The 235952-nt window shown below is 45.4% G+C and overlaps 6 protein-coding genes, 4 long non-coding RNA genes and 1 pseudogene across 48 annotated transcripts; 4 read left to right on the plus strand and 7 right to left on the minus strand.

Moving 5' to 3' along the window:
- Positions 1-10707: 10707 nt before the first annotated feature.
- LOC147349407 (taste receptor cell protein 1-like) lies at positions 10708-22549 on the minus strand. Of its 2 annotated transcripts, XM_086363894.1 has the most exons (14): positions 21090-22549; positions 19420-19539; positions 17337-18712; positions 16234-16295; positions 14594-14751; positions 14306-14436; positions 13823-13887; positions 13397-13536; positions 12733-12857; positions 12567-12625; positions 12280-12425; positions 11872-11948; positions 11668-11711; positions 10708-11209 (listed from the first exon to the last, which is right to left on the minus strand). In XM_086363894.1, the coding sequence occupies exons 2-14, from the start codon at positions 19460-19462 to the stop codon at positions 11179-11181; spliced, it is 2457 nt and encodes an 818-aa protein (XP_086220020.1). In that variant the 5' UTR covers positions 19463-19539; positions 21090-22549; the 3' UTR covers positions 10708-11178. The 2 variants fall into 2 exon arrangements, with proteins under 2 accessions (XP_086220020.1, XP_086220021.1); XM_086363895.1 differs by lacking the exon at positions 21090-22549 and having other exon boundaries at positions 19420-20628.
- Positions 21122-26510, plus strand: LOC147349408 (stress-induced-phosphoprotein 1 pseudogene; annotated as a pseudogene).
- Positions 26511-47232: 20722 nt separating this feature from the next.
- LOC147349409 (uncharacterized) lies at positions 47233-48298 on the minus strand. The gene is made up of 2 exons (XR_015149819.1): positions 48166-48298; positions 47233-47462 (listed from the first exon to the last, which is right to left on the minus strand). It is a non-coding gene; the product is annotated as an uncharacterized LOC147349409 (long non-coding RNA).
- A 149-nt stretch (positions 48299-48447) lies between these two features.
- On the minus strand, positions 48448-50298 carry LOC147349410 (uncharacterized). The gene is made up of 3 exons (XR_015149821.1): positions 50168-50298; positions 49420-49480; positions 48448-48544 (listed from the first exon to the last, which is right to left on the minus strand). It is a non-coding gene; the product is annotated as an uncharacterized LOC147349410 (long non-coding RNA).
- A 2977-nt stretch (positions 50299-53275) lies between these two features.
- COMMD4 (COMM domain containing 4) lies at positions 53276-58654 on the plus strand. The gene is made up of 8 exons (XM_086363912.1): positions 53276-53353; positions 56561-56632; positions 56857-56922; positions 57116-57155; positions 57439-57558; positions 57739-57819; positions 58115-58291; positions 58377-58654. Exons 1-8 carry the CDS (start codon positions 53291-53293, stop codon positions 58415-58417), a joined length of 660 nt encoding a protein of 219 aa, XP_086220038.1. The 5' UTR covers positions 53276-53290; the 3' UTR covers positions 58418-58654.
- On the minus strand, positions 58645-69256 carry LOC147349412 (uncharacterized). Its single transcript, XR_015149822.1, has 2 exons — positions 68971-69256; positions 58645-58971 (listed from the first exon to the last, which is right to left on the minus strand). It is a non-coding gene; the product is annotated as an uncharacterized LOC147349412 (long non-coding RNA).
- Positions 69044-75573, plus strand: NEIL1 (nei like DNA glycosylase 1). 17 transcript variants are annotated; one of them, XM_086363902.1, is made up of 10 exons: positions 69044-69175; positions 70656-71112; positions 73037-73156; positions 73247-73310; positions 73592-73691; positions 74069-74196; positions 74522-74549; positions 74734-74798; positions 74931-75129; positions 75299-75573. In XM_086363902.1, the coding sequence occupies exons 2-10, from the start codon at positions 70679-70681 to the stop codon at positions 75367-75369; spliced, it is 1209 nt and encodes a 402-aa protein (XP_086220028.1). In that variant the 5' UTR covers positions 69044-69175; positions 70656-70678; the 3' UTR covers positions 75370-75573. The 17 variants fall into 17 exon arrangements, 14 of the variants coding, with proteins under 14 accessions (XP_086220028.1, XP_086220035.1, XP_086220036.1 ...); XM_086363901.1 differs by lacking the exon at positions 69044-69175 and adding an exon at positions 69246-69367; XM_086363904.1 differs by lacking the exon at positions 69044-69175 and adding an exon at positions 69246-69367 and having other exon boundaries at positions 74964-75129.
- A 428-nt stretch (positions 75574-76001) lies between these two features.
- Positions 76002-87595, minus strand: MAN2C1 (mannosidase alpha class 2C member 1). Of its 15 annotated transcripts, none has more exons than XM_086363886.1 (26): positions 87454-87595; positions 87097-87199; positions 86297-86420; positions 84888-84958; positions 83642-83819; positions 83146-83335; positions 81965-82071; positions 81699-81809; positions 81244-81336; positions 80999-81115; positions 80676-80771; positions 80437-80582; positions 79955-80078; positions 79508-79629; positions 79293-79378; positions 79016-79171; positions 78708-78805; positions 78434-78528; positions 78113-78217; positions 77847-78003; positions 77617-77760; positions 77143-77252; positions 76961-77040; positions 76694-76842; positions 76504-76613; positions 76002-76430 (listed from the first exon to the last, which is right to left on the minus strand). In XM_086363886.1, the coding sequence occupies exons 5-26, from the start codon at positions 83759-83761 to the stop codon at positions 76304-76306; spliced, it is 2643 nt and encodes an 880-aa protein (XP_086220012.1). In that variant the 5' UTR covers positions 83762-83819; positions 84888-84958; positions 86297-86420; positions 87097-87199; positions 87454-87595; the 3' UTR covers positions 76002-76303. The 15 variants fall into 15 exon arrangements, 9 of the variants coding, with proteins under 9 accessions (XP_086220012.1, XP_086220014.1, XP_086220011.1 ...); XM_086363888.1 differs by having other exon boundaries at positions 83146-83366; XM_086363885.1 differs by having other exon boundaries at positions 87074-87199.
- Positions 87596-89621: 2026 nt separating this feature from the next.
- SIN3A (SIN3 transcription regulator family member A) lies at positions 89622-156458 on the minus strand. Of its 6 annotated transcripts, none has more exons than XM_086363877.1 (21): positions 156348-156458; positions 134746-134967; positions 129557-129733; positions 125461-125567; positions 124507-124789; positions 123237-123488; positions 122510-122662; positions 122219-122377; positions 120287-120376; positions 118223-118341; positions 117427-117637; positions 116971-117087; positions 113553-113791; positions 112043-112226; positions 110399-110972; positions 108067-108236; positions 104054-104227; positions 98331-98423; positions 97308-97402; positions 93138-93345; positions 89622-90897 (listed from the first exon to the last, which is right to left on the minus strand). In XM_086363877.1, exons 2-21 carry the CDS (start codon positions 134932-134934, stop codon positions 90667-90669), a joined length of 3825 nt encoding a protein of 1274 aa, XP_086220003.1. In that variant the 5' UTR covers positions 134935-134967; positions 156348-156458; the 3' UTR covers positions 89622-90666. The 6 variants fall into 6 exon arrangements, with proteins under 6 accessions (XP_086220003.1, XP_086220006.1, XP_086220004.1 ...); XM_086363880.1 differs by lacking the exon at positions 156348-156458 and adding an exon at positions 156034-156179; XM_086363878.1 differs by lacking the exon at positions 156348-156458 and adding an exon at positions 154506-154539.
- Positions 152436-167938, plus strand: LOC147349416 (uncharacterized). Its single transcript, XR_015149820.1, has 2 exons — positions 152436-152718; positions 167259-167938. It is a non-coding gene; the product is annotated as an uncharacterized LOC147349416 (long non-coding RNA).
- Positions 164599-235289, minus strand: PTPN9 (protein tyrosine phosphatase non-receptor type 9). 3 transcript variants are annotated; one of them, XR_015149815.1, is made up of 14 exons: positions 234513-235264; positions 203337-203480; positions 200945-201034; positions 200101-200225; positions 194898-195003; positions 185874-185984; positions 183763-184091; positions 179811-179904; positions 174756-174822; positions 172565-172701; positions 169831-169909; positions 167925-168075; positions 167298-167505; positions 164599-166487 (listed from the first exon to the last, which is right to left on the minus strand). XR_015149815.1 is itself a non-coding variant. In XM_086363896.1 (13 exons), the coding sequence occupies exons 1-13, from the start codon at positions 234573-234575 to the stop codon at positions 166273-166275; spliced, it is 1782 nt and encodes a 593-aa protein (XP_086220022.1). In that variant the 5' UTR covers positions 234576-235289; the 3' UTR covers positions 164599-166272. The 3 variants fall into 3 exon arrangements, 2 of the variants coding, with proteins under 2 accessions (XP_086220022.1, XP_086220023.1); XM_086363896.1 differs by lacking the exon at positions 172565-172701 and having other exon boundaries at positions 234513-235289; XM_086363897.1 differs by lacking the exons at positions 172565-172701; positions 234513-235264 and adding an exon at positions 225525-226295.
- Between the last annotated feature and the right edge of the window lie 663 nt (positions 235290-235952).

Genomic DNA, 235952 nt, shown 5'->3' on the forward strand with positions numbered 1-235952 from the left:
GGGGATCTTCCTGACACAGGAATCAAACCCAGGTCTTCTGTGTTGCAGGTGGATTCTTCACTGTATGGGCCATCAGGGAAACCCAAAATGTGAGTCGCCTCTGTGGACTGTACAGGAATTGAACCCACGACCTTGGCATTAATTGCACCACGCTCTAGTCAACTGAGCTAACCAGGAAACAGGCAACTCTGACACACGTGACTATAGGGCAGAACCCAGGGGGAGAGTGCAGTGGAAGCTCAGGAGGGGCTCAGTGAGAAGGTGTCCTTGGGTTCCAGACGAGATGCTTCCTGCGTGGAAGCCACGTAGGAAGATGCAGGTGAAGGGAGTGCCAGGTGTGGCCTGAGGAAGACCACGTGCGGAGGCTCAGGGGCAAAGTATCTGGGAAGGATTAGAAGTGTGGCGGGAGTGTGGGAGCAAGGTGGAGAGGGTGGGGCCTGGTTACGGCTCAGTCCATCCTGCTGGCAGCTCAGTCAGTCCTGCAACCTGAAGAGCTGGGGTGTGGTTCGTGTTGTTTCTAGGAAGGTGAAGAGCAGAGAGTCTGAATCACTCGGGGCTACTAGAGGGAGAGACAGGACTGCACTGAAAGCCTTGGGTTTTGTCCACAGTTGCCAGCCCCTTGGTGGATTTGGCTCTGATTCTTGCTTCTTTACTTTCTTATTTTCTTTTCCCTCTTTCCTTGCCCCCCTCCGTCTGTCCCTTCTTTCCTGCCTACCTTGTACACCTACAGCATCCCTTGTTACCTGCCAGAGTGCACATCCTGCCAGCCATTCCAGGGCAGGAACTGAGGCCCCAGGGACAGGACTCTGCACCCGAGTCCATGTGTCCACCTGGGGCCCCGGGGCGGGGCGAGGGCGGAGCAGAGCTGGAGCGGTGGTGGGGGTGGCTGCATCTCTTGGGACAGCTCTGTCCTGGGAGCCCAGCCTGAGGGGAGAGACAGCCCTGGCCTGAGGGCTCTATTAAGGGAGGAGATACCACAGTGTTCCAAGGAGCCCCAGCCTAAGTGGTGGGGACGGGTCCAAAGCTCTACCCCAGGCCTCCTGTCCGGGAGACAGTGCTACCACCCGTCACAATTGTTCACTAAGCCCGTTGCATTCTTTGATAGGAATATTGATGGCTAAGAGCTGAGGGCAAGGAAGCCAGGGTAGGGTGTGTAAGCGAGTGTGGTGGCTGCCTGCACCCCTTGAGGAGACTGGAACGGGGCCCACTCCACTGTGGTTTCATCCAAGTGGCTCTTCTGACCCCACAGTTCCCCTGCAGCCAGCTAAGTCTCCTGGGCTGGGCTGCAACCAGGCAGGACTTTTCAAGCAATCACCTGGAAAATGCTCTCCTGGGCCCCATGGAGAAGGGTCTTAGGCAAAGCCCTGGAATCTAGGTTTCAGTTGAACTCCCAAGGGGACACAGAGTCAGGAATCATTTCTAGTAACACGGACTACTACTCCCTCTGGGTCACAGGTGGGGAAAGCGGTCCAGGAAGTTGCTGATGGTCGCATCAAGTCAGGCACTGTGTCCAGACCTTGAGCAGACCAGGGGCCGTGTCCAGTCCTGAGGATTCGGGGCCAGTGGGGAGCGGGGAACGTTCTGTACCTGGCTCTGCTCCGCCCTCTGTTGGCTGGGCCCAGACCTGCCTTGGCCTGGCTTCTCTCCGCCCAGGTGGCCCCACTATGTGCGGCCTCTTTCCTTTTACTAATAAAAGGAGGCAGGTGCTCAGGTGAGCCTTCGGTTTGCTTGCGGCCCTGCCCCCTGGCTGCCCTTCTGGCTCCACAGCTCAGTACAAACAGCCGAGGGTCCCAACCCACTAGTTTTGCAGCCAGGAGTTAAGCCTGCAAGAAGGTGAGTGAGGGGGCAGCTCTGCAGGGTGTCCTGGGTGAGGGAGGAGAGCGGGGCGGGGCTGTGGGGGGGTGAGGGACATGAAGACACCCCACTCCCAACCTCCACGGCTTCCTCCCCTGCTTGTTGTCACTGAGGCGTTGAGTGAAGGGGCTGTTTTCCCTTGGTCCCCGCAGGGGAAATGGAGCATGTGTTCCCACCTGATGGAACATGCCTCTGCTGACCCCAGAGGCCCCTCTAGAGGTGGGAGTGGTTGCCTCAGCCCCTGGGGCCACCCCCCAACCCTGCCTGCTGCCCTGTAGGCCTGGCCCCAGCTGAGGAAGCAGAGGTGAGCGCTGGTGGGTGTGGGGAAGGCAGTGGGGATCTCTGGCCGGTGGGCACTGGGCCCTGCTGCTGGCTGCTGTTTTCTCTGCCCTCCGGACCTCTGCCCAGGGAAGCTTCCCCAGCCCCCACCCCTCGTACTCCCCAAGAGGTTGCCCAGCCCAGTGCAGGGCCAGCCTCCAGCCCCCAAGGCAGGGGAGGGGCTACAGGGCCCTCCTCTTCTCTCCCTTGGCTGGACTGAGGTTGGCAGGTAGGTGGGGGGCTCCTTGGGGACGCCAGTCATGGGCATTCTAGCTGCTGCCCACTCAGAGGCTTGTAGCCACCCCATCTGGCCCCCCTCACCCTGCCCCGGCCTCAGCCTGCACTGGCCACTCTGCTTCCTGCATCCCCACCTCTGTCTTCCAGGGGCCCAATTCCCAGGCCCCTGTGCCTTCTCAGGGCAGTAGGGACCTAGGCTCCTGGAAAGCAGGTGCTGAACCTCTGAGCTCCATGGAAGGACCTCAAGAGGCCCCTCCAATGACTGCCAGGCCTGGCAGGGGGTCCCCTGCTCCTCTTTGCACCAGCCCCCAGATAAAATCATTAACAAGCCCCTGTCCTTCGCACGCAGGGGTAGTGAGGTTGGGGCAGTCCTCTCTCCTGATGGTTCACAGCCTGGGATTCCAAGAGTGGTGGCTGCTTCTCCTCAAACCTACTAAACCTCCTTCCCCAAGCCCCACTGTCAGAGGGACTGGGGTTTGGCTTGGGGCCCCACAGCAGAAAATCTAGAAGCTTCCACCAGCCTGTTGCCTGCTGAGGGCTCGGCCCTCCTTCTGAAGGGTCCTCAGTGAGGCCTGGGCTCCCACCCACCATAAATGGTGATGAAAGCCCCTGCTTGGGGAGGCCTGGGTCCTCCAACAGCCCTGGGCCCTGCCCGCCTTTCTGCAAAACTTGGAGCCTCCTCAATATGGGAGAGCCAGGGCCACCCTGACTGGACTTCCCTTCCCCTCTCAGCTTGCCACCTGCTGGCTCTGAGGACACATAGACGCCAGCTTCCAGGGGGCCTGTCTTCCCCAGCCCCGTCTACCAGCACCCTGGCATTGCTAAGCCCCACAGGTGGCATGAATCCCAGCCGCTATACCTGGTCCCCACCGGCTCTGCCTGCTGCTTCTAGCCCGGTGGGTGTTCCAGGCCCCCAGCCTCTGGTTCCCCAGCCCTTGCCAGTTGTCCAGCTTAGAGCCTCTCTGGACCTGATGCTGCCCCAACTGAAGGTAGCTCAGGCCCCTCTTCTGGCCTGGGTACCCCTGGCCCCAGCCCCTGGCAGCCTGGTTTCCTCCAACACTCCTCAGGACTGGTGGGGATGGTGCCGACCAGGATTCTTGGCCTCCTTAATCAATAGAAATTGATCAGAGGCCAGACGGGAAATTCAGGCCAGTCTTTATTAGGGCCCCTGCTGCAGCAGGGAGGAGCCAGAACAAGTAAGTTTCCCTTGCTTGCTTGCTCTCAGGATGGTGGTGGTGGGGGCGAGCAGGTTACTTATATGGGATGAGGGTAGATGTGTGTTCGGGGGTTGGGTCGGAGGGGTGGCTTAGGTGGTTTGCCCACCCCTTAGGTGGTGCTGTGTGCAGAGGGCATGAGCAGTATCCTGCTTTTGTTCCCGGTTCTTCAGAAGTGGCAGTTGGGCTTTTCGGTCTCTTTCTGTGTCATCCAGAATTTGTCCCCAGCTGCGCAGAGATGTGTGTCTGGGTGCCCGCATTGCAGCACTGCAGCAAAGGGTGCCTGGCCTGCCTCAAGGAGACCTCTCCCTGCTCGGCTGATGCCACGTTCTGTGCACCGGCGTGCTTTCCACGCAGCCCCAGCAGGTCTCCCTGTTTCCTTGTGGCCCCCAGGCTGACCTCCCTGATGTGGGTCCTAAGCTTCAGCTGGGCCCACCCTGAGGCTCCTGCAATACTTCCTCTCATGCTGGTCTTCCTCCCGGGGACCCTTCTGGAGTTTGATGACACGGACTTCAGTGAGGGAGAGCCCAGTGCCCCTTCCCCCTTGGCTCTGTGGCTGGGGAACCCACACCAGGCCCTCAGACCAGTCTAGATCCACAGCCTCCTGCTTTTTGACTGCTGGCCCATCCACAACCTGGACACTGGAGCCCCTGGGCATAGAGGTATAATGACCCCCAGGACATCACAAGCAGAGCCTACCGGCACCAGGCCCTGGCTCTCAGGGTTTAGCCAGGCAGTGGGAGTGTCCCTGGGCAGAGGGCTCAGTCCTGAGGACCCAGCTGTCCTTCTGCCTTGGCTGTTGGGGCCCCCAACTCGACTCATTCAGGAGTCCTGGAGACCACCGCAGGAGACTGTAGCCAGCAGCAGGGAGTGCCTGGTGTTTCTGTCCCTCTTTTTTGGGTGTGAAGGGCTGGGCGCTTTGGGGGGACTACAAGTCCCCTCTGGTCAGACTTGTGGGACCGCCCCTGTCCCACAGGCAGGTCTGAGCAGTCCAGGCCCAAAGACAGAGGGACTCTGCTCTTCCCTCGAGCAGAGTCCCTCTGTCTTTCCAGCCGACCAACAGGCCCAAAGCCCTGGTATTGGTTGGGTGGCCTGTGTCCCATTCCACTCTGTCCCTGGCTCCAGTCCTGGCCTGGAATGTGGGTACCTTACAGTTGGAGGTCACAGATGGCAGGTTGTTACAGCATGGCCTGCCTGTACCCAGGGCCTGGCCACCAAGGCTCCCATGCCCTTCTCCACTTCCATGCACATCATCTACGCACTGCTCATCCCACAACCCCAGCCCCAGCTCAGCCTGGAAGTCATCCTGACAGTAAGAATAGTGCCACCCAAGTTACGGGCTGAGCAAGGAGAAGCCTGCTTAGGGGGTGGCTGGAAAAGGGCCTGAGGCCGAATGTCTGGGAGTTCCTCCCTGCTCATTTTCCTTTCTCCTTGGCCCCCAAAGAAGGTAGTTTTCTCCTGCCCAGCCCCAAACACCCATTGCTGCCCCTGGCCTTTCTCTCCCTACCCTTGTGGGATTGATGCTTTGTTTTGTCCTGGGTTCCATGTGAGAGGCAATTATCCCTCCTTTCCTCTTCAAAGGCCAGCTGAGGCAGCGAGATGGATAAATCCCCCATGGCTCCAGCTGTTAATGACAGAAGCGAGCCCAGTCCTTCCCTGGCGGCCATGCCTAGTGGAGTCCACGCTTCGAGGCCTCCCTCTCCTCTGTCCAGGTGCTTCCTGTCCTCCTTGCTGGCCTCCTAAAATCCAGTCTGTTTCTAGTACGTCTTCTTGGCTCCATGCATTGGGTAGGCTGCTAAGCCTAAGTTTGGGTCCCCGCCCATCTCTAAAGCCCCTTCCAGGCGGGGGAGGGGCCTGGCCTCCCCTACTGGCTAGCCCACCAGCAGAGTCCTTGCCACACTGGCTCTCTGCAGCCAGAGTGAGTGTTGGTGGAGGCTGGGGGCAGATTCTGCCTGCCACCTCAGATCTTCCTAGGACCGTGGCAGCCAAGGTGGGCCAGCGCATGGGTACCTACTGCCCCTGGTGCATGGGCTGGCCTCGCTCAGCCCCAGTGATGTGTGTGGGGGAAGTGCTGCCCACTCTTTCCTGGAACATGCCCATTACCGCACGTTTGTCCCTCCTGGCTTCCCTGGCTGACCCTGCGAGGATGCCTGTCACTTACCCTCCTGACTGCCCCGTGGCCCAGCTCAAACCTTCCCCTAGCCCTACGAACCTTTTCCCCACGGGTCATCCTTCACTTCTTGCCTCCTCACTGTACAGCTTTCTGTAGGTGTTCATGTTAGGGCTGGGTTTTAAGGGACGGGGGAGCCTGGTGGGCTGCTGTCTATGGGGTCGCACAGAGTTGGATACGACTGAAGTGACTTAGCAGCAGCAGCAGGTGAGTCGAAACTAGGACCCAGATGGCTGTGATCCCTTCAGGGTAAGGCCCTCGTCTGCCCCAGACTCACCTTCTAGAACAGCCCAAAACCCTGCCTCCTTTGGTCTCGGGCCTGCTGGGAGCTGAGGTTGCCCTTGTTTGCCTTCCAAGGCAATATCGACATCCTCTTACGACAGCAGGGGTTTTCCCTGGTTAGAGTCTCTGTGGCAAAACAAAGCTAGAGTATTGATCCAGAATGGCCTGGGGCCCCTATTCACCGTCTTAATACTCTGACGGTGTTGTGCCCTTCAGTGTATACCTCGGAGCACCTGGAGCCCGCGAAGCTGCCTGTCACCTTTTTAACCCTGCTCAGAATGAAAGCCGAAAGCAGGTGCAGCCCCTGCATCTCCACGGCCTCTGAGCTGGGAGGACGCTGTTCCCAGGGGCTGGGGGCAGAATCAGGAGGACAAGACTCCATAGGCTATCCTCTCGATGGGTAGTTCTGGGTTCTGGGCTCAGGACCGCCAAACCTGGCCGTTCTCCTATGAGTCTCCTGGCCCCAGAGATAGCAAGCAGCTTGTCCAGGGGCAGAGTGCAACCTTGGATTCTTTCTCACTCAACTGCACTTTCCCCACCCCCACCAGGTGCTAGAGAAGTCAGCCAGAACGGGCCCTGCGAAAGCCTCTCATCTCCCTTCAGATCTGGTTAGGAGGGGGAGGGAGGAGATGGGTTGGCTTCCCTGCCAGCTCATCTCTTGTTCGGGGAGAGATGACATCTGGGCTGCAGCATCTCGTTCTTAGATGAGAAAAGTGAAAAATCAAAGTGTTAGTTGCTCAGTCATGTCCAGCTCTTTGCAACCCCGTGGACTGTAGCTCGCCAGGCTCCTCTGTCCATGGAAAACTCCAGGCAAGAATACTGGAGTGGGTAGCCATTTCCTTCTCTAGGGGATCTTCCCGATCCAGGGATCTAACCCCAGTCTCCTGCATTGTAGGCAGATTCTTTACCATCTGAGCCACCAGGGAAGCCCCCTGGTTCTTACCTGGCCTTGGGCAGGATACCCACACTTGCTTCCTAATCCAGGTACCCTAGAAGTCCTTAAACCCCTCCCCTGGCATTCCCCTCTCCTAACCCTGAGGGACCCAGGGCACAGCTATCCCAGGGCTGCCCCATCAAGACTGGCTCTGGTTACCACAGCTTCCTGCTGGAGCCTTGGGGCCATCGCCTTGCCACCTTCCAGCCCCTGGATGGACATCTAGCCCATAGTTCTTGGGCCCTGGACTTAGACCTGAAGGTCTTTCTGTTGATGAATCTTCTTGGCAGATGCAAGACACAGCTTTGCTGGATGTCTCAGGCGAGGTTAGGCCCTTCCCTGCAGCAATGACATCTGTTTGTCAAGCCTCGACCAGGCTATAGGCTGAGGGTGGGGATAAGGTCTCACTTATGTGGACAAGATGTCCCAGGAGGAAACTTGTTTAAGCTCGTGGCCCCTGTAGTCTCTTTTGGGCAAGCCGCCCCCCTGCCCCCGCCCTGCCACCAGCCCTGGGCTTCTCAGGTGGAGCTAGTGGTAAAGAACCTGCCTGCCAATGCAGGAGACACAAGAGACCTGGGTTCACTCCCTGGGTCGGGAAGATCCCCTGGAGGAGGGCATGGCAGCCTACTCTAGTATGCTTGCCTGGAGAATCCCATGGACAGAGACGCCTAGCAGGCTACAGTCCATGGGGTTGCAAAGAGTGGACACGACTGAAATGACTTAGCATGTGTGCATGCCACCCTCCGTACTTCAGGCCAGCAGAAGCCTGAGCACAGAGCCAGGCCTGGTAGATGGTCCCCAGGTGCTGATGACCTTGGCCAACTGCTTGTGGAGCTGAGCTCCCTCACTGTGGCTGGTGAGTGACACCCCTCCCCCAGCCTGCTGTCCCTCCAGGGGCCAGGCCTGGACCCAGCTGACCTTTGTCTACTTCTGGCCCCTCCAGGCTCCCTCTGAACATAACTGCCTTGCCTTTTGCCTCATCTGTCCTTAACCCTCACGGACATTGCATCTCTTGTCTACCAGCCCCTCACCAGAGACACAGCCACCTTGATAGGCCCGGGTCTGGCCTTGGAGTAGCCGGGGGGTCATGCTTTCCTTGGAGGCTGAGTGCCTATCCCTGCCCGCCTCCCACTCCTTCAGGTGCAGTGGGAGCTGAGCCCCTTCCCTGGCCTCCAGCAGGTGCCGATTCAACATTCCCAGTGCATGGTGTGGGGTGGGGGTTTCAGCTGACAGCACTTTCCCTGGCGTGCAGGCCCTGGAGAAGCCTGGCCCAGTGGGCTGCCTTGTTCCCTGCCCTGCCACCTCCGCAAACCTGGGGCTGCAGGCCCTGCCCCTGGGTGGGCAGCAGAATTTTCACCTTTCTGGTGCAGATGCTAGCCCACCTCTGCCATAGGCACGCAGTCAAGAATGCAGACTCTGGAGTCAGGAGCCTGGGTTCTGAGCCCAGCCCTGTGACTGTCACTTCTCTCTGCCTCCCTTTCCTCAGCTGTGATGTGGGGATGGTAGCCCCTGTGTCACAGGTACTTGGTGAATGCTAGGTTGTTAGAATGAACTGAGTTCTGGAGGTGGCAGCGGTTGTGATCAAGGTAGCATTGCACACTCACCTCTGAGCCTCTATTTAGCTGGATGATGGGGAGGCACAGCTCCAGAGTTGCTGAGAAACAAGTCTGTGTGATGATGGATCGTGGGAAGTATTTTGCAGGCACCATCAGGCCCACAGGGAAGACTGGCTTAGGACAGACTCTATCGTCTGTGTTGCAGAGATAGCTTGCCGGCCCTTCCGCCCTCTGGCAGACCCTGGTGATGTGTGCCCAGCCCGGCGTCCATCTGGCCGGCTCACGTTGCCAGGTGGACCCTTTCTCCTTATGTGGTGCAGGCATTGTCACCTTACCTCCAGAGACACCAAGCTGGGTCCCCACGTGTGGGTTCCCTTCCCTGTACCCTCTCCCTCAAACCCACAGAAGTCACTGGGTGTGTCTGAACTCTACCTTCATACAAGGCCTCACATGATGCTCGGCAGCCTGGTTTGTGGAGGATCAGGCAACCAAAACCTGAAGATCAGGGAGACTAAGCTTTACCGCCAACCTTGGCCCTCAGGCTCGTTCCTGCTTATCTCACCCCCTTCTCTCCTTTAGTTGTGTCCGACTCTGAGTGACCCCATAGACGGCAGCCCACCAGGCTCCCCCGTCCCTGGGATTCTCCAGGCAAGAACACTGGAGTGGGTTGCCGTTTCCTTCTCCAACGCATGAAAATGAAAAGTGAAAGTGAAGTCGCTCAGTCGTATCCGACTCTTCGTGACTCCATGGACTGCAGCCTACCAGGCTCCTCCGTCCATGGGATTTTCCAGGCAAGAGTACTGGAGTGGGTTGCCATTATCTTCTCCGTCTCTCCTTTATCCCTAAAATGACTCTGATGGTAAGGGTGGCAGCTCCGGAGAACAAGGCTGGCATAGCCCTCCCTCCCTAAGAAAAACAGTAGCAGGAACAGGGGCTTCCCTGGTGGTCCAGTGGTCCACTCGCAATGCAGGGGGCCCAGCTTCAATCCCTGGTTGGGGAACTAGAATGCCATAACTAAGACCCAGCACTGTCAAATAACAACTTTTTAAAAAAGAAAACCATTAGTAGGGATGTTTTAGGTATCCTGACTGCCAGGAGACCATCTACCAGGGCCTGTTCCTAGTCCTTGGTCTGCTCTGGCCCTTGAGTCAAAAGCTGTAGAAAGAAGGGGCTGACCCAAGATGGGTGCTGGTCTTCTGGGTACCAAGGGGTAGGGCCTTGGGGGGCAGGGGCCCTTCAGGGGTATGAATGAATGATTGCCTATTCCAGAAGTACAGAGGAATCTCCTGGCCTTGTGGGGCCCTGAGTAGCTGTAGCTGCCAACCTACAGTTGACCTTCTCTGGCATCCTGGTGTCAGTTGCTGTCTTTGGCTGGGTAATCCCATGGTCTGGGCTCTAGGCTCCTGGGTCCTCTCACTGGGCCTGCTGGCTCTTCTCTAGGTAGAGGGAGCCTTTCAGGTAAGACTAAGCTGGAGTCCCCTTCCATTTTAGGTAATGGTTTCAAAGACCACAGGGACTTCCCTGGTGGTGCAGTGGTTAAGAACCCGCCTTCCAATGAAGAGGGTGTGGGTTCAATCCCTGGTCTCAGAGCTAAGATCTCAATTGCCTCCCGGCCAAAACCCAGACATAAAACAGAAGCAATATTGTAAAGACTTAAAAAGGCCATCCCTCTGTGCTACCAAATTTCTCACATCCCAGGGGGCTCAGGAGCTGCTTGAGCTTTGTGAGTCAAGGCCTTCACCTGCCTGTGTCCTCCAGGAAAGCTGCCTTCACGGCCCTATCCTCAGGCCTCTGAGGGGCTCTTAGCTTGGCTTCCCTCCTCGGTCTCCCCAGCCAGGCAGTCTGTTCTCTGCACTGGGCCTGCCCCACAGCTCCAACCTTCCCTGGCGCACACCCAGTGCTCTAGTTTGCTGAGTAGCAACCAGGCCTCACCTTGGCCACCAGCCCCCAAAGCCCTTTGGTCTGAGGGTGGCCGTCCCTAAGGCGGAGGTGACACTGGGACCACACTTTGCCCCCCAGGAGTCCCCATCCCCACCCTGAACCTGTCAGTCCTCTGCCTCTCCTCCTCCTCCTCCACTCCGAACCTCTCCCATGTCTTCCTGTCAGATGACTGCCTAAAAACAAAAGCAATCTCATACCAACTTCTGATTGCTCCTGTTATTTAATTTCCCATACCCTAAACAACCAGAGTTTGTCTTGAGGCCAGTAATACCTCTAGCCCCACTACCGTGTCAGGCCAGGTACGAGGAAGCCAGCTCTGTTCCCCTTCCCGCATCTTCTGCAGCCTCCATCTTGCCATGTTCCGCTCCTCAGGGCCTGACCTGAGTATGACGGTGACCTGGAGGGTTTTCCCAGACCTTGGGTGGAGGTGGCTGCCGTGGCTAATGCGTGCTGGTCTCCCTGGTGGGGGCAGTGAGGTGCTGTTCCCCTCAGCCCACCTCTGTTGCTCCCTCGGAGTCTAGTCCTTGGTGGAGCTGGAAGGGAGGAAGCCCCCCGTGCTGTGGGGACCTCAGGCTAGGGCCTTTCTGCTCTGGCTCTGCTTCTCAGGGCTGAGCGCTGACTCTGGAAGGCTGGGAGCAGGTTGGGGCAGGAGGAGAGGTCTGGAATTTGGTTTCACTGGAGGAGCAACAGCAGGAAGGGGCACCTGGGGGTGGAGGAAAGGACAAAAACCGGGATCCAGGAATCACAAGGTACCCCAGCATGGCGCTCCCCACCCTCCTCCGCATCCACCTGGCCCTGGGGTCCCCACTTCTCCCAGGCTAAGGAGAAGTCACTGCCTGGTGCCCCAGTGGTGGAGGCAACCCCCCCACTCCCAGATCTCTTTCCCTGTCCCAACTCTTCTGGCCATGTGCGGCCCCGAGTTCTGTCTCTGTCCACCCACCCACTGCAGCATTTCTGAGGGTAAGCGGAGCCCATTTAGAGGATTCTGCTTGACCACCCTGGGATCAGCCCCCATTAGTGGGTAAACTTTTGGGGCACAGTGATTGTACCGCCCAGGCTCTGTCAACACCCACTGGGAAATGTCTGCACAAAGCCTTGGCAGCTGGGAGGCAGACCCCACCCAGAGTAAACACCCCAGAGGGACTGACCCCTGTGCCTTACCGTGTCTGGCTGGACACGCCAAAGCAGGTCTTCCGCTTCCACACCTGGAATGGGAAGGCTGGGGTCAGGCCAAGCTTTCCAGCTGGAAGACCCTCAGCTCCCTTGGGTGGGCTCAGGAGGGAAACGAGCCCTCACCTTGACTCAGAGGGTCAAGGGTCCAGCATGTCTCTCAGGAAAACGCCCCTGGCCCAGACAGACACTCACCAGGACCAGTGCAATAAACAGGAGACCCAGGATGATGAGTGCCAGAGCATAGCAGGGGATGGAGGCGTCAGGCTGACCTGAGGATGCAGAACAAAGCAGGGAGATGGCTGGGGCTGGTCACCATTCTTCGAGACCACAGACCCCTGAGAAGGCACAGCCAGGCCTGCAGAGAAGTCCCAAGTGAGGGGTCCTTGCCCAGAAATGCTACAAGAACAGAGCTCTGAAGGTGGGGCCACCTTGGAGGGCTCCCAGGAAGAGAAGGCTGGGCTTGGACCCTACAGATCTGCAGCAGGAAGAAGGGAGGGGAGGAGGGGCAGCAGGCTGCAGAGTCAGGGCAACCAGGGGCAGCGAGGCAACAGGCCTGAGGCAGGAGGCAGATGGATAGAAGATAGAGAGGGAGGCACTGACCGAGGCCTGGGATGACCATCTTCACAGAGAGGCCCTCCGTTTCCCGCAGGGCTCGCAGACCCCGGAGCACGCAGCCCTGCACGATGGCTCGGGCCGGCGCAGGCCTGAAGAAGGTGGTGGCCACCCTGGCGGTCAATGGGTCAGGCCTGGCCAGAGGATCACCACCTGTGTCAGGAGGCTAGAGAACCTGGGGGCCTCACTCAGGAAGGCCGTTTCTCTGAGCCCCTGACCCCACCCACAGAGGCCAGCCCTGGGCCCCAGGTCACCCAGAGCCACCAAGGACTTACTGGAACTTCTCCACCACCACTTGGCTGAAGGACCGCAGAGACTTGAGGATGGTGGTCAGCTGGGGAGCAGAGAAGGTGAAGAGGGTCATGGCCTTACTGCAGCCTTGTTGGGGCCCCTCCCTGAGGCCTCCAGCCTCCTGCTCTTCCCTCCCCCTCCCCACTTCACCCATCTCGTCAGTTGCCCCCGAAGTTTCCGGGAGTCAGGGCTGGTTTTGTCCTTCAGGGCCTCGGTGAAGGGTTGGTCCAGGATCTGCAGCCACACTTCACAAAGCACCAGCTCTGCTTTCTCCCCTAGATGGGCGAGGAGGTGGGCATCAGCCCGCACCCCTCTCCTGGGAGCCCTGGGCTGCACACCCCACCTCTACACTCTCAGCCAGCAATCAGCCAAATCCAGTCTGAGGCTCAGTTCAGCCCTGCTGCCTTAGCCCATGAGCTAAAAATACTTTTACATTTTTCAGATAGTTGAAAAACATCGAAAGGATGGTATCCTGTGGCACAATTACATGACATTCAAGTCTCCGTATCTGTCTAGTCGTACTGGCGCACAGCCATGCCCATCTGTCTATGTGATGTCTGTGGCTGCCTTCTCCCTATAAGGGAGCAGTCGAGTAGTTATGACAGACACGATGGCCCACAGAGCCTCTCTCTCCAGCTCCCCATCTAAGGTCCCACATCTGATTCTCTGTGGCCCCAGGACAAGAGTATGTGTGACTGAGATGAAATTCTGTCCATTCTCCAAAGGAGGAACACTGAGACCCGAGAGATTAAGAGGCTGCCGGCCAAGGACACCCAGGGATCCCAGCCTTGACTCACTGTTGGCCCTGACTCACCATTGGCCATGATGCTGGGTTTCTGGACAGCAGGATCCATTATTTTCTGGGCCAGGAAATTGGCCAAGCCAGGGAGGTGGGTACCTATGGGGGTCTGAAACTTGTATTCGATGTAAACGCCCACCCACTGGTCCGCGTTACTAGGGCAAGTACAAGGAGGGAGTGCAAGGGTTACAGGCTTGGCCAGCACGTGTTTCTAGAAGCAGGCATCCAGCCTCCCACCCCAGCACATCCTCAGGCTTAGGGCTCCCTGCCTCCTAAGGCAGAGCTTTACAGGGCCAGTTGGGGCTACCCAGGACAAAGCCCTCCCCTGGTGGCCCCTGAGCCCACAGCTCCCATGGCCTGGCTCACAGCCCCCTCTGCCCCAGGGCGGCCCCCAGGAGAGGAGGAAGGCAGGCTGGGCTGCAGGGGGAGAGCCCCACCCACCTGAAGAGGAGCAGGGGGCCCTCCTGGGGATGCGCTGAATAGAATTCTGCCACCACAGCTGTGACCTGTGGGGAGTCCTGGAAGTCAGAGTGGGCCTGGAGCTCTCTCCTGAGACTCAGCATGGGGTGGGGAGGGGCAGGACTGGGGTGAGGCGACTGAGCAGCTCCTTAAACCTTGCGTTCTGGGTGCCTCCCTCACTCACACTAGTGCTGGCCCTGGGTAGGGGTGTCTGGTTACAGAGCCTGACCATAACCCCCTGAGATGACCTGTTGCCTGCCCCAGACAACCTCCCCAATGCCAGGCAGAATGTCATCCCTCAAACTGGGGCCCAATGGGTAGGGCTGTGTGCCCTTCATGCCTGCCTCCTCCCATAGGGCCATGGCTGGGGCTGCCCCACCCCTCACCCCCAAGCCACAGAGGCCTGCAGTCAAGGAAGGCAAAGTGAGTCCCAGGCCTTGGAGGGCAGGCCAGAGGCCACCTCACCTGTGGGAGGATCTTCTTTTCCAGTAGGACAAAGGGGGCAGAGCCGGGCAGGAGGAGCAGGGGATGGAAGGGCTCCATGGCTGTGAGATGGATGCTGAGGGTCTCCAGGGCCAGGTCAGTCAGGTTGGACCCTGAGAGCCATGGCTAGGAGTTCAGGAGGCCCTGGGAGCCTCCTGACCCACCACCCCCTGCCTCATGGTTGGGAAAGGGGGTACACCTAAGGAGCACCCCCATCTGTCCATGGGCACCAAGGAGGGGGTGGGGGAAGAGGGGTGGGCAGAGACTCACCATCTGAGGCGAGGCTGCTCTCATCCAAGGACAGGTTCCCCAGCATCTGCCCTGCGGCCTTCACTGAGTGGTACAGGGTCCAGAGGACTTCACGGGCAGAGGGGCCCGGGATGTGGCCCCCAAACACAAGGGAGGCATTCACAGCTGCGGAGTTGGGCCTGTGGACAGAGTCCTCCTTACCAGGGGTCCAGGCGGGACAGGGAGACCCCTGGGGGACGGATGAAGACCCGGCTGGTGCACAGGACCAGGGTCCTGAGGAAGGAGGGAGCTGTGGACCAGGTTGCTGTGTGACATCACCCCTCTGGGCCTCAGCTGAGCTCCTGGCTAAAGTAGGGATAATGATTCCTTTCAGCAGGGCTGCGTGGGGACTAATGGTGCAGCCAGGAGAGCACACAGCAGGTGCTTGGGAAAGCCAGTCCCCTTGAACAGCCCAACAAACTGGCTCTGATGGGAACACTGGGAATCCCGCCCAGGGAAAGAGCCGCTGTGAGCAAGCAGGAAGTCAGCCTGAGTCAGGCTGAGAAAAACATCTTCAGTGGTATCACAAGGAGCAGGGGGTCGGGAGAGAGGGAGGTGACAGGCCTGAGGAATCTCTGTAAGCCTGTGGGAGGTGGGCCATGTGGCCACATCCCAAGGAAGCAGCCTGGCCTGAGCACGGGGTTGAAGGAGTTTGTGGGGAAAGATCTGAAAACAAGCAGCCTCAGGACCCAGACTTCCTTCATCCTTCCCCAGAGTACCCGTTTTGTGCTGTGCCCTCCTGGGTTTGGGAAGACAAAGCCTCTGTTCAGACCCAGGGCAGGGAATCCAGAGACTGATTTCAGTTCACAGGGGAAACTTTCTAACCAACTTGGGTCAAGGAAAGATAGTGGTGGTGAACTTCCCGTCACTAAGTATAACCAAGCTTCCATCCAGGTCCACACTGAGCTCGCAACTCATATGGGGCTTGATGATTTGGACTTTCTCAACCTTTTCTATAAGATTTCAGGACTGGCATCTGCTGACCAAATCTGGCTTTAGGACTCCCACAGCATCCTCAGAGGCTCAGAACCAGAGAGCCCCACCCCCCCACCCCAGAGAATTTGCACCTGCTTACATGTCATTTAATTTCCCATGTGGTGCTAGTGGTAAAGAACCCACCTGCCAATGCAGGTAGATGTAAGAGACGTGGGTTCAGTCTCTGGGTTGCGAAGATCCCCTGGAGGAGGGCATGGCAACCCACTCCAGTATTGTTGCCTGGAGAGTCCCATGGACAGAGGAGCCTGGTGAGTTACAGTCCACGGGGTTCCACAGAGCCAGACATGACGGAAGTGACTTAGCACACAGGCATGTCATTTAAGGGCTCTTGGCCCAGGGAAGTCCTCTGCCTTATCTACCAGATTCAGGCAAAACCTGGCACCCCTGCCACAATCCTGCAGCTGGAATTGGAGCTCAGAGCAGGCAGGAGGTCCCCTAAGTTTACACAGCCAGAGGTGCAGCCAGATGTGGGCCTCCTGCCTGCCCACTGAGGGCTTTTCTGGCCCTCAAGGCGCTGTGGTGGGGCAGGGCAGGGCAGGGCAGCCTGGCCGGGTACACATGTGGCCTGAGAAGGTGCAGACCGCCTGGCAGACGGGTGGCGGACCCTGAGAGACTCACTCACTCACCTGAATTGCAGGACGCCGATGCCTTCAAAGCTGGAGAAGGCCTCATGATACAGGGACTGGAGCTAGGGGCAGACAGAGCCAGGTGAGGGCCCTCACAGCGCCCCCTTCTCCACAGCGCCAGCTCCCCCTCATTATCTCTGGTCCGGGCCCTGCAGTGGCCTCACTGTCCACCTGGATAGCCCGGGGCCACCCAAGACTTCCCCGCATGGCTACCAGAGACCACTTGCCCACCACCCTTTACTGAGAACTGCAGGGTACCCTCAGCTATCCAGCAAACACACAGCCTTCCCAGGCCTTTCCTTCACTGCAGTTTTACTGAAAATGGCTCTCCAATCCGATTAGCCTGTATGCCCGCAGCCACCACCCTGCAGGCGGCAGCCCCTCCTAATTCCCCCCCGCCCAGCCCGGGCCTCAAGTCTTCTCCAGACAGCCTCTCACCTGTGACCCTGGACCTCAGCCTCTACCCACCTTTCCACCCCAAGGTCCTCACACATCCGTTTCCTCTGTCTAGGAAACGTTTGCTCATTTCATCTGGCTTAGCCTTCTGTCCATCCCAGTTAAAATTCTCCTTCCTCAGAAAGGTGTTCTCTGGGCACCCCCCTGACCCCAGCTATCTAATCCAGTCTTCTGCTTATCCTGTTAGAGTTCCCCACACTCCGTCTCTGCAAGAGTCTCTGCCTGGCTCCGCTTCCTGCTGGAGCCTCTCACAGGACAGGGTCAGCTTTCTACCTCTTGGGCTCCCACTGTGCACCCCACATGTTCCTCCCCACACTGACGAGAAGCCCAGGGCGGGTTTCACTCACTCCATACTTCCAGAGCCCCCATGGGCACCCCACCCTGGGCCCAGCTGCCCGCATGGAGCTGTGGTTCACAGGGAGAGGCAAGCTGGGATGGGACAGTGTGGGGAAGGGAGCCAACAGAGGGAGAGATGCCAGCTCCGTGGGGCCAGGGTCTGAGTTGTGGGGGGAGGCCCCTCCAAGGGCCAGGGTAGTGGAGGAATAGCAGGAGCCAAAACAGAATAGAGACAGGCCTGTGTGCTCAGAGGCAAGCGAGGTTGGGTGGGCTGGGGTCAGCACTCCTGAGATGAAGGAAGAAGCCCACACCTGATGTCGGATGTTGTCACGCAGCAGCTGGTACTCTGGAGAGGAAGGGTTCCCAAGTGCCACCACTAAGGCTTCATTGGTGATCCTAAAGGTCACAAAGTGAGTCACACGGCTGGGTCGTGGGGAGGAGGATCTCGAGTCCTGCAATGAGACAGTCTGGCGGGGATGAGACAGGGAAGGCGACTGGGGGGAGGCCACAGCTCCTGGGACTCTGGGACAGCCAGCAGGAAGGCCAAGGGCACATCTGAGGGAAAGGGTGGCCAAGGAGGCTGGGCTAGCAGGGACCAATGGCCTAGGCTGGACTGTCCACTGAAGAGCAGCCATCCCTGTAACCGCCGGAGGTGGCTGGGCAGGTGGAAAGCTGGAAACATTGACGAGACGGCCTGCGGTTGTGTGGGGGAGCACAGATGCAGAAGCGTCCTGGGAGGTTCTGGCTCTGGCGGTGAAGGGGGAACCTGGGCCCATGATGGGGGACAGTGATGCCAATGTGGGTGACGGGGATGTAAGTGGGTATGATGGTGGCGGTAATGCTGATGACAACTGTGAAGAGGGTACTGTTGAGAGCAACGGCGACACTGAAGGACCCAGGCCCAGACTGGACTCCAGACCATTTCTAGGGGAGCCCGAGACCACCATGAGGGCTGCAGAAGCCGTGTCCAGCACTGACCGCACTGTTGCTACAGGAGGAAGCAGCTCTGTTGCAGCCAACATGTGACTGATCGATGCAAACGCAAGTGGGCCCTGGGGTGCTGAGGACACGGCCTTCTCTGGGGCCCTTGGAGCCAACGTCAGAAGTGGGGCGTTCCCTGGCCTGAAGTTGCTGGGCCCTGATGCAGATGGTGTCCAGACCTTGGGGTTGAAGAGGTGCCTGCTCACAGGCTGGGACTGCGGTTGGGGAGAAGCCTGCAGTGGTGATGTGGCAGCCCTCTCTGGAGACCCAGGGACCAAGATCTCCTCTCCATCTCCAGGTGCAGCCACGTGGGACACTGGCTGGGACTTGGGGGCGCCGTGGGCTGCAGGCTCAGCTACTGCGGATAGAGCTGCTCTGTGTGTGGCGCCTCCTGGGGTGCCAGAGGGTCCCAAAGGGGCAGTCTGGTTCGGGAGGAGCTGCGAGTCCAGGAGGAAGCCTAGGAGACCTTGCTGGTCCCCGGGGGCCTCTGGGAAAAGGCCTCTTGCCCTCCTGCTAGGAGCCTCCCCTGACCTCTCGACTGAGGGAGAGACCCCTGCAGGGACTGGCACCAAGTGGTTTAATGATGAGAGGAGTATCTTCTTGCTGCCACCTTGCAAAGCAGATGTGCCAGAGGTCCAGGGAGATGGGCCCAGGTCTTCGTGAGCAGGAGGAAGGGGCAGGGCAGGAGCCGAGACCACCAGGACAGCTGCAAACCAGGAGAGCCCTTTTCTATCAGCCGCTTGGTGGGCTGGGAACTGGCCCACAGTCTCAGGTGCCTGCTCTCCCTGCCACCTCCCTGCTTCAGGGGACCCGAGGAGACCCAAACCCTGGCCCTGGCTCTGCCCCGAACCACTGGTCTACCTCCAGAGACTTCTCCCCTCTCTGATCCAAGCCCACCAGAGACAAGGCAACCCTGCCCTGCCACCAGAAAGGGGGACTGTGAGGGTAAGAGGGTATACCTCAAGGGTCCCACTCTTTTCTTCCACCCTGTAGCAGGACCCTGTCCCAAGGAAAGTCCTTTCTGGTGAGACCCAGGCTACTGGAGGGGGCTGACAAGTGCTGTTCAGCGTCCAGCAAGGGAACGAGGCAATCACCTCGTCACATTTCCAGAACCCAGGATGCTTGAGGGCTGAAAGGGGTGAGGGATGGGGAGGGCCCCATCTCTGAAAGCCATAATGCTGGGGCGCACTGAGCCCCATGGGGCCAGCCCAACGCCACGTTTCCCCAGTGAGTGACACTGAGTGCCCTTGGGGAGACCCAAGCCTGGGGGACTGAGGAGGGGATCCTTTGAGCTGACAAAGCCAGGCTGACATGAAGATAAGGAAGGTTAGCCCTGATGTGGGAGCCATGGGAGTCCCCGAAGTGAGCTGGCGGGGTCTGGGATGGGCCCCCCTGGGCCACACCCCCACTTACCAGCCAGGAGAATCCCAGCAGATGGAAGCCACTGCCCAGCCATGCTGAAGGCTCCTGCTCAGGCTGCCAAGCCCAGAACCAGATGGGAGGAGGCAGGTGGAAGATTCCCTCCAGATGTCCCTTCAGGAAAGAAGTGCGGCCCAGCCGTGAGCTCTGGTCAGCCGACGCCTCCAGCTATGCCCTGAGCTGCGTCTGCCTGGCCTCCTTCCACAGTCCTGCTCTGCAGCTCAGGCGCAAGTCTCTGTGTCCTCCAGCAAAGCCCTTCTCCCCTTGGGCGGCAGGCTCTGTTGAATGGGGACTTTGTGTGCCAGCCCCACAGCCTGAGAGGTTATAGGCTTGACAATCTATTGAAGAAGAGTGAAAAGTTCTGTCCGGTCTAGGGGTGGGGTGGTCTTCATGGAGGTGGTGAGGGTCTCAGTGATGGAGATGATCTGGGTAGGGGTAGGAGGGGTATTAGTGGTGCTGATGGTGGGGTGGGGGTGGCTGTGGCGACAGTGGCAGTCATGGCAGACTCGTGATGGTGGTGGAGGTAGTAATTGTGGTGGGAGCCCTGCAAGTGTCCATGTGGGATGGGACCTGGTGGAGGGCAGTGATGCCCGTTCCCTGCCCTAGCTCCCACCCCATCAGGCTAGGAGGGGAGTCTGGAGGAGAGCAGATCAGAGAATAGTCCCCATCATGCCCCCTACACTGGGCCCACGTGGAATCCTGGCCAGAGGCCTGGACTGGGGATGTTGAATGTGGAGGTGGGTGGGCTTTAGGTCAAGGGTTCTCCCCAGGTTCCCCTGCAGACCCGGCATTCTAGGCAGACCCAGAGCCTCCTATTGGTCCTTGCTGTGGTCAGTCCTGCTTTCCTCTCACCGCCTCCTTCCTCCCCTCGCCCCCGAAGACACAGGAGGAGAAGGAAGAGGGTGGCCCTAAGAAGCTTTGAGCTACTGAGGGCAGGAAGGGCAGGGGTCTGCTGCCTTCATGGGAGCCAGTTAGGCCTGGGGCCCAGACCATGCTCCACAACTCTCCCTACACCTGGCAGCCGTAGGAGGTTCTCAGCTCTTTCAAAGCCTCTCCTACCAGGCTCCTGGCTTGTATGTGACCTCCAGGAGGGTCCAAGACCTGTCCCAGGTCACTCAGGACAGGCAGGCCGCAGAAACCCCTTAAGGGAAGAGAATCCCTAGAACCCTTCAGAACAGGAAATCAGACCAGAAACTCCCGCCCTCCTTGCCTGCCTCTAGCCACCACCCAGCAACTCCTTCCTGAATGCACCCCTTCCCCTTTCTAAGGGAAAAATTCCCCCATGACCCAACATCACCCTAACACATATATCATCCCAGGATCAGGCAAACGCCCCAGCCCAGCCCTTTTCCTGCCGTTCAACCACAGCTCAACTGCTTTGTAAACCCAAGCTATTCTGTCCACATACCCAGAGACAGCCATCTGCACCCAGCCCCTTCTGCGTGAAGACGTTAAGGGTCCAGACCCCCCAGGCTCTGGGGTGGATGTCCTCCTAAGGGCAGGCTTTGTTCTTTGACGACAACTGCCTCCAGGCCTAGTTTCATTGCCCCCTTTCTCCCCCCTGCCCTTCCACAGGTCTAAATTCTGGCCCATGACCCCATCACCCACTCCGGCACCCCCATTCCATCTCCCTTGCCTGTGCACCCAGGATGCCCAGGTCTTACCTGGTGATGCCAGGAAGCCTCTGTCTCGGGAGATGTCAGTGTTCCACAAAGGAGATGGTGAGCGCAGCAATCCCAAACTCCACCTAGATGGGCAGGGCCGCCCCTTTCCCAGGCACCCTCAGGACCAGGAAGGTTTGGTTTCTGATGGCTCTGGTCCAAGAGTAAAGGCCACTCACACCCCAGGCCAGGCTGGACTAGACTCTTTCAGCACTGAGACTGGCTTAACAGTGAGGTCAAAACGTGAGCTCCCAGGGACAGAAACGTGCCTGAGGACCACTCCACATCACTGGGCAAGGCTATGGGCTTAGGCTCCAGAGGTGGGAGATGAGGACATGCTCTCTCTCCCCATCAAGCCCCTGCTGATCGAGACCAATCTCAGAGAAAGTTCAATCAAGAACTAGGGACTGGGGCTCAGGGCTATGTCTAGGATCAGGGTTTAGGATATGCATGGGAATGAGGCTCAATCTGTGTCCGCATCGGTGCTGGGACTTGCACTTGAGCTGAGCTAGACCTGGGCTGTCTCCACTCTTCCCCTGCACTTCAATAGGAAGGCCATCCCAACACCTGAAATAACCTGTCTTCATCCTTGAAATAAAATGAGCGGGAATCTTAACCCTAGATCAAGGATTTCAATAAAAACTTTTAGAAGATTCACAACCTCTGGGGCAGGATCCGGAGCCAAGTGTTGGGTAATATTCCTCTTCTCATGGGCCAGCTCAGGCCCCTCCATCAGGACCTCCCCTCCTCCCAGCTCCACAGCCCTGAGAGGACCACAGTCTAGCCCAGTTATATAGTCTGCTGTTCCGTGTAAGAGCTCTGCTCCCTCTCCATGCCCTGCTCCCTAACACAGCTGAGTACAGAGGGGAGCCCTCTCTCTCTGTGATCACTGGGGCAGTGGCTTCCTGGGGCAGGAGGAGGGCTACACTGGCGGTCATCCCATGACCCTAGTCCAGCACCAAAAGAGAGGGTGTATGGAGACCCAAAGAGTCCTGGAGATCTATCTATAAAGCAGTGAGTGAGAGGGGGATCCCAAGAGGAGAAACAGGACAGGTCCTCCCAGGACTGACCGGGCAGACATTCGCCTAGACACACCGGGAGTGGGGCCGGTGGGTGCTCAGCTTTGCCTCTGTGCCTTCCGGAGGTAAGGCCTCTCTGGCTTCAAAGGTGGGTATGAAGCTGGTCCTCCCTTCCTGGCTGTCTCTTCCGGGCTCCCAATCCTCTAGTAGAGGAGTGGGGGTGGGGTGGGGTGGGGACCAGCTTATATGACTCATGTGCCCCTTGGCAGGTGCCTGCCCATCCAGACCTTAATCCCCGGTTACTTTGCTCCTTAGAGAAGGGCTGCTTTCATGGTTGAGGGCTCTGGCCACTTGACCAGGACAGAACAGGAGGCTCACGGGAGGAACAGGGAGAAGAGTAGGGGAAGGCAGGGCCCTCTGCATCCTCTGCTGAATTCTCAATTCTCCATGAGCCTCTGGCTCTCCTGCCTGGCTGACGTTCATCCTGGCCCACTCCCCAGACCAGCGGCAGCCCATGCTCCTCTCCACTCCCACCCCTGCCCATGGCTGCTGAGGTGGCCACGTGCTAGCTCTGGGAAGGGACAGGAGAAACGGTGTGAGAGAAGTGGCACCTTCCACTCCATTGTGCTTCCAGGGACGGTGTTCTAGGCCGAGAGAACAGCCTTAGCAAAGCTCTACGGCTAACTCAGTTCATGCACAGGAGGAAGGGCAGACCCCTCCCCGCCGTCCAGACACTTTCCAGAGCCCCCACCTCCCCAGCTCCCTCTGGGGCCCAGCCCAGGCTCCCCCAGGGTCTCAGTTTACAGCTCTGCCCATCATCACATCACTCAGGTACCCAGGGTGTCAACCCACCCATTCCAAGCATGTTGACAGGGTCAGAATCACTCTGTGAGGCCGTCAGGAGCAAGTGACAAGCAGAAATCCCAGCTGAATCAGGTCAACTGACTGCCTTCCTGCCTCTGGCCTGCCTCTCCCCGGTCTTTGCCTCACCCGCTACCTGTCCTTCAGCCCCGGGTAATGACAGTGCCCAAGTAGGAAACCTGGCCCCAGACCTGCCCTTTATCTCCAAAGGTACATCCTCTAAGGAGGGTCAGGGGTCTGATACCTAATGCCATTTTTCCTGGGTTTTTCTACCCAGATTGGCCTCTCTCCTGCTGGAACCTCTGGCTGGATTCCCCCGCTTACCAAGTCAGGCTGTGTGTGGTGTTGAAAGTTGAATGAAAGGAAAATCATGGCTCTCATGAAGATGGAAAAATGAACACGTTAGAGATTGTGTTTAACTCAGTATTAATGAGGGAACCAGGCAGGCATTATGACCAGTTCAGGGGAGAATTCAAAGAAGCCTTAATTTATGTGGAATAAAGAAATGTTTAAATAGGTCTATAAATACTTGTAAAACTTTTTATTTGCTTGATTATAAACAATTATTTTGCATTGCTATCAGTCATCCTCAACATAAGATTGTAAAAAAAAGATTGTAAAAAAATTATATATATATATATATAGTTTCAGAAGAATGGTTTTAATCAAAGCAACGCATAGTTTTCCACTGGAAACATCTAGTAATTTTTTTTATTCAAAATTTCCTTACAGTGGTCAGATTCTCTGAACTGTGCAGCAACGGAAATGGGGCTTAGTAAGTACTGGAGATATCAGGGAAGGCTTCCTGGAGGAGAGGGACTGGACAGGATAGGAAAGCGGAGGGCACTAGCAGAGACCACTAGTTGTCCCCGAATACTTCTCCTATTTTTCATTACTAATACTATCTCTTCTTCTTGTTCTTCTTTTTTCATACTGCATGGGATGTGGGGTCTTAGCTCCCCAACCAGGGATTGAACCTGCACCCCCTCATTGGAAGCACAGAGTCCTAACCACTGGACTGCCAGGGAAATTCCCAACTATCCCTTATTCTTAGCTGGGATGCAGTGGTCCGGAATAAAGACTACATATCCCAGCCTCACTTGTAGTAGGTGTGACCATGTGATCTGGTTCCGGCCAATAGGATAAGAGCACCATGATTTCAGTTCAGTCGCTCAGTCCAACTCTTTGCAACCCCATGGACTGCAGAGCACCATGAGGGATGTCCTTGACAGGAAACAGTGTTACTCTTCGTCATTCTCCTTCTTGCTGACTGAAATGTGAAACTCAAGCTCTTGAACCATGAAGTAGAGACTGTAAATGTCAAATGGTGAGGCAAACAGGAAGGTCCTAGACATCCTTGTGAAGTCACCTGACCAGTTGTGGACTATCTACCTCCAAAAATGTGTTTGGTATGAGAGGGAAATAGATGTCTATGTTATTCAAGCCACTGTTATTTGGGGCTTTCTATTTTTCACTGCCCTAGCCCTGACTTTACACCTGTGTTGGGTAGAAACTATGCCTGGCCTTCCTTCTCTGACTTGGCAGCACCCAACTCAGCTGACATGAACAGAGCTCACTCAGTGGGAGCAGTGGGCAGTCTTTGGGGGCACACATCCCTTCCAGGCAACCCACACTTTTAGGTGCTCTTAGCCCTTTATGATTTTGCTTTCTTCATACTTCGCCATGTCTCCCCAACAAGCACCCTCCACTTGGGCTAAGTGGGAACACTCATTCTTTCCAGGTACATTTCCAACTCCATGCTTTTGCTCCTGACTCAAGGGGTAGGTACTATGAACCGCCCATTGAAGTGAAGTGAAAGTTGCTCAGTCGTGTCCGACTGTTTGTGATCCCATGGACTATAGAGTCCATGGCATTCTCTAGGCCAGAATATTGGAGTGGGTAGCCTTTCTCTTCTCCAGGTGATCTTCCAAACCCAGGGATTGAACCCAGGTCTCCCCCATTGCAGGCGGATTCTTTACTGGCCGAACCACAAGGGAATCCCATTAACCAAGGAAAAAATTGGAAAACCAGCACAATGTCTACCTTTAATAAAAACACTGGCTGCAGAGAAATAGAAATCTGCATGAAGGCATCAGAGAGTCAACTCAACAGTGAAGAATTCCTAGACCAAGATACAAGTAGGAGATGAAAAAGGTTCAGCATTTGGAGCTGCATTTCCCATGGGGGTGTTTGTCGATTCTAAAAAGGTGGCTGAGAAGCTGATCAGTACTTTGAAGAGCTTCTAGGTTACTATAGAGACAAAGGTTGAAGTCCAGGACCTGCCAAAGTTTGGGGTAGGGTGTGCGTATGTTCTTATAAACCTACAGACCATTGGTTTGGAACTCTGGATGGCTATAGACGGCTGTATCTTGGGAGTAAGGGTGATCTGGAAGTAAGCCAAATCTCACATAAACTGCAGCCCAGTTTTCAGTCTCAATTCATAAAATTGGATTACAATTATCTTGAATTGCTCTTGAATTCAGGCCCTGGGATAGGAAAACGAAATTGTCTCCGGTGGAAGATAACATTATCTTAATCCTCAAAACATTTTACAAGCTACTGTTTTTAAAATGTTGGGCACACAGCTAAAGCAATGAGGCCCAGAAGGAGACAAGAAAACACAAACCAAGAATTAATGAAAGCAGCAGACAATAGAAAGCCCCTCAGAGGATGGCTGCAAAACTCTCAACTTCAAGCCTGACTGGGGCAAGGGCTATTCGTGAAAACTAGAGGCTCTTGAGTTCTCAAATGAATTTGAAGAAGCCAAGCAAACCTCTGAGGCAGGTTTAAAACATAAGGCAAACATTCCTCAGCTCAAAGAAGGTTTACAGACCATGGAGGCTTGGTTGGCAGAGAAGAAATGCATGAACCCTTTCAATACACTCATTCTGTCCTGGGAGCTGGAGAGTGATCCCAGGACAAGGACACAGCTCACTAACCCTACCTACCAGGAACTAACAGAGCAACTATGAAACAAGCCATTGAACCTAGACACAAAACTTCAAAATCCCTGATCATGACTACTCTACTCTCAGCGTCCTCCTCAGAGTCAGTGTGGGCAGGATGCCTGAGGAGGAGGACGTTGTGACACCTGCACCACCACCTCCTCCCCAAAAGCAGACCAAGCCGGAGCCAAAGGAAGAGGATTTTTCCAGAGAAGAAGCAGGCACTGAAAGACAAAGAACCAGGGGATGATAACGAGAAAGGTTTTGACACAGCCTTGAAGCTCCATGACAGAGCCATGGGCCTGGACTCCACCAACATGGTTTATGTGACCAATCAAGCAGTCATGTTCTTTGCAAAGGGTGACTACGGTGAATGCCAGGAGCTTTGTGAGAAGACCACTGAAGTGGGCCAGAAGGACTATCAACAGATGGCCAGAGCTTATGCTCGAATTGGCAACTCTTATTTCAAAGAAGAAAAGTACAAGGACGCCGTCCATTTTTATAAGTCTCCAGCAGAGCACTGAATCCCAGGTGTGCTCCAAACATGTCAACCGAGCACTGAACTGAGCTCCCTCTGCTATCCAGCAGCTTCCCACTAGCTAGTTTACATATGGTAGGGGTATACATGTCAATACTACTCAGCTCGGTGCTCTGTGATAATCTAGACGGGTGGAATGGGGAGTGGGGTGGGAGGGAGGCTTGGGGGGAGGGGATACATGTAAACACATGGGTGATTCACAATGTTGTACAGCAGAAACTAACACAGCATTGTAAAGCAATTATACTCCAATTAAAAAAGAGTGCCAACAGAAAGAGAAAATCCTGAAGGAGCAAGAGCCTCCATACGCTCTGAGTTGGCTTCAGAGGAGAAGAACAAAGGCAATGAATGTTTTCAGGACAGGGACTCTCCCCACCCCAGGAAGCATTTAGACAGAATCCATCAAACAGAACCCAAACAATGCCAGATTGTACAGTGACTGTACAGTGTACAAATTGTACAGTGATCCAGCCCGCTATAGCAAACTCCTGTGGTTTTAGGTGGTACTCAAGAACTGTGAAGACTGTATTCAGCCAGAACCAACCTTCATCAAGGGTTTTCCATGGAAAGTGGTTGCCCTCGAAGTGATGAAAGACTACAGACAGGTCACAAATGTCCAACCAGAAGGCACCAGACCTGGACTCCAATCGTAAAGGAGGTGATATATGGTTACCAATGCTACGTGATGGCCCAGGACAACTGACACGACAGCCTGAAGGTGTGAGGTGAGGGGCCAGGCCGCCTGAAGGTGCAGCAGATAACAAGGGGCCCTGCCTCCTCCTGGGACAGATGCAGAAGTGCCTCTAGGAATGTAAATTGGTGCAGCTACAATTTACAGTGGGAGACACTATGGAGGTTCCTCAAAAAACAAAACAAAAAAGAGTTGCCATATGACCCAGCAAGCCCACTCCTGGCCATATACCCTGACAAAACTATAATTAGAAAAGATACGTGCATAGGAATTCCCTGGTGGTCCAGTGGTTAGGACTCCATGCTTCCACTGCAGGGGCCACAGGTTTGATCTCTGGTCAGGGAACTACAACCTCACATGCCACACAGCATGTCCAAAAAAAAAAAAAAAGGACAGACATACCCCTATGTTCATAAGCAGAACTGTTCCCAATAGCCAAGACATGGAAACAACCTAAATGTCCATCAGCAGATGAATGGATAGAGATGTGGTTTATGTGTGCGCATGCGTGCACGTGTGTGTGTGTGTGTATATTATATATATAATATATATAATGAAATTTTAATCAGTCATCAAAAAATGCCATTTACAGCAACATGGATGGACCTACAGATGATCACGCTAAGCAAAGTCAGTCAGAAAGAGAAAGACAAATACCATATGATATCACTTATGGTAAACCTAGACAACATATTAAAAAGCAGAGATATTACTTTGCCAACAAAGGCCCATATAGTCAAAGCAACGGTTTTTCCAGTAGTCATGTATGGATGTGAAAGTCGAGCCATAAATAGGCTGAGTGCTGAAGAATTGATGCTTTTGAACTGTGGTGTTAGAGAAGACTCTTGAGAGCCCCTTGGACTATAAGGAGATCAAACCAGTCAATCCTAAAGGAAATGAATCTTGAATATTCATTAGAAGGACTGATGCTGAAGCTGAGGCTCCAATACTTTGGCCACCTGATGTGAAAAGCTGACTCATTAGAAAAGACCCTGATGCTGGGAAAGATTGAAGGCAGGAGGAGAGGGGGACAACAGAGGATGAGATGGTTGGATGGCATCACTGACTCAATGGACATGAGTTTGAGCAAGATCTGGGAGATGGGGAAGGACAGGGAAGGCCGGCGTGCTGCATGCAGTCCATGGGGTTGCAAAGAGTTGGACACGACTGAGCAATTGAACAAAAACAATATGTGGAATCTAATATACGATATAAATCAATATATCTGTGAAACAAAAACAGACTCACAGATACAGAGAACAGACTTTTGGTTGCCAAAAGGTAGGTGAGGGAAGGACTGGCGGTGTGGGTTAGCAGAGGCAAACTCTTATATATAAGATGGATAAACAACAAGGTCCTACTGTATCACACAGGGAACTATATTCAATACCCTGCGACAAACCATAATGGAAAAGCACAGGAAAGAATACACACACACACACACACACACACACACACACGTGAGACGGCCCTAAGACCTGGGACCCTTTGCTGCCTTGCTACAATGCTTGCACCTGAACAAACATCTCCCAGAGCAACAAGATACAAGGAAACTATAGGGGACTAAAAATACTTATTTTTAGCAAGTTTGCATGCCCTGTTGGGGCAAATTCTCAACAAGACACAAAAAGACCAACTGCCAATTCTGAAGAGCTGGGGGAAAAAGTAGGGGCTCAGGAGCAAAAGCAGGGTACTGTGCATGCGCCCTGCACACACCACCACCTAAAGGGTGGGTAATCCACCTAAGCCACCCTTGGACACACCCCACCCTCACCTCATATAAGGAACCAGCTTGCCCACTCCCCAGCGAGTGAGAAAGCAAGGGAATCTGTTACTTGTTCTCGCTCCTCCCTGCTACAGCAGGGGCCCCAGTAAAGCCTTGCCTGAATTTCTTGTCTGGCCTCTGATCAATTTCTATTGATTAAGGAGACCAAGAACTCTGGTTGGTAACATATGTATAACTGAGTCACTTTATTGTACATAAGAAGTTAACACAGCATTTTAAATCAACTATGCTTCAATCCACCCTGAATATTCTTTGGAAGTATTGATGCTGAAGCTGAAGCTCCAATACTTTTGCCACCTGATGAAAGGGTCCTTGGAAAAGACCCTGATGCTGGGAAAGATTGAAGGCAGGAAGAGAAGGGGACGACAGAGGATGAGATGGTTGGATGGCATCACTGACTCAATGGACATGAGTTTGAGCAAGCTCTGGGAGATGGGGAAGGACAGGAAGTCTGGCGTGCTACAGTCCGTGGGGTCGCAAAGAGCCGGACATGACCGAGTGACTCAACAACAATCCTTCAATAGCATTAAAGAAGTACATTTAGGCGGTGCTAGTGGTAAAGAACCCGCCTGCCAATGCAGGAGGCACTAAGTGAACATTCAAGAATATTGTCATGGCACAGAAGATTCAGAAACTGATGGATATGGATCTGATTGAAGTCTAGGGATGATGTACTCAGGATCCTCCATCCTTTCACCCTCACGTGGAAAGAGGAGCCAGGATTGCAGTAACCAACATGAAGCAGGAGGGAGAGAGGGCAGGTGGGGAGTGCCAACTTACCTTTAAATACTTACACAGATCTATGTGGAAGACACAGAGGCATGTACTCAGGTGTTCACGGCACACTGCCTCTGGGCCCTCCCAGCACATGCATGGCCTCTCCTGCTGCCCTGGGGTTCCACGTCTCTCTCTCCTGACTCCCACTCACTGTCTCAGCTGCTCCTTCACAGTTGGTTACTTTTCACTTGTGCCAGCGGGCATGTATAGGGAGGAGAGGATGTTTTTCCCAACCTCAGATACTGAGGTAGGAAATAGATGTGCCCCTGGGCTGGACAGCTGGTATTTGTCAAATGGAGTAAAATTGAAGCTTTGTTCTCACCCAGACACTCCAAGGACAAAGCTAGTGGTAGAAGCTGAACTTTGTTGAAGTAAAGAGATAAGATGGCCACTCCTGAGGTCAAGGAAAACTTCCCCATCTGCACATGCACAGGGAGGCTCCTTGGGTATCAAAAATGGAGGGGACACCACCCCATAATAGGTGTACCCCATAACAATAATATCCCCACTGCCTTCTGCGGCAGAACCCATCTTAGGAAAATGTTGTGCATGCGTGTTGGGGAGAGTCCTAGAACAGGTCAGTCATGGGAAAAGAAAAAGCTGGCCAAAGGAAAACAAAAACCCTGAAGAACTGTCCTACATAAAGGATTAAAGCACCTCTTCACTGTACTCTTTCTCATGAGGAAGGACGCCCACACCCTTTCTCTCTAGGCTTGTATTTCTGCCCAGCTTCTGTCCTAAACAAACAAACTCTCTCTCTGTGCTCTTCCACTTGCTGTGCTGTGTCTCTAATAATAACCTTCGTACCTATTACAGTTTTTGCCTCCTTGAAATATTTTTGCTTTCAGTGGGGGTAAGAGCCAGGGCAACTTCGCTTCCAGCTTCTAGCCTCTGGTGTCTAGTGACTAAGAGTCCTGATTTTCATCCAGGCTGCTCAGGTCCAATTCCTGGGCAGGGAACTAAAGTCTCTCTTCAGGACTGCTCACTGCTGTCTCTCTGAAATAAGAACCAACTGTCTTCACATTGTTAATTCTATGTTCTCTTCCAACAAAATAAGCCAGTCAGGAATGGTTATTTAAAAGAGAGAGAGAGAAGAAAAAATAAACACCCCCAGAGAGATCAGATATTGGAATTATCAGACTAAAAAATAACCATGCTATGTGCAAGACTGAGAAAAAATTTAAAACTACCAAAGTATAAAAAAAGGCACAGCAGGTTAGAAAAAACCCTAAATAGAAAAATACAATAATTAATGGTTTTCACAGTCAATTAGACAAAACTGAAGAGAGAATTAGCGAGTTTGTAGATAGGTCAGAAGAAAATATTCTGAATTAAACATAAAGAGACTAAAGAATAACACATGTGGAAGACAGAATAGGAGATACGGAGGCTACACTAAGTAAATAAAATATGCCTTCAATTAGAATCAAAGAGGGGAAAGAGATCATGAGGTTGAAGCAATATTTTTAAAAATGACAGGATTTTTTTAAATAATGAAGCTTTATAAATTCCAAGCAAAATAAATAAAATTAATTATACTCCTAGCTACATTACGGTAAAATATCAGAAAACCAAAGACAATTTTTTTTAATCTTAACAGAATTTGAGGGGAAAAGTCAACTTGCCTTCAAAGGAGCAAAAATTAGGTTGAAAGCTGACTTCTCAACAGAAACAGCTGGAAAGAGAAGACCATCCATGACCTTCAATGAGCTAAAAGAAAATGACTGCTGTGTCAAGTTCAAGACAGCAAAAATGTATGTCAGAAAAGGAGACACAAAAGAAGATATTGAGGCAGTCTGAGCACAGGTTGGAAAAGAATTTCCAGACACAGAGTATTTCAGAAGGGAGTGAGTTTATTAAGAGCAAGGAGCAGAGATACAGAAGGTGCTATGAGCACAGCACTCCAACCCCCTGACAGACCTGGGAAAGTCGACCATTTTTGTGGGCTAGCAATGGAAACCCACTCCAGTACTCTTGCCTGGAGAATCCCATGGACGGAGGAGCCTGGTGGGCTGCAGTCCATGGGGTCGCTAAGAAGTCGGACACGACTGAACGACTTCACTTTCACTTTTCACTTTCATGCATTGGAGAAGGCAATGGCAACCCACTCCAGTGTTCTTGCCTGGAGAATCCCAGGGACGGGGGAGCCTGGTGGGCTGCAGTCCATGGGGTCCCTAAGAAGTCGGACACGACTGAACGACTTCACTTTCACTTTTCACTTTCATGCATTGGAGAAGGCAATGGCAACCCACTCCAGTACTCTTGCCTGGAGAATCCCAGGGATGGGGGAGCCTGGTGGGCTGCAGTCCATGGGGTCGCTAAGAAGTCGGACACGACTGAGTGACTTCATTTTCACTTTTCACTTTCATGCATTGGAGAAGGAAATGGCCACCCACTCCAGTGTTCTTGCCTGGAGAATCCCAGGGACGGGGGAGCCTGGTGGGTGTTGGGGGCCAGAGTGAGGTACTCCGCCCGTGACAAAGGTCATGAGGAAGGAGGCTCGACATACGCAAAGGCGGGATCGAGCCTCAGGAGTCCCCCTGGAACTCCTCGAGCATCTACCCCCATAACCAGAGCCTGCCTACTTTACTACTTTGTGCTCTTACCTACACCTCTGACTTTACGGGGGGCTGTCCCCCACCACCTCTTTCGGAGAAGGAGTTAACCTAGAGCTCCAGTCAAAAACTCTTGGGTGTGACAAGAGTGTTTTAACCTACAAACTCCTCTGAAGGTTCTCTAGCCTGCCTGACAGGCTCGTCCGGCCACATGTGATTGCTCACAGCCTCCCAACCGTGAGAGGCACAAGATGCTTTAAACCCTCTAAAAACAGGTTCTTTAGAGAAGTTAGAAAACTATAAGTATAGTGGGCTAATTAGAAATTGTGTTGGTGAAGGGTTTTTCATTTGTTGAGCCAATGTTTGTTGCTAAGTCTCCATATCCCCTGCCCTTACACACATTAATGAATATATAGAATTAACCTTTGATATCAATCACGTTAGACCTTAGGCTAAGTAAATTCTTTCCTTAACTAAAACCCACTACACCCTCACCCTGTAGGAATGTAACTTTACTTGGGTGGCATCTGTTTTGAGAATAATCAGCCCTGGAGAAATAAGTGTCCTGATTGACTGACCGCTGTCACAAGGAGAGGGTCGTAAATTGTCAGCAGGCCCCCCTGGCCAGAAGATGATGTAACACCCCTAAGACCTCTGTATACATTTGTGTGAAGCACCTGACTTTAATAAAAGTCAGGACTGCTGTCCCCACGTGACTTTTGTATAACATCTCAGTGTATAAAAACAGACTCTGGAAAATAAAGAATTGGGATCAGTTTCTCGAAATACTGGTCTCCCCATGTCGTTCTCTCTCTCACTCTGGTTGAGTCTCCATCTGGAGCGTGGAACCCACCATGCTTACTAATTATGCCTGGGCTTCTAAGATCCGACCGGGGAGGCCTCAGTGTCTCCTCTCCTTCGGGAGAACGGAAGGACGCCTGCGGCCTACGTAAGTGGTGCAAGCTTCTTGTCTTGAAGTTTTATTGGTCCCCCGCGTAAACCAAGCTACTCAGCCTCTTTTCTCCACTGAATTTTCCTACTGAGCTATCCTTATTCTATTACTCTTTATATCTTTAATTAATATCTAATTGAAGCTATCGTATCCTGATCCTCGCCTACGCCGTCTCTCCTTCGAATACCCTGGATCAGCCGGGGCTGGTCCCCGGCAGGTGGGCTGCCATCTGTGGGGTCGCACAGAGTCGGACACAACTGAAGCAACTTAGCAGCGGCAGCAGCAGCCAATTTTTATAGCCTCAAGGCAAAGAAAAATCCTGCTGGGAAACTGGCATTAGGTAATTGGTTAGGGTGCTATGGGATGAGCACTGGGGTGGGCATTTTTGCCTAATATGGGTCAGGAAACCTGCTGGTGATGATCGGGGGGGCTTTTGGCAATGGTTACCAAGGGGCTCAGTCAGCTTTGGAGGTGACCTCGGTTCTGAGCTCCACTTCTGTGGCCTTGGTGCAGGACTCAACAGAAGATACTTGTAGATATATAAAAACTGAATTTGTGTGCTTGCTTCAGCAGCACATATACCAAAAAAAAAAAAAAAAACTGAATTTGTCACTAGCAGGCATAAGAGGTACTTTCAGGCGGAGGTCAGATTGCAATAGGGAATAAAGATTAAATAGGTAGATGTACAGAAAGATTTGTTTACAAATTCACCCACATGTGCATCTAAGTGAATATTTTTACCCTGCTTTAATGAAAATTTTCTATCTACATAGAAGAAAATAATATAATAATCCCACTACTCATCTTTAATAATTATCAATATGGGATCCTCCAAAAGATTATCTACAGATTTTTCTTCAGAAGATTTGGAGCCAAAGAAGACAGTGGGCTCTTATACTCAAAGAAAAAGGCAAACTGTCAATGAAAAATCCTATGTCCACAAAAATGGTACTTAAAAAGGGAGGGAGAGGAACTCCCCTGGTAGCCTAGTGGTTAGGATCCCAGGCTTTCACTAGCATGGTCTGGGTTCAGTCCCTGGTTAGGGAACTGAAATCCTATAAGCTGCATAGTACAGCAAAAATAAGAAAGCAAAAAAAGGGAGGGGGAGGCAAGAAATCAAGACATTCCCAGATAAACAAAAGCAGAGGGAGTTTGTGACCACTAGACCTGTCCTGATCAAGAAATGCTCGAGAGAGTCCTGCAAGGTGAAATGAAAGGAAACTAGACAGTAACTCAAAGCCATACAAATAAAGATCATAATGTAAGTAAATATATGGTGGTGGTGGTTTAGTCACTAAGTTGTGTCTGACTCTTGTGACCCCATGGACTATACCCTACCGGGCTCCTCTGTCCATGGGATTTCCCAGGCAAGAATACTGGAGTGGGTTGCCATTGCCTTCTCCAGGGAATCTTCCTGACCCAGAGATCGAACCCAGGTCCCCTGCATTGCAGGTGGATTCTTTACTATCTGAGCCACCTGGAAAGCCCATAAATAAATATATAGGCAATTATAAAACCTAGTATTATTGTAACAGTGGTTTGCAGCTATACTTTTTGTTTTCTACATGATTTAAGAGACTAATGCATTTAAGAGAATTATTAGCTTTTTGCTTAAGGGCTGAGCGCTGAAGGATTGATTCTTTTGAACTCTGGTGCTGGAGAAGACTTTTTGGAGTCCCCTGGACTGCAAGGAGATCAAACCAGTCAATCCTAAAGGCAATCAATCCTGAATATTCATTGGAAAGACTGATGCTGAAGCTCCAATACTTTGGCCACCTGATGCAAAGAGCTAACTCATTAGAGAAGACCCTGATGCTGGGAAAGATTGAAGGCAGGAAGAGAAGGGGATGACAGAAGATGAGATGGTTGGAGGGCATCACTGACTCAATGGACGTGAGTTTGAGCAAACTCCAGGAGATAGTGAAGGACAGGGAAGCCTGGCATGCTGCAGTCCATGGGGTCACAGAGAATCAGACACGTCTGAGTAACTGAACAACAACACGATGAATTCAGATTCATTTTGTGACAAAAACTAAAAGAGTTAGGACAGAACTGTAAAATAACAGAGATTCTGCATGTTATTGAGGTTGAGTTCAGTTCAGCCGCTCAGTCGTGTCTGACTCTTTCTGACCCCATGGACTGCAGCTTGCCAGGCCTCCCTGTCTATCATCAACTCCCAGAGTTTACCCAAACTCATGTCCATTGAGTCGCTGATGCCATCCAACCATCTCATTCTCTGTTGTCCCCTTCTCCTCCCACCTTCAATCTTTCCCAGCATCAGGGTCTTTTCAAATGAGTCAGCTCTTCAAATCAGGTGGCCAAAGTATTGGAGTTTCAGCTTCAACATCAATCCTTCCAATGAACACTCAGGACTGATCTCCTTGCAGTCCAAGGGACTCTCAAGAGTCTTCTCCATCACCACAGTTCAAAGGCATCAATTCTTTGGAGATCAGCTTTCCTTATAGTCCAATTCTCACATCCATACATGACTACTGGAAAAACCATAGCCTTGACTAAATGGACCTTTGTTGGCAAAGTAATGTCTCTGCTTTTTAGTATGCAGTCTAGGTTGGTCATAACTTTCCTTCCAAGGAGTAAGTGTCCTTTAATTTCATGGCTGCAGTCACCATCTGCAGTGATTTTGGAGCCCAGAAAAATAAAGTCAGCCACTGTTTCCCCATCTATTTGCCATGAAGTGATGGGACTGGATGCCTTGATCTTAGTTTTCTGAATGTTGAGTTTTAAGCCAACTTTTCCAGTCTCCTCTTCTACTTTCATCATGAGGCTCTTTAGTTCTTCTTCACTTTCTGCCATAAGGGTGGTATTATCTGCGTATCTGAGGTTATTGATATTTCTCCCAGCTATTTTGATTCCAGATTATTGAGGTTAAAGTTGTATAAATTTAAACTAGAGTGTTATAACTTTAAGATGTTAAATATAATCCCCATGGTAGTTACAAAGAAAATAGCTAAAGAATATACACAAAAGATAATGAGAAAGGAATTTAAACATTTCACCACAAAAAAAGTTGACTGAAAAGAGACAGGAATGCAGGAAATAGAGAGACAAAAAAACTTATAGAAAACAAATAATACAATGACAGAAATAAGTCCCTCCTTATCAGTAATTACTTCAAATGTAAGTAGATTAAGTTCTCCAGTCAAAAGACAGGATGGAAGAAGGGGAAAAGTACGTGGCCCAACTATATACTGTCTATAAGAGACTCACTTAAGAATCAAAGACACAAACAGGTTGAAAGTGAAAGGATAGAAAAAGACATTCCCTGTGAATCGTAAACCAAAGAGAGCAAGACTGGCTATACTAATATCAGGCAAAATAGACTTTAAATCAAGCAGTTTACAAGAGACAAAGAACAACACTATATATTAATAAAATGTTCAATACAGAAAAATATTTAACAATTATAAAATTTATGCACCTAATAACAGGTCAAATATGTGAAGCAAAACTGTCAGAACTAAAGGGCAAAATAGACAGTTCTACAATAACAGTTGGAGACCTCAATACCTCTGAGTAATAGAGCAACCAGACAGAGGATAAGCAAAGAAATCAAGGGTTTAAACAACACAGTAAAACAACCCAGTGTTCAACCTGGTGTAGCTGAACACTCCACCGAACAACAGCATACACATTCTTTTCAAGTGCATATGAGATATTTTCCAGGATAGATCATATGCTAGGGCAAAAACTAAGTCTCAGTGGGCTCTAAAGGAGAAGGCAATAGCAAGCCACTCCAGTACTCTCGCCTGGAAAATCCCATGGACGGAGGAGCCTGGTAGGCTGCAGTCCATGGGGTCTCAAAGAGTCAGACACGACTGAGCGACTTCACTTTCACTTTTCACTTTCATGCATTGGAGAAGGAAACGGCAACCCACTCCAGTGTTCTTGCCTGGAGAATCCCAGGGACGAGGGAGCCTGGTGAGCTGCCGTCTATGGGGTCGCACAGAGTCGGACACAACTGAAGCGACTTAGCAGCAGCAGCAGGCTCTAAAAGTGGAGAAGGCAATGGCACCCCACTCCAGTACTCTTGCCTGGAAAATCCCATGGATGGAGGAGCCTGGTAAGCTGCAGTCCATGGGGTCGCAAAGAGTTGGACACGACTGAGCAGCTTCACTTTCACTTTTCACTTTCATGCATTGGAGAAGGAAATGGCAACCCACTCCAGTGTTCTTTGCCGGAGAATCCCAGGGACGGGGGAGCCTGGTGGGCTGCCGTCTGTGGGGTCGTACAGAGTCGGACACGACTGAAGCGAATCAGCAGCAGCAGAAGTTCTAGGCAGAGCAGTTTAGCAAGAAAAAGAAATGAAAGGACTTCCCCGTCAGTCCAGTGATTAAAACTCTGAGCTTCCACCGCAGGGGGTACAGTTTCAACCCCTGCCCAGAGAACTAAGTTCCCCCATCCCAAGCGGCACAGCCAAGACATTTTTTTTAATGCAAGAAAAATAAAGTAAAAATAAAAGGCGTCCAAGTTGGAAAGAAAGCAGTACCATTATGTCTATTTCTAGATAACCTTATAAGTTTAAAATCATAAAGATTCCACAAAAAATCTGGTAGAACTAATAAATGAATTCAGCAAAGTAGCGGGATACTAAGTCAATGCACAAAATCCGTTGCATTTCTATATGCAATGAGTGATTTGAAATGAAAATCATAAAAGCAATTCCATTTACAGTGGCATCGAAAAGAATAAAATACTTAGAAATTGATTTAACCAAGAAGGTGAAAGATCTGTACAGTAAAACATACAAAACATTGTTGAAAGAAATTACAGAGATATAAATAAAAATATATTCCATATTTATGGATTGGAAGACTTCATATTGTTAAAATGTCAATACTACCCAAAGTGATCTATAGATTCAATGCAATCCCTATCAAAAATTTCAATGACTTTTTTTGCCGAGATAGAAAAAAAATCCCATCCTGGGGTTTCCTTCATGGTCCAGTGGTTAAGACCCTGCCTTCCAATTCAGGGAATGAAGGTTCAATCCCTGGTCAGGGAACTAAGATCCCACATGCCACAGGGCAACCAAGCCCGAGTACCAAAGTGAAGACCCAGTGCAGCCTAAATAAAATAAGTAAATAAAAAAGAAGAAAGAAAATCCCATCCTAAAAGTCATAGGGAATCTCAAGGGACCCCCAAATAACCAAAACAATCTTTAAAAAGAACAAAGTTGGAGTACTCACATTCTGATTTAAAAACCTACTCTAAAGCTACAGCAATCAAAACAGGGTGGTACTGGCATAGAGACAGACATTTAGATGACTCGAACAGAATAGAAAACCCAGAAATAAACCCTTGCATGGTAAAATGATTTTTAAAAGGGTGCCAAGATTACTCAATGGGGAAAGGATAGTCTTTTCAACAAATGGTGCTGAGAGAATTAGATATCCATATACAAACGAATGAAGTTAGATGCTTATCTAACATCATATAAAAATAGCTAAAAATAGATCAAAGACAGAAATGTAAGACCTAATGCAATACATTCTTAAAGACAACACAGAAGTTTCACAGCACTGGATTTGACAATGATTTCTTAGATGCTACAATGGTACAAGTTTAAAAAAAGAAAAAACAGGCAAGTTGAAATTCATGAAAATTTAAAGTGTCAGAAGACACTGTCCACAGAGTAAAAATGCAAAAGCCACAGAATGGGAGAAAATATCTGCAGATCATTTACCTGATAAGGGATTAATATCCAGAATATATAGAAAACTCCCCAAACTCAACAAAAAACCAGATTCAGAAATAGGCAAAGGAACTGAATAGAAATTTCTCCAAAGAACATATGCAATTGGCCAACAAGCATATGAAAGATACTCAGCCTCACTAATCATTAGTGAAGCACGAATCAGAACTATAATAAGATAACTCACACCCGTTAGGGGGGCTGTTATTAAAACACACACAAAACCCCCATAATACAGCAAGCATTGGCAAGGATGTGGGGAATTTTTTTTTTTAATTGAAGTAGATTTACAAAGTTGTGCTAGTTTCTGATGTACAGCAAAGTTATTCAGTTATATATACATACATATTCTTTTCCATTATGGCTTATTAGAGGATGCTGAATCTAGTCCCTGTGCTATCCAGCGGGGAATAGTGCAGTACAGTGGTGGAGCACGGTGTTATCTATTTTATATACAGTAGTCTGTATCTGCTAATCCCAAACTCCTAATTTACCCCTACCCACATTTCCCTGCTTTGGTAGCTGTAAGTTTGCTTTCTATGCTTATGAACCTGTTTCTGTTTTGTAAATAAGTTCATTTGTATCATATTTTAGATTCCACTATCAGTAACATCATAGGCCATTTGTCTTTCTCTGACTTGCTTCACTTACTATGATACCTCTGGGTCCATCCATGTTGTTGCAAAGGGCATTATTTCTTTTTCATGGGTGAGTAGTATTCTATCACGTGTATATACCACACCTTCTTTATGTGTTCATCTGTTGATGGACATTCAGGTTGCTTCCACGTCTTGGCCATTGTAAACAGTGCTGCTGTGAACTCTGGGGTGCATGCATCTTTTCAAATTAAATTTTTTTCTGGATATATGCCCAGGAGTGGGGCTGATGGATCACACAGCAACGCTTCTTTAGTTTTTTTTAGCAAACTCCATACTGCTTTCCACAGTGGCTGCACAATTTGCAGTTTCCACTGACAATGTAGGAGAGTTCCCTTTTAGGATGTGAAGAAGTTGGAGTCCTTGTGCACTGCGGGAATGTAAAGTGGTACAGCCACTGTGGAAAATGGTATGGTGGCTCCTCAAAACCCTGTTCTCTTGCCCCTGGAGAGTAGAATGGGCAGAAAATCAGACACGGAATTGAATCATAAGGGTGGCAGAACTGCAAAGGAGGCCGTATGATCAACCATAATTGATCTCCTATCCTAAAGGCAGTGTCCCTGATAGAAAAGCAATGGGATTCAGATGACTGCTATGGGAAAATTTGAATGGATACGCTCAAGAAACTTGAACCTCCAGTTTTCCCTGAACAGGTTAGGCTATAAAAACCCCTCACCTCAAACCTTAGTAAGCAGAGCAGCCTCCTGCTCCCTAGAGACGAGGCGAAGAACTTCCCTGAGGTAGAATCTTCCCTTACAGAATGATAATGTGCCCCCTCCTCTTTGCTGCCCCACACTGCCACCAGCCCAATACCTAGAGTTAGTCCTCATCACGGCCCAAGATCAAAAGTACAGTCCTGCTCCGGATGAAACCATTTATTTACCAAAAGAGTTGCAGGGGCTATTATGTACTGGAAGAATCTGGGAGAGGAAGTATAAGAGAAGACATGAGAATTTATTTACCTGGGAGCACTCTCCCATGAGTTTAATATCTGTCAACATCTGGAGCTCCAACATCCTGCTAGAATGACTCCTTGAAGCCTGGACGTGACATTTGCTACAGTAAATTAGGTGGAGATCATATAACTACTTTCTGAAAGTATCAAGGAAGGACATTCCCATAAACTGACATGAGAGACTTGAAGGCTATGAGGACAAAATAGGAAAACAAAACCTAAAGCCAAGCCATGACATACATGATCAAGTTAATTCATTAGTAATTTAACTGCTGACCAGAACAAAACTCAACACATTTAGAGTGAGATAACACAAGCCAAATCTCTACAGTGTATGTCCCAAGTCCAGCATATAAAGAAATATTTACTAAATATATGAAGCAAGAAAATGTATTCTAAAATTAAGAGAAAAACCAGTCAACACAAGCAGACTCATAAATGGCTGAGATATGAGCATTGGAAGACAGGATTTAAACAAAAATCTCTGGAATTAACCAAGTCCCATAGCAACCACATTCCACCAGTTATGTACAGATATGAGAGCTGGACCATAAAAAAGGCTGAGCACTGAAGAATTGATCCTTTCAAACTGTGGTACTGGCGAAGACACTCGAGAGTCCCTTGGACAGCAAAAAGATCAAAACTATCAAGCCTAAAGGAAATCAACTCTGAATATTCATTGAAAGGACTGCATGCCCTCGGACCACTGAGGGGTAGAAGTACCTTGGAAGAGCCCTGAGTTGGACCATAAAGAGGGCTGAGCACCAAAAAAACTGATGCCTTCGAACTGTGGTATTGGAAAAGACTCTTGAGAGTCCCTTGGACAGCAAGAAGATCAAACCAGTTAAGCCTAGAGGAAATCAACCCTGAATATTCATTGAAAGGACTGATGCTGAAGCTCCACTACTTTGGCCACCTGATGAGAAGAGCCAACTCATTGGAAAAGACCCTGATGCTGGGAAAGATTGAGGGCAGGAGGAGAAGGGGATGACAAGAGGATAAAATGGTTGGATGACATCATCGACTCAATGGACATGAGTCTGAGCAAGCTCGAGGAGATAGTGAAGGACAGGGAAGCCTGGCGTGCTGCAGTCCATGGGGTGGTGAGAGGGTAACAGGCAGGAAGGCCAGGGGTGTCAAACGGAGGAAACAGGCTACAAGTGTCAGACATGTTTTATCTCTCCCTTAAGTGGCAGGAGGAAACAAACTACAAGTGTCAGGTTTTTTTTCTTCCAGTGGATGCTTCATGAAGAGGCAACAGCTGGTGTGCCTGTTCCCCAGCCTCTCTGGCTGTTCAGCACATATGATCCCAGGGATAGATTGGAGAAACCTGTTTTTCTTTATCTCTCTGTCTCCGGTCCTCCACCTCACCCTGTATTTAATCACCCTTAGTTTTGCTGTCGGAGCTTCTCTTACTTGGATTGCCTGGGTTTCTATTGAAACCAGAGTAATCTGAGGTTGTACTGAGACAGGGGTTTTTTGGCCCCGTACTTGGGCAATTTGAATCTCAGTTTGGATTTTTACCAAGACCAAGGCAACCTTTCCTGGCGGGGGTGTAGGGGGGAGGTTCCCTGACTTTCAGTTTGGTCAGTTTGGAGCCCGGGTATGGGGGCAAAGTAGGAGGACAGAAGGGAGCTGAAGGTTTCATGCCCAAATCTATACCCTGAGGACATAAATCTGGCATGTCTTGCAGAGGGAAAAAAGGGCAACACATATGCTGCTGCTGCTGCTAAGTCGCTTCAGTCGTGTCCGACTCTGTGCCACCCCATAGACGGCAGCCCACCAGGCTCCCCCATCCCTGGGATTCTCCAGGCAAGAACACTGGAGTGGGTTGCCATTTCCTTCTCCAATGCATGAAAGTGAAAATTGAAAGTGAAGTCGCTCAGTCGTGTCCAATTCTTTTCGACTCCATGGACTGCAGCCTACCAGGCTCCTCTGCCCATGGGAATTTCCAGGCAAGAGTACTGGAGTGGGGTCACCATCGCCTTCTCCGACACATACGCTACTTCTACCCATTTCCCTTGTTTTCTACAGAACCGCTCGAATTGTAAAACGGCATTAAGAGACCCTCCAACTGGTCACCGTTCGCCATCCTCCAATGGATACCATGGCATCACACAGGAAGATCAAATCTATCCCAGTTTTTCTTCAAGCCCTGGGGATCAAATCTATCCCAGTTTTTCAGGATACAGTTCAAAGGAGCCAGTCTGGAATTGTTAGCTCCCAACTGTAAGAGAGGAAAAAAAGCGATTGGTGCCATCTTTCTACTGGAGGCGTTCCTCCCTGCTCTGCTGCTGCTAAGTCGCTTCAGTCATGTCTGACTCTGTGCGACCTCAGAGACAGCAGCCCACCAGGCTCCCCCGTCCCTGGGATTCTCCAGGCAAGAACACTGGAGTGGGTTGCCATTTCCTTCTCCAACGCATGAAAGTGAAAAGTGAAAGTAAAGTCGCTCAGTGGTGCCCGACTCTTAGCGACCCCATGGACTGCAGCCTACCAGGCTCCTCCATCCATCGGATTTTCCAGGCAAGAGTACTGGAGTGGGTTGTCCTTGCCTTCTCCGCTCCCTGCTCTAGATGGGGGTATAGGCAGACTTTACACTGAAGCTTTCCTTCCCTGGTTGGACTTCGTCTGTCCCTTACTGACGCAGGCACCTTACTCGTCCCTCCCGGCTCTACCACCGAGGCGGGATGGAGTTGCACCAAGGGGACCTGATGGCATCCCAGACTAATGTCCAGGTCCTCACCATTAAAACCTTGCATGCCTCTGATGCCACCCGGGGTGCAGTCAGAGTAACCTTCCGGAATGCCTCCCACACTAAGACCACTGGGGGAAACATTCATCTCCTGAGTGCCTCTGCACGACCCTGAATATATTTCTGACCACAATAAGACGGGTACAAACATAAAACCAATACGTTCCTTCTGAGCGTCACTACACCAGTATTTCTACAGATTCCACAGAAAGAATATCTAACGAGTTGGGACAAAAGCCACTGGAGAGTCTCCTCTGGTCCACTAAGAGCTAGCCTTACCAAAGGAAGAAGCCCGCTGTGCTTCCTGCTGCTGCTGCTAAGTCGCTTCAGTCGTGTCTGAGTAACCCGAGTAACCTTTAACCTGAGAGATGCTCTTGGGGCTAGAGCTCCATCTAGCTTCTGAACTTTCAACTCCCAGTGAGACTAGGCGCTTCCTGATTACCAGTCTAAATTTGGGACCTAAGTAACAGTACACAGTAACAACACAGATCACAAGTCCCTTGAAAATCTATGATCCAACAGAGTAGGTTAGTAGTTTGTTCTAATTCCCAGAAGTTATGAAATGGTCAGAGAGACCAGAAAGTTTGACCGAGAAAGGAGAGTTCGGCCCACACACTTCGACCATCTCTGCCGCTCCCCGAAGGAGACATTGGGTGCCTCTCGACATTAGAAGGTCGGTATAATCCCCTGACAGGGTTTCTGCCATAAACCGTTATGAGGTCACCTCAGAATCGCAGATTAAGACACAGCCCTTGGTTCGCATATGTGTCTCTTTTAATCGATCACACACACAAGCACACCATAGAGTTAGTAAAATACAGCAGAAAACGTATTTGCTAGAACAAACGACTAGAGCTCCAAGCGTCCTTAACTTGTCCTGAAGAACCCCGGGTGAGCCCCCAAGATGAAAGGTTGTTGTTGAGCTGCGAAAGACGCTGCCTGGATTCTTGGCTTCTGGAGGAGAGGAATTCAATACGGGGCCAGTGATGAGGCTTGATCACTCAGAGCTTTTGTGTAATAAAGTTTTAGTAAAGTATAAAAGAGGTAGAGAAAGCCTTTGACATAGACATCAGAAGGGGGCAGAAAGAGTGCCCCCCTGCTAGTCTTTAGCCGTTTGTTTTATGTCTGTTAAAAAGCTATTAATCAGATAAAACAGACACCTCAAGGGTGACGGAGTTTCACCGACCCCTCTCCCACAATATGCATTTTTGAGACAGGATGGCACGAGGTGTGTCATCTCCCAGCCATAAAACAGCTGATGTGAATACTGGCTTGTTGACCTATTATCAGCCCAAGATTTGAGAAAAGAAAACAAGTTATTCTTAGGTAGAACCATTTTGAAGAAAAGCAAATTCCAAAAGCAAATACATAGTTTTATTAACATAGCTTAAGAAAAACATTTCCAAAAGGAAAACGCATTGGTTAGCTCAAGGTTTGAGAAAAGTTAAGTTCGGGTGGAACCAGGTGTCCTCATGGCAACACAGAAATTTAAGAGAAAAAAATCTGACACTTGTAGTTTGTTTCCTTCTGCGGCTTAAGGGAGAAATAAAAAATGTCTGACGCTTGCAGCCTATTTCCTCCATTTGGAGACCCCTGGCCTTTCTGCCTGTTACCCTCTCAGGGGCAAAGAGTTGGACATAACTTAGCGGCTGAACAACAGCATAGCAACTACTGCCATGAGCCTCCTGATCTAAACCAGCCAGCTCCCTGACTCCATATTAAATAGAATATCCCCCCTAGAGCATCATAACTAATCACCTACTGCCACCCTTCCAGCATGATTTTTCTGTCTTGAGGCCATAAGAATTGGCTGCTGCTGCTGCTGCTAAGTGGCTTCAGTCGTGTCCAACTCTGTGCGACCCCATGGACAGCAGCCCACCAGGCTCCCCCGTCCCTGGGATTCTCCAGGCAAGAACACTGGAGTGGGTTGCCATTTCCTTCTCCAATGCATGAAAGTGAAAAGTGAAAGTGAAGTCGCTCAGTCGTGTCTGACTCTCAGCGACCCCATGGACTGCAGTCTACCAGGCTCCTCCATCCATGGGATTTTCCAGGCAAGAGTACTGGAGTGGGGTGCCAATGCCTTCTCCTAAGAATTGGCTACTAGCCCACAAAGGGGCTCTCCATTGAGCCAACATGCTGTTCTAACAGCATCTCCAGCTCTAATAAATTCCAGTCTGTTCTTGTTCTGCCTTGTGTCTGGAAATTTTTTTCCAACTCACGCAGGGACCACGACAAATTACTTTTCATTTTTTAAAGCTCATTTGAAATCATTATAGATTCAAAGATTTCAAAGATAGTGCAGAGAGGTTCTGTGTACCCTTCTCTGTTTCCTCCAGCGATTACATGTAATACAAAATCCACACAATGCCAAAGGTATAGTTCTATCATTTTATCCCATGTAGATTCATGTAACCACCTATGATCAAGATTCAGAACTATCCCACCACTATAAAGAGCTCCTCTGCTACTCCTTTATGGTCACACCTTATCTCTCCTCTCCCACCATCCCTGTCCCCTGGCAGCCACTGGTCTTTTTTCCACCTCTATAATTCTGTCATTTCAAGACTGTTATATAAAATCATATATCATGTGATCTTTTGAGATCGGTTTTTTTTTCTATTCAGAACAATACCCTTTAGACCCATCCATGTTATTGCATGTATCAATGGCTTGTCCCTTGTTGCCGAATAGTGTGAAAAAGGGATTTCCAGGTGGCACGGTGGTAAAGAAGCCATCTGTCAATGCATGAGGTGGAAGGGATGTGGGTTCGATCCCCGGGTCGGGAAGATTCCCCTGGAGGAAGAAACGGCAACCCACTCCAGTATTCTTGCCTGGAAAATTCCATGAATACAAGAGCCTAACAGGCTTCCGTCCACAGAGTTGCAAAGAATTGGACATGACTGAGCAACTGAGTCTGCAAACCTCACTAAAATGGACTTCAGAGGCCAGAAGAGGGAGCTCTTCCCCAGTACCACTCCATGCCTATTACAGGACCTGGGTGAATTTGACCCCAAGGGGAAAAGATGTACATTGCATCTTCTACAAGAAATTTACTACCTCAGCAACAGCCAAACAGAAAACCATCATCACCCTGAACCCCCATTTCTCTCTGATGGACTTTCATTCAAAACAAATCCTCTCAACCTCTTTCTTTACTGGACTTGATTATGCCTTTTGCTGTAGCTTGCTTATCCAGAATTTCAGTTCCTTTGCCATTTCCAAAGAAATGCATTTTCTGCTAGTAAAATAACTTTTATTTTTAAGGTGAACAATAGTAATTTGTAATATTGTTGTAAAACACTTTGCTTAGCCATCATTTGAGGGATATTTGGCTGTTTCCAGCTTGGGGCTCTTACAAATAAATCTGCCATGAACACTCATATACAGATTTTTGTGTAGATGTAAGTTTCTATCTTTCTGGGATAAATACCCAGGAGTACAATTGGTAGGTCATATTAAGGTATATGTTTAGTTTTTAAAACAAACTGCCAAACTGTTTCCCAGAATGTTTGGACCACATTATATTTCCACCAGACGCATATGATAGATAGTTTTATTTGTATTTATATGCTCACTACTTTTCAGTTCCCCTCGTTTTAGTTCAGTTGTTCTAGTAAGTATGTTGTGTTCTCTTACCATGGTCTGAATTTGAATTTCCTTAATGGTTAGTGATGTTGAACGTGTACTCATTTTTAAAAGCTAAACAACTGTATTAAAAAGAAAACAATTTGGTAAGTGGTCCTCAAAGTGTCGTCCCTGAACCAGCAGCGAAGCATCACTTGGGAACGTGCTCGAAATTCAAATCATCAGGCTCCACCTCTGATCTACTGATCAGAAACTCTAGGGAGGGAATTCCCTAGTGGTCCAGCAGTTATGGGGCTTCCCAGGTGGCACCAGTGGTAAAGAACCTGCCTTCCAATGCAGGAGATGTAAGAGACATGCGTTCAATCCCTGGGTCGGGAAGATCCCCTGGAGCAGGGCATGGCAACCCACTCCAGTATTCTTGCCTGGAGAAGCCCATGGACAGAGCAGCCTGGTGGGCTATGGTCTGTGGGGTCGCAAAGAGTTGGACACGGTTGAAGGGGCTCAGCATGCACACCAGAGGTTAGGATTCAGTGCTTTCACTACTGAGGGTCCAGGGTTCAATCCCTTGTTGGGGAAATAAGATCCCTCAAGCTGCACGGCAAGGCCAAAACAGACAGACAAAATTGTGGTTTAACAAGCTCTTCAAGTGGAAAGTCGGTATCATTTACTACAAATAGAAAGTAACTGTAGGAAGGAATGCATTTGCATACCACCTAAAATCATCTGGTGTACCAACAGGTTTACACACCACATTTCGGGCAGGGCCCATTTTTTCCTCAGCTCTGGAGGCTCCCTTCACACATATTATGACAAGAATACCCTTCCTTCTCCTCCTAAAATTGTGCAGTGCACAGCCTGCCCAGCTTTACACGGAGTTCTGCCTTTCAGACACTGACCCTGTACTACCCACACTCTTAATCTGACCAAGAAAATGGAGGCTCTGAGGATGGTAGAGGCTTACCCAAGGTCACCCAGCATCCTGGCCAGACTCCTCTTATAGTGCTCTTATCCCTGCTGGAGCCCAGGGCAGGGCCCGCACGATTCCTAACCTGTTCAAAGCCTGCCACTAGTCACTGCTGGGTGAAAACTTAGATTCCAAAATAGAATATGGTTATATTTATAGAGACTAAGAGGAAAAACTATGCCTCCACACACTGAATACTCTGACATCAAAAGTGTGGGTTTCTCCCCTCACCAACCCACTCTCTGGCTGAATGTCCTACAATCCTGCTCTGACACTGTCTACCTGGGGATAGCACCAAACCATGCAGGAGTCCCCAAGATTTCCCCTTACCTCAGACACCGATCACCAAAGAGTTGACCCCCCAGTAGGTCCAGGTTGGCTACAAATCAGCATTCTCACAATTGCCTCCTCAGGTGAAATAATCGGTCGTAATGATTCACAGAAGTTAGGCAAACACTCATGCTCACCAATGTGCTATATGATAAAGAACATGATAAATGACACAGTTAAACAGTAAAATGAAGAGACGCACTGGGCAAGGCCTGGGAGGTTCCAAAGACAGGAGCTTCTATCCCAGCGGAGTTGGGGTGTGCCACCTCCCCACACACCAACCTGGAAGCTCTGTGGTTCACAGATCATTATGGAGGCTTCATCACGTGGCCATAATCAACGGTTAATTCGCTCAGCAGCCCCTTTCCAAGATTCTTTTCTAAAAATTAATTTATTTATTTGAATGCACTTGGGTCTTAGCTGTAGCAGGTGAACTCTTAGCTGTAGCATGTGGGATCTAGTTCCCTGACCAGGGATCGAACCTAGGCTTCCTGTATTGGGGAGTGCAGAGTCTTAGCTACTGGGGGAAGTTCCATCCAAGCTTCTAATCATGGCTCGGTCTTCCTGGTGACCAGCCCCCATCCTGAAGCTATCCAGGACCCCACCCAGAGTCACCTCATTAGAGCAAAAGAGGCTGCTATTGTCCAGGAAACATCAAGGGATTTACGAGTTCTGTATCAGGAACCCATGGTAAAGACCAAATGTATATTTTTTATTAGGTCACAGTTGTACATGCATGGGGAAAAAGTTGTAAAGGGCTGTTACAGCAGTTTTTTGGGGGGAGAAAAAGGGTTTACAGATTTTTGCTTAACTTCTCTGTATTTTATAATTTTTAAAAAAACCTTTCGGCTGCATCACATGGCATATGGGATCTTAGTTCCCCAACCAGGAATCGAACATGTGCCCCCTGCATTGGTATCGTGGAGTCTTAACCACTGGACCACCAGAGAAGTCCTGTATTTTGTGATTTTTATTACAATTATCATGTTTAGTTATGTAATTCGAATGTACTAAATATTACTTCCCAGGTGGCGCTCATGGTAAAGAATCCACCTGCCAATGCAGGAGACACAAGAGAAGCGGGTTCGATCCCTGAGTCAGGAAGATCCCCCGGAGTCAGAAATGGCACCCCACTCCAGTATTCTTGCCTGGAGAATCCCATGGACAGAGGAGCCTGGTGAGCTACAGTCCATGGGGTCATACAGAGTTGGGCACGACTGAATGAGCACAAAAAAATCAACATGAAGCCTTTACCTGTGATCCAGCCAGGGCCAACTGTTGGCAAGGTCAGGAGGCCTTCCAGACAGAGCAGCGCCTGCACGCACCCCAGTTTCACAAGCTGAGCTCGCCTGGACACCCTTGGCCTGTGGTTGCCCCCGCACCCTCCATATTCACACCCACCATCACCTCTTGTGGGTGAGGTCCTCCCCTTCCCAATCCTGGGCGCCCACACAATCAAGGCCTGAGAGTCTGTCTGCCTGTCTCTAAAGAGGGGAACTCCTCAAGGCACACACCCTGCTTGACCTATCACGCTAGAGCCTGGCATAGAGAAAAACAGCATTTGGGAAGTGAATGAATGAAGGTGGAACGAATCCCAAAGAAGCGGATTTCGTAAGGCCTTTCTCCAGCAGGTGCAGCCAGTTCCCCTTTCAGCAGCCTCCTAGCAGAGAACCTGGTGTGAGGGGTAGCGGGTACAAAACCCAGTGTTTTTGGAAGTCAGGAGAAGCAGACTGGATGGACCCGGGGTGTGTGTGGGACTTGGAGAGGGAGTGCAGAGCTGCTGTGGGGGCTACAAGGGAGTGGCCAGTCTCAGTGAGGTCAGTCCCTGGTCCTTGGGGTCCCCCTGGCTCACAGCTGTGGCTGTGCTGTGCAGTGTGGGGAGGCCCTGGCTGAGGGTGAAGGTGCACGGGGACTTATCTGGGACTGGCCCCTGACCCAGCCCGAGCCACTGACCCTGGGCCTGCACCCCTAGCCCCTCAGACCACCCCAGAGAGACACTCACCTTCAATGCGGGGCTGCATGAGAGCGGCAAGTGAGAGAGAAAGGCAAGGTGAGCCTCGGCGTTAGAAGCCAAAAAAATCACCTCATGGCCAGAGGCTGGACAGGAATCCCATGATGATCTGTGGGGCAAGAGGGGGGTCTGCAACTAGCCGGGGTTCCAGAGTTCTGGCCAGGACCACCCCCTTACTCGCTCAGGAACGTGGGCTGACCCTCCCAGTGCTGATCTGGGCTTTCTCTCAGGCAGACAGATGAGATCCATGCTTGCCTGCTTGCCTCCACCTCCTTATGAAGCCTTCCTCTCTCCACCTGCGGGGGGTGTGGGGCTGGGATGAGCAGGTGTTCACCTGTGGGCTTCTGACTCCGCTGCCCCAGGTGGGTCTGGAGAGCCTGGTCTATACGCAATGTCCCAGCGCCCTCCACTACCACCTGGCCATCTTTTCTTTGTTACTGGGGACCATCTCATGCCTTGCAGGCTGCTTAGCAGTGTTCCTGGCCTCTGCCCTCTGTCCTCTGGATGCCAGAATTCTATAGTTGTGACCACTAAAAATATCTCCAGACATTATCAAATATCCCCTCGGAAGGCAAAATCACCCCCGGTTGAGAAGCCCAGGCCATAGCACCTCTAGGATAATGCTGGGTCATAATGAGAGTGCATTACTGCTCCTGACTGGAAGGGCAATACATCTAGTATTAGAATATAGTATCTGTGTACTCCTGTCCAAGGCTAGTATATGAGTATACTGTATCAAAATTTAATTTGCAAAAAAGTGAAAAACATGACTTTCATACAAGTGGAGGAAAGCATGTCAAATATTTAATTAATCAGGGAACAGTAAGATGGTAAAGCTAATTCAAAGAACTTAATAAAAAATCTTTTGGCCACACGGCATGTGGGACCTTAGTTTCCAACCAGGGATCCAACCAACACCCCCTGCATTGGCAGCACAGAGTCTTAAACATTGGACCACCAGTAAGGTCCCCAAGGAACATTTTGAGAAGTTTTTTTTTTTAATTGAAGGATAATCACTTTACAGAATTTTGTTGGTTTCTGCCATACATCAACATGAATCAGCCATAGGTATACATATTTCCCCTCCCTCTGAACCTCCTTCCCATCTCCCTCCCCACCCTACCCCTCTTGGTTGATATACAGTCCCTGTCTGAGTTTCCTGAGTCACATTCTCATTGGCTATCTATTTTACATATGGTAATGTAAGTTTCCATGTTACTCTCGCCATACTTCTCACCCTCTCCCCCACCCCCCCGTCGTGTCCTTAAGTCTGTTTCCTATGTCTGTGTTGAAAAGTATTCTAGTGCACAGGCAAAGGCAGTTCAAAGTGTGTGCTGAGAGACAAAAACCTGATAATTACATATGGGGCAATAAAATTGTAATCTTTGGGGTTATCTTTTCTACTGGACAGAAAATCATGAGTTAACATGTAATTTCTCAGGTACATTTTCCTACATTAGTGGCTTTCAAAGTGTAGTCCCCAAACTGGAAATCTCAGCAGACCAGGGAACCTGTTGGAAATGCAATTTTTCAGGTCTCATTCCAGAGCTAATTGATTAGAGAAACTCTGGGGGTGGAGCCTAGTACTGTTGTAACAAGCCCAGCAGGTGATTCTTAAACACTCTAAAAGTTTGATAACTACTGGTCTAAATAGTCAAATAATCTTTATTTGTGAAACAGATCTGTTTGACAATACTCTAGTATGACATTAAAAGGACATGCCACCTGCCTTTTGCCTTATTTCCAAATTTAAATAAATTGTCTGTTTGATGTTTGCTGTTTTGTCTTTCAAATACCCTATCAACTTAGGGCAGTTTTCATCTATTACTAATTTTTTTCTTCTTTTTAATAATGATTTCCTAAGTGTGTCAATTCATTTCTTCTTTTGGAACTATTCTTGTCCTCTTAAAAGAAAAAAAAATTTTGATATTGCAACACTATTGATTTCATTGTACTGATGTTCATGATTTTTAAAAAGATTTTTTTAAGTGTGATCAATTTTAGCAAGAATTAATTTTCCATCTGTTTCTATTTATGGAGTGGTTTAATTGTCAGGGGCTCTATCTGTCCTTTCATAGCTTGAAAGGCTGCAACAACAAAAAACAATCAGGGCCTACCGTATAGGAGAGAGGCATAGAAATGAAGAGAGAAATCAAACTTTTCAATTTCTTTTTTGGTCATTAGTTTATACTCTAGTGTATTTTTGTTGTTGCTATCTTTTGTTTGTTTTTATCTATTTAAGTGAATACTGGAAACTTAAGTTTTCCTGGTCTATTCATTACCTCAAGTTCACCAGTAAGCAGACTAATACAATTTAAAGCAACATTTTCCTCTCCCATTAGATTGAGAAAAATTAAGATAAACAGCTGATGTTGGTGAAGCTGCAAAAGCATTCTGAGCATGTCAACTCTTACAGGCTTTTTGCTATCCAACCAAAGGGATTCATCAAAATGAAATAAAATACCCAGGCGCTACCGGGCACTTGAAGGAGGTATCTGGGGTACTGGTAATGTTTCCTTATTTGGGTGTTGGTTACACGGGGCGTACGGTTTATGAAAATTCATTAAACTCTGTATTTGTACTATGTACAATTTCCTGTATGGGCATTCTATTCCAATAAAGTTTTACAAATATATCTTTTGCCACAACCCACACCTGTATAGTAAGGGCACTACTTACTGATGCAAAACATGGAAAAGACCTGAATACCACTGCAGAAAGGAAGGCCTCCCCTGCCTTAAAGAGAACAAATTAAACGGCTTCCACTCCCTCTTCCTGCTGCTTTGGTTCTGTTTTCAGTTAACCCGGGGGTTGGTGCTGGTCCTTTCCGGGGAAAGGTTCTGGTGACTGACAAAGGGACCCCGTGTTTCGCTCCAGCAGCTCGGGGCTGGGCGACTCGCTCTCGCCTCGATCCCAGGAAGCCCCGCCCCAGGAAGCCCCGCCCAAGCGCCACGTGATCGCTGCATCAGCTGACCCGGCGCGACAGGAAGGTGAAAGTCCTGGGCGCGGGCTTCCTGGAGCAATGGTGAGGGATGAGGGTTGATACGAGGCTGTGGTTGCTGAGGGCGGGCATGGTAGGACCCCAAATTTCCCCGCCGCTGCTGCGGGAAGGAGATGGGAACTCTGCCCGGGCCGCGGAGCGGACACTTGGGTGCGGTCGTTAAAGCCGAGGGTCTGGTAAAGAAAAGCCTCCCTCCATCCTCCTCCAGCAGGGCGGGACGGCAGGCTTGGAGTGTCTTGACTGGAAGGAAGGGCCCGAACTCTCGGGGGCAGGAGCTGGGGCTTGTCTCTCCAGGCCTTTCTCTGCCCCTGAGTAGGACGTCCCGAAGGCGCCCACCTCCCAGCCTTCCTGTGGAACTTGGAGGAAAACTTGCTGACAATTTCGCTCAGTCTTCTGCACTGTTAGGAAATCCCTTTGCTCTTCCCAGAGGCAGAAAAGAGTATATACGGGGTGGAAACTTCTCAACTTATCCATTCATTCATTCCTTTAACAGATTGTGAGTGCCTACTGTATACCGGGACTGTGCCAGGCACTAGGACTTGGGCTGCAGGAGGGAAGGGCAGAGTTGGAGGCTTGAATGGGCAGTCATAGTTAAGACCTGAGCCGGGAGGGACTAAACTCATCTTGTGCATAGCGCCAGAAGGCTTCCCAAGGATGACATCACCTGAGGGCCTGCAAGCCGGGAAGAAAGCTTGCTGGGGCAGAAAGAAAGCAGCTAGTGTACCAGGAATTGGGAGGCATGGAAGGGGGCTGGTGGGAGGCTGTATCTTCAGATAGGGGACAGCATTCAAAGACTTCAGGTGAGTGAGAGCTCACCTGAAGGAATGAATGCATTTCATCACCTGGAAGAGTAGAAACTAGAGGCTAGTGAACAATGAGGCTCGACAGATAAGCAAAGACCACAGCTTGCTGGGTCTTGAGAGGAGTTTGGACTTTTTAAGAAAGGGCGGCAGGGAAATGACGAAGAGCCTTTCAGTTGATTTGTTGAGGGAGGAAGAGGGGAACAGCCTGGGGCAGCAGACACTCCCCCACCCAGGAGATGGTAGTGACTTGAGAGAGAGTGGAGATAGAAGTGGAGGAGATCAGTTGGGCTCAGAGACTAAATGCATGAGGGAGAAGGGAGAGGGAGGGAGCTGGGTTTGGTTCCCAGGTACTGGTGCTCAGTGGTGGTGGGACAGGTAGGGGCAGGTTTCAGAGGGAAGAGAACCAGTCAGTGTGACACATGCTTAGTGAGGCCTCTAAGCGACCAGGTGCACCAGGTAGGAGACAGTCTGGATTTAAGGGTCTGGAGCTCAGAAGAGAATCTACAATACGATGGCGGTTATAAATTCGGGAGTCGTCAGCAGGATGATGTGTCTCAGCCACAGTGTGAGTTCAGGAGAAAGGGCCTAGGACAGAACCTAGAGAAATGTTGGTATTTTAAGAAGTTACACAAGGAACACATTCTTATGGTAAAAATGTAAATAATACAGAGATGGTAGAAGTCAGAGAAAGTCCAGAGATGATAAAACAGTCCAGTGGGTAGAAGTCAGGGGCCCAGAAACTTAGGAAAATATTATATCTCAATTTTCACTAACTTCAAACTGAAATTTAATATTTCCTCCATTTATGAATGTTGGCAACAGACCTCAGTGTTATTAGCAGCACCTCTGACTTTGTCACTAATAGAAACCAGATATTTTCATGTCACAGCTGTTGGCATTATTTACATATTTATGCTCATTTCCAAATTACTGACATCACTTGAAACGTATGTCACATCACCAATTGGTTTTGAATATTTTGATAACTTTTTTTTCCCCCTGCCACACCATGTGGCTTGAGGGATCTTTGTTCCCCAATCAGGGATTGAACCGAGGGCCACAGCAGTGAAAGCCCAGGATCCTAACCACTAGGCCACCAGGGAACTATGTATTTTGATAACTTTTAATTAGTGTCTTTTACTATGTAGTTTTTCCTACGTACTTTATTCATTTGAAGACATTGTTTTGAGAGAGGCCTGTAGACTTCACCAGATGCCTGATGAGTCCATGCCACAAAACAGTTAAAAATTCCTGAAGTAGGGAAAGAAGCCCCAGACTTTCCTTAACACCCCACCACCTCACCAGCGGCCCCAGTGCCTTGCCTCAGAGTAATGACAGCAGGCAGCCTGCTGAGATCACCATTTGGGGGCTGGGGATGGGGAGGGGTGAGCCAGCAAATGAGACAGAGGCCAGACCAGAGGGAGAAATCCAGAAGAGGATGTTTCTTCAAGAAGGATGGGTTTGTGTCTGCTGTTGTGGATGAGCTAAGGAAGAGGAAGACTAAGTTTAGTAACAAAAGTCATTTGTGACCATGGCTAGAGGACTTCACTGGGGTCACATGTGATCAAGGGGGTGGCAGGCCAGAAAGGAGGACTGGAGGTGGAAGGGTCATGGAGCAGGTCTGAAGTGAACAGTGAACAGTGGGGCAAAGTAGAAGACATGGAGTTAATGGGGCTGCCTTGAGGGCCTGACAGAATCAGGAGAACGTGGGTTCACCGTGTCTCAAGTTTGCAGGCTTTGTTTCCAGTATCTGAAAGCAGCGCAGGTAAAGGTGTGGAGAGATGAACATGGACATTGTGTGCATTAGAGCTTTGCTGCAGAAACAGGGCAAAGGACAGTGGGTCAGGCGGGTGGAGGATATTATCAATATGTGGTTGACTGGACCTTGGATAAGTAATAAAATGTGATATGTAATAAACGCTGTGGAGATCAAAAAGGAAGAGAAGGAGCTAGGACGTGATGGTGATGAGTTGTTTAAACGGCTTCTTTGAGATAAAATCAACATAAATCATACATGTGTAAATGTATGGTTCAATAAGTTTTGATGTGTATGCTCATGAAAACATTACCACGATCAAGATAATGAATACATCCGCTGCCCTTTCCAAATTACCTTGTGTGAGGGGCTATTTAAGAAAGCAAATAGAGAAAGCCCATCAGAATAGGTGTCATTTGGGCACAGACCTGAGTGACATGAGACAGCAAGCCACGTTTAATTTGCAACAGAAGCAACAGGGAGGCCAGTATAGCTGCAGCTGGAGAGGGAAAGGAAGAGGAGGTGAGAGGGGCATGGGCTCCATGCGGCACCCCCAGCGCTTACGGTGGGTTCTCCCACAGAGCAGGCACCCAGGCATGTCCGCAGAGCAGGTGAATGCCTGGGACACGCATCAGAACAAGGTTTGGTGGCAGGAAGAGACAGGGAGAGTGTTCTCTAAGCAGCCTGGTAGTAGGGGAGAACAAGTGGCCAGAGCTTGTCCATCTTATCAGGGAGCAGGAACCCTGCGGAGCAGTAGCACGGGAGACACCTGGGCATATGTCAGCCCGCCCTGCAGCCTGACCACCTACCTCACTCTCTTGCAGCGGTTCCGATTCTGTGGTGACCTGGACTGTCCTGACTGGGTCCTGGCAGAGATCAGCACACTTGCCAAGATTGTTGAGTGCATGGGATCTTGGGGGCGGGGGCAGGAAGAGATTGCAGCTGGGGGCTCTTGGGGGGTGGAGGGTGGTGAGGTCTCTCTTGAGTTGGGGTCTCAGCCCTCTTGGGCCATTCTCACACGCTGTGTGACTGATCACGTGGCCAGCCCTCTCTGAGCCAGCCCTTCAGTGTGCCTGTGTGAGGTGGGTCAGTCTGACTGATATAAGGCCTCCCCCTCCAGTCCTCCGTGAAGCTGAGGCTGCTATGTGGCCAGGTGCTGAAGGACCTCCTGGGAGGGGGCATTGACGTGAGTACAGGACCCTGCCTGCCACGGTCCCATGACCCGGTGACCCCACTGCCCTGAAAGTGCACCAGACCGAGGTGGGTGGGTGATCAGCTCCCACCTTCCCTGGATACCTCGTGTCCGAACCATAGGGTCCAGGCCAGGGGGCTGGTGAGCAGGGGACCAGCCCCGCCCTGAGAGCCTCCTTTCTTCACAGTATGAGAAGATCCTGAAGCTTACCATGGACGCCAGGTTTGGTGAGCACCCCACTGGCTCCACAGACCTTTGGGTGACCCTGGGTACTCAGCCTGGGGCCTGGCACAGAGGCCCCTCCTCCGGCCCGCTCTGACCCGCTTGTCCCAGCGGAGGAGATAAGGGAGGAAAGGCACTGCCACCCCAGGGCCTCCACCAGCTCCCGGTGCGGCAGTGGCAGTGCTCGTGGCTTTAGGAGGCCTGGGGACTCTGAGCTGAAGATAGTGGGGTCACAAGGAGGTGTTTGGGGCCCCAGTGACACCCCACTCCACCCACGGCTCCCCCCAGAGTCAGGCGATGTGAAGGCCACGGTGGCAGTGCTGAGTTTCATCCTGTCCAGTGCAGCCAAGCACAGCGTGGATGGCGAGTCCTTGTCCAGCGAACTGCAGCAGCTGGGGCTGCCCAAAGGTACGGGGACGAGGGCAGGCAGGAGGGTGACCTGGGCCGAGGGGTGCTGGGCAGAGGGCAGGCTGTGTGACCCTGGGACACACCTTGCCTTCTCTGGGCCAGGAGCCTGAGACCTGCGCTCTGAGCCACCTGAGCCCGAGCCCCCACCTGCTAGCTCAGGGGGCCTCCTTTTGTCCCCAGAGCACGCGGCCAGCCTCTGTCGCTGCTACGAGGAGAAGCAGAGCTCCCTGCAGGCACGCCTGCGGGCCTGCAGCTTGCGGGGTGAGTGCAGGGTGGGGCTGGGCTTCCTTCTGGAAGGCGCCTGTGGTTTGGGAGGTGTTTATCCTCAGAAAGGATACTTAACCACGTCACGTCAAGCAGTCACAGGGCTGGGATTCCTGGCTCCAGCCCGGGTTTCTCTGCTCTGAGACCTGCCCTGGGTAATCTGACTTCCTGGGTCAGAGGGATGAGAGCTCAAAGGCCACAGAGCCCTGGAGGGTTTGGGGCTGAGCCAAGGTGAGGGCTTGGGCCGCCTGGCTCCCCGGCCTGTCACCTCAAGCCCCTCTCGGTCTCGCAGTGAACAGGCTGGTAGGCGTGGGCTGGCGGGTGGACTACACCCTGAGCTCTAGCCTGCTGCGCACCGTGGAAGAGCCTTTGGTACACCTGAGGCTGGAGGTGGCCGCTTCCCCAGGTGCCCCGGCCCAGCCTGTTGCCATGTCCCTCTCAGCAGACAAGTTCCAGGTCCTCCTGGCAGGTGAGGCTGGGCTGTATCAGGAGGGTAAGGGGCGCCCTGAGGTCCCGCCTAACTGCTGCCGCCTGCCTGCCTCTCCCCACTGCAGACTTAAAGCAGGCCCAGACCCTGATGAGCAACGTGGGCTGAGAAGAAGAGCACAGGGCCCCATGTGGAGCTGCCCTCAAACTTCTCATTAGGGGGTGGCCCCAGCTCCAGGACCCTGAGGGTCTGGTCTCCTGGATCTCTGGCTTCCTAGGTTACCACCTGAGAATCCAGCCTGGGATCCTGAGAACACTTCCAGCATTGCCTTCCCTCCCCTGTGAAAGGCACTTATCAATGGTTTTCCTGAGAAGGAAGAATAAACAGAAGTGGGAAAAGTGTAAAGAAGTGTGTGCGTGATTTCTTTAGGGTTCAGATCAGAGGTTTTCGTGACAGAGACCAAGTGATACACTGACCTATGGTCCGTTTTCTTTTCTCGGCTGCTGGCTGAGGCTGGTCAGGGGTGAGGCAGAATGAGGACCAAAACGAGACAGCTTGTCTTTAGACAGGAGAATCAGGGCTCCAGCTCCCGGTCCTAGGATGCTCTTGGCTGTGCCCTCTCTGTGCTGGCCTTGTCTTGAAGCTGGCAGCAAGTAGGTGGCCCCAACACCAGATGCCCCAAGTAGAGAAAGGAGAGAGCCCTTGGCTCCGTGTCATCTTCTCTAGGAAGAGAGAAGGCCCATGCCTGAATCACTCATTGGCAAGGGGAATGGGATAATGGGCTGAATGATTGTGACCCCACCCCTAAATTCCTATGTCCAAGCCCCAACCCCAGTGAGAGGGTTTTAGGAGGTGGGGCCTTCGGGAAGTAATTAGGGTCACATGAAGTCTTGAGACCTGCATATGGGATTAGTGTTCTTATGAAAAAAGGAAGACAGACTCTCTCGCTATAAACATGTACTGAGGAAAGGCCATATAAGAACATAGTAAGAAAACAGCTGTCCCACAGAGCAGGAGAGAGCCCTCACCAAGAACTCATTCTGAGTTGAATGTGGACTTCACAGTCTCTGGAACTGTGAGAAATACATGTCGTTTAACCCACCCAGTCCATGGTATTTTGTTACAGCAGCCTGAACAGACTAAGACAAAGGGATTCCCAGGACTGTCTTAGGCCATCCAGGGCCGCTTGTAGAAAAGACCGATCCCAGGTCTGCAGCAGGGAGAGTATAGGGGGAGCCTAGAACATCTCAGGGTCCAAAAGTGAAAGTGAAGTCACTCAGTCGTGTCCGACTCTGCCTATTAGGCATGGACTGTAGCCTATCAGGCTCCTCTGTCCGTGGGGTTTTCCAAGCAAGAGTACTGGAGTGGGGTGCCATTGCCTTCTCCAGGGGATCTTCCTGACCCAGGGATCGAACCTGGTTTCTCCCACATTGTAGGCAGATGCTTTTACCACCTGAGCCACCAGGCAAGTCTCAGGGTCCAAGGAAACTATTAAAAATGAGTCATATCAACAGGAGCCAGCTTGATCCACTGGCTAAAGATGGGACAATTTAAAGAGGTAAGGCCGGACTCCCCTCCTGGCTTCTGCTTCTGGAGAAATGGAACAGATGGTCTTTTCTCTGTTCCTCCCACTAAGTGCAGCTAAAAACCTTGGACTTTGATAAAACATAAGACTACGAAAGGTGATGAGACAGCAGACTGGCTAGGATCCTCAAGACCTGAAGAACAACACAGTAAAAAGTTCCTTAAATTTTGTTTCATGTATCCCAAGCTGAGTGATGGAGAAGCTGACTGCCTAGAAACACCAACACACAAAGGAAGCCCCAACAAAAGCCTGCTTTCTCTAAGCAGTGGATGAGGAAAAGGACAGTCCAGCAGCACAGAAAAGTTAGAGACAGTAAGGGCTGTCCTCCAGCCACACCCTGCGAACTGCAGTCCCCCTTCCACCCCTGTCTACAAAGGCTGAGTGGGAGCTTAGGCCCTACCCAAGCTGGCAGGAGGTGGCATAGCCCTTTCCCCACTAGCACCATGTCAGAGAAGGCCTGCTAAAAGAGAAGATTTAAATACAATCCAGTCTCGTAATACCCAAAATGTTTAGAATTCAATTTTAAAAAATCATTGTATCAAGAACCAACAAAATTTCAACTCAAAAAAGACAAATGTGAACACTAGAATGTCTCAGATGTTACAAGTCTATACTAAGGATTTTAAAGCAGCCATCTTAAAAATGCCTCAAGTCTCAGCAGAGAAATACAAGATACAAAGAACAAGATAAACATTTTAGAACCAAAAACTACAATAGCCCAAGTAAAAATCTCAATGGGTGAACTTAACAACGGAAGAAAGAATCAGTGGATTTGAAGGTAAATCAATAGAAATTACCCAGTCTTAACAACAGAGGGACGAAAACTTGGAAAACAACAAGAACAAAAAATAAAATAGAGCCTCAAGGACCCGTAGGACTATTAACAAAAGATCTAGTACTTGTGGTGTCAGAGTCCCAGAAGGTAAGGAGAAGGAGGGTAGAAACAGAGAAGTACTCCAAGAAATAATGACTAAAATTTTCCATAATATGGCAAAGGACACAAATGTATAGAGCCAAGAAGCTGAATGAACTCCACACAGGTTGAATCTAAAGAAATTTATGTCAAGATCCATCATAATCAAACTTCTGAGAACTAAAGAAAAAGAATCCTGAAAGCAGCAAGACAGAGATGACACCTTACATATAAGCAGAAAACCATTCGAATGACTGAATAGCTCATCAGAAACCACAGAGGCCAAAGATAACAAACACAACACTTTTCAGGCCCTGAAAGACAAGAAATGTCAACCCAGAATTCTATATTCAGAGAAAGTCACCTCAAGAGTAAAGGCCAAGGGACTTCCCTGGGGGTCCAGTGGCTAAGATGCCATACTCCCAATGCAGGGGGCCCGAGTTCCACCCCTGGTCAGGGAACTAGACCCCACGGGCTGCAACTAAGAGTTCACAGGCTACAACTAAAGATCCCACATGGGGACTTCCCTGGTGGTCCAGTAGTTGAGAGTCCACCTGCCAATGCAGGGGGCATGGGTTCGATTCCAGGTCCGGGAAGTTCCCACATGTTGCAGGAAAATTGGGCCTTCGTGTCACAATTACTGAGTCCACAAGTTGCAACTCCTGAAGCCCACCATCTAGAGCCTGTGCTCCACAACAAGAGAAGCCATTGCAATGAGAAGCCTGCACACTGTAAAAAGAAAGCCCATGCAGCAACGAAGACCCAGCACAGCCAAAAATAGATAAATAATAAAAATTAAAGATCCCACATGGGACAAATGAAGATCCTGCATGCTGTAAGTAAGACCTAGCACAGCCAAAGAAATATATATATATATATACAAATATTTTTTTAAGAGTAAAGGGTGAGTAAAAGAATGAAATTAGAACATTTGTCATACCATAAAAAAAATCAAAATGGATTAAAGACCTAAATGTAAGACCAGATGTGATAAAACTTGAAGAAAACATGGGCAGAATACTCTGACATAAATTGTAGCAATTTGGGGGGAGGGATTTTTTTTCTTCCTAAGGCAAAGGAAACAAAAGCAAAAATAAACAAATGGCATATAATTAAACTTAAGAGCTTTGGCACAGCAAAGGAAACCACTGACAAGTCTACAGAATGGGAGAAAATAATTGCAAGTGATATGACTGGTAAGGGATTAATATCCAAAATATATAAATAGCCCACAGAACTCAATATCAAAAAAGGAAACAACTCGATTTAAAAATGAGCAGAAAACTTGAATAATTATTTTTCCAAAGAAGACATAGGAATGGCCAACCAGCAATGAAAAGATGCTCAGCATCACTAATTATTAAAGAAATGCAAATCACAACCGCAATGAGATATCACCTCCCACCTGTCAGAATGGCTATCACCAAAAAGACTACAAATAACAAATGTTGGCAAGGATGTGGAGAAAAGGGAACCCTTGTTCATTGTTGGTGGGAATATAAATTGATGCAGCCACTGTGGAAGCTATATTGAGTTTCCTCAAAAAAAAAAAATAGCAATAGAACTATCATATAATCCAGCAATCTGACTTATGGGTATTTATCTGCAGGAAATAAAGACACTAATTCAAAAAGATACACGTACCCCAATGTTCATAATATATTATACATGTCACGCATCCATAAAAATTAATGAAATTTTGCTTTTTACAAAAATACAGATGGACCTAGGAGAGTATTATGCTTAGTAAAATAAATCAGAGAAAGACAAAATAGTGTATGATATCACTTACATGTAGAATCCAAGAAATGAATGAATAGAAGAAAATAAACAGATCCATAGACATAGAGAATAAACTAATAGTTACCAGTGGAAAGACGAAGAGGGGAAGAATAAGACAGGAGTAGGGGATTAAGAGGTACAAACATCTTTATTTTATGTGTAAAATAAAATAAAATAAAATAGCACAGAGTGTACAGTCAATATCTTATAATAACTTTAAATGGAGTATAACTATAAAAATATTGAATCACTCTGTTGCATACCTGAAACTAATATAAATTAACTATATTTCAATTTTTAAAAATGACAAAATTGTAAGATATTTTAAAGAGTAAAGGGGGAGATCAAGACATTTGCAGATGAGGAATAACTAGTAAAATTGTTACAGAAGTTCTAATATAAAATTCAAAAGGCTAAAAGGAAACCATAAATAAAAAGACAAGAGAAAATGTTTGCAAATGATGTGACCAACAGGGATTAATCTCCAAAATACATAAACTCATGCAGCTCAATATCAAATAAACAACCGAATCAAAAAATGGGCAAAAGATCTAAACAGACATTTTCCCAAAGACATACAGATGGCCAAAGAGCACATGAAAACCTATGCTCAACATTGCTAATTATTAGAGAAATGCAAATCAAAACTACAATGAGGTATCATCTCACATCAGTCAGAATGGCCACCATCAAAAAGTCTACTAACAGTAAATGCTGGAGAGGGTGTGGAGAAAAAGGAACCCTCATGCACTGTTGGTGGGAAAGTAAATTGGTACAAACACTATGGAGAACAGTATGGTGCTTCCTTTTAAAATTAAACAGAGCTACAATATGATCCAGTAGTCCCATTCCTGGGTCTATATCTGGAAGAAAGGATGATTTGAAAAGATACATGCACTCCAGTGTACATGGAAGCACGACTCACAATAGCCAAGATAGGAGGCAACCTAAATGTCCATTGACAGATGAGTGGATAAAGAAGATGTGGGGCATATACACAGTGGAATATTACTCAGCCATAAAAATGAAGTAATGCCATTTGCAGCAACATGGACCTAGATGTTATTATACTAAATGAAGTAAGTTAGACAAAGAAAGACAAGCGTCATATGATAGTACTTATACGTGGAATCTAAAAAAAGTGATACAAATGAACTTATTTACAAAACAGAACCATCAGACTCACAAACATAGAAAATACACTTTTGGTTACCAAAAGGGAAAGGCTGGGAGGCAGAGATAGATTAAGAGGTTGGGATTACCATATAAACACCACTATATAAAATAGTCAACAAGGACCTACTGTATAGCACAGGGAACACCATTCAATACTCTGTAATAACCTATATTCGAAAAGAATCTGAAAAAGAATGGAGATATATATATATGTATGAAACTGAATCACTTTGCCATATACCTGAAACTAAACAAGATTGTAAATCAACTATACTCCAGCATAAAATTAAAAAAAATTAAGTCTAAAGGAGGATCTCTAAACAGAAAGAACATGATAGAAGAAATCTTGAAACATTAGGAATGAAGAATAATGGAAAGAATAAAAACATGGGTGCAGTAGACTTTCCTTCTCTTGAGTATTCTGAAATATGTTCAACATATTTGAAGCAAAATATAATACTGTTAGATGTGGTTTTCAATGTATGTACAGGAGATATTGAAGGTTGTTATAAACTAGTGAAGGAAAAAAGAGATAAGGTTTCTACACTTTACTCAAACTGATAAAATGTCAATATCAGTGAACTGTGACAAGTATATACACACGTATAATATATGTATAGAGTAATACCTACAGCAACCACTTCAAAGGCTATATACAATGTAATGCACTCAATATAGTTAAGTCAAACTGGAATTCTAAAAGATGTTCAAGTAGCCCATGTGAGGGCAAGAAAAAGAAGACAAAAGCAAAAAACATGGAATAAAATGCAAATTAAGTGGCAGTCACAAAAAAAACTCCAAGTCTCATCAAATGTGTAATATAAGCTTGGTTACCCAGGTAGCATTCCCTCTTCTGTGTCATCACAGAATCTCCTCTCATTGCTATCGTAGCACAGCATTGTAGTGTGAGTGAGTAAAACTCACTTGCCTTTTACCAATCTTTCTTAAGATTACCTGTTTGTATAGCCTGTCTAGTCAAGGCTATGGTTTTTCGAGTGGTCATGCATGGATGTGAGAGTTGGACTGTGAAGAAAGCTGAGTGCTGAAGAACTGATGCTTTTGAACTGTGGTGTTGGAGAAGACTTTTGAGAGTCCCTTGGACTGCAACGAGATCCAACCGGTCCATTCTAAAGGGGATCAGTCCTGGGTGTTCATTGATGCTAAAGCTGAAACTCCAATACTTTGGCCACCTCATGCGAAGAGTTGACTCATTGGAAAAGACTCTGATGCTGGGAGGGATTGAGGGCAGGAGGAGAAGGGGACGATGGAGGATGAGATGGCTGGATGGCATCACTGCTTCGATGGACGTGTTTGAATGAATTCCGGGAGTTGGTGATGGACAGGGAGGCCTGGCGTGCTGTGATTCATGGGGTTGCAAAGAGTCAGACACCACTGAGTGACTGAACTGAACTGAACTGCAAGACTAAAACAGTACTCTTTCAATAAGTGGGGGAAAGTTAAAGATTTGGCAGAGAACAGATTTAGGTATTGAATGTAAAAAAAAATCTATGAGTCCATAAAAGATAACTAACCCCTTTCCTGCAAAAAATCAACCTTAATTTGTCCCCATTGGACTTTATTGCACCAAATTCTTAGTCTAAAAATTGATAATTGAAGAGAAGTATTTCAGAATTTATCCTGTCTTTTTAGTATTTCATAATACCCAAATAACCCTAATCAATGAAATAAAGCTCTTTTTTACAGAAGAATTCAAGTTAATGTAGGGGGAATGACAGCATTAGAAAATCACCATTTTGTAACACCCAATTAAGTACTTGATTGAGGCAAAGATCACCAATGACCAGAAAGCCATTAGGTGAAAGGTTGATGTAATGTGAAACTGGGTATTTGCATGGTGGTAAAGAATAACCTCATGTAAACAACTCAATGTCCTTCAGCTGGTAAGTGGATAAACATGCTGGTATGTCTACACAGTGGAACACTACTCAGCAATAAGAAGGATTGATAAGCATCCCAACATAGATGGATCTCAAATGCATTATGCTATGAGGACAAAAGAAGACACAAAAGGCTACATACTAAAGATTCCATGTACAGGCACACCTTGGAGATACTGCAGATTCAGTTCCAGAACACTGAAGTACAGTGAGTATGGCCATAAAGCAAGTCCCATGAACTTTTTGGTTTCCCAGTGCATAGAAAAGTTTGTTTACACTGTACTTTAGTTTATTAAGTGTGCAATACATTCTGTTTAAGGGCTTCCCTGGTATGCCTGCAATGCAGGAGACCTGGGTTCAATCCCTGGATCCGGAAGACCCCCTGGAGAAGGGAATGGCTACCCACTCCAGTATTCTTGCCTGGAGGATCCCAAAGAATCCCATGGACAGAGGAGCCTGGTGGGCTACAGTCCCTGGGGTCGCAAAGAGTTGGACACGACGAGCAACTACACTACCACCACATTGTGTTTAAAAAGCAATGTACGAGCTTTACTGTACATTGTAAAAACTCTTTTGTAATTAAAAAATACTTTATTGCTGGGGGTGGTGGGGAGGATGGATTGGGAGTTTGGGATTGGCAGATGCAAACCATCATATACAGAATAAACAAGAGCCTACTGTATGGCACAAGAAAATAGGCAATATCCTGTAATAAACCACAATGGAAAATAATATGAAAAATAATATATGTAAATATATAACGGAATCATTTTACTATACAGCAGAAACTAATACAACATTGTAAACCAATTATACTTTAATAAAATAAATTTTTAAAATGCTTTATTGCCAAAAAATGCTAACCATCATCTTGACAAAGCAGGATTGCCACAGACCTTCAATTTGTTTAGAAAAAATGCCATTATCTGTGAGGTGCAATAAAGTGGAGTGCAATAAAACAAGATATGCCTGTGTATGACACTGGCAAAAACGATATGGGCAGAAAACAGATCAGCGGTTGTCAACAGGTACAATGTAAATATCGACTAAAAACGTGCGCGGGCAAATTTTGGGATGGGGGCGTGATAGAAATGTATTATCTCTTGACTGTGGTGATGATTGTCATAAGTGTATGAATTTGTCAAAAGTCACACTCTAGGGACTTCCCTGGTGGTCCAGTGGTTAGGGCTCTACGCTTCCAATGCAGGGTTCCAACCAGGGTTCCCTGGTTGGGGAACTAAGATCTGGCATGCCTTGTCATGGCCAAAAAAAACCCAAAACAACAACAACAAAAAAGCCCTCACACTCTAAAACGGATGAATTTTACTGTATGTAAAATATAACTTCATTTAAACAAACAGAACTAAGTGAACAGAAATCCCCCCATAGATTACTCAATGGTCCCACGGTATGAAACATACCTTTACAACACAGAAGTCTGGCTGTCACAGCCTTACCAGTGATCAATTCATCCCCACTAGAGTGAGACAACCAGAGGCTGGGTGGCTCCTAATGTCATGCAATTTGGAGTATAGAACAGCATCTAGGAGATACTGGGGCTTCCCTGATAACTCACTTGGTAAAGAATCCGCCTGCAATGCAGGAGACCCCAGTTCGATTCCTGCATCGGAAAGATCCCCTGGACGGGGATAGGCTACCTACCCCAGTATTCTTGGGCTTTCCTTGTGGCTTAGCTGGTAAACAATCCACCTGCAATGCGGGAGACCTGGGTTCGATCCCTGGGTTGGGAAGATCCCCTGGAGAAGGAAAAGGCTACCTACTCCAGTATTCTGGCCTGGAGAATTCCATGGACAGTCCATGGGATCCCAAAGAGTTGGACACGACTGAGTGACTTTCACTTCCACTTCCAAGCCTTTAGATCTAATTTCTGGTGTGCAGGGAGAACTAGAGATAGAGGAACAAGTTAACAACACCCAAGGAAACATCAAACATATCCAGAATGTTGATGGGGGCATCTCAAAGGACTCTTCAGAAGGGTAAGTAAATATCATGAAGACCAAAAAAAGGCAAGTGACATGGGTAGGAGGTGGGAAGGATGGTTTCATCTAGACTGGAAGTGATTGAAGAGATACATAATCCGTGTTTGGTCTCTGCTTTGAACAAACTAGCTATAAAAGACATTTTGGGGACAACTAGGGAGATTTGAATGTGGGAGGTATTAGATAATATTAAGACGTTATGTTGGGGACTTTTCTGGTGGTCCAGAGGCTAAGACTCTGTGCTCCCAATGCAGCGGGGGCCTGGGTTCCATCCCTGATGAGGGAACTAGATTAGGGAATTAGATCTCGCATGCTGCAACTAAAGAGCCACATGCTACAACTAAGACACCCCCCCCCAAGCCAAATAAACAAATACATATTTTTAAAAAGTTATTGTTAACTTTACTAGGTTTGGTAAAAAGTATTATCTAATGAGTTTCCCAGGTGGCGCTAGTGGTAAAGAACCCGCCTGCCAATGCAGGAGATGTAAGAGAGGCAGGTTCAGTCCCCGGGTTAGGAAGATCCCCTGAAGAAGGGTAGGGCAACCCACTCCAGTATTCTTGTCTGGAGAATTCCATGGACAGTGGAGCCTGGCAGGCTACAGTCCATAGGGTCACACAGAGTCGGACACAACTGAAGTGACTTAGCATGCATGCATGCATTGTTTAATTTACTTTAAAGTACTTTTGGCAAAAGTGAAAGTGAAATCGCTCAGTCGTGCCTGACTCTTTGCGACCCCATGGACATTAGCCTGCACCAAGCTCCTCCGCCCATGGGATTTTCCAGGAAAGAGTACTGGAGTGGGTTGCCATTTCCTTCTCCAGGGAATCTTCCCGACCCAGGGATAGAACCCAGGTCTCCCGCATTGTAGACAGACGCTTTACCATCTGAGCCACCAGGAAGTCCACTTTTGGCAAAATACACGAATAAACAGATGAAGGGAGAGGAAGGAGTAGTAGTATGAAGGGGGAGAATTGGCTGTGGGTCAGGCACCGAGCCTGCGGCACTTAGGATGAAATGCCAGCTCCTTACAGAGGCCTCCAGAGGTCGGAAGGGACCGGCCCTTGCTCGTGTGTCCGTCCTCCCCTCTCAGCACTCCCCCTAGCCACCTCCCTAGCAGTTCCTTCCACCTGCCCTATAGACTAGTCCCCTCTCTTCTCCAGATGGCTTCTTCTGAGGTTTCAGCCTAAATGTCACCGCAGAGAGACCTTTCCCCACATCGGAAGTAGGTTCCGCTTCTCCGCCCCTGCTTTTGGTTGCCGGGCTGCACTCTACCACCCGCAGTGACGCTGTTTATGTGTTCTGTCTGACTAGCGCTGAAACGTAAGGCCACCACCGGGTCCCCAGAGCCTGCACTGATCGCGCACCTGTTCGCGCCCTGCGCCCAGCTGTAAGCGTCTCGGCTTCGGGAAGTTGCTGCTGTTTACCGCTGGGATTGCCCACCGGGTCCTGGACTTAGCCGGTTGGCTTCTCACAGCCAGAGTCGGCTGCAACCCAGGACCTCAGACCTGACCCCGGAACCCGCCGGCGCCGGGCAGCGGGAACCAGGTTCTTCAGCCATCTCTCAGCCAGGTGACTGACCGAAGCCTTTCCCACACCCTAGCACCTACTCTGGGACTCCACCCCATACAAGCCTTACCGTCTACAAGAGGAACTACACTTCCCAACAGCGCACGCAGCTCCCAACATGCTCTTAGGTGCCGCTCCGCCTCCGGCATTAACCCCTTGGTGGCTGCAGGCTTGCGGGAGCGGCGCTGGGCGCAGGTAGCCGGCGGCGGGCCGGGGGCCGGGGTGTATGTGTGTGTGTGTGCAGCAGAACTGAGAAGAAGACTGGAATAGGGGCCTTGGGGAGGAAGGGAGCCAGGGTTAACCGAGGACAGGCAGCGGGAGCTGGAGGAGGGGGGTGGGTAGGAGGCGAGCCATTGAGCGTCCGCCCCTCGCGAAATTAGGAACCTGTAAGTTTACCTTTTCCCGCAAAACGAACCTTTTTGGGTGCCAGGCCCGGGGCGGTGCCGAGGTTGCGGGTACGGAGGACAAAGGAGTCCGTCCTGGCCAAATGCTTCCGCCTGCCCAACACCTACTTTGGCCTCCGATCTCCCGACCCTGGATTGAGAAAAGTGGCAAACTCTTCCTGCCTCAGCCAGATGGGAACCCGCGAGGGTGGGAAGGGGGACACCCTTTCGGCCCGAGACGCTGACCCGGGAGTTTCCTGTGTCCCCCTGGACCATGGCCTGGAGCGTGGGGAGCCCTTCCTGGCGCCCCATCCTCCTCCCTCAATGTCGTGTGTCCCTGACTCCAGCTCTAAGGTACCTGAAGACAACTACATTCCCTCTTACTTGTCCGAGGCCTCGGTCCTGACCAGTGGGTGGTGAGCAGGCTCCTCCACCTTGTCTGCCGGCAGAGCCTGTGAGCCACCGTTATCCCAGCTCTTATCTTCCAGGCTCATTCCCTTAGTCACTGTGGCAACCGAGGTGGGCCTGATTCTTGGGGAGATGAGCGTGCACAGTTCCCATTCTGGGGTGGGAGTGGAGACAGAGGCAGACAGGAGCTAATAATTTCAGGGTCTGGGAGTGCCATGAAGGGGATCAGGGCATGGAGGATGCTGTTTCTAGACCCAGGAGGACGGCAAAGGCGGGGAGGGGATGGGGTAGGGGGGTGAGGGGTGTGAGGGAGAGCTGTGTGCTTGGAGCAAGGGGGGTGGGGCACATGGGAGGAAATGAGATGACAGCCTGGGCCCTGGAAGGATATGGACTTTATTCTAAAATCAGAGTGTTCCTGGAAGCCCATGGAAGGTGTTAATGAACAAGGTAGTCATGTTTCCCTAGTCAGAGCTCCCCAGGGTCCTGGGCTTTCTCAGCATTTTCAGGGCTGGGGGTGGGGATGGAGCAGGGGAGGGACAGAGCAGGGGCTGTGGCCAAGCCAGCTGATTTCCTGCCAATTCCCATTGACCATGCCCCCTCTGACCCTCTGGGCTCGCCTCTGAAAACTGGGAGTGATATTGCCACCTCACTGGAGGCACACCTGGCCCAACCTGCTGTCATCCTCCCCACAGGGCCTGGCCACCCCTCCCACAGAATGCCCGAGGGCCCTGAACTGCATCTGGCCAGCCACTTTGTGAACGAGGCATGCAGGGAGCTGGTCTTTGGCGGGTGTGTGGAGAAGTCACCCGTCAGCCGCAACCCTGAGGTACCCTTTGAGAGCAGCGCCTACAGCATCTCTGCTTTGGCCCGCGGCAAGGAGCTGCGCCTGACCCTGAGCCCCCTGCCTGGGGCCCAGCCCCAACAGGAGCCACTGGCCCTTGTCTTCCGCTTTGGCATGACTGGCTCCTTCCAGCTGGTGCCCAGCGATGCGCTGCCACCCCACGCCCACCTGCGGTTTTACACAGCTCCACCTGGCCCCCGACTTGCCCTCTGCTTTGTGGACATCCGCCGATTCGGCCGCTGGGACCTCGGGGGCGAGTGGCAGCCAGGCCGCGGGCCGTGTGTCTTGCTGGAGTATGAGCAGTTCAGGTAGGGCCAGCACCAGGTGTGAGGAATACAGTCCTGGGCTTCAGATGTGGCTTATTAGTGCCTTGTTGGCCAATGAGAAGCGAGTTCCAGCCCCTCTGGGCTTCAGTCCTTTCATCTGTAGACCAAGGCAGTGTCCTTTCCTAGGGACAACTCCGAGCTAATGGACCTGGAAACCCAGAGGAGGTGGGGGCAAGAGGTGGAGGACATGGCCGACTGTGTCAGAACTGGGGCTCTCATCAGCATCCCACACTGCTTGGTGCCCTCAGAAGGCTAAGAAGAAAAGTAGAGAGGCTTTAACAGCCCAAGAAGGGAGGCTGAGCAGGAAGGAACTGCGTCAAGGGGGTGGGGAGAGGACCACTTAATGGCATGGCTTCTGAAGCAGGTTGTGGTCTCCCACATCGTGCCTGCCCACCGGTCTGTGTCCCATGCTCTCCGTGCCTGTCTTCTGCCTGAGGCAGGCTAAGAGCCCCACCTGGGGTGGAATGCCGGTCACATAAGATGGCCCAGCGTCAGCCACTTCCTTTCCTCTAAAGATAAAACATGCATGTGTCTCTGCTTGGTGCCAGTCCAGTTCTAAGTGTTGAGGGTTCAGCAGTGATCAAGAGGGATGTGGTCCCTGCTCCCACAGAGCTAGTTCAGGTAGGGCAGGGGGAAGGGAAAGTGAAAGTGAAGTGAAAGTCACTCAGTCATGTCTGACTCTGCGACCTCACGGACTGGGGCCCCACCAGGTTCCTCTGTCCATGGAATTCTCCAAGCAAGAATACTGGAGTGGGTAGCCATTCCCTTCTCCAGGGGAATCTTCCCAACCCAGGATTCAAACCGAGGTCTCCTCCATTGCAGGCAAATTCTTTACCAGCTGAGCTACCAGGGAAGTGCAAAGCTCTAAAGTAAAAGCATTCTGACAAGATTCAAACAGGAAGGCATGGAGTGGGACTTGGCAAATCCTTTCTTGGGGAAGGCATGTCTTTGGCTGCCCATTGGGGTGGATCAGGTCATCTCTGGCCCCCAGAAGGCAGCGGATTCCTGGCCTTCCCAGGCGTGACCCCAAGTGCACTCCCAGGGAAGTGTCTGTGTTGTCTTAGATTTCTCCCACTTCACCTTTCCTGGGAGGGTCAGGCCACAAGTTAACTCTTTGCCAGCTGGTTCTGAAGTTTCTCTTGCATGATGGGCATTTTGGCTTGTTTGGTCCTCCAGCTGCAAAGCCTGTGGGGATCTGCCTCCCTCTGGGAGCTGACCACCCAGGTTGACCTTCCAGTTTTACCCCCCAAACTGTCTTCTGGGCCCTGTATCATTTGCTTCTCATGCCCATCACTGAGTCAGTCTTGTCATGACCATGTTCTCAAAGAAGCAAGATTCATTTCCTCTTCATGGTAGTGAGGAGACCCGTGGGGGTGCTAGGCACTCACCAGCCAGGACTTGCCCCCTTCACTCCTGCTAAACAGAGCCAGTGTCAGCTTCCAAGAAGATCTTCAGCATCTTGAAAATAGCTGACCCCACCAATGTCAGATCTTCATGTCTAAGCAACTGGAAGTCCTAGACAAGGCGTTCCAGACTGCAGGCACACCCAAGGTCCTGTGATCACCTTGTTCCCAAAAGTATCTTGAATCTGAGCCACTCTGGTGACATGCAAACCATATACATAGATTCAAGTGTTTTCTTGAGCATGTTCCTTTAAATTGGCATTTTTAACCTTTTGTAATGAATTGAAATCCCACATTGTTCCCATTTTTAACAGAAAATGGAGGTTCCTGCTGCCAAATACCACAGAGGATGGGATAATGGGAAATTGGGACTTACTGTTTCCTTCCCTTGCACCCAGAAATTGCTTCCCCCAGCTCCTCTCCCCTACCCCATTGGGAGGCAGGGAGGGGCAGGGGGCAGGCAGGCAGAATGGGTCTTATGTGACCGGCCTGTGTCCATCCAGGGAGAATGTGTTACGAAACCTAGCAGACAAGGCCTTTGACCGGCCCATCTGTGAGGCCCTGCTGGACCAGAGGTTCTTTAATGGCATCGGCAACTATCTGCGGGCGGAGATCCTGTACCGGTCAGCAGGCAGGCCTTGGGCATGAGGGCGGGGGTGTCTGGGTGTGCTCACGTTCCCCTCTGCTTAGCACCCCTCTCCACCTCCCTGCAGGCTGAGGATCCCCCCCTTCGAGAAGGCCCGCACAGTTCTGGAGGCCCTGCAGCAGCGCAGGCCGGTGAGGGCACTGGGAGGGATGCGCCTGCCCCTGTCAGGCAGGCGGACGAGGGTTGGGGCTGGGTGAGGTGTCTGCAGCTCAGCTCGAGCAGGTCCCTTCTCAGTTCCAGCCTGTGTCTACAATGTGTGTGTGTGCGTGCATATGGGAGGTGATGGGGGGTGCCGATGAACTGTCCATGTCCTGCCAAGCTCAGAAGGGGTCTGTTCCCTGAGGGACCAGCGGCCTTCTGAGCAGCATTGCCTCATGCTGACATCCAGGTCCCACCCCTGCCCCTTTTCCAGAGCCCGGAGCTGACCCTGAGCCAGAAGATTAGGGCCAAGCTGCAGAACCCTGACCTGCTGGAGCTGTGCCACTCGGTGCCCAAGGAAGTGGTCCAGCTGGGTGAGGGCCTGGGAGGCAAAGATGGCTGGCTAGCTCTGCTTTGGCATATTGTGTAACCTGGGACAGTTCCTGCCCCTGTCTGGGCCTGGTTCCCTGCCTGGAGAATGGAAGTTTGTTGACCTAGTCATTTCTAAATGGACTATACCTCCAGGCAGGCAGGGCAAGGATTCTTAATCCGACTTCAGGATGGGAGAGCCATGGCCCAGAGTGGGGAAGACACCAGCTTGAGGTCACACAGCTGGAGGAGGGAGAGCTTTGGCCCCCTGACTCAGTCTATCAGCTTGTGAAGCTGAGGTCTAAGCCAGGTCTAACTGGGCTCCCCCTCCTCCCAGCCTAAGTCCCCCCTCTGATCTCCACCTGGTTCCTCTGTCCCACAGGGGGCAAAGGCTACGGGTCGGAGAGCGGGGAGGAGGACTTTGCTGCCTTCCGAGCCTGGCTGCAGTGTTACAGCACACCAGGCATGAGCTCCCTGCGGGACCGGCATGGCCGCACCATCTGGTTCCAGGTTTGGGCTCTCACGCTTGTACAGGCAAACAGAGACCCAAGGAAACCGGTGGGATGGAAAAACCTGGGGTCACACTGGTCCTGAGGGTCTAAGCCTTCCCTGTGCTATGTTCTGCCCCTCCTCTGAGTCCTAGGGTCCCCGCTAGTGGCGCAGCCCCAGAGCAGGGGGGACCTTGCTGCTGGCGCTGACCTGGGGGGTCAGGAGGGGACAGTCAGGCTTCCTTGGGGAAGGGCTTCACTGATCTGGAAGGACAGGTGTGATTCTGCCTCTGCAAGGAAACTACCCCTACCAGGCTGACTCCTGAATTCTCTTGATTCCATTTTAGGGGGATCCTGGACCCCTGGCACCCAAAGGTAAACTACTCCTAACGTAACAAGAGAGCAGAAACAACTAGCTGTGCAAGGGCTGCAGCACCTTCTCCATCCCAGTCCCCCTCTCCCACCCTGGGAGTCACTCCAGAGTGGGAGTGTGGGAGTCTAGAGAAAGGGGGCTGAGGCCACAGAACCCTCCAAGCCCATCAGCATCAATGTCCTACAGGGGGCAAGTCCCGCAAGAAGAAGAAGTCCCAGGAAGCACAGCAGGGTCCTGAGGACAGAGTGGAGGTATGGCTCCCTGCTCCTCCCCGTCCCTGCACTCTCTCCTAGTCCGGCCACACCTCCCAGGCCAGGCTCTCAGGCAGCTCCTTTCCTTGACAATGGAGGGCAAACGTGGGTCCTCACCTGCCTGACCTGCAGGGCTCCTCACGGCCCTGCGTCTTCTCCACCCAGGACCCTCCATCTCCAAACAAAGCCCCTTCAAGGACACGGAGGGCACAGAGAGGCCTTCCTAAACAGACTACAGCTCAGGTGCCCGAGGGGACCAGCCTCCAACAGGACCCAGAAGCCCCCCCGGTCCCTGACAAAGGGAAGAGAAGGAGGCGGCCAGCAACCTCAGGTGGGCTTTCCTCAGCAACTTCCTCTGGGGAGGGACGGACTGCCACAGCGAGCTCCCCAGGAGAGGAAGGGATGGCAGTGTGGGTGGGAGGAACACGTGGACAAAGGCGGAAGGGAGGCTCTTGGGGAGTCCTCAGCCAGGGACTACCATCTCACCTGTCCTTCCCTAGGCCGCCACAGAACCCGGAAGATCAAGGCTGACACCCCATCCTTGGAGCCTGAGGGGACCTCAGCCTCCTAGCAAAAGGCTCTTCTTGCTTGTATCCACCCCTCCTCCTGGCACCCTGGATCTGGGCCTGTGTGGCTTCCTGGAGGTTGCAGGGAACTGGATGCTCTGACCCTATGGCCATTCCCTACACAATTACGTTTTTAATTGTACCCCACTATCCTCATTTTTTAAGCCCATGTGAAAAATGCTAATTTTTAGTAAAAGCATAAACTTGAACTTCTTGGCACTTCTTGGGCTGACTGCAGAAGGTCTGGGAAGGCTCAATGTGAAGGGCCTGCTGCCCAGTCCTGAGGACAGGAGGGCCATGGCCTCTGCAGGGATGGCCCCTCATGGGTGGTGCAGAGACCCCCTGCCCAATTAGCCCAGACTCTACCGTTCCTCCAGTCCAGGACTCCTCAGGGCCTGTGGCTGCTCCCCTAGTGGGGAGCAGTGCTCTCCTCCTAGTGGGGGTCAGCCAGAACCCACCCACCAGGCCTCCTCCTCAGCCCCAAGCCCTCTCTATCTGTGGGTACAGGCGGAAGCACCCCTTCTTGTTTTTTTCCCATGTGGGATCTAAATTCCCTGACTAGGGATTGAACCCATGCCCCCTGCATTGGAAGCGCAGTCTTAACCGCTGGACTACCATGAAGTCCCAGAACACCATCTTGTATCACGGTCTTTTAGTCATCTTATGGTTACCAGTATCCCGGGTCTCTCTCATGGGGGCTGCAATCCAGACGCTGCATGCACAGATAACCTTAGGTCTTGCCCCTGCCCCCAAATACCTGGGGTAAAAACTGTCCCCTCAAAGCCTGAGGATGGGCCCTGAGGGGATTGAGCAGGGGCTACCGGCAGGGCTCCTGAGCCAAGGGTTTATTAAGAGGTAACTGACCCTTGCATCAGGCTCAGGAGGCAGAATTGAGGCGCTGCCAAAGCCTTCCACAAACAAAACCCCACCCTCAGGGACTCAGTTCGGTGGGGGCTGCAGAAGGAGCAACAGGGATTGCACTTGGAAAGGAGCAAAGGTGAGCTTCAGGCGGTTGTCCCGGAGGAGCAGGGGGCCAGTAGGGTCGCGGCGCTCCAGGAGGTCACAGCTGCAGAACAGGAGGTGGCCATGAGGGCCCTGCAAGGGCAAGACCCCCACTGCCACCCCACGCCCCAACTCACAGGACAGCCTCTTGAACCGGCAGCGACGTGTGCAGCCAGCAGTCGCTGTGACTGCCGTGGGCCTCGTAGAGCCGCAGCAGGAGCGTGCGGCCCTGGGGGCTGGTCTCCGCCTGCGGAGGGAGGTGAGTGGTGGGTGGGGCCGACACCAGGCCCCGCCCCGAACCCGCCACCGCCCCATCCCGCCCCTTGCCTGCTTGACCGTCTCCAGCACCACCGCGGGCGAGGACACTGAGAACGCACTCCAGGCGGCGGCGGGCGCCGGGCCCGGGGCGGGCAGCGCCAGGAGGGGGAAGTTGAGGCTGTAAGCAGCGGGGATAACGCCAGCGTCCTGGAACGAGCCTGGGAGCAGACCGGAAAAGGGACGTGTGGTGGAACATGTGGTCAGGGCGCCGGACTAGGGGCGTTTTCCCGTAGCGGAGGCCGAGAAGGGCAGAGGGGTATGGGGCGCAGCACTCACCCTTGTGCGGCATCAGCGCGTAGGTGAACTCGTGGCGCCCCATGTCCACGGTGGCGTCAGGGGACTTAGGCGCCCGCAAGCTGGGGTGGGAAGGGTGGGAAAGGGACAGACCGGAGCTGCTGCAGTTCTATCCTGGCAAGACCAGGATCCCATACCAGTCCCTGGGGCAGCCCCCCACTCACAGCGAGAGGCTGAGGACGTTGCCCCGTACTGATGCGCCATACTTGCAGTCATTGAGCAGAGCCAGCCCAAAGCCATGCTCTGACAGATCCATCCAGCGGTGGGCCCACACCTGGAGCGTAGATCAGAGACCCACTTGGTGGCCCCCCTCCTCCGTGTGCTCCAGAGCTCCTAGTCCTAGACTGAGGGATGCTTTGGGACCTCACGACTGATTGAATTCCAGCTCTTACCTCGGGAGGCCCTGGGCACACCACACAGCCTGTCTAAGCCTCAGTCCCTCATCTGGGAAAGGTGGATTAAGAGTACTTACCCCACCAAATGGGCATGAATATCAAACTGAACATAAAGCATTTGGCACAATGCCTGGCATACATGCTAGGAACCATCACGTGCCTCCTCACCCCATACCACACAACTAGTCGTTCCCCAGCCAAGGAGGAGCCAAACCTTCCACCCCACACCACCCCATGGCAGACCTCAAATCGAGCCCAGTCCCAAGAGGTATTGTAGTGGGTGGGCCGCTGCAGATGTCCAAACTGGACCTCATAGGTGGCCTGGGGACTGCGCACACGGGCAGGGAACTCCACCTTCAGGAACTTGTGGGCCTCGTGCCAGTGCACCTGTGGGGGGGGGTGGGGTACAAGGGGCTGGCCCCTCTTCACCAGCCACACCCAGGGAAGACACCCACCACCCTGCCCCCTGCTACCTCAGTGTGGAAGCGGACATAGGGGCAGCCAACGTCCAGCACAACCTCCTGGCTGAGCCGACTATTAGGACTGATCTGTAGCAGGAACCAGGCGCTGCCCCGCACGCCACCCTCAGTGCCCACTGCCAGGGTCCCTGCCTGGCCCAGCACTGGCTTCCTGTGGAATAGAGGGGAGAGGCACTGAGCCAGGACAGCCTGACAGAGTGGGCCCAGTACACTTGTTCGTATTTCTACCACTGCCACCCGGAGTCCTGCCCACCCCGCACCGTGTTTCTAGGTGGTAGTCCATGACGTCCCATGCGTCCCAGTACAGGGGGACGTCGTCAAACAGCACAAACTGGTTCCCCACGGTGCCCTCAGCAATGGCCTCCCTGGAAGGACATGGACATCAGTACTTTATAACCGAATGACTTTGGTCTCCCCAGATGTTTGAGGTGGGTGGGGTGGAGGGTAGGCCCTGTTCCATGTGTGGGTCCCAGTCCAGAGCCACTCGTGGGCTGCTGTGGTCAGCTGTGGCCACGGGACAGAGGGAACGAGAGGTCTGGGGTCCACCTGCCAGGCAGTGGGAGAGGGCAAGGGGTTAGCACCTGCCGGAGGCCACCAGCACCAGGGATGTCAGGCGGCCAGTTGGGTCCAGCCTCACTCGGATGATGCCGTTGTCCAGAGTCACAGAACCGTCAGTCTTGGTGGGAGGGGGCCTTGAGGCTAGGTCTGCAGGGGCTTCCCACAACCAACAGCCCACCCGACCCCCAGCCCCAGCTCTGCCTCACCACTTGCTCCAGATTGGGGGGCTCAGCACTTCCACACTGTTAGGGACAGCCCAGGACAGCCCCCGCCCCACCGCCATGCGCCGGCACTCACCTCTTGCACTACGAACACAGGCTGCTGGGGCGGCAGGGGCTGCAGTGAGGTGGGGGTGGGGGCAGGAGCATAGCCCATGCCGGGGACGGTGACCAGGGCTGGGGAGGAACCTGGGCGTCAGTGCAGCCTCCCTGACCTTTCAGGAACCATGCTTGGGCCAGGGTAGGGTTGGGTATAGGGGCTGAACACTACTCCTCCTCTCTAGCCTGGGGCACCCCAGGGCAGATACCCCCAGGAGAATGTCCCTGACTCTCAGTTTGGCCTTGATCCCTCCTGCCACAGTAGCCACTTTTCTCCCCAGCTCATACCTAAGCAGTGGGCCCCGCCAGGCCGGGGCAGGGCCAGCACTTCGGTGCGCTTCCAGGGCAGCGTGTTGACAATGAGAAGGCCCTCGGGACCTGGCTCCCCAGCACACAGGGCTGCAGCTGCAGCACTGAGCAGTGTGTTGCCATGGGAACGGATGTCTGGGGAGAGACTCGTTGGTTATGAGCGGGCAGGGGATCGGGGTGACCCCTGAATGTCCCACGGGGGACATTCTGGGCACTGCACTGGGTGCGAGAGCCGTGGAAATGTTGTCAGCCTCACCTTCGTAGTGGCACATGGCTTCCTCTGCCACCAGCTGGATGCAGCTCCCAGTCACCACATCATGGAACTGGTTCAGGAGCAGGAGCCTGCAGGGGCCAAGGGCAGGGCTGGGAGGTGTTTGAGGTGGGTGGGGTGGGGAAGGCAGGGAGGCTGGGGCAACCACAGAGGCGTCTGGGTGAGGTTAGCAGGTGGCAGGGGACAGAAAACAGGCTGACCTCCAGAGATCCTGCAGCAGGGCAGCCGGGTAGAGGAACTGGGTGCTGCGGGCCAGGGCCAGGCTGCTGAGCAGCTCCACGTCATGCAGGATCCGCTCACACTCCCGGTTCCCCTTCTTGATCTGAGCCCAAGGGAGGGGGGACTCAGTCTAGAGCCTGGGCAAGCATCCCAGGGCCCCCCTGCCAAAGCCTCTTGCTCAGAACCCCTGATGCTCTCCAGGAACTCCTGGATGAAGCCTCATGTGTTATCTGCCCCCAAAGCCTGCCTCCTCTCCCCTCTGCCCAGGACACTCCCCCCTCAGAGATGCTGAGTCCTGCCACCTCCAGGCTCCTGAGCACCCAGCTCTTGCACTCCTCTCAGCTCTTCCATGGAACACAAGCCTCTTCCCCCGGTCTGGGCCACTGTAGGGTGCCCCCTCCTCGCTGGCTCAGCAGCCAGTCCCTGACCTGGGCATGGGTGGTGTAGGTGCCGTTGTGTAGCTCCAGGAAGAGCTCCCCAACCCAGGTGCACAGCTGCCCCGAGTGGCCCTCCAGCGCTGAGAAAAGTCGCTCCGGAGAGGATAGCTGCACCCTGAGGGAGACTGCAAGCTTGGGTCTCCCGGCCTGGGCCATGTGACTTACCCTTCTTCCATGAAAGTGTGACAAGAGGTCCAGCCCCGACAGAAAGGAGCCACCCCCAGAAGACTCCCTGTCCAGACAAAGGCAGGTCTGGACCCTTCCTCCCCCAGGAGAGTTCTGCCTCAGTGGCTTTAAGCCCCTTCCCACCTTTGGCTTTTCTCCCACCCCACCTCCAGGGTCGAAGCTGGGAGGTGCCCATGGTCTGCAATTGGCGGGAACAAGGTTGAGGGGGGGCGCTGGGCCCAAAGTCTGAGCAGAGGAAGGGCTCAGGGCAAGGGCAGAGAATGGGGTAGAGTGAACCCAGGCCTGACCTGGGCAGCCCGTCGGTATTGCATAGCCGCTTCAAGCGGTCCACCATGGTCTGGGTGGGGCCACCACCTCCATCCCCAAAGCCAAAGAGGAAGGCGCTGTGGTTGGTCCGTCCCTTGTCCCGGTTTTTGGCCACCGTCTTCAGCACCTGGGCAGGTTCACACCGGTCAGCTTCGGCTGGATACCTGGCCCACTCCAGCCTGCCTCCCTTCCCGACCTTGGCCACAAGATGCCCTCTCACCTCCTCCACACTGCCCTGCATCCCATAGGAGTCACCGGGTGGGAAGTGGGCCAGCACCTGGGAGCCATCCAGCCCCTCCCAGAAAAAGGTATGGTGCTGCAGGCAGGGAGACAGGTGGAAGAAAGAGGCCAGAGTCAGGGCTGAGGCAGAGCCGGGCCTCCCTCACCTGCCCCTCCTGTTGTGTGACCCCGGGAGAGGCATGCCTTCCCTGGGTGGGGGCTGGGTGGTTTGTCCAGGACCCCTCAATAATAAGCCTGGACGAGATGTTCGGGCCAGGAGGGACCCAAGCCTGCTCCAAGCCTGGCCCCCTGGGGCCTGCTCACCGGGAAGGAGTTCACCAAGTTCCAGCTCAGCTTTTGGGTGAGGAAGCGCTTGATGCCACAGCTACGCATGATCTGGGGCAGCTGCGCGGAGTAGCCGAATGTGTCTGGCAGCCAGAACTGCAGGGAGAAGGCATCTGCGGCACGGGGACCCGGGAGCTCGGCAGAGCGGCCCAGCTGCAGCCCCTCCTCACTCAAGGGCAAGCTCTGGTCCCCTCTGCCTGCAGGTGCAGCAGCTCCCCGCCTACCTCCGAGCACATCTTCCCGAACTCCTGACGGAAGAAGTTCTGACCCTGCAGGAACTGCCTCACCATGGACTCTCCACTGGGAAGGTTCCCATCCTGGCCATGAGGGAAGAAGGGGGCCACTGGGGTCAGCACCAGACAAGATGGGCAGGGACTCAGGCAACCACCCCATCCAGAGAAGCCAGGGCTCTGACACTGGGGGAAGCCAGTGCCTTGGAAGCTTCGATCTCCTCACTTCAGCCTAACCGTCTGTCTGCCAGACAGGAGGTATCTGGGGCCGGGTCACACAGATGGCCCGTCACAGTGCTTGACACCCCCACCCCCCTGGGAGTCCCGAGCCCTAGGATTCCAGGGACTGATAAGAGGGCATGAAGGACCTGCAGAAAGTCACCAGCACAGCAGAGGACAGAGTCCTTGATGGTAAGGCCTGAGGCTGAGGGGCTGCAGACGGCACTCACCATTTCCACCCAAGTGCCCCCCACGGGCACAAACTGCCCGCGGCAGGCGAACTCCTGGAGCCGGGCATGCAGGCCAGGGTAGTGGCTCCTCACCCACTCGAGCTGCTGCGCCTGTGGGGCAGATGGGGTGGGGGTTGGCCAGGAGCAACATGAACCCCACCCAGGGCTGAGCGCCTGGGGCTCAGGGGGTGGGCTGAGAAGCCCTGGGAACCCCACACTAGCACCCCCTGGGCTCCAGGTACCACTCACACAGCCATCCCTCTGACCTGGGAGCAGGCAAAGATGAACTCGGGGTTCCGCTCCATGAGCTGAACGACCGTCACCCAGCTTCGGGCACATTTCCGCACAGTCTCCTTGAAGGGCCAGAGCCAGGCTAGGCGGGGAGGAGGGTGAGGATAGAAGGAGAGCAGCCAGGTCCCCAGCCCCTCACAGACCTCCAGCTGCACCCCTGTCCCCTAGCACCCAACCAGGCCCCTCCTGGGCCACCAGAGGGTCACCGTAGCCTTCCTCCCATCCCATCCCATTCCCTGCTGAGTCCTGTGGCATCTCTCCTGAGCTGTCACTTTTACATGGCTGGAGCTAGTGGGGCAGTTTTATAGTCAGGAAGCTGGGGCCCCAGTCCCTGGATTGGCCTTATTCTGGGGTTTAGAGAGGATCCTTTAGGAAGCGGCAGGTGTGGCCCCTCCCCTACACACCCGGAACACATCCCGGAACAGAGGGCACCGCTTCCCTGGATGGACCCGCCTGGGCCAGCTGTCCTGCCTGAGGCACTGCTGCCTTCCATAACCTAGGCCTCCTAGTTCCTTCTTTACCAGCCCAGAACTCCACATCCCACGCTTTGGCACAGCAGAGAAAGCCCTGATTCTGTGGCTCAGAAACTTCAGCTGCATCAGAATCAATAACTTGGGAAGTTCATTAAAAATGTTATTTCCTGTAAGCCTGACATTGCAGACTCATCAGGTTCCGAACTGAACTCCTGATCCTCCCCAGGAAGCCTCCCCCTGTGTTTGCATCCCCATCTCAACTACTTCCACATCACTCCTGTCCGAGGACTCGGGCACCCTTGTCAAATTCTTACTCATCCTCATTCTGTTCAAAGGTCACCTCCTCTAGGAAGCCCTTCTTGAATCTGCCAGACCCAGCTGGGTTAAGTGCCTCTCTTGGGCTCCCCAGCTCCCCATACTTCCCTCCATCATGGCAGCAACTGTCTCTGCCTATTTTGTGATCATCAGTCTCAATAATCCTCCCCCCAATATCTAGCATGATGCCATCCAGGGCACATTTAGCAAAACCTACAGTCCATTCCCCTTTCCCCATTTTACACATGGGGAAAAACTGAGGTCCAAGAACTTGATGTGGATCACACAGTGCTTTCAGGGCGCAACAAGGTCTTCAAGACCACTCCTGACCCCCCCCACTGAGCCAACCCGGCCAGCTGCTGCCCTACCTGTGTCAATGTGGCAGTGCCCCATGGCATGGATCGTATGCTGGCTTTCACCCCAACGTTGGCCAAAGAACTTGGAGGCCAGGGCCTGGGCCACTGGGAAGGTCTCAGGCTGGGCAGGGTCACATACGTTCACCATCTGGTTGGCAGTGTATAGGGCCTGGAAGCTGCGCTGGTTGTCCTCCCCGAGGCCCTGCAGCAAGGTTCTGCCCCTTAATCCCCATCTCAAGCAAGCAGAGGCGCCAGAATCAGACCCCAGCTGATCTCCCATGGGTTCTCAGCAGAGTTCCTCCCTACAACCAACCCTGTGTCCTGCTGGTCCCGCTGCTCAGCACTGTCTCCCTCTTCCCCTTTACACAGGGAAGTCCTCTCAACACTCAGGCAGGCACAAAACACTCTCTATTCTGGATTCCCAGAGCCCCAGCTATCTGACCCAAGAAACAGCCTGCCTGAAACAGGGCTCGAGAGAGTATCCAGGTGGGGTGGAGGTGTTGAGTACCTTGGCGATGCCTAGCAGGAGCTCCAGGTCCACTAGGAGCTTGTAGACATCCCGGTGGAACACGGCAAGCTCAGCCCGGCTCACCTGGAACATCTTCTCTGGATCAGGGGCTGCGATCATGGATCCCTTTCCAGCCCCCAGGAGCCCGTTGCAGGCTACTTCCACATAGAGGGTCAGGCTACAAATGTGGGGAGGCAGCCTCAGGCCAAGGGACTGGCAGAGGACTCTGGGGCTTGCGGAAGGAGTACCAGAGAGGCACCCGACAGACCCCTCCTCATGTGCCCTCAGGATCTACCACCCAGAGGATCTCAGTTATGTCAGGGACGTATGACAGAGGGCCACGGTGGAAACAGCAGACTAAACCCACATTCTGCCTCGGCTGAGGAGGGTAAGTAGCTGAGTTTGGAAGTGTGTGAATTGTGTTGTTTAGACTTATTTCCAAAGCTGTCTATACAAAGCACTGCCTGGGTCTCAGAACCCTCTTAGCACGTTAAAAACATGTTTGGATCTCCCAGGTCCAGCTTTCAGAGCAACGATCTGTCAGCCAACAGAGGCAGGCCATTGTTCGGAGCAGTGTGGTGAGCTGTGGTGCTGTTCTGCTCAATCTTCAGAAAGCAAACATGACTTCCTTCGGGAAGCCTTCTGGGACTCTTCCCCTAGTGCTCTCCTTAGTCTAGAACAGATTTCTCCCACTCAGAGTGTTGTCTTTCAGAGCCCTCATCAGTTTGTAATTGTATATGTACATGTGAGTCCCCCTTGCTATCAAAGATCACATCATTCACCATCATAGTCCCCATGTCTGGAAACATCAGATACACAATGTTTAATAAACACTGAATATAATAAAATATAACATCTAAGCAGAGTTTTTTGATGGTGTCATAAAATGCACAATATGGAATTTTAAAAACTCAGGATGCAAAATATCAAAGAAATACCACCTCAGCTAGTGAACGCCACCTCTGAAAAAATTTCTGGGAAGAATGTGAGCTGTTAATAATGGATATCTCTAGGTGATGGGGTAATGGGAATTATCAATATTTACTTCTTTGTGCTTTTTTGCATTTAATGTAGGAACTAAAATGCTATCTTTTTGGTCAGAAAAATCCTGCTTTTTAAAAACAAACTATGTAGAAGATGGTGGTGTTGAAAGTGGATGTGTTTCTCTGGACCTCGGCGGCTCCTCTCCCTCTGGCGTCCCCTTCCCCTACAGCACTGGTCAGCCATAGTCCAGGGACTCACTCACCTCCGGGGGTCTTTCTCCCCTAGCTTGTCAGTCAGAATGTAGCTGGTTTTCTCTCCCTCTTTGGTCAAACCCTGGTGAGGAGCAGAATGAAAGAGACAAGGCCTGAGGCTTGTGGACAGTTCTGCTGAAGTACAAGCTGAAGGGGGCCAGGCCCCTCTGTTGGACCTCCAGCACTAGCTCCTCTCTCCCAAGGCCAAGATTGACAAATCAGGGACCTCTGGTAGCAAGTGCCCCCCACCCCCCAAGGCAGTCGGCACCATGACCACCAAATGGCACCTGCTGACCAGCAGAAAAGCCACTGGTCTTGTGGGGTCTTAGGTAGGTGTCAGGTCCTTGGTGGCTTCTGATGGCCTCTGTACCCCTGAATAAGCCTTTGAAGGGAAACTCTATGAGGTCAGGGAAAGGTTTGCTTCATTCTCCACTATACCCCCAGTGCTTAGCACAGGGACCTGTGCAGAGAGGGCACTCAGGAGATATCCACTGAGCCAAGGAAGGGAGGGAGGGAGGGAGGGGTCTGCTGCCTTTCTGCACAGGAAGAGCAACAGTCCTAACCCAAGACTGAGGGTTAGTCAAACTGAAATGGAAGCTGTATGAATCCAAGCAAGTGTGCTAACCTCTATATATCTCAGTTTCTGTCTGTGAAAAGTGAAAGTGTTAGTCACTTAGTGGTGTTTGACTCTTTGCAATTGCATGGACTGTAGCCCGCCAGGCTCCTCTGTCCATGGAATTCTCCAAGCAAGAATACTGGAGTGGGTAGCTTCCCTTCTCCAAGGATCTTCCTGACTCAGGGATCGAACCCAGGTCTCCTGCACTGCAGGCAGATTCTTTACTGTCTGTGCCACTGGCCATAAAAACCTATCACATAGAATTATAAAGGTTAAACCTGATAAAGTTGGATACATAGACAAGGCACTTCATAGTGGCTCTATCTGGGCAACTGGGGGTGAGGTGGAAGGACAGACCCATTATTTCAGGTAAAGAGACTTTGTAAACTTTATACTATCCATAACTGTTTCAAAGTCCTCCTCCCCATCTGCCATAAGCATCTATTACATATAATAAAAACTAGTTTATTAAAAATTAAAAATAAAAAGTGATACAGTCTAAAAAGCCACTAGTCTGGCACCTAGCACCTAGTAAAGGCTTAATAAGTCCATCTGCTGTACATATTATTGTATTTGATTAGTAACTAGTTTCATTCCAGAATGGGAGGGTGACCAGTCAGTGGCAGAGTTAGCTTAGCATTATGTTGTGACCTTAAGTGATCCGCTTAAATATAAGAAGGAACAATTACACAGGGGCCTAAGCAAAAACTCATACCACCCTGCAGGCATAGCCACTCAGCTGTGGCTTTGCCAGAGACCAGGGCTGAAATGTGGCCACACCTGACCCAGGGCAGGGCTCCTCACCTGGACAGGTTCCCCATCACGCCACACCAGGCCTTCTCCATCACTTTCCCAGCGAAGATGAACTTCCTGACCCACCCATGCCTCTGGGATGGTCAGCTCTACACGGAACCAACAGGTCCACCATCTGCAACAGAACCACTAAGATGAGCCTAGGGGTCAAAGCCCTGTCCTTTCGACATACTTCCTATGATTAAGGGTCAGCAAGGGCTTGAGACTTTCTGCCAGAATCTGCAGCACCACAAGATATTCAGCTTTGATCAGCAAGAAAGAAGCGATGGAGTGTGCAGCAAGGTGAGGGAATGAGGCAGAGAATCAGGGGTCTGTGATATGTCCTAGAGTGCCCTTCCTAAGGGATGTCACCGAGCTGGGAGAAGTGAAGTGGAAGTTGCCCAGTCGTGTCTGACTCTTTGTGACCCCATGGACTGTAGCCCGCCAGGCTCCTCTGTCCATGGAATTCTCCAGGCAAGAATACTGGAGTGGGTTGCCGTTCCCTTCTCTAGGGGATCTTCCCAACCCAGGGATCGAACCCAAGTCTCTCGCATTGCGGACGGATTCTTTACCATCTGACCCACCAGGGAAGCCCGTGGGGAGAAGTGAGGAAGAGAAAATTCTTCCATGAAGGCTTGAGGAACCAGGGAGCTATCTCCAGCAAAGGGTGCTGCTCTGCCCCAAGTGACTGTCTAGGGCAGAGAGCCGACAATAGGGGTTTTTAGGGGCGGCAAGCAAGCTGGGAGGTGGGGCCCAGGGGCTCCGCCCTCTCTCTGGAGCGTTACCCACGTGGGTCCGAAGCTGTCGCCGACCTGCGCGGGGCGGAAGTCCTGCTGGACTGCCTCCTGGTAGGGAAGTCTTTCGGGCGTCAAGAAGCTGGAAAGCTCGGCCACTGGGCAGCTGTCTCCGAAGAGCCTGGGCGGGAGGGGCAGGTGGGCGCGCGCTCGTGGGCCATCCGGCGGGTGGGGATGCGCGTTCCCTCCATCCACCGCCGAGAGGGCTGCCCCACGACACAGTCTCTCCCCACTCCCTCCTCCTGGGCCCCAGCACTATCTGAGGCGGATATTTTGTCCCTCGGCCCATGTGGCCGAAGCTTGGGTTTCCCCCGGAAGGGAAGGCTAGAGACTCGTGGATGCGGCTGGCGGGTGCCCTGGGCGAGGGGGCCACACCTGCCGCGGAGATTACAATCGGTAAAGTAGAGCGGCGACACGAATTTCTCCACCCGCTCCAGCGTAGTGCGCCAGTGCTTCAGGGCCGGCGCCGCCGCCATCGCCGCGCGTTCGCTCCTCTCTTTTCTCCCCGGAAGGCCCCAGGCGCTGCCGGCGCGGTCCACGGCCTGGAACCAAAGGTTCCGGCGCCTCAAAGGTGCCTTCCAGGCCCGGGCAGCTTTCCGTGGAACACCAGCGGCTCAGTGAAGCCCCGCTGCTCCGAACTTTTGAGCAGCAAGCTTAAATCTAAAAGCTGCGCTTCTGAGGCTTTGCTCTTATCTCGGTCCGAGCTGGTCGCCACTGGGCAAATCCTTAAGTAAAACAGAAGTCTGACGCTTTGATTCTGAGAAAAGCCTAGTACAGAGACTGACCGAAGGCACGATTGGTGGGAGCTTCGGTTGTGCAGATGCAGGTCACCTAGTCTCAGAAGCTACAAGCGGAACCTCCTTGCCTGTGGTCCTTGTGTCTGCTTAAGGTGGCGCCAGGGACCGGTGCCTTCAAGCCGTTCGGCGGACATGTGTTAAATAGGGAGTGCTTTATACCCCAGTAACCTCAGCTTCCTCTACTACGTGTTCTATTTTATGTATATGGCTAATTGCTGCCCATCGCCAGAAGCTGAAGACTTTGAGATGGCAGATCAGACATAGAATTCATGAGCGTAACAGAATAATGCATTTCTCTACAGGGACTGATGAGTTCAGAGACGCCATAATACCAGAAACACCTCCAGTTTCACCCTCATGTTACTCTGCTGGTCTATTGGCAACTTTCCCCCACCTCCCTCCTGGGAATGGGATGAAATCTTCTCTATAAAATCATTAGGAAGAAAAGTATATACACAACATGACCGACCCCTGATATTTTAATAGAAATACTGACCAAGTTTACAACACTTCAAATGCAAATCATAGGGAAAAGTGACTTAAGTACAGAATACCAAACACGACTTAAAATATAACTTGCTGCTCTAAGACAGGCTGAGCCGAGCTTGGAGCTCAGATGTCAGAAGGCAGGAGACATAAAAATGCTGTTTGTAAATCCTGGCTGTAGGTGAAGCTCCCTTCTTCTGGTTGCACTAGTAGGATTGGTCCTGAAACCCTATCCTGACCTGCAGGCAGCTGCTCTGGTCATAACCCTCTGCAGATACAGCAATAGCTGGGGCTGCCTGGGTGAGGTTCAATCAGTTCCCCCTATTAACTCCAAGTCAACATGATCTTTCTTAAGCAAGCAGATGGGGATGGGTTGAGTTACTGGTGGAAAACCTGAAGATCCTACCAACCCATCAGTATCACTCCACCTTCCAAGTGAGGCAGTGCTGCAGCTTCACCAGAATCTCCTCCCACAAGCCTTTCCTGCCACCTCACACATGTGAGCTGAGTCTCCTATAGTTGTCCCATCCCTCCAATGCTCGCCCCCCAACAAAAGTCTAAAAGTCAGATAAGCTTACCATTCATAAGGAAAGTCCAGAGCAAAAAAAACTTGGTTTTGTGGTGGTGATATTAGGGATTTTTAATTAAAAAGCAAACAAAACCACACAGGAACACTGTTGTTTACTTTGACTAGAGTAATGGTTGCTGGAGAAAAATTCACCAAAGTCCTGGGAGGGGCTCAGTTGGTGTTTGTTCAGAAAAGCCAGGCTGCCCACATACAAAAATCCTAATCACTCATGTTTAAATATCTGCTGCTTTAAATTTATGTAATTAAAAATATATATATACATATATATTCTATTTGCAGTTGCTAATGTATCAAGTCTTCTCCCTCCTAACCCCATTTATACCACACACTGTGTACACACTTCTTTCAAACACTGGTTTGGTATTTAAGCTGTTCACTCCCATTTCCAATAAAGGTAAAAAATAGAGAAGCACAAACTATACAGCTGCACAATATACCCATATATAAAATATTTCCAAACAGCTGAAGTAAGGGGATAGAATATGTACCAAAAGAATGAATAATTCTATTTTTAAAATCTGAGATATTTTGATTTGGGACAAGTACAACTGACTGCTAACTATTTAAAGCAAAATCCTGTTTTTGTACTGTATGTAGATAAGGAACCGAAGCCCAAATCCCTGCTTCACAGTATTCTCTGGTGAGGACAAGGGACTTGTGTTGAGAGTTCATTCCTTAAGAACCAAGCTTTATTTATTTACAAAAAAAAAAAAAAAAAAGTTGGGGCAAGAAGGAAGACAAGTTTTACACAAAAGTACTACAACGGTAACTCCCTTTGGTAAAAAGTGTAATAAATGTCTTGTACACCTGTTCACAGGTACTAAACCTGAAGCCACATAGAACTATGGTACACAAGAAGCTAGAGCAGTTATGCTAGCACATCAAAGCATATTTCTTTTAATAAAAAATTGACAGTATGTACATTATTTACAAAAAAAAAAAAAAAAAAGAAAAACCAAGTTAAAATTGTGTTTGTGTGTGTGTGTGAGTAAAGCTGGTGGATGGCACTAGGGTAGACTAGTAAAGAAGCAGGTACAAAACAGTTCCACGGGAGCTAAAAAGGACGACTGATTTGAATTTGTTGAGGCTGAGAACCAGAGGAGAGAAGAAAGGGTGGGCAGCAAGCTTTCATCAGGAATCAAATCCACAAGATGATCAATCCCAAAGCCAAACTGCAGGTCCCAGAGAAAACCTAATGGGTGATCTAGATGTGCTCAAGTGACCAGGAGAAAAAATCCAATCCAGTTTTTTTTCCTTTTTGGGGGGAAGAGGAAAGGAGCAGTGACCATCAGAGTTACAATCCATCTAAGCGTTGACTCCTCAAGTCTGTCAGTCGATGCTCGCCCATCCAGTCCAGGTGTGAACAGCATCCGGTTCCCTCACTGAAGGTCGCCCCAGAAGGCTCCAGTCTCCGCTCTGCTGGTGTGTGCAAGCTGCGTGTCCCTGTGCTTGCGTGGGTTTCCTCCCCTCCAGGGCAGGCTAATACCCAAAACCCCTGGGAAAAGTTCCAACTCCGGCTTTGTAAGGGATCACACGTTCCTTATATGTAGCCCACTTGGTGCCAGGTTGCACCAGCCACGCACAGATCAGGTGGCCATGTCCCAGAGAGGCCCAGTGAGGCTTGAAAGGCATCTTCCTTGTTTCTTCAGTGTGTGCGAGTACACGCGCCCCCCCACACACACCACCCCCCTCCAGTTATCTGCTCTGGCTTTGCAGTTACGGGGTTTTGAACACTGTGCCATATTTGACACGGTACTTGTTAATGCTCACAAAGTGCAGGGTCTCTGTGTCACAGGTGGTGGTGCAGGGCACCAGGCCCTCCAGCCCCTCACCCATAAGCCACTTGCTGGTCTCCGCTGCCATTTCACGGGGCACATGCTCCTTGGTCCATTTATCTACCCAGGCCTGGAACCTCTGATGTAGCCGCTTGCTTACACGCTCATGGGACTGAAAAATAGAACAAAGAAGAAATCCTCCATGAACTAGGACTAAAAAACCCTTCAAATACAAAATCCAATTTTCTTCTAAAGTAGCATAGGAAAGATGTGGGCTCAAGTTACAGATCATAAAGCCCCCAGAGAAATGCCAACCCAAGGTCTGGTCAGAACTAGCTCAGTGCTTTCTCGATTTTAGTCTGCAGCATCACCACGTGGTGGCGTGTTGGGGAAGGAGGAGGTCTTGGAAAAAACGTATACAGAGTTCCTTGTTTCCATCAACCTGTATTTTTAAACCAGCAACCCAGCCGATTCTAATGTACCCTGAGTGAGACAATGAGGCTGTTGGTCATTTCTGTCACAGCGCAAGGCAAAGGGTTTAAAACCCACTATCCCTTCCTGCTGTTATCCCACTCTGTCCATCAGATTGTTGGGCACAGCAGATCTTCAGTGGAGGTTTTTTGTTCCTACCTCCAACGTACTTGTTGGTGCCCATAAGCAAGGAAGGGAAGGTGATACAAAGATGAATTAGGTGTTTCCCAGCTCCCTACATCATTTGAATCAGACATGCAGACATATAACACACAGCACCGAGAGAGAAGTACATTAAATTGCCCACCCTGTGCTTCCCACTTGAATGTTCTGTAGTCCTTTGATCTGCCTCCCAAACCTGGTAATAACCCTTTCCTGTTAACAGACATACCCCTAAGCTTCCCAGTTACTCAAACAAAATAAACAAAGAAACAAAATTAAAAAACAAAAACCACCAGGTAGCATCTTTAATGTTCTCCTTTCTCTTAACCTCCCCACATCCAATCATTAGCACATCCTGACAATTATATCTCCAATCCTTTTTTGGCATATAGCATGGCATATGGGATCCTAGTTCCCTAACCAGGGATCAAACCCATGCCTCTTGCACTGGAAGCTCCAGGGTCTTAACTACTGGACCACCAGGGAAGTCCCTCCAATCTAATTAAAATCCCTCTACAACCCTGGTAGTCTGGGCAGTCATCATCTCTCAATTGGATGAGCAGTCTCGTGAGTGGTCTCTGCCCATCCAACTTGGTGCGCTCGCTCACTCCCATCAGTCTACATCTTTGTCAACAAAGTCTCAATGTACCTCAAAATCCAAACCATAGCCTGTAAAAATAAGTAATGTGGCCTCTGCCCACCTTTCCAACTTCATGCATCCCACTTCCCCTATGGCTCAAAACACGATGATGTTTTACTTATTTTTTAAAGGCCCTGCCATATTTGGCATTTGGGATTCTAGTTCCCTGACCAGAGACTGAACATGCACCCCCTGCACTGGAAGTGTGCAGCCTCAACTACTAGATCACCAAGCAAGTCCCCCACAACTGATGTTAGTTTTTTGAACACGTGAAGTCCTTTCCTCCCTCCCAGCCTTGCACCTGCTTGTTTCCTTTGCCTAAAAAGTACCAACCCAACTCTGCACCAGGCTGGATCCTCACCACTCTACAGGCCTCAGGGGTCACCTCCTTAGAGAGGTCTTCCCAACAAAAGCAGGGCTCTGTGTCCCAGTCACCCTTGATCACCTCATCTCTTTCCTTGGAAATGCACATCATCACACTACCTTATATGCTCTTATCTCGTGGCTGTAGTCTCAGGCACAATACCTGGTACATAACAGCACTAGGACTTTCACATGTGAACACAGACAGGACTCACACAAGCAATACTACCAGAAGTGTGAATGCTGGGAGTAGCTTCACTAGAAGCTTCTGTTCACTAGAAGGTGCTGTTACTGACTAAGCTGTCCCCCCACAAATTCACAAGCAGAAATCCTAACTTCCACCCCTCAGAATGTGACCTTATTTGGAAATAAGGTTGTTGCAGATACAATTAGTTAAGATGAGCTCATACTGTCGGAGGGTGGACCCATAATCCAGTATGGCTGGCGTTCTTTAAAAAGGGGGAAATTTGGACAGATGTACACTTAGGGAGAACACCATGTAAAAATGAAGGCAGAAATATTCAAGCCCCGTAATGCTGGTGATTGCCGGAAAACCACCAGAGGCTAGGAAAGGCAAGAAACAGATTTTCCCTCACAGTCCTCAGAAGTTTCGAAGCAATTCTGCCAACACTTCGACTTTGGACTTCCAGCCTCTACAAGTGTTAAGATAGTAAGTTTTTGTTGTTAAGTCATGCAGTCTGTGGTACTTTGTAACAGCATCCTGGTACTGGCTGAGGAGGGAGGCGTGTGGAGAAATTCCAAATACTGGTTCTCACCTGATGAGCCCGCAGCAAGGCGGTCCTCCGATACATGTAGTCCTCTGACTTGATCACATATACCATCTTGTAGGAATTCAGCTTGAATCTACACTCCAGTTTATCCAGGCTATCTGCATTCTCCATGGTCTTCTTGCTGTTTCCTTCCTTCCCTTCCTTTTCCTGCTGCTCTCGACCACGCTGACACTTCCGGATCCGCCGCAGATTCCTACAAAGCAGCAAAGCCCTGCAGTGTGAGAGTTCCTCCAGATGCAGATCCCCATGAATGCCCCCCAATTTTTCCTTCTTATATGCCTTCATGAAGCTGATCACAACTACATACATTTAAAAAAATGTTCAATGGTTTCACTGTTAAAAAAATCTTTTTTCAACTGCAGAGATACATGGGATAAAAGGTAGAAATTGCCAACTACCCCTTACCCCAATTCTCAAAATCCCACTTGCCTTGGCAGGGGTAGCCACTGTTGGCAGTTTGGGTTTTTTTTTTTTGATTGCTCAGCGCTTTTGTGTAATAAAGTTTTATTAAACTATAAAGGAGACAGAGAAAGCTTCTGACATAGGCATCAGAAGGGGGCAGAAAGAGTATCCCCCTGGCTAGTCTTCAGCTGGATGTTATATAGTCACTGCTGCTGCTAAGTCGCTTCAGTCGTGTCCGACTCTGTGCGACCCCAGAGACGGCAGCCCAAAAGGCTCCCCCATCCCTGGGATTCTCCAAGCAAGAACACTGGAGTGGGTTGCCATTTCCTTCTCCAGGCAGTTTGGGTTCTTGTTTTTTTAAATCTATTTATCTTTGGCTGCGCTAGGTCTTGGTGACCCCACGTGAGCTTTCTCTAGTTGCAGCGTTGGGGGCTGCTCTCTAGTTGTGGTGCGCCGGCTTCTCACTGTGGGGGCTTCTCTCGTCGTGGAGCACGGGCTCAGTGTCTGTGGCACATGGGCTTAGTTGCCCCTTGGCATGTGGGATCTTCCTGGACCAGGGATTGAACTACTGTCCCCTGCATTGGCAGGCGGATTCTTAACCACTGGACACCAAGGAAGTCCCGCTGTTAGCAGTTTTGGCTTAAAATCTTCTAGGTCTCTCTCAATTTTTCACTTAATGCCATAAAGGTTTTATTTTTTCATTTCATTAAACATAGATTTGTGTCATTCTCTTTAGCTGCTACAGAGAAATATGTCTTAATTTAACATTTCCTTAACAGGAATCAATCAGGGCTCTTCACCTGAACCACAGAGCACAAAAAATTATTCAAATGTCTATTTTTTCAGTTCTCCCAAAGACGGTACATAATCAGTGCCATTCTACGTATGAAAAAAGATAATTCACATCAGTGGATGCCTTGGCAGGTATTTAGAGCTTATCCCCTCAACAACAAGCAGAGAATGGTTGTCAGCTTGACAATTCTATTGTTTCCTACACTTTGCTATTAAAAACTGCTTCAGTGAATATCTTTGTGCATATACATTTCCGTAGAACAGCATTTCTTTGGTCCAAGGACTGTCGGAGGGCCCAAGACATTTTTGAGGAAGTTGTGAGATCAAAACTATTTTCATAATACTAAAACATTGTCTTTCTTTCTAAAAAAACAAGACACAAAGTACTAACATTAGCATTAGCGGTATAAAAATAACAGTGATTAAAAAAAAAGCTGATGGTGGCACCAACCTCCTTAGCCATCTTTGTACTCTTTGGCCACATACTGGCAATTAAACCAAAAGGAAAGCTGGTCTGACTTAAGAATGTCCTTGTGAAGCAGTAACATTTCTTATGAAATTAAAACCCCTTATTTCACATCTTTTTAATATGCTGGGTGATGAAATGGGAACTACATATAAAGCACCTCTGTATGCTAAAGTACAATGCACTCATGAAGGAAAGCACTTGAGCACCACTTGAACTGCAAATGTTCACACTTTTTACCCGGAAGAATAGCTGACTAGCCAGTCTGGGATGTTTGGCAGATATTTTCTCAAAAATGAACAAGGGAGCCTGGTACCTCAAGGAAAAACAACTGAGCATATTTGTTGTTAAAGATAAATTTTCAGATTTCAAGTAAAATTCTGAATTTTGATAAATTGGTACCGGCCAGCATGACAAGTGACAACTTCCCACTACTTAAAGATGTGACTGATGAAGTCAACGGCAATATTAGTAAATGTGGCTTTTTTTTTTTTTTAAATGTGGCTTTTTTCAGGGGTGGTGTGGAGGCAGGGGTGGGAATATTGTAAAAGGAAAACATGTCAACATATGGTAGGTCTGCATAACTCAGTGAATTCACATTTTCCAAATAACTGACTGTATGAAGTTATAAAACCATGCAAGAAAAAATTCAAAGTACAAGATAAGCGAATGGATTTTGACAGGCTTGTTGGTATTTTCAGTGATACTGCAACTAACCTTTAAGAAACTACTACTTGGAGAGTTTTGTTGTCATATCAAAGAATATCTACAATTATCTGAAAGGATATGAAAATACTTCCTTTTCTAGCCAGATTTTCTTCACATAGTACAACCAAACAAAGCAGTGCAACAGACTGAATACAGAAGCAGCTCTGAGAGCCCAGTTGTTATCCCAAGCCAGACATGAAACAGTCACAAAAATGCAGAGCAATGCCACTCTTTTCACTAATTTGAAGCACTGTTTCATTAAAATTCTATTTATGAAAATAACATGGAATGCATCTAGTATTGTTTTTTAATGAATTCATAAACATTTTTCAGTTTTAATTTCTAAATGTGATAAATATTACTATATATAATTCACATAAACAAGAGCTTTGGCGGGTGTTCAATCTCTAAGAATTTAAGGGTTTCAAAGAAAAAGACTGAAAAATAACCTCAGCTGTAATAATAGCTGTAAGGCAAATTATTAAAAACCAAAGGTCCAGGGTAAAGTCTTCTGCATTTTAACTGCTCTGATCTCAGAATGATTGTATCAATATTTCCCCCTCAAGTATGTGAAAGTCGCTCCCCTCTTCCCTACACCTGCTATAATACAGTTTACAAATCTTTTAAGAATTTTGCCAATCTGGTGAGAAATATACGATCTTATGTTTATTCGTACTGTTTCATAAGCATGGAGACTAAATCTGTTTTGTTGAGAAAGGGGCCTGGCACAGAGCAGCTGCTTGAAGTCTGCTAAATGACTCAAGGAGTAGAAGAAGCTGGCAGCGTCCTTCTGTTCACACCTCTTTCCATGTTCCAATCAGGAATGAGTCTAATCACACTATCATAATACCTTTCTGGGAATATAAGACATGAGATTTCAATTCCCAAACTTTGGAAAAGGAAGAAAGCTGCTCAACTACAGCAAAACCTGTTTTCTACTTCTGCAACTTTGTTTTCATCTTCAGATAGAGGTCCAACATACACAATTTCCCCATATACAGGGAGGAAATTTCAAAAATTCTGCTAAGAGCAACACAGCCAGCCTAACTAAGGCTGCCATCCTTTGAACACCTTGCTTACAAGGTTGTCCCCTGGGTGGGTTCTGGGACTGTGGATCGTGGGAGAGTTTCCACCATTCTCTAAATGCTAAGAGTGCCTCACTGTACCTAAACTGTTTGTACAAAGTAAATGGAAAGCTGAAAACCCGCTTTCCTTCTGGAAGTCTGGAATTTTGGTACAAGTTAGGCAGAGGGTACTTACAGGACTAACAACCAATAAAAAAACTCACGTCACCAAGTCTCCAGCAAGCTTCTCTGGTAGGCAGCATTTCAAACATATTGTAATTTGCTGCTGGAGGAATTAAGAGTGTCCTTGTGACTCCAATGGAAGCCACAGACTCTCTAGAAGCTTGCGCCTCTGATTTTTGTCACAGGCACCTTCTGCCTTTGCTGATTTAGCTGTGTATCCTTTCATTATGGCAAATCATTACTGTGGGTATGACTGCATCCTGTGAGTCCTCCCAGTGAATCATCAAACCCTGGAGACTCTGACACATATTTCTAAAGGGAAGTTATTACTGATTCCTAAAACTCTTACCTCCCTGATGCTTGGGCATACGCTCCAGGTAAGAGCACGGTGTAAAAGCCACACAAACTTCAAATTACTGTCCTCGGTAAATAGAACAATAGATAAAATGAAAACTAAGAACCTAAAAGTGAGCTAACTCCTCGTTCCTGGACACGCAGAAAGAAGTGTCCTGCTGCCGATACACGACATGGTTCACTCACCGTGGGAGAAATACTGGTTTCCGTGCCAGATGCTCACGAAGCTCAGGAGAGGTAGTATCAGAATTCATGTATCGCTCCACGTAGTCTGACCAGCGCTAGAAGGGTGAACACAACATGGGTGTGGGGAAGGCAAAAAACCTGAACTCCAACCTCAACAGGTGGGTTAGCAAATTCTATGACTGAAACGTCTGAAATCCTTAAATTTCAAGATCAAAAAAAAAAAATCTCTTCCCATAATGACATGCTTGTTAAGTGGTACTGAAACACAGTTTAAAAAAGCTGTGAGAATGCAAAACTTAAAGCTTCTCTGAGACACTTTAGAGTTATCAGAAGTCGTAAATGGTAGCTCACTGACAAGTTTTATTTCCCCACAGAGGGTTCTTGTAAAGAACAAAATGTATAGTGGCAAATGTTTGAAAATCAGTACCTTTCACATCAAAATCTGAATTTCTGGAAACTTTTTAAAAAAATTAAAGATTCGACATCCGTATTCCCATAAAACAACTGTCTCCTCCCCTCCATATGCCCTCAATGTCTTGCACGATGCTTGCCTCTCTCATTAATATTATCTGCTAGACCCAGCTGTGACAACCGACTCACTCTCCATCTACTCTGTGGGACTGAACTCCTGGCTCCATCTATCCCAACAGAAAGTAAACATGACTCAAAAGAATCAAGATAATACTGGGCAGATGGCACCTCATTTGCTGTTTCTTACGCTTTAGGAGAAAAACGAGCTGCCAACCATGAGATTTCCTCTGAGGAGAGGGCTTTACTAAAAGCTAGATGAGAGACTGCCATTAATTCTAAATATCCACCCCCCTTCCCCCCCCAAAAAACAAAAATCTACCCCCAGGCAGTCTCTTCAGTCGAAGACATGGCTGACACGACCTATACTTCAAGCATCAGGTCCTGACCCTTAAACAGGCTAATGCTGGCTGGGCTTCTAGCAGACAGTCCCTACGCAGACTCTCAGAGCACAACATACTCTCAGCACAGTTTCTGCAGTATGTTCATCCATACCTCTGCTTCTACAGGATCATCCGAGTTCTCCTCTTCTGTGTCCAGAAGCTCAATTGTCAGCTGAACCTGGCCTTGGCTCTGAATGAACATAAGCTGCAAATAAGAAACCTTAGTGTAAACAAAAGACCATCTCCAAAGCTGTAATTAGATTCTCAAGGGTTGAGAAGTGGGGAGGCAAGAGAGTTAAAAAAAAAATTTTGCTCCAGTTGAAGAGATGAGGAAGATACTCAAAAGCTTAAGAGGTGATTAAAAGGCAAAGGTTGTTCATCTTGCTACCAGCAAAATGAAATATAAGAGCTTCTTGCTGACATTTCATGTTTCATACTTCTTGAATTAGCTAAAACAGTAATCAATATCAGAAAGTGCTCAAAAGTCAGAACCACAAAACGTCAATGCCATTTCACTTGATAATCTCATTTATGGAACTTAATGCAAAGATGTAAACAAGTCTACAGTGTTTTTTATTTTTTTTAAAAAGAAACTTCCCATACCAAACTGAAGTGGAAAACATCAAACAGATAGCAGCAATCACGTTTCACCACAATAAAAACTACCCAAGAAATCACACATACCATGGGGTAAGGAACACAAACCATCAACATTAAGAAGTGATCTGTTGCAATGAAACCAATGATATTTGAAATTCTGAGTTTTGCTAATATTATTTGTGTGATTTTTTTAAAAATTCATATTTAAAAGCAATACACTGATAGGGGCAAAACCAAGTCATGTTTTGCACAAAAGAAGTATCAAGTGGTGATGGCACACAGAGTTCCCTGCTGGGAATCCCAGGACTCTCAACGCCCTTATCCTGAGGAACTGCTGCAGATAAATCAGTATCGGATTGATCTCTATCCTAACCCCACAGTGATAAGAGAACAGACTCTATGTTTTCACTACCTTTAGACCATCAAAGCTTTGCACCTTGTTTTATGTCCCTGGAGAAGGCAATGGCATCCCACTCCAGTACTCTTGCCTGGAAAATCCCATGGACGGAGGAGCCTGGTGGGCTGCAGTCCATGGGGTCGCTAAGAGTCGGACACGACTGAACAACTTCACTTTCACTTTTCTCTTTCATGCACTGGAGAAGGCAATGGCAACCCACTCCAGTGTTCTTGCCTGGAGAATCCCAGGGACGACGGAGCCTGGTGGGCTGCCGACTATGGCGTCGTACAGAGTCGGACACGACTGAAGCGACTTAGCATAGCATGCTTCAGTGTCTCCAAGTTTACAGTCTGTGGGAACTTGAATAGAATTTGTATCCTACTCTTAACATGAAAACTGTATAAATCGTAATTACATTGAATTGGTTCACAGTGCTTTACTATATCCTTCTACTTCTCTGTATACTCATTCTATTAATTTTCGAGAGTTTGATACTGAACTTATCTACTTAAAAATATAATTATAATATATAGTGGAACTGTATGTAACCTTGTTCTATATTTTCCAAACTTCCTGTAAATGTGTTATCATACTTTCATAATTCAAAAAAATTAAAATTAAAAACATAAAAAAGATCACTATCAGAATTACATGGTAAAGATCAGAGATTAAAAAAAAGCTTGAGAATCATTTATTTCAACATTCTTCATTTTACATAGGTAAAAACCTAAAATTCAGAGTTCTGATTTCTCAAGGCCACACAGCTAGTCAATAAGCAAACAGAACCAGAAACCAGTTCTGGTTCACAGTTTTTCTAGAGCAGCCTTTAAAAACTCCTCTTAGCTAATAAATTTTTTAAAATGACGAGAATATAACATATACACATATAAACACAAACATAATTACTTTCAAAATAGATTTGAAAAAAACTGTTTCTAGGAGTTTGCTAAAACCCCCTGGATTTAGGATGAATAACCTAGAGTCAAGATCTGTCCTATGGCTGTAAGGAAGCCACCCTTCAAAGTAATACTGAGAAGAGCATCCTCTACATGCCTAAAACTGAACTCGATTTCACTCCAACTGGCTCCTCACGTGTTTGACACATATCTTGCTAGGTCCTTTACCATGTGTTCACCCCAACTCTCTGACCTCCGCACCACTCCAAGGCTTGACTAGCTTTATCATTAGACTGCCCACGTCCATCACCCCAATTTGGTAATGGCCTCCAGTTGTAAATATGCCTCGATTCCTCCCCTTCTCCTTACTCAGTGCTACTAAACTGATCTTCCTGAAAGCTCAAATCCAGTGGGCTATTTAGTCCTTAAAAATGCCTCACTGCTCACCAACCACAACAAAATTCACACCTCTTACTTACTATGGCTATGAAGATCCTCTACCATTTGGACACCACCCTCCTCTCCTTTTTCTACATACCTCCTTTGCTTCATTCAACTAACACAAAGTCAAGTCACTGAATGCTTGCTATTTATCTGTCAGGGGCACACTCAGAAGAGAGCATGGTTTCTTGTGCACACACACATGCATGTGCGCATGTGCACTCAATTGTGCCTGACTCTTGTGACCCCATGGACTGCAGCCCACCAGGCTCCTCTGTCCGTGGAATTCTCCAGGAGAGAATATTGGAGTGGGTTGCCATGCCCTCCTCCAGGGGATCTTTCCAACCCAGGGATCGAATCTGTGCCTCTTACATCCCCTGCAGTGGTAGGTTGGTGCTTTACCAGCTGAGCCACTGGAAATCCCCAGTTTCTTGCATGGAGGAACTTAATTTAGTAAAGGAAAAAGAATACATACAAATAGCTATATTTACATTACAACAAAATAACTACAAAGGTACTATTCTAGAAACATGAGCAATATGCTATTCCCTGCTCAGTGAATTGAGAAAGATTCCACTTTACTGAAGTGACACTTAGCTGGGCCCTGAAAAACAAGACAAAGGGGAAGACCAATCGATTTCAGAGAAATCATAACAAAGAAAATCAAACAAATCATAACAAAAATATTTGAAAAAGTACATAAAAAGAACTACAATCCTGCTCCCCCAGAAACGGTGAAGGACGTGCATATGAGTACACAATACACAGAAGAGGGAAAATGGGTGACAACAGGAAATAGGGAAACATGAATTAAAATATTTTTCTAATCATCTAATTGTCAAAAATGAGCTTGATAATACTAAGTGTTACAGAGAAATAAATGCTCTTACCAAAGTGCACACTGGTATATCCTGTCACTTTGACAGAGAAATGAGAATATCCATTAAAGTTTAAATTTTAAAACATGCATGTGAGTACATGCTCAGTTGTGTCTGACTCTTTGCGACCCTGTGGAGTATAGCCCACCAGGCTCTTCTGTCCATGGAATTTTTCAGGAAAGAATACTGGAGTTGATTGCCATTTCTTCCTCTAGGGAACGTTCCCAACCCAGGAACTAAACCTGTCTCCTGCAGTGTCTGCACTGTTGGGCGGTTTCTTTACCACTGCACAGGGCTTCCCTGATAGCTCAGTTGGTAAATACGCCTGCAATGCATGAGACCTTGGTTTGATTCCCGAGTTGGGAAGATCCCCTGGAGAAGGGATAGGCTACCCACTCCAGTATTCTTGGGCTTCCCTGGTGGCTCAGACAGTAAAGAATCCACCTGCAATGTGGGAGACCTGGGTTCAATCCCTGGGTTGGGAAGATCGCCTGGAGACGGGAAAAGCTACACACTCCAGTATTCTGGCCTAGAGAATTCTATGAACTGTATAGTCCATGAGGTTGCAAAGAGTCGGAAGCAACTGAGGGACTTTCACTTCACTTACCACTGCACCACCTGGGAAGCCCTAAAATATGCATATCCTGCCCTTTTAACCCAGTAATTTCATTTCTATGTCTCTACCCTTAACATTACCACATGCACACAAGAATATAAATTGTAAATGTTGTTCAATGAAGCACTATTTGAGATAGTAAAAACAGAAATAGCTTAAAACGTTCACCCATAGGGGAATGATTTAAAAAAAAAAACACAACTATGGCACAGGAAATTCCCTGGTGGTCCAGTGTTTAGGACTCTTGTGCTCTCACTGTTGGGGGCTCAAGTTTGAGCCATGGTGAGGGAGCTAATACCCTAAACAAACAAACAAGCAAACCACAAAAAACTATGGCACATTCATAGTTTTAAGTGTGACACAGCAGCTGAAAAACATGAGTTATGTCTATATAAACCAAAATAGAGCAAATTCTAAGACATTAAGTGGAAAAAAGCAAGATGTAAAGTACATAGTTTAGTTAAAAAATTTATTTCTACATAAATACACATGTATATTTAAGTGCATAGAAAAGGGTTTGAGTGGTTATATGGAGAGTTAAACATGTCTAATTTTTAAAAAGCACTAGAGAATATGTCTAGAAAAAAATGAAGGGAGAGGAGGCTGGAGGTAGGACTGGGCAGGGGATTTGAAGGGCTGCTTATGCTTTGCTTGATGCTCATACTATGGACTTTCATTCTCTATGTAAAACATTTTAAAGAACAAGGTCACTGTGATGACCCAATATTCCTGGTTACCAAACCTTCTGTTCCCTCTGCTATTCTGACAAATGTGTTATCTACAGGGTGAGTCTACCCATTCCTTCATAGGCCCTCACCACACAATCTGTTAACTCACTGTCAGTGGGGGTGGTAATTCTGTCACCATGAAATAAACACACATTAAATTCACGATAAACATTTATAGATCTAAAACTATGAAAGGCTTAGGAACTCTCCTCTGTAGTGGGAAAGTCCTCAGGTAGTAGAGCATCACAACTGTGACTGAACTAGAAAACTCATTTCCAGGTCTCTGATTCTAAATTAAGCCAACAGCAGGCTGAAAGCAGAAGCACACACAGCCAAGTGAAGAGTGAGGGTCAGATCACTAAAGGACATGCTCACCAAGTTAAAATTTTGTTTAGCTTAGCTCTCTCTGCTCCGCCAACTGCAAACCTTACTCTGGGCCACCTAAACCTATCCTTACATTAATACATACAGGCTTTGTTCAACTATACATATTACACAGGTGCAATAATAATATACATAATTTTGTGTCCTTTTATTTGCTTCAGTATTTTTACTAACATATAATTAACTTTTAAGAGCTGCAAAATCTGCCATCTAGCAGTCACACAGCAGGCTGCCATTAACTATTCCCATTAAGGGCTGGACATCTAGATTGTTCCCAGTCTCCAGCTATTGGCTTTTCTAATTAGCTATTATAATGGTGGAAAACTGGGAACAACCTAAATGTCCAAAGAGACGGGCATAATTTTTTATAAAATACTGAATAGTCATAAAAAGATGAAGACCCAGAGGTGTTGCTAATTGAGCAAAGTAAGTTACACAGAATGCTTTGCCCAGTATAATCTCTTTCAAAATATATACAAACATAGAAAAGTTTAGAAATGCCATCAATGATTCTTTCTGGGGAAAACTGTAGACAACTAGTTTTTCTTTTCTCTACATTTCCCATCTTTTCTACAATGACCATGGATTACATTTTTAAACAATATTCACAAAGCATTTAATACCAAAAAAAAAAAAAAAAAAACCAGTTCAGAGAAAATGAAAATCATATATAAGAACTAATTTTTTTTTAAAGGCAAGAAACAGACTGCCTACGAGACTTTACTTTTCCATGTTTTTTATATTTCTTCTAATGAGTTCAAAGGAACTCCAAGGCATTCTAGGAGTGGAGACACTGGGTCGAAGCACCCTGGTATGGCTCTGACTTCTGCAGGGTAGAGTCCCAACAGTTTACACTGGCATCAGCATGTTCCCTGACTACATGAGTAACTCTCACCTTAAAGCAATTTTCATCTGACATGAGCTGCTCAGCTTTCCGCTGATATGTTGACTCCAGGAGGCTCCTTGACGTCTGTGTGTTCAGCTGGCCTCCTGTGGCCCCATTATTGTTTTCTGCCAGGTATAGGTCCGTCACTTGTACACAGATCTCATCACTCACGATATGCTGCAGCTGGAATCAAGCAAAGGCAAGTCATCAGGAACCAAAAATACAGTTCTCCCCGTCATACACTCAGCCTTCCTTTGGTGGTTCCAATCATTCAGTTAAAAAAAGGTTTTTTTCTGGTTGAAAATTTTAGAAAATTAATCATATAAAATCACTATCTTATTTTCTTAGAGAATAACCGAGCCAAAATCTTCAACCATATCATTGGTCCACGACTAAAATGTTCATATATATTTAAGAGAAAAACCATAGGTAACTCAGGTTAACGTGGTACTATTTAAAGTTCTAGTGTTGGTCACTCGGTTGTGTCTGACTCTTTGTGACCCCATGGAGCCCACCAGGCTCCTCTGTCCATGGAGTTCTCCAGGCAAGAATACTAGAGTGGGTTGTCACTTCCTTCTCCAGGGGATCTTTCCCACCCAGGGATTGAACCTGGGTCTGCCACATCGCAGACAGACTCTTTACCGACTGAGCCACCAGGGAAGCCATTTAAGGTACTTAAAATTTTTTTTTACATGAAAGAAAATTTCTATGGCTTGCTACCTTTATGGCACTTCTTTACCATTTATAATTTGCTTTCACACATACTCTCATTTGATTCACACAACTACCCTGGGAAGCAGTCTGGACAGGGGTGCCCTGTTATATATGAGACAAACGTACATTTTAGATAAGAAAACTCACTGTGTGCTAAGGTGAGGAGAGGGAACTTGGAGAACCATGAAAACAAGATCCATTCCTATAGTCAAAGCCCTGGTACAAAGAGAAATTCAACAGGCCTCGAAGAAGCTGTTGCTGAATTAATCTGTCACTGGCACTCAGCTGAAGGAGCTAAGTCAGAACGAATATTCAAGTTTCTGGACCCCAGGCCAATATTCTTTCTAACACCATTCCCTATTTTTCCACATCTGATAATAAAAGCATAGTATTTAAACTTTATGCAAATTAACTCATTTTCAATACATGTCAATCATGATTGACTACTGGTAACTTCGGTGACTATCTTGTTAAACTCTCTGATGACTAGCAAGTTGAACCCTTCAGAGATTCCATTCTTATAGGTCATGATGATATCATCTATCAAAAAATAAAAATTCCTTCAAATGAAATTTTACCCCTTAAAAACGCCAAAGGCTGTGAAAAACAGATAAAGAAAGCAAAATGTTAATTGCAATAACAATTTATTTTACTTTAAAATTCTCATAACCACTGAGCCGTTCTATTTTTAGGAAGATACACTCTTTTTGAAGCACTAGTAACTATGACAACTACTTATTTTTAACATTTGAAAAAGTCTTAAATGACAAGTATGTGTATTTGTAGATAAATGGACAAAATGTAAGGTCAGACAGTGAGTGACCTGATGGTGGTAGAAAGGCCAGCAACTGGAAATGGTTAAATTACAATTAGGCCATACAACAGCTTTTAATGTGACTGTTAAAATAATGCTTATAACTTGAAAATACAGGGGAAAGCTTAAAACACAGTGTTTAAGAGAAAAAAGCAGTGCAAAAAAAAAAAGTATACAAAGCATGGTCTCTACTATGTAGATACATTTTTATACTTCCCTGTTAAAGGTCACCGACTCCTTCCACACCCTCTTCTTGGATTTCTGGCCCCACCCAGTCTTTGGAAAGGGTAGCATTATAAATCTAGGCACAAACAGGCAACTCCCAACCCAATGTTAGGCTTGTCAAATTCTCTCTCCTGCTAAACTGAAATGACACAATGAGTGTGTCTGGTAGACAGACATTTCACAGAGGAGCACCTGGATTGGAAAGGTTGGTCATGTCAGCACTGAAAACACTCAGGGGGCCGGACGTTCATCTGCAGAGAGAAGTGTGAGGATGGGGAAGATGTCCAGAAAAGAGGCATGCTGGAGAGGGAAAAAACCTTCCTAGTCTAGTCCCTACCTGGTCTGGCCATACTTTCAGTCCCACACTAGACATTTGTGAGACTGCCTATTGTATTCTTAAGCAAACCTGTATTAAACTAGTTTGGAAAAGTAAGCTAAATATATGGTTTGACCTTGCAATGTATATTCGACCTCCAGTCAATAATGAACTCTGGGAGAACAGCAAAGGATTTAAGGAGAAATGTTATGCCTCCAATTCAGGAGTTAAGCTGAGAAGCATAAACATATGTTTTTAAAACACTAGATTTGGATTTCTGGATACAATCTGTCTCCATAAAAAAAAAGTCTGGACCTTATGTATTACTGACTCAAAATAATCACCAGGTGCTTCTAGTAAATGGACTAATCACTAATCTATTGTTTAAAAAATCAACTGTGGGCTTACAAAAAAAGAAAAGGCTGGTTGTATTGGATTTTTAAAGTTGAGCTGATAGTATGCAAGACTTTACTTCTAGCTACAGCAACAGCAAACTTGTAAACAGAAACATAAGCACATGGTATGGTAAGTGGACTCTTACATAAATTTAGGGGACATTAATAGGCATTAGCCTCTCAAAAATTATGACCATAGCTGATTATATCCATGTAAAGATTTCTGTCTGTCAACATAAAGACCCCTTAAGGGAAGGCCTAATAACCGCTTCAACTTGCAGCTCCCTCCCTGACAACTTTTGTGAAGATGCCAAGATTCAGTTATTCCTTGACTTTGAGTAGATCCTACGAGACGGGTGCAAAGCCACACATCCTTTGAAACTCAAGACAAAAGCAAGAGTACCTCACAAAGGACTCCTTTGTGATTTTACCTAAGGAAGGCACTTTCCACTTTAAAGAAAAAAGTGGGACTTCCCTGGCGGGGCAGTGAATAGGCATCCGCCTGCCAACACAGGGGACACAGGTTCAATCCCTTGTCCGGGAAGATTCCACATGCCTCAGAGCAACTAAGCCCGTGTGCCCTAGAGCACGTGCTCTGCAACAAGAGAAGCCATTGCAATGAGAAGCCTGATCACCGCAATGAAGAACAGCCCCCCGCTTGCCATAATGAAAGAAAGCTCATGTGCAGCAACAAAGACCCAGTGCAACCAAAAATAAATAAATTCATTAATTAAAGAAAAAAGCGTACTAACAACAGACTGATACCTTTGAGAACTCAGAACAAAAGGCAAAGGAATGGAAACCTATTATATGTTATTTGCTATAAAATTATCATTGTAAAGAACAACATATCTACAAACTCCCAGGGTACCCCAAGAATAAACCACAAAGCCAACTATAAACCTAACTCAGAGGGAGTCTCAGATAGTGAGGCTGACAGAGTATTATAAAAGATGTTATACAAAACCCTTCCTGTAAAAAGAACTTCAAATGTTAAATGAGGAAAGTCCATAGAATTACCAACACCTATTCAGACAGTAAAAAAAAATCCACCTGCAATGCAGGAGTCTGGGGTTCGATCCCTGGGTCAGGAAGATCCCCTGGAGAAGGAAATGGCAACCCACTCCAGTATTTTTGCCTGGAGAATTCCATGGACAGAGGAGTCTGGCGGGCTCCAGTCCATGGGGTCACAAAGAGTCAGACACGATTACGTGACTAACACTTTCACTTTTCACAGAAGAGGAAATAGCTCACACCTGGTACATAACGTAAGAGCTGGGAAGATGGGACAGGAGCTGGGGGCAAAACCTCACATGTGAGGTAGGTTCCTCCTCCCAGGGCACACTGAGCAAAGCAGTCAGTCACATGGCTGCAGCCCTTCCACTCAGTTAACAGGAGAGATCCAACATCACATTAACCTCTCCCTCCCCTCTACAACCACGTGTTCGTTAACATTATCACATGAGAAAACTGCCCGTCTGTTCCCAGAAGAAAACCTGCCCCACCTGTAGATGAGGACTGTCTCCCTCCCCAACCCTCGCCCGCACCACACCCTCACCTGTCTGACAATGCTCTGGATGAGTTTATCCATGGTAAAGGCAATGTAGGCATGAATGGTGAACATCTCTCTCAGCGAATCTTCGTACTGGGACGAGTCTATGTTGCCATCCAGCAGGCTCCGCACCATGTCCAGGAAAGCTGGGTAATAATCTTCTACATCAACATCCACTGTGGGAAAGAGGGGAGAGGTGAGGCCTTACCCTGCTAAGAAAAGATGGGAAGAGGGCAGGGCAAATCCCACAGCTGCCTGAAAAGCACTGCACAGAACCAACCCTCAGTATTCAGTGTGCTGCAAACAGATGAGATCTGACAGGTGGCCACAACCCCAGCACTGTCTATCAAAGGAGAGTGACGCTGCAATTTCAACAGCGGCCTCTAACCCTCTGACTGACCAAAACACTTATTTACAGTACGGCTGGCAATGCGTGACATGAGAGCAAAACATCCCAGGAAAGAAGTTTCTTCAAAAAGCTGTCGGCTCCCTGCTAGGAGAGGAGCCTGCAAAGGGAGTATCCCCCACGTGGGTGGGCTGCTTGCTCAAATAGCTATTTCACAAAGCATGAAGGCTGAAGAGAAAAGGCAGACAGACCCGAACACTAGCACTGAGAAGCCTCTCAGAACAGGAAACTAGGAGGGCAGATTAATCTTTTATGAATAATGAAGTGTCTGCATTTGTCAAAGTCCTTTTGTTTAAAAGTGGATTCCCAACACTGTAGTTCACAAATTACATCAAATGATCTATACTTGCTGCATATGAATCACCTCAACCACCAGATAGAAACCTTATCAGTTGTTACAGACATTTGGCAACTAACAGTGCACGAGGAAAGGTGAAAGGGCTCCACCTTTAGCTTACTAAAATAAGACCTATTTACATGCAGATGGCAAATCTCATCTCCAGTGCTGGCAATCCAGACAGCAGTGCAAGGGGGCTACTGATTATGTGGTTTCCTGATCTGGGGGCAGGTTACACAGGTGTGTTTGCTTTGTAAAAACTTACTGAGCTACGCAATTCTGTATATGTTGTATACTTCAACCAAAAGTTCACTACAATGAGAAAAATTATAAAAAGAACTCTTTGTCTTTGACATTTAGCTACCTTTTTGTAAGTTTATACAGGGGAAAAAAGGCTCTGAGAGCAAAAATTGAGTCCATTTCCATTTATTTGAAGTGTGATGGATTCATTCAAGACAGGCAAAACAGGACAACTACTATTTAAGAGAAGCAACTGGCTTGAGTTTCCTGACAGAACATTACCTTGTTCAGATCCACAGCAGAGGCATGGGCTGTGTTATTGCTGTGAAAAATGCTTTCACGTCAGAATAAAGCTATGAGTTCTACTGGTGCAAACCACGTGAGCCATGATCAGTGGAGGCTTGGCATTATTACTCAAGAACAAACTGTTAGCCTCAAAAATCAGGTTAAGTCAATGGTCAAGCCAAGATTAGGTCATCTTTCTTGTTTCCTCCCAAGCAGAGGGAATCACCACACTGAAGTCTAAAAGATGTCTCTCTCAAGCTAGGATTAATCCAGATAAAGGCTTTTAGAATTAATTTCCAAGGTCATTAGCTCTCCAATAGATAGATGGCCAGGGCTTCACATGGGCTTCTTACATGACTAACAGTTAAGAAAAAAAAGATAATTCATTCCAAAAATGGGTTATTTCCTAAAGAACACACAAGAAGGTTTCACAGAAGAGCTTTGGCTAACAGCTTAAGTACCTAACTTACAACCTGAAGGGAGATCTAGAAGCAAGCAGCACAGAATCACGTAGAGCATGTGGAGGCTTCCTTAACCTTCCCTTATTTTCCTTTTTCTGAGTTTTCTATCTTCATTCCTGTTCTGCTGTCTCAAACCATCTCCTGAGTCCCCATCTCTTTTTTTTGCAATTGTCTCAGGCACGAACAGTTGTTCCGTCGTGGAGTGGAACCAACTATGATGCTTCAGTCATTCTCTGTCCTTTCAGAGAGACCTTCCATTTGGGAAACTGACGACGGTAACTGACACCCACTTCCTTGGTGTCCACAGTACCAGCTACTGAGGGTCTATGATCTAAGCAAGGCACAAGGTGCTTTGCATATTTCCCCCAATTCTCCCAGCAGCCCCACAAGATAACAAGTAGCACCTCCGGTTTACAGAGAAACAGGTTCAGAGAGTTTAAGTAAGGTCACGCAACCAGTAAATTGCAGTGCTAGGATTTGAACCCAGCCAGCCTCTACGGATTGCCTGTGCTCTATGCATTAACATAAAAGAAAGCAGTCCTGAGTCTAACTAGGTCCTGCATCCCCGAGCTCTCACACCTTCTGCAGACCGACAACCCTAGCACTCACTAGGTTCTTTGAGACGCAGCTGGATGGCAGGGCTGTCACTCTTGTCTCGCTTGATGCCCAGCACTTCCCGTTCCCACTCTCTTTCTCGGTTTTCTTCTTCAATTTGCCGTTCAGCTTGGGAACAAATCCGCAGCAGCCTCAAGCAGAGTATCTGGTGCAGCCGCATAAAGATATACCAGTTATTATTAACATAGAAGAGGTTGTACACTTCATCCATCCCTCTTAACTTCTGAGCTGCTGTGTTACTAAATAGTAGCTTGGACTTAGGGGGACTGCCCCCAACACCATTGTGCTTCTTAGCCGCCCCTGTGGCTTCATCTACATCCATCTCTTCTTCTTCCTCTTCCTCCACATCTGAGAGATCACCTCTCTGAGCAAAGAGCAGATCTGGAATAAAATGATGCATGATTTGCTTGATTTTGTATTTGTCTTCCTTCTGAATGCCTGTCTGCCTCTTCACGTGGTGGATAATCAGAGCAGCAGCATCTTCCAGAATCTGTTTGTCTTCATAGGCAAGTGAGAGGTGTGGGCCAACAGGTACACCAGCGTTTTCTTCCGTAGCCTGCTCTTGCCTCTACCAGGAGAGAGAGACAAAGTATTACGTGACAGCTACAAAAGCAACAAACAGACCTACAAGATTACACCAGCAGTATGTTCTACTAACCATAATGGCCACTATTTTCCAATCGAAAACTTCCAGAAACAAAAAGATAATGTGCAAGATGTGGTTTGATACCAAAATGACTGGAGGTACCATGACATGGTACCTCCCAGACAATAGGACAGAAAGAAGACCATCTTCTAAAATTTTACATTAGTACTTATGGAGGATACGATAGGAGGTCTAAAATTTCCTTTAAAATACTTCTGGGAGTGAGGAAGGTGGCAGATATAACAAAACTGGCAAGACAGAGAGGAAATTAAATTTATGTCAGTTCATTTTACTGCTCTCTCCCTTTTCATGTATGCTTGATATTTTCATAATAAAGTTTAAAACTCAAGATCACACCCTTCTAGAAATTCTCAATCATACTCTATTTGTTTCTATCCATCCCCTAAGACTATGAGCTCAAAGAAAGAAGGATTAACTTCTTATTCATCTCTGTATCCTAGCTCCCAGTACTCTACATAATCCTGAAGGATGCTGAATAAACAAGGATTAGCAAGAGTCTGGGGGCAATTCTCTGGTGGTCCAGTGGTTAAGACTCCCTGTTCTCAGTGCCAAAGGCCTGGGTTCAGTCCCTGGTGGGGGAACTGAAATCCCACAAGCCACATAGCATGGTCAAAAACAGAGAGAGAAAGAGTGTGGGGATTGAAGATAGTATTTTAAGTTGTGGAAGGTTGAGATAGGCTACAAGAAGGAATATAAGGTACTGTTGGAAGAAAATATGGAGAGAAGTGGAAGGGTGGCAGTGGGCATTAACTATAACCAGGATGGAAAACTGGAAAACCAGTAAAACAGCTTAGTGAGCCTTAGATTTAAAATGGTAGAAGAACTGGGAATAGAAGTCTATCCTATGAAGCAACAATCAACAAACCTTGGAGGGTCTCATGCTCATATAACAAAGGTAATTTGCAGGAGTCAAAGCTATGCTGAGCATACAGACTGGAGACTTCTCACAAATGTTGGGATCCCTGACTCACCTCATCATAGATACTCTCAATCTCATTGAGTAAGCTCTTGGACCTCAGGACCTTGGTGTCGTTTTGTTTAAAGTTGATGCCTTGGTGGTCCAGAGATTTCAAGTAGTATTTCTCATTTTGCTCTCTCCACACCTTGTTAAAGCCTCTCTGAGCTTCTCGCCATTCTTCCTCTTTCATCTTCAACCTAGTGGGGTGGAGGGTGGAAAAGAAAGACAGCAGAGTCCAGAGGAGGGAATTTTAAGGCAAGGAGTCATATTACAATTGCAGACTGGAATCCTGACTCTGCCACATTAGCCATGTAAGACTGCCTCCTTATCCATAAAAAGGGGATAACAGCACCTCATCCCACAAGGGCTTAGAAGTAAGAAATATGTCAGGTTTACTTTATTTCAAAGGTCAACAGGTACAGCAGATCTGTCAGATCTGTTGGCAACTCTGGGGTAAATTTATTCAAACTAGTCTTGAACTCTGATACACAAGAAAACTACTCATTCAGGACTTAGTATGGGGAATTTATCCCAAAGTCAGAAATCTTGCCGAGAACAGTTGTTTCTCAAACAACATTCCACAGAATACCCTAGAAGAGTAGATTCTCTTCCTTGGCCAGCTAAAACAAAGAGAAACAAGTTTCTTCGCTACAGGACTTCTGAGAATGGTTACTATGCTAACGTAAATGTTCAAGAGCAGAGAACTTGCACAACAATGAATGCTCCTCTAGACAGAGCTTGGAAGTTCCAATGAAAACAACTGACTCTGATTCTCTAGAAGAGAGGAGAATAAAATCAAAACCAGCACTAGAACTGAAGGATATCCTCCACCTCGAAGACAAAAGTTAAACACTACTGGCAAGAAGGCAAACACCTTCTGCCAGCTCTTGAGAGGAAGACTGAGGAGGAACAAGAAAATCTGGGCACGTGTGAACTGTGCAGCGGATAAGTTTTCACCAGGTGATACAGAGGGAGGACCAGATTTATAGGAGTGCCACGGTCTTGGAGGCGCCTAGGGCTCAGCCCTGGCCTCCTCTTTGATACTACAGCCTTATTTAGGTGGGTTCAATGGCCCCTCTATACTTGGTTTGAAGGTTGGTTAGGAGAAAGAAGACATTCTTGGAAGTTTATGGGACGCTAAGGTTTTTTAAGTAACATATCAATTTTATAAAGACAAAGTGATTTTTCTTACTAAAAAACAAAAGATGTGAACATTGGTTAGTACTGAGTGGCAGGAAGGTGGGCGGCTGTTTTCTTCTCTGTTCTCTCTTTTAAAATATCCCCCTAAACACACAGAGCATTCCAGTATGGACTGGAAAGGTTTGTTCTCTGCTGTTGGTGACACAGAACCCCATCAAGAAGCTCCACTATCCCACACTATCCACCTGACTTCCTACAGCCGAGGTTGGGGAGAAATGGAGGTCTCATGGAATAACTGGGCTAAAAAGGAGAATCTTATTTAATGGGACACTAAATCTGTTGAGAAGCACACTAAAGCATGAAGGGCATATGCACTCAGGTACCTTTTAAGGACAATTGGGACGGCAATGGAAGGGTTCTTCCTCAGACCATCAATGATGTCAGCTGCTTTGTCAGCATATATCCTTTGGAGTGCTTTTCGGTGGATGACTTCCGATGTGCCCCCGAGGGTGTTGTCCAAGCGAAATTTAGCTTGTTCTTCAGCAGACAAGCGGGAAAGTTTCTTTTGTATTGCTTCCAGAACCCGGATAGTTGCCAGATTGGTCTCTAAAACTACATCAAGCTATAAAAAAAAAAAAGACAAAAGTGTGTTCAGGACCCAAATCAGAACAGAATAGCTGTCGGGAGTAGAAGGTAGAAGTCAAACTCCCTGATTTGAATCTGGGCTCTGCCATGCTGCTGCCGCTGCTAAGTCGCTTCAGTCGTGTCCGACTCTGTGCGACCCCATAGACAGCAGCCCACCAGGCTCCCCGTCCCTGGGATTCTCCAGGCAAGAACACTGGAGTGGGTTGCCATTTCCTGCTCCAATGCATGAAAGTGAAAAGTGAAAGTGAAGTCGCTCAGTCGTGTCTGACTCTTTGCGACCCCATGGACTGCAGCCTACCAGGCTCCTCCGTCCATGGGATTCTCCAGGCAAGAGTACTGGAGTTGGGTGCCATGCCTTCTCATACCATGGCCATATAAAACTGTTAGCTTATCAGTAAGACAGGAATACCACCACCTACTCTCACAAGGTTGTGTTCTGGATTTAATAATACAACCCACATAAAGGATTTAGCACAATACCAGGCACACAGCAAACATCCAAACCCTGAATATTCACTGAAAGGACTGATGATGAAGCTGAAGCTCTAAAACGTTGGCCACTTGATGTGGAGAGCTGACTCACTGGAAAAGACTCTGATGCTGGGAAACATTGAGAGCAGGAAGAGAAAGGGAGTGACAGAGAATGAGATGGTTGGATAGCATCACCAACTCAATGGACATGAATTTGAGCAAATTCAGGGAGATAAGTGAAGGACAGGGAAGCCTGACGTGCCCCAGCCCACGGGGTCACAAAGAGTCATCTTAGCAACGGAAAAACAACAACAAAGCAGTGGTTAATACTTCTGGTGCCACCAACGTGGTTTATTGAGGACGACTGGCCCTCACGCCAGAGGGACCTAGGAGGAGGCAACCTTACTGACACTTTTCTCTGAACTTTTGTCAATTACTCAGATCTGTTACAGACAATAACCACCACTACCACCAAATCCCAAAAAGACCATTCAAGATAGTAAATCAATCTCATGAGTAAAGTTTTTCAGAGTAACTTGAAATGTTTAAATGTTTAATGTCTTGTTCCACATCTACTAATAATAAGAGTATTACTTAAGGGCTTCAATGTTGTATTTGTGGGTAACCATTTAAATTTTCACTGAATATTTCTGACACTTTATTTTCTGGCAAGGGCCAAGCCTAACCTGGTTAAAGACATGACTAGCAACCCTGAGTTAACTTTTTTCCAAAGCTTAACACAAAATTTTCTAGATGAGAAACAGAAAATAAAGGAAATGAGCAGTCTCAAGGGTCTATAACTCTGTGTAAGTGTTTCCTAATTTTCTAGTTTGAGGGCTATGGTAGTCATTTTGTCAAAACTTTTAATGCCCCCTTTTCCCCAGTTATGGATAAATGATGGCTTGGACTTCCTGGCTGCCTTGAGATTAGCTGCTGCTGCTGCTGAGTCGCTTCAGTTGTGTTCGACTCTGTGTGACCCCATAGACGGCAGCCCACCAGGCTCCCCCGTCCCTGGGATTCTCCAGGCAAGAACACTGGAGTGGGTTGCCATTTCCTTCTCCAATGCATGAAAGTGAAAAGTGAAACTGAAATCACTCAGTCGTGTCCAACTCTTTGCGACCCCATGGACTACAGCCTACCAGGCTCTTCCGTCCACAGGATTCTCCAGGCAAGAGTACTGGAGTGGGTTGTAGGGCCGTGTAACTAGTTCTGACCTATGAGCTGTTAACAGGTGAGTCAAAGTAACATCCATTACTTCTAGGCTAGAGCATTTAAGGGTGCAAGATCCATCTGAGCTTTTCCCCTATAGTCACTGGTAGTGTTCCTGATGGTGGCACTCTGCCAACCCAGGTCCCCAAGCAATTCTGATGAGTGGAATCTTCAGCTGAACACCAATGCACATGCAGTATGACAAGGAAATAAATCTGTCTTTTTCAAGTCATTGGGATTTAGGGGTTGACTATATTACAGGAATATTAACCAATCCTGATGTATAAAGGATTCAAATTAGTCTACCGCATCCAATCCTCAGCATGCACATGTGCATACATGCACACATTTCCTTCATCCTCACTACTGCAGTAACAAGCAGGAAATGAGGCTGATGCTTCTCCTGTGCAGGCATACTAGTTGAGAATAGAATATCCTGTGAAAAACAGGCGTCAATCTCTGCTAACACATCACTGAAACTGACTAAACACAGGTAAAAAATAAAAAAAGAAATGCTTTCTTCAGCTTGATAAAACTTTTCACAGAAGTTAATATCTGTCATGACTGAGTTTTCTGCAAATGGTCGAAGCTCCTCATAAACACTGGGGCCCAGAGGACCAACCAACACGTGGTTCGTCATTCAAAGCATGCCAGAAACAGAGGAAGCAAGTGTGAATGGGGATAACTGGCAGAGAGCTAAATCAGTATGGATTAAAAAGGAGAAAAACATCTCCCATCCATAGGAAGAGCAGGGACAGTCAGTTTTATATAATAAATACATTAAAAAGGAGGTATGTAATTTTCTTTCTCTAGACACATTTAACATTCCCTTTTTGTTGGTATCAGTGAACCAGACATTTAAACACACTGGGAACTGAGTCTGTTTCCAGTACTCCCACTCCTGGTATCAGGGCTCTCGACCAGCTCATTTCTTCACTCCAGCTCTTCCCTTCCCAACTACTTTAAAATGAAGTCCCTAACTCAACTTTCTTTCAAAAGGAGACAAATCAACATCAGAAATATGACAGAAGAGTTCCAGTTCTCACAGGAGAGCTAGTTTGCTAACCATGTTAGTAAGATAGCTGCTAAAAAAAAATATACACTTTAAGATAAGTAATTTAAAACAGCTGCAAGAAAGCCCACTAGGTCTTAAAATACTGATTTTAAATACTACGTAGAACACAATAACCTTTAAAATGTCATTAAAAATTCAAAGGAGTATTATTCAGCCATCAATGGATAATTTCAGTTAAAAGGGCTAAAGTGGCCTAGATAAGTCACATTTGTTATGAAAATATTACCAATATATCTGACAAAGTCACAAAACATGGTAAATACAACAAGCATTTACCACAAAGAATATGAGCCTCTTGCTCTTTGGTCTTAAAAGCCAATCCTCTCAAGTAGGTATTTAAGATATCCTCTCTTTCAGAATCTCTCATTTCCCCAAACTTCAAATGATAAAGGAGCTTGTACCTCAAAACGTTCATCTTCACAACGATAGATATGTTCTTCATACTGAGTTTTCTTGGAACTAACAAAGGTGGAGTCCTCAGACCAGGAAGGGAAGGAAACCCAGGTATCATTTAAAACCTTTGGGTAAAAGAAGAGACATTGAAACAAAAGTGTAATGAAATTTTCTGGTGATTAAGCTTTCTCAATTAAAAAAGACAAAACTTTAGGGGAGGGAAGAAACAGTTAACATTACACGTTTCACCCATGGCAAGTGAAACTGTAGCAAGTTTCACCTGTAGCAAGTTTAAAAAGACAGTTAGAAAAAGGTTCTCAATATAAGTACAAAACATTTTCTTTTGAAAAAAGACAGAAAAGGATTTTGATTTCTTCATTCGTACAAATTCTCCATTCCAGGTACCACTTCCTTCTGGAGGAAGCCGAGGACTCAGGGCTGATACCTTCCCTGGAAGGCCTTACCTCTTTACAGAGAGGAGTCCGTCCCGTACACTTGGGCTGCTGGTAACTCTTTGGTAGGGCTCGATAGCTGGAGCCCAACCGTTTACAAGAGGCATAATCTATCTCCATGGCAATGCCCTCTGTGGCCCGTTCTTTTGGAAAGGTTTCCAGATGTACAGACTCCTTATAGCCCAGAAAGTTTTTAAACCAATTAAACAATTCTGGGAATTTCCTAAAGAATCAAACCAAAAAACTGGTGAGCAATTAGAAGCATTATGCAGTAATGCTGAGGTATGACTACCACTATTTGATGTAGAGTCAGAACTCTGCTATCATTGGACAAATTCCAGTGACAATTATTACTTCTTGCCTAAGAAGAACTGCTTTTGAATACCTGGCTTCTCCTTTTCTTACAGAGTGCTCTAAGATCAGTTAAGGTGGTGATGCAAGAACTGTCCTGAAACAAGGCAATAACCAGCCATTCTTCTAATCAAGAATATTGTTTCAAAGTTCAGATAATTCTTTGGTTGTCAAAGTCAAGATTCTAGAACCCTGGGAGAGACTGGTCTATATAAAACATCCAACATTGGTCAGGGGATCAGGAGACCACTAGTCTTGGCCAATGTGCCCTCTACCAATCTTTTCATCTCCAAAGCTGAACTAGAAGACTTTGCAGAGGACTCTCTTAGCACTAACATTTTATGAGTCAACTGACCCACCACAATCAAATTAGTTTTGTCTATCATATACTCCCACAAACTAAATTTTATTTTACTTTCATATCATGCACCAGGGCCAAGCTCCTGACTCCACTTACCCCAGGAATGGAGAGACTAACTGCACAAGCTCCGCCCGAGAGATCACCTCCTGGTTAAAGATAACAAGACAGCGCAGGAAATTTTCATAGGCCTCTGCACTCCGCAGAGCCTTTCGGACCTTATGGAGACAACCGAAAGAAAAATAATTAAGTGAGAAATCAAGAGATCCAGGATCGCTTTTAAAAGACTGGGGAAACTTGAACTGTTATTTGATAATATTAAGAATCAATTTTGTTTTTTTTAGATGTGTTAATGCTTATGTTTGAAAAAAGGAGTCATTTAAAAAGGAAACTTAGGGACTTCCCTGATGGTCCAGTGGCTAAGACTCTGTGCTCCCAATGAAGGAAGACCAGGTTCGATTCCTGATCAGGGAACTAGATCCCACGTGCCACAACTAAGACCAGATGCAGCCAAATAAACAAATATTAAAAAAAGAAAGAAAACTTAGTACTTATGGGTGAAATAATATATTACATGAGACTTGTCTCCAAATAACCTGGGGTAGGCGAGAGTACACATGAAACAAGCCCAGCAGCTAGGAACTGAGACCTGCTGAGGCAGGATGACAGGTGCACGTGGGTCATTTCACCATTCTCTTTAATTTCACATGTTTAAAAATGCCTATAATAAAAATTCTGAAAAAAGAGATCCTGGAGTAAATAAGACATTTACTTCTCACAAGCCTGATTCTCTGAACCGTAAGAGTGTTGCCCAAGGTTTTGTTGCTTTGCCTAATGGATGTTTACAGAACTATTCAACACTCTTTTCAAACTCTGGTAATCCTGACTAATAACCTTTTAAAATAAGGTACTTTTGTTCTCTGACTTGATCTGTTTCCTTTCTTCATTTCTCCTTTCTTTAGAGTGCTGAGAATTTTAATAACCCAAAACACTAAGCATTTTCCTGAATTATCAAGCAAACTCCAGACTTTTTTAGTATGTCTAAGAAATAAGTACCTCGAAAACAACAACAACAACAACAAACACTATCCCTATTTTAAAAATTAACTGTTCAGTCCCCCACCCTCACCCTTTCCTTGCTATCTATTGGCTGTGACATGGACTTTTACAATTGCCTCAAAAGCAAGCACCAAGTGCCCAGGCAGCCCTCAGAAATTGGTTCAGATCAGAGCCATGGACTCAGGAGGCACCAATCATGGAGATGCTAAATGATTTGCCCTTTCACAAAAACCCAGAGGTGCAGGACTTTTCTGGTGGCTCAGTGGTAAAGAATCCGCCTGCCAGTGCAGGAAACATGGTTCGATCCACAATCTGGGAAGATCCCACATGCCTCAGAGAAACTAAGCCTGTGGGCCACAACTACTGAGTCCACGCACTCTGGGGCTAGTGCTCCAAAACAAGAGAGCCACGGCAATGAGAAGCCCGTGCATCGCAACTAGAGAGTAGCCCCTGCTCATAATTAAAGAAAAGCCCTCATGACAACAAAGACCCAGCACAACCAAAACTTAAAAAAAAAAAAAAAAAATCACCTGGGGAGCTTTGACAACATACAATTAAATCAGAATTCCCATGACCCAATATTTATACCACAAATAAGTTTCACAAGCAATCAGAAGGTTACAAATCATTTTAAGTCCTCGACAATTGGTGCACTGACATGCTTCACTATATACACCTGGGTATCTACAATAGGAGCGCAGTAGTTTTAGAGAGTAATATCATACACTTCTTTTATAGCTTTTTTCCACAAGGCAAATGCTATATTTTGCTGCAAACTATTTCACAAAATTAAAGCAAACAGTGTTACCATTTCTCTAGTTCTGCTAACAGTTCTCAAAGATGGCAAGGACCTACAATTTGAAATCTACGTTAGAAAGTAGAAAGTCCTAACCAGCTTGATGCCTCTAAAACAAAATCTTCTTGGGGACAAGGTGATTTTCTTTGGGCATTAGTAGCTAATATTAGGGGTCTTCCAATTTGATGCATTGTTTTTCAAAGTGATGCAGGGCTTCCCAGGCGGTGCTAGTGGTAAACAACCTGCATGCCAATACAGGAGGCATGAGAGACACGGGTTCAATCAAATCCACTTCATTTATTACTCACCTTATCAAAAAATAATGATTCCGTTCCTACACCATGCTTGCTGGCATCTGCCATAGAAGAATCTTTGAGGCTGAGCAGTTTAGGTTTCTTCTATAAAAAAGGAAAAATATAAACATGTAAGATTCAAAGAGAGGGTTTCTCTAGGCTTTTTGTTCTTTTCTGTTTTTGCTTTCTTGGCTGTGCCCCATAGTGGGATCTTTGTTCCCCAACCAGATACTGAACCTGGGCTTCCGGCAGTGAGAGGGCCGAATCCTAACCACTGAACTGCCAGGGAATCCCCTGAGTTTTATTATCATCTCTGTTCTAAGGTTCCATCCCTGACCACCACTGATTAATAATTCACAACAAATGAGAGAATTCAAGTCACTAACTTGCTTTACAAAAGATTTCTACTCATCTTCCCTATTTCTCAGATTGCCTGTCATTCCCCCCTAGAGGTTCACAGGTCATTCTACTTGCCAATAACTCTTTCCATAAATGGTCACAGCATTACTGCGATGTTAGAATTAATATCCTTATTTTTTTCTATGGGCTAAAAGTAACTTTATTAGGAACCAAATGCTATTGCTTTATCTTCCTAGCTGTGGAGGCAGAAGAGGCTATAAAAATATCTGGAATACACAGTAATCAATCTTTAACCTTTACCTTTAAATAGTTCAACTGAAAAAACCATGGGGGGGGAAAAAAAAGTTTATTTTCCTCACAGAAGGAATAACTACCTTGTCAGTAACATCCACTCAGACCAATTTAAGATTGCTCTTTTAAAGCAAATAAATGGGTCATACATAACTCCACGCAGAAAATTGACTATAAAGAAATGACCTCTCAACTGCCTGTGAAGAAATGCACAGTCCGGGAGAAGCAGCACATTTACCTTTGCCATTGGACTGCATTCTCTTAAGAGCCACAGCCTCTGCCTATACTGCCTAAGGAAAAGACAGACAGGGAATCCTAATCTCCCAATATAGGATTTCCACCTGCGGGTAATCAAGTGTGGGAGGAGACAAAGATTGGCACCTATCTGCTGACCTGATTCTTGCTACTTGTATTACTAAAACTCCTTACTAAAGGGAAGAAACATACACGATTACTATGTTCAGCTGGTTTCAAAGGGAGAAACCATTACAAACATGGAAAAATAGTTCAACAGCCCTTCAAAAGTGTCAGCACCTTACAGGTCACTCTTAGTGGGTATTTGCTTATTTACCAGTCACTTCTTACCAGAAGATATCCCACTAGCTTTTGTTCTTCTTTAAATTCTAAAGACTATCTACCTCTTCAACATCATATACAGCTTCATAATTCACTGAAGCAACATTCAATGCATACACAGAGCCCACTCCCTAGCACTGCTGCCCTACGTCAATGAGGGAGAGTGGGCTCAGCTTTCTGCAGGCAGATCATCAGGGTTTAAGTCACTAACAGGAGTTTAAGACCGCCTTCTGCTGCACCCCCAAGGTCCTTCCCTGGAGATTAAGATGATACAGATAAGATCTGGCAATCCAACAAAGAACCTTGGGCAGGACAGGCCTCTAGACCAAGGAGATCCCACAAAGCATTTGCACTTTACTCACAAGAGGACCTCAGAGACCACTGACTTATTTTGGAAACAGTTATCAATTTAATCAGCTTCTTTCTTAGTACAAGGCAGGACAAATTAAGTCTCAGAAACCCTTGGCAGGAAACAAAGAAATAGATGAGAGCTAATAACAAAGAAGGGAGTAACTATAAAGAAAACCTGTAAGAACTCAAAAGTAATCGGAGCAATTAGTACTCTAACATTCCTTCACAGGGCCAGATAAAAAGCTTCGCACTGAGTTTATGTGACATACACCAACTAACTTCAAATATCCAGGATCCAAGTGTCAGCCTTGCACACTGTCTGCTACTACCGTTCCTGAAAGTCACAACGAGCAGTTGTGCCCTCCTCACCTTCACTGGAGGGGTGGCCCCTGTTCCAGAGTGCCTGCGAATCTGGCAGCCATTCTGGCTGGGCCTCTGTGGCTTGTTGTTCAGCTGAGGTTTCTTCACCGTGCCTCCGTGGTCATTTCTCACGGAATCGACCTTCTCAGCAGTTGTTTTGCTTAAAAGCTAATTAAGAACACATGAAAGAGATGAGTGCTCTTATAAAAGCAAGTTATCATTTCGAAAAAGTCTCCTTCTGATTCCAGCTTCCTAACATCACAACCATTCTCAATTGGGTAGTTCTTCTAAATAACTTACCACAGAGCTGTTGGCATCTGGTAGGAACTGTCCAAATTCTGACAACAGATCTTCCTGATTTTTAAAAAGACGAGCCACCTGGGCATACACCTCCTGCTCAGTCAACGCTGGAGTGTAGTTTCCTCCAGCTTCCTTGGCATTTCGCTGCTCTTTCTGATAGGAAATTGCAAATGGGAAGAGATCATATTAAAGGGGCACTGTTTTGAATGACTTGCTTTTGCACACCTTCTGAGATGTCTGGCTTTGTATGTTATCTATTTGGACCGCAGTTAGGAGGAAAGTCTATGTTCTTAGCACTTGTTTTTGGCTTCAAGCTTTGAAGTTGAGAAAGGAGTGGAAGATGGTGGCTGACAATTCCTTTCGAAAACCAGGGCAGTATATGTGAATGCTCAGGGGACCACTACCGACTGATAAAACACAAAATATTAGAGAAATTTCTCCTTCTATATTGTACTTTAACTATATTACACAAATCATTCTTTAAACTTTCAGATAAACAGCACTGTTTCACAGAGCAGTGACTTTAAAAATCCTAACTGGCTGCTACAAGGCAATTAAAGTCAGGTAAATCAAACTGGCTTTACAAACTCACATCACAATTTCTAACTGGTTAACTACCAGTAAGAATTAGTGGACACAACTGTGTCCAGAATAACTAGTTCTTCTCAGACTAGTTGTTCCCAGAAGGCAACCTGGTTAAGACAGGCTGGAAGGGCAACTGTCTTACCTGATATGTGTGCAAAATCTCCAGGAACGCTTTGTAGATGTCTGGTTGGCCCTGGAACCTGTTCTTGATCTTATTAACATAGTTGATGGCATGGTTAAACTCCACAGGCTGATTGTTCTGCAAGGGCGGGGCTGTTCCCAACGAGATTGTCACTGGTGTATGAGGCTGGACAGGTGGAGAACGTGGGGATGCGTATGGTGGGAGTGGGGGAGTCTGCTGACTGGCTGGAGTATGTGCTTGTAGTTGGGAAGGCTAAAAAGAAAAAAGTCTTTATTCTCCTCAGGAATACAGATGGTTTAACACAGGAAAGAAAGTTCAAAGTAAAGAGAAACAAGGTGTCTGATTAACATATATACTTTATTCACTCTGGCTAGGCCATCTTAGCCCAGCTCAGATCACACTGAGCAGGGGTGGCAAGAGCAGAGGGTTCACACATTCTAATACAAAAATTCCAGCCTTAAGTTTTCTAAACACAATCTTAAAAGTGGGCGACATCTCCAATTACAGGGAAGAATTTTCATACGTAATTTTTAAGCTTACTTGCTCAACAGGTGCAAACAGAATAGGAAAAAACCTTATTCTACATAGATCTTTAATGTCAAAAAAGACAATTCAATTGCTGCAGTTAACCCCACATAAAGTCTTCTAAACCAACTCTGCCCAACAGACTCTCTGAGGTGATGGAAATGTTCTTTATTTGCATTATTTTGCACAATAGCCACTAGCCACACGAAACCAGTGAGCACTTGAAATGTAGCTGGTGCAACTGAAAAACTAAATTTATTTTAATTAATTTAAATTTAAATATAGCCATATGTGACTAATGGCTACTGTATCAGTAGAGTTCTATACTAAGAACACCTCATCATCATCAAGATCTTCTGCTTAGCTTGGCATGGTCTAATCTGGTAAACAGAGTAACTTTTGTAAAATGATGACCATGCAGAAAACAGTGTAAGCTGACTATTTCTGCCTGTGTTATCAAAGTACTATTACACAAAGCTGTCACTTCTTGGGATGCTCATGGGTTCAAACAGCAGAAGTTGGGGGCAAGAGAGTCCATGTACGTTGCCGATGTGTAGACTTAAATAGATATATAACTACGTGGTGTGTAAATGTGAGCCACTTTATAGGAATGTGACTTGCATCTTCTCTGATGAAATTTAAACTTGTGTTATCTACCTAAGCCTTATATACGAAGGGAAAATGTCAAAGGAGGGTTCTTTCTAGGGATGCATTTCACATGGTGCAGAGTTTTCCAAGTGCTCACCTTGCTGACTTTGGCAGGTGGGGGCTGAGGAGCTGGCTGGGCAGGTGCTGGGGCTGACTGGGCTGAAGGCTGGGAAGGATGCTGGGGTGGTGGCTGAGGCTGGGGCTGGATGCCATGGGTTGGGATCTGATGAACCTGGCCAGGAGTTGTCACATTCACCATGTCATTGGTTTGCACCTCAATCTTGTAGCCAGGGGGCAAGAAGGTATTGAAGCCCATGATCAGGTCAGGGTGGCCTTTGAACAGCTGGGACACGCGACTAATCACTCCTGGAGTGTCGATGCTAATTAAAAAAAAAGAAAAGAAACACAAATATTAAAGTGGCAAGCCTGACAAAGCACTCTGGCAAGACAAAATTCACATTCCACTAGGTTCTCTACACAGGAAAATAAAAATCAACCTGAATATTACAAAATTAACCACACCCAAAGACCTCTGAAATTCAAAGCCATTTATCTTCATAACCAAAGAGGCTTGGTCAAAATTTTAAACAGAACAGACATTCAAGCATGCTACCAGTCCTATCAAGCAGATACCCAGGCAGTAAGTCTTCAACTCCAATTGCCATGCAAGACCCAACCCCTGATACACCAGTATAAATCATCATGTATCTATATACATTGTTCAGATGAGTTACTCTTTTATAATAGTGAACCACGCCAGAATATTAGGGTATCTTAAGCTAATCCAAAAAGCAAGTAGCCTAATCATTACCAGTTTACTTCCCTGACTGAGATTAAGTACTAAGAAAAATTTATCAGTATGCAAAAAATAAAGGTGTTGGGCCTTTAATTTTTATACAATATATAAAACAAAAACATGACCCATGGAAATAAAAGCACAACTCCCTCCAAAGAGCCCTTTATCATTCAGCGGATGAGAATAAGCTATATCCTCCTTCCAGAACCAACATAACAAGCAAAATTCTCGAGTACAACCACATGTATCTTTTACCTCTGAGATTTAAACTCCTTCATGATGTCAAGGAAGTCATTGTAGACCTGAGGCTGACTACCAAACTGCAGCTTCACTTGGTCAAGGTAGGACAGTGCATCCTCCACCTGAGGCAGGGACAAATCTCAAGGTTATTAAGAGAAAAGCCAGCCAAGAATTACTTCTAAAAGACTGATTTATACCTAAATAAAATCAGCATATTAAATGAAATAGAAACATATAGTAAACATACATTAAAAACACTAAAAATTAATATGTGTACCAGTAATATAACTCAAGCTTAAAATTAAAATTAACTCATAAAATCTGTAACCTTGCTTTGAATAGTTTTGCATAGAATTATTAGTGAAGGATAATCACATCCATATGTCATTCACTTATTCATTCATTTATTCATTTCACAAATATTTACTAAGAAGCAACAACAGATGCTAGGCCAGGCCCAACGTGAGGTCCCAAGGAATTAATGACAAACAAGCCACGGTATGCCCTGCTGTACAGAAGTTCATTCCACATCCAGTTGGGAGTCATAACACAGTGGGCAAGTGGGCAGTCACCAAATGCCCAGAGAGCACATGGGAAGGGCACCCCTCCACACACAAGAAAATAAACCAATCAACCAACCTATGGGGACATACCGGAGGGCTTCCTTAATAAATGGTGTCTAAACTGAGTCTTATGGATGAGTACAAGTTAGCAAAAATGAAGACCCATGAAGAAAGTCAGAGGAAGCAGCAAGGGCAAAACTGCAGACGGGACACCATCTGGTATATGTGGAAATGTGAAAACAGTTTAGTTTGGCTAGAGGATCTGTGGTGAAAAGAAGAAATGGTGGTAGGAAGAATGATAAGAGATAACACAGGAGACAATGCAAGATCTAGATTCTGAAAGGATCTTGTTAGAAAGCAATTCAGATTTTTATCATCTGCACTTTAGTGTATCAATTTGGCTACAGTGTTGAGAACGAGTTGGTGCAGGAAAAATAGACGATGAAGAGGAGGTAGGAAAACCAGTCATGCTATAAGATTAACTGATGTGTGAACAGGAGTGGCATAAATTATAGTACTGACCAAACAAAAAGAGAGAACTGGACAGATTCAAAAGCTTTTTAGGAGACAGAAGTGACAGGGTTTTGGAGCTGACTGACTGTACATGGAAGATAAGGCAGAGAGGGCATTCACTAAATTATATACCATGTGGGCATTCACAAAGAGGAACAAGTTTGAAGGGCTACAAAGTTACAAGTGTGATCTAGGATAACTTAAGTTTTAGTTACTCAGGAGATATCTAAGGGAACTGCCCACTAGGTGTATCCTACATACTCTGGGATTATTTTTAATTCTATAACATCAAGTTTAGTAAAGTTTCACAAGTAAACATCTGATTTGACAAGCACTACTCTGGTGACATATTGTGAAACAGAATCTTTATGATCAAATAGGCCATTAAAGAGCAGCAGGTCAAGAGTTGCCCCAACTTCCACTTATAGCCATGGTTAATGAGAGCATTTGTGCTGCCAGAGCACAGTGTGTATACCTGGTCAATACCAACTCATTGGAGGTTGGTCTTTTGGTACTTTATAAATAACATGACAATTTTTGTTGAAATTCAATATTCACAATTTTCCATATTGAAATGTTTCATTAGTGACCAAATTGATGGAACCTAAAACTCAGTAAGTTTGCAGAAGGGAAAGACTTTGGAAGATAATGAAGAATAGTATTTACAGTCACAACAGAAGAGTTATCAAAAATAAACATACAAAAAATCAGAAACAAAAACAAGCACCCTATGGTGTAATATAATAAATACACAGAGAGCAAAAATGCTGAAACCTGAAGAAGGAAAGTATATGTGATGTATGTGTGTCTGGAAGAAAAAGGTACAGGTCATAATGAACCACTGTTTAAAAATTAGTATAGCACAACTCTTTTATAAAAGCATGTATACAGTTCTAGAAATCATTACTTAGAAGAACACAACTTGGAACAAATCATTTGAAAGCTACAGGTTTAAGGAGGCATGTGGGGAAGGTCTCAGATTCTGCTGATGCATCTTCCTGGCTCACTTCAACAGGCATTTATTAGTAAAGTCCCCAACCTCCTGAAGTTCACAATCTTGTTGGGGAGACAAGCAAACAACTGTAAAGAGAACTTGCTAAATATGTGCCAAATATGTATGCTGCTGGCATTCAACAAATAACTAAATCACACCAAGCATGTCTCAAATTATTCAAATCTTCCTTGTCATCAATCTGCCAAAGACAAAGAAGAAAGTATAGACAATGTTGAAGTATGAAATAAGCTAAGAGTTCTCACTGAACATTTCCTTATTATAGAATATAAATGGTTTATTGAAGTTGGTTCAAATGCTTGTAAAACATTTTAAGACTGACCCCAAAATGGCAAGCAATATGAGAATATTAAATGAAATTACATGGAGGCACAAGAAACCATTTTACCTCTCCTTGTTAGAAAGGAAATTCAACAAGTTATTATGTTCAGGAATCACATTCAGGAGCTTGTAACTAAGAGAACAGAGCAAGAACACCTAACTGGACCTGTGACTCACTCTATAACCCCAACTCTAAAGCCCTTTCTTGCTTCCTTGACAGCACCTGTAAAACATACAAAGCACACTCTATATACTCATAGCCAAGTGAGGAAGGAGAATAAAATAGGTGCTATGCTTTGACAGGGCTGACTGGAAAAAGGATACAGAAATAAATATATATTTTTTGTTAGTTTAATAAGTAAGTTATAGGTGCTTTTGCAACATTAAGGTATTAATTGCTGAATACAATATTAATATGGAATTTAGTCACACCAAACCAACTTAAACATTTTTTTCAGGACTCAGTGAAGTGCTAAGTCTGTAACAATAATACATTTTTGTATACAGCCACCACTCTACAAACAGAGAGTAAAAATGTTTTAAGGAAAACATTGATATAGCTTATAAATATTTTCCCAAAGACAGAGCCCAGAGTAAAGTTCCAGGCCCAGATAATTTCTACTCTCTTTAGGACTATGTTTATGCATAGTCAACTCGTAATGACTTAAGCTAATATACAGAGTAAATTTCACAAAATCCCTCTATATAGCTTAGCTTTGGTGTGCTTTTATTTATGCAACATTTAATTTCTTTAGGCCAATGTTAAAGTTCTTGAGAACCCAAACAATGAGGGCAGGAGTCAGGGAGAACTAGATTAAGTACCAAAAAATGAGAGAGATGAAATATCTGCTACACATGATGTGTCTTTTAAGGGTACATTGTTCATTCCTACTTGCAAGCTACTTGATATAATTACAATTGTATGACCAAATAAAGATCCAACATCTTATCTCTTTATAGGTCTTCAGTTTTATACTTCTTGCAGTTGATTTCAAATTTTATATAAAAACTAGGGGAAAAAAAAGAAATCTGGAAAACTTACTACCATAATCACACATTTGGAAAAGTAAGCCTCAAGTAAACAGAGAGAGAAGGTTAGCTGGAAATGAAAGTTTCATTTCTCCACAGATGCCTCATGAATTTCAAAGTGTTGAAAACCTACAGTAGATCTATACCCGGTAGATCAGATGAAAACACTGACTTTTTATTTACAACGATAGCCTTTCCCAAACTTCATAATGGTTTCCCCAAAGGAGCATGTGATTTACTAAGGATGGACTTGATGATGCTAGCCAATTCAGCTAGTCATAAAGAATAAGATTAAACCATAATACTTGGCTCCATTTACCATACAGGACTGTAGTCAACCATGTGTATGTTAATAAAACCTTATTCCATGCTAAGAACTAAAGAGTTCAAAAGCAGGCATCCAAAAAATGGACATTATTTCATATGAAAATAGCTCCTCAATCCTGGAACGTTTGAACACCACACATTCATCCCCAAAACATCTCTTGAGTGTATTCTCTGGATCAGGCACAAGGTGCTAAGACAGGAAATATAAATAGGTTTCAAAACAAAAACAAAGGAAGACTTCTTGTCATTCACCCCCCGGCCTACTGTGAACAGCTGTAACACCACTAGTAACAAGCTGAAGCCAATGTTGCCTGCTAAGAGAGAAATGGAAGGGGCAGAACACCACCTTGAGTCTCTGAAACTGCTGCTGTCCCTGCACTGGTGCAACTGGTGGAGCTGGATGAGCGTGGCTCTGGACCACCTGGCCTCCGTGGGGCTGCACAGCAGTGGGGTGATGATGGCTGCTATGCACCGCTGCGATGGTGGGCCCATGACTGCTAGAGCTCTGCGGCACTGCTGAAACCTAGAACGGACAAAACACTGATGAGAAGCTTCAAGGCCTGTGCATTCTTCCCCAAATGCCTCTAACGAACACACACACAGAAAAGATTACCAGAAACCCAAATTTCCCACAAAAGGGAATTGGTGAAAAAATTATAGCCCACCCATCTTATAGCAGAATTCTACAGCTATTAAAAATTATATAGCTTGGTATATCTCAAACTATCTGTGGCAAAGGACCAGTTTTTCTTGTTTCTTAAGTTCCGATTCTTCATGGACTACTACTTTTATGAAATACAATAAAAATGAATTACTATATATAATGTGAGATAAAAATACATAAGCCCCTATTTTTTATTACAAGGTTCTACAGACACAAAATTACAATGTCCAATTACTAAAGAAGTTTCTAAACACTCCATTTCTGTACTTATCTCATTACAGACTAGTATGAAAGTATTCACATCAACCATCTGTGGACTACAGTTTGAATACCACTGATAGAGAGGCAAATATTTTAACACTTAAAAATGTTCACAATCCATAAACTGAATGTATTCATGTGTTGCATATGGATTTAAACTTTTAAATAATTTTTTAAAGCACATTACACAAGGCAGTATATATAATATACTAAGGATAAATTAGGAGTTTGGAATTAACATATACACATACAAGCGCAGAAGAATTGATGCTTTTGAACTGTGGTGTTGGAGAAGACTCTTGAGAGTGTCTTGGACTGCAAGGAGATCCAACCAGTCCATTCTGAAGGAGATCAACCCTGGGATTTCTTTGGAAGGAATGATGCTAAAGCTGAAACTCCAGTACTTTGGCCACCTCATGAAAAGAGTTGACTCATTGGAAAAGACTCTGACGCTGGGAGGGATTGGGGGCAGGAGGAGAAGGGGACGACAGAGGATGAGATGGCTGGATGGAATCACTGACTCGATGGACGTGAGTCTGAGTGAACTCCGGGAGTTGGTGATGGACAGGGAGGCCTGGCGTGCTGCGATTCATGGGGTCACAGAGTCAGACACGACTGAGCGACTGATCTGATCTGATATATAAATCAGATAACCAACAAAGACCTACTGTATAGCACAGGGGACTATACTCAGCATCTGGTAATAAACTGTAATGGAAAAGAATCCTGTACACACACACACATGCACTGTGCTGTACATCTGAAACTAACACAACACTGCAAATCAACTATACTGGCATAAATTAACATTCAGGAAAAAACACAGTAACATTTTAAATCCTAGACAACAAATATATAGTAAAATGTGACCATTTTATTTTGTGATGGTAAGGTTATAGAATATTTTTATTTTATTTATTCTGTATATTCTTATTTGTTCCTGGAGTGAAAACTCCAAGTCTCTAGCCACTGGACTAGGACTCAGGTAATTCCCCTCATTTACTATTTTAAAATAAAGAATTTTTAAATTTTCCAACCTGTTCGTGGTCTAACATGAAACATATTTCTTATCTATTCTCTCTTGTCCTCTTAAAGGTTAGGGTTAAAATAGAAGTACAGAACCCTTTCCTTCTATTTCTATTGCAAGAAGTGTTATATAAAATTTCCAAAGCTTTAAAAATTTTCCTATTTCAGAACTTTAATCACTACAGAAAATAACTAAGGACAATACACCTGATATGCCACATCTCCAAGGTAAGGAGACTAAATAATATGACACTTTAAAACAATGTAAACTAAGTACTACAACTTAAGAATGTTTTTTCCCCAAGTCCCCACAGATTTACAAAGATTACCCTGGGCAGAGCAGAAGGTGGGAAATAGAGCAACTGTTTACAAATCCACAGAAACAATAAACATTAGAAGTAAAAAGAAACTAGACGATTCGGAAAGCTCTAACACTTGTAAGAAGAGTTATATGTTTCTGAGCTTTTAATATTATAACATGCATATACTGAACGGGTTTTTCTAAGACTTAACTAGCATTTACAAATATTTGTGATGGCTGGTTTTATAAGAGCACATTATAGTTTCTGGTATAGGAATAAATGTGATTATCCCAGGTGTAGGAGAAAGTCGTGAACTAGTTCAGACGAAAGTAATCACCCAAGGAAAACACGCCACCTTCCTTTCCTCCAAGTCCTAATCTAACGATGTGATCTGTAGCAGTCCTCTGACTGCCCCACCCGGCCCCATACAAAGGCACTAGGAGGAGTGACAGCTAAGGAATTACCATTTCCTACTTCATCCAGCTTTCCCTCTTCCTTGACTGTTTTCTTATAAATTCCTAGATATGGAATTGCTAGGTAAAAAAATAACAACTTTGATACAAACTATCAACTCGCTCTCAAGGAAGATTAAACCAATTTATATTACCAGTACCAGCCAAACCTTTTTATTTTTTTCATTTTTACTTTATTTTTTCTGGCTGCACCACATGGCTTGCAGGGGCTTAGTTCCTTGACAAGGGACTGAATCCGTGCCACAGCAGTGCAAACCCAGAATTCTAACCACCAGGCTACCAGGGAACTCCTGTGCCAGCCCAACCTGTGCCTCTCTAGACTAGTTACATAAGTTATGGTTCTGACTGACCTGGAATGGAATATTATATAGGCAATGATTTTTTAAAAATTACTTGGGATGTGCACTGGTGGTCCAGTGGCTAAGACTCCAAGCTCCCAATGCAGGGGCCCAGGCTCAATCTCTGCTCAGAGAACTAGATCCCACATGCCACAACTAAGAGCTCACATGCCACAACTAAAGATCCCACACGCTGCAGCTAAGACCTGGAGCAGACGAGTAAATAAATATATATATATATAAATATATTTTTTAATTATTTGGATCTATACATATATTCAAGTGGCAAGTTGTCCACTACATATTAAGTGCAAAGAAATAACAGAACAGTATACACTGTATGGCCTAAATTATGCAAAGAGGGAAGTGCATCTAAATACTTAGAAAGGTAAATAAACATGCCTGCATATGCAGAGAAAACTCTGAATACCCGAGAAATGCACCCAGTGGGGTTAAGTCTGAGGGCTCAGAGGAGAAAGTCACATTATATCTTTTTTTTTTAAACCGTGACATTTACTTTCATAATTAAAAAGGGCAAAACACAAATTTATATTTTTACAAAAAAGAGTGAACAGACACGAGATAAATGATCAGTGTTGATCAGGATATGCAATGACAGGAATATACAGTGCTGGAGTAAATAGAAATAAACGTGGGACAGCTCTGAAAAACAATTTGACGTTACCTGCTAAAGGTGAAAATGTATGCACCCTATGGCCCAGCAAACCCTCTCCTAGACACTCAAACTTCCTACTGTGTCCTCAGACCTGCAGTTTAGTTCAGTTGCTCAGTCGTGTCCTACTCTTTGCGACCCCATGAACCGCAGGACGCCAGGCCTCCCTATCCATCACCAACTGCCAGAATCTACCCAAACCCTTGACCATCAAGTCGGTGATGCCATCCAACCATCTCATCCTCTGTCACCCCCTTCTCCTCCTGCCCTCAATCTTTCCCAGCATCAGGGTCTTTACAAATGAGTCAGCTCTTCGCATTAGGTGGCCAAAGTATTGGAGTTTCAGCTTCAATATCAGTCCTTCCAATGAATACCCAGGACTGATCTCCTTTAGGATGGACTGGTTGGATCTCCTTGCAGTGTAAGGGACTCTCAAGAGTCTTCTCCAACACCACAGTTCAAAAGCATCAATTCTTTGGTGCTCAGCTTTATAGTTCAACTCTCACATCCATACATGACCACAGGAAAAACTATAGCCTTGACTAGATGGACTTTTGTTGGCAAAGTAATGTCTCTGCTTTTTAATATGCTGTCTAGGTTGGTCATAACTTTCCTTCCAAGGAGTAAGCGTCTTTTAATTTCGTGGCTGCCAATCACCATCTGCAGTGAATTTGGAGCCCCCAAAAAATAAAGTCAGCCACTGTTTCCCCATCTATTTGCCATGAAGTGATGGGACTGGATGCCATGATCTTAGTTTTCTGAATGTTGAGCTTTAAGCCAACTTTTTCATGCTCCTCTTTCACTTTCATCAAGAGGCTCTTTAATTCTTCACTTTCTGCCGTAAGGGTGGTGTCATCTGCATATCTGAGGTTATTGATATTTCTCCCAGCAATCTTGATTCCAGCTTGTGCTTCATACAGCCCAGCATTTCTCATGATGTACTCTGCATATAAGTTAAATAAGCAGACCTCCAGAATGGTCTGCAAAAATAAGCAGCTTGCACCAGAATGCAAACCACCTACTTCACTAATAAACATGCTGTTTAATTCCACTGCCTTTTTTTTTAGTTTCCATAGCAAGACCTTCTTGATAAAATATGTACCGCACCAGCTCACAGTCTGGTGCAAGCTTATCTCACCGGGGATTGCCGCTGTGAGTACCACTGCACTAGGAAAACCTGCGAACACTCACTGAAGCCCCTAACAGGAAAAGTCTGGAAACAGCTTGATATTCTATCAACAGAAGAATGGATAAATTAATTGAATATATTCATGTAATTCATAACCAAGCGAAAATTCTACTTAATTGGTCACATACATGAAAATGGGTAAGTCTTAGGAAACACACATACACACAGAAGTCGCTCAGTCGTGTCCGACTCTTTGCGACCCCATGGATTGTAGCCCACCAGGCTCTTCGGTCCATGGGATTTTCCAGGCATGAATACTGGAGTGGGTTGCCGTTTCCACAAAGAATGGGTTAAAAAAAATGAATCAAAGAAGAAAATATACATTTTTACTTTAGATACAAGTTCAAAAATACCCAAACTAAACAACTTTATTGAAGCAAAAGGGACCACGGAAATTCAGGATGAACTTAAAGGTTACAACAACAACACTCTTTTAAAAAAAATGTGTGTGGTAAATACACAAGTGTACATTGTTTACATTATTTTTTATACCTTACATATAGCCCATAAATAGATTTTTAATACCTGAATATTTAATAAAAACTCTGTAACTGGATGAATCACCAGTGTTCCTCCTTCACCCTAGTCCCTTGCTGGGCTCCAGCTTACCTGATAACTGGGTGTCACAGAGTACTGAATCCCTGTGGCTGACTGCATGGTCTCAGACACCGCTTCATACACGGGAGGGGCAGGGGCAAGCACCCGGTGCTGGTGAGGAAAAGCCTCTGCGCTACCAGGAATCCGACGCTGCTGGGCCGCATACACCGGTGACTCCTGGTCATCCAAACGTCGCTTCATTCTGCGCTCATGCTCAGGGATGCACTACAAAACCTGCAGAAACCAAAAGCAACCACATGCAAACCAATTCGCACTCCAATATAACGTGTACAACCAGTTATCCAAAAGTTCAACTCCTGGAGTCAGTGACTGTCTACTGCATCTAGAGATGATCACCGGGTAGTTTAAGTGCATGGGGACCACACACTCCCAACAGTGGACCGATAGCCGAGAGACAAAAATGTAAATAATAACCCAGTTTGAATTACCTTGATACTGCAGAGTTGAAAAATAGCCTCCAATTTAGAAACACACAAATACAGCTTTCTTTATTCTCTGGTTTTCTCAAGTGCCATCATCCCTAATATTAATTATTCACCAGCTCTAAAAACATTCAAGTGTTTCTTCCTAACTCCTCTCAAAAGCTAGCACTATAATTGTGGTCTAATTTTTAAAGTATGAAATGTTTCAACAATTAAATGGTATCACAGAAAGAATACTAGGCCAGTAGTAAGAGGACAATGGTTGTAAACTTGCCAATTCAAGAAACTATGTACATCCCAATAAGCTCCTCCTTCCATGTAAATTTATTTCTTCAAAAATGAAATAAGGTTGAAACTGACCATTAATAAGGTTTCTCCTTATATTCTCAAATCCTAAAGTGATTCCAGAACCCCCCAGTTTAATAATCCCCCTGGACGGGAATACTTCCTTTCCCGCAGCACACTAAGTCTAGTAACACTCTGGCCAGGAATCCAGATGGGTCTTTTCGGAGCTTTTCCAACATTGGTATCATTAATACAAGCATATCAATAAGAAAGAGAGCTCTAGTCAGCCAAAGACAAAATGGGGCCAAGCCCTACCACTTTTCTGGTCACAAAACATAGCTTAAGAAAGATACCGCTGCTGTGGTGAGAAGATTAAAAATACAGTAATAGACTTCACAAGCCACTCCCTTTCCATCTAAAGCAAGATTCTTTTTAAAGTCGGGGGGTGGGGGGGGCGGGGAGTGGGTTACCTACTTTCTAAACACACCCAAATCTCTTCTCCTCACTTCCCGGGGAGTGTGCTTGCCGTGAGGGGAAGCACTCCTCACAAGGACTCCTCAAGGCTGCTTCACCTCGAGGCTGCTTCCCCTCTTCTCCAGCCTCGCCATCATCTTCAGCATGCCTGTCACAAGGGTGCTCGCCCCTGAAAGGGCGTCTTGGGTTGTTCTCACACTCTCACAAACCTAAGTTAGCCTCTGACACAGGAGCACAACTGTTTCATCTGCAAGCCAGCCATTTTCAATATTATCTTTCTGTAAATCTCAAGCCATAATTAATCTTTCTGCTGATGATACTGTATTTTTTGCTGTGAGGGATATGAGATCTTAGTCCCCCTACCAGGGATTGAACCCAAGCCCTCTGCATAGGAAGCGTGGAGTCTTAACCACTTAATCACCAGGAAGTTCCTATTGACTATAAATTTAGATCAAAGGACTGTCTCCCAAATTTATATGATAATATGTTGAATTCAGTTAACTGGAGTTGAAAACATACTGCTGATGGCTGCCGAGGGGAAATAATTTAAAATGTCTTAACTGATTATGTCTTCCTAGGCTTTTTAGTATGAAGTAGCATATTTAGCACAGTATTTCAAAATTTTTAAGACATAATAAGTTAGAAATATAGACTTACACATGCTATTTGGTACTTAAGAACTACCAGTCAACTATGAACACTCAATCTCAACCTATTTGGGAGTAAGTCTAATAAATGGACAGAGTAAAAAGTCTTAAAGACTTTTTGGCTGTTACTTCTATGTAAAACCCATGATCTAGATCACAGTTTGATCTTGGGTTCTACTGGCGTGGAACCTAGATGCTTAAACACACCTGAGATTAATCCCCAGAACCAAAAGCCAGTCAATACCTCATAAATGGAAAACCAAATTTAGATCAGAAGATCAAGGCACAGACTATGGAAAAAAAACTAGAGTACCTGTCAAGACCTGGATTCTAGTCTGAACTGACTTGAAGCTATGTAACTTTGGTCCTGTCTTCTTATTTGCAAAAGGATGTAATTAGACTACTCTGTGCGTGCACACTAGACATGTCCAACTCCTTGCCATCCCATGGACTGTAGCCCGCCTAGCTCCCTTCTGTCCATGGAATTCTCCAGGCAAGAATACTGGAGGGGGTTGCCATTTCCTTCTTCAGAGGCCCTTTCTGACTCAGAAATTGAACCTGAATCACCTGGATTGGCAGGCAGCTTCTTTACCACCGCCCCACCTGGGAAGCTATTCCCAAATGCTGGTCTGTGGACAAGTCTATGGGGAGATGAAAAAGAAGGGGGAGGAGGCTGCAGTGAATTTTCCAAAGGTTAAGTATTAGAGAACTATGCTTTATTCTGAGATCATGTCCTATCTTTTAGCTATTAAAATATCATTTCCTTTATAAAGTGACTGTGATTCTATAAAGTAGTTAACTTAATTTGCCTCTAGAGTTTGCCTTCCAGACCATCTCTATGATACTGAAGAGGCTGCCCAAGGTCTGTACTTTCTGTGAACTGCCCTTTGCTTCTTTAACAATTGTCACTCTTAATTCTATTCCCGAAATGATTCTCAAATCAATTGCTTCTCCCCTAGTCATACAGGCAACCCCTCATTTTGGGACCTTATCGTCCTTTGTTACCAACACCTTCCAGCCTCTCTCCCATCCAGTCTACACTGCTTTTAAAATGGTTGGCTTCAACTGCAAATCCAATCCAGTTGTAAATCCATCAATCCAGGATTTCCCTGGTGGTCCAGTAGTTAGGACTCGGCCCCTTACTGCTGAGGGGCCTGGGTTCAATCCCTGGTTGGGGAACTAAAATCCCACAAGTCACACAGTACAGCAAAAGAAAAAAAAACCCCCAAATTCCTTAAGTTAGCCTTCAAAATTCTTTCTCACGGATTGTGAGGACAATTTAACTCACCAATTATATCCTTTCAATCCCACCCTATCATCCAGGTTGTCAAAATGACTTTCCACTTCCCTAAAGAAGCCTGAAGTCTGTAAGCTTCTTCAAGACAGAGTCCTTCCCAACTTTGTCTGTATTTCTCACCTTCCAGACACTCATCACAGATGCTCAAATGCTGCATATGCAGAAGGGAAAGATAATAATTAACATAACAGCAGCATATATTGAGTGTCAATTTACTAGTAATAATTTAATCCATTCAATAACCCTGTAAGCAAGGTGCTACTATTCTCTATTTTATAAATAAGGAAACTGAAACACAAAGATTAAGTAAATTGCCCAATGTTGCACAGCTATGAATCCACGAAACCTGCCTCCAGAGCCTGTATTCTTAACCATCTCACAATCCTACTTCACACAGAAGAGAAGACAAACAGGAAAGAAGAGTTCCTTTACTAATTTAACACACACACACGTTGAGCAACTTCTGCTTTAACTTCTCACACACTTACTTACTTACTTACTCATTCATCCTTTCTTCAGCCTTACCCAACAGCAGGCATGCTCTGGCAACACTCATTCATTCATTTAGCAAATATTTAGATATGAAGGTGGTATATGAAGATATGAAGGTGATTTCAACCCATGCCCTAGAAAACTTTGAAAGCTAGTTGGAGGGACTTTCCTGATGGTTCAATGGTTAATTAAGACTCCATGCTGCCAATGTGGGTGGGTGGTGGGGGTGGGTTCAATCCCTGGTCATGGAATTAAGATCCCAGCTACCATGAGATGCGACAGAAAGATTAAAAACAAAACGCTAGTTGGAAAGACCATATACAACCTCACTAGTAATATAAAGTAAAATGATTACCCAAAGGAACTAGCAAAAATTAAAAAGAGAATGATGATGTTCAGTGTAGGTGAGAGTACATGGAGACACTACTGGTGGTAATTGGTAAAGACTATTTGGTTGGCAACTTCCAGGCTTTTATTAAATTTTTAAAGCAAATTGAAAATGTGCATACCCTTTAACCACCTAACAATTCCACTTCTAGGTCTCTATCCTATACATCTGCCAAGTATATTTACTGCAGCAAAATTCACTGCAGCAAAGTATGAAAATTTTAAATGTCTATCAATAGCTAAGTAAACTGGATCATCCATATTTAGAAAACGATGTAGTAATTAGAAGGATTAGGGTTCATCTACAGGGAAAGGCAGAATAGTGAAAAAAATGAGCTACAGAGTATATACAGTGTGCTCTCAACACAGACACAATGTACTTTTTAGATTTCGCATTTCATTGTGTGTAAATTCTAGAAACAAGTATTGAAGTCTAGATAAGGAGATGCATGCTCAAGCACTTAGATAAAAGTATAGAGAACTCCCTGGAGGTCCAGTGATTAGGACTCTGTATTTTCACTGCAGAGGGCCCCAAGAGAGTGTACCAATGTCTGAAATGTTCTTAGAATATCACCAAGAAATTAGTTTGGATTAACAGATGATGGAATGGAAAGATGGATATATAATAAAACAAGTACTGTAAAAACGGAAATAGTAAAATTCAGGTAGTGTGTGTATGTGGGTGTCAACTATAAAGTTGTATCAAGTCGTGGGAGGAAAAGCTAATAATACAAACTAGTTCACAAGTGATACAAACAAGCACTATCAACTGGGAAGGGAGTAGAAATGTTACACTGAGAAAGATCCTATACGGAGCAGGTAATAGTTATATTTTGAAAATTAGGGATGAACCATGGGAGTATACAGGATGAATTAAAATATTATAGTAACTTGGACTTATAGGCAGTAAATAGCTATATAAAATTTTTGTCAATTTATCCATCCTACAAATAGTTCCTGAGTGCCAAGCCCTGTGCTTAGGGTGGGGGCCCCAGCACCGACAAGGACGTTCCCTGATCCACAACAGCCAAGTCCTGCCCATCTGATTGCTACCAGCTCCTCACAACCCTGCTGTGGACTGAGCACACTCAAAAGCCTTCTATCTGAAGGGAAACTGATAATCAAAGAAATTAAGCGACTTATTCAAGGTCACATAGTTGGTTAAAGGAACAAAAAGGTAGATACTCTTTCTCCTTGGAATACATGATGTATCTGGAGTAGAAATACTGGACAGACCAGAGGATCCTCCTTATAGAGAGGTACAGTATAATTCGAAACCATAAAGTATCTGAACACCAGATGATGGAGCCGCAAGAGTTAGAAAACTACTTTCAAGCCCCGATTCAGTTGACATGATTTTCATCTGCGACTATGGTCTCCAACTGTTTCAGATTTGGAGGTTACCCTGTTATCAAAGCTCTAATCTAAGAAGGCAGAATTTAAAAAGAAAAAAAAAAAAGCACTCTAAGGGATAGAAACTAGTAAAGAAAGCCGAATGTGAACAAACAATAGCACAGAACACTAAAAAGTCATCAGGTCATTTGTTATAATAAAAAGTGGGAACAGCTCCAGATCATCAGGCAAAGTAATCATAATTCCCAAATAAAGTAAGTAGAGCAGGATAATTCTGACATTGCAGGGGAGTCTTCTGGAGCAGGACAGAACAACGAGGCGCGAACGGGACACAGTTCAGACAGAAGGGCAGGGTAAAAGCTGACCCACTCAGGACAAGAAAAATAAAAGCCAATTTTCTAGTTTTGCAAACTAAATGTCTTTAACCACAATAAAGTGTTGGCCTCTGAGAAATCCAGAAATTTCTTCATAATTACTAAAATCTAAATGGAAAAGTCCAACTTTAAAGAATCTTTTAATTTAGATTAAATTTCACACATTGGCTTAAATGCAAACAATTTTTTCAGTCAAGATAAGTTCAAAGTAATAGTGTGCATGGAACATACCACCTTATTATGGAGGGTTTTAACACACAACCTTCTTTTTGAAATGCACTTAACTTATGGCTGACCCTTTAGTGCCTCTTGCTTTTGTGTCGGTATTATCTTGAATTAGGCATACTTTAAAGATCTTTTATTTATAGAGTAAAAGAAAAATCTAAAATTATTCTCTCCTACTACATCACATGAAATCACATAAAATGTGTCCTGGTCAGTTTTATTTCAATGAATACTCTTGAAAAAATGGAAAGTTTCTCTTAAAAAGTAAAGAAATTTTTGCCAAAGCACAAGTGACTATAATTACTTCAACCCAGTAAAACTCCTGTCACATTCTACTTCAAAATCTGTCCAAAAAATCCACTTCTGGATTTAAATCTGCTAGAAAGTGAAAAAAATGTTTCCAGAATGAAAAAGTCAATCCATTTAGATTTCCCACATTACTTAGAATAATCACTCAACAAAATTAACAACCCATTTTCCTCAAAATACCACAAGATATGATGCCCAAGCCTCCCCTGAAACGTAGTTTCACATTTCCCTGAAGAGGCAGTTCCCCAATCTGGGGAGATTCTGCCCCCTCCAGGGTGCATCTGGCAATGTTAGAAGACATTTTTTGTTGTCACAATTCCAGAAGAGGGGTGCATCTTATGAATGGAGACCAGGGACCACACACTGCAGTGTACAGGACAGTTCCCCATGACAGAGAGTGATTCAGTCCCAAATATTAATAGAGCCACGGCTGAGAAACCTGGATTAATATAATGACAATCCCATTTGATATATACCTTTTGTGAGCTTTGGTGAAGTTATGTCATACTACAGCGTGACAACAATTTTTAAAAAGGTGATTCAGGACAATCATCTTGTATGTGCAGATGCTAACACTGCTTTCTTTACAACATGTGATTTACCTTTAACCCCAGTATGCCAGAAAAACTTATCATTAAACATTTGAGCTAGAAACACCTTTATTAGAAATTTCAGTGAGAATTTAAGCTGCAAATCCAAATTTTTAGTCCACATCTCTCTGATTTTGAAGATATGCTGCTGCTGCTGCTAAGTCGCTTCAGTCGTGTCCGACTCTGTGCGACCCCATAGACGGCAGCTCCCCCATCCCTGGGATTCTCCAGGCAAGAACACTGGAGTGGGTTGCCATTTCCTTCTCCATTTGAAGATATATATAACCAAAATAAGCAATATCCTTTAAAATGCAACTGACTAGCCATCAACTGTCATGCACAGACTTATCTCAAGTAAAGTTCTAGCTTATTATTACTTTGGGGTTTTTATTGGTTTTTGCCTTCATATCATCAAACACAACTTTGGGCATCTGTCCATTTACAAACTGTGTCAAGTAAGTTTTGGTAGAAGAATACCATTGTACATCCTTTTAGCAAATTGGAATGGTTTACACTCTTGTTGAAAATACTGCATTCCTAAGTCCTTCTAGTTGAATGATTCCTGGATGAGGACATCATATTCTAGCCTGCACCCTACCCTCAGAAATATATTGTCTACTCATAAACTCTTCAGTTTGAGAATATTCATCTAGGATATCATCATCTAAAGCCTCAAAGTCATCAGCTTGGCTTATGCAATCAATTCTACCATCACCATCATAGCCAAGAGTGTTGCTATCTGTTGCATTGTTATTGTTTACTCACTAAGTCATGTTTAACTCTTTTGCGACCCCACAGACTGTGGCTCACCAGGCTCCTCTGTCCACGGAATTTTCCAGGCAAGAATATTGGTGTTGCCATTTCCTTTTCCAGGGGGTCTTCCTGACCCAGGGACTGAACCCACATCTCCTGCATTGGCAGGCGGATTCTTTACCACCAGCCACCAGGGATGCCCACTGTGCCCATTACTTTCATCTGTTAGTTCCTCTGATAACTGTGAAACGTCTTCCTCTGTTAGTTTTCCTCTTTGCCATTATTGGAGGAAAATAAAAGATTACAGGTTATGAAATATGTTGAATGAAAGCTTATAAAAAACTATAAAAATAGCAGCATAAAGAACTGTCATCTACTCTTCACTCAGATAACTCAATTGGTAATATCTTACATAATGTTTCAGATGGCATCCCCCAACTTCTTTTATACTTTTTTGAAAGATGCTGTAATGCTTTGGGCAAAGCAGTAAGAAAACTACAGTAACGATGACTTAAAAATTTACTATTGTATCATTCTTCTAGGGTTTCCTAGGTGGTATAGTGGTAAAGAATCCACCTGCAATGCAGGAGATGAAAAAATACAGATTCGATCTCTGGATAAGGGAAGATCCCCTGGAGTAGGAAGTGGCAACCCACTCCAGCATTCTTGCCTGGGAAATCCCATGGACAAGGAGCCTGGTGGGCTATAGTCCATGGGGTCACAAAAAGTCGGACACAACTGAGTAGGCACGCATGCACACAACACATCCTTCTAGGCAATTCATCATTCTTCCACTTATTATTTTAGGTGGTTTTTTTTAGCATAGTTGGGAATAATTGATCAGTAATAATAAAGTAATTCCTAAGATGATGAAAGACCAAAATGCTTCAAGATATAGGACAACTAAGGTCATCAAGATCCTACAACATAGGTCAGATGTATAAACGGTAAAAGCTAGAGCCAGTTTATTCCATTAAAAAGAAAATAAGTAGATTTCCATTCTTTAAGACCTTTAATAAAGAATAAAGTCATGAAATATAAATTTTTACAGGTAGTTAATACTGCTCAAAAAAGAACTCAAAAACTAAAATTGGGTCTAACTGACACTGATGTTATAGGCAAAAAATGGACAAGAAATCATTTTCTGATTTGATCACTGTATTGTAGTTTTATGTAAGATGCATTTGGGAGATCTGGGTGAAGGTTATATGGCAATTCTTTGTATTATTTTCTCAAGTTTTTAAAGTCTAAAATTATTTCAAAATGAAAAGTTTTAAAAACTGAATATTAACAGTAGAGGAATTTTAAAAAAGGAAATCATTGTGTATCCTTCTTCTCAAGGACATTAACATTTACTTCGTGTGACAAGGTTTCTATAAATTAACTGGCAAGTATAAAACAACAGATTAAGTATAACAGAAGTTATGTTAGCTGCAGCTTTAAAGAAAGTATTATAAAGAACAGAACTCAAGGTGGTTCTGTGGATGATAGATGTGCCACTCACCTCATATTCCCTCTATTCTATTCACTCTATTTCTGCCCCCACACAGACATGGGCACACAAATCTTTAAGCATCACAGTCCTCCACTGTGCTTAGGATAGTGTTTTGCTGTGATGGAAACCAAATCATTCATTCACATATGAATGCAGCCTCTAATATTTAGTAAGCACATACTATGTGTCGGGCATTGTTCTAGGAGCCAGGGATATAGATGTAAATAAAATAAAACAAACTTCTCCTTCCTCAGGAAGTTTACATGTTTAAAAAAATATATTTATTTACTTGCCTGCGTCAGGTCTTACTTACAGCAGGCGGGATTGTTACTTGTGGCATGCGAACTCTCCACTGCGGCACGTGCGATACAGTTACCTGCCAAGGGATCAAACCCAGACCCCCTGCACTGGACCACCAGAGAAGTCAGTCCCAGAAGTTTACATTGTAGTGGGAGAAATAAGATAACAGTGTTCAAAATATTAGACAGTGACACATGCTAAGAAGAAAAAGCAGAGGAGAATTTTTGAAATTTTAGGTAATAATGACCAAAGAATATCTCACTAACAAGGTAACTTATGAAATGAAGTAAATGAAGTAAGGGGCTGGCCATGTGGGGATCAGTAGAAGAAGCATTACAGGCAGAGGGGACAGCAAGTGCAGACTCTGACGTACATATGTGCTTGGCATTTTCCAAGAAAAGGGAAAGAGCCATGTAGTTGGAGTAGAATGGAGGAAAGACAGACTAGTAGGAAATGAAGTCAGAAAGGTAATGGAGTTGGGGGTTATGGGTAGAGAGTACACTTTTGTTCTCAGAGGTCATAATAAAGACTCATACTGAAATGGGAAGCCATTGGAGGGTTTTAAGCAGAGAATCACTTGGGTTGCTATGTTAAGAACAGATTGAAGAGTGGCAGTAACAAAACAGAACAGTTAAGGTGCTACTGAAATAATCCAAGCTAGAAAGAGATGTTAGTGACATTCACTGCTGTAGCTGGGGGTAGGGGGTGGAATTAAGTGGTCAAATTCTGGATAATTTTTTGAATATAGAGCAAATAGTATTTTTCTGCTGTGAATAAGAAAGAGGTCAAAGATGCCTATTTGCTATCCAAGAGGAAGTATGAAGTGGGCAACTGGATTTGTTCCTCTACAGTAGAGAGGAGAGGTTTCCAGTGATAGAAATTTGAGTTATCAGTATTGCCTAGATTTGGAAAGGCGTATGGTGCACAGTGTAGCTCTCCATAATCAAGCACATTCGCATTTCTGCACCAAGTGGGACAGCTCAGATCAGGCTGTGCCTCTGAATTCCTTATTACCAGATTCCAAACTTACCAAAATTTGGAAGTTGTGCCTCTGAATTCCAAACTTACCAAAACAAACAAAAATACTTGTATTTCAGAGCTGCAAATAAGGGATTGTGTCTCTGTATATCCTTCGACAGCCTGCAAGTCAGCAAGCCTAGCCCTGGAGGGTATCAACAGGACTGAGGAAACATTCACCACCACGATGCTGGTAAATACAACTAACATGCAGGCACTCACAAAGAAGTGTGCGTGAGGAAAACAAAAGCAAAAGGGAGGAGCTAAAAGGAGATGGATCAGTTAGAAATTCCTACCAATAAAAGCCCAACTAATTTTGAAGCCAACTGCCAACTAAACAGAGGTATCCTCTAGTTGTTTAGTCACTAAGCCATGTCTGACTCTTTGCAATCCAATGGACAACAGCACGCTAGGCTTTCCTGTCTTCCACTATCTCCTACAGTCTGCTCAAACTCATGTCCATTAAGTCAGTGATGCCATCCAACCATCTTATACTCTGTCACCTCCTTCTTCTCTTGCCCTCTATCTTTCCCAGCATCAGGGTTTTTTCCAATGACTCGGCACTTCGCATCAGGTGGCCAAAGCTTTGGAGCTTCAACTTCAGTTCTTTCAATGAGTATTCAGAGTTGATTTCCTTTAGGATTGACTGGTTTGATCTCCTTGCAGACCAAGGGACTCTCAGTCTTCTCTAGCACCACAATTTGAAAGCATCAATCCTTTGGTGCTCAGCCTTCTTTATGGTCCAGCTCTCACATCTGTACATAACTACTGGAAAAACCAAAGCTTTGACTAGATGGACCTTTGTCGGCAAAGTGATGTCACTGCTTTTTAATACACTGTCTAGGTTTGTCAGAGCTTTTCTTCCAAGGAGCAAGCGTCTTTTAATTTCATGGCTGCAGTCATCATCCGTAGTGATTTTGGAGCCCAAGAAAATAAATCTGCCACTGTTTCCATTTTTTCCCCCATCTATTTGCCATCAAGTGATGGGACTGGATGCCACGATCTTAATTTTTTGAATGTTGAGTTTTATGCCAGCTTTTTCACTCTCCTCTTTCACCCTCATCAAGAGGCTCTTTAGTTTCTCTTTGCTTCCTGCCATAAGGGTGGTGTCTTCTGCATACCTGAGGTTATTGATATTTCTCCCGGCAATCTTGATTCCAGATTGTGCTTCATCCAGCCTGGTATCTTGCATGATGTACTCTGTATATAAGTTAAATAAGCAGAGTGATAATGCACAACCTTGATGTACTCCTTTGAAAATTTTGAACCAGTTCATTGTTCCATTTCTGGTTCTAACTGTTGCTTCTTGACCTGAATGACTTGACAAGTTTCTCAGGAGGAAGGTAAGATGGTCTGATATTCCCATCTCTTCAAGAATTTTCCACAGTTTGTTGTGATCCAGTCAAAAGCTTTACCATAGTCAGTGAAGCAGTAGATATTTGTTTGGAATTCCATAGCTCTCTCTATGACCCAACGGATGTTGGCAATTTGATCTCCAGTTCCTCTGTCTCTTCTAAACCCAGCCCGTACACCTGGAACTTCTTGGTTCATGTACAGTTGAAGTCTAACTTGAAGTATTTTAAGCATTACCTTGCTAGCATGTGAAATGTGCGCAACTGTGTGGTAGTGTGAACATTCTTTGGGACTGGAATGAAAACTGACCTTTTCCAGTCCTGTGGCCACTACTGAGTTTTCCAAATTTATTGACATATTGAGTGCAGCACTTTCAGTTCAGTTCAGTTGTTCAGTTGTGTTCAAATCTTTGCGACCCCATGGACTGCAGTATGCCAGGATTCCTTGTCCATCACCAACTCCCAAAGCTTACTCAAACTCATGTCCATTGAGTCAGTGATGTCATGTAACCATCTCACTTTAACAGCATCATTTTTAGGATTTGAAATAGCTCAGCTGGAACTCCATCACCTCCACTAGCTTTGTTCACAGTAGTGCTTCCTAAGGCCCACTTGACTTCACACTCCAGGATGTCCTCTAGTTATCAAACTATAAAATGTCATCAGAGTTCAGTTTGTAAACTACTTATCTATGACCTATTGTATGCCAGGACTGTCCTAGACACTGAGGCTATGGAGAAAATAGTCCCAATCTATATGAACTGTGAGCTGCTGGTGCAGCTCTCCCTGAGGAAAATCAGTATCAGGTTGCTGTCCTGCAAATATACAAGGACAAAAAAAATATGCATTTGGTTATATCTGACAACAAATTCCACTGGGCATGTCTTTAGGGACTTTAGGGGAGAAGGGCTTGCCTTTTGAAGAAACAGACCCCAAAAGAAAATTACATAACTGAAGAGAAGTCAAAGGTTTTTAATGTGTTGTTAAAAGACAATTGGACAGATAATTGTATAAAGATAATTAAAATTCAAAATTTAAAAGATATCTGCCAGAAAAACAAAACTCCTTGAAATATTCAGAACTCAGACTACCCAAGTATGTTGCTGGATGCATCTCATTATTTGACCTTCATCTCAACAAAAAACAAAAACCAGGAATTAATTAAACTGTAACAAGAAAAATATTAAAATCCTAAGATACTACTTTGACTACTCACTTATTAAACTAACAGAAACAGGAAGGTAGGTGGAGGAAAAGAAGTATTAGGAAATAACAGTTGCCCATATTAATAAAGTATCTTGAGCTTAACAGAGTAACAAGAAGTTACCCGAAGTTCATAATTTCTTCCCTGTGCTTCTTAACTACCTTCCTAAGCAGGGGAAGCAATCACATCTGCCAACTGAAGAGAAAAGGATTCACAAACTCTGGAAGACAGACAATCCACGTGCCATTTTCAATACAATGCCATCCTTTTTAACACTCCAAAGCATTCTCTGGGGTATTTTGAGAGATGTCTAACAACTCCCTTAAACTGGCTCTGATTTCAGACTCCTCCCTCCTGTTTCTTATTCAGTGTCCCTTCTTCCTCTTCCCACCAAAAGCTGGGCTCTCCGCTGAATTCCTTACAGCTCTCTGTACTTGCCTCTTATACATTCAAACTATACTGGCGTGTAGTAAAAATCACATTATATGTATATTTACCTTTCCTTCTAAGAATGTAAACTTTTCAGGGACAAAGACTCTTCCTGTGTCAATCCAGAGCTATTTAAGAAGATGCTCAATAACCTTAAAAAAAATTGTGAATCATTGTGTTGTACACTTGAAATTTATACAATACTGTACATCAACTATACCTGAACTTAAAAAAGGTGGTCAACAATGCATGTTGACTCATTTTACCTTTAGAATCTGAAGCTCAATCTTACCCTTCAAACGTGCCTTCAAAAGCACATTCCTGCTTCTTCCAAAAATTAAACATAAAATTATCATATGTCTTAGCAATTTCACTTCCGGGTATATACATAGAAGAATGCGAAGTAGGTACTTGAAGAGATATTTATCCATCCATGTTCACAGCAGCATAGACAAGAAGTGGAATAGACACTATTCCACTTAGACAAGAAGTGGAAACAACCAAACATCTATCATATGGATAGACGAAATGTAGATGGAAGTGATGATTGCGCAACAATGTATATGCACTTAATGTCACTGAATCACACATTTAAAAATAGATAAAATTGTAAATTTTATATGTTTTACTACAACCAGAAAAAAAACAAACACCACACTGCTCCTTCTCCATTTACTATCCTTAGACCAGAGGCAGCTGGAGTATAGCATTAAGAGCCTGGACTCTATAACCAGAATGCCTGGGTTCAGATTCTGGATTAGCCATTTACCATATGTCTAACTTCTCTGTCCCACTGTTTCCTCATCTTTAAAACAGATTTCATAGTACCTACTACACAGTGCTGTAGTCAGCATTAAACATTAATAAATGTTTAATACTTAAGTCAGTGCCCGGGGCATAGTAAAGGGCTCAGTAAGTGTTAAGTTCTTATTATTACTCAAGAAGAGAGACAAAGTGTAGTTTGAAAAAGCATTTAACATCATCTTTATAAGACTCTATAGAAAATAAAGCTTAACAAATTCTTGATTGATAGAGTTATCCAGAAGAGTAAGAAAGCCTTTGAAAGCACTGCCCTAGATTACTGAATGCCATGGATACAATCTTTTAATTCCAACTAAAATTCACAGCCATTAACATCAGCCTGGCAAAGATCTTCAGCATCTTGTCTGTTTGCACTGAAGATGCAAACAGGATTATGTTTTGCCAGGAATCTTATCAAATTACTACATAACTCCGTCCTAAAAAAAAAAAAGTTTTTTTTTTTTAAACTGTTTAGATGAAACCTTAATTACAAAATGCAAATCTATCTAGGGTCTTTGACAAAACTATATGATACTGATATTTGATATTAACTTTCTTAATACAGCGTTATTTAGGCTCTTACTTGAAATCTTAAAGTCTACGTGGGACTTCTGACCCTGGCTCAGTCTTCAAGGGCATGAATTAGGTCTTCTATGTTTCCCAGCACACAGCATTACAAACAGTGGGAATTATGTGCTGACCAAACTTTCCTCAATGGAAATTCTCTGCTATTTTCACCAACTTTATCAGTTTATAGAAACAGGGAAAATACCCAGGTTTCCTGTCTCCACAGCACTAACACACTCTACTACAGTCACCACTAACCAAATTAAAGTTACTGTTGCCACTGCTACTTCTTTAGCTAAGAAGGTGGGACTCAATCTCTTCACATGAGTATAGCACAGGACACCAAGCTCTCAGTCCCAAATGAGCAAAGCACAAATCCAGAATCCAACTTCAGTTTAGCTTCCCTGGTGGCTCAGACGGTAAAGCGTCTGCCTGCAACGCGGGAGACCCGTGTTCGATTCCTGGGTAGGGAAGATCCCCTGGAGAAGGAAATGGCAATCCACTCCAGCACTCTTGCCTGGAAAATCCCATGGACAGAGGAGCCTGATAGGCTACAGTCTATGGGGTCGCAGAGTCGGACACGGCTGAGCAACTTCACTTCAGCTAACTAGCCAGAGGGCTTGATAAGATATTAAGGAATAAACAAACATATTTGTCCCATGTTTATTTTCTCATGAAAAATATCGAAAACACAAGTAATTTCCTCTTAAGAAAAGAGAATGTCTCCGGCGCTCAGGGCCGGTACACTGGGATGACCCTGAGAGATGGGATGGGGACGGAGGTGGGAGGGGGGTTCAGGATGGGGGACACATGTATACCCACGGCTGGTTCATGTCAATGTATGGCAAAACCCACTACAATATTGTAATTAGCCTCCAATTAAAATAAATTAAAAAAAAAAAAAGAATGTCTCAACTCCACGCAAAATCCTCAAATAAAGTGGTTCATTAACCTTGAAATGTCCTAAAGCAATTTCCAAATACAGACTGCAGGGCAAGAGTACATAAGTCACATACATAAGGCTCAATACACTAGCCTCAAATTCACCCTTCTCTAATAAAATAGGGTAAGAACATTATGCTTTATAAATATAAATAGAAAGTGGTCTAGATGTTCTAACAGAATTACATAAAACCAGATTTTTCAAGAACACCTAAAGTTACCTAAAGGGCAACTTACTTATTTGTGAAATTAAGTAGCAGACCAGCTGTACAATTAGGGCATTCAAAAAATGCAGGAGCTGAAGAAACTGGAATATTTTATTCAAAGTCTCAGGGTTTTTTTTTTAATTACCGTTTTTGATAAAAAAAAATCATTTAGTAAAATGCAAATCCAACACTTCCTTTTCTAAATCTCAGTCTTGTGAAGAGAAGCTTTCTCAGCCTTCCCTTGGCTAACTGGATTTGAAGTTCTATGGCAAAGAAACAGTGGCCAAGTCTAACTAACTACCCACCATCCCATTGGCTTAGAGGAAGCCCCGCCCCGTTCAGCCTCGGTAACCCAACATCAAGGGAACTCCAGGAAAGGTTGTCCCCGGCCACATTTCTAGTCTCTGATGACTCTCCGCCCCTCCCCCCAACCAGCACCGCTGCGGAAGCACGGTCTCAGCACGAGCAGCCCTCGACCGCAGACTGCAACGAAAGGACCTTGAGCACCTCGCCCCAAGAATTACAACCAAGAGGGCAGTGAAGTGGACCACGCTCCCACTCTCCAGGCTGCACAGTGCCATCCATGCTGCACCGAGTAAAGCAGAGACAACAGCTCTGGCACCCGACTCTCGGGCCCCGGCAAAAGGCTTGGCCGAGCCACAAGAGAAAGTCCTGACACCTCTACAGATCGCAGTCTGGGGGCTCCTCCCACCCTATGGAGACGTAGGGCGGGGCAGATCTAGGCGCCGCGACTCTCAGCCAGACAGGACAGCGGGCTTTCCCGAGCCCCGCCTCACTTGCCAAGGAGGCGGAAACCCGGGAAAGGGGGAGGACGGCCAGGGGGAGTGGCATCGCCGCTCCGTACGGCCCCTCCGGCCAACCGGATCCCAGGAAGGCGGAGGAAGCCAGATTTCACGCCCCCTCCCTGCCGCGCCCCGAAGCCACAGGCGGGAGACCCCCAGCCCGTGTCCCAGCCCCAGCAGGCCAGTGCTAGGCCGCCCAGCCGAGGCCCCGCCCAACCAGGGAAGACTGGAGGGGTGGTCGGCGGCAAAGAGCACTCAGCATAGGGCCCAGCCCCGCCCCTTTCTCCACAATCGCACGCGCGCGCCGGCCCCGCCCCTGAGCGGCGGCGCGAGAGCCCGCCCCCTCCGCGCGCACCGGGACTACGCTCTCCTCCCCCTCCCGCACCGAGAGCTACCCCGCTCCGCCCCCCACCCCCCTCACACATCCACACGCCTCCCGCCCTCCTGCTCTACGGGAAGCCGAGGAGGTCAGCCCCCCCCCCAAATACACACCCTCGCTCCGGCGTTACCCGCCACCAGGCTCCCCGCCCCGACCCCGGCCCGGCGTGCTCTCACCGCAAAGCTGCCTCGGCCGCTCCTCACTGCGTGTCCCTCTCGGCGTGAGCCTCTGGGGCAGGGAGGCCCCAAGAACCGCGCGGAGCACAGGCCCGCCAAAGCGGACTGGCAGCCGCCCCTCCGCTAACGGAGCGGTCACAGGCCCCAGTGCCCAGACTGGGAAGGAGGGAGGGAGGGAGGGAGGGAAACTCCGAGGGGGGAAGGGGAGGGGGGGAAGATGGAGAAACCGTCTCCGCCGCCTCTACCGCCGCGGCCGCTTCTCTGTTACCCGGGAAATCCCGCCCACTCGCCCGGCCCGCCCCGCAGAGGGAAGACTCAACTTCGCTCCGCACAGGCCGTACTATCCGCCCGTCAAAGATATAGCCAATCGCTGTGCTCTGCCTTCTGATGCCCGCCCCTTCCCCCCCGGCTGGGAGGGTAGAGGGGGGGAGCCGCTCACCTTCTCCACGCCCCTATTGGCGGGGAGCTTCCCTAACTCAACCCCGCCTATTGGAGACGAATTGCTGAATCCCACCCCCAAGCCACAATACTATTGGAGGAAACAGGGAAGCTCTTCGCATCTTATTGGAGGACTCTACATGTCCCGCCCCGTGCCGTCTCAGCTACAGGCCCAAAAACTCGGCTCCCGCCCTCGCCGGTCACCGCATTGGAAGGCTACCCCTAGCTCTCCGGCTGCCCCAGGAAGGTAAGTAACCGATGTGGGGTAAAATGTCCGTGAGCAGGCTCCTCCTACCGCACTGCCGGGCCAGGCCCCGCCTCCAACCATCAGACTGGCTATCTCGGCGCCGGTAGGAGCTTCTATTGGCCAGGATGCCCGTCTAGGAAGCAGCTGACTCCGCCCTGCGCGAGGAGGCTGAACCTTAGCAGTCCTTTTGTGGAATGTTTACACTAGAGACTGAAGCGCAGAGAGTTCCAGGGCCTGTAACAGGAGGTGATGCGGAGCGCAGCAGCGGGAATCCGATGCTTTGGGATCTGAAAGGGAGAGGCAGCAGCATTGCCACCGTGGAGGACCCCCTTACAAAGGGAAAGAGAATCTCATCCTTCCCATCCAGTTCTCTACAATTTACATTTCTGCAGAATGCCTCTTTGTAGACACAAATCCGCAGAGCAGCCGACAGCTCCTTTCAGTAAGTAGAATACAGAATTAAGGGCTGGAGATCAAAGTCGAGGAAGAGCTCCAGCAGTTGTTCAGCCCGCAGCTAGGGGTGGCTGCATACTTTTAACACCGACACTCCCTAAACCTGAATATGCAGTCCTAAGAGGGCGGAGATAACCAAAATGAGGGCAGGGCTCTAACAGCCAACGCCCTGGCAAGCCTCTGAAAGGCGGAGCGTGAAGCGTACGGCAATTGCGATCTCCAGGGTAGATCTGGAGGCATCAGACTCGACGAACTGAGGAGACCAAACAGGCCATGGCATAAATGAATCTTGCACCACACTTCAGAGAAATGATAAAAGCTCCAGAGTTGGAAACGGAATAAGAACAGCTGTTCCCTCCTCCTTGGTCAGTGAGTGTTAAGGACAGTTCCTAGGCCCTCTCAGTTTAGGTAATATGATCTTGAACACAGACGAGGTGCTAGCGATATCTAGATGGCTTTTATTTATTCACTAAATAGGGCGAACTGACGCTGGCTTTGCTTTGGGGGGCGCTCATGGAGCGCCAGGAGAGGAGGGGGCGGGACTAGAGTTTTCCCGCTCTCTTCCGCAAAAAGGCTACTCCCCTAAGAGAGCCGAGTCCGTATCCAAGAGGCAGGCCCCAGGTAGCTCACTCCCAGGTCCTTTCTTGTCCTTCCTCCGTAATCCGCCGGAGACCACAAGAAATGAGCGCTGGCAACAGGTGGGCCGGACTCCAAACCGGAAGGACAAGGCAGCGAACTGTGAACTTCATCAATAGCCGACAGATGGGAACAATCTCCCTGGGAGCCAAACCCTGCCCCAGGACGGAGCTCAAAAAACAAGTCACACGTACGAAACAAACGAGACCCCCAGGCCAAACCTCTAGGAGGTTACGAAGAAGCGGCAAATATGCAGAACTGGGTCTTCCTCCTCTCCTTGCACTGGGTGCCACACGGCGTTCCCACCTGGACATCAAGAACCATTTGGAACTCTAGCAGAATTGGGCCGCTCTCGACTTCTCTGTCAGCAGGGGATGAGCTGCCCTGGATATTGCCTAAAGCATCCACGGCAATCCTAGGTTGCTCAGAGGTTTTGATAAAGCTTAGTAAGGACAGCGGCTGCCTTGTGCTGGAAGGAAAACGCACTTGGCAGCGTCTGCAGCGTTCTGAACCTTAGGCTTAGGGCGGTCTCCGGGAAGTTGAGTCGCGAGAAAAGCCAGGATGCAGGGTCAGAACTTTAGTACTTGGCGAGGAAGGACAGACCACACCTCCTCCTCCCAACCCTTGCAGAACCGCGAGAGCAAAGCCCCCCAAAGCCACCCTACACCGTCAACCCCTAACTTCAAAGCGAAGGCTACCAGATCTCGAGCCTTGGAGGAAACATCGTGTGCCTTCTCGGCTCTCCCCGCCCCCCTTGCCAAGAGCTCCAAGCCCGGGACTTCCGGGCGGGAGGACTGTTCGAAGGAGCAAGGCGCGCCTTACACATGTGCTGAGCGCGCACACACGCTAGGAGAGGGGGCGGGGAACAGGGTTGGACTTCCCCCTCCAAGCTCGCTCCCCCGTAGGGGGCGGGACTATCCACCCCACCAATCAGAAGTAGGGGCGGACCCTTGCGCCTCACGTAAGCCGCAGGAATCCTCCCTCCGCCCTTCACGGAAAAAAATCCTAGCAACTTAAACTCCAGCCCGGCCTCCGATAGGCGGAGCTGGGAAGAATGTCATCCAATCAACAACCGAGCAGGAAAAAAGGGAGCCTCGCCCAGCCAGTGGAAAACAAGAGAAGGCGGGCCCTCTGAAGAAGCCCGAGACGGGTGGAAGAGAGAAGGGAAGGCCCCGCCCCTCAGTTCGCCTCCAGGCCGGTTGCACAAGCCGTCGCCGGAGTATAGTAAACAGGCTAGGCCAAGGAGTGGAAGCAGGGGTAGTCTGGCGCTCCAAGGGCCGGGCCCCTGCGCCTTCTCTCCTGGCGTCGCCCCGCCCGAGCTCCGCGGTTCGCGCCGGCGCCCCGCCCCCCAGCCCGCGGCCGCCATCCCGGTTGACAGGCGCGCCCCCCGCGCCCCTCCCGCCCGCTGATGCATTTCCTTTTCCCGATTCCGAGCGTGGAGACTGTTTGCCCAGTTTCCGACCTTCACTGCCCCTTTCAGGCTACCCCCTCGTGGGCGCGCTCACTCGCCGGTGCCCCCGCCCCCGCCCCTTCCGCGGGCGAGGAGCACGGCAGGGGGAGGGGAAAGGAGCCGCCGTCGCCGCCTTGGGGTGGGCGGGGAAGGAGGCAGCTCCATGTTTGCAAAGGGATCAGCTGGGGCTGCGGGTCGAAGCCGACGAGTTCCTGGAGGTTTTCCACACCCCCGGGCCGGGTTCCGGCGCCGAACGTTGGCTCTCCTGCCACGGCCCTGGAGTTCGGAGAGCTCACACCGGCGCATGGGTCTACTGCCGAGGCGCTGGGGCTCTTTCCGGTGGCCTCCCCCGCCCCCGACCGCCCCTCCCGCAAGTCCGGCGTTGCCCCCGCCCCCAGAGTCCATAACAACCGCGGGCCCAGGAGCCCGCGCCTCTTCTGAGCGCGCCCACCGCCCCCTCCGACAAGTTTGCGGACAGAAACAAAACCCTTGGGCGGCTGCCGCCCTCGCCCAGCGTGGTTAGCGGGGAAAGCTGCGGGCCTGGGCTCGCTCGCTAACTCCAGCTCTCGACCAACTCCGGGCGGTTTGGTGGGCCCGGCCGGCTGAGCTCAGGCCGCCGCCCCCTGCCGAGCCCGCGCGCCGCAGCTCGGGCCCGGTTCCAGTCGGTGTACGGAATCTCCCCTTTTTTCTTCTTTACAATAATTTTTTAAGGCATTCCAGGAGCGCGAGGGATCTCCTCCTGCCGGCCCCTTACCCAGCCCGCCGCCGAAACCTACCGAAACCGACCGCTCGGTGAAATAAACTAGGCAGCACGGCCGGCACACTGGCGACCCCGGGTCGGGCCGACCCCCTCCCCGCGGATCTGGCCCGGCTTGGAAACACACACTGGCGAGCGGGCGGCGCCAAGAGCTCTCCTTCCTGGCCTGCCCCTCGCCTCCCTCGGCCGCCGGACTCCAAGCCTCCCCTAGCTCCGTCCCAGGGCCCGCGGCGCCTGCACCATGGCTGACTGGTCAAAGGGACCGGCCGGCAAACAAGCCCCCCAAACGCCCGAGATTGGGGAGACCAAATTAAAAGCAGCTGTTTAACATACCTTCCGAGCCAGGCGAGGAGTCCTGAATGGGGGGGAACGCCCCCCACGGGCCATTGGCTCCCTGGTGCTCGCGTCAGTCATCCTGGGCCCGCCTCCTCCCCTTGCTCCACCTCTTCCCCTTCATTGAACGCCCCCTCCCTCCAAAAAATAGAAATAAATTAATTAAACTAGCTCTGAGTGGGAGGCGCAACCATGGCAGAGGGCCCCTTCTCTACCGCACCGCCGCTTGGAGTTACTTGAGGCCCTTGGACTGGAAGGAGACCTCCTGGGACTCGAAGATCCGCTGGGTGAACCTGGAGGAGGAGGTATTGGGGCTACCCGGCCCCCACATCCTTCTTACACACACCCCATTTGGAACTGGGCAGAGGGGGCGGGTGAGGATACCCTAGCGACTGACTGGAATGTCCCGACTCCCCTGGCTGTGTAACCTAACCGTGTCCGGCGCCTGCCTAAAAACTGAGCTGTGTACGCGGGAAGTCCTGCCTTCGGGGTAACAGGCACTTGCCTGAGCACCTACAGGGGTGAGGCAGACACATTCATACCGCACCTGCTGCTTTTTGCCATTACAGAAACTGAGATGCTCACTCTGTGCCCTCGTAGGGCTTCAGACCTAGCTGAAGAGAGGATACAGAAAGAGCTAAGGCAATTTGGAAATGTATGTAGAGACGCCTCCAGAGGCTCAGAGCAGGGAGATTCTTCTAGCTGAGGAAAACTGGGTGAAGCCTTCATGGAGGAGGTGGCACTCAGGCAGAAACGGAGGGGCAACTAACTCATTTTCAGCAAAACACACAAAATGATAAATGCAAAGCCGTATTAAAAGCTTCTGCAAGTGTGGCTATAGTAACGAAAACCAGAGTTGGAAAGATGGAGTCAAAGAGCAGAAGACTTTTCTACCTTGTTAAAATTCTTAGACTTGTATAGCAGAATGTACAAGCAGCATGCTGGGTCACAGGACCACAGGCCCAGAACTACCATTTAAGATGCTCAACATCCCAGCAGCTGGATGAATTCTGAGGGTGGGTTGAAAGAAGGGTGCCTACAAGCAGCAAGGTGAGGCAGAAAGGCTTGTAATGACCGGGTTGAAGACTACAGAGGTACATATTCTGGTGGGAGGGAGTGGAGGGAGCCAAGATGTTTCTTATCTCTCTCCTGGTCCCCCAATCCAGAAACCCTTCCTACTTTCAGCAGCCCTAAAATCAAAATTCTGACTCAGATGCTTCCCTGGATCATTTGTAATGTGTGTGTGTGTGTGTGTGGCCGGGGGGGAGGGGGCGGGGGGGGATGGTGAGGCTACGCCACATGCCTGTGCTCAACAGAGCTGACCCTGGGGCCAGGTTACACAGTGAATGAGCAAGAAAGACCAGTTGAGATATTCAGTAAAGGAAGCTAGTGTGGATAAGGTGGGGTGTCAGAATGCGAAGGGCCTTTAAATCCTGTGGCAGAATAGGGTAGCCTGCTGCCAGTTAGGCTGTCCCAACAATTCAGGTGAAATACAAGGAAGACCTGACTAGGGCAGTGGCAATGGGTAAGCAGGAATAAAAATGGGGAGATGTGTTTGAGAAAGCCTCAAGAGGACTGGGTGACTGATCATTGTGGGTTATGGAGGGAAAGTTGGCAGTGGCTGGTGTGCAAAGAGGTACAAGAGCTTAAGGCTAGTGCTTCAGCCATCTGGGTAGCAAGGCCAGTGATTTAGCAGTATATCCTTAGGCAAGTCCCTTTCTCCCTCTGGGCCTGTTTTTCTTCTGCAAAAATAGGGGTGGGTGAAAAATTGGAGTAGAAAGATAGTCTGTAAGGACCCTTCCCTCCCTCAGAGTTCATGGGGGTGGGGGGACTCTAATGGGGAGGGAAGTTTGCTACTAAGGAGAGCAGGTGGGAAGAAACACTGATTTGGGAAGGGAAGTAGGTCATCTCAGGTATAGGGACTAGAATCTGGGTGGCAGCTTGGTTGGAATTACTGAAGGAAAGGGAGTAAAGAAGGAAAAACCAGGAGGTGAAGATTGTGTATTCAGTGGGAGAGGCCCAGCATCTGGCAGGGCCATGGAGGCTGGAGTACATTCTCAGCCTGGGGGACCCTTAGACTGAAGACCAAGTTTTTCTATATCAGAACAGAGATCTCATGGTGTTTGGAGCCCTATCTCAGATTTGGGCTTTATTTCCCAAGATGCTCTGCCCTAAATGAAACCATAACAGATACTGTGTGAATGTAAGATGAGGGAGAGTAATAGAGCAGAAAGAACATTCATCTGGAAGTTGAGCCCCATGGTTTCCACTTGGTCTTCTTATTTCCTGTGGTTCACCCTCCTGTCCCGTACAAGAAGTTCACAGAGCAGTCCATACCGTTATGCAGATCACATGTGATGATAAAAACGTGTTTTAATACACCTAGTGAGGTTTGGAACTTCTGTGGAGGCCAAAGGCCCAAGCATCTGACTGTAAGCCTCGACTACAGTGGGTATACTGTAAATGAGGTTACTTATGGAGCATTTGCAAACTAGGACAGTTACTCCTGCTCAGAGAACCAGACTTCACTGATAACTCCTTACCCTCCTAAGTGTACCACCCTGGTGGGAATCCCCTCTTGAATACCCCCTAGACTGAGTTCCTCAAGGACAGTAACTCTAATGCACCCCTGAGCCCCCAGTGTCCCCAGCAATCAGGCAAGGGGGCCCCTTGAAAGAGGTCCTGTGATTGTTTCTGGCTCGGTACATTGATCCCTGTAGAACACAGCCACTCCCAGACTCTGGGAAATTAGTAAGTTTGATTTGGAGACACTGGCCCTCCAGCTTCACTAACAGTTGCATCCACCCCCACCTCACCCCTACTCTGATTATCAGTGAGAACAAAAGAGTGAATGAATCTGTGTGAAGGCCTTGGAGAAGTCAAGGGGGAAGCCAGGTTCTGATTCCCAGGAGTCCTCTTTTGTGTTGAATTATATTTGTAGTTGAGCAAACTGGAGGCTCACAGTACTAGAATGACTTGCCCAAACCAAGCTGCCAAACCGAGTCTGCCTGAGCTTTGTCCATTCCACCACGTGCTGTTTCTAGACATACTAGGACCCGTGATTCAAGTTGGGACTTCTGAGAAAAACAGCCTCCCCTCTTGTCCCATACTCCTTCCCTTCCGGACTCCAAGAGCAGCTTGTGCCAGTTTGAAATGATTTCTGGCCCTTTTCAAAAAAAATTTCTCCAAAGAAGCAATTTGTCTCCAAATCACATACATGCATCCTCAACTCACAACACATAGACTCAAAACTGTCACATTTTCTGACACCCTGCCTCCTAGGCATCACACACACACACCCTCAATCACAGTTTTTAGGGTGCTTATGGTAGGTGGTGATTGAGAGATATTTAGGGTCTGCACTTTAGTAGCTCTGCCAAAAAGATGTCAGTGCTAGGGCCCTGCTGACACAATTTCTGCCAGCTAAAGACCACTGGCAGTTTGGGAATATCCAGGTGAGGGGCGTCTAAGGCTTGCTTCCCACTCCCAACCCAAAGCGTCTGATAGGTTTAAAGGGAAAAGCTTAAGGTATTGGTCAGAATTCCAGTTTAGCCACTTCCTAGCTAAGTCTAGTAGCTAAGTCATTCTAGTACTGTCTTTAGCAAGGCATTAATCTTTTCAATTTCCTTATCTGTAAACTAAGAATAGGGCTTCCCTGATTGTTCAGTGGTAAAGAATCCACCTGCAATGCAGGAGACTCGGGTTCCATCCCTTCCTGGGTTGGGAAGATCCCCCTGGAAAAGGAAACAGCAACCCACTTGAGTGTTCTTGCCCGGGAAATCCCATGGACAGAGGAGCCTGGCAGGCTACAGTCCATTGAGTCACAATGAGTCCAACACGACTTAGCAACTAAACACCACCAAACTAAGAATACCTACTGCAGTGGGTTATTGTGAGATTAAAAATAAAGTATGCCTAGCACTCAAAGGTTGTCAGATCCTTTTTTCCTTTATTTTGTCAACACTCCCTCTTCCTGGCCATTCAAAGTCCCTGGTGTTCCAGTTTGAGAGGAGACCAGGACAGGCTTAAAGGACCCCAAAATTCCACTGTATAAATTAGAAACCACATTTCTCTGGCAGCCAAGATAGCTTATATGGTTGTACATATGCCATATTTTGAGCATCCCTGACTCAATGGACATGAGTTTGAGCAAACTTAGGGAGATAGTGAAGGACAGGGAAGCCTGATGTGCTGCAGCTCATGGGGTCGCAAAAGTCGGACATGATTTAGCGACTGAACAATGCCATGTTTTGGTTTCTAGGTGACTTTGAAAGCTTGGAATTTTTAAACTGGGTTTTAAGATGGCTATTCAGTACCTTGAAATGTCTTGCTCTCACTTGGCATTGTTTACCCCTCTAGGTCACTTCAGCCCAAATCTAGAAAAAAGATGTAACAATATGTTCAGTTTACTCTGCTTTATGCTTTCAAACTGTTTGCTTTTGGGTATTTGCTCTTGATGATTTTTTTTTAAGGTAGCAGTTTCCTTTGTTTGAATGAAATCTTACTCAGAGGTCTAATATGTAAAAATTGGTCCTTGCTTTGGTTGAAGTGGAGCCCAAGCACTATTCCTTCACTTCCCACTCATGTCTCCTCCTTGTCACCTCCTGCCTCAGGATCACTAGTGAAGTTCCATTTCTGAATCCTGGTCATTCATCCCAGCCACTCCCCATCTCTCACCCGTGTGTGCGAAGACAGCCTGGTCTTGTCCTTGGTTACTTCTGCCTAGTAATCAAAATCTTTCCCAGGCTTCTTTCCCCATCCTCCCCTAAATATCAGTGGCTCCCAAGGGTCTCGCCTCTCTTCTTGCCCTCCTCATTGTTCTTTGTTCTCACCCACTTCCAAGGCTCCTAGCTTCTATCTAAACTAAGTCACCAGTTGCTATCTCCAGACTAGCTCTGAACATCCTACTCTGTAGTCCACTCATTGCTGGCCACAGAACAGGTATCATTAAAGGTCAAGGAGGTAAAACAGACTTCACAGGATGAAATGGGTGAGCTGGACTCAGCTATCCATCTGGCCAGTCACGAGGCTAAGACAACTATTGATACATTAGCTTAGAAAAGAACCAGGTTCTGATGTGAGGGGAAGGGTAGAAGTGAGCCTAGTGGGGAAGAGCGTGCTGTGTCTTTTTTTACTACTTTCTCTACACAACTCACTGTCTTGCTTTCCTATTTTCACCTTCATCTTAGTCCCCCAAACTATCAGGAACATATTACCATGTTAGGAGGAGCATATTATTACCCTGAGTTGTTGAGAAGGGATCAATGGCTCCCCATTCCATCCAACACACTCTAGGTTTCTGGTTTAGTTAGCTTTGTCCATGTTGGGTTTAGCCAGAAAAAAAACTGAGAGTATTTAAGACTGCAGAACACCAGACTTAGCTAAAACAGATTTTATGAAAGCTATGGTGAGAGGGAAAAGAAGGCTGAACACTGCAACAGGTTTCTGAGAGTGCTAGATTTCTATTTGTGGAGCTGTTTTCTCTGTGGTCAGTTAAAAGCAGTGCAGTCTTAAAACACTTGATATTCACAACTGTCTGTGTGATGGTAACTGTAGAGTGGGTATCTCCCAAGACTAAATCTGATTCCCAAACTGGTGGATCTTTTAGCTCCTGTCCTTGGTAAGTTAATGATTGTGTGTGGATAGTAGTCTTGGTAGTAACCAAGAATGGAAACAAACCGAAGACCTTGGTTGGGAGCTCTGGTAGCTCTGCTCTGAGTCACCCAGTCTGTCCCACATGTAATAACACAAAAGCCTTAAAGGTCTATGGGTTGGCACCCTTGGATAGGGAACTGAGGGATTATAGGGAGGTGGATGCACCTTGAAAGAGGAGACTTTGAAAATAAACTAAAACTGGGGATTCCAAGAGGCAGCTGACCCAACCAGAGAAGGGTCTGATGGTTCCTCTATAGGTATTTTGCACTGTCCAGTAAAGAACTAGACCCTTAGTGTTGGAGGGCCTATAGTAGGATCAATTAATACAGCACCTTTTTTCATAAAAGCTAGGACCTGCCTTGAGTTGAGTGGTGAGACCTCAGAACTACCGAAGAGCTCAGTTACTCTAGGAAGACTTTTCTACCTGGCCATAATTCCTGCCCCACCTCCCTGCAGTGGTCTGACTTGTGAGAGTTTCCGTATGTGTCTGGTTCTCTAGAGATGGGAAGATCATAAGGCAGGAGCCCCATCTTCCTCAAGGTATGATGCTAAATAGCCCAGTCTCATAAGAACCAGTCACATTCTGCCATTTACCTGCACACGACAGAGAAGAACCTTCTATGCTGTGGACGCTGGGGTACCCTTCACCTCAGGAATCCTCATCCTAGCAAAAGCCTGAGTTCTGTATAATACTCTCTCTCCTGTCAACACTTTCTTCATCGTATTTTCTCAACTGTGCAATCCAGCATTTGATTGTGGGTTCTCTGGCTTTGTTCACCAAATCTCCTATGTGACAGCCTTGACTTCTGGACAGATTCAGGGTTCTTCCCGTGTCTTCCCCTTTCTTTACCTCCTTGTACATCTAACGCTTCCCCGGTGGCTCAGAGGTTAAAGCATCTGCCTCCAATGTGGGAGACCCAGGTTCAATCCCTGGGTTGGGAAGATCCCCTGGAGAAGGAAATGGTAACCCACTCCAGTATTCTTGCCTGGAGAATCCCATGGATGGAGAAGCCTGGTAGGCTACAGTCCATGGGGTCGCAAAGAGTCGGACACGACAGAGAGTTCACCTTCACACCTAACACAGGTAGGCTCACACTGAGTATTATCTCACGGGTAAAGGGCTACAAGTAGACTATAGCAGGGGAAAGCCATTGATCCTTTTCTCTCAGATTTATGTCAGGGGCATGAACAGTAGTTCAACAAGCTTGCTCATCCTGCCACTCACTCAACCACCTATTGGGTAGGACCCAGGAAACTGCATTTTTATGGAGCTCTCGCAAGTGATAACCTCACCAATCCTTAGATGTGCAATGAGGAACTCAAGCATAACTTCTGAGTTTACACAGCTATTGGGCTACAGTCTCTTCAAAGAAGTGACAGTTCAAAGCTACCTCCTCCAAATCTTTTATCATTAATTCTGTTTCCTACATATTTCACCAAACCCCAACCACTAATTTCCCAGATTTCACATTTCTCTCTTTACCTATTATGCTTGCCTGCATCCAAAGAAACGTTTGGCTTAATTTTTATTATATAATTCAGCTCTTGATTAAGGTAAAAACTCAAGGAAATTTTGTTGGAAAATCAGGAGATGGAACCGTAAAGGTCTGAGTTCTTGCTGTGGCAGATTAATTTTCCTGTGCCTCAGTTTTTCTCTTCTGTCAATACCAACCTCAAAAGTTTGGTTTGAGGGTGCATGAAATAATATCTAGAAAGCACTTTGAAAAGTACCTGGAACAGGGTTAACCAGTAAACGCCTGCTGCTGTCACTCTTATTAAGAACACCCCAGGCCAGAATGGCTCCAACTGGGCAGGTATCACTGGCCGACAGAAAGTAACTACACAGCATGGGGAGTGGTCCTATGTGGACAATGCTTCTGGTTCTGCTCTAAGAGAGAGATGCAAATGACTCAAGATCTTCCCACAGAGGTACCAGTATATCCACATGTATGGGGTATCCCTGAGAGAATGACCCCTCTGGTATGCTGCAGACTTGAGGACCTATAACAGGAGGTCCCATCTGGGAGAATCAGTCACCAGCTCTGTCAGAAACCCTTCTAGTCTTCTACATACATCATGGGGCTCAAAATCAACTAGCTGGAACCTAAGAACTGTCCATACTTTGAAAAGAACATTTTAAAACTAATTTCCAAACACAAAACATGCTGTAAAGAGGTCAAAGGCTTTGTGAGCGAACCAACTAGAGCTGCAGTTCTAGAGCTGGACCTGCTAATAAGCCTTAGCTTCACTGTGACACTCTCTGTAACCCCTGGGACTTTACCTTCCTCATCAACACAGAAACAGAAGGGAGGGGGAATAACATCTCACTGGACTGTTGTGAGGTTTAAATGAAGTATGGGAGTGGGGGAAGCACCAAGCATGGAAACTGGAACTTGGCAAGCGGTCAACTGGTGCTGGTTCCCCTTGTCTGCCCAGAGCTGGGCCATGGCCTGGGGCAAGGTGGACAGCTCTCAGAACTGAAAGGCTCTAAGTCTTGGGTTGCTCCCTGCCTCCCCATCCCTCCCAGACCAGCTCTTGGAGCCCCTCCTCACCTTCCCAGCCCCAGACTGCTACTAAATTGATGAAGCTAAAAGGATTTGATCACGTCGGTATATTTATATGTAAATACAAAACTGTATCGCTGTAAGATATTGAATATGAACATTACAATTATTTTCTGAATCTGACTCAGTCCATTGACGTTAAATACAAAATGAAAAGATTGTAAAAATAAGAATATATACATTCAAAGAGCTTATTACAGTATAAAATTATTGAGGTCTGATCAGCTGCCAACCTCATCTGTGATGGGGAAAAAATTTTAGGGGCTCCTGGGGTTTTCTTGGGAACGTGGAATGCTGGGGATTCTTGGCCCCATCCCTGGCATAATGGGCTTGGTAGGCCGGGAGCAGACAGAGACAGGTAGGGTGAATAGGGGGGAAAACGGTGAGTGTAGGGGACTGTTTCACCCAGACAGGGGTTAAGCTTTTTATTGACACAGAACCCACCAAGCCTGAGCTCCAGGGTCTGGGAGGCTAGTAGGCAGGGAAGAGATGGGCATCTGAGTAGACAGGGCCAAGTTGCATAAGAAAAAGAACCTTCCAGCAAGAGAGAAAGGGGCCCCAGCTCAATCTTTCAGGGAGGGAGCCTCAGAGTATGGAGTTTCCTTTCTCTCACACCTGGGCTCCCTCTCTTTCCTTCTAAGACTTCGTACCGATTGCTTTTGGCTCTCGCTGCTCAGTGAATTCATCTCTGCCCAGATCCCCATCCCTGAGGAAGAGGGAGAGGGGACAGACAGTCTGGAATCACAGTGGAGGTCTACTCCCAAAATTGGCAAAGTAAACAGAGAAAACTCATTAGATAAGGGCAATCCATGCTGAATTAAACCAGTGTCACCACAAACCAGTATTCCTGGTTCCAACAGGCAGCATCCTGGAGAGAGAGAAGTCATTATGTAAGGATGAGGGCCTGTGGCAGGAGCACGGAGAGTGGATGTGTGTGTCCTCTTCTACCACTCTGTGGTCTGACAACAGGAGACATGATCCCCCAACCCCAGCTAGTCCAGGATAAACAGTAGAACCAAGAAGCAAGGAGTCCTGAACTGCAACAAGAAGCCCCAGGAACTTCTACAAAGGAGTATCTCTGTGTATATGTATTTATAGAATACGACCATATTATCACATACAATATATATTATATACACACGTACATATGGACTCATACACATAAGTGCACATACACACACGCACACACACAGAATGACAGAAAAGACTGGAATACACGCCCTAGGTATAAACGTGCTTGGCACTCGGGACGTTCTCTAGAATATGTAACTTGGTCAAGCTCTCTGGGAAGGAGGTGGATGCTCACCAAACCTCCCCACCAAATCCTAGCAAAGGGAAGGAATGGAAGGAATGGAAACAGATCTTGAGAAGGAGAATGGCATTGGGAAAGGGGGAGGGAGGTTCCTTCCCCACTTACCTCGGGGCCCCTGGCAAATATCGATAGCCACAATTTGGTTTTAATAAGGCACAGTTCGATAGCAGGTGCTAGGAATTAAGAACACATTGCTGCTGGCCCTTTCCAGAGGCAATTTCACCACATCTATCTAGCCAAAGGGAAAGGCTGCCTTGCGTGCACGCGTGCGCCGGGAGACACAAGAAAGAGGTTGGTCCATGGCTTCAGCGTAACTGATGGCAACCTACAGGCTCAGCAGTGTCCAGGGTAGTTTAAGGATGGCTGGCCAGCAGACAGGAGGCTCGTGGGACAGTTACTGACCCTCCATGGCCAGGAGGTTGTGGCTGGGGGGCACCATGCCCTCCCTCTCTGCAAACTCCAGGATTGCCTTGTAGCAGAAATAGTACTGCTCAGGGGTCTGGATGCTGAAGGCCCTCTGGGTCCTCATGCGGGACACTGTCTGGAACACATTAAGGGTGCCAAGCTCCTCCAGCTGTGCCAGGCAGATGTCCAGTGAGCAGAAGGTACCTGAAGGAAGGAAGGAAGTGGTCACACCTGATCTACCTCTCCTCTTTTCCTCCCTCTACCAAATGACCCAGGCAGGACTGGATGAATGAATTCAATGGCAAGGTGCCTCATGGCAGGTGGCCAGTTGGCCTTAGGCCTGAGAAGACTCAGGAGGAGTCTCAGGGAGTGCAGAAGGCCAGAGAAATGAGAAGGCCTCTTGTCTCCCAGGGCATCTGAGGGTAATAGGATCAGTAGGTGGGAAGCAGGACTTCTACTTCAATCCCAGACACAGAGAATGACAGCACTCCCATACCTGCCCTGCTTCCATACCTGGGCCCCAATTTTCAGACTACAACTTCTCCACAGAGACCTAACACAAACCTATTCCTCCTGACTTTCCCCCAAAGGAACCTCTGAGCTAGAAGGCCAGCAGTCCCTGCAATCTTCATCCCCTTAAGGCAAAAGCTGCTAACTGGTTCCAGAATGGAGAGCACAGCCCAGGGTGGGGACCTCCCTGGGCAGAGGGATGGGAAGAGAGCAACAGCCCAGATCAGCTCTCTGGGACACCCAGTGACTGTGATGGGATCAGAAGATAATCATGTTGATAGGCTGTATAACGCATCAACCCCTAGAGGACCTGGCTCATGAACTGTACATTCTGGCCAGTACACCTAGCACTAGGAATACTAAGAGGACATTAAAGAGGAATTGTTTTCATGGCAATTCACCACCAGCGGATCAAAGACTCACGTTCTGGCGACTAAGAGCTCTGTTATTCCTCCCCCACCTTAGCACCTTTGGACGCTCCAAGAGCTGCACCCAGTGCAGTACCTGTCCGGCCGATGCCCGCACTGCAGTGGACCACAATGGGCGGCTCAGGGCACTGCCCTTTGGTGCGTGCTCCCATGCTGCTGACGGCCAACCTCTGCTGGTTCCTGACGGCTCTCAAGAAATCAATGAGGGAGGCTGCCGAGGAAGGGACACCATAATCTGGCCAGCTCAGGAACTGAAAGTGGGTCACCTGACGTTTCTGCCGTTCCTTGGATGGAAAAAGAAGCAAAAGTTAATGAGGTCATTGCTCTGTGCCCCTGACTACCTTTGGCTTTTCCAGATTCTCAGCCCTCTGGAGTTCCCTCCATCAAGGTTGTAACACTCTCAACTTTCTCCACAACTGCTTCTCTGCAAACCCAAAGGGAAGATTAACTGTCTGGAGAGGGCAGAATTCCTATGTTAAACGATCCAGACTTCATACGTTATAGAAAGCTTCATCCCTAAGTAAAGCCACTACGTGTTGAGACAATATGGCTATTTTGGTTCTGAGCTGAATATCCTAATCCTGCTTCCAGAAGAATGGAAGCCACTTCTAAGCTCTCTGGAATCCTGCCTATTCCCTTTGGAGATTTTCTTTATAGTAAACATTTTCTCCCAGTTTTAAGATAGTGAGAAAATAAAATTTACCTCTATGTTGTGAATTTCTAGGGTTGTTTTCTTATAATGGGTCATATTCTCCACGCCTAGATTGGTCACGGTGAGGAAGCCAAATCGGATCCGAGAGTCTTTTTCTAAAGGCCAGTATTGGCCACACTTTCTCCTGCCGCCCTCCTCAAAGCTGAAGACACAGAGAGAAAAATAAGCCTCCATCCTTCTTCTCCACAGCAGTAACCTTGCTTGCCCATGAACCTGCTGTACCCCTAGGCAGAAATGTCATCTCTTGCACTGCTTCTGTCTATTTATCCCCTTGCTTTTTGGCAGAAAAAGAAAACCTTCCTTCTAGACAACAGCTAAATTTTCCGCATGTACCCATTAAGCAAACATTTACTGAGCACCAGTTCCATCCATTTGGTCCCTTTCCTGATACCTCTTGGTACTCCGCACATACCTGGCATAAATACTGGGTGGACAAAGAAAGACAGTAGAGAAAATATGGTGGGCCAGACTGAACCCTGCCCTGTACCTCAGCTACTGTGCATTCTGTTCCCCAGTGAGAGCCCTTGGTGGACAGAGGACTGGGAAAGGCATGGTTCCTGGAATGCCACAGAAGGTTTATGTAAAGGCCTCAAGTCAGCCCTCACTACTCTTCAGTGGCTCCAAAGTACGCCAGGGGGGCACTTCCTCCACTACCTCCTCTCCAAGTCAAAGGCGGCTTGTAACAATGCCATGAGGAAGGGATCTAAGCAAACATTCTCATGAATTTTTTTCTCCTCATCCAAAATGGGTTATAATAATCATAATAATAATGATACTAATGAAATAGTAGTTCCTGAATTTTGGCAGATATGTACAACAAAATTTCAAAACTATTCCTTTCATCAAGAGCTTCCTGCAGACCTATTACGTGTTACATGTCCTTTTGGTAAGTTCACCTCTAGGTGCAACCATGGAAAAGGCGATGGCACCCCACTCCCGTACTCTTGCCTGGAAAATCCCATGGACGGAGGAGCCTGGTAGGCTGCAGTCTATGGGGTCGAGAAGAGTCAGACACGACTGAGCGACTTCCCTTTCACTTTTCACTTTCGTGCTTTGGAGAAGGAAATGGCAACCCACTCCAGTGTTCTTGCCTGGAGAATCTCAGGGACGGGGAGCCTGGTGGGCTGCTGTCTATGGGGTCGCACAGAGTCGGACACGACTGAAGCGACTTAGCAGCAGCAGCAGCAGGTGCAAATATGAACCAGAAGAAAACTGGTCCAAAGTAGCAGGGAAAGGGAGAACTATGCTGCTGCTAAGTCACTTCAGTCGTGTCTGACCCTGTGAGACCCCATAGACGGCAGCCCACCAGGCTCCCCTGTCCCTGGGATTCTCCAGGCAAGAACACTGGAGTGGGTTGCCATTTCCTTCTTCAATGCATGAAAGTGAAAAGTGAAAGGGAAGTCGCTCAGTCATGTCCGACTCTTCTCGACCCCATGGACTGCAGCCCACCAGGCTCCTCCGTCCATGGGATTTTCCAGGCAGGAGTACTGGAGTGGGGTGCCGTCACCTTCTCCCAGGGAGAACTATGGGGAACTGGTAATTCAGAAGCCAGGAAGACAGCTGACCTTTATAAGCAGGAAGGAGGCTGGAAGTAGCCTGCCCCATGTGTTTCCCAGTGCTTCCTCTAGTAAGTAGTTAAGGCCAGGACCTAAGGATAGGCTATACCTCACACAACGTCACCAGAGCCAAGGATTAAAGCTCTCACACGTTAGATCTACCAACTTCCACCATACCCTGGCTCTGTTAACCCTGGGTCAGCTAAGGAAAAGCTCAAACTCTTTGCTTTCCTAACCCTCCCTGTTTCTAAGAGCTAAACTCCCCTCTATAATCACCCATGCTTGGGGGTTGGGGGGTGGGTAGAAAAGAAGGGCAATCGGTAAGAAAGGGATGAACTCACCGGGTGGTCATGACAATCACCAAGACTTTTTGCTCCCATACCATAAGCCAGAAATCTCGGTAGGTATTCTCCAAAGGGCCTACAATGTAAGAACAAAACAAGGAACATAACCCTGGCAAGCACTTCTTTCCTCCTCAGGCTCTTCTGTTTTTTCCTAGATACTAACTCCAAAGCACATATGCTGGCTCCCTGCCTTTTTGACTACATCCCTGCTATTCAGGGAGGGGCTTGGGCAAGAAGCACCAGCATCATACGGGAGAGTGTCAGAAATGCACACTCTGCATTTGAACAAAATTCCCAGGTAAAGCTGTAGGTAGGCTACCACTTAAGAAGCACTGTTTTATAGCCTCTTATAGCCTCATCGTCAGGGCCTCAGCTACCACATCCAGCCTGACAGTGTCACCTGTGTACATGTCTCCAGCTGTTTTCACCCCGTCTAAGCCTTATAATCACCAGCTGCCTACCTAACCATTCCCCTCCCATGTGCCATCACCCGATATCCTCAGACCCTGGATGTCTGCAATCCAGTGTCCTTCAAAGTTAGTCTTCTCTCTATACTTTCTCAACTCTGTTAACAGTACTGCATTCTTAAATCATTCCATTTCAAAAAGTTGGAAATTCCAACTCTGACTCACTCATTTCTTTCATCTCCCAGAAGTAGCCACCAAGTCCTAGATTATTTTTGCCTTTGGAATTTTTTGATTTTTATCTTTTTGTCTTCCTACCAAAATTCACTGTCACAAGGACTACATCATTTTTTTTCTAAGTTCCTATAATATCATTTTGGTTTACTTTTCTCAATAGGAATTTCTCTTCCAGTCTCTTCTGGATACCTCTGCCAGTTTTGCTTCATCACAATATAGACACACATGCTCACTTCTGACTTTTTTCATGCTCTCTGTTTCACCTCTACTGCCACTGACTTTCTACCCATTTTTTCTTCCCCCTTCTAGTTTTTTTGAGATATAGTCAGCCTGCAGCACTGTGTAAGTTTAAGGTATAGGAAGCATAACGATTTGACTTTAGTATATCATGACATGATTACCACAGAAAGTTTAGTGAACACCCATCATTTCACATAGATACAAAATTTAAAAAGAAAAAAAAAAAACCCACTTTTTTCCTCATCATGAGGACTCAGGTTTTATTTTAACTTTGAGGTATAACACACAGCAGTGTTAATTACATTTATCACACTGCACATTGCATCCCCAGTACTTATTCAGCCTATACTGAATTTGTACCTCTGACTGTCTTCATCCAGTTTCCCCCTCCCCCAACCCCTGCCCCTCTAACCACAAATATGATCTCTTTTCCTATGAGTTTGTTTGTTTTGAAGTATAATTGGCCTACAACACTATGTTAGCTCCCAGTGCACAAGATGCTGATTCAGTATTCCTATGCACTGCAAAATGATCACCATGCCGCCCATTTTCAAGTGCTGCATGCATGCACGCTAAGTCGCTTGAGTCATGTCTGACTCTGTGCGACCCTATGGACTGTAGCCCGCCAGGCTCCTCTGTCCATGGGATTCTCCAGGCAAGAATACTGGAGTGGGTTGCCATGTCCTTCTCCATTCAAGTACTGCCTCTTCCCTAAATCTTTCTTTTAACATCACATTCTTTGTAGGGCTCCCTCTCCTCTCAGTTCTCGATGGCACAGCTGGATCAAAACAGCTTAACCATTTGATATACATGGTCTTACATCAGGCATTTTACTTTGTGAGAAGCAATCATATCTCAGCCAAACATGGTGCTGAGGGCAAGGGCCGTGTCATCAACTTCCCCTTTTAGAGTTAGAACCTGTACAGGGCTGGGCACGCAGCAGGAACTTTGAAGATGCTTCAGAGCCAATAACTCCCTTTCAATCAAGTGAGTAATGGCTCAGGATAATTCCTTATACTTTTCCAGTGCCTTTTCCGCCTTTGCTTTCAAGGAAGCAGGGCAGAGCCACGGGTTGATTTGGTCCTGGAAGTCTGCTAATTTTACTGCCATTTTTGCTCAAGTCTGTTAGGAAGCACAAACATTTTATGATAGTAGAATTCCCTCTATGCAGAAGGGGACACTGCCAGAAGCATATGAAGTCTTGAAAACAAGCTAAATGTTTAACAAGAGAGGATGTTAAATTATGGCATACCCCAAATTTTAGCAATCCATAAAGGTGATACTGTAAGATCTGTATTTTTGCTATGGAAAGGTATTCACAAGATAACCATCAAAAGAAAAAAGAAATAATGTATAGAAAACGCCTGTTTTTTTAGGTATTTTATATGTCCACATCTATTTGTATGCACAGAATGAGGTTTAGAAGGAGATGCTGCAAAATGCCAGCACTTTCTCTGAGTCTCAGGGTTATGAGTGATTTTCATCTTCCTTTTCCACAAAGGACATGGCATTACTATAGCATGCATGTCAAGAAGATAATAAAAACAGCCTTTCCCTACCTCTGACTCTTAGCCTTGTTTGCATCTCACTATTCTGCATCACAGTAGCTCTCACAGACTTTATTTTCTACATTTAAACCACGGGCAAAGCTGGTGTTGCCACACAGAGCACCTGACAATACCACTCAAGACTCAGGCTGGACAGAGAAGGGTCATAATTTCCTCAGAAGCATAAGAGAGAGATTTAGAAGGGAAAGTTATGCTTCCCCAGATTAGATTCTTTAACAGTAGACATCTCTAAAGAAACAAAGTCAGCAGTTTATGCAGATGTGGGTGAAACAATCCACTAACCTGGCTTGTCTGTTTGAATCAAGCAGACATGTGCTCAAATCCTGGCTCTGCCACTTACTAGCTGTGTGATCCAAGGTCACTTAACCTTTTTGAGCTTCAGTTTGTTCATGGATTTATAAACCTTCCTTGCAGAGTCTCTATAATAATTAGATGGCAATTATATATCTATTATATTTAAAATAGATACTTTTATAAATAACAGTAGAACTATTATGAATAAAAATCAGAACACGGAATATAGCCAAGAAGGTTAACTAGATATATCAAACCAACCCATTTTCCAGTCCTAACAGTGCTGATGCCTTCTAAGTGATCAGTGCTGAACTCTCTCATACTTCTGGATGAGTTTCCTCTCCCAGACAGGGCCTTCAGAGCCAGCCTAAAGGATCCAATCCCTGCATAGCTAACAACTCTAGGAAGTGCATTTGCCGTCTAAACCAGAGAAAGGAGCACTCTGAGACCCCTAGAGCCAAACTTTACCCTCCAGAAGCCCACTCATGCCACAGATACCCTCCTCAACAAAGACATCTCCTTACTCTCAGGCAGATCACATCCTATTCTATACGTGCCAAAAATCTTTCCTGATAGTTCTCTTATTTCTTCCTAAGGTCTTAAAGGATGCTTTCTGGAGGTAGTAGTCCCCCCTAAGGAAAAGTAAGACTGTGACCATCAGACCAGTTAATAATGTACCAAAAATCCAAAGGACCTTTTCCTTTTTATTCTCCCTCAATTTCTATTTTGAAAAATTTGAAACCTACAGAAAGTAAAAAAAAAAAAAATAACCACAGCACAATGTATGCATACATTCTTTAGCTTGAAGGCTATCATTTTTAGCTATTATTTTACAAAGCCTTCTCTATATATACACAACACATATTTTCTTTTTTACTATTTAAAAATGTGTTTCAGACATTATGACATTTCACTCCTAAATACCTGAACACGTATTTAGAAGAACATTCTCCATAGAACAATATCATTATCACACTGCAGCAATTACACATTAATACAACAATACTGTCTAATATACAGTCTCCAACTGTGCCAATATTTTGTCCTTAAAAATTATTTTTCCAAATTGAGTTATGGATGACACACTGCCTTTGGTTATCAGTGACTCTTTAGTGTCCTTTAATCCCTCCCCCACTTTTTTTTCCCCAGGGCATTAACTTGAAAAAATCTAAGCCAGTTCTCCAGCAATGTTCCACAATCTGGATTTCTCAGGTTTGTTTCTCATGATCCGATTGATTCACTTAAAAACTGGCAACATACAACAAAGGTTACATTGTGTAGTTCTCATTGTATCAGAATAGGAGGCATATATCTGTTTCTCCATTATTGGTGATACTAAGTGTGATCGCTTGATTAAGGAGGTACCGGCCAGATCTCTTGCTGGCCATACTCCACAATGGTCAACGGCCCTTAAATCCATATGATGGCCTCTCTTATCCTCTTATGATTTCTTACCACTCTCTTTGAAGGAAACCTGGTATTCTTGAGATGGCAGAGAACAAGTCATTAATAGTACTAGGGCCCACAAGAGCATTAATAGAAACTCCATCTGAAATCCTCCTAGAGCCCAATACTTCACTGTCAGACTTAGCAAAGACTATCCATGTTAGAGGCTGGTGTACTCTGTAATGGTACACAGACCAGCGAAAGTCTCTTAAGCCAGCAACACCCATTCACAGGCTGAATTCTATCTCTGGGAAGTCCACTGCCATCCCTTTATGTCCTACTTGACATAAAGACAATCTCACTAGCCAGTCAATTCTGATGTCCATTCCCCTGGGTCTGCAACACTAAGACTCAATCCAAAAACTTGTAGAAATGTTGTGTGTTCAAATCTCTAGTTTATCTCTATGCAGTGAGTTTCCAGGCACATTTGATAAAGAAACTCTACACCTCTCATCTGCCTTCTTCAAGAACCCTCAATCTTTATGAAAGACCAAGATCTAGAGAAGGGAAAAGCTACCCACTCCAGTATTCTGGCCTAGAGAATTCCATGGACTATACAGTCCATGGGGTCGCAATGAGTCAGACACGACTGAGTGACTTTCACTTTCACAAGGTCTAAAGGCTGCAACATCACCACAAGTTACCATTTCCTTTAAAAATTATGCTATCCCCTGGTGCAAACAATCACAGGTAGATGATACAAAACCAATTTGTGAATGGCAGACTAACTTACCTTGTGTACCAATGTAAGCATTCTTCTGCTTGTAGCCATCCATGAAACTGGCATTGATGTAATCTGTCTAATGATAAAAAGGAAATATCATTGCAGTTGTGTGGAATATACCAATTGGGTACGAAAATGATGTACTAGGTACATAAAACTCAAGGTATGGATTTTCTCTTCTTGTCAGGCAGTGAAGAAGTGAAAGGACCAATTCAAAACCTCACCTGCACAAATGTTACTGAAACAACTGGATATCCACATGCAGAAAAATCAAGCCTACCCTCTTACAGCATACACAAAAGCCTAACTCCAGGGAATTCCCTGGCAGTCCAGTGCTTAGAACTCTGAGCTGTCATTGCTGTGGGCATGGTTCAGTCCCTGGTCAAGGAATTAAGGTTCTGCAGGCTACACAGCACAGCCAAAACAAAACCTAACTCCAAATGGATTGCAGACCTAACGTAAGAGCTAAAACTATAAAACTCGTAGAAGAAAACATAGTAATAAATGTTTGTGACCTTGGGTTAGGCAAAGCCTCCTTAGATACGACATCAAAAACACAAGCAACAGAAGAAAAACACAGATAAATTGAACTACAGTAAAATAGAAAACTTTTGTGCTTCAAAGGACACCATCAAGAAAGTGAAAAAACAACCCACAGAATGCACACATTTTATAAGGGATTTGTAGCTAGACTATATAAAGAATTCTCACAAATAAACAGTAAAAAGACAATTCAATTTTAAAATGGGCAAAGAATCAGAATAGCCATTTCGCCAAGAGAATATACAAATGGACAATGTGTACCTGAAAAGTTGCTCAACATCATTAGTTATCAGAGAAATGCAAATCAAATCCACAATGAGATACCACTTCACACCCACTAGAATCGCTACAGGTCAAAGATAATAACGAATATTGGCAAAGATGTGAAGAAACTGGAATCCTCATACATCACTAGTGGTAATATAAAATGGTGCAGTCACTTTAGAAAACAGTCTGACATTTCCTCAAAGGTTAAAGCTACCATATGACCTGGCAATTCTAAACCCTAGGGAAATGAAAACATAGATCTACATAAAAAAAACTCATATACAAATATTCATAGCAGCATCATTCACAGTAGCCAAAAAATAGAAACAACTCAATTGTTTATCAGCTAATGGAATGGATAAATAAAATGTGGTGTAGGGATTTCCCTGGTGGTCCAGTGGTTAAGAATTCAGCTGCCAATGTAGGGGACCATGGGTTCGATCCCTGGTCTGGAAAGCTCCCACATGCCATGGGACAACTAAGTCCATGTGCCACAACCACTGAGCCCATGCTCCGCAACAAGAGAAACCACTGCAGCGAGAAGCCTGTGCACTGCAACTAGAGAGTAGCCCCTGCCTGCTGAAACTAGAGAAAGCCTGAGTGCAGCAACAAAGACCAGCACAACCAAAAATAAACAAATGAATAAATATTTTATAAAATGTGTATACACACACACACACACACACAATGGAATATTATTCAGCAATAAAAAAGAAATACTGATACATACTACAATATGAATGAACCTTGAAAACGTGCTAAGTGAGAGAAACCAGACATAAAGGGTCACATATTGCATGACTCTACGTAAGATGTCCACAAAAGGCCAAAAGAGTACACAAAGAGTAGATGTGCTTGGGGGAAATGGGGAGTGACTACCAAGGTGAGTTTCTTTTTTAGGTGATAAAAATGTTCTAAAGTTGATTGTGGTGACAGTTGCACAACTCAGAATATATTAAAAACCAATGATTTGTACACTTTAAAAGAGTGAACCGTATGGTGTGTGTATTATATCTCAGAAAAGCCGCTATTAAAAAAAAAAAAGTCCCTTAGGACTACAGCACTGCAGCTCAAAACCAAACTCAGAAGGGAGGCAAGCCAAGCAACCTGAGCAGGAACATCCTGTCCACGTGGTAACACACAAAAGGCAAAGTGTGACTGGAGAAGGAAGAAAGTTACACCTCACACCTAGGACCATCAACAGCATGGGCCAAACACCCAGGCTCTGTTACTGCCTAAATTGACACAAAGCAAAAGCCACACACCTTCAGAAGAATCTCAATGAACAGTTCATGATGCACTCTCTTCTGCGGGCCTTCTCCCACCTCCCAATGTCCTCCGTCTATTTACATCATTAGCCATCAGGAAAATTAAATAGGCTTAAATTTTTATTGTTTTTATTCTACCTCCTCACAAGATCTCTGTCAACACTATTTAGTCCAAACTGATAAAAAAGCCAAACGGATGCAGCTACAGCCTCAAGTCACAATATAACTAGTTGAGAGTATCTGGCAGCTAGGATGGATGGATATTAGAGGATATGAAGGGTTACAGGGCAAAAGTAAAGATGTTTCAACAAGAAACTAGGGAAAATTCATACTCCACTCCAGTCTAAAGAGATCAAAATGACTCCCCATCAACCCTTTTGCCACTGGTTCCAACACTTGGAGAATAGTCTGAGCTGTCAGTACCCCCACAGCCACCCTCAGAAAACATCTCTGAGGAATTCCCTGAGTGGTCCAGTGATTAGGACCTAGGTCTTTCACTGATGTGAGCCGGGTTCAATCCCTGATCAGGGAACTAAGATCATATAAGCTGCATGGCTCAACCACAAAAAGAAAACATCTCTATCTCACGGTCAAACCCATGTTATTTGGATGCATGTCCATTAGATAGTCAGTCTACCAACTTATCCTCCCACTGATTATTTAGTCGAGTTTCCTGCTCTTTTCTTCTCCCACAGCAACTGGTAGTGACCTCATACTATTAATACTAGTGCTCTACCCTGATTAGGACACCTTCACTAAGCTAATGAAACATGCAGTGGACTCAGCAAGCTAAAAGTCACATTCACCCCAACCAGGCCTCTTAATCCAGGCCTCACCCACAGTCAGCCAAAGCCCATCCTCTGTTCTGCCTGGCACACTCAGATGGGACCCTAAAGGGCCCATGTGAGAAGGCATAGAAAAGTACAAATGATTTAGCTGGTACATGTCAATCAACACTATTGTATAAGTAATATATAAGCTGTCACACTTGGAGTTACCTTCATGCTTTGAAAAGAAATGGCACTTCTTTAAAGGGGACTTATTTCTTTATAACTAAGGATACCAGTTTTTAGCATCTTTGTCTCTGAGAGCACTGGGAATTAAAACCAGCAATTTCAGAAGAATCATTAGATATTAAAAACTGAAAACGACCTCAGAGATAAAGTACAGACTTGGGGGCAAACTGAAACAGCAGGAAGAACCAAAGCAGCACACACATTATGTTATGGGCCAGGTTCAATAGAAACATAATATAATTCCAGGTATATATAAACCTGCTAAACAATTCACTAACAAACCTGAATCCTCCACTTACTGTGGAAAAAAGCCTCTACCAATATTGTAGTACGGAGAGGGAGTATTAACTCAAGTGATGATCTTCAGATTAATTACACGATGACTAGAATAGTCTCCTGGTACACTGGGGTGGGTTCACTCATTCACTCACAAATAATTTACTGAATGTCTGATACATGATAGGCACTGTTCTAGGTCTTAGAGACAGAGCAGTCAACAAGACAGATGCATTCAGATATCTCTGACTCTAGAGCCTCAATTCAACAAAGACAAAACTCAGTAATACTGATGAATTTGCCTTCAATCAGGCAGACTCTCAGCTAATACCACTGCACGAAAACCCTCTGTAAGGACCCTAGACAGGGTTATGAATTCAGTTTATGAATTGAAACAGTAGGGTCAAAGAGATTAAAACCATGATCCCACGGTCCTGATTCATATATCATATATGCCCAAATATAAAGCAATCATCTTCCTAAGAATTATCCTCCAGAAACAAGAGGAGGGATATAACAAGTCCTTATACTGTGTGTGATGTTAAGGGGCACTATTTAAACTCCTTTAACTGTGAACAGGAAGCTCAATCAATGCTGTTTTTTGATGTGTATAGAGGTCACCAGACAGAACTGTTGTATCAGAAGGAAAAAAAAGGAAATATAACACCTATTTAATTGCTGACCTCAAAATTCTAAGTTTTGGATGTCGCTGTAATCAAGTCATACTAAAGAGGACTTTAAAAAGAATTAAGTGATTATGCTTTAGAGGATGCATGAGATACAGAATGAAAGAAAAGAAAAAACTGTGCTAATGTTATAGATTTTTTTCTGATTTAGGATAAATTTTCCAGTGACAATATACTTAAAAAAAGAAATAAAAAGATGTGTTCTGGAAAACCGTGTTAGATTGACTCAAAAAGTAGCTCAAATAAGGACAGATATATGTGAAGAGTCTGAATAACATTTTCACTAAATATCCCTACTAAACATATATGATTTTTAATATGCACAGATATGATTGAATCAATACTAAATAATATAGGCATTTGACCAATTCATCTCTTTTGTGCTCAGGTGCTCAGTCATGTCCGACTCTTTGCGACCCCATGAACTGTAGCTCACCAGGCTCCTCTGTCCATAGGGATTCTCCAGGCAACAATACTGAAGTGGGTTGCCATGCCCTCCTCCAGGGGATCTTCCCAACCCAGGGATCAAACACAGGTCTCCCGCATTCAGGCAGATTCTTTACCATCTGAGCCACCAGGGAAGTCCATGCATACACTAGTTGTCTAAAATTTTTGTCAGATCTTCTAGATGGAAAAATCAGAGGTCACTTATAATGAGTCCTCTGGTATTGATGCAATATATAACCTCACACCAGTAAGGCAGATGACATGTCTATGACTTTATAACTAAAGAGTAAAAGGAGAAATAATTTATTGAGTACCTACAGTAATATACCAGACTTTGGGCTATCAGCATGTACATCAAGTATTTCATTTAATTTCCACTTAATACTGTGAGATGGGCATAAAAGGACTTTCATATGGTAACAGACTAGTATGTAGTCTAAAACTCAAACTCTCTCTCTCTGGCTTAGAGTTCATGTTCTTTCTACTACAGTATTAGTAAGCTTCACTTTGGAAGAGGCTTACATTTCCCCCAGTGCTTCTGAAAGACATTTATCTTTCTACCTGAGTGTGGCCGCTTCGTTTTGTCAGCTTCACTCTAGTTTGGTCCAGGCAGGGTACATCCCCATAGCGGTTCTTCTCTAGGTTTCCTGGAGACCTGAAAGAGATGAAACAAACTGAAATAAAGAAACAACTACAAGAGTTGAAAATGGATGACAACGGGAGTGGAACTGAGGGTAAGGCGGGAGACTGCTATTTGTCATTCATTACTTTTTTTCTTTGGTATTATTTGATTCTGAAAAAGTCATCTGCATATATATTGATTAAAAGCAAAAAAGTTTTTACAAAGACCACCCACATAAACTAATACTCTATATTATTTATGGGTATGAATGTATATGTAAGGATATAAACATAATGATCTGGAAGGAAACATACCACATTCATACTAGTGACTACTGCTGAGTGAGAATTGATGGTGACGATTAGAAGAGATTTCAACTTTACAATTAATTCTTTCTTTTATATAAAAAGATAAAGCAAATACAACAAAATACTAAAAACTGCCAGTTATTAATTCTTGATGGTAAGAAATAGTTGTTAGTCACGTTATACTCTTAGAGGAATCTTCCCACACAAAGAAACCCAGCTGATATTTTAAAAAGTTCCAAGAACAATTTAACAGAAGAAGGAATACTCTTTCCGACCAATGGTGCTGGAACAATTAGATATCTATAGGGAAAAAATCTGAACACCAAACTAAACCTTACACAAAAAATTAATTCAAAATGGATCACAGATTTAAGTTAAATGTAAAACATAAACTATAAAAATTTTAGGGAAAAAAGTAGAAAAATCTTTGGATTCTAAGGCAAAGCAATGTGTTCTTAGGCTTGACATCAAGAGTATGAGCCATAGAGGAAAAAATGATTAAAGGAACTTCATCAAAATAAACTTCTGCTTCACAAGAGAACCAGAAAAGAAAAAAAGAAAGAAAAGCTACAGACTGAAAGAAAATATTTTCAAACTATGCATCCAACAAAGAACCAGTACCTAGAACATAAAGAACTCTCAAGTATCAAGAGTTTAAAAAAAAAAAAAATCCAAATAGAAAATGGGCAAAAGACGTTTTTACAAAGAGGATATACAGATGGCAAATAAGTACATGAAAAAATGTTCAATAACATTAGCTAGTAGAAAAATGTAAATTAAGACCACAATTTTAATTTTAACTTAGAGGTATCACTACATACCTATCAGAACAGCCAAAATAAAGAAAAAAAAAGCGACAACACTGAACACTGGTGAGGATGCAAAGAAAATGGGTCACTCTGGGACTTCCCTGGTAGTCCAGTGGCTAAGACTCCAAGCTCCCAACGCAGGTGGCCCGGGTTTGGTCCCTGGTCAGGGAACTGAAGCCCACATGCTGCAACTAAGAATCCCATATGCCACAATGAAGGTCAGAGACCCAGCAGAGTCAAAAAAAGAACTAATACATATTTTAAAAAAATAAACAGCCCATTCATATATTGCTGGGGGGAAAAGCAGAAGAATATAGCCACTCTGGAAAACAGCTGGACAGTTTTTCATAAAACTAAACACTTAATTAACATATAACCTAGCAATTCCACCCTTAGCCATTTATCCCAGAGAAACAGAAACTTATTTTTACACAAAACCTAGACATGAATGTTCACAGCAGCTTTACTCGTAATAGCTAGAACTGGAAACAACCCAGATGTCCTTCAACAGGTAAGTGCTTAACTGGTTAACAGTTTACACTGTGGTTCATTCATATCATGGAATATTATTCAGCAATAAAAAGGAACAAACTTGATACAAATAACAACTTGGGTGAAACTCCAGAGAATTATACTGAGTGAAAAAAGGCAATCCCAAAAGTCTATATACAGTATGATTCCATCTATATAATAACATTCTTGAGATGACAAAATCATAGTAATGGAAAACTGATTAGTAGTTACAGGGGTGAGGGATGGGGAGGGATAGAATGGAGAGGTATATGGCTATGGAATTCTGTATCTTGACTGTGCTTTTGTATACACAAACCTACCTGAGTGATAAAAATTGCAAAGAACTAAATACACAAACACACAAACAAAAACTGGGGAAATCTGAATAAGATTGGTGGACCTGCAGTGTGGGAGACCTGGGTTCAATCCCTGGGTTGGGAAGATCTCCAACCCTAACCCACTCCACTATTCTGGCCTGGAGAATTCCACGGACTGTACAGTCCATGGGGTTGCAAAGAGTCAGACACGACTGAGCAACTTTCACTTACTTACTTATCAATATCCCAGTTGTGATACTATACAAAGCTTCTGGAAAATGTTACCATGGGATAGGTGCGGAAAGGGTATACATCATCTTTGAATTTATCATTTTCTCATAATAAAAATTAAATTTTTATTTATTAAAAAAAATCCTTTGAAAGAATGAGGGGGAAAAAAAGGTAAAGTCTCACAGTCCGTGGGCATCCTGGACCGCAGTGAATACTCTTGATACCTACTTCTTAAACTAGAATTCCAAGGAAAACAGTTTGTTGTGTGTAAGTAGTTCTACTGGAACTGGGGGTGAGACACAGGCCTGAAGATGTTGAGCGTTCTGGTTTCCAGCTCCTGAAGTAGGATGTTTTCATTCATTCGATAAATAAAGAGGCAAGACTGGGAATCCTTCCATAACATCGGGATATATTCTCTGATTATAACATGATAGCTGACTTGGAGATGCAAAGAGGACAATCCAAACACACATTTTTAATGTGGTGAAGGGGAACCATGGTAGAAATGACACCTTAAGGCCCCTTCAGTAGAAGCACCAGAGCAGAGTCAGGAATTCCCAGAACAAGGGTACACCCTCTGCTCTGGCTGGGAAAAGGACTGGACACATATAGGGGTCTAGAACCGGTAGGGAAGAACATTCTCCCCACATGATACATGTTCTGCTTTCTCTCTTTTTCCCTTATTTTTCTTTGCATTCTTGTTTTGTTTATTGATTTTTTTTTTCTCAATTGCTTCTTCTCTCTTACCTTCCTTATCTGTTTCCTAACTGGTTATTTTTCTCTTTCTTTTTCCTTCTCTCTCTTTCCTCACTCTTTGCATATTTTTTTTTTACAGCACACTGACTAAGCTGGAGAGGAATTACAAGGGGAGAGAGGTACTCACAGATCCCTAAAACATTTAAGCTATAAAATAATCAGTGGATATCAGCGAGTCTAACATAAAATATTACAAACAGGAAAACTGAGGTACAGAGTAGGGAAATAACTTGGGTAAGTCACAGAGGATATTTTTGGCTAAGCTGGAACTTGAGCCTAAGACCCACTGGAGACAGCTTCCTTAATTTTTAACAAACAGATCTCAAAACTTGGAGGAAAAGAAATTTTTGCTGTAGCCAATGAAAACATGTTAGGATAAATGACAGCAGCAGTAAGAGAAATGATCAGTGCTCTACTGCCAACAAGAGTTATCAAGTAGTTACAAACCAGTTATAGAATTTAGGTAGAAGGAAAATCCCACAGGCTAAATTCCTAAGAGGCAACTCTTCTCTCTTACTGACTGTGTGTTATTTTAAATGGACCAGTACTCCTCCTCAGAAAGTAATGTAACACCATAAACGCTCTAGGCAGAAGCTGCCCAAAAGCAAGGACCAGAGATCACACTTAGAACAAGAATCAACAGCCTACCTTTTGGGCCTCTACTTTTTTTTTTCCCTAAAAGCACTTGCATATCAGGAACACATCAAAAAATGCATCCTTTAGTACACAGTTTCTCCATTGTTACCAAAGACCTTCAGAAACTTCACAGCGTATGCTGCTGGCAACAAGCACCAACAGGTGCCTCTTTCTGGATGAGAGAAATGATGATCTAAGTGAAAGTGGTGCTCCTTAACCTAAGGAAGAGCCTCTCTTAAGGATGTGAGGTGTGGAAGGTGTACTAACACGTGTCACAAGCATCTTGGAAAGTGATTGCTGGCCCAAACCTTCCCTACTTACATGGAACAGTGGAAAGTACCAACTGGGTTCTCACGACGGATGTCTTCGTACTCCTCGTATATACCCCGCTTCTGCCTGGTGCTAACATAGTCCATCAACTCCTGGATGGTCATGGCTTGGGGGTCTGGGACATGCACTGAGTCCCAGTCTAAGGCCGGAGGGAGGGAGAACAGGATGATCTCATCGAAGGGATCTGGGTGGCCATTCATCTGGGATAGAAACTGGAAATTCCAAGTGGCGAGGTCAATTTTGACATATCCACCCAGGTTTTCCGGGAGGCACTCTCTGGGCAGGTGCTGGGTGACCTCAGACGTCTTCAATATCTGAATCTGGAAAGTAAGAGAGAACCACGTGAGTCTGTGGGGAGGGAGGGGCATACAGACAGTGAAGGTAAAGAACCAAAGTACTTCAGAGAATGAGATGAGATTGGCTTGAAACATGTGGTATACTTAGAAAAGACGTAAATGCAGTTTCATCTGTTTAACATTGAAATCCTAGGAATTTCCCAGGAAAGGTTTGATTTTCCACAATGTATACCAAATTCATTCCTGGAATTAGGGGCCCTGTTATAAACATAAAGGTAGGTATAGAGAACCAAGGCTTTATACTATATACAAGGCTTTCCAGTTCCATCTCACATGGGTCCTGGCCTTTTTGACTACCAAGAATGCATAGAAAGTGGTGGTTTCTGTCAACCCCATACTAAGGTAACCAATTCTAAGCCTGTTAGCTTGTCCTTTACTCACAGCTTGGTATGGATGTTCTCAAAAATAGATTTCTAAATGAGAGCAAGATAAGACTAGCCACCCAGAGGCAGGGAAGCCCAGGAAAAATGCTAGAGAACTATAATACTCAATTCCTCTCTTTGCTGCCATAGTGGACACAGCCATATTGGAGCAAATTAGCCTAGTTCGTTCCTTTTGAAATCTGTGTGGAATGGGATGTTTGCCTTGCTTGCTGCTGCTGCTTCCTGGAATGCTGTCTTTTTCTCTATGGCCTCTTCAAGGACCAGCTTATGGCTCACCTCTTTTGTGAAGCCTTCCCTGACTGTCTGAGGCAATATTCTCCTCTGTGTTCCCGTCGAGCCACAGTCCTCTGAACATGTCTTGTCCCCTTTCACAACCATGAACTCCACCGGAGTAATGGCTATGGCCCTCCAGTTTTAATTCCTAAGGCTGAGAACCTGAACTGTAAAGGTGCTCAATATATTTTGAGCTTATACATTCATGTATATACACTTGTATAAAATTCAAGTGTTAAGAACTCACCCAAGGAGTCCTCTCAAAGAGTCACCTGGGAGAGTACCTCTCCTACTCTGGGGTCGCTAAGTCCCTAAGCTTCTACAAAACCAACTGTCTTTAGTTTTTTCCCTCCAACCCAAGTTGCCTCAGCTACAAAGATCTGAATTGTTAGTATTCATATAATCTCATATTCTTTTTAAAAAAAAATCCTCTGACAATATTTTACATTATTATCTTATTCTAGTATATCAATGTTTCCTATACCCTTTCTTTTAAGGGTAAGAAATGAATGAGTGAATGACTAAAACCATAATCTTTGTGTCATGGAATATTCGGGGAATGATAATAGAATTAAGATGATATTAGACAACACTTTTGAAGTTAGGAAGCAACAAGCTGTTTTATGAGAAAATGCCAGGAGTAAAAAGAGTCTGAGATTTTCCTTTACCACCCTGGTGGTCAAAGGGACTGAGGGATACTTCCAGTTGAACAAAATCAAATACCAGCTCAACTGATGTAATTATATTAGAAGCTGTACAAATCTAAATTTGGGAAGTGGTAGCTATCTCTAAGTCACGCATGGGACACATTTCTTCGATACTAGCTGCATGCAAGGTTCTATATCGAGGGGAAGTGCCCAAATTATGTCAAGGTACAAACTTCAAGGAACTTGTAGTACAGTCAAAAAGGCAGCTTGTACAGAGCTGAGTAAAGAATAAAGCAGAAAATGTAAGTGAACACACTAACAGAAGCAGGAAGAGAGACAAGCCAGGAAGGCTTTTGAAGGTAGAGAATTAACTGGCAAGTTTCAACAGCAGAGATGGAACTATACCTATCCAACCTCCAAATAATAAAGTTAGCTTGCCTTACCCTCTCCCGAACTTTATCCTTCAGAAGGAGGCTGATGATGGAATAGGGCACTCGGAACCATATGGGTGCTCCCACAATCAGCACTTTCTTCAAACGAGCTGGAAAAGCTCCCTGTGGAGAATACATGTGTGTGTTAGTCACTCAGTCGTGTCTGACTCTCTGTGACCCCATGGACTGCAGCCTGCCAGGCTCCTCTGTCCACAGAATTCTCTCAGCAGAAATACTGGAGTGGGTTGCCATTCCCTTCTCCAGGGGATCTTCCTAACCCAGGGATCAAACCCGGGTCTCCTGCACTGCAGGCAGATTACCGTCTGAGCCACCAGGGAAGCCCTGTGGAGAACACATACAAGGATTTAATACACCCATTAGGGCACTTCAACAGTGCCTAGTGGGACCTTTGATTATTTAAATCCAAAATTTAGGTTTTCTGCTCTTTTCACCATTCTTACCCAGCAGGGGGAGTCTACAGCCTAATTCAGATTTCACTTAGTGGCTAGAGAAAAAGTAGTTAAAAAGAAAGAAATGAAAGCAACCTAAAAGTCCATCAACAGAGGAATGGATAAAGATGTGGTACATGTATACAATGGAATATCACTCAGCCATTAAAAAGAACAAAACAACGCCATTTGCAGCAACATGGGTGGACCAAGAGACTCTCATACTGAGTGAGTCAGACACAAAGACAAATATACCACTTATATGTGGAATCTTAAAAAAAAAAGGGTACAAAGGAACTTATTCCCAAAACCGAAGTAGAGCCACAGATATAGAAAACAAACTAATGGTTACTAGGGGGTAAGGGTGGGAGAGGGATAAATTGGGAGGTTGGGATTGACATAAACACAATCCTACATATAAAACATGTAACTGATTCACTTTGCTGTACACCTGAAACTAACACAGCATTATAAGTCAACTACAGTTCAATAAAGTGCAAAAAAAGAAATTAAAAGCTGATTTACCGTTCAAAGTAATCATATTATGGAGACATAGATGGGGGCAAAAGTTCAGCCTGGGACACCTAAGAATTATAGGTGAGTATGTTGGAATCCACACATTGAAATGCATGAGCTTTGAGTTATTTGATCTGGATCCATTTAATGCCTGAGAACGACTTCAGAACTTTTGGTTACATTAGTAAGTAAGATATACCCTAAAGATTCTCAAGTCTCTCTGCAGATCTGAAAGAGGAATCTCAAAGGAAACAGATGAGTATCTCCTTACCTTTTTTTTCTGGGATTATATTCCCTTGATCAAGTGAGTTCTCTATGATTTTTATTGTCAGTACAACACCACATTTTCAAAGAAACTCTTATTTGTAAAACAAATAAACAAACTAAAAAAGTAATATTATGTTCTTGTCAATATAAGCTTTATAGATCAAAACTACTCTGACTTTTCTTGTCAGCATAAATGTATACATCCTTACGTTTTAATTATTAAAACTTTAAGGAACAATTAGATCACAAATAAAATGAACATGAAACATTTCTCATAATCTTTCCTTTATATTTATATCTGTGTGTTTATAATCATTTTTGACTCATCTCTTCATCTATTTATATATTCATTCATTCAGTCAAACAATATGATCTCCTGGGCATGAGGACAAATGAGGTCTAAAAGAAAGGAGACACCCTGATCTGCACAAGGCATAGAACTAAATATTATTTCTTTTTAAGCCACAGCTCTTTGTTTCATTTAGTTTCTCAACACTCCAGTCCTGCTCATAGGCAGGGATAATGAGTAATACTGTACTTCTCCTGGGAAGAAATTATTCCCAGCTTTATAATAGTATTTTAAAGTACTGTAATAGCATTTTAAAATATGAAAGATAAATATGAGAAAATCAGCCACCCTATAAATACTAATCACCATTAAAGTATAATGGTAAAAAGACTCTGGTTTATAATAGTATTTGTACACAAAAGCACCATCTCTCTCCCTGTATGATACTGGTCTTACAAAAAAGATGATTTATCCTTGGAGTTTACTATGTTTATACATATATACACGTACATTTTTTAGCCTAAGAATATACATCATAAGAAACATGTAAGACACGTAGTTTTTAAATTTTATTGAAAGACATAACAAAAGACTTTAAAAAATCCATAAAACAAAGCATTCCTGGACAGGTGAAGATGAGGCTGTAAAGTCAATTCTCCTTAAACTAATTCATTATATCCAAATTAAATCCTAAAGTGTCTTATCTACCAGAACTTGACTGAATGACTCTAATGTTCATCTAATCAAAAGATGATGATTTTTTAAAAGCATTTTCTCAACAGATTTATAATTTTGAAAAAGTGATTACCTCTGTGGAATGGCACTGGGGTGTATGAAGGAGGGGTTAGAGACTTTTCCTTGAATTACCTTTTTTGTTTGTTTTTATAATTTAAAAAAAGGTATAAAGTTTGTTTTTAGTATGCATGTTATATACCAGTAAAAATTTAAGTAAAAGCACACAAAAGTGCATGTAAAAGAACAAAAGTGTAAAAATAGAACAATTTTTAGAAATAAAAGAATATAGGGAAGCTTATCCTATAAACTGTTAAACTTCATTATAAGGCTACAATAAATTTAAAAAGTGAGTATGTTGGTCTGGATGCCTAGATTAATAGAACAGGGAGTATAGAAATAGACACACTTACCATATGGAAATTTAGTGTAAGATAAAGGTGTTATCCGAAGTAAGTAGGGAAAAAAGTGTATTAGTTAACAAATATCACCAAGACAGTTATTTGAAAACAAATTATTTTGTCCATAATATTATGTACTATGCATATTATTAAATGTAAAATATGTAATACAGTATATTAAAACTGTAATGAAAAATTGAGAAAACATAGTACTATATGACGAGACATAGTCATATTGAGCAAATTATAAACTGCAAAAATGCTGGTAACACATACTTAATAATATTCCTAATATTCTTAATAACAAATCTTGCAAATTAATGAGACAAACACTTCAACAGAAAAATGGGTAGAATATATAAGCAGAAAAAATTTTTTAAAGAAACACTGATGTTAAATGTGAAAATAAGTTAAAGTTCATCAGTAATAAAAAAACACCAAATAAAGACATGAATATAATTAAAATCCAAATAATAAATGATGATGAGAATCTAGCAAACAAGGATGTTGATGGGAGTATAAATCTGAACTAAGGTTTTAGAGGACTATTTGGCAATATTTAGCAAATTTTAAATGTGCCTACCTTTTGACCATAAATATCTGCTTACAGAAATTTATCCTGAGGAAATAATTCACCAAATATACAAAAATAAATGTAAAACAATGTTCACTGAAACCTTTATAACATAAAAAAATAGAATAAACTTCATTTTTTCTGCTTGGTATATCAACAACAGGAACACTTTTTGCAAGGGACTTCTCTGGTGTTCCCAGTGGTTAAGAATCTGCCTGACAATGCAGGCAGTGCTGCTAAGTCACTTCAATGGTGTCTGACTCTTTGTGACCCCATGGACTGTAGTCCACCAGGTTCCTCTATCCATGAGATTCTCAAGGCAAGAATACTGGAGTGGGTTGCCATGCCCTTGTCCAGGGGATCTTTCCAACCCAGGGATCGAACTGATGTCTCATTATGTCTCCTGCATTAGCAACCGGGTTCTTTACCACTAGCGCCACCTGGGAAGCCAGCCAATGAAGGGGGACATGGGTTCAATCCCTGGTCCAGGAAGATCCCACATTCTGTGGAGCAGTTAAGCCTAGGTGTCACAACTAGTGAGCCTATGTGCCACAAATACTGAAGCCCCCCAGGCCCTAGAGCCTGCGCTCTGCAACAAGAGAAGTCACACAATGAGAAGCCCACACACCACAAAAAAGAGCAGCCCCCACTTGCTGCAACTAGAGAAAGCCCACGCAGCAGTGAAGACCCAGCACAGAAAAAAACAAAAGTTGTGCAGCCATTTAAAAAAGTGAGGGAAAAAATGAGCTCAGAGTTGTATGTACTGACATATAGACGACAAAGATACATTGTTAAGTAAAAAAATGGCAAATTACAACTGCTGAATATAATATACCATACTTGTAAAGAAAAGTACTTATCCTCATCCCATATGTATGTATACCTACATACACATGTACACATTTTAAAAGCTTGGACCTTGGACATACATACCCTAAGTTCTTTATACTGATAATTTTCAAGGGGTGGAATTATAAGTAATAGCTCTGTACTTACTGGAGAAGGCAATGGCAACCCACTCCAGTACTCCTGCCCGGAGAATCCCATGGATGGAGGAGCCTGGTAGGCTGCAGTCCATGGGGTCGCTGGGAGTCGGACACGACTGAGTGACTTCACTTTGACTTTTCACTTTCATGCATTGGAGAAGGAAATGGCAACCCACTCCAGTGTTCTTGCCTGGAGAATCCCAGGGATGGGGGAGCCTGGTGGGCTACTGTCTATGGGGTCGCACAGAGTCGGACACGACTGAAGCGACTTAGCAGCAGCAGCAGCTGTACTTATTAGTTGTATTACCTTCAGCAAGTTCTTGTATTTTCTAGGCCTAAGTTTCTAGATCTATAAAATGGGTACAATAATAGTAATAGCCATCACAACTCACAGGAATGATATCAGGATTAATTGAGGATTAAATGATATCAGGATTAATTAATTTAAACATGAAGTTAGAACTATATTCAAAACATTCAGTAAGTGTTAACAAATATTACTTTATAAGTGCCAGCATTAATAAATTTTCTGAACATTCATGTACTTTTAGTCATGTATTTCTCTTTTTTTTAACTCACTCATTTATTTTTACTGTCGGCTGCACTTCATCTTCTTTGCTGCAGCGTGTGGGCTTTCTCTCATTGCAGCAAGTAGGGCTACTCTCCAGTTGTGGTGCGCGGGATCTAGAGCGCTGCCAGTAGCCGTGGTGCACGGGCTCAGTTTCCCCACAGCATGTGCAATCCTCCTGAACCAGGGATCGAACCTGTGTGCCCTGCATTAGCCGGCAGACTCTTAACCACTGGACCACCAGGAAGTCCCAGTCATGTGTTTCATAATCAGAAAAATAAACATTTATTCTTTGGGCTAGACAAATTCCACATTGTCTAGTAAAGGTAAATTTCACACTGCATGGTTTAAATGGTTCATCTAAAACAATAGTTAAGAGTCCATATGATGGCTACTAAAATAGGTTATGACATTTTAAAATTTAAAACAAGGATTACTCCTAAGAAAGTTACCAAGATGGGGAAAATCTATTCAGAGCAACTTACGAAGTCATAGATTATTTATACTTTTATTCTAGTGTCACAGTAACTATTGGAAATTAATTCACACTGAATAGAAATCTAAAGTGTGAGACTGTGCATTAAAGACAAACTTCTATTTATAACTTTCATAAGAATGAGGATGGTAGGGGACTGCATTTAAAATTTTATCTATTCCCAATGATGGAGCAACAAGTCACTAAAGAGAACATATAGATATATGGATTTTAAGGCAACCAAACTTCTATTTCATTGTTTGAATTTATATAACAAAACATCTACAGTATTTTTATTATTTTGCAGCAAATAAAGGAGGACATACAAACAGCAAAAAAACATCTGAAGAAAAACATATCATGTTTTTAAGGAGTTCAAACAACAAAAAAAGGATACTATTATTTTAAAATTCTATATTCAAAAAAGGAGAAAAATTATAGAATTCAGTAGTGGGACAGTTAAAGGAAACAGATACTCTTATTTGTTGGTGACAATGTATATTTCTTTTCCATTTTTATCAAGGGTAACCTAGTGATGTATAAGAGAGACACAAGAATATTCATAATCTTTAGCCAAATAATCCAACTCTCAGAAATATCTTCTTAAAATAATTTAAGAGAAAGAGTGAAAATAATCATCATAGTATTATTAAACCTGAAAATCTGAGTAATACAGAAAGGTGGTTAGATAGTTAAAGTGTCTATGATATATTAACTTACCAAGTTATTGTGACTCTATTAAAACTGATAAGTAGAAGGCCTATGTTGTGGAAAGGAGAGGCTATTTAGTATGCAGAACTGGAAAAAAAAATAGCTATCCATATGGAAAAAAAGTCAGATTCCTACATCTCATACCATATTCGAAAATCAACTCCAGATGGATTAAGGTCTTAAATGACAAAAACAAAATTTTAAACTTTTAAAAGAAAATAGCTCCTCAAAAAATTAAATGTAGAATCACCATATGATCTAACAATTCCACGTGTAGGCATACACACCGAAGAATTGAAAGCAAGGACTCAAACAGATGCTGTAACACCAGTGTCCACAGCAGCATCATTCACAATAGCCAAAGCGTGGAAACAACCCAACTGTCATTTGACAAATGAATGGATTAACAACACAAGGTATATACATATGATAGAATATTATTCAGCCTTAAGAAGGAATGAAATTCTGATACATGCTCCAATACGGATGAATCTTTAAAATATCAGGCTAAGTGAAATAAAACAGACACAAAGGGCAAATATTGCATGACTCCATTTACACGAGGACCTAGAATAGGCAAATTCATAGAGACAGAAAGTAGAAGAGAGGTCACCGGGGACTGTGGGGCAGAGTGGGGATATACTGTTTAATGAGCACTGAGTTTCTGTGTGGGATGATGAACAGTTCTGAAAATGGATAGTGGTAAAGGGTTACATTGTGAATGTACTTAATGCTACTGAACTGTACACTCAAAATTGTTAACAACAGTAACCATAAGATTGTGTATAAGTGTGTATTTTATCACAATAAAAAATTAATGCATATGGTGCAATCAGTGGTAGAGCAGTAAAAAAACAAATATTTAATATTATTTTTCTGACTTTAGAATAGGGAAGGACTTATGATGCAAAATGTATTAAGCAGAAATTAAACACAGACACATTTAACCATATTAAAATGAAGAACTTTTGTTAGTCAAAAGGACTCTACAAAAAGTGAAAAAGCAAGCTATAAACTGAGTATATGTGTGTATATGTACATACATGTGTATGTATGTATATAGATGTGTATGTATGTACATATACAAGTGTGTGTGTGTGTTAGTTGCTCAGTTGTGTCTGACTCTTTGCGACCCCATAGCCTGTAGCCCACCAGGCGCCTCTATCCATGAGATTCTCCAGGCAAGAATACTGGAGTGGGTTGCCATGCCTTCGTCCAGGGGATGTTTCCGACCCAGGGATTAAACCCAGGTATCCTGCATTGCAGGCAGATTCTTTACCCTCTGAGCTACCAGAGAAGCCTGACATACACACAAAGAGATTAGTACTAATACATAAACAACTACATAAATGGATGATAGGAAAATGGGTAAAAGTCATAAATAGGCACTGTGCAGAAGAAAACATAAATGGCCAATAAATATATGAAGAGATACTTAATCTCACTAATAAAAGAGATTTTGAGTTATACCACAAGATACCATTTTATACCTGTTGATTGGGAAAAATTAAGAAGTACAACACTATCATGTATTGGAAAGGATGTGGAAAATTTACACATAGCAGGTAGGCACAACCATTTTGGAAAACAATTAAACACTATCTTATAAAACTGAATCTTCCCAGGCCTTATGACCCAGTAACTCTACTCCTAGATGTATACTCTAGAGCATTTTCAGTGGGGGTGGTATCACCCCCAGAGGGTGAAATTAGTTCTGAGAAGACTGGGAATGGGAAAAATGGTCCAAACAGACCTGCTCTCTTTGCACACAAAGCACAGATACACATTCTGCCTTAGAGATATTCTCCCACACACTCACCAGAAGACATGTATAAGAATGTTCGCGGCAGCACTGTTTCTAATATTAATAGCAAAAATCATAAAACCACCCAAGGAGCCATCAATAGAAGTGGATAAACAAAATGGTATATTCACCAATGGATGAGGAATTAAAAGGCATGAATCCTTCAACCATCAATTAAAAAGGAATGAATATCAGCTACAAACCACACTAGCAATTTTAGCAACACAGTGATGAGTGTAAAAATGTAAGTCCCAGTGAACAACATGCATTATAATATTCTCTTTCTATAATTTCTGCTGTAAAGCTGTAGTAGTAAATGAACACTTCTAAACATCCAGTTCCACAATACTCCCAAGTGAGGTACTAGAACAAAGACTACACAGACTCCTGGGTGAATGTTTTTCCCACTGCAGGTTGTCATGCAGCGGGTCCTGAAATCAATTTAGTAAGTCACGACTAACACTTTAGAAATATGATATAGAATAGAATAATCAAAATGACTATACAGAGCAAAGGTAAAGTTTGTTTTATGAAGCATTTTTGTTTTATAAATATGTACACAAAGATCTATACACCTATATCCTTGGATTCTGAAATCTAAACATCTCTGAAACCACTGGTTTCTATTGTTAGTTTGGTGCAAAAATCCATGCGACAGCAAACTCTGACCTGAAATTTCACAGGTTATTTATGACCTTTGTTCTTCTCCACTCATTATGAATAATACATTTCATTGCAGAAATACTTGATACTAGAGAGACATACATACCACATTATCTTTTAAAGTTCAAAATATTACATAACACTCTGGACCTAAGAGTTTGAGATAAGAGAATAAGAAACTATCTCTGTATATAACTTTATATGTATGTGTAGACTTAGTGTACATATACCTTTGTGAACTAAATTGCAATGGAAAACATGGTTCCGACTAGACTAAGACAAAAAGTCTGAAAATCACTGGCTAGGTTACATTTTTCACAGACAATGACCATCCCTAACCTTCATTAATTTTTATTCTATAAAACTCCAAGAAAGAGACATCCCACCTTTACAACTCATTGTTCCTGTGCATTTTAATTCCTCCCACTTTACTTTTAAGACTGTTTTTTATTCTGAGGAAGCAGGTATTGGTCATCATTTACAGGTGACCTTTACATTGAACATAATTCTGAAGCTTACATCATTCCTAAACCTCACAAAGAATAGAAAAAAGTAGCCACTGAAGGAGGGTTGAAAGGGTCCTCCCACAGCCCTTCCTTACCTTTAGCAAGTTTAGGACTTTCTTGCCAAGATCCAGCTCAAAGTTGGTGTAATTAGAACCGCACATGTCATAGATAAACACCAGTCCATTCCTCTGAGTTTCAAAGCTGTAAACCAATCATTGAACAAAAATATTTATAAGTAATAAGATGGATGAGGCAGATTGAAAACCTGGCTCAAAAACAAAGAACACAGACAGTGTGTGTGGGACTGAAATAACAGCCTTCCCTGAACACCGGCCTTACAAAGAATTTATAATAAGAAATACATATTTGTACTTTGACCCTGTTTCCTGGCACAATTCCTAAAACTTGGAATTTCCTAGGAAAGCAAGGAAGGTATCCACTGCTATATGAACGAGGTGACCCTTGGAATGCTCTTAGGACATCTAAGGATGCGGGCTGTTTGCCAGAGGAACCAACCACGTGATTAGAAAGGGTTGGAACTTCTAGTCCCACCCTCCCACACCCAGGAAGAGGACTGGCACTGGGACTGAGCTCAGTCACCAATGGCCAATGATTTAATCAATCATGCCTTGTAATGAATGAAGCCTCCAGAAAATGCCAAAAGGATATGATTTTGGAGAATTTCCCGGTTGATGAACACATGAACACACGCAGATGAACACATGTAGCCCTTTCAGAGAGGGCATGGAAGCTCCATGCCCCTTTCCCCATACCTTTACCTCCATGCATCTCTCCTGCATCTCTATGCAGGAGACCCGGATTCGATCCCTGGGTTGGCAAGATCCCCTGGAGAAGGAAATGGCAACCCACTCCAGTACTCTTGCCTGGAGAATTCCATGGACGGAGGAGCCTGGTAGGCTATAGTCCATGGGGTTGCAAAGACTCAGACATGACTGAGCGACTTCCTCTCAGAGAGGGCATGGAAGCTCCATGCCCCTTTCCCCAAACCTTCCCTCTATGCATCTCTTCCATTTGCTGCTGCTAAGTTGTTTCAGTCGTGTCCGACTCTGTGCGACCCCACAGACAGCAGCCCACCAGGCTCCCCCGTCCCCCGGATTCTCCAGGCAAGAACACTGGAGTGGGTTGCCATTTCCTTCTCCAATGCGTGAAAGTGAAGTTGCTCGGTCGTGCAGACTCTTAGTGACCCCATGGACTGCAGCCTACCAGGCTCCTCTGTCCATGGGATTTTCCAGGCAAGAGTACTGGAGTGGGGTGCCATCTCTTCCATTTGGCTCTTCCTAAATTATACCCTCTTATAATAAACTGGTAACATATTAAGTACAATGTTTGAGTTCTATAAACTGCTCCAGCAAATTAATCAAACCCAAGGAGGGGGCATTGGACCCTTTGATCTATGATCAGAAGCAGAGATGACAACCTGGACTTGCCACTGGCGTCTGAAGGGACAGTCTTTTCGGACTGAACCCTTAACTTGTGTAATCTGAGGCTATCTCCAGTTACATAGTGTCAGAGTCGAGTTGAACTGCCAAATGCCCAGTTGGTGGGGGAGAACTGCTTGATACTACGGAGGAAGAAGCCCACATGTTGGAAATTGAATTATACTTATTGATGCATATTTATCCAGATTCATCAAGTACCAAACTCATAGTCTGAGAATGTTCCAGAGCATCTAGGTTATCAAAATTTGAACTGTTTTCTCCTTTATTTCTGAATCTGACTATCCAAATTCTGTACCATACTATGTTTAACTCAAAAACTTTTCTCTTCCATGAAAGTCTCCCTGATAATTGTCACCAAATGTACTACCATCATTCACATCCCTCGAAGCCCCACAAATCTTTCTGTGGATTTTTCTAGTGTCTCTTAATATACTCCAATTTTGTATAGCAATCTCATTCTCTCCTAGAGGGCAAAAACATGTTTTGTTCACCTCATTACCCTCCACAGTCCACAGCACAGTCCTTGCAAATATAATGAATGGTCACAGAATTGTAATTCAGTGGGCTCGAAGCCCATCACTAAGAAAACACTGTGGGTCTATGAAAAACTGTAAAACAAAATTCTAAACTCAATGATGATGTATTTATCTCTGATGACTTTAATGAAGGAAGAGAAAAACCTACTAATGGTCTTTGGGAGGCATCTTAAAAAGTAGATAAAGAGCTGGTGGGCCTATTCCCAGATTGAAGTTAGGGACAAAAAATATCACTTGGTCCAATCTTCTTAATTCCTAAAGTTGCACTCTTCCACCAAGCCCGATCTTCACCTGCTTCTGATCTGCACACCTACATGACTGTTAGAAATAAACTATTTGATTGGACTATTCACAGATGAGAGCAATAGTTTTCACATGTATTGACATTCAAGAAAACTTTTTGATACAAAACAAATTCCTGAAATCAGGAATCTCAATGTTACTTTGTATCCTTATTTTTTGTTTCTGGCATTACCTCCTGGAAACCTCCATAACTTCATCCTTTCAACATAATACGAGACAGAAGCACCTATCCATGAAGTAGCACTTCAAAAATCTCTGAAGTAGAACCAAGTTTCTATACGGACTTAATTTCAAATGGCCCCTCACATGTTAAAGTGAGAGCTATATCTTGTCTCCTTTTTTCACGACCCCAGAGAGACTAATTTACCAAGATCAAAGATGCTGTGTTAAATGAGTGGCCCAGCATTGAGAAGACCACCCACATCTAGAGATTTCGATTCTCTCCACAGGCTCAATAAGGGCCAAACCAGAAGAATTACAGGTTTCCCCCTCATAGCTCCAGCCCGTGGCAGGGGATTGAAACAAAGAGAAATCAGCACCAGAGAAAACAGAATTTAATAAAAGAAGTTATAGTGCATAATGATGCAGATTCTATATTCCTAGACCTGAAACTGCTCATCCTTTGAAGTCATATGAAATACAAATGCAATAGCATTTTTACTTCCCTGGGTACAGAATATAAGGTTCATTATTCAACAACAACGCTAATTCCCTACTAAGAATAACTGCTTCCCTACCCTATTGAGACTGATTCCTGAACTAGGATATAACTGGGAACACCAAGAAGACTACTGCTGCCCCTGACATTTGCTTCAAAATAATCAAAAGTAAAAGGGTGGGTGCTGCTGCTGCTAAGTCGCTTCAGTCGTGTCCGACTCTGTGCGACTCCATAGACGGCAGTCCACCAGGCTTCCCCGTCCCCGGGGATTCTCCAGGCAAGAACACTGGAGTGGGTTGCCATTTCCTTCTCCAATGCATGAAAGTGAGAAGTGAAAGTGAAGTCGCTCAGTCATGTCCAACTCTTATCGACCCCATGGACTGCAGCCTACCGGGCTCCTCCATCCATGGGATTTTCCAGGCAAGAGTACTGGAGTGGGTTGCCATTGCCTTCTCCAAAAGGGTGGGTGAGGAGCTATCAACAAAACAAGACTGGTTTCAGATCACTGTGAAAGAAGATGAATGATAGGCATGTGAAAGTTGATATGATTTGCTCTCCACCATGGGGATTTAGGAATTTTCCATCATATGATGCTGATAAGAAGGTTCCCTGCCCTCCTAGAGCTTACCACCCAGTGGTAGGTTAAAAAAAAAAAGCATAAGATAAATGACATCATAAAGCTATGTATAATTAAATACAAAATGATTGGTATTAGTAATAACTGCTATTAAAGTCAGAGTAGAAAGAATTTTATGACTAGTTGGAGGGGTGAGGGAGCCAGGCACAGAAATGGGCCTTCACAGAAGGGCAAGATTTAGTGAAGAGGGTTTCCTCCTCTTCCAAGGTAACAAAGGAAAACAAAAGTTTCTACTCACTGGTAGAATATTTCATTTAGGGGAAGAAAAGGGCTCACATTTATTTAGCCTACATGCACCCTCTGAAAAACGAGGAGTCACTGAGGATTTTTAAGAAAGTGATGGAGATCATGAGAACAAAGTTTTAATTACGTTTACCTTTGTGGTATTCCTATGGGATTCAATACTCTCACTGGAAAAAGCAAGCTTTGGTCACTGTCATGCCTGTATGAAAGCTCTGACTCTAAGCTGCTCAAAGAGGAAGCCAATGCTAAATTTCCGGTAAAAGAGCCTTCCACTCAACCCCCTGAGGTAAAGAAACATTTCAAAGGGAGTTATAGTTCAGAAATTATGTCTGAAGAACAATCATAAGAAAGAAGAACTGAGAAATCCTTTCTCCTTAGTAACTTCTCGTTTTTAGAATAATGCTGTGGGTGTGGTTTGGATATATCTCCCCCTGAACACCACCAGCAGAAGCTAAGTACATGAAAGTAATAATAACAAGGCAGGAGCAAAGTGAACTAGACACAGAGCCCCACCTCAGAAAATCCTTCGGCTATCCCCATCCTCTAAGTACAGAAGTATGACTAAGGTGCTTAGATGCCTCTCACTATCTCCAGTCTCAGCCCTCGATATATGACTTCTAAGCCAGAGGACCAGTGAATGACGCTGGGAGCAATAAGGAGCCACACTGTAAATGGTGGGCACGAGGGAAAAAAGGATGTAAGAGAGAAAGATGACATAGTAGGAGTACAGATAGTTCTGACCAAGAGTGAAGAAACCAGGGTCTTAGACTTAGTTCAGTCAATATGTGATGACTGTAAAAAAGCCACAAAACTTCCTGGGGCCTAAGTTTCTTTGTCCATAGAACAGTAAAAATACTATTTACCTAAGAGCAGGAATGGAGACATGACCCAAGCTGGTTCTTTTGGCTTATAGAGGAGCCTGGTGGGCCACAGTCCACGGGATTGCAAAGAATCAGACACGACTGAGCGACTGAACACACAGCACACTATTTATAAAGATGATTCTGCTTAACTTATGCTCTTGGACTCCTCTCTCCTGAATGCTGATTCTTAAAATCCTCAGCATTATTCCACTTTTACAGATAAAGAAACTGAGGCTCCAGACGGTTTTGAAAATCAACACCAGGGGAGAATGGTCAGAAAGAACCAGCACAGGTCATCTTACCTTCACACTCTTTCAATAAGTAATTCTCAGTACACTAAGAATGGCTAGTTAATTAGCTTTCTTAGCTTCTGTTACCCTGAAATAGAGCCAAGCAGGTAAGGATGCAGAATACTCATCATCTTGATAGTACCTGGAAACACGCCAAGCCCTTAAGGACATGGAGTGTTTTCTATTCATAGCACTGCCTAAGGCACATCCTAGGAGCACGGTGAATGTACTGCTGAGTTTAATCAAATCAAACACTGTCACTTTCCCATCTGGATGTAGAACACCCAAAAGATAATGTCCAAGCTCACCTATCCACAGCTCTGTCCAGCAAGTAAAACAGAGCCTGAAGTACCACATGCTGGACTGACTTGTGGGGATGATGTAATCTGGCAGTGAAGAGGGCGATAGAGGCTCCTGTTGGGTCCCGAACATTCTAGAGCAAACAAAACAAGAAATATTTAGATATCAAATAGAAAAATCACAGAAATCACTAAGGCTTCTTATAGGCTGGACAAAGGTTTGCCATAAAGAGCACAGATGCTGAAAATACTTCTCTGACTTGCATCAATTGCTCCAGAAAAGGAAAAAAACTTTTTAATCATCCCATGTCTGACTCTCAGCACTCCCAGGATCATATTCCTATGGAAGGAAAAAACTATGTTCTCTTAACTCTTCAAGTACAGAGAAATTAAATTAAACAATGGTCTATATTGGCTGCCTAGCTAATTTCCCAGGCAGGATAGTGAAGAAAAAGCAACAGGAGAAAACCATAGAATACGACCATGGTTTCCACGCTCTGCCTTAAAAGTACCACTGGACACTTACCTGAAAGGCTGTGGTCTCTAAGTGGAGAGAACTTACGTTAAATAAGGAAGGACAGGGCTCTGACACGCTGTATACAACTCCCAAAGGTCCTGACTGACCTTAATGGACCAGTGAGGAAACTTTTCTAAAACTACTAAACAACTGAGTTTCAATTTTTTCAATTATTACTAGAATAATTTTATGCCAAACTTCACAGCTGTTTTACATCTATTCCCCACTATTAAGACTCTAGATTCAGGATAAGACATCTAGGAACAAAGTCCAAAGAGAATAATAGCTACAAAAGGAAATAAAGAGATGTTACAAGAGGGTTTCATAAATACTCACTAAGATGGTGAATTTTCCACTAAGGATCTCAGAACGGAGAGGTTCCTCATGAGGTTTCAGCTTCACAATGCCCTCCTTCCTTCGTGTTTCCTAAAAATAAAACAAGCAAGATAAATTAATATAAAAATACTGTATGACAGCTTTATGTAACCACCAAATCTCACAGATAAGGGATTTTAGAAATCAGCTTATTGAAACATGAATTCCTTTGTAACCTTCCTCTAGGCCAACTGTTAGCAGAATTCTTGTCTAATGCTACCTTATCAGCCCCTCAGAGCTTAGGATCTTTCCTTTGAATGAGTGATAAGCTTAACCCTGAAGACCAATCAATATATATCAATCATTAGAGTACAAAGCTAAACTTCTTAAACATGCAGCAGCACTGATACTAAAATATGCACCTAAACTGCCTGGAAGCATATATCCTAACACCTCATCCAGGCTTAGGCTTCTTCTGTCTTAAACAGGACCCATCCCCCCACTTAGTATCCTCTGCAACAATAGCTACCATGATTTCATTTTAATTCATCTTCACAGCCACATTCTTTAAGCTCACCCTCAGCTCCCTCAACACTCATTCCATCACATTCTCATTTCCTCCCAGTCTAACCATACCACCCAGAGCTCCTGCCCCAGTGACCAGGACCTTCCAGTCACTGAATCCAGTGCGCATCTTTAGTCCTCCTTTTAATAAGGTTGACCACTCACATTCTCTTTTTCCTAAGAGATTCTCTATTTTTTATTAAAAAAAAAAAAAATACTCTCTTGGTTTTTCTATTTCTTCAGCTACTCCTTCTAAGAGTCTTTTGTGGGCTTTTTATCATTCATTTGTTCACTCATTTCACTCACTGACTCATTCATTCATTCTGCCAATATTTGTAGAGCAACTATTATGTGCCGGGCCCTGAACTAAGTGTTAAGAACACTGTGGTGAATACAACAAACTAGGTCTTTGTTCACATTCTTCCCCAATTCATCCCCAAATCAAATTCAAATGCCTGCAGAGGCAAGGCAGCAAGTGAAGATAGTATGCATGCTGGAATCACAGGAGAGTGCGTGCCTTCCCTAAACCATGAAAATTTAACTTTAACAAACACTAGTGAGAAAAAAGCAAAAAGTATGAAATGAGGTTCTGCTCTACACATATCCCTACTCCTCACTCTCTCCCCAGATGCCCACCCCCATTCTCATGGCTCCAATATTTAGCTGCAATATTCTACTGTGGTCACTCTGAAGTCTCTACTTCCAGTCCAGCCTTCTTTCCCAAACCCTAGACTCATATCCCAACTGCTTGGAGGACATGTCTATTTGGCTATCCCACTGGCACTTCAACCTTAACATGGCCAAACTGAACTCACGGCCTACTCTGTTCACATACCCATACCCCTTCAGTGTCTCTTAATTAGTAAATGCCGCCACCATTTACCACCCTGTTGCCCAACTCAGAGACCTGGAATCCACCACTCCCCTTTCCTCACACACCAATTTAAGTAACTTATTCTATCAATTTCACTTCTAGAATCTACCCACTTTTTCTCTATTCCCACTAACACTATGCTTAATGACATGATTCCTAATAAGTACAGCAGCCTTCTAATGGATCTGTCTCCGCTATAGCCTTTCTGATCCATCCTCTAAAGCACAGTGAAAAAAATCTTTCCAGAAAGCATGTTTGATCAACACATTTTACTGTTTATACTGTCAATGAATTTCTCTGCCCTTAAGAAAAAGCAGATACTCTCTGATCTGGCCTTGTTTACCTCTGTTGCTCAATCTCCTGCCATACTCCCACCCCTACTGAGCATTTCCGCTCAGCTCAATTTCCCTCTTGCCACTAGGCATCTGAACTTGCTGTTCTCTCTGCCATACTCCCCCACTGTCCGATTCCTACTCACTCTTCTTACTTTAGAAGTCATTTCCTTCAGGAAAGCTTCCTTGAGTCTCCTAACTAAATTTTCTTTCCACGGAACACAGTTTTGTTCTATCATAGCTTTTCTGTAATTATTTGCTTACTCTCTCTTTCTAAACAGTAATCTCTGCATCTAGAACATAGTAGGTATATAATAAATAACTGTTGAATAAATGAATATTGAACAAGATGATCCATAAAATGGGTGTAAGTGAGCTTTAGTCTTAAACTCATAAACTAATCCCAGTGCCTCTTATCCCCCTCTCCTTTTTTTTTTTTTTTTAATTTGTTTAGGGAGAGTCTAAATATCTTCAGAAGGATTTTCTGACTTCAAGGTAGGGCTCTTGGATACTGCTCCACTTCTTCTTCTTTTTTTTTTTTTTATGGGAGTGGGGAGAAACACCATGTGTACAGACTGGCAGAGACAACAGCAACATAAACAGCCCCAGTGCCACACAGCAAGTCCATCTCTGAGCTACGTACTCTGTAGGAGTGAAACAACTCAATAGCGCGAAGCACATCAAACTTCCGGGCCATGAGGAATTTGACGGCCACATTCCAAGAGAGGGGGGATACGTTGTACTGAACTGTCCACTTGTTAATCTCTTCAAGAAACTGCTTGGTGGCCTGTTTGAAAAAGAAAATAAAGAATAATTATCAGAGAATATATTTACAGAAACAAAAAAATAAACAAGAAAAAAAAAAAAACTTTCTCCAAGCCCAAGCAAGTTTGAACCCCAAGGCAGCAGGGAAAAACAAAAGTTGGAAACAGATCTGAAATCAGAAATGATTACAATTCATACAATTCAATGAGGCCAGAAGTCAGAGCCAGGTTCAGAGAGCAGGGCTTACTTAGCACAAGGATATATGAAGAAATAATGAGGGGGGAGAGCAAAGTTCCCAAATAAGATGCAAATTACTGGCCCCAGAGCAAAAAAATAAGCAGAGTTTTTTTTTGTTTGTTTTTAAGGCTAAAAAAGAAGTAAAGGGCCCCTCTGAAGGGTTACTGCATAATGCACAGGGCAGTAAAGCAGTCTCAGCTGCTGTTTTGGTCCCATAAGCTGGTCACACACAGTAAAACAATTAGAAAATGGTTTTGGCTTTGGAATTAGCAATACTGTTGAGAGCAGCAAAACGATTACGAAGAATTTAATGAATCTAAAGGCCAACTGCTCTTTGCACTGACTGACCTCACAGGACCTCTCTATGCTTCATACAGCAGCCCTCAAAGCTGGACCCTGGCCACAGGGTCATTAGCAGCTCCTCTGGATAGCGGTTGGAGGGAGGGAAGTGAAGGTGGAGAGCCTGCTACTGGGGGAAGGGTGGGAAAGTTTCATTCTCATGGTTTAATCCCAAACCGACAGGATGCCTACCTCCATAATTGTTGCTGTTTTTTAATCCACGTTCTTTTATCCTGCCTCACCCTGCTTCTCCTTATGTTTTAACCAGTCTCTGCTCTAGCCAAACCACCCTTCTTTTCTTCATTTTAGAACAGGATTTACATCAGGATTTTTTGGCTTGCATATTTTAAATTGCCAAACACTTCCTACATTGCTGTTTGGTCCCTTCCAACCAGAAACTTCTCTCACATATGGATCCAAAATGTGATCAACTTGATGAGAATTCTGAGATTTAATTGATCAATCAACCCCACAGTTAAGATGTATTAATTAAACTATTATGCATTTAACTATTTGTTAACACCTAAAGGCCAACTGTTGTGCTACATATAAGGAATGCAAAAATGAGGTTTGTTTCAAGAGGTATAAGACCAACCTACTATGTGACCATGGTCTCTAATTTTTCAGTTCAAAAATAGGGGAGAAAGGGTAACAGCAATGACCTGTTCAGAGTCTTGGCAACAAGTTCTACCTTGCAAATACAATCCAAATTGCTACATACGTGTTTAAACAAATAGCAAACTAGAGTCCCGGAAGAGTCAGCAATAGCTCATACCACAGCCCCCATTTCTAGGAAAGGAAAAAGGCACTTTACAAAGTGGAGCAAAATCTAAGAGGCCTGGGGCTGCATCTGAGCTTTAGAACCCTGCAGCTGAGGCAATATACCTCACATCAGCTAGAAAAGGAGGAAACCAGCAAAACTAATCAGACAAAGTGCATAAATAGAAAGAGCCAAGAAATAAAGGCTATGAAGAAAAGCTTTTACAATCACTTTGGCTCAGAACCACTTGAAGTCAGACCAGAGAAATGAGTCTCAGAGAAGACAATAGGACAAACTTAGAATGCTCCACCAGAAAACAATTGGAGTTGCCTCTGTGGGATGAGTGGTCAGCATCAGAATGAGGAAAGACGGAAGAGAAACTGGAGCATAAAGATCCCAGAGACAAAACTTCAGGAAAACTGGAAGGTTCCAGGAGATTTTGTAAAGGCTATTTGTTTAACATATCATCTTTTAAAGCCAGCACTTTTGGACGTCTCCAAAGCTGCCTGTAGAATAAAACACCAGAATAACAGAATATATTTTTCCTCCTTTTCTAATAAAAACAATAAACAGATAAATCAATATCCAGGTAGGAGGGGAAAATATAGTTAGATGACCAGGAGGTAATATGAATCACCTGTTAGTATGATTGTTTTTTATTTCTTATATCCCAATGAACTGACTCATTGGAAAAGACCCTGATGGTGAGAAAGACTAAGCCCAAGAGGAAAGGGGACGACAGAGGATGAGATGGTTGTATGGCATCACCAACTCAATGGACATGAGTTTGAGCAAACTCCGGGAGACAGAGATGGACAGAGAAGCCTGGCATGCTGCAGTTCACGCGAAGAGTCGCCAAGAGTTGGACATGACCTAGTAACTGAACAACAACAACAACAACAAGAGACATAAGGTTTCACACACCTCCTTCAAGGTACATATTGGCTTCCTTCTTATTAGACTAAGTTCCTTCAGGTTCTTGATGTCGTGTAGCTCCCAAGAGCTGCCGCCTTGAGCTGACCTCTGTTCCCTGCTGGTCAGGATGTTATTCTTGGCTTTAAGCACGGGAACAATTCCTCCAGATTTGGCCTGACTAGGCTTTGCATGAAGAGAGTCCAGTGTCCGATAAACAGAGATGTGGTATTCACAGATACAAATACACACATACACCACCTGTTATGTTCAGCCTCGGATTCACTCTCCTGTATCCCCACTCCTCTGGAGAAAGAGATGAACCTCTTACAGAAGCTAGAAAGGATGACCTTTCAACAACAGCCTCTCTCCAAACAGTTAATCAGATCTTTAACAGCATCTCTCCAGATAGTTATCAGATCTCTTCCTCTGTTTAAACAAGGATTTGGCACAACCACTAAGGATAGACTAATTTGTGGTTCTGTTTGTTACCAGAAAAACAAGACCCAGATATTTTAATGAGCAGTACACTCTTCAGAAGGGATCACTGAAATTCCAGAAATTAATACTCAGTATATTTCCTGGTGAAAGAATGAACTAACCAAAAGGTCAATCACAGCTTACAAAATACTTCAGCTCAAGGTCAATGGTTTGAATCTATCTAGGCTTATAAGTAACCACAAGTTGTTAACATCTGGCGACTAAGGAGTGGTCACAGTTCAAACAGCCTTGGTCTTCCTCTGGGAAAAGGTCTGAACTGATGTGCAGAAAAACTAACCTTACCACTTATAACCTTCCTCAATCAACTTGTTCAGCATAGGCAAATTTGTTTCAGCATAGTCAAAGCTTATTGTAGGGGAATTCCCTGGTGGTCCAGTGGCTGGGATTTCGTGTTCCCAGTGCAAGAGGCCTTAGGTTCAATCTTTGGTTGGGGAGCTAGATGCCACATATTGCAATTAAGACCTGGTATAGCCAAATTTTTTAAAAAAGCTTACTGTAATTATATACTTCTCTCTGAGTCTCTATTTCCTCATGAAAGGATAAGGCTTGAATAAGACAATGGATAGGAAGCATTCACCACAGTACCTGGTCCTTGATAGGTAGTCTCTGAATGGATGTTCATTCTTTTTTTTCTTACTCCAGTCATTTCACACTAAAACTTCTTTCAACAGAGATAGAGCCCCTCAAAATCAAGTAACCACTGTTGCTTCTCGTTAGCCTGCAGCAATTCAATCTCTCTAATCCTTTTTATCCAAAAGCATAAATTTAAATTGGAAATTTCCAATACGTGTTCAACTGCAAGACAAAAGTCTTGAAAGGAGCAACTTATCCTCATTCAGGGCTCTGTGACAACATAGAAAAAGCCAGATCCAGAGGTATTTATACCCTTGCTCCCAACTCTAAATGCTTTTGTCCCTACACTGGCAGCTCTGGAGATTAACACTGCCATCCTGAGCACAAATCCTTTTCAACAGCATCAAACTGACTTGAGAGTATTTCTCATCATAATACAGGAACAACTTTGTGCAGGGCAAACACGTGCACTGAAGCAAAAAAAAAAAAAAAAAAAAGGCATTGAATACCTAAATAAGAAAAGTGATTCAATATAAGACTCAGTGTCTGCCTTTCACCAATTGTGAGGTTACCTCTGTATTTTGGCAAATATGCCATTTTCCCATTAATTTCAGTGACAAACGCATTAGTAAATTTACCTTCCTCTTTTGCCTGTTTTCCCACCTTTCCTTCATTGTGAATTGTCTGTTAATCCCTTTAGTCCATATAAATCTGCCGGGAAACAGAATCTGAACTAAAATACACTAGATTGCTTTAATGCAACAAGGTGAAGCCTGTTGAATTTTCAAACTAAAAACTACCATCTTCCCTTTAGCCCTCTGTTATTGTGTCAAACAGGGAAATAAACCTAGTCTCTTTGAAATTAGTATTTACTGGTTACTCTCAAATACTTTCATTTTATCAGGAAAATTTTGCCTTTTCTTAAAATGTGATTTTAAAAGAGCCAGTGTTTCCTTAAACAGGGTTTTACTGCTTCTTGAAAGGAAAAAGTTCTAAGAACAACTTCTGATTTTATCATGTTATGAAATAAGGTAATAAAGAAAATCTGCAAAAAAAGGGAAAAGGTCAATCAAAATCCAGCTGTTCTCGTGTATTTAATAATTTAAAAGTTAAAATCAACAGAAAAATACTACTAAATATATATACTTTTTTAAGTTTATGTCCCTACAACCACCTCACTCTGCCCCCCCACCCCCCAACACACACACACATTTTGGGGAGAGGCAAGAAGAAAGTATACACTGTGTTGGTTCAGAGACTTGTTTCCTCCCTGGCAACCTTCCATGACTAGTAGCAGGAGCATCTCTCTTCAAGGCAACAGCACAGCAGAGCTCTTTCAGGCATCCACTCATGTGGTCACTCAAGCATTTACAAGTATTTGCTGAGGAACTACTTTGTGCTAGGGGCTTCCCTCATAGCTCAGTCAGTAAAGAGTCTGACTGCAATGCAGGAGACCTGGGTTGGGATTCCTGGGTCTGGAAGATCCCCTGGAGAAGGAAATGGCAACCCACTCCAGTATTCTTGCCTGGAGAATCCCATGGACAGTGGAGCCTGGTAGGCTACAGTATCTAAGTCGCAAGAGTCAGACATGACTGAGCGACTAAGCACACACACACACACACACACACACACACACACACACACACACACTTTGTGCTAAGCAGTACAGTAGCTGTTCAGACATAACTCAGAGAGAAAAAGACCCATTCTGAGCAGGTTACAATCATTTAAACACGGAGACATGAATAGGTCAGCATCACATAGTTTAAGTTCTAAGATGTATGAACAGAGTACTGTGGGATTCAAACTCTCAGGAAAATTAAAAATAAATCTTTTTAAAAGAGTGCCTTGAAGGATGAGTAAAATTTTGCCAGGAAGAGATAAGAATTCTCATTAGAGAAAACAAAATGTGTGTAAAAGTGGACTTCCCTGGTGGTTCAGAGGCTAAGACTGCACTCCCAGTGCAGGGGGCCCAGGTTCAATCCCTGGTCAGGGGACTAGAGCCCACATGCCACAGCTAAGAATATGCATGCTGCAACTAAAAATCCCAAATGCTGCAGCAAAAACCAAAGATCCCACATGTCTCAACTAAGACCTGGTGCAGCCAGGTAAATAAAAATAAACATTTTTTTAAAATACAGTATTTTTTTAAAAAGAAAAGCAAGGCTTTTTTTTTTTTTTTAATGTGTAAAGGCTGAGTCATGATGGAATGGGGGTTACTGGGGGATACAGTGTAGCCGTGTGCCCAGTGTATATGACAGAGATTGGCAGAAGATGAGCTGACAGGGAGGCTGAGCCACACAGGAAAGGTCCGTAATTCTATACCCATGAAGGATTCAACAGAGACCTTTAAGAGAAGGGATGAAATAAGTTTAGTTCTCCTCTCCCAGCTAAAACTGACTCTTCCAGCAGTGGGGAAGCCAGACAGAAGGGAAAAACTGCAGTAGGGAGGGAAGTTCTGTTAAGTCAAGGATTGTGCTCACTCACTTGTGTCCAACTCTTTGGACCCCATGGACTGTAGCCCCCCAGGCTCCTCTTCCATGAGATTTCCCAGGCAAGAAGACTGCAGTGGGTTGCCATTTCCTCCTTGAGGGGATCTTCCCAACCCAAGGATGGAACCCACATCTGTGGCTCCCACACTGGCAGGTGGATTCTTTACCACTGAGCCACCTGGGAAGCCGAAGTCAAGGATCATATTTATTTTTATTCACTTAGCTCCTAGCACTGCGCCTGGCATAAATAAACATCTCTAATAATATCTAATAAATATGTATGAATGAGTAATGAACAAAAGAACTCTAAACAATATTAACATTTAGAGGGCAGAGGAGGAAGAACCAAGGAACTTTTAAGATTCACTTTTAGAAGTACAAATGACCACTGAGTATCAAATGTGAATGAAAAAACAAGAGTTGTGAAATATCCCCTACACACAAACATACACAATTACCTACAGACTCAGATGGTTTTTATGCTATATTCTATTAAAGCTTCATGGTACAGATAATGCTCTTGTTGTAGAAACACCAATATAATAGAGAACAAATACATCATAACCAAAGAAAACTCTTCCCAGGAATGAAAAGACAGTTTAACATAAGGACATCTACCAGAGCAATTTTCTATATAAACAGATACTAATGGAGAAAAAGTATATAACCTTCTTAAGAGATGGAGAAAATGCACCGTATAAAATTCAACACCCATTATGATTTTTTTTTTTAAACTGAGCAAACTTCCCTCTAGGGATAGAGGGATCAACTGCTGAGCTCATGTGCTGCAACGACTGAAGCCCACGAGCCTAGAGCTCGCTCCACAACGAAGGAAACCAGCACCATGAGAAGCCAGCACGCCTCAGCCAGAGGAAGCCCAAGGGCAACAAAGACCCAGTGCAGTCATGAATAAATACATAAAGAGTTAAAATAATTCTTGAAAAAAAAAGAGAAACCTGACTCATAGAGACAGGACTTTTAAGAAGAGAATACAATCCAAAAATAATCTTAAGTATATGCAGAATTTGTATACATAATCCTTGTGTATATGATACAAATGATATGTCAATTAATAGGAAAAGTGTATTATATGAATCTGTTCATACATGCATAAAGTATTTGTAGCAGAATACAACAGAAAAAAAAAACTGATAATATTGATCATCTCTGAGGAGAGGAAATGAACTGAGACTAGGAAACAAGGTAAACTATAAACTTTCACATCTTTTAAACTACATCTGGATTGAATCCAGGTCTTCCGTGTTGCAGGCAGATTCTTTACCATCTAGCCACCAGGGAAGTCCAACCTAGTCAAAAAGTAAATAAAATTTATAGATATTAAAAGATAAATAAAAAGGGATACCATTTTCTTCTGTCAACTGATGATAGTTTGCAAGACTGACATATATAGTATTGACAAGAATATGGGGGAATTCCTTGGTGGGCCAGTGATAGAACTTGGTGCTTTCACTGTGGGGACCTGGGTTCAATTCCTGGTCTGGGAACTAAGACCCAGCAAGTGGCAAAGGGCAGCCAAAAAAAAAAAAAAAGAGAGAGAGAATGTAAGAAATGAATGCTTTCACACAATGTGGCAACTATATAATTTATAACACTTTTTTAAAAAATCAATTTGGCACTTATCTAGCATAGTTCTAAATGTGCAAATCTTATGACCCACACAACCACTTCCAGGAATCCACTGTACAGAAATATAAACATGAATTGTAAAAGACAAATACACACCCAGAGTTGTTTCTAATATTTTGCCATTAGAAATAATGCTGCAATGAATACCAGACAAACGTTTATTTACTGCAGCACTGTGTCTAATGACAAAATGTTAGAAATAACCTAAATGACCAATAAATAAGGTCATGAATAAATTATGGAACGTTCACACACAGGACCACCACATACCCAAAGTACATCAGTTTTCTGTTAAAAACACTGAGACACCACAAACATGGCATCAATCTGTAAAACACAGAACCAAACACCTTTTATCCTTTTGTTCCATGCTAATACTTTTCTTTCAGAAAAAAAAAAGGAAAAATATATATGAATTTCAAATCGATCCAAAATAGTTCTATTTGTTTACTTAAATTACTACCAATGTTACTTAAATTATACTATAATTACTGCCACCAAAAACTTTCTTAAAATGAAAAAAAGATCCTCCAATGGCAGCCTGACCAAATTCCTAACCAAAAATTTCTAACCAAAAAAAAAACATGGTTAGAAATGAAAACCAAATCTGTGCAGCCATTCCAAACTATAAGTGGTCCTCATTTTAAATGCAATAACTGAACTTTTCATTTATTTTTTAAAAAGAAAAATACATAACTTTTTCCCATAGAAAAGTGAACTTACCACAGATCAATTAACCAAGTAAAAAGCTGTTAACATCTCAGTGATTTATCAAAAAGTGGAAACAGTGACAGATTTTATTTTATTGGGCTCCAAATTCACTTCAGACAGTGACTGCAGCCACAAAATTAAAAGACACTTGCTCCTTGGAAGAAAAGCTATGACAAACCTAGACAGTGTATTAAAAAGCAGAGATATCACTTTGCTGACAAAGGTCCCTACAGTCAAAGCTATGATTTTTCCAGTATGTACAGATGTGGGAGTTGGACCATAAAGAAGACTGAGCGCCAAAGAATTGATGCTTCTGAACTGTGGTGCTGGAGAAGACTCTTGAGAGTCCCTTGGACAGCAAGGAGATCAAATCAGTCAATCCTAAAGGAAATCAACCCTGAATATTCACCGGAAGAACTAATGCTGAATCTGAAGCTCCAATCCTTTGGCCACATGATGCAAAGTGCAGACTCATTGGAAAAGACCCTGATGCTGGGAAGACTGAGGGCAGGAGGAGAAGATGGCAACAGAGAATGAGATGTTTGGACGGCATCATAGACTCAATGGACATGAGTTTGAACAAACTCAAGCAGATAGCAAAGGACAGGGAAGCCTGGCATGCTACAGTTCACGGGGTTGCAAAGAGTCGGACACAACTTAGAGACTGAACAACAACTCCCAGTCTACCTCCCACTGGGGTGAGCTCTAGGATCATTCTTACAGCAGTTAAAAATACAAGAAGGCAATAGAGGTGGTGCCTGCAATCAGATCTGCTTCACTTTCTTTTGTAAGTACTCACAATGCACTCAAGTCTGATTTCTATTCACTTTTGCTTCATTGTCCTCATTTATTTTCTCTATTTCAATGGATCAAACTTTAAAAAAATTAATTTCACTTTCATTCGTTTTTTATTTTTAATGCTTTCTTTCAAAAAGTCAGAGAAACGATGGGATATTTTAATGTCTCTAAATTTTGATTCCTTGGGCCTTAGCTATAAGAAATTCTGTATTTCACACTTCCTAATATATAAAACATGACATACAATTCTTAAATCCACATATTCAAATAGATAGACATTTCTACCTTTCAGTGGTTCCCCAGTTTTCTCTAGCAATATACTAAATACAAAGCTTCTTCAGAGAAGAGATAGTAAATGTAATTTGTTTATAAAAGATAAATCATTAATAGCAATCTGGAGAACAGTAATTTGGGAACTCACAACCAGTGACTTAAAAACACTTAGAATCTTGCACAGTGGATATTCAAATTTTTTCTTACTTTTTTTTCTTGGCCATGGCATGCAGGATCTTAGTTCTCCCACCAGGGATTGAACCTGTGCCCCCTACAGGATGCACAGAGTCTTAACTGATGGACCACCAGGAAGTCCTGAAATTTTCCTTACTTTAAAGATATCCCCATATCAGCAGTTGTCTCTATTCTGGTATCCATGTGTTAAACTATATAAAATCTCTTTCTTGGGACTCCCCTGGTAGTTCAGCAGTTAAGAATCCTCTTTGCAATGCAGGGGATGTGGGTTCGATCCCTGGCTGGGAAACTAAGATCCTACATGCTGCATGGTGTGACCAAAATAATTAATTATTAAAAAATCTCTTTCTTTCACTCATTAAGAGACCAAGGAAACCTCAGATTCAAAGGCCTACAAATCCCATCAAAAATGCTAAGTCCAGATAACCAGGAAAGAGGGCTTAACACCATCCTCCTGATAAAACCACATGGGACTGGTTCTGAAATTCAGACTCTTCCATCTACTAATCAAGCATTGTGCAAGAACCAAAAAGAATAAAAACTAATTGCTATTATAGGATTAACATCACAATGGGAACTGAATAGCAAGAAACCTAAAGTAGGGCTGACCAAACAAAGCTTCCCATAAGAGTCCAAAGCTTCAAGCAATACTGAAGAACCAGAGCTAATTGAGTTATTAAACATGAAAAGCTCCTCAACCTTAGTAACTTCCTACCAGAAGAAGTGAAGTCCTAGGGTTTATCAGCACTCCAACAGTCAAGCATGAAGGCCTCAGACCAGGAATAGCTGTTCACCAATTCCTGATGAACAAGAAATGCTCTATTCTTTTCAAAGTGCTCTTTCTGTCTCCCCTGGCTCATGGTCCCCTTCATAAGTAGAGAGCACTGGTCACACATTACAGTAAAGAAGGCAGTTCAATCCATTCCTTTTTGTACAGCAAGACTCCGCCTCTCCCTGTTCACATAGGCCAAAGAGTGTGGTCCAGCAAGAAGCAACCGCTTGAGAAGCATTTAACACGCACCAAAGAAGGAGCGTGCATACAGCGTGTGTATGCTCAGCTGCTCCAGCTGTGTCCGACTCTTTATGACCCTATGAATGGCAGCCTGCCGGGATCCTCCGTCCATGGGATTCTCCAGGCAAGAATATTGGAGTAAGTTGCCATGCCCTCCTCCAGGGGATCTTCCTGACCCAGCGATTGAACTCCTACATCGCCTGCATTGGCAGGCAGGTTCTTTACCACTAGCACCACCCAGGAAGCCTGGAATATATCATATTCAACCACTTAAAGAAATCAAAGCACATAGAGCCTAAGGAAGCTGTTCAAGGTCACTCAACTAATAAATGGCATAGCTGAGGTTTTGAGGCTTGAATTCAAAATTTTTCAAATCCTACAGTCTTTCTACTCACTAAGTGGCCTTGAGAAATACTGGATACACATCATTCATCTCATCAACATATATATTGTATCAGCAGTTCCCAACCTTTTTGATACCAGGGACTGGTTTTGTGGAAGACAAGTGTTCACCTCCTGCTATGTGGCCTGGTTCCTAACAGGCCACAGACCAGTACTGGCTGGGACATTACCTGAAATATATATTATGACATACATAGTATGTCGTGTGTTTGTCTATGCACAAAATTACTCTGGAAGGATATATAATAAACTGGTAACACTGCTTGTCTCAGAGGAGAATTAGGTGGCTGAGAGATATGGCAAGAGGGAGGATATTTACCAAATTCTTCTCTGTACCTTTTTAAGTTTAAATCACGTGACTACATTATCTACCCCCAAAATAGAATATATTAATTTTATATAGTCTTTAACTAAAATATATATAATAAGGTTATCTGAACACAATGCCACCAAATGATGAGTTTGTTGATAGTCTATCAGTCTTCCTATCAAGGCCAAAGATGATGAGTTAGTGAGCTCTACAAAGGGATAAAGGATTATAGCTGCTTTTTGGAACCTTCAGGACTAAACAGAAGAACTGACTCACTGAAAAAGACTCTGATGCTAGGAAAGATTGAAGGCAAAGGAGAAGCGGGTGGAAGAGAATGAGATGGTTAGATAGCAATACCAGCTCAAGGGACGGGACTTTGAGCAAACTCCAAGAGATAGTGGAGGAGAGAGGAGCCTAGTGTGCTACAGCCCATGGGGCTGCAAAAGTCGGACACAACTTAGCGACTAAACAACAACAAGCCCTAAACAGGATGTTCCAAGGCACTGCAGAATTGTGCCACATTCGCTTTCCTGATGGAGGTCTTTGCCAAAAGCATGTTTACTAAACACAAGCTGGCATCTCTCCTCTCAGGCTTATAAATACCATTCTCCAGACAACAGTTATCAAAGAGGATGAAGAACTCCCAGAGACAATGGAGGAAATAATTCAACAAGAAAATAAAGAAGCAAACATTTCTGAATTGTCATAGGAAAAAATTCATGTCCAGAGGTACAGGGGCAGAAGAATATAACACAGGCAAGAAACACAGGAAAAACAAAACAAAACAAAACAGAAATCTGGAGAATAAACAGGAAGCTCCTCACCATCAACAAGAGCAAAGCCATCCATGTTTCCAGGGGGAAACAGGGGTTATGGGGACTGGGGGTGAGCATATAATTGGTCACTCTCCATAAGAACAAACCCAAAGGCAGCCTGCCAACTGCTACCCATTCCAGCTGGTTAATAAGAGGGTGAACTACACAACCAGAAGAACCTGGAATGTATTTCTAGAGAAAAAAAAAATCCAAAGGATTTGTGGAACCCAGGCGATGGGGGAGGCCTTTAGTAACAATTCTCTCTTCTTTCAATTGCTGGCTGAGACATCAGAGAAGAAAGGAGGATGTGAATGACTATCAGTAAATCAGATATGCCAGATCCTGCTGGAACATTCTTCTCCTTTCCCTCCTCCCAACCCTGGCTTACTTCTATTCACCCTTTATTTGTTGTTTGTGTTCAGTTGCTCAGTCGTGTCCAACTCTTTGCGACCCCATGGACTGCAGCACACCAGGCTTCCCTGTCCTTCGCCACCCCCCAGAGCTTACTCAAACTCATGTCCATTGAGTCGGTGATGCTATCCAACCATCTCATCCTCTGTTGTCCCCTTCTCCTCCCACCTTCAATCTTTCCCATCATCAGGGTCTTTTCTAATGTGTCAGTCTAAATCCCACTTCTTCATCCTGGAAGTCTTCACTGTCTTCCACCCAGGCACACAGTATTATAAAAGCTATTGTCTACCTGCTCCTGTTGGCCTGTAAGTTTAGGGAGGTGAAAGGGCCCAGTCTCGCATGCTCACAGATGCATACGCAACACCAAGCACATTGCATGGCACCATTCTGATGAGTGAACGTACGAATGATGATGGGCTCTCAGCTTGCTAAAAGAGTGGTGTTGACAAGTAGTAGGAAGAATATATTCGTCTGAATGCTTGCTGATCTGATTATGAGAGTTTAAAACTGAAAACTGAGTGAGAAAAATTCCTGGATAAAACTGGCAAAGAATACCAGGAATGACATAAGAAAAGCAATGAGAGAGTAAACTATGAAGTCACAAAAGAAAATATCTGAAAATTAAACTGCCACTATCTTAAGACATCTAGGGAACTTCCTGGTGGTCCAGTGGTTAGGACCTCATGCTTCCACTGCAGAGGGCAGTTCAGTCCTTCAGTGGGGAATTGAGATCCTGCAAGCCATGCAGAGCAACCAGAAAATAAATAAATAAAATAAAAAGGACTGAAGAAAAGAGAAAATGCAAAGGAATAAAGGAGGTTTATTATTTTTTTAAAAAAGACATCTATAAGAGAGATGTCCAAAATAAGTTAAAGTTTACAAATTTTATGAAGTAAGACATGGTTCCTACCCATGAAAATCTGAGTATAATGAATTTGTGAATGCTGTATGCCAATGGATGGGCAAATCTCACTCAAATCTTTTTTCTATATGTAATTTATTTATTTCTGGCTGTGCTGGGTCTTTACTGCGACGTAGGCTTTTCTCTAGTTGCAGTGAGTGAGCTGCGGCTACTCTTTAGCTCCAGTGCATGGGCTTCTAATTGTGGCAGCTTCTCTTGTTGCAGAGCACGGGCTCTAGGGCGTGCAGGCGTCAGCAGTTGTGGCTCCTGGGCTCCAGAGTATAAGTTCAACAGTTGTGGCACATGGACTTAGTTGTTCCTTGTCATGTGGAATCTTCCCAGATCAGGGATCAAACCTGTGTCCCCTGCATTAGCAGGCAGATCGTTTACACATAAACCTAGCCCTGGCCAACATTTTTTTTTAAGTTGGCTTTGAGGAGTTCCCTGGTGGTCCACTGATTAGGGCTCAGTGCTTTTGCTTTCACTGCTGGGGCCCAGGTTTGATCCCTAGTCAGGAAACTAAGATCCCACAAACTAAGTGGTGAGGCCAAAAAATAAAGTGAGCTTTGAGCTTTTAGGCAGGGGAATACTGATCACCAGAAGCGATTTACTGAAAACAAGTCTTTAAAGAAAGAATACAGTAGACTGAAAAGTAATGAATGTACTATTTAGCAGTGATACTCAAAAGTGACATCTTGTAGACAAGTAGTAGTGGAATCACCAAGGAAGTCAGAAATGCAGACCACAGGCCTCACCACATTTAATCAGAATCCTCATGTTAACAAGATCCTAGATGATTCTTTTGTGTGATTACGTTTGAAAATCATTGATGTACAAAACAGATCTACTTTTAGCAAGGCATCTGATGAGCATTTCATGCTATCTTCGTGGACAGAAAGATTTCCTTCTATTAATTTCTGTATATTTGCCAATCAAAATGTTAAGCAGGACTCCCTGGTGGTTAAGAATCTGCCTGCCAATGCAGGGTACAGGGTTCAATCTCTAATCTGGGAAGATTCCACATGCCAAAGGGCAAATGATAAGCCCATGCACCACAACCACTGAGCCCACAAATACGAAAGCTCACATGCCTAGAGTCTGTACTCTGCAACAAGAGATGCCACCACAATGAGAAGCCTGAGCACCACAACTAGAGACAGAAGCCTCCACTTGCAACAACTACGGAAAGCCCGCACGCAGCAACGAAGATCCAGTGCAGCCAAAAATAAGTAAATTAAAAAATGTTAAATGTTAAGCAGGTGACTACTTATTTAATTCGCTAATAAACCTACAAAGTGGGCATTATTATCTGTAATTTGCAGATATTCATAGTAGCAAAGATTAAATTGTTTCAAGGATTTCATATATATTAACTTATTTAATCCTCATAACAATTCTTTACTAGTGTTACCTACATTTTACATATGATGAAACTAAGGCAAAAAGGGATTAAGCTGCTTACTCATAATCACACAGAACTTATGGTACAGTTCTTAACCACTTCTTTCTACAGCCAAGTGTGCTGCCACAGTGGGGCTTATGATAAACCCTGCGAGAAACAATAAACAATTACACCCAAAGACAGTCAATTTTTTAAAAAACGAGTGGGACCTGAAGTGGGGGATTTTAAAGGATATTAAAAAAAAAAAAAAAAAGATGTTAAAGAATTCTCTGAAAGAAGGGAGACAGATAGACTACTGTTTACTGAAAGCCTACAGTCTGCTTGCTAGCCCATGCGTCAAGCACTTTGCATCCACGTTGTTTATATTCAGCTTTTCCAATGGCAGGTATTGAGACGTTTTATGTGTGAGGAAATGGAGGCCCAGACAAGTTAAGTACTTTGCCAATTCACACAACTCCTGATGATTCAACCAAGATTCCAAAACCAAGCCTGATTGTAAAGCTCACACTCTGTTCCTTGACTTGCTCTACATCCCTCCCTGGCCTATAAATGACCTAGATAGGGGCACTGGGCCAGGCTGACCATGTAAGAGGAGAGCTAAGCTTAGACAACAAACATATTGTAAAAGAGAAAACAGATCTAAAAGATCAAAACAGGATAGAACAATGGGCTAGAATGGTACTCAGAAGTGAAGCTTTGGGGTCAGACAGACAGGGTTGGAATACCAGGTTCTAGCACTTAGTGTTTAGAACGCAAGCAACTTACTTCTTTGAGCCTTAAAGACTCCACACCTTTAAAAAGCGAGTAATGGGACTTCCCTGGTGGTGCAGCAGGTAAGAATCCGCCCGCCAGACAGGGATTCCATCCCCGGCCTGGGAAGACTCCACGTGCCCTGGAGCAACTAAGCCCATGCACCACAACTACAGAGCCCATGCTCTGCAGCCCCTCAGCCCCAACTACTGAAGCCCCCATGCCTAAAGCCCATGCTCCGCAACGAGAGAAGCCCCTGCTTGCTGCAACTAGAGAAAGCCCTCGCAAATGAAGCGGTGAAGACCCAGTACAGCCAAAAATAACATAAATCACACAAACAAATAAAATGGGAATAACACTCCCACAGAATTGGTTTAAGAGGGAAGAAAAAGTAATATTTGTAAAGTTTTTGACTCTTAAAGCTCAACAAGTGGTAGTGAACATTAAATCTAACAATATGATATTTAAGGATAAAGGCAAGAAAATAAATTTTAGAAGCATCAGATGAAATTTAACAGAAGCTCATAAGAAAAGACTTAGGAATCTTAGTTGACTTGAATCTCTTAGTCAACAGTTTACTAAAACTGCCAAAAACTGTTTTGAATTTGGAGCACATTACAGAAGCGTGGTGCCCAAAACAAGGGGGCCTATCAGACATTGTTTGAATACTGTCTTCAGTTCAGATGCTAAACTTTAAGATGTTCACTGGCAAATAAAAATCAGTCCAAGAAAAGATCAGAGTGGTGAGATGCTTTGAAAATGTAATAGCTAGTTCCTTCTTTTTTGGTTTTATATTCCCTCCCACTTCACACAATGAAGCTACCCTCTCAACTGCTTCCATTCCCTAATAACTAGCACATCACCCCCATATATCTCCTCCCCTCATCTTCATCTCCATCCCCCTCTCCTCTCTCTCACACCCCTCAGGCTCAGTTTTGCCAATGTCAAATGGATCTAACAGGGCTGATTTGACAATTTCTAATCCAACACTTTAGGATTCAGCACCTCAGATCTGTGGCTAACCTGGCCCTGGCCTGCATATTAGACCAGCTGTTGCTTATCGACACCAAATTTAACTGGCCCAGTTTTCTTCCTATGGCCAAGCCTTAGGTTACTGAATCTTGACTGTCACACATTGAAGAAACTGGGACCATGACCTCAAATGAAATCTGGCTGGGAGACTGCAAATTAGGCAATGTCAGTCATCCACTCATCTCAAACTTGCTGGATTAATACTTCCAAATCCAAGGAGGCCTCTCACTAACTAAAGGACAAACTTATTCACATTCATAAAACAATACAAGCAGATCAATTTATTGTACCGAAGAGGCCTACAAAGAATGAAGCCTGGAAAAGCTGCCTACAATCTGGCCGTCCTCACTGCAATGTTCCATTTTCAACTCCAAACATAACTAGCTCAGCTCCTGTACAGGACCCAGACAGGAAAATCTGGTTACTCCTAGGTCCAGATTCTCAGGGTAACTGACACCGAAGTAACACAAGCTTCTTATGGACTGGCCCTGTCAAAGCTGGCAGGTTTTTCCTGGCTAAATCTGAACAGCCTGTGTCTTCTTTCATTCAATACTTCCTTGGAAGCTGAGCATCTCTCTAGGGAATGCCATCTGCAGTGGACATCAGGTGTCTCAATGCCTTGTTTTGCAGACATCCTGGTTCCCTTTCTACTTCTCAAGTAGTAAGGCTCTGCTCTTTCTTTGGATCGGATCGTGGTAAATGCTAGTCTTTGGAACAACACAGTTCTAGTACAGAATGAGATGATTCCTGCAGCTTTCAGCCAGTTCAGACAATACCTGGAGTTCCAGAGAAATTTGTAAGCAATTTGTAAATCTTCCCTTTCCAAAGTGAACTGAAATGTTTAAACTCAGTTCTAAATGATTCCCCAACCAGCGCAACAGCACCCTAGTTATTTTCTGGACTACTAGTTCTCCAACTTGAGCATGCATTTGGAGACTTGTTAAAATACACACTATTAGACCTCAGCCCTAGAGTTCCTGACTCAGTAGGTCTGGGATAAGACGTGAATATTTGCATTTTTAACAAGCTCCCAAGGCAAGCCTATGCCGCTGATCTGGAGACTACACGTTGAGAACCAGGGTTCTAGATCAACAATATTTCAAGTCATTCCCAGAACTGTACTGGAAATGGGGCAGGGGGAGGAGACGAGAACGCTATACATACAGGGTCCATTCATACCATGACACTCAGAACTTTGTTCCTCACAGAAAACTCCTTATTTTCCTACAGAGTAGAAGTGAACTGGGATCTCACAGGTGAAATATTCAGGCGTTTAAACACATGACAATTCACATTCTAACAAATCATTAACATACATACACCCAGAAACAATAAATGGTACTTATATAAGAGATTCTAGGCTTAAGATCAGGAGCCAAGGAGAAGCGGAAGTAACACCTATTCTCTTTCCTTTGACTCACCAGCTGCGTTATTCACTAAATGAATTAAGATTCATAAAACACTTTGAAAGGTGCTTAACTGTTTTTTTTTTACTATAATACACAAAATACTTTTGATTTTTCTCACCATTTGTAAGTACACAATTCAGTGGCATTAAATGCTTTCACAAAGTTGGGTGAAACATCACCACTATCGAGTCCCAAAACTTCTCCATAACCCTCAACAAAACCTGTATACTCTTCAAACAGTAATTCCTTTCCACCTCCTCCCAGTCCCTGGTATTCTACTGTCTCCATGAATCTGTACCTTATACAAATGGAATCATACATTTGACTTCTGTGTCTGGCTTATTTCAGTAAGCATAGTGTTTTTAAGACCTATCCATATTATAGCATATATCAACATTTCATTTCTTTTTAAAGCTGAATAATACTCCATTATATGTATATACTACATTCTGTTTAGCTATTCATTTATCATTGGATAGTCAGGCTGCTTCTACCTTTTAGTATTGGGAATAATGTTGCTATGAATGCACATACATGTGTCTATTTGAGTGCCTACTTTTAATCTTTTGCATACATACCTACAAATGAAACTGTTGCATCACATGGGTAGTTCTATGTTTAACCTTTTGAGAAACCACCAAATTGTTTTTCACAGTAGCTGTACCATATTACATTCCCACCAGCAATGCCAACACTTATTTTCTTTCTTTCTTCCTCTCTCTCTCTTTTTTGGTGTTTTTTCTTTTTTAATTGTAGCCACCCTAGTGCTTGAAAGTGAAGTTGCTCAGTCGTGTCCGACTCTAGCAACCCCACAGACTGCAGCCTACCAGGCTCCTCTGTCCACGGGATTTTCCAGGCAAGAGTACTAGAGCGGGGTGCCATTGCCTTCTCCAGGGGATCTTCCCGACCCATGGATCGAACCAGGGTCTCCCGCATTGTAGACAGATGCTTTACCGTCTGCGCCACCAGGGAAGTCCTAGTTAGTGCTTAGCCACTACTATTATCACAAGTTTGATGTGGGCTTTCACCAATACTTCCAGCACTGTAAGGACAGCATGACAACAATGAGAGGTTCTGACTAGTTTCCATGTTCCAGTGGTCCTAGCAATTTTATTCAAAACACAAATTTCCAGTTGTTTCTAATTTTCTCACAAAAATCACCTCCAAAGCTAGCACTTCCCTAGCCTGATATAAACTATGAAAGAAAATGATGCTTTGGGTGGTTAAAGAAAAGAAAATGAATGGTTTTCAATTTTTTTTTAATGTTACTATTAATTCCATAACAATGCAGTTTATTTCCTATGAACAAAATGATGCACCAGCATTCAGTATGAAGAAACATCAGATGGTTTCTCTAAAACATTCAGAATCCTAATCTAAAAAGATTTAAAAAAAAGTATGCTGGGAATTTCTGTGTATTTTAATCTTGCTAGCTATATCCCTAACCTTGCCAGAAATACCCTTTTCTCTTCACTTCCGGGGTTTCCTGGCATAGAGGAGGTAAAATCAATGAGACAAACTGTCTCATTCCCAACTAAAACTGTTTTCTTGTGCTTATGTTTTATGTTCAAGGTTTTAGGTCTCTCTTAATAACTGTTTTTCTTCCTTTACAAACATAAGAAAATTTATAAGTACAGAAAATAAAATCAAGGGGAAAAAACCCTTTTTTTGGAAAAAATTTCTTCCTCAACTTTAACGCTTGGCAAGAGCTGGAAAGGGAAATCTAGTAGTAGTTTGTGCTCGTGCTTAGTCGCTCAGCTGTGTCTGACTCTTTGCAACCCCATGGACTGTAGCCCAACCAGCTCCTCAGTCCATGGGGAGTCTCCAGGTAAGAATACGGAGTGAGCTGCCATGCCCTCCTCCAGGGGTTCTTCCCAACCCAGAGATCGAACCCAGGTCTCCTGCATTGCAGGCGGATTCTTTACCATCTGGGCCACCAGGGAAGCCCAAGAATACTGGAGTGGGTAGCCTATCCCTTCTCCAGGGGATTTTCCTGACCCAAGAATCAAACCGGGCTCTTCTGCATTGCAGGTGGATTCGTTACCAGCTGAGCTACCAGGGAAGCCCCAGTAGTAGTGTAAGTACAGACAAAAACGTGGGTAAACTGAAGGTATCATGGACAAAACAATTTAAAAAGCTGTAGTCTCATCCTAATTACTGGTAGGCAAATACACCATATATACTTTCCCATGATGCTGATAATAGTATCTGAAAGATTAAACTCCACATAGACAAGACTAAACACTAGCTTTATAAAGGCAAATAACAGACCCACAACATTCTGAGAGGTACAACCAGAGACTTATATGAAACTTCAAGTTCACTAATCCCATTAAAATATATAATTTCTTTCATAAATGTACAACAAGCAGCTAGGAACAATGGAATCACATGTCTGTAGAGAAATCTGTAAATGGTTGAAACCAGGAATATTTAACATACAAATGCCAAGAGAGAGCTGTTTCTGGTATATATGTATGTACTGTGTCATACATAGAAACACGTGATTAACACAGATGACATTTACTAGAGACAGCACTGCATTTAATCAGAGAGCTTGAGTCCCAGGTTGCCTCCCTGGTGGATTGCTGAAAGCTTCTGAACTTAATCTCTATATCAGGAAGATAATCATCCTAAACAAAATAATACTCACTTCATGGGTGGGTGAGGAATAAATAATTTCAACATACACAGTTTCACTCATTCTTCAGCAAACAAATTTTGAACTCTCACAATGTACACGAAAGATGTATACACGAAAGATGTGTAAGATTAAGTGTCTGCCCGCGCTGAAGATAAGAGGTCCTCCTCCTTGGTATATACCCCACAGTTCAAGACCTGCCCACAAATAACTGGAGGGCAATTCCTCAAGGACAAAGAGCCCTCAATCCATGCTGAACAAGAACCTGGCACACAGTGACAGAGAACAAATGACTGCTGAATGAACAAACTGTATTTCTGTTTATGATCTGTAAAACTTTCCTCTTTGTAGACATTAACATGAAAAGGGAAAGAGGTTGATACATAATAATCACCTCACTCACTGGGAGAACATAGACACTTAGTAGCAACACAGAAATACTTGGAAGGGAAAGTAAAAATCACAATTCCCATTATCATCCCATGGCAGGACTCAAGTAGCGTTCTGCTAGTCACATAAAATCTCTCATCTCTGAAAACCCCAGCAAAGGCTGTGGAGATGTCTCATTCTATCCTGTGTGATGGTTATGCTGCAAAATAATTATGTTCTAGACTGGAGTTTTTCAGTATGTGAAGTCAATTGCAAAAACCAGTATTTAGGGACACAGAATTTGAATAAATATTTACTGTGTTAACCAAAGACCTGCCTTGAACTAAAAAGTAGGAACTTGTAACTCTGTTCCTAAGAACTACAAAATTCTTCAGATATAAACGGGTTTCTCAACCTTGGCACTACTGACATTTTGGGCCAGTTCACCTTTGGTTGTGGCGGGCTCTATGCCCATCATTATACTGGCAGTATTACTGGCCTCTACCCACTAGATCCCAGTAGCATCCCCAGTTGGGACAATCAAATGTATCTCAGTTCAGTTCAGTTCAGTCGCTCAGTCGTGTCTGACTCTGAGACCCCATGAATTGTAGCACGCCAGGCCTCCCTGTTCATTACCAACTCCAGGAGTTCACCCAAACTCACATCCATCAAGTCGGTGATGCCATCCAGCCATCTCACCCTCTGTCGTCCCTTTCTCCCCCTGCCCCCAGTCCCTCCCAGCATCAGAGTCTTTTCCAATGAGTCAACTCTTCTCATGAGGTGGCCAAAGTACTGGAGTTTCAGCTGTAGCATCATTCTTTCAAAAGAACACCCTAGTGATTGACAAACTTCCCTGATGGTCCAGTGGTTAAGAATCTGTTTGTCAATGCAAAGGACATGGGTTTGATCCCTGGTCTGGGAAGATTCTACATGCCACGGGTAACTAAGCCCATGAGCCACAACTACTGAGCCTGCACTCTAGAGCCCACGAGCCACTTTGGATGCCTGAGAGCCCTAGAGTTTGTGCTCGTGCAATAAGAGAAGCCGCCGCAATGAGAAGTCCTCTCACCACAATTAGAGAAAGCCCTCTTGCAGCAACAAAGATCCAGTACAGCCAAAACTAAATTTAAAAAAATGTAAATATATGGGAGGGGGTTTAGGGGAGAATGGATACCTGCATATATATGGCTGAGTGCCTCTGCCGTTCACCTGCAGCTACCACAATAATGTTAACTGGCTCTGTGTGTGTGCGTCCTCAGTCGTGTCCAGCTCTTGGTGACACCATGGACTGCAGCCCGCCAGGTTTCTCTGTCCATGGCATTTTCCAGGCAAGAATACTGGAGTGGGTTGCCATTTCCTTCTCCATAATTGGCTATACCCAAACACAAAATAAAAGGTTTTAAGTTTGGAAATAAATAAAATCACCCTGGTTGAGAACCACTGATATGAACAATAGAATGGGAATTTTTTCACAAAAGCTGTTGAACTAAAATATGAAAGATGACATAAACTATAATTCTTTGTACTCTAAACATGTCATTTTTAGATCATCAGATGACCTTTTCAAGTTTTATCTGGAAAAAACAAAAAGATGATAATCAGTACACTTAAACAAGAAATCTATTAACCAAGAGGAAATAAACCAACGGACCAATGGATGGTGCATTAAGTGCTACTAGCATAAAATGAGCATAGGCAGCCTCACTACCATCTTCGAGATACAGTATTCAATTGTTAGAAATCTTAGGCCACCTAGAAATCTATTTCATTGCTACAAAGTAAGATTCTTTATTTTTCCTCCTATTCTTATTTGAAAAACATGATTTCCTACAGCACAAAGGGTAAGAATACTATTATCACAGATATTTATTGAGCGTTTTGTAACTGTAAGGAAGTTTAAAGTGATAGCTGCTCAGTCATGTTTGACTCTTTGTGATCCCATGGACTGCAGCCCACCAAGCTCCTCTGTCCATTCCATTCTCCAAGCAAGAATACTAGAGTAGTTAGCTATTCCATTCTCCAGGGGATCTTCCCGATGCAGAAATCAAACCTGGGTCTCCTGCACTGCAGGCAAATTCTTTACTATCTGAGCCACAAGGGAAGCCTGTAAGGGACTTAAATAAAATTAATAAAGTATTAGACAAAATGGCTGGAGCCACAAAGGAAGCCAAGGATTCCTGAAGTTTACCTGAGACTCATTGCCATCAACTCTCCAAAGGCCCAGATTTCACCTGTAAATATTGTTTAGAAAAAAAGCCAGATTTGCATTAATCTTAAATACTGGGAACTCACCAGTTAATAACATAATCCCAAACCTGTACAGAGCATGCAACACTTTCTACAGAAAGTTACTGGTTTTAATGATAAAGGAAACATGATCATTGTAGATAATATAAAAAACCTATTTCAAAATAGGTGCATTTTAATAATGATGTCTATCGTGTTACAATGAGGTATAGAAAAGTAAATGCAAAAGGAAAGATTAGCCATGTGTTCAATGAAAAAGTAATTAATGGATTAATATCCCCAGACACTTCAGGATTAAAGTCATGGATGATTCTCTTTAGAATGTGCCCATCAATTCTGAGAATAAATTCTGGTCTCATAATAATGCTACTAGGCTAGTTAGATCTGTGCCACCCATGCTGGATAAAAAGACAAGAAGTGTGCATGTTTGTTTTGAATGGATCTGGTATTTTAGAGGCAACCAGTACGTAACAGAAATTGTCTTTCCCAGAGAAAAGAATGGAATGCTTTTCTCAGAAGCAGAAACTAAAGAAAAAGCCACCTCTAATCTACTGTTTGGGTTTCATCGTTTTATAGTCTGGACCTAAGAGATAACCAGTCCTTAATAAACAACTCTTCCCACGGGCTCTGAAGCTTTTCTGTCTCCTATTCCCAGCCCCCAGCCCCAAGCCATCTCAGTTAGGTTCTAATGAGGTCTTTTCAAAATCATATATGAAAGTGCTCATTCCAGTAAGCACAGGCCCTCCAGTACTGAGCAGCGCAAGCTTAACTACCTATTCTAGGGATATCTGCCCCTACTCCAGAGGAAGAGGAATAAAAAACAGTGACTATTCCAGTGTGGAGGCATACGGGGGAGCACCGGAAATGTAATAATGATTGATTTGGAAAAAGAAAGTAGCCCTAACTGTCTAAGACATCAAGACAGAGTGATAAAACAGGTGCGAAATGGCTGAAATTGCACTGAACACCCAAGTACCTGAACAAATAACTAGAGTTAGGGGCTCTGATGTATAATATTGACACTGCAGTGGATCAGCCATTCTGCTATAAAATAGGTCTTAATATGTGGACTTATTGGAAAACGCCCTGAGGCTGGGAAAGAGTGAAGGCAGGAGGAGAAGGGGACGATGATGGTATCACCGACTCAATGGACATGAATTTGAGCAAGCTCCGGGAGTTGGTGATGGACAGGGAAGCCTGGCATGCTGCAGTCCATGGGGTCACAAAGAATTGGACACAGTGACGGAATTGAACTGAATATTTATTTTTTTTTTTTGAACTGAATATTTAGATAACAAAGTTGGAGAATCCCAACATTACTATGTCTTTTCCACGATAATAAAGATATATATGTCATACAATGAGATTTAGCTGTACTGACCTACAATGAGTTTTAACTTTTACCTCTGTTAAACAGTTCAGTTCCTTTTTAGAGTGTTTGTCTTACTTTTCAATTCATTAGTAAGTAATAGAAGTTAGGTTCCTTGGGGAAAATCTGCAGGTCTCTTTAACATTCACAACTAAAGCCCAAGACCCCTGATACACTCAGAAGTTTTAAAAGAAGCAAATTTTCACATCCAAATGAGATCTTGCTTAAGTGCTAATTACAATATCTTTAGCTACTGGCAATAAGGAAAGGAATGAGAATTCTTCATCTACCCCTCCTCTCCTTCCCCTTTCTGGAAGGACTCAACATTATGAATCATTTGGTCTTTGACGTATGGTTACTTTCAGGGGGACAGATGACATTTAGCACAGGACATGTGAGGCTGTGGGAAAAGGGAAGTTCTTGGCCACAAGAACCAGGACAAAGCCCCTGCCCTTGGGAAAAATGCCAAAAATCTCTAAAGTCCACTGCAAGGCAGTTAAAATTTTAATTTCAGAAAATCCTGTTATAAGAACACAAATCATGGCACAGAATCAGAATAGCTTTTTGAAAATTACACTATGAAGTTGCAAGATAACTATTTTCTGGCATTGAAAAGAATCCATGCTAAGTGATGGTCCTCAGTGTGAAACATGAATATTCTTTTCCCTTAGGACTGGTTTAAGCTAACTTGGCTCTAAACTCTTTCACTATCCAAAGACAGAGAATATAATGGCTAATGTAACGGAGTGCTTACTGTGTAATGCATTACTATCTATATGCATTAGCTTATTAATTCTTACAAATTAGCTCTAAACAACATGAACTCTGAAAATAAAAATTTTCTTTGGAAGCTTTGAAAGTAAGTATTAGTAGATTATCTGTTACAACAACTTTAAAAAACACGCATTATTTATAATGTGACAGAAGGATTCTGTAAGTTATTAGAACCAACTAAAATGAAAATATGAATAAAAGCGTAACTATTTTAGAAAACAATTAATCTACTGGCCATTACTGGGAAATCTGTGAGGAACCAAAAGACCCTAAAGGCTGTAATTCTTTAGATAGCCCATCAAATAGGTTTATAATCCTTGTTAAACGTCTTTCTTTTAAGGTTTATTGCAAAGAGGAAGTTTTCCTCATAACTTATCCTAAATTGATGCAATCCAAGATATCCCACTTTCTGTAGGTTATGTGGACACAGAACAGATAAGTAAGACACCCTTAACTAACCCTGGTGGTCAAGTTAATTATAATTTAGCATATCTGATAAAATTACCAACTTCAGGTCAAGTTACAAATGTGAGAGCACCTGCTTTGGAAAAGTAAAACTAAGACAATTACAATAATAAGAATGAAGATTAGTACTGAAATGCAGAAATTACCCTTCACACTGGCAAATTTACAATTTTGCCAGCCTATTAAGAAAGGCTTTTATATTCACATATAAACATATCAAAAAAAGAATATATTTCTGACACAAAAACACCTTGGCTTTTACAGTTTGGAGAAATAATATCCTTCATATTTGGCTCTAAGAATAGCTATCTCTCATATACAAAAGAAAAAGAAAATATTTTAAAAAGTAAATTTTTATTGTAACCACACCTCAAAATGGAGAGTTGCCAACTCTATCTTAAGGAACAAATTTTTTCCAAGAGTAATTTCATCATAATTTCTTGCACAGACTGTACAATATGTTTCTGCTGGAAATAAACAGGTCTGAATAAGGTTTTCCAAATTTTTCTGTCTGCATTTTTTTAAAATATATTTGGCTGTGTAGGCTCTTATTTGCAGCACACCAAATCTTCAATCTTTAGTTGCAGCATGTGGGATCTAGTTCCCTGACCAGGGATGGACTCGGGCCCCCAGCACTGGGAGTGTGGAGTCCCAGCCACGGGACCACCAAGAAAGCCCCTGAATTTTTAATACTATATTTTAAGAAGCATCATCAAGGATTTCTCTGGTAGTCCAGTGGCTAAGACTCTGAGCTCCCAATGCAAGAAGCTCAGGTTCCATCCCTGGTCAGGGAACTAGATCCCACATGCTACAACTAAAGATCCTGCATGCTACAGTGAAGATCAAAGATCCCTTGTGCTGCAACCAAGACCTGGTACAGCCAAATAAACAAATAGAACTCTTTTCATTAAAAAAAAAAACTTCAAACTCAAACACATATCAATACATGTACATATGTGCATATATGTATCAATACCCAAACCCAAAATTAGCTATTACATATCCATGTAGGCATCTTATTAAGCTGGTTAACTGCTTCACAAGATGTAATGTAGTGAGTGTAACAGACCGAACATCTGCAGTGGAGGCAGAATAACCTAGAGCTGAGTGGAAACCAAAGCTCCATCACTTGCTTGCTGCTGTCGTTGTTTAGTCTCTGAGTCATGTCCAACTCTTTTGAGATCCCATGGACTGCAGCCTGTCAAGTTCCTCTGTCCACGGGATTTCCCAGGCAAGAATACTGGAGTTGGTTGCCACTTCCTTCTCCAGGGGAGCTTCCCAACCCAGAGAGGGATCAATCCCAGTCTCCTGCATTGCAGGTGGGTCTTTTACCACTGAACCATCAGGGAAGCCCCCATTACCTGCCAACTATGTGCATTTGGGCAATTTCCTTCTCTCAGTCTGAGTTTTCTCGTTTGCAAAATGAGGTAATAATTCCAATCTTATGAGGATTAACTGTTATGTGCAATGCCCAGCACAGAGCCTGACTCAAAGCAGGAGCACAGGAAACAGTTACTGTTATTACCCTGTTGTTATTCATGTGAACTTCTTAAAGGCAAAGCATGCTTTTTCTTGTAACTCAATTGTAGGCTTTATAATATTGAGAACTGAAAACATAAAGGCAAGAAACATCAAGGTTACAAAGGACTGGGTATAATATCAGTTCAAAACATGAGTAGATAGGAAATGAGACTACTAAGTAATGATGACCTTCAAAACATATATAAAAATGAACAGTGCCCTTATTTTTATAAGCCACTTGGAAAGATGCTGCTGTCTGTATACATATCACAAATAGAACTACTCTTCATTCCACCAGTACTATACTTCCTAATAGTTCATTAAGTGCCAGTCATGCTCAGCAATGTTCATATGATGGTGAGCAAAACCAGACACAGTTCAAGCCTCATGGAGCTTCCCATCATACAATCATGTGCATGCTAGGTCGCTTTAGTTGTGTCCAACTCTTTGCAACCCTATGGACTGTAGCCCGCCAGGCTCCTCTGGCCATGGGGATTCTCCAGGCAAGAATTCTGGAGTGGGTTGCCATGCCCTCCTCCAGGGGATCTTCCCAACCCAGGGATCAAACCAGCATCTCTTATCTCTTGCATTAGCCAGAAGGGTTCTTTACCACTAGTGCCACCTGGGAAGCCCCATACAATCATCAGTTCAGTTCAGTTCAGTCACTCAGTCGTGTCCGACTCTTTGCGACCCCATGAACTGCAGCACGCCAGGCCGCCCTGTCCATCACCAACTCCCGGATACAAATGGTGTATACTTGTGACAAGTGATGTAGAGGACAGTACACGGTACTCCAAGAGCCAATAACAGATCTAACCTAACTGAGGAGAACAAGGAAGGTCTTCCCATGAGCTGAAGGATGAAGAGGGAATTAACAGTGGAGGGTATTTCCAGACAGAGGAAAGCAACTTGTGCCAAGACCTTGGAGCAGGAGGAAACAGGCGAGAATGCAGGACCAAAAGGCCAGTGCTCCTGGAGCAAAGATGAACTGTGAGAATAAGCTAGGGCTCTAAACCATACAAGGGCTGAGGCACTGCAGACCACATTCAAGAGCTGTAACACATCATTCACGAGCTGTTAACAATCCCAAGAGCTATGAAAAACCACTGAGGCTTTTATAAATGCTTACATTTTGAGCTTCCCTGGTGGCTCAGATGATAAAGAATCTGCCTGCAATGCAGGAGACTCAGGTTCAATCCCTGTGTCGGGAAGATCCCCTACAGAAAGGAATGGCTACCCACTCCAGTATCTTGCCTGGAGAGAGGAGCTTAGTGGGCTACAGTTCATGGGGGTCACAGAGTCAGACACATCTGAGTGACTAACACACACAGGGAAGGGAAGATGCAATCAGATTTGCGATTTGCCTTTGTTTCTTGGAAAAAGAGCTAAGGAATGCAGATGGATCAAGTAGGAAACAAAAGTTCTGTCAGGATATGACAGCAGCTTGAACTAGGGTGACAATATGGTGGTGGTGAGGGTGGTGGTGAGGGTGGAAGAAGTCAAAGAATTCAAGATATTCAGGAAAACGTGATGATGTACAACATACAGGGGCTGAAAGAGAGCAGAGTATCCAAGAAAACTTTTGGGTTTATGATTTGCACGACTGTATAGAAAGAGGTACTATTTGAGAGGGATCTGTTCCAGAAACATCTTTAAGACAGTTTACACACCTCATAAAGAGCCTGAAACTATGTTAAACATTTTGATATCCTCCTTTACCTATGAAATAGGATTCCAAAAATTTTTTTTCTATTTCCCAAAATCAGATGGATGCTCAAATGTACAAGATTTTCCCAACATTAAATATATTTCAAAGATTCTGATACAAAGTTTGAAATAAACTCCAAATGAGTTCTAAAATTGGTTTGAGCAATGGGGCATTATGGAATGAAGTGTTATTTCCCATGATAACTACTTTGATAAGCCTAAAATAGTTTAAAGTAATCTTACCAGTTAAGAGTACTCTTATGTGATATTAAATTAAAATATGATATTTCATCAGGCATTACCACAATTGGAATTATGCTTTTATGTTTATGTCTCAACATTTTGAAGTGACTGTAGAAAACTTGTTGTTTTGTAGGAAAAGTTATGGTTAAAAAACCCATAGAACTTGTTGATCTTAATATATGTACATTTTACTATTTCCATCTAGTCCTTGTTAATTCCATCACATTCATTCAACATTATTTCTAGTTTAAACACAGTTGTATATATGTATATACATTGTATATATGTTCAGAATAAAGTTAATACTTTATCAATACTATGTACACTTTAATTTACTTCTCTCAGTTTAAATTTTTTAATTTGCAACCAAATGGCATTTTCATAGTGGAATACTGATGCCCTCAAGTCTCAGAAATATAAAAACTTCACATCTGACTAACCAAAAGAAAAGAAGTGAAAGACTTTTGCCCATTTAAAATCAACCAAACACATGGCATCTTGGTACTGAAGTAGTATTTCCCTAATTTTGGCAGGGTGGTCTCCTTGGCCACCTGCTTGCAGTACACTACAGTTACCAGGATGTTACCACTGCTTGTACAGAGCAGCAGAATTTTTTTTTTCCTCATGCTGATTTTATCTCTAGGTGTCAAAAGACAAAACTGTGGTCTGAAGCCAAATATGAAAAAAGTCATCTCCACAAATGAGGAGAAAAGTCAAGGGCATTTTAAAAACCTGGTCTTAAACAAGCCTATTAACCAATATTAGTTTGTAAAACCAGACTGTCTTCACACTAGAGACTGTACTACCAAATGTGGTCCTTGGAAACAAGGCCTGGCAAGCATGAAATGGTTACCAGCATGGTTCATCTTTTTTTCTTTTTTTAGGGTTTTTTTCTGTTTATTTGTTTTGTTTTTAAACATAGAATCAGAGCATGGCTATATCTGACCATGGATGTGGGCAGTGCTAAGGAAGAAAGAGCAAAAAGACTTTAGGGTTCCAATCTCAGCTAGCAGATTTTCCTACCGTCCTCAGAGGAGTGGTCCATGTCTCCCTAACAGTAATGTGGGTGAGGGAAAGTTATAAGGACCCTGGGCTCTTTCCTTATCCGAGGCCCTCAAATGACACCGCAAAGCGTTTCCTTCTAGGAGCTTAAAGCTTTAAAGGACAATGGGGCTCAATGTAGACTTCAGAAAGATGGAGACAGTGAGATGAGACGGGGGTAGGTCAGTGGGGGTGAAGGGATGCGCCCAGCCAGAGAAAACTAAACAGGACGGTCAAGGCCAGGGACTTTGGGAGCCTAAGAAGGCCTGGATCTTCCAGAATGATGTCCAAGTAGGCCACAGCCCTCTAAGAAGCCCGAGGGGCTCGTCTGAAAATCTAGAGCATCTGTGGAGTTCTCACTGTCCTGGGGAGGAGAGACAGTCCTCGAAGGAATCCGGCCCCCAAAGTGGGCTTTCTCTGACCTTAGAAAACCACAAACCCTCACGGAATGAAGCAAAACACGTTTAAGGGTGGAAGGGCCAGAGGCAACGTAGGTGTTCTTACAAACGTCGGGGGATGTTGGTCAGGGTAAAGGGAGGCCCCCAACTGGAGAAACTGCAATCATCATCGGAATACGGGGAGGGGGCAATACGCGGCCCGTAAGCAGCAGACTGAAGAGGCCGGGAGCAGAAGCAGCGGCCAGCGGCGCCCCTGGCTTGGGGGATGACGGCCTGGGGCGCGGCCGCGGGGGGAGGGGGTTGGAGGCCATCGCGGACCCGGGGCCGCGAAGAGCGCAGCCCTGCTAGGCCTCGGGGGTCCGGACACACCCACCGCCGCGGCCGCAGCCCGGCTTACCTGCTCCTCCTCCGGGGTCAGCTCCGGCGCCATGTCGGGCTGGGGCGCGGTCGCGGGCTCCATCCCACCGCCGCTGCCGCCGCCCGGCGGACAGAAGTCGCCCGGGAGCGCGGGGAGCCCGGTGCGGTGGGCCTCCGCTTCCGCGTGCCCGCGCCTCAGCAGCCCGGGGCCGGCTCGCGCATGGCTGGGCCGGCGGGGCCCCGCGCCCGCGGCGGCCGCAAACGCCGCTTCTGTTTCCTTAAGAAAAAGCTCTCAGAACTGTCGCTGTCTTCTGGGCGGAAATTCTTTTTTATTTTCTTCGTTCCTTTCCTCACACTCCCCCACCTCTCCCGGAAAAAAAAAAAAACAGTGCAGGCGAGGAGCTAATCGGGATTTAAAAAAGGAAATGGGAAATCAAGAAGTTTCTAAACCCAGAGCAAAGGACCGCGGGGAGTAGGGGGAAATATCCCGAAGGCCACCGGCCTCCTCGGCGTCCAGCTTCGTCGGCGGCGCTCCGGCTCCAGCAGAACGCGACGGAGGCGTCCTCGGGGATGCGGGGCCCTGCGACCTGCGCCGCGGCCTCTCAGCCCCGTTCCTCAAAAGCCGCGGTGGCGGGAGGGAGGGAGAGAAGGAGGGAGCGAGGGAAAGGCGCCCCCCCTCCCGGCTCACTGCCAGCGCTGCGGCCGCACTGCGCCCGCCCGAGCCCCCCGCGGCTCCATTGAGAAACTGAGCGTCTCATTCACAAACTGGCGACGCGGAGGGCCCGGCCGAGCGCCGACGCCGTCCGGGAGGGGGAGACAGAGAGGAGCCCAGGGGCGGGGGCTGCGGAGCGCGAGGAGGGGGACGCGAAGAGGGGGCGGGGGCGGGGAGAGGCCGGCGCGGGGAGCGGAGACCCAGAGGAACCGGGGCGGGGGAGGGGCTTCGGGGACTTCTGCAGCGCGCGGAGCGAGAAAAAGGAAGAAAAAGGGTGTGAGTTTCGAGAGGTTAAGCTCCGTGGAGGAGGAAGAAAAATACAAGTGTTTGAAAACTAGCTGCCATAGGCACCTGGACTGAGGTTGCTGCTATTACTTCCTTGTGAGGAATCCACAGTCGTTACCCACTTCCACGTCACTTGCTGACTGGAAGACCCCTGGAAAGGTTGCTTACGAAGTCCAGGGTCCGCAGGTAGAAGAAACAGATCCTATTAGCTAGCTGCTCGCAGCCCTAGCTCGCTCTCACTCCTTGCCACCGGTATCCGGTAATCCATTATCCGCGTGGTTAAATTTAGTGCTTCAAAAGAAACACCATTCAATTTCGAACCCCTTGCAGGAATCACGCAGTGTATGCAAGCGTTTGATTTTCATGAAGGCGAGAGCAGCAAAGAGCTTGGGGAAGGTCTTGGGTGTCAGTTTGGGAATAGAGAGGGCACTGGGAAGGCAGGACTGGGTCTAGTATGTTTTTGCATCATTCCAGACCAAAAAT

This window comes from Bos grunniens, chromosome 21 (assembly GCF_055505025.1).
Source record: "Bos grunniens cultivar Pamir isolate PY7600 chromosome 21, Bosgru_T2T1.0, whole genome shotgun sequence".
Lineage (NCBI taxonomy): Eukaryota > Metazoa > Chordata > Mammalia > Artiodactyla > Bovidae > Bos > Bos grunniens.

Bases quoted from the DNA above. Each gene is read 5' to 3' on its own strand.
- LOC147349407 (XM_086363894.1), bottom strand. From the start codon at position 19,462: ATGGCTGGGCAGTGGCTTCCATCTGCTGGGATTCTCCTGGCTG. The intron at 14,437-14,593 runs GTGAGTCTCTGC...CATGGCTCTCAG, and splicing joins GAGCAGCCTCGCCTCAGATG to GGTCCAACCTGACTGACCTG. The intron at 13,537-13,822 runs GTGGGTGGGGCT...TACTTGCCCTAG, and splicing joins GGCCCCCTGCTCCTCTTCAG to TAACGCGGACCAGTGGGTGG.
- COMMD4 (XM_086363912.1), top strand. From the start codon at position 53,291: ATGGGAACTCTGCCCGGGCCGCGGAGCGGACACTTGGGTGCGGTCGTT. The intron at 53,354-56,560 runs GTAAAGAAAAGC...ACTCTCTTGCAG, and splicing joins TCGTTAAAGCCGAGGGTCTG to CGGTTCCGATTCTGTGGTGA. The intron at 58,292-58,376 runs GTGAGGCTGGGC...TCCCCACTGCAG, and splicing joins GTTCCAGGTCCTCCTGGCAG to ACTTAAAGCAGGCCCAGACC.
- NEIL1 (XM_086363898.1), top strand. From the start codon at position 70,484: ATGGAGCAGGGGAGGGACAGAGCAGGGGCTGTGGCCAAGCCAGCTGAT. The intron at 71,113-73,036 runs GTAGGGCCAGCA...GTGTCCATCCAG, and splicing joins CTGGAGTATGAGCAGTTCAG to GGAGAATGTGTTACGAAACC. The intron at 73,311-73,591 runs GTGAGGGCACTG...CCCCTTTTCCAG, and splicing joins CCCTGCAGCAGCGCAGGCCG to AGCCCGGAGCTGACCCTGAG.
- MAN2C1 (XM_086363893.1), bottom strand. From the start codon at position 87,554: ATGGCGGCGGCGCCGGCCCTGAAGCACTGGCGCACTACGCTGGAGCGG. The intron at 84,959-86,296 runs GTGAGGAGCCCT...GCTCCTCACCAG, and splicing joins GTGATGGGGAACCTGTCCAG to GGTTTGACCAAAGAGGGAGA. The intron at 80,079-80,436 runs GTCAGGCCTGGG...AGTCTCCCTCAG, and splicing joins AATACCGACGGGCTGCCCAG to GGTGCAGCTATCCTCTCCGG.
- SIN3A (XM_086363877.1), bottom strand. From the start codon at position 134,934: ATGAAGCGACGTTTGGATGACCAGGAGTCACCGGTGTATGCGGCCCAG. The intron at 125,568-129,556 runs GTGGTGTTCTGC...TCCCTGCCTCAG, and splicing joins AGCAGTTTCAGAGACTCAAG to GTGGAGGATGCACTGTCCTA. The intron at 117,088-117,426 runs GTAAGGCCTTCC...TTTTACCCAAAG, and splicing joins GGACTCCTCTCTGTAAAGAG to GTTTTAAATGATACCTGGGT.
- PTPN9 (XM_086363896.1), bottom strand. From the start codon at position 234,575: ATGGAGCCCGCGACCGCGCCCCAGCCCGACATGGCGCCGGAGCTGACC. The intron at 203,481-234,512 runs GTAAGCCGGGCT...TTTTTCAAACAG, and splicing joins TGACCCCGGAGGAGGAGCAG to GCCACCAAGCAGTTTCTTGA. The intron at 168,076-169,830 runs GTGAGTTCATCC...CTGTGTCTTCAG, and splicing joins GTGATTGTCATGACCACCCG to CTTTGAGGAGGGCGGCAGGA.